This window comes from Pistacia vera, unplaced genomic scaffold (genome assembly GCF_008641045.1).
Source record: "Pistacia vera cultivar Batoury unplaced genomic scaffold, PisVer_v2 Contig487, whole genome shotgun sequence".
Taxonomy (NCBI): Eukaryota; Viridiplantae; Streptophyta; class Magnoliopsida; order Sapindales; family Anacardiaceae; genus Pistacia; species Pistacia vera.
The window spans coordinates 122,759-411,116 of record NW_022196320.1 but is presented as its reverse complement, the minus strand read 5'-3'; the positions used below and the strand labels follow the sequence as shown (position 1 = coordinate 411,116).

Here is a 288,358-nt window from a genome sequence, read left to right as displayed (position 1 = left end):
GAGTTCCGTTTTCCTTTCCCTATATGACATTTCTTGAAAGTCCGCTTGGAAGCTTCCTGGTTGGACCTGTTTTAGATTGAACGCTTTCAATTCTGGTTCTAGAGAAGAACTCGGTCCCTTGCTTCCATTAGTCAGGCGGAGAAGGAAAGAGCTATGAGTGGAGGAGAAGGGAAAGTTAGTAGTCGAAGCCCAACCAAAGAAGTCAAAGTAGGGCCTGGACGGGAGAAGCAGCTAACAAGAGGCTAGCAGCCCTTATCAATAGCAGTGGAGTCGCGAAAAGACCCCTTTGAAAGCGCTGATTCAATAGCAGTCTTCCAATTAGACTGAATAAATCTTAGTGTGGTTAAGAAGGGGCCAGGGTCAGAAGTTGTTCCATATCCGGGGATCAGATCAGGCAGAGCCTCTACGCTTTCTTCCTTTGCTACAGCTACAGGGTATTCATTAAAAAAGAATGCATTTACCTTTCTCCCAATTGAAACTCGTACCCAAGACTAGAAGGGAGGAATGAGGGCAAAGTCCTATCTTAAAATGGGTCACTCGCGGTAGTCTTAGCTTTTCCTTTAACATAATAGACTCTGAACGCTGTTCATGGCACGGTTAGCGGTGAAAAAGAATAGCGATTGTTGAATCAGTTTGCTCTTTCGACTGTGATTGCTCTTGTGAAGCTCTGAGGTGAGGTGGTTCGGCTACCTTTAAGAGTGAAGGCAAGATCCGACTTTCAATCGAGTGAATAGCAGGCTTGTAGTTGAATCGAGATTGGCGATTAGTACAAGATAGAAAATCTATCTCTTTCTCACAGCTCGTGCTTTAATTAGGTGGCCATGATATCTTGCTAGGGGTCAATCTTGGTCTATGTGTAGTGAGACGATTAATTAGTATTAATCACGATACTACACACTGCTAATATGATGAGGAGCCTATGGGTCACACACTTATAAGATAATTTAAGAATCAATTTGTGAGAAGGGTATTTTCGTCTTTTAGGACAAAAGGGTATTTGGTAATCTCACAGTGCAATTCAATTTGTTGAGGTTGTTGCCTTTATTTAATTTGATATTAAAATTAAATTAGTGAGATTATATTTGAATGTATGTATGCATATATTTAAATGAATTATTATTATTAATTAAATGTTAATATATTATTATATATTAATTGATTTTAATTATAATAATAATTAATTAATTTTAAATACCAATTACGTAGTGTTTGGTTGCAAGGGTGAACTAAGGTTGGAGTCTATGACTATTCCTAAGTGGAATAGGGTTTTAATTATTGCACTATATAAGTGCAACTTAAAATTAAAACAATATAAAATTATTCATTCAATTAAAACCCTAGCCAGACAAAATCTCTCTCTCTCTCTCTCTCTCTCTCTCTCACGTTTCACTCTTGAGTTAAAAAGAAAAAAAATTATTGTTCTTCTTTCTTGATTCTTGAAGCCCTTGATTGTTCTAGCAAAATAATCAAGGGTTTTGCGGATTGTTTTCGTGTGGTTTTCGTGAGTGTGATCCTACATTGGATTGATTAGCGAATAATCACATGAACAGTGTCCATGAACAGTAGCTGATGAACAGTGATCGTGAGCGAAATCAGAGATACTTGGAGGAGCCTCCAAACATGTGTAAGCATTCTGAATCCTTGTATGGATTTATTTTATTGTTGTCATGCAAAATTTATAAACACTATAATCTGTACCCTGATTTTGGATTAAGCATATGATCAGTTTTTATTTGTTTTGAAACTGTGTTTTTTCATTGCGTATACCTATCACATGCTAATATAACCAATACTAGCTACAAAAACAGTCACAAAAAAGTAAATTAAACAAATGTCCAATTCTTTGAAGATAATTACAAAAAGCCCATGGCATATAAACCCAACCTAATTGCCTCATTTCCCATTCTACTTCACCCGTATCTTCTCAGGTGACTCCAACACAACCATGCCGAACTCATTTAACCTTTGATTCTTTAATGTTCCAATAATTATGCTACAATCAATCTTTAGTACCGCATCTTGCTAAAATCATTCTTCATTCCCGTGGTGAGTTTTCCTTTAAAATAATTTTTTCATTCTTTTGGAAGTAATTTTTCAATTAATCTTGTTGGGGAACTAATTAAGGTTAACAAATGTTGAGTTTTCTTGATGCGTTTGGAGGTAATTTTGGCTTCCTTGAAGTGTTTAGGGTTTCCAGATCTCTGTTTTACTTTGCCCTTTTTATGTTTGTTTGTGAAATTGTATTACCAATTAATGAAGAAACTTGAGTTTCTAACTATCCCACCACCTGATTTTAGTAGCTCATATATGACTTGTTCATTAGATAAAAAGGTTAAATTGATCGTAGTATAATGCAAGGACAAGAATATCAGACTCATTATTTGTAAATCTACTAAAAGTTTGAGGTCTTATTGTCCATATCTGACAATTATTAGACAATAAGACCTCAAACTTTTATTGAATCAAAATGCCAATTTTTCTTACTATATTGCTAGGTTTTCTCTCATGTTTTAACTCGTGGACCATGTGAATGGCTCTGTTGATTTCATGTTTTCCATATGTTAAGAATGGGCCACGGCCATTAATGTGGATATAGGTAAACTGGTACAACTATTGTTGGATCATCTTGAATCATGTTATTCAAAGTCGAAATGTTATTTTGGGCAAAGACATGGATAGGCTTAGGGTCACAGTACATGATTTTGGTTGTATAATCTGGTGCCCTTTACTTTATAAGTGTTTATCAAATTTTTTCATGCTATTGGGTGTCCATTATTTGTTATTTTATTCCATTTTATGTGGCCTTGTAAAGGTCTAATTTTGCTAACTTAAATTTGTTATCTTCACGAAATTGTGCTTGGAAATGTGCTTTTTGATGGTTACATATACAGTTGAAAGTTCTTATCAAGGCTTTTCATTCTTGGCAAAATTTCATTTTTATGTTTCCATCAACTGTTGAATACGTAAAGAGCTACCAAAAAATATGGTGGCTTGACATTTTGTGATTCGTTTACACAGGTTGTTTATCCAAATTGATGGGCCAAACTTTAATATGCAATGTAAAACAATTGCATTACTCTATTTTGCTTGAAACTCCAACATTTTCTTCCAAATACAAATTCTTGAAAAATAACGCAAGAAAAGCTTTTATTGATGCGCGTAATGACTTATATTCTGAGCATGGAAGTAAAATAGCAAGTTCTTGTAGTTCCTTACATATTCTTGCTATATTTATGCAACATATATATTTGTGATACTGAATTTATGTTTTATTTGCAAACCTAGAAGGTCACAATGGATAGAAGATGGATTTGGTTGTCTAATAGGTTGTGCAATGAATATGTTTAAGGAATTTACTCTTTCATAGACATTGCAAAACAACACCTGGATAGTGAGGCCAGGACCCCGCTACTCATGTGGAACTTGTTTGAATATAAGATCACATGATATATTCACCATTTAGCTACATTTTATAGACACAGGTTTTCTAGAAGTTACGATGTACGGACTTTTCATGGGGAACACAAGAATCTAGGAACCATATTTGATGACATGTCTGACGATGAAGTGGACAATGAATATGAAGATGATGATGAAATCATGGAAATGTCGAATGATGCTCATGGTCTAGTGATCCATTTTCAACCAATTCAATAGAAAAACACTATGCTTACTCACCACTTGTACTAACTGCCATACAACCTTTGTTAAAATTTTACATGGTACCCGTACTATGCGTATAGTACCAGTACTATGCGTTATATTTACAAAGGATAGTAAGATGGTGAGTAAGTATAGTATGGTTCAATTCAATAACACAACATACTCTAAACCAAGAAGAAATTCGGCTAAACTAAAAACATGAACTAAATCACACTTGCAAATCCGGACCAAGACAAGTAGAAGCACTTTAAGCCCAAGGGATTACTCCACCAACTTGAATTGATTCACCACAAAATTCCCTTGCCAAGACTTGGATAAAGAATGCACAATCAAGAACACAAAATTCTCTCAAATGGATAAACTAGTTTCATGTATTTTAAAAGCTCCTTGTTACAATGAAATAGTTGCCCTTATATAGGCAAATACAAGGATAAACAAGTAATTGACAAATATAATAAAATGAAAATAAACTTAACTAATATTACAAGTCATTCATTCAAAAAGCAAGGCTATGCCTATTTAATGAAAAGAGACATAATTTCCTAATTTTAGGATTTATGTCTTTAATCACCCCATTAGTTGAAATAAGTTTACTTCATTAGATCAAAACTTAATCAATGATTCTAATTAAGTCTACTAATAAAGGTGTAAGAGTTTGAACCTTGAGAATCATGCAAATGGATCCAATAAGGTTTCATATGGATCTTCCCCTTTGGAATGAGACTTGAGCCGGATTGGACCTCTTCAACACTTGACCTTCTTTCTTGGTGGGCTTGAGTTTCCCTTGTTGAGCTTGGGCTTGGAATGGTTTGGGCTGAAATGTTTAGACTCTCTCCCTCCTTGGAACTTGCTTGGGCCGAATTTCCTCCATTGCTTTCCACATTCCACAATCCAAGTGTTTTAGGACTTGGAATGAAATTCTTCAATTCAACCGAATTAGCAAGTGTTTTAGGACTTGTAATTTCTTGTCCACTCATGTTTACAAGTATTTTAGGACTTGTAAACGTATCATCCTCCCTGGGTTGAGAAAGATTTGCCCTCAAATCCAAATCATCCTCCAAGTATGGGCTTAGATCCCCCATATTGAAGGTGGCCGAGACCCCCCATACTCATTAGGCAACTTCACCTTATAAGCATTATCATTTACCCTCTCAACAACCCCAAAAGGTTCATCTGCCCTAGGAGCTAAGTTACTCTTTCTCTTACTTGGAAACCTCTCATTTCTCAAGTGAATCCATACTAAATCCCTCAGTTGGAAAAGCTTAGGCTTTGTATGCTTATGCCTTATTCTTGATCTTTTCATTTGATTTTTCAATTTGAGCTCTCACGGTTTCATGAAGTTTCTTCATTTGCTTCAATTTCTCATTAGCATTTACACTTGGCTCAAAATCAAAGGGTAGGGAAGTGAGATCAAAAGGGATAAGTAGGTTTACTCCATACAACACCTCAAATGGAGTGTGATCCATAGTAGAACTAGGACACCTATTGTAGGTAAATTCAATATGTGCCAATTGCAAATCCCAATCCTTTAAATGCTTACTCACCAAACTCCTTAGGACATTACCCAACACCTTATTTACCACTTCGGTTTGACCATCGGTTTAAGGGTGATGTGAGGTACTAAACATCAATTTTGTCCCTAATATACCCCATAAACTTCTCCAAAAATGACTCAAAAATTTTGTATCCCTATCCGAGACAATGGTTTTTGGAATGCCATGAAGTCTCACCACTTCTCCAAAGAATAATTCGACAATTTTGGAGGCATCATGTGTGGTATGACATGATATGAAATTGGCCATTTTTTAGAACCTATCAACCACTACCGTGATAGCATCCTTTCCCCTTTGGGTCCTAGGCAATGCAATCATGAAATCCATGCTAAGGTCTTCCCAAGGGTGCTCGGCTATGTGTAAGGGTAAGTATGGGCCAGCCTTGAATTGGCTCTTAGCTCTTTGACATAATCTACACATTCTAATGAGAGCTTGAACATCCTCTAACATCTTAGGCCAATAGAAATATTCTTTGATGGTTTCTAAAGTCTTAGTAACCAAAGTGACCTGCCAACCCACCACTATGTGCTTCCATCATGATTAATTCTCTAAAACTACCTTTAGAGACACAATTTTCTACCCTTGAACAAGTACCTATCATGCATAATATAATCGTCGAAACCAGGTTTCCCACATTCAGTTATGCATGTTTTCATCTCCAAATGTACCTCATAACATAATTTCATTAATTCAAAGCCTAAAACTTTAGAAGCAAGTAAAGAAAGTAAAGCATACCTTCTAGAGAGTGCATTGACTACAAAATGGTGTGCTCCTTGCTTGTAATTCAGCACAAATGAGACATACTAGATGAACTCAACCCATTCAGCATGTCTTGTGTTGAGTTTGTGCTGCCCATTGATGAACCTCAATGCTTAGTGGTCCGAATGGAGGACAAGTTGTCTTGGCCGAAGGTAGTGACTCCAATGGTCAAGTGCTCTCACTATAGCATAAAACTCTTTATCATAGATGCTATATTTCCTCCTTGAATCACTAAGCTTCTCACTAAAGTATGTTATTGGCTTTTTGGATTGATTCAAAACTGCCCCAATGCCAACACCACTTGCATCGCACTCTACTTCTAACACTTGGTTGAAATCCGGCAAGGCAAAGATGAGAGCTTTACACAACTTCTTCTTAATCAAGTCAAAGGCCTCATTTGTTGTCTTAGTCCACTCAAAAGATTCATCCTTCAAACATTCAGTTATAAGAGCCATGATGAAACTAAAATTAGGTACAAACCTTCGATAAAGAAAGGCTAAACCATGAAAATTCCTAACTTCTGTAATTAAACTAGGTTAGGCCAACTATGAATGGATTTTACCTTGGATTGATCTACCTTAATGCCTTCTCCTAAAACCACATAACCTAAGACCAATTGCTTCATAAATAATTCATATTTTTCAAGTTTAGCATACAACTTTTTCTGCCTCAACAATTCAAGCAGTAAGCTAAGGTGTTTTACATGGCTATCCTCACATGTACTATATATTAATATGTCATCAAAATATACAACCACAAATTTTCTAATAAGAGACTTGAGTACCTCATTCATTAACCTCATGAAGGTGTTTGGTGCATTGGAAAGGTCGAAGGGCATCACCATCCATTCATAAAATCCTCCATTGGTCTTGAATGCCGTTTTCCACTCATCTCCCTCTCTCATTCTAATCTGATGGTAACCACTTCTTAGATCAATCTTTGAGAAGATGATTGCACCATGAAGCTCATTTAACATGTCATCCAATCAAGGTATCAGATACCTAGTTATTCGGTTGATGGCTTGACTATCAATACACATTTGGTAAGTGCCATCCTTCTTGGGCACAAGCAAGGTTGGAACCGAGTAAGAACTCATGCTTTCTCTCATATATCCCATGGAAATCAACTCCTCAACTTGTCTTTAAAGCTCTCTTGATTTTTTGGGATTACACCTATATGCTGACCTATTGGGAAGAGGAGCACCGGGATCTAAATCAATGTGGTGTTTAATCCACCTAAGTGGTGGCAAACCCCTTAGTAACTCTTGAGGAAAAACATCTGCAAATTCATCTAAGAGATGTTGAACTTTTGAATGAACTTCAGGTTGTTTTCTCTCTTGGTTTGCCTTGGCTATAAGGAGTACAATGAGAGTTTTGTGTTTTTGGAAGGATTTCTCTAATTGGGTGCTATTTAGGAAAAGTTTTCTTCAGGTTGGTTCCTTGGATGGTGTTTGGAAAGTTGTTTGTGTGGGATCTTGGACAATGGCTTGTTGAGTTTGAATGAGTAGGTGTTCTTGTGGCCATCATGAATCATCTCTCGGTCATATTGCCATGGTCTTCCAAGTAAAAGATTACAAGCATCCATGGGAATGATGTCACAAAGCACTTCATCCGAATAGTTCTTGCCAATGGAAAATGGTACTACTACTTGCTTGACTACTTGGATGGTGTCTCCATTGCTTAACCATTGTAGCTTGTATGGATGAGAATGATTTACAATTGGTAGCCCCAATTTCTCCACAAGTGTTGAGGAAGCAACATTGGTACGATTCCCACTATCAATGATCATTGAACAAATTTTCCCCTTAATGGTGCACCTTGTATGAAACAAGGTCTTCATTTGGTTCTCTCGAAGGTTTAATTGAGTCTGCAGTAACCTCTTGATCATAAGCATCTCTCTACTATCGGCTTTCTCAATAACGTCATTTTCACTCTCATCTGCTTCCTCTTCTTCACTAGAATCTCTTTGACATGCATCATCAATCTTATTAATCTCTCTAAAGGTCATAACCCTTCGGTTTGGGCAATTGGCTTGGAAGTGTCCATAACCTTGACATTTGAAGCACTTCTTATTCTTCAAATCTGGCCAGTATCATTCTTTACAAAACCTGTTTTCTCCTTTTATGCTTCATTGGCTTTGTTCTTATCATAAGCCATAGGTGCCACATATGGTTTGGTGTATGAAGGTGAATCCCTTTGGTAGTTATTCTCCTTAAAGAGCCTCTTGGGGCCAAAGACTTCATGGTCTTCAATAGCTTCTCAATCTTTGTGGACAACTTGCAAACATCCTCAAAAGAATGGTAAGTTTGCAACTCAATCTTGTATGCAATGTCATTACTCAAACCGTCAATAAATCTTGCAATTGTATGCTCTTTCTCTTTTGAAATATCATTTCTCAACATCAACCCTCAAACTCTTGAATATATTCTTTAACTTTTCTATCTCCTTGTTTCAAATTATGGAGCTTAAGGTAAAGGTCTTGCTTATGATTGTCAGGCAAGAACCTTTTCTTCAACACTCTCTTCAACTTCTCCCATGACCTAATCTTAGTCTTCCCTTTCCTCTCTCTCTTCCTTTTTGTATTTGCCCACCACAAGGAGGCATACTCCTTGAACTTCAATATAGCTATTTTACACATTTTTCTCCTCATTGTAGTTCTTAAACTTAAATACCCATTCAATCTTGTGCAACCAATCAATGAAGTCATTTGGGTTAAGACTTTCATTGAATTCGGGTAAGTCTATCTTAATACCCCTATCATCATCAAAGTTTCTTCTTCTCCTCCTAGGTGCCTCAGTTTCACTAGAGGAAGCACTATTATCTTCTATCTTTTCCACCCGTGGTGGTGTTTCTATGGTGGTTCTTTGGTGGTATGTGGTCGTCCTTCTCAGTAGGGTTGGTGTAGGGTTTCTACATGGACGGGTTTGGGTTGGGATAAGTTGGCTATGTCCTTAGACATTTTAACCATCATGGCCATCATTGTATTCATTTGTTGCTTAATTTTATCAATTTCACCTTGTAACTTTAGGTTAGCAAACTCCCATGGGGGTGGAGGTAGAGGTGAAGGTGAGAAGGTTGGGGTTTTGTTTGCCATGAACTTTGGTAAGTTTTGGATGAATTTTTGGTTTTGTGAACAGTAACCTCGGATGAATAGTAACTTTTTTTTTTTTTTTTTACAATGGAAAAAATGAAAAGTAGGAGGGAAAGGTCAAGTGTATAAGTTTTTGTGATTTTGATTAAAGTGAATAGTAATCTATGAATAGTGTTTATGAATAGTAGGGATTAGGCTAATTAATTGTGTTTAGGGTTTGGTTAAGAGTTATAATTGATTTGGTTAGGAAAGAACGTTGGAGGGAATTGGTTAGGATTGGGTGAGGTGGCAATGGACTTGGTTAGAAGGGAACAAAATGTAAGGGAGTTGGTTAGGGTAATAGTGTTTGAGAGAAGAGAAAATGTTCAATGATATGCAAATGAGAGGGAAAAACAATCTCAAGCCAAAAAACACTTCCAAAATTCGGCAACTCCAACTCAATTTTCTGGCAAACTACACAAATTCAACCCAATTCTACTCCACTTTACAACCTAAGCTTTGATACCAAATGATCTATTTCTAGCCAATTCAACAACACAAGATACTCCAAACCAAGTAGAAATTCGGCCAAACTAAAAACATGAACTAAATTACACTTACTTGCAAATTCGGACCAAGACAAGTAGAAACACTTCAAGCCTAAAGGATTACTTCACCAACTTGAATTATTTTTGTAGCAAGAATTTTCAAGTTTTAGTTATAAATTTATATTTGTATAGCTAAAATGCAAACCTAGTTATACAAACTATTCTCCATGGCTATAAGGGCAAAGCTTTTGCTACAAGCTTATTATTGTTATGGCAAAAACGTTTAAGTTTTTAGTTACAAATTAATCTCATCCATAGCAAAAAATATAAACTGTTAGCTATGTAAGCAAAAAGTTACATAGCTAACTTTTAGCTATGCCACTTCTAGCTACGATAAGCTAAAACAAATTGCATTTGTAACTAAATCATTTAGCTACGCAAATTCATATTTTAGATACAATGAATGTCATGGCTAGAAATGCATAATGTTATAGTGCAATTTACCTCCATGGAAATGTATGAAAGACCCTTACTTTATGATGTCATTGCTCATTCTAGGACCTAAAGCACTTGGAAGAGATATTGATGTATATTTGCGTCCATTGATTGAAGAATTAAAAGAGTTATGAGTTGATGGTGTACAAACTTATGATATGTTTCAGGGAGAACATTTTCATTTACATTCTGATGTCATGTGGTCAATTAATGATTTTCCAGCCTTAGGCAATTTGTCTGGATGGAGAACCAAGTGCTATAAGGCTTGCCTAGTTTGTAATGAGAATACTTTACCCCAATTGTTGAGTAAAATATGCTACATGGGACATCGACAATTCTTGTCTACAGATCATCGTTGGAGGCGAAGCAAGCAATTTGATGGGAAGAGAGAAGATAGACCTCCACTGAAACTATTTTTAGGGCATGAAATTCATTAACAACAAGCTAATGTTGAAGATGTGCATTTTGGGAAAAATATATTGTGTGTTGACAAAGGTAGAAAAAGGAAACATAGTCTTGGTGAATCAAATTGGGCAAAGAAAAGTATATTCTTTGAGTTGGAATATTGGTGTAAACTTAAATTTATACATAACCTACATTGAAAAAAATATAGTGACAACATCATTGGCATATTGCTAAACATCGAAGGGAAATCAAAACATACTAATAAAGCTCTACTCAATTTGGCTGATATGAAAATACGGAAAGAGTTACATTTGCAGATTCATGGTGATAGATATTTGAAACCACATGTATGTTATACTCTCACAGTAGATAAGAGAAGACAATTTTGTCAGTTCTTGAAATTAGTTAAGTTTCCAGACAGGTATACAGCTAATATTTCCTGAAGTGTCAATGTAAAAATGACAAGGTTCACAGGTTAAAGAGTTATGATTGTCATGTCCTTCTACAACAACTCTTGCCAGTGGGAATACATCCATATTTGCGTAAAGATGCTTGTACTGCACTTGTTGAGTTGTCTTACTTCTTCCAACAAATATGTGCTAGGACTTTATTTGTAAATGACCTAAATAGATTGGAGAAAGATATAGTCCTAATTCTTGGTAAGCTTGAAATGGTTTTCCTCCTGCATTTTTTGATATTATGGTTCATTTGGATGTACACCTTTGACTTGAGGCTAAATTAGGTGGTCCAGTTGGATATCGGTGGATGTATCCAATTGAAAGGTTTTTGAGGAAATTGAAAAAATATGTTAGAAACAAAGCTAGGCTGGAAGGCCCTATTGCGGAAGGTTATATTGTGAATGAAGCATTAACATTTTGTTCAATGTATTTGCGGGGAATTGAAACTAGATTCAAATTAGCAGAGAGCAATGATGATGGTTTGCATTGCCATCCAAAAGGATTACTATCGATTTTCTATCAGAAGGCTCATCCGTGGGGTTCAAGGAAATTAATTGAACTTCCACAAGATGAATTGAAAAAGGCTCACTAGTACGTCTTGAATAAATGTGAAGAGCTGTAACCTTTTCTACAGTGAGTCTCTTTTTAAGTTTTGTTTAAAACCTAAAAATAAACAAATGTTTTCAATTGTATAAAGTTAATCATTATAAGTTATAACCATATTTCTCTCTCTGATTTATGTAACAAACGGAGAACACTTAAGAGAGTTGGAGGCCCGAAATTGTGATAACATATTCAAAACACAAGAACAGTTATTTCCTAAATGGTTTGAAGATCGTGTAAGTAAATCTTAATCGTTTAAAAAACATACAAAACAATGTTTAACATGTTTTAAGTTATCTCATTGATTTGGAACCGATGTTTTTGTGTAGATGAACACCTTGCATGTTGAAAGGTGCAATGATACAACCAAGCAACTCTATTCCTTACCTTATGGTCTTGATTTTTGTGTTGATTTTTTTTTTAACAATTGTATTGTCAATGGAGTGTGTTTTCATAACAATGATCAATCACATTGTCGAGTCACACAAAATAGTGGAGTGATGGTTCTGGTTCCAGGGGAACATGATGGTGAACTAATTGAGTTTTATGGTGTATTAAGTGGCGTGTTAGAGCTGAATTATGTTAATGGATTTTGGGCTATATTCTTCAAGTGTAATTGGTTTGCCACATATGCAAAAAATAAGAGGATACAAAAAGATTATTATCTCACTTGTTTTAATGTTGGCAAATTGTGGAATGAAAATGACCATTTCATACTTGTAATTCAAGCTTAACAAGTATTCTATGTTGATGATTACAAACTTGGGACTAATTGGAAAGTGGTTCGAAAAGCTCAACATAGAAACGTATGGGATGTACAAGAGATGGATAACACAATTGAAAAAGAGGAACATGTTGAGCATGTACAAGAAGATGAGTTTGATAGGGGACATTTCATTAGAAATGATGTTGATCCAGACTTGGTTGACGCAACAATTAGACATGTTGGAGCTGAAGTAGTGGGCAATGATGTTGATGTTGATGTTGAAGAAGAAGATGAAACATTGATTGATTATTGTATTGATAATGAAGATAATTTAATGAGTGATTCTGATAACAACTTCTGATGGTACGAATGTATACTTATATGTACTCTTTACTAATTATATGTATGATTAAATATAGTTATTGATCTAATTTCCTGAGATTGAATGTGTAAAGTGAATTAAATTTCACCAGTTGTTTTTTCTCTTATCTGATGTTTGCATATTCCGAAGATGACTCCTAGTGCAAGACCCTAGCTTAGAAATGCAAATGATGTTGAGATGAATTAGAGTTCTTAACCAACTCCTAAAACTGCTGCAAACGCAGGTAAAATAATGATATTGGTTAACTTAATTATACTGAAATATATACTTAGATTTCATATATTGTCTACAATGTTTGCTTAACATTTAAGAATCCATTATAGTTTACAAGCATGTCAACAGTCCTTGTGGTAGCATATTATTAAGTTATAGAGATTATTTGAATTTGTAGGTGATATTGTGGCAAAGAACGTGCGAGGGAAGACTAAAGGAGTCGGAGACTCGTATAAACAGTCAATTCGAAGTTGCATGTACACTTTCGACAAAGAAGATGGAGTACCTATGGGAGTAAATGAAGCAAAGTTGAGCGATGAGACAGGAATCGTTGCGAGGAACTATGCCCCCGTTAAAGTTCTTACATGGAATAAAATTCCCAGCAATGTGGAAAAACAAATGATTGCTTGTATCACGATAATGTCCTTCATATCTTTATCCGTATTCTCATACTTCGATATGAAAATAATATATAATACCCTGGAAAGTTAAATGCATATACATTATTGCTGAATTTAGACCAAGTTTGACATCAATGTCAAAGAGCCCCATGTACTCAAATGGTTGAAGTACATAATGTCTAAGAGATTCAACAGCTTCATGAGTGCCCTGCACAAGAAATTCAAAGCATATGCTATTAAGGACGAAGCATTACAGAATAGACCTAAAAAAATTAAAGATCCAGATGATTGGATATGTCTTTGTGACCTTTTTTCTAGTGAAAACTTTCAAGTAAGCTCAACATCCCTTTTTATGTTCTTATGTATTGCATTTTAATAGTAAATTTTGTGGTGTTAGGCACGGTCAAAAACTTATTCTGAGAATCGGTCGAAGTTAAGGTGTAACCATCGTGGTGGTTCCAAGAACTTTATTCAAAATAAAAAGGAAAAGGCATTTAAAATTATTCACCTATACAAATATACAACTTTGTTTTCCCATTTACTAATTTAATTTCAATTTATGGTCAATGACATTATAAACTGTTAAGGCAAAGCAAATTGGGGAATCTATCGGTCCTATACAATTATTTCATGACACTCGTTGGAGCGTCGAGAAAGGGTGGGTTAATGAACAAGCAAGGGAGCTATATGTAAGTTCATCAACTTTGAATTATCGAAGTAAGGTTGCTTCTGTTATATGTTATGTGTTGTGATGAGGAGCAGTGACGAGGAGTAGCTCTTTCCTAAACATAAATATGCTTCTGCTTTGTGTTATATGTTGTGATGAGGAGTATCTATTTTAAAATGAAAATACATGTTCCGTGTTGTGTCCCTCCCCTTTTCCAATTTACTTTTGTGTACTACACTATTTGAAAGTTTTTTTATTAGTTGTTTTCCCATTGTCCATCTACACAAAACTATGGGCATACACTTGTGTGTAATGCACGACACATGTGGATGGTTTAATAGTTTATATGTAAATCAATCACATATAATATGTAGAGGAGTAATTATTGTATGCATTCAATAAATGGTCTTAAATGTAATTATAATTTATCTGTAATTATTTAGTTTCTTGCTAAACTTATTGATTATGCATGGAATTGATGGTAGGAGAAAATGATTGAGATGCAAGATGAAACCCAGGCTAGGGAAAGTGAAAGAACTGAAGCTGAAATCTGTGAGGAAGTGCTTGGTAAAACTTTCGGCTTCAACCAAAATTTTGCATTTTGTGTGACTCGGCAGCGTGATACATCAAAAGCAATAGAGTTAAGGCACACAGTTGAACAACACAATAGGATTACAAATTTAAAGGAGCGGCTCATACTGTTTGAACAATAGAAAGAGAAAATCAAAATGTATGAAGAACAACAAGTACGTATGTTAGAGATGCTAACTCACATGACTATAGTAGCTGCACAAGCGCAACCTGTTAGCGTTCCAACTCGACTGTCATCTCCATCTCCAATTGATGATGAGTCTTCCTCATCTGCTATAGTTGCTTCTAGAACCTCAATTGGTAACGTTTGAGATGCTAACATTGATGGTTAGTTTTTTGTTGTATGAATAGTACATATTTTGACATGGGGGTAGGATAATCTTTCTGGAACTTTTGGGATTGCTTGCACATATCCTTAAATGGTGTACATGGGGTGGGCATTTTGTTTGTTGGAGTTATGCATATATAGATAGGTACTGATGAAAATGTGGGGTGCATGCTTTCTCTTTTGGTTATGCACACATGATAGTGCATTTTGTATTTTTATTGGTCATTATGCACAAAAATCCATATATGGACTGTTAATTTTATATGCAATGAAGATATTTGATGTTATTGATCCAGATTTTTATACTGTGTCACTCTTATTTTGTTGATATTGAATGTATAAACCAGGTCAATTACAAAAAGCAAAAATAATGCTCTTAAATGTTAACCAATTAGCGACTAAAGTATTAGTTGTAGAAATAATAGACCATCCAGGACTAATAAATAATAACTGACTAAAATAATTAGTTTCCAAAACTCATATACAATCAATTACTATATTATTTAGTTGCAAAAAATTAATTCTAATAAATAAATCATTAGTTATGAAATGTAAGAAACCAAATTAAGCATACACATTGGCTAATTAAAAATGAAATGCTTTTACCACTAATTTTTTCTCATAAAAACACACATTCTGCAACTAATTTCATAGTAGCAGAAAATAATTTACTAGATTTGGGTCAACATTCAACATCTAAAATTATTAGAATTTACTAATAATTTTTTGTTCACTAAAAGATATATTCTTTAACTAATAGAATAGTTACGAAACACTTTTACCAAATTACCTTGACACATTCAGCGTTTAAATTTTTTGGAATTTACCACTAATTTTTTTCTCACTAAAAAATACATTATTCAATTAATTGAATAGTTGCGATGCACTTTTACCAAATTACCCTTACACTTTAGCGTCTAATTTTGAGGACTATTTCAAGTAACAATTAGTAACTAAATTGTTAGTTGCTAAAAAAAAAATTCATTGTCTAACCTAATATTTAGTTGCCCATTTTTTCTGGGACAACGATTCTGCAATTACATGTCAACTACGTAAATTTAGACGTGCAATATAATCAACATCTAAACTAGACGATTTGCGTCTAATTTTGCTAGAGGTCAATTGCCATTTCTCTTGTAGAGCGTTCGTGAAAAGTCCCCAGCCAACCCAACCATCTCCTTGCGTGTCGTGGCTCTTTTCTGCGTGCACATTGCAGTGTGCAATTTTGACCGCCACCTGTTTGCTTTTTCACCCCAACAAGCTCCCTACGTGTTGGAATCGCACCTGGCCGGGTGCAATTCCAGCCAGATAAGATTTCAATGAGGAAAGGGTAATTTTGTCTTTATAGTTACTGCCATGTCAGATAACATATTTTACTAATAGGTATTAACGGTGAGTGGGTAGTTGTCATTTTGAAACTTTTTAGGTATGATATTGTCTTCGCGGGAAACTTTGGGTGGGAGCGTGTCGTTCGGCCTATCTTAAAAGTGCGCCATGTAGAAGAGCGAAGAATAGACTGGAAACGCAATTTTATAATAAAACTTCCCTTGGTAGAAACAGGGAAGACTCATTGAATTGTGATCACATTGCGGCATCCTCTGGATCTGTAGATTTAAAGTAAAGATTCGATTGAATTACAGTAATGGAGGAGCTGAGGTCAGCAATGGAAGCCCACATGGACCAGATGGCAGATCTTGTCCAGAAACTCTCGGCGGAGCTCCGCTCTGGACTTCAACCCGCTTACGAAAACTTCATGGGTTTCTTCCACGCTATCAACTGGAAGGTAAATTTCAAATCTTTAAGCTCAAAATGAGAAAAAAGAATTTTTTTTTTTTTTTTTGAATTGAGTAATGGGATATATAAAGCTAACTAGTTCTAGCTGCAACTGATTCTTCTGCATTTGCTTAATGGTATGTGCTTTTTAGGAGAGACAAAGAGATTATCATTCATTGAAAAGAATAAAGGTGTAACTTTGATGATATTATTGTGTCATTCTGTGAATAAAGTGTATTGATATAATTAAATTTTTTATTTTTTAATGTTCTTTTGTGTGGTAACCACCTCTAAAATATTTGTAAAAGAATGAAGGAGATGGCTTTAGAAAGTAGATTTCAACTAGAGATTCAAAAATGGATCTATAGAATGAACCTTATTAGGATATTTTGTTATGGTTTTTATCCAACTTCTAATGTTTGATTTTTTTTGGTTGATATTGGCAGGAGCCTTGGTTGATGGGCTTAATGGCATTTCATGTTCTGTTGCTGATAGCAGTCATATTCTCAAGGAAGAACGTCAATTTCCAAATGTGTTTATTCCTTATGGCATGTAAGTCTAATTTGCGTATGGTAGTGTCATCTTTAAGTGCAGTGCTATCGAATTTTTATCATGCAGTGTGTTTAGGGACTTTGTTCATATGTTCATTATACCATGCTAAAGTCGGGATTGTGAAGCCAAAAGGCCAAACTTAAGAGAGGAAATTTTTACTGATGTAGTTAGGGAGAAAGAACATTGAATATTGTCAGAATTCTGAGCTGAAGAATGTTCATTTTGCTTAAAGACCAAAGAAAACTTGTATATCTAAATTTGCATCCTGTTGAACTTCATATCGAAGAAAAGGTATTTGTCCTTTGCCCATCATGCTGGACCCTGCCCTTGTTTTTTAATTTTCCAATGCAAATTGTTCTTTAATTTTCCAATGCAAATTGTTCTTTAATTTTCCAATGCAAAGAAACACAGCCATGATATCTTTGCTAAAAATTCAATGGTTCGTTCTTCGATCGATGTCAATTCTAAGTTTTTATCCACCTTCTTAAGTTCCTCGGAATAGTCTCTCTTTTAGAAACAAATTTCTTAGGAATTTCCTGGTAGGGTTCCTATTCATAATTTTAATCCTCCTTCGTGTTCTCAATTGATTGTCAGTGATGTATCTTAACTACTATCAACTGATTTCTGCTTCACTAAATCTTAAGTAATCACTTATCATGTTTCTACTGCTGCTCCATCAGATATTAATTATGGTTATTGAAGACTTTGCTGAGTAATTTCCATTTTTTTTTATCTCCTTAAGAATTCTAAAAAACTTGTTTATTCTTGGTGGTTTGCACTATTGTCATTCATGAGCCTTTTATCTCTCAAAAGAGCTAATTGGCATGATGAGTTCTCCCTTATTGTGTACTGACTCTGACTTAGACATAGTTTTTTCCCTACTGTGTATGGATAGTGAATTTGTCTTGCTGTGGTTTCCTGAAGTTCATGTTTGGGTCTTCTAGGCCCTTCTGTGAAGTTACATAGCATACCCTGATGTGGCCAAATTGATTTTCAGAAGACTTGGATTTTGGAAGAGCAAGACACTAGACAATGCTAATGCATATAAGTCAGATCTTCAAATACTTTATCAAATTTCATTGAGATGACTTCCACATTTAGGATGACCAAAATCTAATCTGCAGATGGTATCTCTATTCTAGATCTTCTTGCCAACAGATTTTATACTTTAGTAGGCATGCAGACAGTTAGTATACTTCACCTGTTTACATATGTTGTTTTTAGGCCATGTATTATCCTATGTTGGGGAAATTCTGATTATCAATCCCCAAACATCACCTTCTTTTCCTCAACACCTACATAGAAATGCAAGTGTTCCTTTTTGGCCTGTATAATTATTTATGGAGAGTGGGTGAAAGTCAAGTAAATCAAGCTGATGAGTGAAAACTATTGACATCTTTTTCAAATTTGATGGCCAACTAAAATCTGAATGCTCATGTACACACGTGGTAGGCTTTATTATATCCACTTAAATCTGAACATGTATCGTAAAATTTGTTGCTTATAATGCTTTTAGTTTATAATATATATTTTTTTATGCAATATTTTGTTGTAGTGGCTGGTGTGTATTTTGCTGAATATCTCAATCGAATCCTTGACAAGAACTGGAGGAGCTTTGCCACTCAAAACTATTTTGATCCACATGGTGTTTTTCTCTCAGTTCTCTGGTCTGGACCTCTTCTTGTCATTGCAATCATTATATTGGTCAGTATAGCAACTACATTATCTATTCTTGTTTTCTTTTTCTTTTTCATGCTTCCCAACTTCAAGTAGTTTCTGTATTTGGCTAAACATTTCTCTTCAAAATTTCCTTTCCCAGGTAAACACCCTCTTCTCCTTATGTTACCTGATCGTTAGATGGAAGAAAGCTGAGCTCAGACACCGTGCAAGAGTTTCTCGTAACAAGCAGGATTAATAATCATTGCTATGCATCATTCCCGGGTTAAGCACTATAGTATTTTTTGTCACTTTCATCTTTAAAGTTGCTTCTTCCCCTCAGATAGAATCACAATTATATGCTGGTAGATTTACAGTTTTCTCTTTCCTTTTCTTCCCCCAACTCATCAATGGTGTGAATCATCCCTTGAGCAAGCTGCTGTACTCTTGAGCTTTATATAATCATCCTTCAAACCTTGCTTGCGCCCTTGATTGCAAAAAGAAATCGATGTATTGAACACTGGCTGATGAAATGTAACACTGAGAACTAGATTTCTTTATAATTGGGCAATGTACCATGATTTTGAGTAAAATTTTCTGCAACTGATAATTCTTTGTAGTTTGGGGTGTGACAACCCTGTCTTTCTTTCATAAATACATTGGATTTCTTGCAATGGTGTTGATGATTATTTTATATTTTGTCTTCTGTATTGCTTCAAACATTTCTACATGATTCCAGGAAAAATAAAAATAAAAAGTGATAGCAAATTTGGGGATGTAAGAAAACCCAGTATAGGCATAATTTATACCTGGGCCTGGAAATTCAGGCCCAGGAATACCATGGCCGGGCCAGGTGAGATTTTAAATATTATAGGGAACCCCCTAAAAAATACAATAACCCCCTAAATTGTGATAGATTTGTCAATCATTAAGGCCACATTTTGTGATGATTGTATTATACAGTATAAATATTTTATTGTACAATATCGTGTTATGTTGTATTAGATAATATATTATACAATAGTATATTGCATATAATAGGGTATTTGATGTATCATTATATTGTATTAACTTATATTTATTCATTTCTTTGAAACTTTATAAAAGCAGTTAAAAATTTAAAAACTTTCTTGCTTGGACCTTAATATGGAAGAACCATATATGTAGTTATTTTCACTTGTATTCTTAACTGAAACTTGTGAAAAAAATAAAATAAAAAATATTTGAATAAATAAGACGCATGGCTACTTCTTTCTAATAATTATTATAAATTTCATCGTACAAAAAGCAATAGACAGAAATTTAGTGAAGAATTATTTTTAACAATACAAGTATGTTCTTTATTTATTAATGGATGTCAAAAAACTAATAGCAATTTCATAAGAAAAATTATATATTTTTTTATTTATTTAATAGGTTCTAAAAAATCACACAAGTACTATTTATGGTGAGGAATAAATTTCTTATTGCAATAATAAGAAATTCAAATGAAAATTGCTATTTCATTATTATTCAATTCAAAATGCATGAATCAACATGTCTCTCATAATTCATATGATTCTTTACTTTAAAAAAAAAAAAAAAAAAATTCGCCAATGTTTTTATAAGTTGATATTACAGAGACATGCAAGAAATCAATTACAAAATTAATCTTCGAGCTTTTTTTGAGCAAGTTTTGTAATTATAGAGAAAAGAAATATTGTCAAAAGCTTATAAAATTAGCATAAAATTAAGATATGGGAGAAAATTAAATATTTGAATATATAACAGAAAATAAAATTTAACTATTAGAAGCGATAATAACTTCCAGTTGAATAAAAACATGAAACTTTAAGCATTCACCAACGTCCAACAGTAAGAAGCCCTCATACATATATTGATGAGGGGGAGAAATCGTTATACATACAATTTACTAATGTAATTATTACATGTATAATATTAGGATTTTAAAATAATAAATATTTAAGACTATTTTGTTATTATTGTGTTGTTTTTTATTAGATTTGAGAGAGTTGTTTATAACAATATATATTATAACCTTTATATAATGATATTCTATATAGATATAACCTTCATGTAGTTATAAAAAAATTTAGTCTATACTTTGGCAAGTTATAAATAAGAATAAACTTCATATTTTAATAAGTTATGATTTTTTTAGATCCCATCTTAAGGAGTCTGCCTCCACATAGTAATAATTATCTATATATTGTAAAAAATATATGTTATGTTACATTAAAAGTTTAAGATAAAATAAAATATTTATTTAAAATTGTTTAAGTCAATAATTTATGCTTTAGAGTTGTTACCACATCTTTGAATTTGTAAATACATAATCAATGTTTTAATAACCAACCTGGGATGAAACCTGGCAAAGTTGTTTGGTCTTGGGTTGACTGGTTCAATCACCGGTCAAACCAAGTGTCCAAAAGTTCAAAATTCAACAAATACACCCTTAAAAATTACAGTTAAGTCCCTACAGGTTTGAAATTTAACAAACACACCATAAATACAAATTGGCGGTTGATTGGTTGGCGGCAACGACACACCAAATGCAATCCCAATCATTCGCTGAGCCATTTCCCAGAAAATCTACCCAAGATCTAGTCGAAATTAATTCGATTTTGGCCAAATCTCACCACTGTCGGCGTTAACAACCCAGGCCAGATCTCACCAACATCGGCACTGACAACACTCCCTATCACCATGAAAATACTCTCCTCGGCCTCTTGACCAAAACTCATTTCACCCCACCCCCATTTGCCTTGCCAAACATCGGCAAAAGCTGGATGTTGCTGTCGTGGGTTTTTTTCGATTTTCGGTCAATTCACTCACCAGAAATCACCTCTATCACCACCATTTCCCTCACCGACCCTTCCTCATCAAAATCCCCAACATCACACCCTTCAATTGTTGGCCAACCACCATCCCAATTTCTAGGGTTTTCGGTGAATAGGAAAATTGGTAACCTAGCTCGATGAAGGCCGCAGGTCTCGGTTGAATTAGCTGGGTTGGGCCGGATTTTAAAATAATTTACTTAATAACTCACCAGCATGGACACATTTTTGTTGAAGCCAAAATATTTTTAGGTTCTCAAGCATGTTTATAGTTTCTTGGCATGAAACTTTTTGTATTTTCATATTATCGTCCTCATGATTATCTCCTTCCTCTTTTTGTCTAATGGCAGCAATGATTTCTTTTTCAATTAACGCATGCACGACTTGTTGCTCATTTTGATGATTGAAAAAGATATTAATATTGATCCGATTAGTGCATACTTTCCCTCTATACCACTTGCACTAAGGATAACCAACTTTATTAAGTTATAACCTCTTCATAGTAATAAAATTGTTTGATCCCACTATTATGATCATAGAGAGATTCTACTGTGTATTCATTATTGTGATAAAAGCTGCTATTATGTGATTTTAATTGTTTTTAGACTGTTATTTGTTAAAAGCAATTGAAACTTTAATTGCTTTTGGACTGTTATGTGCAATTGATATTGAATATTGCTTTTTTGTTGGACTGTTACGTATTAAAGGCAATTGAATTGTTCCAAGTTATTGCAATTCAAATGGGCAGTTATGATTTTAAAAGCAATTGATTGACTTCGGTTACAGCAAGGGAAACGGGCAGAATTTCAAGTATAAAAAGGGGGTGGTTTTCTCATTTGAAAGACACAACTTTTCACTTGAAAAATCTTTGTTTCTCTGTGTTTTTTAACTTTCCAGCTCTCCTTCACCACTGTTATTTTTCTTATATTATTCTAAATCTCTATTAGAGTGTGCACTCTAAAAAGAGATTTGTTATTGTATCCTGGAGGTCAATCCGCTGTTGAGCCTTTTTGCACCACGAAGATTCTTCCAATAGGGGCGGAATTCTGATCTTAAGGATAGTGCTTTTGCACGCCTTGACGCTGCTGTCTTGCTACTATTTTGCTGCTGTGTTCGTTGCTGTTTCACTGCTGTATTGGTGCTGTCTCCCTGCTGTTCTTACTGCTGTCCTCTTACTGTTTTCCTGCTGTTTCACTGCTATTCTTTTGCTGTTTTGCTGCTGCCTGCTGGTTTTCCTGCGGTTAACTTGATATTTTCCTGCTGTTCTTCTGCTGTTTCGTTACTGTTCTTTCACTGGTTTGCTGCTGCTGTTTTGCTGCCAATTTTTATTATTAAAATCCAACAATTTTCAATAATAAATTTTGTTTAGAAGTTCAGTTAGTATGTATTTCTAAGCTTATAATTGCCTAATGCCAAACATGTCAGCAATCTAAATGTAATTATTCCTTAGAGATAATGCTAGTTGATTTTTTTAACTTAAAAATTATATTAAGTATTTATTAATAAGGATAATTGGAAAAGAAAAAAATGACTTTGCCTAAGATTGTGGGTTGACATCTTTTAATTTAAATCGGGATATATTCATCAATATTCAAGGCGCGATTGGTCATAATAAATGCATACAATCCTCTTCAAAATATAATCGGTTGTTTGGTATCATTATACGTTCTTAATTTTTATTTATTTTTCAATTAATTTATTTAAAATCTTAATGTTTATTCTTTGACTTAAAATTCAAATCAATTATTAAGAAATTACAAAAAGTTATTAGCAATTGTTGGATTTCAGCATCAAATTTTTTTTTTTTTTTTTTCAACAAATGAGATGAAACTAAAATCCCACAAATCAGATTATTCTATTATGAAAATTCAATTAAAAGACTCACCTATGAGTAGCTCTTAGCCTAGTTGTAAGGATGAACCAAGCGGATTATGTATAGCTTCAACCCACAGTCTCAAGTTTGATTCTCTATTGAACATAAAAAAGAGAAAAAAGATTAATGAAAATGACTTAAAAGAAAGAACAGTTATAATTTTCAGTTTGTTATTTAATGTATTTTGAAACGGCATAGGGTGAGTGTTTTGTTTCAATGGTGAAAGAAGGATACTTATCCACCAATAAGAATTAAATGGTGAAAATGCAATCACACCTATATCATTACATTTTCAGATATATAACGTAATAACGTTAGGCTAGTCAATATAAGGATGACAAATTGGTGGATTGTGATGGCTTAAAACATTAACCAATTCAATGCATAAAAATTTTGCCTAATCCATTTCAACCCATTATTTAAAATATGGGAAGGGGTTGAATTGGGATAGGTTGAGTATCAGGTTATCCATTCTCATTTTTTTCAATATAAATTATATCAATAACTTTACATTTAAACAATTAAAAAGAAAAATGTTCTTTCGGCCATTGTCGTTGGAGTATGTTTATAAGGGGTCCAAGGAGACTGGATAGACTTGTGATGACTTACTAGACTCATCCTCAAATATTTCACATGAATGTATTCGAATTTTCACAATATTTCTAATACATGACAAGAAACTGTCAATACTCCTTACTGCAATTTGCTTTGCCATTTGGACTTGCTACCTGCCTTAGCACAATTATTCATCAGAAATGGGGCCAACTCTTAAATCGTTGATGTGTTGTTGCATCCACCACGCTCACCAAAGCTTTATATCTTAAGAATGATAATCGATTCAAATCACCACACTGCATAAATGTGAAAATAGTAACCATATTCTTTTAACACGAAAAATCTTCGGATTTGCTTCCATTCATGCGTGTTAAATAATTGGATGAATGGAGATACGTCTCTCTCATCCGAGTTTTTCAACCTGCTTATTTTCTGGACCTTGGAGAAGTAGATTTCCCTCTAGTTTTCTTCATAATTTAACAAACTCATGGTAGAGAACATTTATTTAAGATCAACCAATTACATGAATATGGGATCACCTTGACTTACAATATGACAGAATTATAATAATCCTAAAGCAAGCAATAACCTAACTTAGTAAATATACTTGAGAGTATCAAACTCGAATCCCCTCCAGTTTTTGGAATGTAATTACAAGACCTGGAATAAGAAAGAGAACGGATTCTCTGAATCGTCGAATGGAGGTCGAGGGAATATGAAACCCATCAAAGTTACATGTATCGAAATTCAACGAGAGAAAAAACTGGCTGAATCATCAGACTCCCTTTGGTGTCCATATCATTTTGCGTCCCATTTCCAGTAGGAACATTGGAGCTGAAGTTGAAATTTATACTACTGCCAATTTTGCTAGTTGCTTCATTGCCTTCTCTCGATCAGATGGCCCTGCAAGTCCTTTTGGTTTCATCGAGGGGAATGGCGGGCGTTGGCCTTGGAAGAGTGCAATGTGTCCAATAGCTTGTCTTTCCTCGAGAACGTGGTGCCACAAGAACAGAGCCATTTATCCTTGCCACAATGCTTCTCATGAGTTTAAGATCAGCAATAACTGAGAATTTCTTGTGGTGATCTGCTGCAGATGTAGCTTTTGTCGCAATGGGTTCTCTTGTAATGATTTTTGACACACAAAATAGTCTTCAGAGGCTGAAATTTTTTGTGATCCTTGTTCCGCTTGCAACCAGCATAAGGGCAGGAATACCTCTTAATAAGCATCGGTTCAGAGCCGGATTCCTTGTGAGGCTTTGCAAGCGCTGCTGGAGTTTTATACTATCTCATGACCTCGCATGTGCATTCGTAAATTTGCATCCCTCTTGATCCTTTGCCGCATATGTGCAGAAGTGAGTATGAGGTGCAAGGATTTCTTCTTTTTCTAGTTGTAAGATCTCATAGGAACCAGGAGGAAGGTTCTCTCCTTCTTCGGCATCTTCTTCGTCTTTTAATTCATGCTCTTCAACAGTGTGGTTCTGTTCAGTCACACAATTGCCACCAAGACAACAGGTTTAGATTGTTCGAAACTTTTCCCAGAACTATTTTGTGGCTGAACACCACCTTTAAGGTATCCACTGGGGAAAAAGAACCCAGTAAACTGCCCAAGCTGTCCAATGGAAGGAGCGGCAGCTGAAAGGTTGTTCTTCACAGATGGGAGAAGACTACCGGCAGTAGAGATTAACTGAACGATAATGAAGTGAGATCGGCAGTGATGAGCTGCTGTTGCTGAGTTACAAGCTCATCTGGTCGCCCAACACTTGGCCTCCTCGGCCTACAATCAAAGCAACAATCCTGAAGTGATGGATCTTCTGTTCCAAAAACGAGAGGTTGTTTAGCATAGCTTTCGGATCAATCTTCAGTTTTTTGGCCTGGAGTCCCTCATTCATCTGAACTGGGAATTTAATTTGGTTACTGGAGTTACAAGGAAGCGGAGATGGGTTTGCGGTTGGTTGAACTCGGGAAGGGAGAATTCATCCTCATGCCATAATCTAATATGATCTATCTTCCCACTTCTGCTGAGGCGTGCGCAATCGAAATCAGCAAAAGATGAGTTATTAGAAGACATCCTTTTTGGTAGTTCACCTGAGGAGGAAGAAGACTTCCCCAAGTGTCTGCACATAAACTCCCTTTAAGATCCATTCGAAACCTTTCTAAGTTTTTCGATCATGCAATTCACACCTAAAATTTCATTCCAGATCACAAATACTTACAAAAATTTGTTGCAAATCTCGACATAGAAAAGAAAAAAATACAATAATTTTCACATCAAACATTACTTAAAATCAGAGAAATAAAGGAAAAAGGCATAAGCATGATCTCCAACAAAACTTTCATTACCCAAAATTTAAAAAAAAGGAAAAAAAAAAAACCTGAAAATCGCAATTACCTACAACAACTTCAAGAAAGACTATTGATCTCAAATCCTGTTGGCTTCAAATCAAACATAAAGATCATTATCTCAAATCCTTTGGCTTCAATCACACAAACATAAAAATCCAACTTTTCCATCAAAGTCATATCATACACAATCTGAAAAATCCATCAATCTTCTTTAAGAGATTCACCTAAGAACAAACTGATTCAACAGCCAAAGTAATACCGTTTTCTTTAAAACTAAGTCCGGACCCCAATTAATCAAAAAATTACAATAATATCCAAAAAAAATAAAAATCTTCATTTATTTAAATCTAATACAAAACCCCAGATATCATTTCACAATTATACTATATAAACCAAAAAATCTCATTTTCTTCACTTAAAAAGAACTTAACCAGTAAACATCAAAGATCTCACAAAAGCTATACTACCATGTTGAAAAACCAAGTAAAACATTAAAAAAAAAAAAAAAAAGCAAGATTTACCATATTAACCACTAAAAAAAGATGCAACTCAAAAAGAAAGTTAAAAACACAAGATTTTGAGGCCACCAGATGCAAGATTGCTTAGATGCTCTGTTTCTGCGCTTGAGCTAACAGGAGCATGGTAGAAAGAGAAAATGAAAAAGAAAAATGAGCTCCATGACTCCATTTATCAACAATCTTGTGTCATTGTGTGGTGAGTGGGACATAAAGATAGTCAACCCGTCGATCATGACCGTTCCTTTTCGTTTGTCATGTTGGAGATTTACGGATTAACGGTAGACAATGTGAGTCAACATGATTAGATATTCTTGGCCGTCAGTGGCCTCACCTGCGGATAAGAACAAACATGACTTGAAAGTGATTTTACATTTGCTTTTACAGATTTTGGGATTTACATCAAATATTAAAAAAAAAAAAAAACACAATTTCTTAAAAAAAATATAATTTATTTCAATTAAATAATAATGAAAAAGTTTATCTGATTTTATATCTTATTATTTGCCCTAAAAGCATAATAAGAATGTACAAAGTTAAACTGATGGATGGTCTGATGTATAATAAAAAGAGATTTATTAGCTCGTGAGTTGAGTTTCACAAACACTCATTGGTTGTTAACTTGAGGGCGTTAAAGATTAGTTGAATGTTGTAAGCGATGAATGGACACTTCAATCACAAATAAAAAAAGTACAGTTTAAGTATCAAATAATGTTAATTTATGGTTATAACCACTACATTATTATTCAAACCATAAAAATTTGTTTGAGTTTTCTTCTATATTACTATGAGTTTTACATGTAATAGTATTGAATATTGGATGCGGGTTACAGAATAAATTGAAAAGCAAATTTTTATTGGAGAAGTGACAAGTGTCGAAGTGAATAAAAGAAGGGATTGAATTAAATAGTAGTGGCCACAAATTATTTAAGGACAAAAAACTTTGAGGAATTAAAATGGGAGTGGGTTCCACAAACTCAAATGATTCTCTGAATGTGTCTCTCCAACATTTGCATATGCAAATTAAATTAAATTAGTAATAAGTGATTTAAAGCTGATTTTCAAGCTTATTTAATGGGATTAAAAATTTTTAATGAAAAGCTAAATAAAGAAGAAAGAAAGTGAAGTGATGAAGTTACCAGAAGCTACGCCACCGCCACCTTGAGAATATAGGAAGGAGTCTACAATTCCTTTTCTTTTAGAATTAGGAATTTCAATTTATTCCTAGGTTTTGGTAAAATATATAAGGACACTCATTTAAATACTTATAATTAACTTTGAAAATATATTGAAATGATAAAAATACCTTTACAAAAAATATAAAATGCATTGCACAACAATACTATGTATAAATGTGTTGTTTAATAATTTCATAAGGAAAGAGTTTGAATTATGCACGGGTATTTCAGTCATTTGATATAATCCTTAGTGACTATAATCAACTTAAAAATATTAAAATACGAAAATATCCTTATAGAAAATAATGAAAAGTATTACATAGACAATACTAATGTGTGTAATGTGGTTTGTATACATTTCTTATATTTTTTAGATGAGTATTTTCGTATTTCAATATGAATTTTCAAGTCAATATGGTCAACAAACAGTCTATTAAGTTAAGACTAAAATGATAGTATGGAAAAGATGTCCTCGATAAATAATAATAGGAGCCAAAAGGACTAAAATGATTTCTCTCTTCTTTCTCCTAGAACTTTGAAGAAGGTCAAAGTTTGAGAGTTAATGGTTGGCACGCAACAAATAAAAATAGTGCAGGTGCACAATCATCTACCTTTCAATTTGGTCCTTAAAGATGGTATTGACTTTTCATGTGTAAATTCAAGAGACTTTTCAAAGGGGAATTGGATTTCAAAATTGTCGGTTAATAAATGGGAACCTTAGGACAATAATTGAATTTTTTTGGAATCATTGACACTTTAACAACTTTAGGAAGAAAAATAAATCATTGGCATGTATTTATGAACATATTTCTCTTAAAAGGAAATTCAATTTATTTTGAACTCCAAATTGGGTAACTCTCACATCTTATTTAATTATCCCCATTAACTTGCTATCGAATATTTAGATTTTTTTATTGTGATAAAAAAAAAAAAACTACAGTACCATTAAAATTTTAGTTTTATCTTAAATTTAAAATGTGTTTGATATAATATTAAGAATTGTTTTAGGTAAAAATTATAGAAAACTAGTTTTTAGGATTATTCGTTTTAAAACAATTAAATTTATTTACTAAACACATTTTTAGAGTTGTAGTATTCTTATTTTCGAAACAAAAAAATTGTATTTAAATTCTATATCGAACGGAATTTCTTTTGCAATAAAAGATTTACATATTTAACTTATTATATTATCATATCATAGATCTCTAATTATTGTTTCGGGGTTCTACACTGAAAAAAAAAAAAAAAAAAACAAAAAAGTAAACAATAATGTGAAATACTTACAAGCTTCATATACAAAGAACAAACCCACCATTAGGTATCTCAAGTGATAGGACAAGTGTTGGAATGTGTGGTTTAGGCGCACGGTATCAGGTTTGAACCCCATTGGCTCTCAAGATTTAAGCAAATCGAGAAACGCACAAGCTAGCCCAGATCCTTTGTTACATGTACAACCACCCAATGAGGGGTTGCATGTTAGACAAGATTTGTTCAATTTTACATGCTGCTCACGTCATCATGCGACGTGGCCGCTTCTGAATGGTTGCGGAACCTTCCTAAATTCTGACAAGACTCTGCGTTAGCCCTACTTTTTCAGGCATAACAGAAGTCACCTAGTTTTTAAGGTTTGAGAATCGAACCTTAAGAACTACACAATTATGCCTTGACTTGCCATGCTCCAAATGACGCCTGATCGATCCGACCTGGCTGCAGGGAGGTCGCTAGACATTTCCCTAAGAGCAACCTGAAGTGATCTCCTTCCGCGAGGTCTACGACTTGGGTCAGACCTTATTCAGTGCCATATTGATGTGCCTCTTATCTTAACCGAGGTCCGCGACCTGGCTATACTTAGCGCATTTTTGCTGAAGGCGAGAAGTCACATTTCTTTGCAACTGGCATGCGACGAAGAGTATTATGCCCTAACGATCTCTTCAGATGTTATCCGTTGCGCTTTGGCCACTAATCCATTAATGAGGCATCTGTTACTTTGACAAACGTGTCCTATGTGCAATAAGTGTCAGTCATGCGCATTAAATATAAGTCATGCTGAAACGACATTCCTTATCAAAGCATTAAATGCGGATGAGAGCGCATTTAATGTGGATGAGGGAAACGAACCATCGCTCGATTATTCCAATGGAGAGAAGCGATGATTAGATTTCTCGAGGCGTAATGGTTACTCTTTCTTGCTGATTGACGACACGTGGTCGCGATCAACGGTGAGAGATGATTTTCATCCAAACATCGCTTGGCTTTGGGAAAACCAATCGCCACTTCCTCCACTATAAAATCCTAGGCTCACCTTAAGCAATGTCACAATACTCACTTTTTGAAAAAGAGCAAGGAGCTTTCGTGAGACCAGATTTTCCATCCTTCAAATTGGTTTGCACTTGACGTTTACTGCAGAAAGTTCAATCCCCATGCTCAAGAGGTAAGGATGATCCTTCCATTACTTTCCTTTTTCTGTTTTGACGGTAACCATGCAATAACAGTGGGCGTTTGCGGGTGGTTGAACGGAGAATAGGTAATCCTCTAGGGTTTGAACTTTTGGGGGTGGTCTCCAAGGATTCTTAGAGTTTTTCTAGGGTTTAAGGAAGACACAATGTTTATCTTTTCTTCCACATCATCATACAAAACTTTGTACGACGACTGAGCAATTCCTGCATGTCACTCTTTTTCAGACCGTAGAAGAAATGGACCCTTCAGTGACCAGAGAGGACAAGGGAATGAGCTCGCCTGTGCAGGATGCCCCAGCAGGTCCCTCATAGGAAATCCTGTCAATAGCCACAGGAGAGGAAATTCAAAAAGCAGTCGACCAATACGCAATTAGTGTAGATCTCTACCAACACAGGATGTACACAGCTCGAAATTCGCCAGAGGGAATGGCTACGATCTCCGAGAATATATTCAAATGTGGGGCACTGATTCCCTTTCATCCCTTCATAAGGTCGGTCCTCGATCACTTCAGGGTCGCACCTTTGCAGCTGACGCCAAAAGCGTATATGATAATCATGGCTATGTATATCGCATGAAGCGAGAACGGTCTTGGCAAGCTGACTACGTTAGAGCTCGGCTGCTCGTATTACTTAAAGAGAAGAGCAAAGACAATGACTCTTTTTACCTCTCGAAGTGATCTACGATCGAGGGAGGGATACACAGTTACCCCAATAACGTCGAGGCATATAAGACAAAATTTTTCTTTTTCCACTATGATGGAATTTGCTAATTTAGGGAGCCGAGTAGGTCTTCCTTCCTTTTACTTGGCAAATTTTCTTTCTTTTAATCTTTGCTAACGAACTCTTTCGTTTCTTCGCAGTAAACAAGATGACCAAGTTGTCGGCTCTCACTGACTTCAACAGAATAACCTCCTTCGGCCTTCTGCCCGAACAGAGTCGCGACCCAAGGCTACTAATGACAACCACCAACTTGAGAAAATATGACTTTTTCAACCCCAAAGTGACCTTGGAATCCTTACCAAGTAAGTGTCTGTAACCTTAGCCAACCTTATTGTTTGCATGCAGCGAACTGTTTTACTAACAATATTCATATGCAGTAACCATGCTGCCCAAAGTGCCCAGGTCGTAGAGAGCTAAGGAGTTCACTTTTCCCTGGGTTGGTGCCATGGAGCCAGCCGGGGTGACCCCTAGTAGTCCCCCAGTTAGAGTGACACTGGAAGGGGTGTCGGCTCAGCCAGCGGGCATTCCCCAGCCTACGGCTACTCATGCTAAACAAAAAACTATGGCCTAGAAATCCAAGAAGAGGAAACAGCTTCGGGTCAAGGAATTAGAGTCCGAGCTGGAGGGCTTGGGCATCCAGCTTGAGAGGTCGTAGCCTTACCAGGCCTTCTGTTCTGGAGGACTCCCCAAGGGCGCGACCAAAGCTACACTTGCCCCTGAGGGTCCGCACAAGGGGCTAGGGGAAGTTGCGGCGTTTGGGAGAAGAGCGATCAAGGAACTAGTGGGCGAGACGCCACCTGCCACTAGAACGGGACGCTTGTGCTGGAGTTTGTGGGGGCAATTCCCAGAGCACCTGCGGCCGGTGATGTTCACCCTGTTAGAGTGCCAGCTCGTAGAGGCTTTTGAGCAGTTTGTGGCCTCCAACCCCGCGGACTTGATGACCATGACATTTCAGCTGCAAAGTCAAGTAAAATGGTTCGTCCTCGTTGAGGGCTTTCTTATATTTCCCCTGCTTTTTTAATAAAAATGAATCTAACCCCCTGTTCCCTTTGCCATGCAGTCTCTGCTCGCCATCCTCTTGGCCCAACAGATGACTCAACTGGGAGCTGCTGAGGGGCTTGTCGAGCTTAAAGAAGAGAATTTGCAGCTGAAACGAGGCTTGGAGGCTACACAGAGAGAGATGAACCTGTCCACCATTCAGACGAACCAATACATGTCAGAGAGGAATGTTGCATTCTGCACGGTGGACTTTCAGAAGGCCGAGCTGAAGAGGAGAGGAGGGGAGAGGAGGTCAAAGAGCTCCAAAGGACAGTGGCCAGGCTGACCAAGGAGGCTGGTGAGAAAGAGCTGAAGCTACGAGCGAACTCCGAGCTGGCCTTGCGAGCAGAGCAGGACAGAGCACAGCTGTGGGAAACCTTCGAGAAGCAGAGGTGGGCGCTTAAGGCAAAACTCCTATTGTCCCAGAGAGGTGTCGTTTCGTTAACCGAAGAGATGAAGCGACAAGAGCTGGAAATCGAGAGGAAGTCGCCGACTAGTCAATCCAGTCCATCTATGCCCTGTGACCAAAGAATTCGAACATAGACCTTACTGACCTCTCGGATGACTACCAAAGGATTCTCGCTTCCATGGCGTAGGCCAAAGACGAGGAGGAAGGTCAAGGGCCTGACCCAATGGATGAGCATCTGGAGGAATATTTCTCGGAGGAACCAATGGTCGATCAGGTGGTTGGCAACCAACCTGGAGATACTAAGGTCATACCTTCAGGGCTTGGGAATGAAGGTCAGTGATGGTTTCTACTTCTGCTTTCCATAGTTATTCTTGTGCTCGCATATTTGTACTTGCTTTTTCTTATGATAAATAAAAAAACTATTTCCTTAATCATTCGTGAGTACTTATAATTTTTCGTACATCACAAATATTACACATGTGGGTACAAGGTCGCTTTCTAACTATTTGCGATAATATTTGTACAAACGATATATATGCGAACAGAAAGGCACACATGCGAGAAACAATATTACATAAGAGTTATCTTATTTACAAGGAAAAAAAAGCAAATCTTTACAAGGGTTTTAGAAAATGAGTTCGGAATTACTGATAATAGGAGCAAAGATGTTCAACATTCTAAGCTTGCGGTACTTCGGAACCGTTGAGCCTTTTAAGGTAATAAATCCCTGGTCATATCACCTTAACAACACGATATGGGCCTTCATAATTTGGCCCCAACACTCCCGCACTTAGTTCTCTTGTACCGAGAAGAACTTCTTTCAGAATAAGGTCGCCAACCTGGAAGTCTCTTCTCCTAACCTTGGAGTCAAAGAACCTTTTTGCGCGTTGTTGGTAAGCTGCTATCCTCAACTGAGCCTTGCTGCGATGTTTTTCAACTAGTTACAGACTTGCGCGCATAAGCGCTTCATTGAATAGGTGCCTCCGAAGTGAACTGGTCCTTACTTCTACTGGATCATCACCTCGCAACCATAGGCTAGCGAGAAAGGGGTTTCCAAAGTAGAGGTTCTCGGAGTTGTCTTGTATGCCTATAGGACTTTAGAAAGGTCGTTATCCCAATTACCCTTGACAGCGCTAAGTTTGGCTTTCAAAGTACGCTTGATGGTCTTGTTGACAGCTTCAACATGGCCATTTGCTTGCGATCTTGCGACTGAGGTGAACTTTTTATGGATTCCTAACTCATCGCAAAATTGCTTGAATTTCTCGTTAACTAATAGATTCCCATTATCAGAAATGAGGGTATGAGGAATTTCATAGCATCACACTATATTTTTTAAGAAGAAGTCCTTGAGCTTTTTGGTGGTGATCGCAGCCAAGGGTTCAGCTTCGGCCTACTTGGTGAAGTAATCCACCGCAACCACCGCATACTTGATCCCTCCCCTTCCAACTGGCATGGGTCCAATAAGATCGATTCGCCACATGGAGAATGGCTAGGGGTTGGTCATGGTTATAAGCTGGTGGGAAGGAGCTCGCGGTATGTTCGCAAACCGCTGACACTTATCACACTTTTTCACAAAGTTGAAGGTATCCTTTTGGAGTAAGGGCCAGTAATACCCTTGATGAACAACTTTGTTGGCGAGGGATCTCGCGGCAGTGTGATTACCGCAAATCCCTTCATGTATCTCCCTCATGATGTAGTCTGCTTCCTCATCGGTTACACATCGGAGGAGAGGGGCGCTAAACCCTCGCTTGTACAATTGATCTCCTATAAGAGTGTAACGAGCAGCTCTAGTTTACATGGTTCTTGCCTTGATCTTGTCGTTGGGCAAGGTCTCATCTTGGAGATACTGAATAATTGGGGTCATCCAAGAAACTGACTCTATCACATTCACGGCCTATTCGGGTGAGCTGATACTAGGAATCTTTATGAACCGAACAAGAATACTTTCTGGCGCATCTGAGTCCAGCTACAAATCTATCTTTGCCAAGGCATCTGCGATAGAATTATTGTCTCTAGGGATCTGTGTGATCGTGAAGTGTTTGAATGGCTCGAGCGCGGCCTTAGCTTTCTTCAGATAGATGATCATATTTTCTTCCTTGGCCTGATATTCCCCTAAGATATAGTTAACAACTAGCATGGAGTCGTTATGAATGCTGATCGCGGTTGATCCCATTTCTTTTGCCAACCGTAAACCAGCGAGCAGAGCTTTATACTCAACCTCATTTTTGGTCGCTTTGAACTCGAATTGAAGAATACCGTGGATGTGAGTCCCTTTGGGACTAAGGAGGAAAATGTCTGCCTCGGACCTTTTCCTGTTCGAGGATCCATCGACATAGAGGCTCCAGGTCGATAGATTCTAAACGGTTTTCTGGGTGACTTCGCTGGCCTGTTGCTCAGATTCCTTAATCGGTTAATATGAGAATTTCAAAATGAAATCGACAACATTTTGCCCTTCAATGGTTACTTTCGGTCTGTACTGGCTATGGAACTGACTCAGTTCCATAGCCTACTTGAGCAATTTAGTCGAAGCCTTTGGTTTCTGGAGACTTGCTTGAGCGGATAGTTAGTCAATACATGGATTGTGTGGGAGTGGAAATAAGGTCGCAACTTCCTAGAAGCGATCAACAGGGCATAAGCTAATCCTTCCATTTCTGGATATCGTATTTCGGTGTCCAGCAGATGTCTGCTCGCATAATATACTGGCCATTGGACCCTGTCTTCTTCCTAAATTAGAGCTGCACTGACCACATACTAAGATACGGACATATACAAAAGAAGAATTTCCTGAGGGAGAGGCTTGGACAAGAGAAGTGGCTTTTCGAGGTGCTTTTTAATGCTCTGGAATGTCTGTTTGCACTCGGGAGTCCATTCGAACTTTTTGTTGGCCCTAAGTATATTAAAGAATGGCAAGCAGCGATCTGTTGCCTTTGATATGAAGTGACTGAGTGCCGCTATTCACGCATTGAGACTCTAAACCTGTTTTCTATTGGTTGGGCTTTTCATGTCAAGGAAAGCTTGGATCTTTTCGGGATTGATTTCTATTCCCTTCTGGTTAACCATATATCCCAAGAATTTTCCTAAGGATACTCCAAACAAACACCTAAGAGGATTAAGCTTCATTCTGTACCTTCAGAGTATACCGAACATCTCAGCGAGATACGCTATGTGATCTGAAGCGACATGCAATTTGACCAGCACGTCATCAACATAGACTTCCACTAATTTTCCAATCTGTTCAGAAAACATTCAGTTAACCAGTCGCTGGTAAGTCGCCCCAACGTTCTTTAGGCCGAAGGGCATAACCTTGTAGCAATACAGCCCCCGATATGTCACAAAAGAGGTATACTCTTCATTCGATGCATACATCAGAATTTTATTGGATCCCGAGTAGGCGTCCATAAAACTCAGAAGCTCATGCCCGGAGGTGGCATCAACGAGCTGGTTGATTCTTGGCCAGGGAAAGTTGTCTTTCGGATAGGCTTTGTTAAGGTCGGTGAAGTCAACGTAGGTCCGCCATTTATCGTTAGGCTTCTCTACCAAAATCAGGTTGGTAACCCAGCTCAGGTACAGTGCTTCTCGGATGGATCCATTTAAGAGAAGATTATATATCTCCACTTTTAAAGCAGCGTATCACTCCGGATCTATTGCTCTTCTATTCTGGTGGACCAGCCTAACCTCACTATCAATATTCAGGGCATGGCATATGATAATCGGGCTGATCCTGACCATGTCGGTATGAGTCCTTGCGAACACGTCTATATTTTCCTTGAGGAAGCTGGTAAGGTCACTGGCGAGTTAGGGGCTGAGATTACTTTCAATTCTCAACACTCGGCTCAGCTCGCGCTAATCGACTGATACTTCAGATAAGTCCTCAACCGGCCCACTGCAAGGGCATTCCTAGATACGAGGATCCATGTTGTCCTCAGCTAGGCCAGGCTGTGGCTCGATCCTACTGATCACCATTGCCTGTTCTGGGATGTCGATGGGGGTTCTTTTTCCCTTGCACACCATCGGCACTGCCCTTACATAGCAGTTGCGAGATGCGCATTGAGATTTACTTACTTCCCCTATCCCCGTCGGGGTGGGGAACTTCATCTTTAGATGGTAGATTGAGATGACTACTTTGAAGCTTCGTAGTAGAAGTCGTCCCAAGATGCCGTTCAAAACGGATGGACAATCCACTACTAGGGACTCAGTCATTTTGGTCATTTTATCGGTATCACCCAACGTGATCGGGAGCGATATTGTCACCTTGCGAATCAGATTATCCCCGGTGAAACCATACAGAGGCATGGAGGCGGGCTTTTGGTCAGCCTCATCTAGTTTCATCCTTTTGAAAGCTCGTTGGAATAAGATGTTCATGACGTTTCCATTGTCCACCAACATTCTGTGGACCTCACACCGCCCTATTTCAAGCGTGATGACGAGAGCATCATTGTGGCGATGATGTAATCATACTGCGTCTTTCTCAGAGAAGGTGATTTCCTTTTTTCTACGAACCTTCGGTGGTCGAGGCGTCGTGCTCATCACACTTATGAGACCTTTGCAACCACGATGCTTCCTTCACGGGCATACCTTTCATGAACACCTCACGAATTCCTTGCGAGATGTGGTCCCCCAAAGATGATCCCTACACTGTAGAGACCTTTGCAACCACGATGCTTCTTTTCTGGTTCCTTTCGATTTTTCTCCCGAACGGGAGCAGAATCATCGACATACTCTTTGAAGTTCCCCTGCTTAATAAGGTCTTTAATTGCTTACTTGAGGGTCCGATGCTCATCAGTGTGGTGCCCATTATCTCGATGATAGTGACAGTATTTTTTATTATTTCTAGCTGAAGATCGATTTTTCATGGGATCGAGCTCTCTAAGCAAACCGGCCTCCTTTGACTTATCCAGGATAGTTGATACTGAGGCATTTAGAGGGGTGTGTTGACTCTTGTTGCGATCACGATGAGGAACTGGGGAGTAGGATTTCTTGGGCTCGTATCGCTGCTTCTTTCTTTTTCACTAATGGTCATTAGCCCATCTGCGATCAGCCCTCCTGTTCTCCCCCCGATCGAGAGTACTGGTCAAAGGACTGGGGTCGTGGTGGTTGAGCATAGCCACAGAGTTTTTACTGCGGAGGTACTTTTCTGTAAGGTTATAGAAGCGGGTTAGGGAAACATCGTCCTCAAACTATAGCTCCTTCCACAAGTCTGTCTGTGGGCAAACTCCCACAATAATGAGAGTCCAAACGGACTCTTCGGGAGTGTGAGCTATCTTGTGGAGCTCCCTATAGAACCTGTCAATATAAGATTGGAGGGGCTCATCCTTCTCTTACCTTATGTTGCTCAGGTAGCTTAGCGACATTGAGAAGCATTGAGAACTTCCTGTTCTCCTGGAAGTATCTCAAAAATGTCAAGCTCATTTGAGGCCACGAGCTGACTGATCCTGCTGGGAGCAACCTAAACCATCGCTTGGCATAGGAAGTAAGGGTTACCGCCAGGCAACAACATTTTGCCAAGTCAGAGACTTGGTGGAGTTCCATGAGGTCGTTGAACTTGTACAGGTGATCCTGCATATCAGAATTCCCGTCGAATGCTCGCATGTCGGGCATTCTGAATCTTGACAGGAGGGGAGCAGCTAACACTATCGAAGAAAATAGAGACGCCTCTGCGACCTTCCCTTGCTCATTTCGCTAAGCCTTAAGCTGATCCAAAGCTCGCTGTAGTTCCTAAATCTGAGGTAATAAAGCTATCTGGGGATCACTTTTCGCAATGTGGGTTCGACCCTCACAATTGTGGTTAAGGAAAGACCGTAAGTCGAATTCCTCTTCTCCTAGGCCGGCAGTTCCAACCAATCTCGACACATGCTGGCTGGAGTTGTGTGATGGCATTGAATGGTTAGGGGAATCTTCCTAACCTTCGCAGTGGTACGAACCGACCCGTAGACGGTGGGAATCCCCTGCACGACAATGACCAAAGTCGTCATTTTGGTGATAATGGGAATCTCCCCGCCTTACACTTATGTGGGAGTTGCGCGATGGCTCTGACCAAGACATGTCACCGAGTCGCAATGCCATAGGTATTCTATCTGAGGCACGATCAGTGTTTGCTAGTCCCTTGGAGCCTTTGGGTCCGTTGTGCGCCACTTGCTTTCCCTTTCTTTGACACGCTGTAGTGCGCGTGGTATGAGCTTTTGCCCTTTTTCGAGCTTTCATGCAACCTGCAAGCGTTTTCAATGGTGGCATCGCCTCATTGGATTCGAGTGGCATGACCCGATCCAATCGATTTAGCCTTTGGCTGACCATTTGGAGAGTATTGTTGAACCTCCCTAGGTAACTCATGACGGCTGGATCAAGGTATGAGCTTGAAAGAATATCCCCCACGATATTTTGTTGGGCTGCTAGCACTTGGGGAGAAGTGTCCTCCTATACGTGGGGTATCTCTTCATTGCCATAATTGGTTCACTCAAATTCAAGGTCACAAGCCATTTTCTGTAGTGGGACTGATTAGTCAGAGATTCTCCTGATGAAGAACAGGTACCAAATCAGGCCCTCCTTCTAGCATCAAACTGTTGATGCTTGATTTTGACATCAACTATTCGCACGTTAGAAATGCTAAGTGGGCTTAGAAGTCACACGTGGTTAGAGAAGTATTTAGTTTAGTAAAGGGTGAAGAATAATATTTAAAGTGGTTCGGATGCTCTAAGGCGAATCCTACATCCACTAATATTGTATTGATAAGAGTAAGGTCAGGTCGCGTTTAGCGAGCTGAGTTACAACTTAGAGAATACAAGAGAGAGAGAGAGAGAGGTATGATATTCCAGAGTGAAATTAGCCAATCCCGCAAAGTCCCTCATTTATAGTGAGATGAATCAAGGTAATGATTACTAAATCTGCAAATGGCGTGGATACCGTGCAAATCCTTCTCTGTGTCCCATTCCTCACCTACCCAAGTTATTTCCTCGACTTGTACAGGGATTGGACACATGGACGTTTTCTAACCATTCGCTGACCTGGCGCTCACCCACTGTACTGACAGGGGCATGCTGCTCACGTCATCATGCAGCGTGGCCACTTTTGAACGGTTGCAGAATCTTCCTAAATTCTGGCCATCCCATGCTGACAAGACTCTACATCAGCCCTACTTTTTTAGGCATAACATTCTACATTTTTGGTAGTACAATTGTGATCATACTTGTCAAACTTAAACCTAACTAAAATTAACCAAGGGTTTGTACAAATTCACACTTCACCTAAGTAAAGGAACACAAGCCCAAAGGCTTGTACAAATTTATCTTTCACCTAAGTGGAAGGACACAAGATTAGGAATGTGAATAATTCAATGATATTAATTTTTCCCTCATTCATGTATCATAATTCACAGTAACAATAGGTTATTATGATTTCAAACAATTCACTACCGTGAAATTGGCAAACCTGTTACTCTTCTAAAGCAATGGTGGGCATCTTTATTCAAGTCCAAGTATACTTCGAATATGATTTGGAAATTAGAAATTAAATCCATTATGGGCATATTTTGTATATCTTTTGGAAGATGTTATTTTGTAAAAACTTCATTCAAGAATTGTTTTTATCCTATCCATAGAAAACGATAGGAAAAGTATATCCCTTATGATACATTAGATTCAGCATGGTAATTGATAGAGTGAATAGATATGAACCATTTCTTTAATTTCAACAAATTTTGATATATTTAATTGATATTAAAATTTATCAAGACGTATTTGATTTCTCTATTAAACTTCTATACACTCATCTCTATTCAATTTTTATATTCTACATTACAAATATAAGAACATATTCGTTAATGAAAGAACTTCTTAACCATGACTGGGTGGTTAAGTAGTCAGCTAGGACTTTTGGGTGTACTACTCAAGATGTCTTGAGTTCGATTCACATTGACCCCAAATAGGGGTGACCATTGGAGCTCTTATTCAATCAATAATTCAAGGGTCCCGAGGGATTAGGTGAAGTGTGCGCAAGCTGATCCGAACACTCCTGGTCATAAAAAAAAAATATTAAAATTTTAATTTAACTCGTCTTTCTACATTTAAAAAAAAAAATAGGCTATTTGTAAACTAGTTGATAGAATTTGAGGTGGGTCTGACTCCTCATCTAATAAGGCCTTGTTGAATGGGAGGATTATCCCCTTTTATAAACCAGTAGGCTTGAGCGTGTCTAATCGGTGTGAGACTTCAACACTCCCCTTCACGATCAAGCCCATATGTTGGGTCATGCCTGTTGATGGAGGTAGTTGCTGGCTCTAACTCCTCACCCGCTGGTCAAGCACCCAACTCAACTGAACCTGACTCTGATACCATGATAGAATTTGAGGTGGGCTTGACTCCTCACCCAATAAGGCCTTATTGAATGGGAGGATTACCCCCTCTTATAAACCAATGGGCTTAAGCGTGCCTAGTCTGTGTGGGACTCCGACACTCCCTCTCATGGTCAAGCCCATACGTTGGGTCATGTCTATTGATGGAGGTAATTGTTGGCTCTAAGTCCTCACTTGTTGGTTAAGCATTCAGTTTGTATTCTCTCAGCATACTCAGCAACTAAGGTTGCTTCTTTTGCCTCTCTTGTATCCTTCTTGGGACTCTTCGGTAACTCAATTGCCTCTTAATGCCACTCCAATACCAGATTCTTACATGGTATCAGAGCAGGGTTTCCCTGCCAGCTCCTCTCCTTGTTGTGTCTCACTAATCCAACTCTTGTCTCTTGTATTGTTTTTCCCTGCAAAACAAACTCTAGGATTAGTCTCTCAAAACCAAATGGATCCAAACCAAAAAAACCACAACAAACCCAATTGGGCCTAGCACACCAAATATGGGCTCAGATTCAACAAATAGACAAACTAACCCACACCAAGATAGCCAAACCAACCCAAACACACAAACAAGCCCAAATATGGGGCTCAACTAAACCTGGGTTCTGATACCATGATAGAATTTGAGGTGGGCTTGACTCTTGACCCAATGAGGTTTTGTTAAATTGAAGGATTATCCTCTCTTATAAATCAGTGGGTTTGAGCATGCCTAGTCGGTGTGAGACTCCAACATTAGTCAATTATGATCATCTATCAATTCGACAGTATAAATCACAATTAAAGTTTGCAAAAGTAAAAGCTTGAAAATGGCTTGTAAATATAATCCAAGGAACATGAAAAGTATAGCAACCACTAAAGGTATTAAAGAAACAAGAACAACAAAATAATTTATCATGTAATGTATTCCCAAAGGTTGAAAGCTAGGTGATAAAGATTTTTGTGGAATCTTCCAGAATTTTAGTGGTTAAGATAACTGAATTTGGTTAATGTATATATTGAGATAACCTAATCCTCAATATTACAAGTTTACATAGATGGTAGGTTTGATGTTTGGTAGGGGCAGTGATAAGGATGTTAATTTAGAGAATGAGGTGTGCTTCGGGGTAAATTAAATCTCCGAGCTGAAACGGGAAAGAGATGAGTTTATATCCCTAACTCAAACCCACCCCAGTTCTCTGTAATAATAATAAATGTAAAATATTTATTCATATAGTATGTATACTTATAAAAAGATAAGATAATAGTTAGATTAAAATTAAATGACTATATATAATACCTAATATCTAATAGATAAAAATAAAAATAAAAATAAAAATTTTATATGCGAAAATAGCGTGGGGATAGGAAAAGTACTCCCCATGTGGGGATTCCCATCCCATCCCCACTCGGCTCAAATAATTTGAGAAAATGGATGGGGAATGGAAACCAAAATTGAAGGTGGGGTGGAGGATGGGGGATAAGAAAGGCCTCTCCGCCCCCACCTCACACCATTGGGATCCCCAAAATTTTATGAATATTTGAATAAATTTTGAAATTAAAAAACGATTCATTATCGATCCTATAAAGACTTAAGATCCTGATAATAAACAAAAATTTCCCACACTTTTTAGTTACAAATGCGTTTGTTTTTTTTTTTTTTTTTTGGCTATAAATTACAAGGCTTTATTGAGTGCAGATACACTTCATATTATAGGTGTGATATTGAATGCCTGTTCAAGTATTTGTAGAATATTGTTCTTATAATATTACGATGTAAATATGTAATTACCCTTAATATTATGGGCATGATAGTTAATAAGAACAACATTTAGAATCTAATTAAAATAGAAAAAACTATTATGACTCTAAACAAATAACTAATCTACTCGAACTTGTCCTATATAAGATTGGACAAATGCACATGTATTCATCTCATTGAGGATTTTTTTATTACATTCCACTATAAACTTCCTCTAAGAACAATTAAAACAAAATGTTACTGCATATATACATACAATAAATAGGATTAGACAAAAATATTTAGAAAATGTAATTTATGGGTCTAATGGAGTAACATATTAACTATAATGCAAGGAAAAATACTTAATTATACGGTTTTTTCAATAGCTTGGATATTGTTATAATTTTAGTGGTGTAATTGCAATAAAATAAACTAAGAGAAACTGAAAAGTAAAATAGCAAAATAAAGAGGGCTGAAATGAGAAACTTTTATTAACTCTTTCGCTCAATTGAGGTACACATAAAGTGAATGAAATGAGCTCAAAATTTAATTATTTCTTCACCAACATACCTCTCATAAGGATTAATTATCTAATGACAAATCATTATCTTCAAGTTGGACTTGCATTGGCCGTGTATCTTCATGTGAACTTGCATGGGTCATGTGTCAAATTGGTGGAAGTCTGCCATAACACTCTCCTTCGTAAATCCACCATTTACAGATAATTGCATTTAACCTTATTTAGGAAAAACTCAATGGAACAAAAAAATCAAAGAAAAGAAATTCAACTCTATAATGAAATTGTAATGTTGTATTGGATGTGTTTCATATTGCCTCAAGTAAAAAACTTGTTAAGAAAACCCAGTGGGACAAAATTTGATCAAGGGAAAAAGAATACAAAGCATATATGTGCAATCCAATAGTCTTTTCCAAAACTCTCCCTAATCAATCTTCCCCTGATCAATGCTCCCCCTCATAATGACAAAATTAACTTAGTTACCTTTAAAGCCACCACATATGGATGTTATGCACTAACTTTTTAAATATTGTTGCTAGTAAGGTTTTAGTGAACAAATTTACAAGATTATCATTGGAGCTTATTTGTTTGACATTAATAAAAAAAATGACATATGCAATGACGAAGTGGATGGTGAAGGAAGAATCCTCTCAATCGTTTAAAAACAAAGTTGATGAAAAGGACCTTATTGCAATGTGACAAAAAAGCCAATAAATTGGTGACCATTCTTGCTCCCTTTTTCTATTAATAATTCCTCCTTTTTTTATTTTTTGTTTCCTTTATGATTTATATATATGAAAGTAAAAGTAAAGTGCTATTAATTATTTTTATTGTTTCTTTAATGAATTAAATCATATAATTCAGATTCAGATTTGATGTTTTAACTTGAGATTAGCTATAGATAATCACGTATCACATCCATAATTAAATATATACATCAGATCAAAAAAGGAAAAATATAAATTCATGTGTTATTCTTTTTTATTCGAAAAGCACTTCTTTAGAAAGCACTTACAAGTGCCTTTTTTTTAAGCATTTTGAAAACTTTTTTTTTTTTTTTCCATAAAAGTGCTTTTGCAATTTTTTTTTTAAATATTACAAAAAAATAAATGAATTAAAAAACTTTTATCTATTTCTAGAACCCTTCACCTTAAAAAATCTAGTTTATGATAAAATATAAATTGTTAACATTAATTATAATACAAATTTTTTTTTTTGAAAATAATTAAATACAAATTTGTAGAAGAATAATTCTATATTACAAATTTCTTATGTAACAACTAACAAATATACAAAGTGATGATTTTAATAAGATTAGATGACTTTATAAGTATAGTAAAATTTACCACTTGGGCTGTATTAGTGACTCAAAAACTAGTGTTAGAAATCCCAACTAAACTTATTTTCTTAATTTATTTTTTAAAATTATGAAGTATATTAAGATTGTAACCTCAACTTTGATGTAGTTTAATGAAAAACTAATAAGGCTTTTGGGCTTAACTAAATTAAGGACGATCCATTCATGTGCAATCATGGAGCGGTGTTATTAAGCCCACCTAATTTCTTTCTAAACTTTGATAATAATTAAAATTGTTTTTAAAATTATTTATTTCTTCCAATACTACCCCTCTTTAATATATTCTTACTAAATCTCTTTAACCCCACCACCTATTTTTCTCCATGGTGATATTCTAGTGCTTTTTTTTTTTTTTTTTTTCTTTTTCCTCTTTGGTTAAATCTAAAAACATTCATAATTCATTCAACAGTATCATATTTTCTCTTCAAAACTTATAATATTTTTTATTCAAAATACTTCTTAAATATGTTAGTTGTCTCCTTTGCTAATAAAAGCTGATAAAATAGCAAAAGAAGAAAGGGATGTTGTTTCAAGGAAAGAACCTTTCTTATAGGAAGAGGGTAATGAGAGCTTTGCTCGGTGTCAAACTTTTTAATGAAATTTTTTTTTTTCACCAAGAAAACTAAGACGACAAAAGATCAAAAAATAAAAACTTACTTTTCAATGATTATTGTTTTCCTTTGTTAGAAATCATCTTTTATCACTTCAGAAAACATTTAATCTTGAAAACATAATTTTAAATGTATAAAAAAAGATTTAGGGTTGTAAAATTTAAAGAGTTTTCTAATATTCGAATAATACTAAAAGATTAAATGCCCTTTATAGTAATTACAAAGTTCAAAATTATATAGTATTAAAAAAACAAAAAAAAAAAAACCTGGTATTGAGGCTTAGAAAGAGATTGAGTGGGGCTTAAATAACACCACTCAATCTTATGTTTCCTTAGTGTTATTATGTCAAGTATAAGTTTAGAATGCAAAATTAATAAAATTAGAGAACTAATTTTAACATGTAACGTATGTTAAGTGACTTCTTTTTTGTGGGTTTTACTGCTTCTAATTTTTTTAGTCAGATTCCAAAATAAATGACTCGTAAATTTATGATATATATGTTTCAAAATGTATCACAGACTCTTATATATGTATATACATATCTAATGTACGTATCAAATAAATGTATGCACATAATTCATGTGTCGAAATTCTTGATGATATTCTAAAATTCATGAATAAAGATTATCCTTAAAAAGTTCATGAATTTTATTTGTTAAAATTGATGATTTTAAGGGGTAAAAAAAACTGCAAACCAAATAAATTTTGGAACACATATATATCCAACATAAGAGAAAACAAAATTAAATACCCATAAACTCAACACTAACCACAAGATTTAGAGGAAGTAAAGTAAAACCTTTGTCCTCTTTGTCCAATTATATAGTCCAAAACCATGTGATATATCACCAAAAAAGATAACCAAACAAAAAATGTAATTACAATTAAATTAAGATGTTAAATTTTTTACATGAAAAACCTTACAAGACGAAAAACCATGAGGTAACAATAAACAATCACCTACACAAAAGCTTTCACTAATCAAATACTGAGTTACAATAAAGTTATTTCCTAGAAAAAAACTAGAGACATGCATATACATAATCGTCAAAATTTTCGCTGAAAATGGATAACAATAAATTGCATTATCAAATTAAAAAGTTGGAGTATTCTCACCAATTTAAGCAAAACAAGAGGAATAATGAGGATTCAAACCGTTAGATGCGTAGTTTACTATAAACAACATGATGAATCAGAGGAATTTCAACGTTGGATTGTGAACTCTTTAATCCAAAAACAATCATTTTTCTCTCTTTTCTCTTTTTCTGACTCTTTTTCTTCTTACTCTCAAAGAGAGTGACAAGCGGCTCAAAATTTGGTTCGTCATTGCTTTGGGTTTCATAGACCACACATGAATGGCAGACAGCCCAACATATTCGAACCCAGATAAGAATACTTCTTTGATCTATTCCTTCTCTTCTGGAACTGCACCGCGTCGGTTCCAAAAAAATGGAACCAAAACATACCCGCACAATATCGGTTTCTATTATGGTTCTACCCGCAGGTTCCGGTTCTACCCGCTACTCGTGCTCACCCCTACATTTGAGTGCTAGCCCAATTTGGATCCAAGTTTAATTATTAAACTCATTTATAAAGTCTCCTTATTTGGACTTAATTTTTAATTAATTAAAGTCTCCTTATTTGGACTTAATTTTTAATTAATTAATCAACAATTAATTAATTTATCCAGTTACAAAATACCCTTTTAACCAATTCTACTAATTAGTCAATTAGTATTTTCGAAACTTAGATATCCTCATTAACTCTTTAATGAGAAAATCCATGATTCCCATTAAGCTTAAAAATCCATAATGTGTGTGACTTTTCTAGGCTTATTTATCAATTGGCAGTAAGGTAAATATAAACTCTTGATAGCAATCTCTCTTAGAAACCATGAGTGACACGTAGCAGTATATCATGGCCCCCAATCAATGAATGAAGTGGGATCATATGAACTTGTAAAATTAAGCATTTCAGTCATGTCACCTCATTCCTTCCAATATCGTATTCCGATCAAGTGCAAACCATGGTATAGTCAAATCTCTAACTTGATCACATAATTCAGATCATCTTGAACGTGAAACAGTGTTTCTATGAAACTATTCATAAAACACAAATACTTTGGTCAAAGACTTCCTCCACATTCGTTGATCCCTTGGAATACTCAAGCTCGTAATATCCAAGCCATCATATTCCTTATTGAATACACATCTGACTCTACGCATGATTAACTCATGACCAATAAGCACTACACATTAGATATAAACAATCTAGTGATAATGTACTGAAGAACCACAAGCACCCATGCACAAGACATGATCACATCTCAAATCTAAGGATAAAGTGACACTAATGCACATAACAATGATCATTGACTAAATATATTATACCCATGTGATCAATCGTCTAGCGGTCATGTTCGATGCTTCATTCTCTAATGAACCACTTCATCATTTGTGCCCTTATGATATGAGTCTTATCACCCAACCATCAACATCTCATGCTAATCAATTACAGTACACAGTAATGCTGATCTTGTGATAATATTGTCCCTGATTATTATCACATCCAATCAGGAACATTCTTAAGAGCGAATCATACTGAAAGAATCATGACACTCATATTTTCAAACTCTTTGAAAATAGAATTTAGTTGCCCTTATATAGTTTTTTTTTTTTTTTTTTTTTTTTTTTTACAAATAATGGCAATTTGGTAAATATTTGAAGTCAAATTAGTGTTGCAAATGCGTAATTTTTGCATTTTGCTCGATTGGCGCTGTGGCACAACTCCTGGCAATTTGTGCTTCGACAAAAACCCAACCACTCTACGATGCGAGCTGGAATTTGCCAATATATGTCATGGCGCCATAGATCTACGCCACGGCACAACAAGCATTGCGTCGATTTATGTCGTGGTATAATAAACTCATGCTGCAGCAAAACTATGACTGCGTTGATCCTTGAAATTCCACTTTTTCTTCTTCATGTCTTGGTTCATTCGCACTCTAATGATTCTTGATGGCTGAACATTAGTGCATGTACGAATCATCAATTTTGCACCTAAATTCCTAAAAACATACACAAAGCTGTGATTCTATTTGATAACGAAACATGCAAGGAATATCATCATAAGTAATGCATTAAACCATAAATTCCCTACAATTTCATCTCCAAATCAGTAAATATAAACATGCATTTCCAACACTCATCAATGATCACCAGGTCAAAGGCAAGTAATCATTCAACCCCATTTTTCGGTGACCTCTGAAGACAATCCACCTCCCCAAGCATTGGTCGGTCTTCATCTCCTTCATCTCCTCACCATTCCACCACCACTTGCACATCCTTTTAACTTTCAATCACTTTTACTCCATTTTGCGGTGTCGATCGGTCTTCTCCGGTATCTATTTAGCTTCCCCAGCTACCGGCCATCTCTTCCTTAGCATCCTTTAGCATTTCTATCACCGTTTCATCTTCTTGTTGCCATGATTCCATTTTGTGCCCGCCATGATGATTAGGCTTCTTTGACATCGATTTGTCTTCCTCTGCTACCGGCCATTCTATCTACCATATCTCTAACTTTCTGGCATAGTTCCACCTCATTTTGCCACAAAACACAGCAACTCGCCGACGACAATGTCTCTTCATCTTCTCGACCACATCTGTTCACCTTTCTGCCGTCGACCAATCATCTTATCTTGTTGAGATTCCATCTGCCACTAGCAACTTGTGTTCACCATGACCAATAACTGTTCATTGTCTCTAACTTTCGTTATCACCACCATGAGCGTTGAGCTTCCGGTTGCCATTACAGTGTAGGTGAGACTAGGATCGACTGCCACGATTCCTCTTTACGGCAGCTCTCGACTAGTTGGATTAAACCTGAACTTTGGACAATGTGTTTAAGTGTTTTGTATTCATATTTTATTTGTTTTCTTTTTAATTAGTTTGCTCGTAATACTTTAATATAATTGTGATGGATGACAATTTGAATTGATAATGCCCATTGAGAATGTTTATTGATATTGAACTTGTTGCACAATTGAATGTTGGTATGAGATTGTTAAATGTTGATTATTACTTTCAATTGCTTCTATTCTGATTGCAATCAATTCATATTCGCATTTAATATCATTTCTACTCTGGATGCATTTGTTCTATAATTGGTTGGTTGGATGATACAAGGTTGACAAATTGTATTTGTTAGCATCATACAAACTAGTGGTGTTTAATGGTTAGTGTTTTTTGGTCAATCGATGATAATCTTTAACCAATCAGACTCTGAGTAAATCAGTAGGGAGACACGATAGATTATACCTAGATTGCTAGGAGATGTTTTTGGTGATTTGCGTAGCCATGTAGATTTAGGAAATCTGAGAGCGAGGAGAGGAATTGTAGGTGTTAATTTAGGAAATTTGCCTAGCCTTGTGTTTTACTTAGCTATTAATTTTACGCTCTTAATTACTTACAATTAATTAGTGTTCTTAGTTTTTAGTTAATCAATTTGCCAATTTCATTATCATTACTTGAATATACATTAGGTTGATAGTAATTGCTCTCTTTGTATTCAACCCTTCTTACTGTTAACTACAGTAATTAGGATTAATTTTATGACCGTGACGATCGGCTCTACACATAGGCTATTGGGCAATAGGTTTCAGATGTTGTGCAGAGTTTTGTTTACGGAAGGATGTTAGAATATGATAATGCTATCTACCAAAGTAGTGACAAGTTGTAGAAGTTTTGTTTAAGGAAGGATGTTGGGATATTGGAATGTTGACTGGGTTGACTTGTCAAGCTACTTAGCTAACTGTTAAGTAGTTTATCTTAAAAGTTCTACTTTACTCCTTTTGTATATAAGTGTGTAAAGCAAAACTTCTACAACTTGTCACTACTTTGGTAGTCAGCATTATCATAATCTAACATCTTTCTGTAAACAAAACTCTGCACAACACTTCACCTTAATTCAAGCATAATGAACCAGTAAGACATCACCACTTGCAGATAAATTCTCGGCATAACCTTTCATTTTGAGAATAATCATGCATACCCATATTATCCTTTTTTCATATTTTGCAAAAGACTCTTAACATAGAGTGTTTTAGCTTTGGACTCAGTGAGAAATTTTTTTTCCAATGTAAGCTAAATATCAGTGGCAAATTGACATTTAGAAATCACAAGAAACGTAGACTTTGATATTGAAGACAATAACCAACTCACTAGTAACTTATCATTTTTCTTCCAAAGTGTATATTCCGAATTGGGTTTTTTGGTTACCTTTGAGCTTGAGCTATCCAATTCAATTCTAACAAATGGAGTAGGACACGATATAAGTCTAGTGAGATGTTCTTCAAGATCATGAGCTCCGATAGCAAAGAGAATTTGTGACTTCCAAAAACGATGGTTGTCTCTCGTTAGTTTAGGTGAGATTATAGGAAGTGTCAATGAAGCTAGTGAAGAAGAACTGACAAAATTATTTGAATCAGAGGTATGCTTGGAACTTGAATTCTTATTCGATTTATCAAAAGAGGAAGAAATTGAATAGGAATCGGCCATTTTCGACATTTGTCAAAGGCTCTGATACCAAGTAAGTGAAGAATAGAGATAGTGAAAGTGAAGAATAGAGATAGTGAAAGAAGAAGAAAGAGAGAATATTCAAGAAGAAGACTTGAAATTTTTATTAATGATAAAAAATATAATTTACACACTTATATACAAAAGGAGTAAAGTAGAACTTTTAAGATAAACTACTTAACAGTTAGCTAAGTAGCTTGACAAGTCAACCTCGTCAACATTCCAATATCCTAACAAGAGACAAGCTAAATATTACATCCTTTTTGCCTAATCTTAATGAAAATGCATAGGCAGTTGCACCTGGAGTAGAACAGTTATAGTAGAAAACAGTATTACTTTGTAACCGCAAAGCTGATGCAGTGGAGTAGAGTAGTTGCAGTAGAAGTAGTAGCTGTAGTAGTTGGAGGTGTTTGCAATAATTAAAGTTTGACACCGAAGACCTGAAATTGGCTGAAGTAGTCGGAAATGCTGAAATCTGTAGAAATAGTAGTTGAAGTAGTTGGAAGTGTGTGCAGTGAAATTGTAGAGCTTATCTAAATATTAAAACTGACGAGCTAATGAAGAAATTGAAGCTGAAGAGCAGGGAATTGCAAAATGTGAGATTGTAGTTAAATGATCCTAGTAGGAAATTGAAAGTAGAATAGGAGAAAGAAGAATTGAGTTTTAGTTTGAGGGAAAATGTTAAGTAAGGAAAATGTAAAAGAGGCATACTGTTTTTCCAGAATACACAGGCAGTCAAGTTTGAGGGGGAATGTTGAGCAGAATGCACTAGAAACAATTATATGAAAATGTAGAATTTAAGTGAAATCAGCAAGGGACGTCTGATCCTGAAGGAAGGACGCCCGTCCTCATGACCGTCCCTTGTACTATCCAATTTTGGAGCATATTGAAGAACCAAGGCAAGGACACTCGCCCTTATGAAGAGGGACGCCTGTCCCTATATCTTCAAGCCGTCTCCCATTCCTGTGCCAGTTCTACCTTCTGGAAAATCAGTGCACATTTTGGTGAATGACCAAAGTGTTAAGCTTTAGAAGTTATTTGACTTTATTGTAATTGTGTAAAGGACCAACGTGTTGAGTTTTAGAAGTTGTTGAACTTTATTGTAATAATGTTAAAACGATGTGTTTTACACAACACCTATTTGCAATCCCGCTTAGACTTGTATTCAATGATTCTGGTAATACAATTTACAAGGATTCTTGATCCTTTCTCAGAATTCTCTCAATTTTCTGGATTCTTCGAAATTCTTCACCCTTCGCCGTCAAAGTTCTCGCCTATGAACGCACACCTTAATTTATAAATATCTTCTAATTTGGTTTAGCTTTTCATTTGGTAAAACAAAATAGATTAAATCTATTTGAAGAAGTCAAATTTTGCTGCGGAATTAATTTCTTCTGAACCAAGATAAGTTAGGAAACATATTTTTTTACCTATACATCGAACGGGTCAAAATAAGTATTTTGAAGGGTCCAATTCAATTCGTCCGCTGACAAGCATTCCTAGAATAAAATTTGAAAATCTAACCAATCTACACCAAGCCTCTCTTTGTTTATTTATTATTAGGTCAATTTACCAATTACATTTGTTTACTTGAGTCTTAAAATTGTAGAGGTGGACTTCAAAAGAGAGTAAAGCAGTTAATTTAAGTTGAAATAATCAAGGTAAGTAAAATTAGACTGCCACCGATCATACATAATAATTTTTAATTTTCGCTTATAGTGATAGCCAAAAAAAAAGTGTCATTCACAAATTAATATAATGTACTTCAATACTCAATCACATAGATCTGTATAGGCTTAATAAATCACTGAGAAATTGAGCTAACCATGAAGGTCTTCAGCTTACAAGTCTTTTGTATTATACTTCATGCTGGAATCCTTCATTGTCATCCTCAGGCTCGTTACACATTTGTGGTAAGCTTTATATCAGTGCCACCTCTAAATTGAGCCATTTTAAAAGCTAGTCTTCCTCTACAATACTATTTTCTGCATCTTATTTATAAGGAATTATATTAATAACTACTTGATAATTGTTGTAGGTGGAGGAAACTCCATACACAAGACTTTGCAACAATAATACCATCTTGACGGTGAACGGACAGTTTCCAGGACCGACGCTATATGTAAACAGAGGAGATACAATCATTGTAGATGTTATCAACAACGCCAACTATAACATCACACTTCACTGGTAAATTTGAACCTTTTTGTCTTTATGTTACATCCAAACCAATATATTACAAGAAAAATAAGCTTTTCCGATGAGTTTTTTACCGACACAGATGTGGGCGTCAGTTTAAACCACCTCTCCCGACAAAGTATTGCATCGGAAGAGGTGTTTTGTTTTTCTCAGCATAAAGTGTGATAGGGATAAAATTTTTAGCCTGCTACGATGTAATTGTAATCGACCGATCTCTTGCAATCAATGTAAAAAAGTATTGATAACTTTGCAGGCATGGAGTGAACCAGCCTCGGAATCCATGGTCTGATGGTCCTGAATGGATCACACAATGCCCTATCCAACCAGGAGCAAACTTTACTCAGACGATAATATTTTCAAAAGAAGAAGGGACTCTTTGGTGGCATGCCCATAGCGATTGGGCAAGAGCAACGGTTCATGGTATTGTAGTAATATATCCCGAGAATGGAAACAGCTATCCGTTTCCAAAACCTGACGTTGAAGTTCCTATTATATTAGGTCGAGCCACATGATATTGGCAGATTCTCTTCTGATACAAACTTTTTGAAACAATGAATATTCCAATTAACTGTTTATGGTTCCTTAATTAATTACAGGTGAGTGGTGGAAGAGCAATATTTATGATGTGTATGATGAATCTCTGCGGACCGGAGGGGATCCAAATATTTCGGATGCATACATGATCAATGGTCAACCTGGCGATCTGTATCCGTGCTCAAGTCCAGGTCACATTTGATATTATCAACATTAGTCTGATTACACTATATTTTATAATTTTAAAAAACTTTAGATTATTTTTAACGTAATAGCAACTGAGCAGATGGCACTTGCCCAGAAGGCTTATTCAGCATATATATAGTTATATACTCCATATCGAAATTAGTTCAAATATGGAAGCTAACATTCATCGGAAATGTATATTGGAACTGAACTTGACGTCTGATATATGGCTGTTAGTTGGTCGTCAAAGCTTGTAAAACTTGCCAATGTAATATAGCAGTCTAACCATTTAGATATAATTAATTAGTTAATTTAAAAAAATTTATTAGTGATATATATTTTATTAATGGAATATAATATTGTTTGTTATTTAGGAGTATACGTTAATTATACACGTATAAGAAAATGTTAGTTTTGAATATATGGGAGAGATTTAACGATTCCTTACACGAAATTCACACTAAATTTTATTGCAGATTTAAGTATTTATAAAATGGGCGGAAAGATTTATGATGAATTTTATAACTATTGTTAATATAATAAAGGAATCACATAGCAATAAAAAATAAACACATTGTACTAGGCTCGGTTCAGGAGATGCTAATTTATATTTACTAATAGAGATGTGTAATCAACAAGCTTTCATTTAGTTTACTATTTGCAGGAACATTTATGCTAAATGTTGACTATGGCTTGACTTATCTTCTCCGGATAATCAACGCTGTCGTGCAAGACATTCACTTCTTCGCTGTTGCAAATCATTCTCTCACTGTGGTAGGATCAGATGCGAGCTACACGAAGCCATTCACGAGCGATTACATTACAATTTCCCCTGGTCAAACCATTGATGTCCTGTTATACGCTAATCAAAAGCCTGATTATTACTACATGGCAGCTAAAACTTACGCCAGCGTATTTAATACTTCTTTTGATAACACAACGACCACAGCTATTATTCAATACAATGGAAACTACACTCCGTCGTCAACACCCTCATTCCCTAATCTTCCCCTTTATAACGACACAAACGCGTCAGTGAATTTCACCGGAAGACTTCGAAGCTTAGCCGATGTAAATCACCCTGTTGATGTCCCGACCAATATTACTTACGAATTCTTTTACACACTTTCAGTGAATGCATTTCCGTGTCCAAACAGTTCATGTGCTGGAATAAACGGGACAAGACTTTCTTCTAGTGTAAACAATATAAGCTTCGTGTACCCATCCATCGATATACTAGAAGCTTATTATAACAGCATCAATGGAGTCTTTGGAACTCAGTTTCCAGATTTTCCACCATTGGTGTTCAATTACACAGCTCAAAATTTGCCATTGGAATTTGAGATACCACGACGAGCCACTGAGGTGAGAGTCCTAGATTATAACTCTACAATTGAGCTTGTTTTTCAAGGAACAAATCTTCTTGCGGGGGCAGATCACCCCATGCATTTACATGGATTCAGTTTCTATGTCGTTGGATGGGGACTCGGAAATTTCGACAAAGATAAAGATCCATTGAATTATAATCTTTTCGATCCTCCTCTTCAAAACACCATTGCTGTCCCGATAAACGGATGGACCACCATTCGATTCAAGGCAAATAATCCCGGTACGTTGTTCACTTCTTTCCCTTACTATTTCGATCATCTTAAGGTACGTTTTAAGAACACGTTTATAAAGTAATTTTTTTTTTTTTTTTTTTTTTTTGGGGGGGGTATTTTAAGCAGGAGTATGGTTCATGCACTGCCATTTAGATAGACACTGAGCTGGGTGAATACGGTTTTATGTGAGAAACGGCAACGCATCAAATGCACGTCTGTTACCTCCTCCAAGCATGCCACCTGTTGATTGTTGAAGCTATTTTTATCTTAGTTAAATTATAAAGAATTTGCCATCGATCATTGACTTCATATATTCGTTCGCAGTTGTAATTTCAATATGACAATATTGAATCTCGCAAATTTTGTGTGAGCATTCGGAATTGTAAAGAGTTGTTTGACATTATCTATGTATTCAATTCCAAATGATTCTATTGAAAGGACCTGTAAATGGAATTCAATTCAATTATAATTTTATACATCAATCTGAAGATTTTCAATTAATTCAATAGAGTAAAACTATATTATAAACAACTTAATATTTCAAAACTACATATAATCGATTTAAATTATCATCAATCTAAGACTTTTCGATCTAATTCACTGGGGGTAAAACTATATTAAACTAATAGAATTATTCAATTTGAAATGAGTTGTTATTAAAATTCACGATGTCAAGTAAAACCGGAAATATTTCAGTCCAATTTCGTAAGCAATGACATTAACTCCCATCTAATCCAAAATTCAAACTTTAATACTCAATATATGTAATTCTCCTTTATAACTTAATCTATGAAGTCGTCAAATGTCCAATAATAAATCTAAGGTACAAAACTTAAATATCAAGCCTCCCTGACTCTAATTGAGCTTCAGTTTTAATTGAGGTCAATTTTGATTAATCAATTGGTCTAATATTACTACCCTAAACCAAGTGAAAAAATTTACAATTAATTCAAAAAAAAAAAAAAAAAGAATCCCTCAAGATTTCGATTTTTGAGTGTATTTATCAGACCTTTAACCTACAAATCATCGACCAGGCTTCCTCTATGATAAAAACCTTCGATTATTTCAATTTCCTACTAAGCAGATCTTAATTTGTATTATTGTATTGCCCGATATTATTCAACTTAAATCTTTAAGTGCCAATGCTAACACGATCAACACTTCAAGAAATCTAACTGGGACAAGTCATCTTCGTTTCTTGTATATAATTAATTATCTTACAATAAAATATGCATATAAATTATAATCTCTAGTCTTTAATTTCGATTATGGATTTTGTCATTATAACAAGAGTTTCAAGGAAAGAAGAAAGAAAAAAAACAGTAATTTAAATAATGTTTGACTAAAGCTAATTGGATGTTATGTCTATCCAGCTATATATTGTAGTGAAAATTTTCTGATTAATAAATTTAATAATTAATCTGCCATTCTACAATTTTTTTTATAATTAAATTTTTCATTTGAGTATTCAACTCGTGTCCTTTCTACATTTTTTTTAAAAGACTATATTTTGTAAACTGGTCAATTATGGCTATGTCTATAGATTCGCCAATATAAATCATAATTAAGTTTGCAAAAGTAAAAGCTTGAAAATGGCTTGTAAACATAATCGAAGGAACTGCAAAGTATATCAACCACTAAAGGTACTAAAGAAACAGAAGAACAAAATAATTTATCATGTAATATATTCCGAAGGTTGAAAGCTAAGTGAAAAGATTTTATGGAATCTTACAGAATGTTATGGGTAAATTATTGAATTTCGTTCATTATATCAAAATACCCTAATCCTTAATATTACAAGTTTACATAGATGGCAGGTTTGATGTTTCGTAGGGGCAGGGTAAGGATGTTAATTTGGAAGACGAGGTGTGTTTGGGGATAAATTAAATCATGAATTGAAACGGAAAGAGATGAGTTTAGTATCCCTAACCCGAAATACTAGGAGTGTAATCGAGCCGACCGAGTCGAGCTTTTGGTAAATCAAGCTTGGCTTGGTTACTGTAGCAATGAGCTCGAGTTCGAGCTCGAGCCCAATCAAGCTTGGCAAAGCTAAATTGAGCTCAACTCTTAACACTATTGGAAGCTCAAATTTGAACTTGAGCTCGAGCCACTAGAATTCGATAAAGCTCAATTTCCATGAGTGCAAATCAAGCTATAGCTCAAATTCCATCTCGATTAGCACAAACAAATACAGAACAGCACCAATTACATACAGTTGAAAGATTAACTCATATAATTACACATTTACACCGCAAACTAACTCAAAATACAATGAAACATTTAACTCATATCAATTACACTTTGCTTAGATTGAGATTGAGATTGAGAGTGAGAGGCTGAGACAAAAGTGAGATTAAGATTAGACTCTAAGACTGTAAAATAAAAATTACCTGAGATTGAGCGGCTGAAGTTTGAGACTGAGAGTGAGACGAGAGTCACGAGAAGGAGAAGGACAATTCGTCAGAGGAAGGGAAAACGACGACGGAGAGATTACAAACGGAAAACACGAAGAACAAAGTAAATGGGGAAGGAGAGAGCTTTTGAGAGTTAGGGTTTGTTTCTAATTTGATTTACCAATTCCTAATCGATTTTGACTTCATTTGATATGGTATGGTGGATTTGCAAGTTTTTAAAACTAGAACATATCATAAATTCATAGGCCCCTATTACTTTAAAACCTAGCATATAACCCTCGAGCTAGCTCAAGCTCGAGCTTCACAAGCCGAGTAGTACCGTGTTCAAACTGGCTGGCACTGTAGTCGAGTCGACTCGGCTCTTCAAGCCTAGCCAATTTCGAGTAAATCTCAACCCAAGCACAAGTGACTCGGCTCGGCTTTCACCCCTAACCCAAAGCCCACCCGTTGTCTGTAATAATAATAAATGTGAATATTTATTCATATAGTATGTAACTCATGAAAAAGATAAGATACTATTTAGATTAAAATTAAGTATCTACATATAATATCAATATCTAATAGATAAAAATAAAAATAAAAATTACATAATAACAACTTTTTACTTTTTAATATTACTATAATCTGTTGATAGTTTTTTTTTTTTTTTTCAAAGAACAATCGTACTATATAGTAATAGTTTTATTTAACTAGAATATGGCGATATATGTTAATGTTATTATTTCAAGTAAATTTTAATAATTTTATACCTAGAAATAGGGTGGGGATGGAAAAAGTAATTCCCATCCCCACCCAGCGCAAACAATTTGAGAAAATGGATGGAGAATGGAAACCAAAATTGAAGGAGGGGTGGAGGATGGGAGATAGGAAAGGCCTCTCCTCCCTCTCCTCACACCATTGGCATCCTTAAAAGTATTTGTGGAAAACTCATATTTGTCAAACTTATGAATTGTGTGTGTACACATATGTTCTGCATGCACACTAATTGCCAGACTTGAGTCTTGGCTTGTTTCGTTTAGAGTGTGTATGTACAACAGTTTGTACTCTCACTCTTGCTGCAGATATTTGCAACCCAGCACGAGTTGCATGACTGAAAAAGTGAAAAATATATTATTTATCTTTTTCTCTCACTTTTTAGGACCATTTTTGCATGTGTCATAACATCCTTAAGTAGTCCTAGGGAATAAAGTACTTTTCCCAATTTGCTTTGTGGTCCAAACCAAAAAGAAGGAAAACTTTCCTTATTTGGACAAACATGTGTCAGTTCCTTGTTGGCTGACTTGGCACTATATTGTTGAGCAAGAAATCCTTCATTATATAATACCCCTTCTTGCATGTATGAATCTAACCTTATGACCATTTGTTTCATTGTACTCTAATTCTCTTAGAGTATTTTTTTCTCTTAATTAAGGTTTAAGATTCACTTCCATATTTTGTGCCAAAACCTCACCATAGCAAACACGTTATTGATGGCTTTTGGAACAGGGTTCCTTTGCTGATGCTGATGTGTGTAGCGTCAGTGGTTGCAGTTTGGTGGTTCACAAGCTGTTCACGGGTGTGTTCCCAGTGTGAAGAAGATTTAAAGGAATTGCTACACGTTAAGGATTCAGAGTGTGGTGCTAAGTGTAAAGTTGAACAGTAAGTCTTTTTTACTGTAACTTAGATCAACTTTGAACTATATCTAGATCAACTTTGAACTATATCTTGTAATGTGTTTTTAACTTAGTGGATTGCTTCGATCTGGATAAGATCCCATGGATCTAGGCTAAAAGTGGATTCAGCCAAACCATGCATATGGTTGTGTTCTTTATTTTCCGTACTTGTGTTTGATGTGTTCAAATTGGAAATGCTTAATCTACTTGGTAAATTTTCCGCTGCACTTAAAATGGGTAACTACACTCTCTAACGTGAGTTAAATCTCCAACTCTCTCCCCAACAGTATTATTTTGAAACCCATATTGAAAGCTGATGCCTTCTCTGGTCCAAGGGCACTCTAAACCAGGTTATAGCATTTGGATCAAATTGGCCTATGGTTCAGTTGTTAGAACAATGTCGAATTGTCAATTGAACAGTCGAGTTAGAGAACCAGTCGTTAGTGATAATTGCTATAGGTGGGTTAAGGAAGAGGGCAAAAATCAATAATCAGCCCATACAGTCTTCAAACAGTCGCTGATCTAATCAAACAATCGCCGTTCTAATCAAAACAACCAAACAAGCAATAAGAATTAATTGAATTTAATCACAACCCAAACAATTAGAATCACAAACTAATTAAGATGAACGAAAGAGAAGAGACAAAGAATCAATGAAATTAGGGTTTGCAACAAATGTTAAATGAAATTAGGGATTGTTTAGAATCGGCCTGATTCTGGCGCCGTTACACCCACTTGACACCACCATTGGCATCACCTTCACCTCGATGACCAGCTAAGTGCACCCATCGATCGTTGATCGTTGTCCATCAACTGGTTTGCGCGACTACCTATCTTTAGGTCGATTTTCAACCACTTCCAGTGACAATCAAACAAACCTAAACTGGAGATATTATAATCAAGAACATAAGCAATTAAAGGTTTTATAATTGCAACGCCACCAAAAACGATAACGATGATCAACTATTTGGTTTGGAAAAGTAAAACATAGAGGAAAGATAAATAAAAAGAAAGATAGCTTACCTTGAAGTGATAAAAAAAAATGATGTAAAAAGTTGCAAGGTTGTTTTGCTGGATTTCAAACCTATAGGGACTAATGATAACTTTNTCTCTTAATTAAGGTTTAAGATTCACTTCCATATTTTGTGCCAAAACCTCACCATAGCAAACACGTTATTGATGGCTTTTGGAACAGGGTTCCTTTGCTGATGCTGGTGTGTGTGGCATCGGTGGTTGCAGTTTGGTGGTTCACAAGCTGTTCACGGGTGTGTTCCCGGTGTGAAGAAGATTCAAAGGAATTGCTATACGTTAAGGATTCAGAGTGTGGTGCTAAGTGTAAAGTTGAACAGCAAGTTTTTTTTACTGTAACTTAGATCAACTTTGAACTATATCTTGTAATGTGTTTTTAACTTAGTGGATTGCTTCGATCTGGATAAGATCCTATGGATGTAGGCTAAAAGTGGATTTAGCCAAACCATGCATATGGTTGTGTTCTTTATTTTCCGTACTTGTGTTTGATGTGTTCAAATTGGAAATACTTAATCTACTTGGTAAATTTTCCGCTGCACTTAAAATGGGTAACCACACTATCTAACGTGAGTTAAATCTCCAACTCTCTCCCCAACAGTATTATTTTGAAACCTGGATTGAAAGCTAATGCCTTCTCTGGCCCAGGGGCACTCTAAACCCGGTTATAGCATTTGGATCGAATTGGCCTATGGTTCAGTTGTCAGAACAGTGTCGAATCGTCAATTGAACAGTCAAGTCAGAGAACCAGCCGTTGGTGATAGTTGCGATAGATGGGTTAAGGAAGATGACAAAAATCAATAATCAGCCCATACTGTCTTCAAACAGTCGCTGATCTAATCAAAACAACCAAACAAGCAATAAGAATTAATCGAATATTAATCAGAACCCAAACAATTAGAATCACAAACTAATTAAGATGAACAAAAGAGAAGAGATGAAGAATCAACGAAATTAGGGTTTGCAAAAAATGTTAAATGAAATTAGGGATTGTTTAGAATCGGCCTGATTCTGGCGCCGTTACACCCACTTGACACCACCATCGGCATCACTTTCACCTCCATGACCAGCTAAGTGCACCCGTCGATCGTTGATCATTGTCCATCAGCTGGGTTGCGCGACTACCTATCTTTAGGTCGATTTCCGACCACTTCTAGTGACAATCAAACAAACCTAAACTGGAGATATTATAATCAAGAACATAAGCAATTGAAGGTTTTATAATTGCAACGCCACCAAAAACGATAAGGATGATCAGGTATTTGGTTTGGAAAAGTAAAACATAGAGGAAAGATAAATAAAAAGAAAGATAGCTTACCTTGAAGTGATACAAAAAAAAATGATGTAAAAAGTTGCGAGGTTGTTTTGCTGGATTTCAAACCTATAGGGACTAATGAAAACTTTCCAAGGGTGTGTTTTCTGGATTTCAAATCTGGTGGATATGCTGATGTCATCGGTCTGACTGACTAATCCAATCGGTCACATTGGCCAACCTGGGAACCAACGCCTTGACCAAGTCAAGGCCCAGTTCGGGTTTCAAAACATTGCTTAAAAGTTTATGAATATTTGAACAAATTTTGAAATTAAAAAAGGACTCATTATCGATCTAATAAAGACTTAAGATCCTGATAATAAACAAAAGTTTCCTACACTTTTAGTTACAAATGCTTTTGTTTTATGGCTATGAATTACAATACTTTATTGAGTGCAGATAAACTGAATATTATAGGTGTGATATTGAATGCTTGTGCTAGTATTTGTAGAATATTGTTCTTATAATATATTATGATGTAAATATGTAATCGCAATTAATATTATGGGTGTGATATTTAATGTTATAAAATAATAAAAAATTGTTCAATGAGATAAATGCACGTGCATTTATCCAATCTTATATAGGATAAGTTTGAGTCACATTAGTTAATTGTTTAGAGTCATAATTGTTTTCCTATTTTAATTAGATTTTAAAATTTAAGAAGAAATTGAGTTTAGTTATTTGAGTCGTATTTATTTGCTTTTTGGGTTAGAAATTATGTTTACCTTATTCTAGTTGTACTAGCTAGGAATAGTTAACTGTAAAAAAAAAAAAATAATAATAATAATTAAAAAAAAAAACCTTGTTAAATTACAAATTATTCTTAACTTATCAATAAAAAGTTTCTCCCACCAAAAATTATTTTTCATAGATTCGACATCCTTAAAAACATTATATTGCTGTCTTGATTTTTATATTTTGCGTTTTTGTTTCATCACAGTTATGATGTCCATTCCACTAAAAACTTCCTCTTGAAAACAACTAAAACAAAATGTTACTGCATACATACAATAAAAATGGACTGGATAAAATATATTAGAAAATGTAATTTATGGGTTTAATAGAGTAATATTGATAGGATAGTGTTTCTGTTTTATATGAGGAAACAAAACCTCCAAAAGAATGGTAATTCACAGTTTAAGAGAAGAGAATTTTATTGATTATTACTTATCAAACCTTAATTGTTTTAGGATTGATATAGCCTTACACATTATTTTAATCCTATAAGGACTCTAATGGTTTAATTCACATCTAATAAGATATTATATCCTAATTATAAAAGGATAATAAGATAATCATAATTATATCCTAATAAGATAATAGCATAATTATAAAAGATTTAACATAATTATAAAATACTTGACATAATTATCCTAATTCTAAAACAATCCTAACATTGCCTTCCCCATCAATTCAACCTTGTCGTCAAGGTTGTGAGGTATTGCACCACAAGAAATAATTTGGCGCAATTGAGGTCAAAAGCAATAAAGAGACGGCAAAAGTTCCACCACTGGGGTCAAAAATAAATATGGTAAAAAAGTCATTTGTTCCTTCGTTGTGAGCCAACACGATGCCTCGCAACGGCACCAGAGTGAGATCAGAACCCGTGGGAGGCTTGGTGAGGGCCGTCGGCAATGGTGGAGGATTGTTGTTATTATGACCGAGAGGGACCTTGGGAAGGTCAACAATAGACTGGTGGTCGACGACAACTCTAACATAATCGATAGAATGGTTGATAGGACCCACTTAAAAAATGACTTTTGGTTCTCGAGGAGAAGGTCATGAGTTATGGATTCGTGCCATCAAAATAGGGCACCTTTAATCGAAAAGGCTTAGCATCACTGTCCCCCATGAGCTCTTTTTGTCATTGTTGAAATGTAAAATAGGAAATAGAATTATTCTCTTTGTAATATAGGAAATAGAATTATTCTCTTTGTAATATAGGAAATAGAATTATTCTCATTGTAATATAGGAAATATAATTATAATAGGAATAGGAAATAGAATTATAATAGGAATGTAACAATTTACTTCCTAGATTAGTTTTTTTGTTTTTGCTATAAATTCATTGTACAATTCATTATGAAATACAAGAAAATATTTCTCCACATGGTATCAGAGCCAAGTGTCTGAAATTTCAAATTTTTTTTCTTTTCTTCTCTCTTTCTCGGAATTTTTTTTTTTGCGACTGTTCTCCGGCAACGATCAGAATCTAGTCTAATCACACTAGACTGATCGTCTTCCCATCGTTGTCATAACCTGAGTGATTTCGTCGCTGGCCGCCTCTGCACGTGCTCTCACGTGCCGATCAATTTTCTGGCGAGTGTTCAGTTTTTCCAGCAAGCGTAAGTTTCTGTGTTTCTGTTAGTTTCAAGACTTCATGGATTCTTCAAAAACAGCATCTCCTTCGCATCCAAGTGGTTTTTCTTTTGTATCTCTCCCTCCCATCACCACTGAACGATTAATTGGGACTGCTAATTATTCATCATAGGCTGCCTCTGTCGAATTATGGTGTATGGGTCAAGGTCTGAAGGATCACTTGACCACCAAAGCTGCCGATATTACGTCAAATAAGTCTTCCTGGACTAAAATTGATGCTATGCTGTGTAGTATGTTATGGCAAACTATTGATCCCCCTCTTCACCCTATTTATAAATCTTATCGCTCTTATGTTAATATTTGGAGTCAGACTAAACTTCTCTATACAAATGACATTCAACGTTTATATTCTGTTGTGTCCAACCTAGTTCATCTCAAACAACAGGATATGAATATGTCAGACTTCCTTCGTAAGATGGCTTCCCTTAAGACAGAATTCAATCTGCTGTTACCAGCTGGTAAATCTGCAGCAGAAGATTTGGCTCAACGGGACAAGTTCTTTATGGTCTTGACACTTGCAGCTCTCGGTCCAGATCTTACACCTGTTCGAGATCAAATTCTTTCTGAATTCATTGTGCCTTCTCTTGATGAAGTGTTTGCCAGATTACTTCGGGTTTCCTCCCCTACTACTGTGCATTCCCCAGGTGACTCTTCGGTCCTTGTTTCTCAGTCCCACACTCTTCGAGAACAGGGCGGTCGAAGTGGCAGAGGAAATCGGCCCAAGTGTAGTTACTGTCATCGATGGGGGCATCCCAAAGAGAAATGTTTTAAGTTACATGGTCGACCTACCCAAGCTGCTAATATTGCTCAGGTTGATCACTCTGATCTTCATTCTGAGTCCTCAACAGTGCCGGCTCAGCCCTTCTTAACTCTTACAGGTACTGATTATGATGAATACTTACAGTATCAGGCCAATAAGCAATCTTCTTCATCCATTGCCTCCGTCGCTCAAACTGGTAATTCAGTTGCTTGCCTTTCTCAGTCTTCCACTTTAGGACCTTGGGTCCTAAATTCAGATACCTCGGATCATATTTCTGGTAACCCTTGTTTACTTACTCAGATTACAAATACTGTATCTTTACCTCCTGTTACTTTAGCCAATGGGTCTAAAGCCGATGTTCAAGCTATTGGATGTGAAAAACCCCTCCCCTAATTAGCATTAGACTCTGTGCTTTATATTCCCAAATGTCCATTTAATCTCGTGTCTATTAGTAAACTTACCCGCTCCTTAAATTGCTCTATTCGTTTTGATACTGACTCTGTTGTTATACAGGATCGCGACACGGGACGGATGATTGGCACAGGATGTGAGTCACAAGGTCTCTATCATCTCCATATCCCATCTACAGCATGCATTGTCTCCGAGTCTCGGATCTTCTTCATAACGTTTGGTCTTTCCAAACTTGGAAAATGATCCTAACTATCTAAATTATCGTCATTGAGTTGTGAGTCGTGTCAGCTTGGAAAGCATACTCGTAGTTCTTTCCAAAGCGTGTCAATAAATGGGCTGTGTCCCTTTGAGTTAATGCATTCAGATGTGTGGTGTCCTTGTCGTGTTAACTCTACTTTGGGATTTAAATATTTGTTACATTTATTGATGACTATTCCGTTGCACTTGGTTATTTCTTATGCACTCTCGTTCTGAATTTTTTCCATATTTTCATCATTTGTGCTGAAATTAAGACTAAACATAATACTACCATTCGTATATTGAAGTGATAATGCTCGTGAATATTTCTCTGATTCCTTTACTAAATCATGACATCTCAGGGAATTCTATCAGTCTTCTTGTGCTTATAGTCCCCAATAGAATGGCATTGCTGAGCGTAAAAATAGACACCTCGTTGAAACTGCTCGCACTCTTCTTTTACATAGCCAGTTCCTTTCCGGTTTTGGGCTGACGCGGTTCTAACCGCCTGTACTTAAAAATCGCATGTCTTCTTTGTCTTACAAGACTAGGTTCCACACTTCATATTATTTCCTGATATCCATTATTTTCTCTTCCTCGCGTGTCTTTGGGAGCACTCTTTTGTTCACATTTTCCCTCTTGGTCAGATGATAAACTGTAGCCAAGTCTACGAAATGGATTTTCTTAGGGTATTCACGTCTCCAGAAGGGCTACAAGTGTTATTCACTCGCCCAACATTGCACTTCACTCTGCTGATGTACGTTCTTTGAGTCTTCTCCATTTTTTCCTCATCCTCCAGTGGAGTCTGATCCGGTTGTAGATATTCTACCAATTCCATACGTTGCTTTTCACCTTCGTTCTTTTGATACCTCAATCTACTAATAATACCACTTTTCCTGTCGACAATAGTCTTGTTCCTTTTACAGGTAATCTGATGTTCAGCTGCCATTCCTGAGATCCCTGTTACGTAGTAGATGTCCTATGCCGATTCCTCCATGCCATGGTCTTGTCTCCAGCGATCAGTTTCCCTTGGTATTCATAAAGGTATGCGGTCTACACGTAACCCTCATCCCATCTACAATTTTTTGAGTATCATCGTTTATATCCTTCATATTATGCCTTTGTCTCCACCCTTTCTTCTGTTTCTGTTCCTTGCAATGTTCATGAGGCCTTTTCACCCTGGGTGGCGTCAGGCAATGGTTGAAGAAATGTTACTGTGCATCATAATCATACTTGGGAGTTAGTTTCCTTACCTCCAGGCCATTCGACTGTTGGTTGTCGATGGATTTACACTATAAAGGTTGGTCCAAATGGTAAGGTTGATCGGCTGAAAGCCGTTTGGTGCCAGGGATACACAGATCTATGGGACAAATTATTTTGACAATTTTTCTCCTATGCTAAGATTTCTTCCGTCCGGTTGTTCTTTGCTATGGCTGCTATTTGAAACTGGCTATGCACAATTGGATATTAAAATGCTTTTCTTCATGGTAAACTTCAAGAAGATATTTATATGGAGCAACCTCCTGGTTTTGTTGCTCCGGGGGAGTCTGGTTTGGTATGTAACTTTTCGTTCTCTATATGGTCTAAAACAGTTCTCTCGTGCTTGGTTTGGATGATTTGCACGTATCAAGAGTTTGGTATGATTCAATGTGAGTCTGATCACTCTGTTTTCATAGACATACACATCAGGGCAATGTATCTATCTGTTGTCTTGTCGATGATATATATTACAGGAAGTGATCAAGATGGCATGGACAGTTGAAGCAACACTTGTTCAAACACTTTCAGACGAAAGACTTAAAGCTACTCAGATACTTTCTTGGCATAGAAGTGCTCAGTCTAAATTTGGTATTGTATTTCTCAAAGGAAATAGTACTGGATATTCTAGAGGAAACAGGGATGTCAGATTGCAGACCAATAGACTCTCCATGGATCCTAATTTAAAACTTTCACTGCACAGGGGGAGCCTCTTACTGATCCTGGAAAGTATCGAAGACTTGTTGGAAAACTTAACTATTTACTATCACATGACGGGATATTTCCTTTTCTGTCAATGTTGTGAGTCAGTTCCTTCAAACTCCGTGTGATAGTCATTGGGATGCAGTGTTTGGATTTTAAGGTTTATCAAGGGAGCACCAGGGAGAGGCTTACTGTATGAAATAAGGGTCATTCGCATATTGTCGGTATTCCGATGCTGATGGGTAGGTTCTCCATCTGATAGAGTTCTACCTCAGGATTTTGTGTTCTTGTTGGAGGAAACCTGTTTCATGGAAAAGTAAGAAACAAGCGGTTGTTGCAAGGTCAAGTGCTGAAGTAGAGTACGTGCAATGGCCTTAGCCACTTCTGAGCTGGCTTGGTTAAAACAACTAATTCAAGAGTGAGATTGTCGAAGTATCACAAATGAAGTTACCCTGTGATATCAGGTTGCCTTCATATTGCTTCAAATCCAGTGTTTCATGAGAGGAATAACACATAGAAATGATGTGCACTTGTTCGAGAGAAAGTTCTATCAGGGTGTATTGCAAATAGTTATGCAGTTCCAACGACCAATTAGAGACATCCTACTAAGTCTCTCAAAAGTTCTCGTGTTGACTTATTTGAACAAGCTGGTGCATATGACTTATATGCTCCAGCTTGAGGGGGAGTGTTGAAATGTAAAATAGGAAATAGAATATTCTTATTTGTAATATAGGAAATAGAATTTTTCTCATTAATATAGGAAATAAAATTATAATAGGAATAGAAAATAGATTATAATAGGAATGTAACAATTTACTTCCTAGATTAGTTTTTTTGTTTTTGCTATAAATTCATTGTACAATTCATTATGAAATACAAGAAAATATTTCTCCACAGTCATTGTCTTTGTTCTAGCTTGGCATCAATGTCAGTCAGTTTTAGTGTAATAGTCATCAAAAGAACTCTAGGGAGTCAAGTTTGGTCTCTTGAGCGTTCAGTCTAGCCCCATGTTGAGAGACAAGTTCTTCCAAAGCCTTAGGTGAAAAGGATAGCCATGGAAAGGGAACGAGAGCACCAATGATAGGATAGTGTTTCTGTTATATGAGGAAACATAACCTCCAAGAAGAATGATAATTCAGAGTTTAAGGAAGAGAACTTTGTTGATTATTGCTATCAAACCTTAATTGTTTTAGGCTTTATATAGCCTTACACAATTATTTAATCCTATAAGGACTCTAATGCAAGACAAACAAAATCTAATTATAAGGCTTTTCCAATAGCTTGGATATGAGATTGCCAAATTGCCCTCCTCCAAATAGCAAAGCTCTTTTCGCTTTTGAGAACACAAATAATTTGAGAAAATGGTTATGTTGATGGTCTTTTCTTGAAGAGTTGAGATGTTGATTAATCAAATATATATTATTATACTATTGTAGAGTCAAGCTAATTTTTTTTTTTTTTTTTTTTTGTGCTTGAATAAAAATGAAAAATATTTAATCAATTTTTTCTTGAGGTTTGAGAAAAATGACATATGCAGTGACGAAATGGATGATGGTGAAGGAAGAATCGTCTCGATCGTTCAAAAACAAAGTTGATGAAAAGGACCTTATTGCAATGTGACAAAAAAACGCAATAAATTGGTGAAAATTCTTGCGAATCTGTTCCCTTTTCTAATAATAATTCCTCCTCCCCTTTTTTTTTTTTTGTGTTGGTGTGTTCCTTTATGATTTATATGTATAAAAGTAAAAGTAAAGTGCTATAATTATTTTTATTGTTGCTTTACTGAATTAAATGATACAATTTAGATTCTAATTCGATGTTTAACTTGAGATTAGATAGATATTTATCACATCCATAATTAAATATATACATTGGATCAAAAAGTAAAAAAGAAAAAAATTCAGTGTTATTCTTTTCGATTCGAAAAGCATTATTTGAAAGCACATACAAGTGCTTTTTCTTATTTTTTAAAGCATACTGAAAACTTTTTTTTTTTTATTCATAAAAGTGCTTTTGCAATTTTTTTTTAAAATATTACAAAAAAATTAAATGAATTAAAACGTTTTTATCAATTTCTAGAAACTTTCACCTTAAAATCTAGTTTACGATAAAATATAAATAAAATTAAATGAAGGTGTTAAACTTTTTACATGAAAAACCTTTCAAGACGAAAGGAAAAAACCACGAGTTAACAATAAATCATCTACACAAAAACTTTCACTAATCAAGCAATAAGTTACAACAAAGTTCTTTTTAGAAAAAAACTATAATGGTGTGGGTCAATTTTTTCACTGAAAATGGATAACAATAAATTGTATCAAAGTGAAAAGTTTGAGTACCGCACCAATTGACGCAAAACAAAAGAAGAAAAAAATTAACGATTCAAACCGTTGGATGCATAGATTACCATCAAAACATGATGAACAGAGGAATTTCACCGTGGATTACGAACTTTTAATCCAGAAACAATCATTTTTCTCTCCTTTCTCTCTCCTGCCTCTTTTTCTCTAACTCTCAAAGAAATTGACAAGGGGCTCAAAATTTGTTTTGTAAATGCTTTGGGCTTCATGTCCATTAATGTTCAAGCCCACCATGAATGGCCAGACAGCCCAACATATTCGAACCTAGACAAACTTACTTCTTTGATCTATTCCTTCTCTTCTTTTCATCATCTCCTTCAAAATGGAAAAGAGAAAAACAATAAAAGATGAATAGAAATAATATGCTAATTCAGAGACATATAAATTATTTTATAATAAGTACGGCGTTGGCTTTCTTCTTGCACAAAAAGTTGGAAGAGTCGACGGAGAGTTAGTGCGGCGTTGTTGCAAGCATTTGTGCTCGGAATGGTAGAAAATTTTCGTTCAACCCCATAAAAAATCTGGCTAAAACTGTCGAAGAGTCGCCAGCAGTCTATTGAGCGATTTTCAACCGTTTCTAGTTTGTTCCAGATTTCTAACAGTCGGTTAAAGTACGCAGTGACTACGAGGTTGTTTTGTTTTATCTTGATGAGATTCTACTAAACAGTGAAGATCTTGGCCAGGTCAAGTTTCCCATACATTTCTTTGATATTGTTCCACATTTCTTCAGCAATCTCTATGGGTGGAAGTCTGGCGACTGTCAGAAGAAAGGAAGTTGCTGGTCCAAGACCGGACTAAGATATTGCGGCGTTTCTAGTGTTTGTACAGTTGTGGTTCGGTGGGCAAAGGAACTGTTCCGTCGAGAAAGTTGTCTTTGTCTTTTGCTATCAGTGCTCACCAGAAATCACGAGCCCAAGTCGCGTAATTTTCTAATCCGGTGAGAGGCTACTTGACCAGTATGAGTTTTGGTCCATTTGAGGCTGGTGTGTAGAGCACATTGCCGAGTTCTGGTCTGCCGCCGGCAGGTCAAATTAACTGAAACTAGGGGTGAAAAAAACCGGTTAACCGAAAACTTGAACCGAACCAGTTTTCGGTTGAAAAAATAATTGAACCGAAACCGGTCCAGTTTCGGTTAAAAACTAGTTGTGAACTGAACCGAAAAAATCGAAAATTCGGTTCGATTAACCGGTTTTAAACTGGTTAAATATTGGGCTACATTTTTTAGCCCATAGCTCAATTATAAATTATGGGCTGTTTTTTTTTTGCCCAATTCGATCACACTCCACTTTAACCCATTTTTTTTCTAATTTTTTTTTACTTGAATTAAAATTATGCTTTATCAAACATGAAGAAGAATAAGGTTGAAGTCCAATCATGGTATTCTCTTCCTCTAAATAGAAAAACAATGAAAGAGAAGAAATGGAGAAGACGAAATAGAAAAAAAAACAGAAAAGTGAAAGGAGAAGAAGAGGAAAAAGAAAAGGAAAAGTGGAGAAGGAGATGAAGAGAGAAGACGAAAAAGAAAAAGAAATTGGCGGAGAGGAAGAGAAGAAAAGATGAAAATATGAAAATATGAAGAAAAATTTAAAAAAAGAAAGACAAAGCAGTGAAAGGAGAAAGAAGACGAAAGAAAATAAAATAATGAAAGATAAAAAGTTGGTGAAGGAGAGGAAGAGAAGAAGACGAAAATGGGAAGAAAAACTGAAAAAAGATAGAGAAAGCAATGAAAGGAGAAAGAAGAAAAAGAAAGAAAAAATAGTGAAAGAAAAAAAAAGTCTTTGAGAACCAAACCCAAGAAAATGAGCAGAGTAGCAGATTGCAGGCCTGCATAGCTAATACCAAGAAAAATGGGGGGAAAAATAAGGGATATTTTTATTTTTTTTATTTTTTTCAAAATTAGTTTTCAAAACCGGTTTCGGTTAACCAGTTTAATATTATCCTTAAACCGTTAACCGAATCAAAAATTTAGTTTAATTATTTTAAAAAACTGAAACCGAACCGATTAATTTGAAAAACTGGTTTTTTTATTCGGTTTGGTTTTCGATTTTTTTTTTTTTTTTCCAGCCCTAACTGAAACACCACCGAGTAGGAATTGGAATTGGTTTGACCCGAATTCAAACCCTAAAAGCCAAATGAGAAATTTTGACCCAAATTTGGATTCTGATCTGGATTTGGACCTAGATTTGAAATTGAGCCAGATCCATGATCTTGGTCCAACACAATTGTCAAGTGCTGAAGTAGAGTACGGCAATGGCCTTAGCCACTTCTGAGCTGGCTTGGTTAAAACAACTAATCAAGAGTGAGATTGTCGAAGTATCACAAATGAAGTTACCCTGTGATATCAGGTTGCCTTCATATTGCTTCAAATCCAGTGTTTCATGAGAGGAAATAACACATAGAAATGATGTGCACTTGTTCGAGAGAAAGTTCTATCAGGGTGTATTGCAAATAGTTATGCAGTTCCAACGACCAATTAGAGACATCCTACTAAGTCTCTCAAAAGTTCTCGTGTTGACTTATTTGAACAAGCTGGTGCATATGACTTATATGCTCCAGCTTGAGGGGGAGTGTTGAAATGTAAAATAGGAAATAGAATATTCTTATTTGTAATATAGGAAATAGAATTTTTCTCATTAATATAGGAAATAAAATTATAATAGGAATAGAAAATAGATTATAATAGGAATGTAACAATTTACTTCCTAGATTAGTTTTTTTGTTTTTGCTATAAATTCATTGTACAATTCATTATGAAATACAAGAAAATATTTCTCCACAGTCATTGTCTTTGTTCTAGCTTGGCATCAATGTCAGTCAGTTTTAGTGTAATAGTCATCAAAAGAACTCTAGGGAGTCAAGTTTGGTCTCTGAGCGTTCAGTCTAGCCCCATGTTGAGAGACAAGATTCTTCCAAAGCCTTAGGTGAAAAGGATCAGCCATGAAAGGGAACGAGAGCACCAATGATAGGATAGTGTTTCTGTTATATGAGGAAACATAACCTCCAAGAAGAATGATAATTCAGAGTTTAAGGAAGAGAACTTTGTTGATTATTGCTATCAAACCTTAATTGTTTAGGCTTTATATAGCCTTACAATTATTTAATCCTATAAGGACTCTAATGCAAGACAAACAAAATCTAATTATAAGGCTTTCCAATAGCTTGGATATGAGATTGCCAAATTGCCCTCCTCCAAATAGCAAAGCTCTTTTCGCTTTTGAGAACACAAATAATTTGAGAAAATGGTTATGTTGATGGTCTTTTCTTGAAGAGTTGAGATGTTGATTAATCAAATATATATTATATACTATTGTAGAGTCAAGCTAATTTTTTTTTTTTTTTTTTTTTGTGCTTGAATAAAAATGAAAAATATTTAATCAATTTTTTCTTGAGGTTTGAGAAAAATGACATATGCAGTGACGAAATGGATGATGGTGAAGGAAGAATCGTCTCGATCGTTCAAAAACAAAGTTGATGAAAAGGACCTTATTGCAATGTGACAAAAAAACCAATAAATTGGTGAAAATTCTTGCGAATCTGTTCCCTTTTCTTAATAATAATTCCTCCTCCCCTTTTTTTTTTTTTGTGTTGGTGTGTTCCTTTATGATTTATATGTATAAAAGTAAAAGTAAAGTGCTATTAATTATTTTTATTGTTGCTTTACTGAATTAAATGATACAATTTAGATTCTAATTCGATGTTTAACTTGAGATTAGATAGATATTTATCACATCCATAATTAAATATATACATTGGATCAAAAAGTAAAAAAGAAAAAATTCAGTGTTATTCTTTTCGATTCGAAAAGCTTATTTGAAAGCACATACAAGTGCTTTTTCTTATTTTTTTAAAGCATACTGAAACTTTTTTTTTTTTATTCATAAAAGTGCTTTTGCAATTTTTTTTTAAAATATTACAAAAAAATTAAATGAATTAAAACGTTTTTATCAATTTCTAGAAACTTTCACCTTAAAATCTAGTTTACGTAAAATATAAATAAATATTAAATGAAGGTGTTAAACTTTTTACATGAAAAACCTTTCAAGACGAAAGGAAAAAACCACGAGTTAACAATAAATCATCTACACAAAACTTTCACTAATCAAGCAATAAGTTACAACAAAGTTCTTTTCTAGAAAAAAACTATAATGGTGTGGGTCAATTTTTTCACTGAAAATGGATAACAATAAATTGTATCAAAGTGAAAGTTTGAGTACCGCACCATTGACGCAAAACAAAAGAAGAAAAAAATTAACGATTCAAACCGTTGGATGCATAGATTACCATCAAAACATGATGAACAGAGGAATTTCACCGTGGGATTACGAACTTTTAATCCAGAAACAATCATTTTTCTCTCCTTTCTCTCTCTGCCTCTTTTTCTCTAACTCTCAAGAAATTGACAAGGGGCTCAAAATTTGTTTTGTAAAATGCTTTGGGCTTCATGTCCATTAATGTTCAAGCCCACCATGAATGGCCATTCGACTGTTGGTTGTCGATGGATTTACACTATAAAGGTTGGTCCAAATGGTAAGGTTGATCGGCTGAAAGCCCGTTTGGTGGCCAAGGGATACACTCAGATCTATGGGACAAATTATTTTGACACTTTTTCTCCTATTGCTAAGATTTCTTCCGTCCGGTTGTTCTTTGCTATGGCTGCTATTTGAAACTGGCCTATGCATCAATTGGATATTAAAAATGCTTTTCTTCATGGTAAACTTCAAGAAGATATTTATATGGAGCAACCTCCTGGTTTTGTTGCTCAGGGGGAGTCTGGTTTGGTATGTAAACTTTTTCGTTCTCTATATGGTCTAAAACAGTCTCCTCGTGCTTGGTTTGGATGATTTAGCACAGTTATCCAAGAGTTTGGTATGATTCAATGTGAGTCTGATCACTCTGTTTTCTATAGACATACATCATCAGGGCAATGTATCTATCTTGTTGTCTATGTCGATGATATTATTATTACAGGAAGTGATCAAGATGGCATTGGACAGTTGAAGCAACACTTGTTCAAACACTTTCAGACGAAAGACTTAAAGCTACTCAGATACTTTCTTGGCATAGAAGTCGCTCAGTCTAAATTTGGTATTGTTATTTCTCAAAGGAAATATGTACTGGATATTCTAGAGGAAACAGGGATGTCAGATTGCAGACCAATAGACTCTCCTATGGATCCTAATTTAAAACTTTCACCTGCACAGGGGGAGCCTCTTACTGATCCTGGAAAGTATCGAAGACTTGTTGGAAAACTTAACTATCTTACTATCACATGACGGGATATTTCCTTTTCTGTCAATGTTGTGAGTCAGTTCCTTCAAACTCCGTGTGATAGTCATTGGGATGCAGTTGTTTGGATTTTAAGGTTTATCAAGGGAGCACCAGGTAGAGGCTTACTGTATGAAAATAAGGGTCATTCGCATATTGTCGGATATTCAGATGCTGATTGGGTAGGTTCTCCATCTGATAGACGTTCTACCTCAGGATTTTGTGTTCTTGTTGGAGGAAACCTAGTTTCATGGAAAAGTAAGAAACAAGCGGTTGTTGCAAGGTCAGAGTGCCTGGAAGTCGAGATCGTGCATGGCCTTAGCCACTTACTGAGCCTGGCTTGTGTTAAAACGACTAAATTCGAGTTTAAGATTTTGTCGCAGTCTCACAAATGAAGTTACCCGCGTGAATACAGCGTTGCCCTTCATATTGCTTCACATCCATGTTTTCATGACGAGGACAAACACTAGAAATTGAATTGTCCACTTTGTTCGAGAGAAGTTCTATCAGGGTGTATTGCAACTAGTTATGTCGTTCCAACGACACTTACAGACATCCTTACTAAGTCTCTCAAAATCCTCCGTGTTGACTTTATTTGTAACAAGCAGTAGTGCATATGACTTATTTGCTCCAGCTTGAGGGAGTGTTGAAATGTAAAATAGGAACTAGATTATTCTATTTGTAAATAGAAATAGAATTACTCATCATTATAATTAGGAAATAAAATTACTAATAGAATAGAAATGAATTATAATAGAATGTAACCATTTCTTCTAGATTAGTTTTTTTGTGTTTGCTATAGGATCATGTACAATTCTTGGAAATACAAGAAAATATTCTCCACAGATCGTGTCTTTGTCTCGCTGGCATCAATGTCAGTCAGTTTTAGTGTAATAGGTCACTCAAAAGAACCTCTAAGGGATGTCAAGGTGGTTTCTCTTGACGCGTCAGTTCTAGCACCAGATTGGAGGACAAAGTTCTTCCAAAGCCTTTATTGAAAAGAATCAGCCATGGAAAGGAAACGAGGGACACGGAATTGTACGGGGATAGGTTTCTGTGTTTATGAGGAAACATAACGCCAAGAAGAATGAATGTTCAGAGTTAGTGATGGGGAGATGACTGGTGGTGGTTGATTAGTGTGTTTTCATACCTTGTGGTGCTTGTGTTTGGGTGAATGGGCGTGGTGTGGTGTCGTAGTAGTCCTTTCTCTCGAGTTGTGGTTTTTATCTCGTATTCCGGGTTGTTGGTGGTGGGAGGTGTAGGGCTCGTTGCCTGTGGTGATTGTCATGGGACCAAGTCATTATGCCTTGTGTGTGTATTTTTTTTATTGTGCATACGTTTCGCGGTGTTTCCTCTAGGCTGTGGTTTGATATTTTAGTGGTCCAAGATTGTGGTGGCTCCGTTTTACTTCCGCTCCCTTGGTATGGTCATTTGGGTATGTGGCGTGTCGTGGCTTTGGGTTGCTTCGGTTGTTGTGGGGTCGTGGTTTGGTTGTGGGTTAGCTTACTTGCTTGATGGTCCTTTTGGGGAGAGAGTTGTGTGGTGGTTGCTTGGTGGTGCTGAAGTGGGGTATATGTTTGTTGGAGGGTTATTCTTTAAAGATGCGATTGGTGTTGTTCATGCGGATTGTGTGGTTAGTTGCATGGTGGGGGGTTGGTGTTGGGGCTGGTATAAAAAAGGAAAAAGGGGAAGGGGGCGGAGTGTGTGAGAAAAAAGACAGATTGGTGGACGAAAGTATGAGGGGAAAAAAGCGGTAGCGAGCGGCGGATATAATGCTTAAGGGGTATGTTAGGGTCTTTGTGGTGTTAGGATGGAACAAAAAAAAGCAAAAGGGGGAAAATGGGGGTGCTGCTGGGGAGTTTTGTAGGGGCGAGAAATTGCCGTCGCTGCTTGTGGGGTGCCCGGGGGGGGGGGTGTGGTGTTTGGGTGGTGGGGTGGGTCCTGAGGTAGAGAGGTAGAAAGAAGGAGCGAGTAAGGAGGGGGAGGGGCGGACCGGAGAGAGACAATGTAGTGCTAATGCGAGTGGGAACTGAATTGCTGATACAGGGCACATCATAGAAATATATACATGGAGCAAAAGAAAAAAAAAAAGCAGGGGGGGGTATGCGTGTGGCAGGCAAAAGGCACAGGTGAAAGGTCAGCAGTACAAGGAGGGTTGGCGGAGGTTTGTTGTGGGGTTGGGAAGGGCAGACCGCAGTGGCGCTTGTTGGTTTTGGTAGGCATTAAAAGCGGGGCAGGGGGGGTGTTGGTTAGAGACAAAAAAGGAAAATGGGATAAACTGGTGGGAAGCAAGTCGAGAACCTGGCACCGAAATCGAGGGTACAGAAAAGAAAGCACCTGTAAGAAGGAACGGGGAGCGTAAAAACCGGCAACGAACGAACACCCGTCGAGGAACAAGAAATCACGACAAGCAATGAGACTGTCAACGAGCCCACCGATTGACACGAAAGTTTCTTTGTGCGGGGAAAACGGGAAGATTGGGGGGCCAATGGGGGGGGGGCACGGAATGGATACAGAATTTGGTACAAGGTGGACTGTGTGGGTTGAAACGTCGCAGCCAAGGCGCAAAACAAAAAAGTCGTGGAACGGATGGCAGAGCCGTGGTTTTATGCCAGAGGTGGCTATCCATCTACATAACGCGATTGTTGCTCTCACCGAGACGAACTTGGTATGTACAAGCCTAGTTTCATTACTTGTGGGGACGCCGGGCCCCGGCCCCGCGGGGCGCGAATCCAAAAAGGACAACCCAAAGGGGGGAAGCTGTCGTCACCCTGGTTCAACCCACACAAATCACACCCACCATACAACCGAACAACATCTTCTGCTATGCCGCGGCGTGGCACCATCCGCCGTCAAATGAAAAAAAAACAATAAAATGAATAGAAAGCAGGCTAATTGCAGATACAAAATATTTATAATAATGCGCGCGTTGCTTTCTTCTGCACTAAAAGTGGGAAGATCGACGGAGAGTTAGTGCGGCGTTGTTGCAAGCATTTGTGCTCGGAAGGTAGAAAATTTCGTTCAACCCCAAAAAAGGCTAAAACCGTCGAAGAGCCGCCACGTCTATTGAGCGATTTTCAACCGTTTCTATTTGTTCCAGATTTCTAACAGTCGGTTAAAGTCGCAGTGACTACGTTTTTTTGTTACTTGATGAGATTCTACTAAACAGTGAAGATCTTGGCCAGGTCAAGTTTCCCATACATTTCTGATATTGTTCCACATTTCTCAGCAATCTCGATGGGTGGAAGTCTGGCGACTATCAGAAGAAAGGAAGTTACTAATCCAAGCCGGACTAAGATATGCGGCGTTTCTAGTGTTTTACAGTTGTGGTTCGGTGGGCAAAGGACTGTTCCGTCGAGAAAGTTGTCTTGTCTTTTGCTATCAGTGCTCACCAGAAATCCGAGCCCAAGTCGCGTAATTTTCTAATCCGGTGAGAGGCTACTTGACCAGTATGAGTTTTGGTCCATTTGAGGCGTGTGTAGAGCACATTGCCGAGTTCTGGTCTCCGCCGGCGTCAATAACTGAAACAGTGGTGAAAAAAACCGGTTAACCGAAAACTTAACCGAACCAGTTTTCGGTTGAAAAATAATTGAACCGAAACCGGTCCAGTTTCGGTTAAAAACGTTGTGAACTGAACCGAAAAATCGAAAATTCGTTCGATAACCGGTTTTAAACTGGTTAAATATTGGGCTACATTTTTTAGCCCATAGCTCAATTATAAATTATGGGCGTGTTTTTTTTTGCCCAATTCGATCACACTCCACTTTAAACCCATTTTTTTTTTCTAATTTTTTTTTACTTATTAAATTATGCTTTATCAACATGAAGAGAATAGGTTGAGTCCAATCATGGTATTCCTTCCCTCTAGATAAAAACAATGAAAGAGAAATGAAAGACGAAATAGAGAGAAGAAAAAAAGAAAGTAGAAGGGTAGAAGGAAAAGGGGAAAAGAAAAGGAAAGTGGAGAAGGAGAGAGAGAACGGGCGAAAGAAAATGGATGCGGAGATTGAAGAAAAAAGTAGTGGAAAAAGGAAAGAAGTGACAAAGTCTGGGAAGGAAAAGAAGACGATACAATAGATAAAAGTTGGTGAGGAGAGAAGAGAAAGAACAAATGGGAAAAACTGAAAAGATAGAGAAAGCATGAAAGGAGAAAAAAAAAGAAAGAAAATAGTGAAGAAAAAAAAGTCTTTGAGAACCAACCCAAGAAAATGAGCAGAGTACAGATTGCAGGCCTGCATCTAATACAAGAAAATGGGGGAAAATAAGGGATATTTTTATTTTTTTATTTTTTTTCAAAATTAGTTTTCAAAACCGGTTTCGGTTACCCAGTTAATATTATCCTTAAACCGTAACCGAATCAAAATTTAGTTTAATTTTTAAAAAAACTGAACCGAACCGATTATTTGAAAAACTGTTTTTTTATTCGTTTGGTTTTCGATTTTTTTTTTTTTTTTTCCAGCCCTAACTGAAACACCACCGAGTAGGAATTGGAATTGGTTTGACCCGAATTCAAACCCTAAAAGCCAAATGAGAAATTTTGACCCAAATTTGGATTCTGATCTGGATTTGGACCTAGATTTGAAATTGAGCCAGATCCATGATCTTGGTCCAACACAATTTGCCCTTGATGGGCTATTTTCTAAGGATACTGATTTGGGTTTGATTGATCAAGGCCATTTGAAGAAGTTTCGGTGTTGATATTCTTGTCAAATTGAATATTCTAAATATTAATTCAATTTAAAGAAAAAAAACTCTTGCACCCGAGTACCAAGTGTGTTCTGCAGAACTCAACAAAGCTTAACGCTAGAGTGGGTAGATTAGCTAAAACTTCAATACCCAAGATATAGTAAGTGTTGAAAATGATTTAATATACACTAAGAAACGTTAAAGGGACACAAAACAGTCCACTTAAAACCCAGTCTCTTTAGACATTTATTGTCTTGTAGGCAGATTTCCTAGAAATGTATATAACCTATAATATTTACTATTGTCCTAAATTAGGCTAGAGGTGGGTTGGTCGAACTTGAGAACTAGCAGAAGTTGGGTCAGAGCAATGTTCTGATACCATAAAGAAAAAAGTAAAGAAAGACAATTGAGCTGTCAAGTATGCCAAGAGAAAGTATTTGTATATTGAATGATTCTTCTTGTTTAAAATACCTATTTATACAAAATTGTCGAGCTACTTATAAAGCAAATAATAATACAATCTCATAATAAGTAAAAGAGATTAACCACCCCTTATGGCCTGGAGTGAAGGATAGATTCTGGAGTTAAAAGACCGAGGAGGGTAGTTACCAATTACCATACCAAAAAAAAAAAAAAAACATATCTCCCTCATAACTAGGAATATAAGAATAATTCACATGTTATGGTTCCATATCCAAACATATGTATTAATATCACATAATTTCTTCTCATATGTGTATGATAACACACATATTTTGGTATTATTTGACACTATATATTTTAGTTCAATTAAATCAACATAATCCTTATTAATTATTTTGACCATATTACTGGATTGATTCAAAGAGATGTTTTAAGTATATAACTTTATATTATAAATGTGGCATAATTAATGTAAACTTTTAAACAAAAATAAATATTTTCAATACAATTTTATTTTTAATACCTTAGACAATGGTTGTTCAGATTCAGAAAACATAGGCGCTTGCATATACTATATAGTTTTTGCCACAACTGGTTTAATTTATTATTTTTTTAAACATACTCCGTAAATATAACATGGACAATAAAAATTCATATCAGTTAATCCCAAGGGTTTGTTTAGGAGTCAAGAAAGTTTACTTCTTCATTACATTCTTAATTTAAACCACTTTGGAGTTACCTATTACAATTGATGGCTTATCTTAAGATATTAGACTTATAAGGTATTCATGAATTTTAAGGATTAGTTTAGATGCGTTGCAATTGGCCAGTAAAAAAGAAAAGAAAAAAAAATCATATCAATACGCAAAGCAGAACTAAACTTGGAAAGTTAAAAAGATGGATGGGTATACACAGCTAAGATGTTTCTACTCTCCAAATTGAAGCAAGCTAATGCCGTATAATTCACGCAATTAAATCCAACATCAGGACCGCCAGATGATGACTCATCATTTTACATCAAAGTCGAATAATTTTCAACAGTACTGGAAGAGTCTTATGCTGAACGAGAGTTTTCAACTGGTCAATAGTCGGTTCAAACATTCTCTAGAATGCTATAACAGTTTGGACTAGAACTAAAAGTTTAGAGTTATTGTTTTATTTATTATTAATACAATCTTTTCATAATAATTAATAATAATATCTTGTACTGTTAGATAGTTTGGAATCCATATATATACATAGCATTTAATTAATTGGGGAGATCAGAATCTTTAATAATCGTCATTCATTGATTCCAGTATTGTACAGTTTAGTTCTTTGCATAATTAATTTAATTTCACGAATCAATTACTATATTTGTATAAAAGAACAAATTAGAATTTACATTAACTCAAAGGACCGGCATTTCTATCTCAAGTCTTTATATACAATTAATGTTACATCAATTCGTTGGTTCACTAGATGATGAAATCCATGTAACATAACATCATCACGTGATTGACAAAGGCATATACAAAATTCTGCAAAATCGACAAGCTGCTGTCTTGTCATCGTGAAAGCATAAACTTCCTTGCCTCACAAATTGTGTAAGTCAGCTCAATATTTTCAAGTTCATGAATCGGACTCTGATTAAGTTAAATGGGACAAATTAAGAAGCTTTCAACTCTAGTGATACCTTTCTTTGTTTGTTTATTTGTTTGTTTGCTTGTTTTATATTTACTTTATTATGTAATTCAGAAGATTGATTTATGGGTGTCAATCTTGTAACGGTGATAAGAAGGAAGTTAAAAATAACTAATGTAGGTAGTAAAATCTATAGTTGATTCGGAAAGGACAGATCTTGTGAGGAATGAGCCACTAATAATAATGTAAACTTGTAGAGACAAAAAGAATGAACGTGAAAGCTCGAGGAACACCAGTGTGGTATCTGCCGTAAGCAATCTGACACTCAAGTCAGATAAAAGTATTTTAGTGAGGGTTGAGAGTTGGAAGGGTTCATCGTAATAATGTGGCTAGGGCGAGAATCTCGTAAAGTGGCTGGAGCATGGCTTTACGATGGCTAAGGGAGGTAAAGTTAGTAGGAATTAAACTTTATGACGGGAGAGGCGGCGGTTCTTAGGAGCAAGAACTTTGAGAGTTAAAGCTAAAGGCTATATGTGAATGAATAATGAGAGGTTTGACCTATGTTTATAGAGTGAGCCACGGAGGTTTGAGTCCTAGTAGAACTCTTTAGGAGTTTCACTAAATAGGAAAGGCTATTTATGAATGAATAATGAGAGGTTTGACCCCTGTTTATATAGTGAGACACGGAGGCTTGAGTCCTAGTAGAATTCTGAGTTCTAGTTTAAGGAAACTCTTAAATAGAAAAGTCATAATGATTATCCATGTAGAAGAAGGAATATTAATTCATGTAAGATTACAGATCTTGGATGAATTAGGAAGTAAATAGAATTATAATTCCTATTTTGGAATGAATATGGGCTAATGGACTGGAGCCCAATTTAGCTTAATCTTGTATAAAAACCCACCTCATGGAGTGATCCAAAGCATAAATTGGCCTAGTTTGTAGGGTGGCTCTGCTGGTAGAAAGACCCAACTCGTAAACTAACCTAGCTTGTGGAGAGGGCTAACTCGTGGTATGGTTCAGCTCGTAGAATGAGTCAACCCATATAATGGATCTCCTTACAAGATGGGTCATCCCATTGGATAGTCAATCCATAATAAGGATTTAAGCATAGACTCAACTAGAATTGGGTTAAGGTATTGGGCCACATCTAATATATTTTCGTTATTGGGTCTAACAAAGTTCAATACAATTTTTGACCCATGCAATTAATATCTATCCTAACATATCAAATATAAACTATTTGATAGAAATTGATAGATGATTGTGAATTAGTGTCAGATTCTCGAGTCTCGCTATTAAGTAATCTAGAAGCTTGAGATTATATATGTCACGAAGACCAACCACCAAATATAAGGAAGTTACCCAAGTAAACAAGCGTCATGAATCCCACAAAGTGTGAATTTCAGAGAGAAAACAAATAATACGTTCTTTCAATTTGTTTTGAACGAGAAAATTAAACATAATATGTAGAAAGAAGAAGCTTCGGCTGAGTTTGATAAGTAGGCAGTTGAAAGGGAAATTATGCATGCATATGTTACGCATTTGGACCAAAAATGTGAAGAGGATCCTTTTCTTCGCTTAAAAGATACTGAAATATCGATTTTGTTTTATTCAAACTATTTTTTTTTTTTTTTTTTTAAATCTAGAAGCACACGTGTTCCATGAAGGATAACATTTAATTCATATTAGTTAGGTTTCTAAAAAAATATGTGCATTCATTCTTATTGCTACTAATCTATGCGTTTGGATTGCTAGACTCTGTCAGAACATGACTTAATTTATTTATTATTATTCAGATTAAAAGATAATCCCAATTGGGAAAAAGAGGAGACTACGACATTATTCAACCTTAAAGAGAAATTATGCATATAGAAAAACTAAATACCCTATTTAAAATTTTTTTAATGGATTGATTAGCAACTTGAAGGGAGGCCGAATACCTCATAAAATTCCAAAGATTACTAGTAAAAAGAGTTGACGCAGTCAACTTAATTAGTTAAAGATAAATGGCATATATAACAGTATAACACATGCATGCAGTAACCAACTGGCTGTTGATGCCGGTTGCTGGAAAGATCTTTTTATTTTTTATTTTTTTGTGTGTGTGTGTGTGTGTGGGGTAATTTTCAATTATCCAAACACTGCAATATTGAGATTTAATTAATAGTATTTATGGCTGGAGTGAGACATAAGAATAAAAAGTAACATAGATTCATAGATAATTAAGTTACTAAGAAAAAAAATAGTAAAATCAGTACAAAATTTATTATTGCAGAGAAAACTAATAGATATATAAGAAGATTGATTCCTTAATTAAACAGTAAAAAATTTCACCAATTTTTTTTTTTCATGAAGACTAGGAAAATAAGGTTAAGTAACCTTTAAATTAATACTTTAAGATAATCCATATGGGAATTTTATTTTTTATTTTATAAACGAAAATATATAACGATTGTTAATGTAATATAAAATCTCGTGGGGCCTCAGTAAAACACAAAATGGAACCAAATTAGGCGACTATCTCACAGCTCTTGCTTTATGCCGGAGCCGGCTCTCATGATTAAAACGTAAAACGTTTATTATTATTATTATTATTATTATTTTAAAGTAATGTTGGTTTTATTAAGAAAAATGACCATTCATCCTAATCGAAACATGTATATTTCATTCTTTAATCCTCATCTTATATTACAAATTTACAATCATACTTAAGAAATTAATTAACGAAATTTCTCCTCTTGGATAAGCAAAACAAATGCATACAAGGACCAGTACTAAACTTCCTTCATTTTAAGTTTATAACAATATTTTAAAACCTAACCAATCGGAATGGGATCCAAGACCTTTATCGGGCCAAGTCACCCTTGTCCACTATTTAAAACTGCAAATTCACGAAGAAGCAAACCCTGGAGAGGAGGGCGGCAACTGGTGAGCAAAGGATAACGAGGTTGTTGGGGATTTTAGAGAGGAAATGCCTATGAGTCAAAATTTGGCGATGGAGGTGATTTCTGATGAGTGAAATAACCAAAAAAGGCAAAAGTTAGTGGCCACAACAGTGTTGTTGCCAGCAATTGACGAGGCGAACTGGGGGGTGTTGTTGAGATGGGTTTTGGTCAAGAGGTTGAGGGGAATGTTTTAGTGGTGATTGGGGCAGTTGTCGATGTCGGAAACATGCCTATTTGACCTGGGTTGGCAATCGCACACGGTGGTGATTTTTTGTGGAAAATCGTTTGATTTCGATTAGATCTTGGGCAAATTTCCTAGGGAATGGCTCAGAGGTTGAGTGTGATTTGCATTTGGTGTATCGCCACCGCCAACGTCGACTGCCAATTTGTGTTTGGCTATATCATAAGGGGTGTGTTTGTTGGATTTCAAACCTCTGGACATATTGACGTCACCGGTTTGACCCATCGGTTAGACCTGTTCAACCAATCAACTCAAGACCAAGCCATACTGAGTTTCACCCCGGGCCAATTATTAAAACATTGGTTTATTGGTCTAACATATGTTGGGCCCTCACCTATTACTAGCTTAAGCTTTTAGGTGAGATGACAACTTAACATAGTATCAGAGTAAAAAATCTCAAGTTCGAATCTCCAAATACAAACCAGATAAAGAAAATGAAAAAAAAAAAAATCCAAGTTTGATGTGAGAGAGCCTATTGGTCTAATATATGTTTACCCTCACCATCTTCGACACAACTATAATAAATTGCCCCTAAATTTTCTCTCAAATTCTCCTATAAATATCGTCCAACGCAACCCTTTGTCTTCAACAATTTAATCAATTCAACAAAAAGAAACCAAGTTATGGAACTTGTATTCCCTTTCTTAGTTTTATCAATTTTCTCCATACTTTTCACCCTTTACTCTCTCTTTTATGAGTCAAAAATCAAACGCACAAGGCAAAAACTTGAGCTCCCTCCGGGGAGCACAGGCTGGCCATTCATTGGTGAAACTCTTGAATATATTTCACTTGCCAAAAAGAATTGCGTTGAAAAATTCATATCTGAGAGGCAAAAGAAATACTCCTCCAACCTTTTCAAGACCTCATATGCCGGCGAAAAAATGGTGTTCATGTGCAGCCCAGAGGCAAATAAATTCATGTTCGCGAATGAGAACAAGCTTTTGAAGCCCTGGTGGCCAAGAAACATCGGCAAAATCTTTGAGGTTTTGGATAAATTAAGCGAAAGCAAGAAGCAAGAGCTCGCCAGCATGCGCAAAAATGTGTCTACATTATTCAACCAGCTCGATGCAATGCAAAAAAATGTCGGAATAATTGATTCCATTGCAAGAAAGCATTTACAGACGCATTGGATTGATTGCAAAGAAGTTGTTGCCCATTCTCTAGCGAAGAAGTATACTCTGACGATATCGTTTCGATTGATGTTAAACGTTCAGGATTCGGCGACGGTTGAAGAGCTTGAGAAATTGTTTAATTGCATAATGAGTGGGATGTTTGCATTGCCTATAAACATTCCTGGGACAAAATTTAACCGAGCAATCAAAGCGTCGAGAGGGATTCGAAAGAAGATTGAGGAGATAGTTAGGAAGAGGAAGACTGAAATCCTGGAGAATATTGATAAGTCTTTAGATTCATCTAAAGATTTGTTGTCCTTGTTGATTCTGGAGAAAATCAAGGAGAATGAAGAGGTGATCGAATCTGAAATCGCCGACATGATTTTAGTGTACATTGTTGCTGCTTATGACAGTACAAGCACCACCATAGCTTCCACTGTCAAATATCTTGCTGAGCTGCCTCAAGTTTATGAAGAAGTCCGCAGAGGTATGTCAATTCAATTAAGTTTAATTTTCTTTCAAGGCGTTCAGCAAATTGATAGTGGAGTTTCATATGCAAAATACAAGACTCCAAGAAAGAAGACACAAAAGTTAAATTTGAGTCGGCATAATTTGTGAATTTGCATGGAAGAGGACACTATTGTTTGTTAACACGTGACCAAATAGCCTGCTGACACCATAGTGTGACCCTACACATTTTCTCTCTCGCTATTTTCAGATAAATTATTAAAGTATATAAATTATTTTATATAAACTGATGTGATGTAAAATTATCAAAATATATAATGGTGGGTTTGTTTTGTTATTTTGGATAGGATTTTGGGAATAATATTGAGTAGTTGAATAGGGTGAGTATTACGAGGTAAAATTTAAAAATTAACAAAAAAAACCCCTTACGTTTTCTAATTTAACTAAACACCCCAATATATAATTTTTTTGCAAAATGATAAAAACACCCTCACCCACCCACAGTGTCAGATTCCTACCACTACCATCGGAATCTGGCCGAAAATGACGTTACGTTGTAGACCGGTCGGATCTAGGCTGTCGTGCATCGATATGGCCTTTTTCGGCCAGATCCGTGGTGGATCTGGCCGTCGACTGCCTCAAAATGCCAGATTTGGCTATCGTTGACAAGCCATATCTAACCTTTTCCAGCCAGATCCACTGTGAATCTAACCAAACAAGGCCAGATCAGCGAATTACTAGCCAATTCCGGTCATTTCTACGCCGTTGTGATAGATTCTGGCAATCGCCGACGGTGGTTGTCAGAATCTGGTAACTATGGGTGGGTGAGGGTGTTTTTGTTAATTTTTAAACTTTTTTAGGGGTGTTTAATTAAATTAATAAACTTGAGGGGTCTAAAATGAATTAAAAAATAGAATAGTATTTCCCAAATAATTAAACAAACATGTATTTTGGGAATATGATAGGGAATAATAAAACAGACGCACCCTAAACTATTTTATAAAATTGGGCATAACTCTTTACTATAACATTATTCTTATTTATTTAGTGAGTTAGTACTATAGCATTATTCTTATTTATTTAGTGAGTTAGTTTTTCATATACATTTATTTGTATATTTGTGTTGGATCAGTTTGTATATATATAGAGTTTGTATGTCTAATATTATATACTTTTTATGTATGTGTCAAGATTATTCTTTACAATAATGCTAAACGTACAAAAAAATTTACAAAAACTATTTGTACAAAGTGAGCTGGTAGGAGATGAATGGAAGAGTGAATATAGAAAGTCAAACTCATCATATTCAGTCTTCTATTAATCTCCTGACACATCACTTTGTACAAGAAATCTTTGTATAGTTCTTTGTACATGTAGTATTACCCAATCCTTTATCATTTCCTTGTTTTTTCACTTTTTAAAAGGATTCTAAATTGAACAAGGAAAAAAACTAAATCTATGAAATCTTGTTTTCTATTGAAAAGTTAGAAATTTTGCATTAATTAACTGACCAAATTTACTAATGTTTATCTCCGTAGAATTATATTATACTTCATACAAACATGAATTAATAAAAATAAAAAAATAAAAAAAACAAAAAAAGAGAGTTGTGTTTCATCATTGACTTCTGAATCTAACAATATTCTCTCTCTTTTTTGGGATGATACTCAAACCAATTATCCGATTGAATACAAAAGAGCAAATGAAGATAGCAAATTGTAGAGGACAAGAAGAAGCTTTGAATTTGGAGGATATAAAAAAGATGAGCTACTCATGGAATGTTGTAAGTGAAGTGTTAAGGTTGCAACCAACAATTGCTGGACCTTTCAGAGAGGCCATTACCGACTTCAGCTTTGACGGATTTCTAATTCCCAAGGGATGGAAGGTAATGAATAGCATAAATATACTCAACTAATCTTAAATGATAAATACATATATCTAATGTATTTTTGCAAACTCTAAACTTGAAATTTTCCACGTAAAGAATTGTTAATATTAAGTTGTCATTCCACTTAAAAGCTTAAATAAGGAAGTAGAAGTTCAACTTTATATATATATATATATATATATATATAATCCAAGAGTTAAAATACAAAATTAATTTACTAATGTCAAAAATGAAAATATCAATGTAAACACTAATTAACACAAAAAGTTTATTATGAATACACTTCTCATTGGTCAAATGCACATACATTGATTTCTCCTTCTACAAAACTACCAACAACAAATGTTTTTGATTTTCTAAATTATGTTGCTGACCATCTTAATTTTTCGTCGTGCTTTCACAGTTACATCGGGCAGTACACGGCACACATAAAAATGCAAAGTATTTTCCAGAGCCAGATAAATTTGACCCATCAAGATTCCATGAAAACAAGATAGTTCCTTATTCATATGTTCCATTTGGAGGAGGAGCTCATATTTGTCCTGGAAGAGAGTATGCTCGATTACAAATACTTGTGTTCATTCATTATTTGGTTAAAAGATTTAGGTGGGAGAAGGTGATCCCGGATGAGGAAATGATAAGGGATCCAATCTTAAGGCCGGCCAAAAGACTCCCAATTCGTCTTTATCGCCATGAATCCTGCTGAGCTATTAGCGTCAGTTTATCTTTACTTGGTTGTTTTCTTCTATTGTTTAAGCTATTTGTTTTTGGGTATAATCTACTATAAATTGGTACACGTAATTAGTCCGTTTCTCATGCAAACCTTAAATATGGACTTGGATGATCAATATTAGTAAATGGTTTACTAGTGTCGTATACAATCAAATTCGAAAATTCAGTTAAACTTTGTTGTATCAAAAATCGTAATTTTTTTCCTTTTACTATTTATGTCACATCCTGTATCATTTTTTCCTTTTACTACTTGTTTTTGGGTATAATCTACTATAAATTTGTACACATAATTAGTCCGTTTCTCATGCAAACCTTAAATATGGACTTGGATGATCAATATTAGTAAATGGTTTACTAGTGTCGTATACAATTAAATTCGAAAATTCAGTTAAACTTTGTCGTATCAAAAATCGTAATTTTTTCCATTTACTATTTATGTCACATCCTATATCATTAGTGAATGAATCTGTAATTCTAATTATAAAGTATGTGTCACTCTAATTAAGTAAACGTGTTTTGGGTTATAAACATTTGCGTGAAACGTAAAAGCAAACTCCAACTTGTGCATAACTAGTCAATCCCACATCGAAAGCGTATTAGGGAGGTCCTGAGCTTATGAATGGGGGAAGTCTCTCCACCTAATAAGTTAGCCTTTTAGGTGTGAAACTCTTAACCCGTGACCAGTGGTATAATAACAGACCTGATCTGTCTTTTAATGTCCCACCAAGCACCCACGCAGGGGCGTCCACATGTGATTATGGGTCCACATAAGAGTGAAGTGGGCGAGAAGGCAAGAGGGCCCCGCCTGTAACAAGGGCGTCATAGGATTGGGTGGGAGAGAATGTAACCAATCCAACATCAAAAGCGTATTGGGGAGGTCCTAGGCTTATAAAGAGGGGAAGTCCCTCCACCTAATAGGTTAGTCTTTTGGGGTGATACTAGGTCCCAAAGCTACGAGAGTTCAAACTTTTAATTAATATTTCTAGGACAATAAAATGTACTGCAATTATCGTTAAGCTCAACTATCTTAACTCTTAAAGATCTCAAAAGTCATGTGTTGGCCTGTTGAAATTAGGGATTACAATAAGCAAAAAGGCTTGTCAATGGAAGTTACTATTGAGGATCCTCTGCCCTAATCTATGACCTTCCATATGTGCAACCTTTGACCCTCAATTACAGGAGCTTGTTTAGCTAATTCTTTCCATTTATTTTGTAATCAACATTTATGTGTAATTACGTTATACCTCTATAATGAATATTTATATATATATGCAAAACTCTCACCACTCAAAGCGTGGTTGTTTTTCCTAACATTCTCATGGTATCAAGAGCATACCTGGATTAGCATCCCACGATCCTCAATGGCCTCTTAAAAGCTTAAAAGTAAATAGAAGTTTAACTTTATATATATATATATATATATATAATCCCAGAGTTAAAATACAAAATTAATTTACTAATGTCAGCAAATGAAAATATCAATGTAAACACTAATTAACACAAAAAGTTTATTATGAATACACTTCTTATTGGTCAAATGCACATACATTGATTCCTCCTTCTACAAAACTACCAACAACAAATGTTTTTGAATTTTGAAACTTAGGTTGTTGACTATGTATATTCTTCAAAATAACTACCAACAATAAACGTTTTGAATTTACTAAATTATGTTGCTGACCATCTTAATTTTTCGTCGTGCTTTCACAGTTACATCGGGCAGTACACGGCACACATAAAAATGCAAAGTATTTTCCAGAGCCAGATAAATTTGACCCATCAAGATTCCATGAAAACAAGATAGTTCCTTATTCATATGTTCCATTTGGAGGAGGAGCTCATATTTGTCCTGGAAGAGAGTATGCTCGATTACAAATACTTGTGTTCATTCATTATTTGGTTAAAAGATTTAGGTGGGAGAAGGTGATCCCGGATGAGGAAATGATAAGGGATCCAATTTTAAGGCCGGCCAAAAGACTCCCAATTCATCTTTATCGCCATGAATCCTGCTGAGCTATTAGCGTCATTTTATCTTTACTTAGTTGTTTTCTTCTATTGTTTAAGCTCTCTATAAATTTGTACACGTAATTAGTCCGTTTCTCATGTAAACCTTAAATACAGACTTCGTTGGGATGATCAATGTTAGTAAATGGTTTACTAGTGTCGTATGCAATTAAATTCGAAAATTCAGTTAAACTTTGTCGTATCAAAAATCATAATTTTTTCCTTTTACTATTTATGTCACATCCTGTATCATTCGCGAATGAATCTGTAATTCTATTTATAAAGTATGTGTCACTCTAATTAAGTAAACGTGTTTTGGGTTATAAACATTTGCGTGAAACGTAAAAGCAAACTCGAACTCGTGCATACCTAATGTAACCAATCCCACATCAAAAGCGTATTGAGAATGTCCTAAGCTTATAAACAGGGGAGTCCCTCCATCTAAGTGTGAAACTCCTAACTCATGACAAATGGTATCAGAACATATTCAATCCGTTTTTCGATGTCCCACCAGGCACCCATACAAGGGCGCCCACATGTGATTATGAGTCCACACGAGAGTGAGGTGGGCGAGAAGGCAAGGAGGCCCTACCTGTAACGAGGGCTTCACATTATTAGGTGGAAGAGAATGTAACCAATCTAACATTGAAAGCGTATTAGAGAGGTCATGAGTTTATAAATGGAAAAAGTCTCTCCATCTAATAGATTAGTCTTTTAGGTGTGAAACTATCAACTACTAGAGATCAAATTTTTTATTAATATTTCTGGGACAGTAAAATGTACTGCAATTATCTTTAAGCTCAATTATTCATCCATAAGTAGATTGCTTTCTTAACATCTTCAAGCATCTTTTGTAAAGACTAAACTGTCCTACTTTACGCCTTGTGATCAATTTTATGTCTGTCCTCTTTAAGTGTTTAAGATGATTTTTTCTAGAGTCTACTTTCAAGTGATTTAAGGGATGAAGTATAGTTATGGACGGACCCAAGAAGCGGCGACAAGGAGCAACTGACCCTTCTAATTTTTATTTTTATTCTTATAAAATTAATTTCTATATGTAATTGTCTTGCTTTTTTCTAATTTTGTATGGTTTATTTTGTAATACTTTAGTTATTTAATCTGATATATTTTATAAAAAAAAAATAAGTGAGTGTAAACTAATAAATTTATATAAATTTCAAATTTTAATTTAACGGACTTAGACGACGTTGAGGTTTAAGAGTAGTTCTTGATGATTTCTTGTAAAAGTGTCACAAATTTGAGTATTAGCTAAACCTTACAGGTATTTTATGAAAATCTCCCTTTTTCTTTTTGGAAATTTTTTCTCACCATGGAGAATGTGAGGTTTTATATGCAGGAATTAACTTAATTCCATTTAATGATAATATCTTTTTGACTTGTATGTAAAGATTACTTCTGTTTAGTTTTCTCTTAATCCAAACAGATCAAATAGAAGACTTTAAACTTTAAAAGAATTGAAAGTGCAACTTATCTTCAAAAAAGAATCTGGGTTTTTCAGAACTCAGTGGCAGAATTAACCCAATTGTCATTTAGAAGGAAGAGACTGCAACCACTAACCATTCCTAAAACCTTGATGGTTTAATTTGAAACTTTGAATAAGTTAATAATTTTTAATTATAAAAGCCGGCTACTGCAGTGCAGGCTGAGCAGCCGTCAAGGACGGCATTTGGAATGATGCCAGACATAACAAAATTTTCATATCAAGACTTTGAAGTCAAATTCTTGACTTGGATTAGTCATAATTATGAGAAATTTTGTCTAAACAAGTTTGGTTGAAATGGGTTCAATTTTTTTTTTCTTTTATTTAAAAGAAAAAAAAAATTAATGTAACAATGACTTGAATTATAACAATAACATAAAATAAGTAAGAAGAGATAATGGGGGTGTTAATTTTGAGTGTAATTAAAGCTAGATTTTAATTATTTTACCAATAATAATGGCATCTCACTTTTATTTGATCAATACAACTGTTGTGGCTCATAATTGGAAGTCCAAAATGGAGACTACTGTTTAAGTCATTGTACGTGGTGATTGATCCAGCCGCCCCAATAGAAATAGTCAACAAAAATGACATACACACTATGGACTAGAATTACGTCAATCAATGTTGAAAGAAGAATTTTCTTCTTGGAAACGAAGGCCAATTTTAGTGTATATATGACAAATATAGTTACAACATGTTATGCTATTGCGTAATATTACTTGTCAAACAAGATCATTAAATTACTCTAATAATCGTCGACCGTCTGTTCATATAAGTAATTCATGATATTCCATATAAGGATAGAGGAAGAGGACATTGTTTGTTAACACTGACAAATAGCCTGCTGACACCATAGTGTGACCCTACACATTTTCTCTCTCGCTATTTTCAGATAAATTATTAAATATATTTTTATTTATATAAACTGATGTGATAAAAATTATCAAAATATATATGGTGGGTTTGTTTTGTTATTTTGGATAGGATTTTGGGAATAATATGGAGTAGTTGAATAGGGTGAGTATTACGAGGTAAAATTTAAAAATAAAAAAAAACCCCTTACGTTTTCTAATTTAACTAAACACCCCAATAATAATTTTTTTGCAAAATGATAAAAACACCCTCACCCACCCCAGTGTCAGATTCCTACCACTACCACGGAATCTGCCGAAAATGACGTTACGTTGTAGACCGGTCGGATTAGGCTGTCGTGCATCGTAATGCCTTTTTCGGCCAGATCCGTGGGGATCTGGCCGTCGACTGCCTCAATGCCAGATTTGGCTATCGTTGACAAGCCATATCTAACCTTTTCCAGCCAGATCCACTGTGAATCTAACCAAACAAGGCCAGATCAGCGAATTACTAGCCAATTCCGGTCATTTCTACGCCGTTGTGATAGATTCTGGCAATCGCCGACGGTGGTTGTCAGAATCTGTAACTATGGGTGTGAGGTTTTTTTTGTTAATTTTTACTTTTTTTAGGGGTGTTTATTAATTAATAAACTTGAGGGGTCTAAAATGAATTAAAAAATAGAATAGTATTTCCCAATAATTAAACAAACATGTATTTTTGGGAAATGATAGGGAATAATAAACAACGCACCCTAAACTATTTATAAAATTGGGCATAACTCTTTACTATAACATTATTCTTATTTATTTGTGAGTTAGTACTATAGCATTATTCTTATTTATTTAGTGAGTTAGTTTTTCATATACATTATTTGTATATTTGTGTTGGATCAGTTTGTATATATATAGAGTTTGTATGTCTAATATTATACTTTTTATGTATGTGTCAAGATTATTCTTACAATAATGCTAACGTACAAAAAAATTTACAAAACTATTTGTACAAGTGAGCTGGTAGGAGATGAATGGAAGAGTGAATATAAAGTCAAACTCATCATATTCAGTCTTCTATTAATCTCCTGACACATCACTTTGTACAAGAAATCTTTGTATAGTTTTCTTGTACATGTAGTATTACCCATCCTTTATCATTTCCTTGTTTTTTCACTTTTTAAAAGGATTCTAAATTGAACAAGGAAAAAACTAAATCTATGAAATCTTGTTTTCTATTGAAAAGTTGAAATTTTGCATTAATTGACTGCAACATTTACTAATGTTTATCTCCGTAGAATTATATTATACTTCATACAACATGAATTAATAAAAATAAAAAAATAAAAAAACAAAAAAAGAGAGTTGTGTTTCATCATTGACTTCTGAATCTAACAATATTCTCTCTCTTTTTTGGGATGATACTCAAACCAATTATCCGATTGAATACAAGAGCAAATGAAGATAGCAAATTGCAGAGGACAAGAAGAAGCTTTGAATTTGGAGGATATAAAAAGATGAGCTACTCATGAATGTTGTAAGTGAAGTGTTAAGGTTCAACCAACAATTGCTGGCCCTTTCAGAGAGGCATTACCGACTTCAGCTTTGACGGATTTCTAATTCCCAAGGGATGGAAGGTAATGAATAGCATAAATTACTCAACTAATCTTAAATGATAAATACATATATCAATGTATTTTTGCAAACTCTAAACTTGAATTTTCCCGTAAAGAATTGTTAATATTAAGTTGTCATTCCACTTAAACCTTAAATAAGAAGTAGAAGTTCAACTTTATATATAGATATAATATATATATATAATCCAAGAGTTAAAATCACAAATTAATTTACTAATGTCAAAAATGAAAATATCAATGTAAACACTAATTAACACAAAAAGTTATATAATAATACACTTCTCATTGTCAAATGCACATACATTGATTCCTCCTTCTACAAAACTACCACACAAATGTTTTGAATTTTGAAACTTAGGTTGTTGACTATGTATATTCTTCAAATAACTACCAACAATAACGTTTTGATTTACTAAATTTTGCTGACCATCTTAATTTTTCGTCGTGCTTTCACAGTTACATCGGGCATACACGGCACACATAAAATGCAAGTATTTTCCAGAGCCAGATAAATTTGACCCATCAAGATTCCATGAAAGCAAGATGGTTCCTTATTCATTGTTCCATTTGGAGGAGGAGCTCATTTTGTCCTGGAAGAGAGTATGCTCGATTACAAATACTTGTGTTCATCATTATTTGGTTAAAAGATTTAGGTGGGAGAAGTATCCCGGATGAGGAAATGATAGGATCCAATCTAAGGCCGGCAAAAGACTCCCAATTCGTCTTTATCGCCATGAATCCTGCTGAGCTATAGCGTCAGTTTATCTTTACTTGTTTTGTTTTCTTCTATTGTTTAAGCTTTGTTTTGGGTATTCTACTATAAATTGGTACACGTAATTAGTCCGTTTCTCATGCAAACCTTAAAATGGCCTTGGATGACAATATTAGTAAATGGTTTACTAGTGTCGTATACAATCAAATTCGAAAATTCAGTTAAACTTTGTTGTATCAAAATCGTAATTTTTTTCCTTTACTATTTTGTCACATCCTGTATCATTTTTTCCTTTTACTACTTGTTTTTGGGTATAATCTACTATAAATTTGTACACATAATTAGTCCGTTTCTCTGCAAACCTTAAATATGGACTTGGATGATCAATTTAGTAAATGGTTTACTAGTGTCGTATACAATTAAATTCGAAATTCAGTTAAACTTTGTCGTATCAAAAATCGTAATTTTTTCCATTTACTATTTATGTCACATCCTATATCATTAGTGAATGAATCTGTAATTCTAATTATAAAGTATGTGTCACTCTAATTAGTAAACGTGTTTTGGGTTATAACATTTGCGTGAAACGTAAAGCAAACTCCAACTTGTGCATAACTAGTCAACCCACATCGAAAGCGTATTGGAGGTCCTGAGCTTATGAATGGGGAGAGTCTCTCCACCTAATAAGTTAGCCTTTTAGGTGTGAAACTCTTAACCCGTGACCAGTGGTATAAACAGACCTGATCTGTCTTTTAATGTCCACCAAGCACCCACGCAGGGGCGTCCACATGTGATTATGGGTCCACATAAGAGTGAAGTGGGCGAGAAGGCAGAGGGCCCCGCCTGTAACAAGGGCGTCATAGGATTGGGTGGGAGAGAATGTAACCAATCCAACACAAAAGCGTATTGGGGAGGTCCTAGGCTTATAAGAGGGGAAGTCCCTCCACCTAATAGTTAGTCTTTTGGGGTGAACTAGGTCCCAAAGCTACGAGAGTTCAAACTTTTAATTAATATTTCTAGACAATAAATGTACTGCAATTATCGTTAAGCTCAACTATCTTAACTCTAAAGATCCAAAAGTCATGTGTTGGCCTGTTGAATTAGGGATTACATAAGCAAAAAGGTTGTCAATGGAAGTTACTATTGAGGATCCTCTGCCCTAATCTTGACCTTCCATATGTCAACCTTTGACCCTCAATTACAGGAGCTTGTTTAGCTAATTCTCCATTTATTTTGTAATCAACATTTATGTGTAATTACTTATACCTCTATAATGAATATTTATTATATATGCAAACTCTCACCACTCAAAGCGTGGTTGTTTTCCTAACATTCTCATGGTATCAAGAGCATACCTGGATTGCTCCCACGATCCTCAATGGCCTCTTAAAGCTTAAAGTAAATAGAAGTTTAACTTTATATATATATATATATATATAATCCCAGAGTTAAAATACAAAATTAATTTACAATGTCAGCAAATGAAATATCAATGTAAACCAATTACACAAAAGTTTATTATGATACACTTCTTATTGGTCAAATGCACATACATTGATTTCCCTTCTACAAAACTACCAACAACAAATGTTTTTGAATTTTGAAACTAGGTTGTTGACTATGTATCTTCTTCAAAATAACTACCAACAATAACGTTTTGAATTTACCAAATTATGTTGCTGACCATCTTAATTTTTCGTCGTGCTTTCACAGTTACATCGGGCAGTACACGGCACACATAAAAATGCAAAGTATTTTCCAGAGCCAGATAAATTTGACCCATCAAGATTCCATGAAAACAAGATAGTTCCTTATTCTATTTTCCATTTGAGGAGAGCTCATATTTGTCCTGAAAGAGAGTATGCTTCAGTAAAACACAAAATGGAACCAAATTAGGCGACTATCTCACAGCTCTTGCTTTATGCCGGAGCCGGCTCTCATGATTAAAACGTAAAACGTTTATTATTATTATTATTATTATTATTTTAAAGTAATGTTGGTTTTATTAAGAAAAATGACCATTCATCCTAATCGAAACATGTATATTTCATTCTTTAATCCTCATCTTATATTACAAATTTACAATCATACTTAAGAAATTAATTAACGAAATTTCTCCTCTTGGATAAGCAAAACAAATGCATACAAGGACTAGTACTAAACTTCCTTCATTTTAAGTTTATAGCAATGTTTTAAAACCCGGCCCAACCCGACCCAACTAGTTTAACCAATCGGAACGGAAACTAGGACCTTTACCGGGCCAAGTCACCCTTGTCCACTATTTAAAACTCCAAATTCATGAAGAAGCAAACCCTAGAAAGGAGGGCGGTAATCGGTGAGCAAACGATAGCAAGGCTGTTGGGGGTTTTAGAGAGGAAATGCCGATGAGTCAAAAGTTGGTGAAGGAGGAGATTTCTGATGAGTGAAACGACCAAAAAAGGCAAAAGTCGTGTGACCACAACAACGGGCTATTGCCGACAATTGACGAGGTGAACAAGGGGGGAAGGGGGGGTTGTTGAGATGGGTTTTGGTCAAGAGGTTGAGGGAAATGTTTTCGTAGTGATTGGGGCAGTTGTCAATGTCGAAAACATGCCTATTTGACCTGGGTTGGTAGTCGCACACGGTGGTGGTTTTTTTGTGGATAATGGTTTGATTTCGACTAGATCTTGGGCAAATTTCCTAGAGAATGGCTCAAAGGATAAGTGTGATTTGCATTTGGTATATCGTTGTCGCCAACTAGTCGACCGCCAATTTGTATTTGGCTATATCACAAGGAGTGTGTTTGTTGGATTTCAAACCTATGGACATGTTAACGTCACTAGTTTGACCTATCGATTAGACCTGTTCAACCGATCAACTCAAGACCTGACCACTTTACTAAGTTTCACCTCAGGTTAGTTATTAAAACATTGGTTTATTGGTCTAACATATGTTGGGCCCTCACTTATTACTAGCTTAAGCTTTTAGGTTAGATAACAACTTAACATAGCATTAGAGTAAAAAATCTCAAGTTCGAATCTCCAAATACAAACTGGATAAAGAAAATGAAAAAAAAAAAAATCCAAGTTTGATGTGAGAGAGCATATTAGCCTAATATATGTTGACCCTCACCTAATAGTTTATAGATCTTCGACAAAACTATAATAAATTGCTCCTAAATTTTCTCTCAAATTCTCCTATAAATATCGTCCAACGCAACCCTTTGTCTTCAACAATTTAATCAATTCATCAAAAAGAAACCAAGTTATGGAACTTGTATTCCTTTTCTTAGTTTTATCAATTTTCTCCATACTTTTCACCCTTTACTCTCTCTTTTATGAGTCAAAAATCAAACGCACAAGGCAAAAACTTGAGCTCCCTCCGGGGAGCACAGGCTGGCCATTCATTGGTGAAACTCTTGAATATATTTCACTTGCCAAAAAGAATTGCGTTGAAAAATTCATATCTGAGAGGCAAAAGAAATACTCCTCCAACCTTTTCAAGACCTCATATGCCGGCGAAAAAATGGTGTTCATGTGCAGCCCAGAGGCAAATAAATTCATGTTCGCGAATGAGAACAAGCTTTTGAAGCCCTGGTGGCCAAGAAACATCGGCAAAATCTTTGAGGTTTTGGATAAATTAAGCGAAAGCAAGAAGCACGAGCTCGCCAGCATGCGCAAAAATGTGTCTACATTATTCAACCAGCTCGATGCAATGCAAAAAAATGTCGGAATAATTGATTCCATTGCAAGAAAGCATTTACAGACGCATTGGATTGATTGCAAAGAAGTTGTTGCCCATTCTCTAGCGAAGAAGTATACTCTGACGATATCGTTTCGATTGATGTTAAACGTTCAGGATTCGGCGACGGTTGAAGAGCTTGAGAAATTGTTTAATTGCATAATGAGTGGGATGTTTGCATTGCCTATAAACATTCCTGGGACAAAATTTAACCGAGCAATCAAAGCGTCGAGAGGGATTCGAAAGAAGATTGAGGAGATAGTTAGGAAGAGGAAGATTGAAATCCTGGAGAATATTGATAAGTCTTTAGATTCATCTAAAGATTTGTTGTCCTTGTTGATTCTGGAGAAAATCAAGGAGAATGAAGAGGTGATCGAATCTGAAATCGCCAACATGATTTTAGTGTACATTGTTGCTGCTTATGACAGTACAAGCACCACCATAGCTTCCACTGTCAAATATCTTGCTGAGCTGCCTCAAGTTTATGAAGAAGTCCGCAGAGGTATTTCAATTCAATTAAGTTTAATTTTCTTTCAATGCGTTCAGCAAATTGATAGTGGAGTTTCATATGCAAAATACAAGACTCCAAGAAAGAAGACACAAAAGTTAAATTTGAGTCGGCATAATTTGTGAATTTGCATGGAAGAGGACACTATTGTTTGTTAACACGTGACCAAATAGCCTGCTGATACTATAGTGTGACCCTACACATTTTCTCTCTCGCTATTTTCAGATAAATTATTAAAGTATATAAATTATTTTATATAAACTGATGTGATGTAAAATTGTTAAAATATATAATGGTGCGTTTGTTTTGTTATTTTGGATATGATTTTGGGAATAATATTGAGCAGTTGAATAGGGTGAGTATTACGAGGTAAAATTTAAAAATTAACAAAAAACCCCTTATGTTTTTTAATTTAACTAAACACCCCAATATATAATTTTTTTGCAAAATGATAAAAACACCCTCACCCACCCACAGTGCCGGATTCCGACCACCACCATCGGAATCTGGCTGAAAATGACGTTACGTTGTAGACCGGTCGGATCTAGGCTGTCGTGCATCGATATGGCCATTTCCGGCCAGATCCATGGTGGATCTAACCGTCGACTGCCTCAAAAGGCCAGATTTGGCTATCGTTGACAGCCATATCTAACCTTTTCGCCAGATCCACTGTGAATCTAACCAAACAAGGTCAGATCGGCAAATTACTGGCCAATTCCGGTCGTTTCTATGCCGTTGTGACAGATTCTGGCAATCGCCGACGGTGGTTGCCGGAATCTGGTAACTATGGGTGGGTGAGGGTATTTTTGTTAATTTTTAAACTTTTTTAGGGGTGTTTAATTAAATTAATAAACTTAAGGGGTCTAAAATGAATTAAAAAATAGAATAGTATTTCCCAAATAATTAAACAAACATGTATTTTGGGAATATGATAGGGAATAATAAAACAGACGCACCCTAAACTATTTTATAAAATTGGGCATAACTCTTTACTATAACATTATTCTTATTTATTTAGTGAGTTAGTACTATAGCATTATTCTTATTTATTTAGTGAGTTAGTTTTTCATATACATTTATTTGTATATTTGTGTTGGATCAGTTTGTATATATATAGAGTTTGTATGTCTAATATTATATACTTTTTATGTATGTGTTGAGATTATTCTTTACAATAATGCAAACGTACAAAGAAATTTACAAAAACTATTTGTACAAGTGAGCTGGCAGGAGATGAATGGAAGAGTGAATATAGAAAGTCAAACTCATCATATTCAGTCTTCTATTAATCTCCGACACCTTTTGCAAGAAATCTTTGTTAGTTCTTTGTACATGTGTATTACCCTATTCTTTATCATTCTTGTTTTTTAACTTTTTAAAAGGATTCTAAATGGAACAAGGAAAAAACTAAATCTATGAAATCTTGTTTTCTATTGAAAAGTTAGAATTTTGCCTTAATTAACTGAACAAATTTACTAATGTTTATCTCCGAGTAGAATTATATTACTTCATACAAACATGAATTAATAAAAATAAAAAAACAGAGTTGTGTTTCATCATTGACTTCTGAAACTAACAATATTCTCTCTCTTTTTGGGATGATACTCAAACCAATTATCGATTGAATCAAAAAGAGCAAATGAAGATAGCAAATTGTAGAGGACAAGAAGAAGCTTTGAATTTGGAGGATATAAAAAAGATGAGCTACTCATGGAATGTTGTAAGTGAAGTGTTAAGGTTGCAACCAACAAGCTGGACCTTTCAGAGAGGCCATTACCGACTTAGCTTTGACGGATTTTAATTCCAGGGATGGAAAGTAATGAATAGCATAAATATACTCAACTAATCTTAAATGATAAACATATTCTCATGTATTTTTGCAAACTCCAAACTTGAAATTTTCGACATAAAGATGTTAATATAAGTTGCCATTCCACTTGAAAGCTTAAATAGAAGTAGAAGTTCAACTTTATATAATATATATATAATCCAAGAGTTAAAATACAAAATCAATTACTAATGTCAAAATGAAAATATCATGTAAACACTAATTAACACAAAAAGTTTATTATGAATACACTTCTCATTGGTCAAATGCAACATACATTGATTTCTCCTTCACAAACTACCAACAACAAATGTTTTTGAATTAGAAAAATAGGTTGTTGACTATGTATATTCTTCAAAATAACTACCAACAATAAACGTTTTGAATTACTAAATTATGTCTGTGACCATCTTAATTTTTCGTCGTGCTTCACAGTACATCGGGCAGTACACGGCACAATAAAAAGCAAAGTATTTTCCAGAGCCAGATAAATTTGACCCATCAAGATTCCATGAAAACAAGATAGTTCCTTATTCATATGTTCCATTTGGAGGAGGAGCTCATATTGTCCTGGAAGAGAGTATGCTGATTACAAATACTGTGTTCATTCATTATTGGTTAAAAGATTTAGGGGGGAGAAGGTGATCCGGATGAGGAAATGATAAGGGATCCAATTAAGGCCGGCCAAAGACTCCCAATTCATCTTATCGCCATGAACTGCGAGCTATTAGCGTCATTTATCTACTTAGTTTGTTTTTTCTATGTTTAAGCTATCTATAAATTTGTACACGTAATTAGTCCGTTTCTCATGAAACCTTAAATACAGACTTCGTTGGATGATCAATGTAGTAAATGGTTTACTAGTGTCGTATGCAATTAAATTCGAAAATTCGTTAAACTTTGTCGTATCAAAATCGTAATTTTTCTTTTTACTATTTATGTCATATCTTGTATCATTCGCGAATGAATCTTAATTCTATTTATAAAGTGATGTGTCACTTTAATTAAGTAAACGTGTTTTGGGTTATAAACATTTGCATGAAACGTAAAAGCAAACCGAACTCGTGCATACCTAGTGTAACCAATCCCACATCAACAGGTATTGAGAATGTCCTGAGCTTATAAACGGGGGAGTCCCTCTATCTAAGTGTGAAACTCCAACTATGACAAATGGTATTAGAACATACTCAATCCGTTTCGATGTCCCACCAAGCACCCATGCAAGGGCGCTCACATGTGATTATGGGTCACACGAGAGTGAGGTGGGCGAGAAGGCAAAGGGGTCCCACCTGTAACGAGAGCTTCACATGATTGGGTGGGGGAGAATGTAACCAATCACATTGAAAGCGTATTGGAGAGTCTCTCCATCTAATAGATAGTTGGGGTAAACTCTCAACTCGTGATACTGGGTCCCAAAGCTACGAGAGATCAAAATTTAATTAATATTTGGGACAGTAAAATGTACTGCAATTATCTTAAGCTCAATTATTCATCCATGAGTAGATTGCTTTCTTAACATCTTCAAGCATCTTTTGTAAAGACTAAATTGTCCTACTTTACGCCTTGTGATCAATTTTATGTCGTCCTCTTTAAGTGTTAGATGATTTTTTCTAGAGTTACTCGCAAGTGATTTAAGGGATAAAGTATAGTTATGGACGGACCCAAGAAGAGGCGACAAGAAGCAAATGACCCTTATTAATTTTTTTTTATTCATTCTTATAAAATTAATTTCTATAGTAATTGTCTTGCTTTTTTCTAATTTTGTATGGTTTATTGTAATACTTTAGTTATTAATCTGACATATTTTATAAAAAATAAGGTGAGCGTAAAATAATAATTTTATAAATTCAAATTTAATTTAACGGACTTAGACGGCGGAGGTTGAGGTAGTTCTTGATGATTTCTTGTAAAAGTGTCACAAATTTAACTATTAGATTTAGCTAAACCTTACAGGTATTTATGAAAATCTCCCTTTTCTTTTTCGAAATTTTTTCTCACCATGGAGAATGTGAGGTTTATATACAGGAATTAATTAATTCCATTGATAAATATCTTTTTGACTATGTAAAGATTACTTCGGTTTAGTTTTCTCTAATCCAAACAGATCAAATAGAAGACTTAAACTTTAAAAGATTGAAAGTGCAACTTATGTTCAAAAAGAATCTGGGTTTTTCAAACTCAGTGGCAGAATTAACGTGATTTCCTCCACTATGGTGGCTTTTTACTGTCAAATAATTGAGTTAGAAGTTTGGTTTTTTGTTTAGCAAAACAAAAAACAATTAACGAGAAGAAGAGGGTCAATATGACAAGTGAAATCTATAAATAAGGCTAACCCAATTGTCCTTTAGAAGGAAGAGACTCCAACCAATAACGGATCCATAAATTTATGTTAGGATGGGACAAATAAAAACTAATTGTATATTATATTTTTTCTTATATTTTTTGTTAGGAGTCAAAATCTAGAATTGACATATTAATATTTTAAAAAAAAAAATTGAGAGTCGGCCATGGGTAGAATCGCCTGACCGAACGACTAACCATTCCTAAAAAACTTGATGGTTAATTTGAAACTTTATTAAGTTAATAATTATGAAAATAATTTTTAATTATAAACCGGCTACTGCAGTGCAGGCTGAGCAGCGTCAAGGGCGGCATTTGGAATGATGCCAGACATAACAAAATTTCATATCAAGACTTGGAAGGAAATTCTTGACTTGGATTAGTCATAATTATGAGAAATTTTGTCTAAACAATTGGTTGAAATGGGTTCAATTTTTTTTTTAAAAGAAAAAAAATTAATGTAACAATGACTTGAAATAACAATAACATAATAAGTAAGAAGAGATAATGGGGGTGTAATTTTGAGTGTAATTAGAGCTAGATTTTAATTATTTTACCAATAATAACGGCATCTCACTTTATTTGATCATACAGTGTTGTGGCTATAATGGAAGTCCAAGATGGAGATACTCTTTAAGTCATTGTACGTGGTGATTGATCCAGCCGCCCCAATAGAAATAGTCACAACAACAATTACATACACACTATGGACTAGAATTACGTCAATCAATGTTGAAAGAAGAATTTTCTTCTTGGAAACGAAGACCAATTTTAGTGTATATATGACAAATATAGTTACAACATGTTATGCTATTGGGTAATATTACTTGTCAAACAAGATCATTAAATTACTCTAATAATCGTCGACCGTCTGTTCATATAAGTAATTCATGATATTCCATATAAGGATAGAGGTAACGTTACTCCTTACTAGTATTATTATCTATTATTCAAGTTCAACAAACTTGAGTCCAATTGTCCTATATAATCACATCATATAGGCATAGTTTTAGTCTTAGATTTATATGAGTAGACTAACCTTTTAGATAATTAACCCCAAGGGATTGGTTTGCCAATCAACGAGGGTTGCTCACTTCCAGGGGCGGATCCAGTTCACCCTCAATTTTATTTTAAAAAATACTAATATATATAATTTCTGGATTTTGGTCCATCCTAACAAAAATATTAATATGTAATTAGTTTTTATTTTGGCCTACCCTAACAAAAATTTTTGGATTCGCTACTGCTCACTTCTTTGAGTTCTTTGGGTCACCTATCACAATAACATGGTGTCTTACCTGATCTTTTGGGTTTATAGGGTGTTTAATAAACCCAAGAGATTAAATGAAGTACACGCAAGATAACCTAGATACCCCGATTATCAAAAAAAAAAAATCTTTTAGATAATTGAGAAATGTTCAACTCAAACAAAAGGTAACCAGTTAGATAGTTCACAAATGTTGAACGTAACGTAATTGTTACTTCCAACATTGTAGCATTATCACTCAATAATAAATTCATGATTAACCTATCGCTAATTAATGGCAACTTTCCGCTAGACTCTCTCTCAATTTGGCCTATAAGGATCCCAAACTCAAGCCTTGCTTCAACGATTGCATCAACCCATCTCTATATTATCCACAAAACACAACTAAAATCATGGAACTCTTCTCCCTTCTCCTCTCACTCATACTCTTCATTTCTTTTATCCTCTTCTTCTTCTCCATTGCGTTCAAAACCAAACCCACTAATGAAAAACTCAAACTCCCACCAGGAAGCACAGGCTGGCCAATCATCGGCGAAACTTTCGAGTACATTTCAATGGCCAGGAAGAATTGCATCGAAAAGTTCATATCAGAGAGGCAAAAAAAATATCAATCCAAGATTTTCAAGACCTCATATGTTGGCCAAACCATGGTCTTCATGTGCACACCTGAGGGAAACAAATTCCTCTTCTCCAACGACAACAAGCTTGTCAAACCCTGGTACCCGAAAACCTTCGACAAAATTTTCGGTCAGTCTGATAACAAACTGAGCGAATCACCGGAGGAGATCACGAGCATCCGGAAAACGGTTGCCACATTCTTCAGCCAGCCTGAAGCACTAAGAAAAAACTTAGGAATCATCGAAGCTATAGCAAAAGAGCACCTGCAAAAATTCTGGGATGGCAAACAAGAAGTTGTAGCTCATCCTCTGTTAAAGAACTTCACCTTCACATTATCCTGTAGATTAATGTTAAACGTTCAGGATTCGGGAACCATCGAAGAGCTCGAGAAGCTGTTCAGCTGCATAATGTCTGGGATGATTTCTTTGCCTGTAAACTTCCCAGGGACGAAATTTAACCAGGCGGTGAGGGCGTCGAAGGAGATCCGGAAGAAGTTCGAGGTAATGATAAGGAGGAGGAAGATGGAGATTATGGAGAATGTTAGTGGATCTGAAGATTCATCAAAAGATTTCTTGACATTGCTTATAGTTCAGAAATTGAAGGATAATGAAGAGGTAATTGAATCAGAAGTTGCTGTATTGATATTGGGGAATATAGTTGCTGCATATGACAATTCAAGCACCACTTTAGCTTCTATTCTCAAGTATCTTGCAGAACTACCTGAATTTTATGAAGAAGTCTACAGAGGTATGCTGACTATATTTATTGAATTTAATTCAGTGTTCTTCCCAACTTTAAAATTTGGGTTTAGAAATAGATGTCCTCAAAAATATTTGAGTATAAATTATGAAACAATACAAAAAACATTGTTTCCACCGTTGGCTTTTCAATCAAACAATATGTCACGTCTGCATTTTTTTAAGATGTAGATCTCGTTTATTAATGTTGATAAATAGCTTATTATCACTCTTCTACACTAAAAAAAAAAAAATTTCAGTCAATTTTCTTCGTATTGATAAAGGTAAAATTTTACCATATAGTGTTTTACTGACACTAATAGGAGTGTAAATCTTAAAAAAATAAATAAATATGAATGTCCCACTTAAAAATTTATAACTAGTAGATAACAAGAGCTCTGAAATCTGAAAAGATAAAGGAAATATTGATTATGCACGAAATATAATGTGTGAAAATATGGATAAATTATTGTGCATAAATTTTTTTTTTTTTTTTCCTGAATTATTTCTTCGTTATACGTATGCTTGCAACAGAGCAAATGGAGGTAGCAAATTCAAAAGGAACAGAAGAGTCATTGAGTTTGGAGGACGTAAAAAAGATGATCTACTCATGGAATGTTGCAAGTGAAGCCTTAAGATTGCAGCCAACAATTGCATCACCTTTCAGAGAGGCCATTACTGACTTCAACTTTGATGGATATCTAATTCCAAAGGGATGGAAGGTAATCCAAGCTACAACACTCTCAACTAATTAGTCCACCTGCATGGGCCGCCCACAAACATGGGACTGTGGCCGGCTCTGTGCCCCGACCCCAAGCAAGCCTTGGAAAGCGGCAAAGGCCTGCCTTGACGCGAGTGGGGTCTTGGGATTGTGGCATCAGGGCATAATGTCCCCAACAACCATAGCGTGGTGAAATACCGGCGCCTTCTTTTGCACCAGGGAACACAAGAACTTTGTTTCCAACACCGATTCTGAATCGGGGCAAGCCTTATTTGCAGTAGTGTCTAGATAATAAAAACTCTCCTAGGTATTGCATTTTCGAAACTAATCAGCCATTTTTCCTTCATGTTTGACAGTTGCATCGAGCGGTACATGCCACGCATAAAAACTCAGAATATTTCCCAGAGCCAGATAAGTTTGACCCATCAAGATTTGAAGGGAATAAAATAATTCCTTATTCATATGTTCCATTTGGAGGAGGTACTCATGTTTGTCCTGGAAGAGAGTACGCTAGATTGCAAATACTTGTCTTCATGCATCATTTGGTCAAAAGATTTAGGTGGGAGAAGGTGTTTCCTGATGAGCAAATGATAAGGGACCCAATTTTNTGAATCGGGGCAAGCCTTATTTGCAGTAGTGTCTAGATAATAAAAACTCTCCTAGGTATTGCATTTTCGAAACTAATCGGCCATTTTTCCTTCATGTTTGACAGTTGCATCGAGCGGTACATGCCACGCATAAAAACTCAGAATATTTCCCAGAGCCAGATAAGTTTGACCCATCAAGATTTGAAGGGAATAAAATAATTCCTTATTCATATGTTCCATTTGGAGGAGGTACTCATGTTTGTCCTGGAAGAGAGTACGCTAGATTGCAAATACTTGTCTTCATGCATCATTTGGTCAAAAGATTTAGGTGGGAGAAGGTGTTTCCTGATGAGCAAATGATAAGGGACCCAATTTTAGTGCCGGCCAAAAGACTCCCGATTCGACTTTATCCTCGTCAATCTTGAGTAATTAGATTAAGTTTTTCTCAGATTTTTGTATGTCTTATTTTAACGTTTCCCTTTCCAATCAATCTTAATCGACCCTAGAACTATTTGTTCTACTTCCAAAGTTTTGAAAAATGACCGTTAGAACCATCTATCTTAAATATTGATTTGGTTTCATCGCTTCATAAATTAGAACATACTGTGTAAGGAATCAAAATTTTTCAGAAGATAAATAAGGTTGAGAATATGAAAGGAACTACAGGGTCAGTCTTACCGCGACAAAATCATCTTTCTTTTGATTTGACAGGGACTCCTTTGTAAAGTTTCACACGATCCTTTAATGCGTCACGTCGAGGCCGTGCCACCTTATTGTTAGGATCGAAAAGCAGCACTTCTTCAAAAGCCTTGAGAGCTAACTTCAAGTCTTTCTTCTTTTCATAGGCGTCACCAAGGTTGTTCCAGGCTGTCACATAGCCAGGTTGGAGCTTCACAGCAGTTTCAAACTGAGTGATTCCTTTCTCAAGCTTTCCATCGCGTACATAACTGACACCAAGAGCATTGTAAACCTGTCCAAATAGTTTCTGACACATCATTTACTTCTCTTGGGTTTTCTAAATATATAAATTGGGTAGAAGACTAGAAGTTAAAACTCAAGGCCAGTGACAACTCTTAGCTCCTACCAGTCAATGTCAGAAGCAGAAATATAAATTACAAGAAATATAGAAGATAACTAACCAATAATCAGAACTCTTAAAACAACGATCTATAATCAGCCTGATTCAAGTACCAATATTGGTAATGGTCTTGCAATAACATAATGCATAACTTCTTAGTTCCACTGAACCCAATTTATTGTAGTTTATGATTGTTATCATACAACTCAATTACAGCATTTACCATCACGATGATTAATAATCCAAGCTTAAGGACGGTAGGACAAAAGATACCCAAGAGAATACTGCAGATCAAGGCAAGACAGATGAAAGGCAATAAACAAATGCTATGGCTTTAATTGTAATATCTTTTCAGTTAGACTACTGCAGATAAATTGTAAGCAACCTTAAGACAGAACAGAGATATGCGACAACGAAATTAACACAAGGAAATGCACAATGCCTATAATCATACCTGGGCGAGATCTTGATCATCTCCATCCCATTTTTCGATTGCCTGAAGTAAGTACTTAGTAGCAGCCGGGTAAAATTTCCTTCTCAACATCACTGCACCAAGTTCAAAAAGCTCAGTTGCACTGGCATCACCACTTCTCACTTGTTCCTAAATCAAATGGCAACATGAAAAATAAGAATCATGTGAGTAACAATAGCAAAGGGCCACTGTCTACAGAGTGTCTTCATTCTTCTAATAATACTATCTTGTAGCCAGCAAAACACTATGAAGGATGCGTAGAAATTCAACATCAGATATTGCAAATTCATTCAAAAACTATACTGAAATAAAACAGTCTCACCTGTAATTCTTTAGCAGAAAGGTCAAGTTCTCTACGTACAAGGACTTGACGAATCACAAAGAAGGTACCAAGTCCAAGCAAACCTAATAGTAAAAGTAGATAAGATAGCTGAATTCCCAATTCAAATAATTCCCCAACTTCATAAATCGCATCCGTTCTGACATTTTCACCCGCGTTTGCCACTTGTGCAGAAATCAACCACGAGCTGGATCCAAATGATAGTGCAGATGCCTGAGTTATTAGCCTTTTCACAACTAAATTCTCCTCAATGGTCAAAAGCTTCCTCAAGGAATCTGCAATCGAAGGCTGATATTAAAAGATGATACCTTATATAATTCATAAAATGTACAGCTTAGGGCTGAAAATGTGTCTGATGTATTTTACATGCTGGTAACTCTATAAAAAGACAATATTATTCTATCATAATAACTTCATTGCAAAAGTAGACCCCTATAATTGGACAATATAATCAACGGAAGGAAATGCAGAGGCCTTGATTGGGCAGAGCCAACACTATTCAGTCAAATCTAGAACAATGATCTGATTAACATGAAGAGTTATGAGGTTTAACCATTTCAAAGTTTAAACTACTAAGTAAGTTGACTTCACAATCAGCAAACTCATTAAATAAAATAAATAAATCATACATATGTAAGGATGATTATTGACCCCTAATATTGAAAGCAATACCGAATACTGACTGAAAATACAATCTTTGATTCTTAAAACTAAGAAAGATCAGAGCAGATCAGTAAATCGTTTGAAAGACAGCTAAACTTCTAACCGATCTGAAAATGAGATGGCAGAGCTTCCTTCCCTTCTATTTTTTCGAACCTGTTTCTAAAATATAGAATAAACATCAACTAGGAGTTTTTTAGAACTGTTTAAGCAGAAGAGAATGTACATGCCAAGAGCAACACCCAATCAGGCTTGTATTATGCTGAAATGACTGACTATTTATGACAGTTTGTGTTACCCTAGCTAAATCCAACCTAAACTACACAAAGCTGACAGTCAGCCACTAAAATGAGATAGCGAATAAAAATAACAAGGGTAGAAACAGGAAATTACTCTCAAACTTTTCCAGGCTATAAGAATCCTTAGCCAATTCCCTTCGATGTATCTGCCTTCATCAACAATGGAATTTTAAATTAGTAACTGAAAACATATTGGCAAAAACATTAACCAAGTTTCCACCAGCAGAAATTTCATATAAGCAGAGAGAATTATTTCTTCAGATTACTGAGATATATGACAGTAGGAAGCGCAAAATAAACTCAAAATATGAAAAATCTTATCAAGCTTTATAGAATAGCATGGTCCCATGCTTTACTTTTTTCACTGCTATACTTCTAATTTTTCTTTACTGATTCAAGAGTCTTGAAAAATAATTTACTCATCTCAATTGATCATGACCTTGATTGGATTATTTTTTCCATAAGATAGATGAAATTTATTTGGTTGGATCTATTTCACCATAATCCCAGTAGAGACACACAAATGAGTGGCAACTAATTCCATCCAAATAATAAGAAAACTCCGATTTTTTCTGATTTCATAATCTTACTCTAATTAGGATGAGTAAAAGAAGTCCATAAATCCCTATAAACTGTAGTATATTTTAGGGCTCTTACTAGTAAATAAGGATACCAAGCGTCTTCGTTCTCCAGGTGTGCTTACTTTCATACAAATAAATAAGTCTATGTGAATTCTTGTGACTGATTTTTTGGTTTTTATGTTGCATGGTAATCTTCTCCTATTGACTACAATGATTGATCATCTTCTCACACAGATATAACTCCTTTAACAAGTGAACCCCATTGTGTTCTATTTCTTATTGTATATAATTAGCATTATTTTTCGACTACCTATTAAATACAATTTCAGCACTGCTACACCATGCTGACATTACCACTTCATTGCAAATCAAATGATAATGAGGAATATAACTCTATTAAAGGGTAAAGCACATTATATTTTATCTTTTGATGGTATACTTTAGTTACCTTCTACAATGCCCATGAAATACAAATTCAACACAGTTGCTACAAACTAATATTGTCACTTCACTGCAAAGTTGATGATAATATGATATATCAACCTATAGATCACTTAATCTCTCTCTCAAGTTGCATTGCTACCAATCACATTCCATACTTGCAAGTTGGCATAGGATGTTATGATATAATTGTAGCAGTAATAGGCCTCAAATTGTTTGAGAAGAAATAGAGGTATCGTGTCAATGATTCCCATTGGTATGCACAAGGCACAAGATATGGGTGTTCCAACTAAGGTAGAGAATAACCAATCAATACCCTAGGCATCCTTCTCGCGGTTTACCATCAATGAATTGAGAAAACCCATTATGAGATTTTAGATTTCAACCAGAAAAATTACATTAAAATATATCAACCCACACATGCAAACTTTTCAGCAAAATAAAAATAAAATAAAATGAAATAAGAGCTACTTCTACAAGAACTAGCAGCACTGAAGCATAGACAACTTCATAACGCACACCTGTAAGTTGCAAACTCTAGTAACGTTTATCCCACGGCCGGCTCTGGAGCTCATCAAAATTGTTGCACTACAGGGGTGAAAGATATCCTGGGTGGTAGAAAAGAGAACCATTAAGACCAATGAAACCATACTAAATTCTTAATTAGAGAAAAACTTTTTACATTGGAAAATACCAGGCTTTTTACACCGTGAACATATTTCATATATCAAAAAGCCTAAAACAAGGAATATAAAAGAGTAATGCTAAACATTCAAAAATCAAGCTAATTTAGCATTATTCTATAATCGCCACATCATCATCTCCATCTCTTGGCCATCATTGAGTTGATTTTTATTCATTTTGTGTCACTTGTGTCACATGAGTTTGTCGAATCATTTACTACAACATCATTTTTTTTAAGTATTTTTAGGAAATGTTTTACTCAAACAACGAATGCAAATAGCTAATTTCCGATTCCTAGATGATAAATAATCAATAATACCTTAAAGAAGTTGAATACTATTAAATAAAGATCAGCTAATCATCATCCAATCGAATAACCTTCAACTTGTAACCAAATTTAGCTTCAAAATTAGAAAAAATAAATAAATAAACTCTTCTAGCCAACTCTGTTGCCAGATTAATCATCTTCTTCCTCTTCGTTATCTCTTATATGTTTTTGACAGGCAACTCCATAAACAAAATCAAATTCAAGTAGCAAAGCCGCAAACGATCTAAAGAAATGATTAAAACACGAAAGAGAAATTGAGTACGATAATTACTTGAAGAGAGAGATTCTTGCGCCTCGAGTTGAGAGAATGAGAAAGTGGAGATGAATTCGTTGTTTGTAAAAGCATTTTTATTTTTGCTCTGCGAACTGCTTCAAAGCATCAACTCTCACTCTCACAGGGTTCGTTACTGCTTCAAGATAAAGTTGATAAAATATGGTAAACTAAGGCCGTGTTTGGTCTCGTAAACGCCAAAAGTGCCTTGTTTTTATTTTAATTTTTTAATTTTTTTAATGCTTTAAGGTAACATTTCATTTTAAAAAGGGAGAACGATTTACACATACCCAAAATTTATCGAAACGATAAGTTGATACCCAAAAGGTTTTGAAACAATAAATAGGTACGTTCCATCATGTTCTGTTAGTAATTTTCGTTTGATAATAGTGAAAAGACTAAAATGCCCTTGAAAGTTTAATATTTTAGTTTTTTATAAATTTAAAAATTTATAAAAAACCCTCTAGGTTTGCTAATTTGACTAAATACCCCAATATATAAAAATTTTATAAAATAACAAAAACACCCCCGCTACCCGCAGTGCCAGATTCCGGCTACCATCGCTGGAATCTGGCCGGAAAATTACGTTACGACACAGACCTGTCGGATCTGTGTCGTAACGCATCGATCTGGCCGAAAAAGGTCAGATCTATGTCTGGCCTTTTTCGGCCTCGACGGCTACATCTAGCCGAAAAATGTCAGATCGACGTGTTACGACACAGATCCGAAGGGTCTGCATCGTAACACAATTTTCTGGCAAGATTCTGGTCTCGACGACCAAATCTGGCCTTTTCCCGGCCAGATCAGCCACTGATCTTGCCGGAAAATGCCAGATCAGCCACACAATTTTCTGGCCAGATTTCAGTGGTAGTGGCCGGAATCTGGCACTGCGGGTGACGGGGGTATTTTTGTTATTTTATAAAAATTTTATATATTAGGGTATTTAGTCAAATTAGCAAACCTAGGGGGTTTTTTTAGAAATTTTTAAATTTATAAAAAACTAAAATATTAAACTTTCAAATGCATTTTAGTATTTTCACTATTATCAAACGAAAATCACTAATAGAACATGATGGAAAGTACCTATTTGTCGTTTCAAAACATTTTGAGTACCAATTTATTGTTTCAGCAAACCTTGGGTATGCGTAAATCGTTCGACCTTTTAAAAATACCCAAAAGATTAACGACCTTGAAACAGGTAGATTCTTCATCTTTTTAAAACTAATCATAATGATAATAATAACAATATTTTGTTTTTAGTAATTAATCTTATTATTATAATATCACTCTTTAAATAAATAATATGGCATGTAATTAATTAAATAGGAATTAATTTAATTCTGCTGGTGTCACATTTGCTTCATTAGCTCATCGAATTAGGGCACAAAGTGTTTTCTTAGGTTGGATACTCTCTTTTTTTTTCCCTCACAAGGATTCTAAAATATTGAATCAAATAATTCCTTTTAGTTTTGGGAGGATTATTCATTCCCTATCTTCTTACTACTATATTTCGTAGTGTATTATATGCTCTTTAAAATATTTTTGTAGGATTTATTTTTTGGCCGATTGTGGGCGTAAAGGGATTTAAACTCAAAACCATGGTTCGTAACCATATGCTCTAATCTTCTAAGCTACAAGCTTCATCCCGTCTGTAATAGATCTGTTTCCAAAGTACCTTAAAGAAATGGATTTATTTTCTCCGTATCCTTTTTTTTTTGTTTTTATGGTAATTGATGGTCACCCCTTAGCCTTGCTAAAATTTGAACCAAGACTCTTTTGGTCTTTTAACTTCGTATCTGTTTTGGGACTGTAAAAGTTCAGGGAATCTTCGAACTTGCTTCCCAGTGCTTTTCAAATTTAAAAATTAAAAAAAAAAAATGTCAAAAGTAAAAGTTTTGGGGAATTACTTACTAAATATCAGCATAATCACATTTGTTTAATTTTATCTCACTCTACAAATACTCTAATATTAATGTTAATATCATTTTTATTTTTATTTTCAGATTTTTGTCAATATAAGATACAAGATTACAGCAACTGTATAAAAATGCCTACAAACAATTGATACAAGTTAATAGGCAAGTCTGTGTGACCTTTAAGTATGCCTGCTTTGTTCTTTTTTTCTCTGATTGTTGGTGAAATCCCTTTTGAAAGATATGAGTTATGAGAACTATGGAACCGTGAGCTGCATCGTCAAACTATGATATATTCTTCAAGAAACTCTCCAAGGATCGTTGTCTTGCACATACAAGTCCCACTGTTGCTACATGCTTCAATAGTCTCCGCTTTCGGGAAAATTCGTGTGTCTAAACCCAAATGATCCTCTGTATGTGCCATGTATCAATTTAAGGCGCAAAGAGTCTGCAAACTCAACAAAATCAGAATAAAACGGCCTTTAATACTTATGTCATCAAAGTTACATCTTATCACTCAACGGCAAAGGTTAACTGTTTACGGTTTATATGGTCCATGGATTTCTAGCAGGTAACATGCTCCATTATTGTAATTTGGTGTTGCTGGAAATAGCTTGCCTAATGTTTTTAATTTCTGATGCCACATATAATGAGTGGTTCATTTTTAAGCAGGTATACAGCTGCTCATTGTCATATTATCTGCAGCCTCTATTGATGCAAGTCAATGCAGGATTCAAGTGAACACTAAATTTGCAGTAATCCCGTTTTTTATATTCTTAGAACACAATTGTTTTTTCACTAATTCTATCAAACTGAACAAAAACCCAACGCTATAAAACTGTTACGATAAATACTGAAAATTTTATCTCAGTGAAATTTACAGCATATCTGAGCCCTACAGGAAAGGTTTATTGTAAGATGATTCTTAAAAGCATAAGCAAATGAACTCCAAAGAGTGTACTAGAATGAGGTGATGCAATACGAAACTTAGTATCATATCATTTCCTGACCATCGAAGAAGTTCAAACTTACCTTGGTGGAGCTTTAACCATTAGAAAAATGATATCTATTTTGACGAGTGACCTTCTGGGTTTCTTGCAACGATCCAAAGAAGTCAGATAAAATTATTGAATCATTGCTCGTATTTCTTTCAACCAACCATTCCTCTTCAAGATGAACATCAATGTCCCTGTAATTAATGGCACAATCCAAGTCCATCAAAGTAAAAAATATATGAGTATAGAGGACGAGATGGTCAGAGAGATTAAATTTACAAATTTCCAGGGTAAAGGCCCTGTTAGGAAACATTTCATTGAGACTGGAAGATGAGGGAGCAGTAAAAGAAGGAAACAATTTACCTCCTTAAGGCAAGAACTTCATAATTTCTTCGCAAGTAATCAGCATACTTTGTGAGGGCCTCTTGCGCATACGGTCTACCCACGGTTCTTACCGCTGCTGCATTCAGTAAATTTTCCAGCGAACCATGCTTTTTCAAAAGCTTCAAGGCAGTTTTACGGCCAAATCCAGGAACCAAATGTTGGATTCCAGGAACACCATCAACCTCATCACCCATAATGCACCCTACATAATTTATATCTCTCATTAGGTTTTCATACGATATGGATAGAGCCAGTTGTCACAGTGAGGAGAGCAATGGAATGGACTGTCTTGAAAGGAGGTATAGACTTTCAGCCAACAGTTGTAGTATTCAAGAAGTTCAGATTATAAATAGAAATACAATTAGGAAAAGAGAATATGGTTATATATATTCTTCTTAATCATTCCTCTCCCCCTTCATACTTTCTTTTCAAACACCTTGAGAGAATCCTAAAACTACGGAAATTTTTTTTTTTTTTTTTTTTTTAAACTTCAAGAAATTATATCAACTAATTTCAATATCCTTTTTGACGCTTACTCCAGGTTGTTTAAGACTTTGACCAAATTCTGCAACTCATCTACATATGGATCAACACAAAAAGCAGCAATGATAACTGAAACTTAGAACTTCATCTAATCACAAGATAACAACTTGCGCAAAAAATGCCATACAATGATACTAACGAGAATTGATCACCACCAGAAGGCAACATTTCACTTATTTACTTTCTGAACAAATGATTCTCCCACTCAACAAATGATGGTAATTATAATTTAGTTGGGTTGGCTTCCATCAGTGATAGCCTGGGTTGGCTTCCATCAGTGATAGCCTAGGTTGGCTCTAGCTGTACAAGCCACAACTGTTGATGATTGGAATCAACCACAGTACTGAACACCATTTATCATTAGAATGCACATATGGGTAACTTGTATTGAATCACAATATTAACTATCAAAATATGAATATCAAACCAATGAGGTCAATACTTACTAAGACTCAAATCAGAGTGCGGATCACAATTATATTGAGCAATGTAGTGTTTTAGGGTGTAAAAGGACCATCGTTCTAAGTCCTTCAGAGGCATAACCAACTGCACATCTTCAGATATCAATTGCTTAAAATCTTTGTCAGGAGAGGCAATAACCACCCGGTAATCTCTTTGCAAAACTTGGTCCACAAGTGTAGCCACCACATCATCTGCTTCATGACCCTCAATTTTAACAACCTGCAATTCCCTTGCTTTGTCAATAAAGAAACTCGGATCATAAAGGAAGGATCCAAACAACAATTTCATATTTACATGTACGGGTCCATCAACAATATTTTTCTTTCTAATAGCGATGACCCAAAAACAATTTAGCATTGACAACTAATCTTCTGTAATCTAACAAAAACTGATTCTTTTTTACTTCTATTTTTTTTTTGAATACTTCATGTTGTCAATGCCACTGACACCTAGAAGCTATAATTTCAACAATCATCGACAAGAACATCAGGGGGTTAGTTGAGTGGTTTTGGCCTTTGGTTAGACCAAAAGGCCGAGGGTTCACTCCCTTCAGCTCACCTACTATAAATAATCACATCCAACAAGTTTCCTGATTAGCAAGGCTATAGGGCCTAGAAGTAGTCAGTGTAGAACTTTTAGAACGTGTAAGAAAGTTCTAGGGATTTCTGAGTAAAATAATATTAATAATTAACAGGAACACCAAACTAATTTTCTGTCACTGCCACACTACTAGATCCTTACCAGTCTCTTAAGGTAAAAAAACATGTTTATCTACTTTGAAAAATTCGTTCTTTATATCTCACTAGAAAGGAAGAAATTAATACAAATGAGGCAGAACTCAGAAGTGTATACAAAATTGGCATGGAAAGACATAGTATCAAGAGCCGATGACCATGATAGTTATCACAAGTGCTAATGCTCCTGTAATCCATCACCTATTGCTGTCACATATTCCATCAAACTTGTGCAGCAATAGGTGATGACTTGAAACTGTGGCCTGTCTATATAAAACAATCCTGAGATGAAAATGAAAATATAAAAAAATGCTCATAACAATTTAAGTTAAACTTTCGAGTGTGTCTTTCAAAATTCACCATATCATAACACATTTGATTAACACTTATAGACAGACAAATTTAGATTCACCAAGGACCTAAAAGTATATACTTTATAGAATTGAAGAAAATTAACCAATTAAGATTTAAGAACCAAGACACTTCACTCACTGGCACATGGCATTTTCCGAGAACATCCATGATGAATTGACGTGACCTCCCAACATGGCCCCTCGAGAATCTTTGAGAACCATTTAACAGTCCAATGAATTTTCTCCTATGAGCTTTATACGAAGGCAATAATCGTCGACGATGCTCACAACCCCCTTCCCCATCAAGAACCTGTAAATGAAATAAAAATTTCTCATCCACCATCATTTAATGACCATAAGAAAGATAATGCACTCTCAACCACTGTCTAAGACAACTATGAACAGCATAAAAGTACTGCAACTATATATCATACAAAGCCCTGCTCTTTCGCTAGAACTTGTAGAAAAAACTCCCTAATTTGATTCACTACAAGATAATTATCTAACAACAGGAAAACTAACAAGGTCTAACATGCAATATTATATACAAACCTGAAAATTTTACTATACAGGTAAAACAAAACAAAAAGTGGAACTAGCCATATCCAGGTGTTCTTATACTAAAAAATTACTCTAAAAGACCACAAAACATATTCACTAACCACTCGACCCCAAATCTTAAGTCATCAAATTAATACTTGACACTATTATTTAAGTTTAACATGCCCAACATGCAACTCGAAGTTCAACTCAAAAGACTTTCAACTCAGTCATTTGACCTATAAATTTAAGATATCAAGTAAAGACCAAACATTGATTTTTTAAGCATAACAGCCCCCCACGTGCACCTTAAATTTGAACTCAAGACCTTTAACTCTCTCATTTAACCAAAAATATAACCTATCAACTAAAGAACGAACATTGATATTTAAGTTAATCAGCAGTAGCTTCAAATTCTCAAAAAGAACACATAAAAAACGAAAGAAAAGAGCTTACAGCGATGACAGGGTCAGTGTGGCTAACTTCGCTAAAGAAAAGGGAAACCCAGTGGCCAAAGGATTGCAAACTGGGCGTGCTGCCTTCATAACAGAGTGGATTAACGTCCAAGAAGAACACCCTTCTCCTGCTTTTACTCTTCTCTTTATCAATTAGCAACTGCCCACCAACTGTTTGATCAAAAGCCGCACAGACAACCCCCGGTTTTATCTTCTGCGTCCTGCTTCTGGGTTTGATACTTGAAACTGAAGCGAGACTGGGAACGTGGACGGCAACATGCATCATATTCGCTTGCACCATAAAAGAAGAGTGGTCTCATACTACAAGTAATTTGGTCAGTGTTTCCATTTTATGAGGCTTCGGCCATATTAGATAAGGGACAACAGGTAACTGTTATGTTACCAGCCGAGTAGGCGAGTAGTATCGTTACCCGCACTTTTTTTTTTTTTTTGAAAAAAGAAATATCTATATTTTTTTTAAATATTAACTTTATTTACTACATAATTACAAGGATTACAATATATTTTTTCGTTTTTTTTTTTTTATATTTTTTCATGACCATGCTGAGTAAAGTCATGAAATTACGATAAAAATTGCACAAAAAATTTATTTTATTTCAATTAATTTGTATCAGATTTAATACCTAGGAAATTATATTGTAGATTCATAATAAAATCTGTTAAATTTGAATAAGTTTTAAGTTCTAGGTAAGGGTAAGTTACCATTAAGACTTCGTGATCATTTTTCACTGGATAGGCAATTCAATTATGGCATTGGCAAATCTCCTCCTGAAATGTGACGATCCTGATAGTTCGCAACTGTGAATCCGTTACCCCGAGATGGAGACGACCCATCATCAAATGGTGTTCAAGTTTCAAATGAAAATTTCACTAGCTACAGATTCAACAAGTAGAGCAAAAGCAACAACAGCCACAAGTGGATAGAATTGCCTTCCATTCTATACATTGACTCAACTTTCACTAACTCAGAACAATACAACCACCTTCCAATACGATAAGCCAATGATTTTCAAGACAATAAGAATTACAAATTTCAGCATGTATCAAGCATCTAGTTTTGTATATCTTTGAATGCTTATGTGAACTCTTCTTTTAAATAAGTAGGTCCGGGCTTGAAAGGGTCAGTTTCTTCATATGCATCTGGTCGGTAGAACCCTAAGTCATTCACTCGATTGCTCAAGACATGAAGGATAGCTTTCTTCTTACCTCCATACTCATCTCGGTTGCTCTCAACATATTCCTTAGCTTCAGCTGCCACCTCGTTCACAAAATCAAATCGATTATCCTCCGATAGCAACAACCTCTCGATGTCCATGGTCAAAAGCTTTCCCCCTTCCTTTATCTTTCTCACTTGCTCCTCCAAGAAAGGAATTCGCTCCATCTTGTACCTCAACATGTCATCCTTCTTCGACTAGAACAAAGAAAAATCGTCTGTAATCATTTCTAATGATGTGAGAGGAAATTTAACCGGATCATGATCAAATAAAGCATGACAGTTGCATATCACAATGAGAACAGGCATTAGCACAATTTGTTAGGTTGACCGAACTCAAGTTTTTTTGAACATACATATTACATAAGGCTTCCACCAAGAATTTGAAGCTAAATTTATCCTGTATATTCATCAGATGCCAATTATCGCTAAGCATGACAAAAATATAGCAAGCAGTTGTTATTTCATTCCCAAATGCATAATCAGAATTCAAATTTCAACAGAACATGCCTAGATTTCATGACATTTACATTGAGAATTCGAATAAAATTATCGATTATTATACACAGGTTAGACAGTCCTATAGTCGTTCAATTTCATTATCCTTTCTCAAAATCCATAAACATAAATGGAGGAAAACCACACGGAAACCGCTTCTAACCGGTCGAGTTAAATTTTCTGCATTCGGTAAGATTCAGCAAGGATATCAAATCCAAAGTTCTTGATGATAATCTGAAATATGACTCATCCCAACAATTCAAGACAACCAGCACTTAACATTTTCTACAATCTATTACAGCAACCCATTTACACTGGAAACCTCAGCATGTGAATCTAGTTTACCTCTGACCTTCACTACAACAATAGGCACATGAAATTTCTTCATTCTATCTTTGTTTTATTATTCTAGAATTTAAAAAAAATATTACACAATCGTTTTTTTTTTTTTTCAAATCCAGAAACAAAAATATTGTACATGAATTTTTTTTTTTTTTTTTGAAAGAACAAAATTATTTATTTAAAAAAAAAAGCATTAATCTCAAAAAAAATAAAGGATGTTTTCAGCATTTAAAAAAAAATGAAAGAAAATAAGAAAAATATATAAAAGAAAAGAAAATCGCTTCCATTCTTACCAATTTTCTCCGTCGCCCAACTTGCCGACCTCGACCGTTGTTTGCAGCTTCGACATACCTGGAAAAAAAAGTAATAAAATCTTATAAATCTTATAAGAATGATAAAAATATTTTAAGTAATATGAAAAATAAATTAAAAATCGAAATAGAAACCTGAAAATTCAAACCGCTTGAACTTCCTGATCTCAACTCTATCCTCTGCACCAAAAAACATTTATAGAAAAGAGAAAAAAAAAAAGTTAATTTAACTTCATCAAATAATACACAAAAATGGGGAAAAGATAGAGAGAAGAAGGGATTAAGAAATGAGTAGTTACAGGCGAAGTTGAGAGAGAAATGAAAGATGAAGCGGAGATGGCCATAGGGTGATTTAGTGAGACTCAGAGAGAGTTAGAACGAAAAGGTAATCCAAAGATAAAATGTTTATCTATTAAGAAAAATTACTTATTAATCCCTAATTTTTGGAACAATTACACGTTTCACAAATCCACTTGCAGACCCAACATTTATCGTGAAAAAACGATGATACCCTTTTGTTTTATTTTACTTCAAGGGGTCTTTTGTCCTTTCCCTATTTCTATCTGAGTAATATTAGATAATACATTTTTTTATGAGTTTGTACAGGGAAAAAAAAGGCTAAATAACATGAATTAATTAGCACAAATACATATTATTTATCTATATTAATTAATACAAATCATATTATTCATCTATGTTAATTAGTACAAATCATTTTGGCTCTTAAAAAATATAATTTTGAGAAGGTTTAATTCTCTTAAATGAAATTCTAGATAAGTGGATTTATCAATATCAAAGTTTATAATCTATAAATAAATCAAGTTCTTGGTGGTAATTATGTTACGTAATGTTATAAATAAATTCATAATACAACAGTGATATACTACATCATTCATACCACCAACCAGTGAATTTGTAACATATCTGAATTTTTTTTCTTTCATATATCTTTATTTTGATTGTGATATGTATTTATCAAATATAATAGAGTTAACGAATTTTTCTCATCCAAGTAAGAAAGTATCATTAAGTCATTATTTAGGTGGGAAAAAGTTGTTTACTCAATATAATAACTACATGTCATGCATGTATTAGTTTGTAGTACCACATTAGCAATACCATCGTGGTATTATAGACTTCTATTATTGAAACAGACTAACCCTTTGTTGGAAAACAATTAAGAATATTGAAAAACAAATTTAAAAATCTTTTAAGGCGTTGTGGGTGTACAAAATGAGAAAAAATTTATTTATGAAAATGAGTTAATTACACACACTCTCCTTAAGGTTTTCTTGTTTAACAGGCTAATAGAAAAGATGATGTTGATGCATGATTTTGACACCAACTATTCGCACGTGAGAAATGCTGAACGGACTTAGATGTCACACGTGATTATGGGGGTGTTTGATTGAGTGAGGGTTAAAAAACAATGTTTAAAGTGGTTCGGATGCTCAAACAAGCGAATCTTACATCCATTGATATTGTATTAATGAGTGAAGTCAGGTCGCATTTAACGAGCTGATTTATAGCTTAAGAAATACAATAGGGAGAGAGAGAGTATGTGTATTCTATTTCAGAGACAAATTAGCTAATCCCACAAGCAGGAGAGGAGCCCTCTATTTATAGTGGGCTGAATTAAGGTAATGATTACTAAATCTGTGAGTGGGGCAGATGCTGTGCAAATCCTTCTCTGCGTCTCATTACTCATCTGCCCGAGTGATTTCCTCGACTTGTACAGTGATTGGACACGTGGACATTTTCTAGCCTTTCACCAACCTGGCACATACCCACTACACTGGCAGGAGCATGTTGCTCACGTTATCACGCAACGTGGTTACATCTGAGTGGTTGTATAACCTTCTTAAGCTCCAACCACCCATGCTGATAAGGCTCGGCGTCAGCCCTACTTTCTTAGACATAACAGATGATTAGGGTAATAGGAACTTCAATCGTCTAATAACAACAATCAGGGTAAAGTTAATTTACTAATAGTACACAAGCAATTTTATTAAGAGCACACCATGGATATTGGTTAATTGGTGTAATTTCTCATATATTTTTTCTATTAAAACATTCCAAATTAACATATAATTTCTAAAACCGCCATTTTTTTATTTTCTAGAGTGACTAGATTACCCAAATTCCTAACTACATTTATCTCAATCTTTGGGTGGTAAAGCCATAATAAGTAGTTGAATTCTCAATCTAACTATACATTTATTAATTAAAAACAATATCATAAATAAATAACCAACATTTTAGTATAACTGTTNAGTACACAAGCAATTTTATTAAGAGCACACCATGGATATTGGTTAATTGGTGTAATTTCTCATATATTTTTTCTATTAAAACATTCCAAATTAACATATAATTTCTAAAACCGCCATTTTTTTATTTTCTAGAGTGACTAGATTACCCAAATTCCTAACTACATTTATCTCAATCTTTGGGTGGTAAAGCCATAAATAATAAGTAGTTGAATTCTCAATCTAACTATACATTTATTAATTAAAAACAATATCATAAATAAATAACCAACATTTTAGTATAACTATTCTCATTAAAAATAAATAAAATAAACCCTGAACCCTAAAAACAAAATCTTTGCATATTTAATACATCAAATATCAATGTTGGTAAAACTAAAAAAAAAATTACAAGAAAGTGATTATTTTTATCACATTATTAAAAAAAAAATACCCCAAATTTCAGAAATAAAATAAAATACAAAAGCATTCATCACATTCACCGGTAAGGTAGTTGAAACCTCCGCCCATGTTTCGATACACTCTAGACAGCAACAACAACGTTAACCAAAACTCAGCACTCCTCTCCTTCTCTTCTCTTTTTCAAATATAAATCCCCTCACATTTCTCTTCCCTCTTCTTCTTCTTCTCCAAAACACTCTTTCACACTCTTGGACTCATCGCCCATCTCGAACAGCAATGCCTCACCTTCTTCAATCCACATTTCTTCCCTCCACTTCCTCCTCCCCTTGTCTCCGCCCCACCACCCACTCCCAGAACCGCCTCCTCCACCTGTCCAGACCCGCAAGGAGGACCCGAATCAGCGCCAAGATCCGCGAAATCTTCATGCCGGCTCTCAGTTCTACTATGACTGAAGGCAAGATCGTCTCCTGGGTCAAGTCCGAAGGGGATAAGCTCTCCAAGGGCGAGAGTGTTGTCGTCGTCGAGTCTGATAAGGCTGACATGGATGTCGAGACGTTCTATGATGGGTTTCTTGCTAAGATTATGGTGGAGGAAGGTGGGGTTGCGGCTGTGGGGTCCGCTATTGCTTTGTTGGCCGAGACTGAGGAGGAAATCGCGGAGGCTCTGGCTAAAGCTGCTTCTTCGGGTGGTGGGTCGATTGAGGCGGCGCCGAGTGCTGAAGTGAAGGAGCCAAAAGCGGAAGTGGAAAAGATTGTTGAAAAGGTGGGGCCGCCAGCGGCGGAGAAGGAGCTGAAGGTGTTGGGATCGAGTGTGCATCCGGCGTCGGAGGAAGGGAAGAGGATAGTGGCGTCTCCGTACGCGAAGAAGCTAGCGAAGGAGTTGAAGGTTGAGTTAGGGAGAGTGGTGGGGACTGGGCCATTGGGGAGGATTGTGGCTAAGGATGTCGAGGCGGCTGCAGCTGAGGCTGCCACTCCGGTGGCTGCTTCTCCTTCTGGTGGGGCGGCCGCTAAGACAGCAGCTGCGGCGGCAGGGATTGCATTGGGAAGTGTGGTGCCATTCACGACAATGCAGGGTGCTGTGAGTAGGAACATGGTGGAGAGTTTGAGTGTTCCTACTTTTAGAGTTGGTTACACTATTACTACTGATGCTCTTGATGCTTTGTACAAGAAGGTAACAATTTTTATATTTTTCTTTCTTTAGCTATTATTGATGAATTGGCATTAGTTTATTGCTATAATTAGTATAAGAGAAAATTTATCATAAGAAATCCCCTCTCAAGTTCCGTAAAATAAATTAGACTGCGGTTTATAGGGATGTGAATGAAGTTTACTCTTTAGTTTTAAAAATGTTTAGAGTGATATTATCTGAAGAAAGTTTACTTTGGCTCCAAGAATTGTGTATATGTTGAAGTTTTGTTTTTGATAAATCAGGGTAATTGATGAATCGGTATTAGTTTCTTGCTGTAATTAGTTTTAGGAATTTCTTTGTAGGTTTGGCTTTGAAATATAGAGAAACCCCCTTAATTTTGAAATTGGTTGGAAGACCAATTTTCGAAATTGTCTGCCTGTGATTAGACTCTGGATCATAGGGATTTGCAATTCGAAGATGGATGTAAATGATGTTTACTCTTTAAGTTTAGAATGTTCTTCTCTGGAGGAAGGTTCTTTCACTCGAATTGTGTATATGTTGAATTTTTTTCTGATGATCAGGGTTATGTAATGAAATATTGTTCTTGTTGCTGACATTGGTGATTTTGTGTATCTCTGAATTATTAATTCGGTTGTATTTATTTTTGTAGATCAAGTCCAAGGGAGTGACAATGACAGCATTGCTTGCAAAGGCGACAGCACTTGCATTGGTTAAACATCCTGTTGTGAATTCTAGTTGTAGAGATGGTAATAGCTTTACGTATAATAGTAGCATCAACATTGCTGTTGCTGTGGCTATAGATGGCGGCTTGATTACGCCAGTGCTTCAAGATGCTGATAAGGTTGTTTTAATTTACTTATTTTCTGCCTTGTTAGTGTTTCTTTTATTTTCATTCCTCTCGTGGAAAGAGTTTGCTGCTGAATTTTGACAAGTCTCATAATGTATCCTTTAGGCTGACATTTACACATTGTCGAGAAAGTGGAAAGAGTTAGTTGATAAGGCCCGTGCCAAGCAGCTGCAACCTCATGAATACAATACAGGTAAGCAAATAAATTCCTTCATGAATATGATTGTAAAATATTTGTATGTGAAGTTTTTGTATTCATAATCATGCCATTGAATTCATTAGAATGTTTCCAATTTCCTAGGTTGAAATGCAATCTATGATGCAACTTTTTATGAAGATAACAAAGATTGACTGATTTAAGCCCCCTAATTTGTACTGATTTGTTTATTTTTCCAAGTTTTGCTTGCTACTTATTAGTCATGCAGACAGAAAAGATGTAAGAAGTTACAGTATTTATGTTATGTGCATGGTTTCCTTGCCGAAGAACATTTTGGGTTGTTAATGTTGTCTTATAAGAAAGGTGGAAAGCAGGGTGTTCTGATAACTTGCTGACAAGTTTTTAATGTTTTTGGTGTTCATACTTTGTCTTCAGACTTTTCTTCAAACATTTTTCTCTTTCATAAGTAATTATGTATAGGCATTTCTATGAGGGTTGTACACCAGGTATTGTATTGTGCCTTAAGATCAACCAACATTAATCAAATTTACTGAATCTTGTTTAGGCTTAGGTACATATAGCCCTGCCCAAGGCATCCAATTTAAGTAGCTAATGATTATAGAATTATAATTTGGCCTTCTTTAACACATACTCCCATGGTAATTGATCACACTTTTCTACAAACAGAAATGATGTATAGATAGACGATGTTTCTTTTGACCCCTGAAATCTCTTGTATGTTTTGTTAGTTCCTATAGATACTTGGCTATGTAAATAATTGGAGTCATGTGATTGGAATTTGTGCCATGTTGTAGTTATTGGCAGTCAGCAAAATGTAGCCTAACCTCTTTACCTTGAATGTTGCAATTGTATTTTATTTCTTTGTTTCTGGAAGGGGGCTGGTGGGTTAGGAATTGTGTTTAAGTTGATTATAGTCATCAATGCTCGGGTAACTCGTAGATTTATTATGCCTTTATTCTCTTTTCAATTAATATGCTGCATTGAACAGCAAAGATCTCATGTCTGCTGTTTTTGATTTTTTATTGTTGCTCTATGTTTTAATTGATATTTTTTGGTCCAAGATCCCTGGGTTTCCCATTTCATTTTGTTCATATAATCATTTGGATGTTAGATTTCGCACACCTGGATTTATAGCAGTCTTTTTTTCTGTTACAAGCAAAGGCAGAAGAGAGCCTTGGGATTATACTCTCTGCTGCCTGGAAATTTTGTCTGGCTCTGGTGCCATAAGTTTATACCTCATAATGATGCTTCAACTAATTATAAATGAAAATACTGCTTTCTTTTCTAGCTGCTTCCTGAGATGTATGTTCTTAGATCATGGTAGTTTAAGAGTTTTAGTATCATTAAGTTATCCACTGTTTTAGTTTGGTGATTTTATATTTCCATGTCCTTTCTTTGGGTGTGGCCCGACATGAAATTAGGGTAGGGCTATACTTGACTTTTTACCTGAGTAATATCTGCTCATTATTATTATTGGCTTTCTTTACAGGAACTTTCACTCTTTCTAACCTTGGAATGTTTGGCGTGGATCGCTTTGATGCCATTCTACCACCTGGAACAGTAAGTATTTTTCTATTCAAGTGTGAATATGTCCCAATCTGCCAGATTCTCTGCAAGAGGCGGGTAAATTTTGTATGGATTGACTTACATGACAACGTATTTTCTGGAATTTGTTTATGCAGGGTGCGATAATGGCTGTTGGAGCGTCTGAGCCCACCGTTGTCGCAACCAAGGATGGTAGGATCGGCATGAAGAACCAGATGCAGGTAACAAACAGTTTTGTCATGATGTTTTTGAAATGGTTATTTCTTGATTCAAAATCAATGCAGAGATTCTTACCATTCAAACTTGCAATTTATACAGGTAAATGTCACAGCTGATCATCGTGTAATATACGGCGCTGATCTTGCTCAATTCTTGCAAACCCTGGCAAAGATTATCGAGGATCCCAAAGATCTTACATTCTAGTTGAACATCTCCATCACAAATGAGTTCTTCCCTTTTCAATTGTTGGATATCTTCCTCCATGTATGTTCCCAATGCTCATTTTTTCTGGTCATTGATACGCGATCTTGATGGTGTAGAATCATATACTGAAAATTGTGGGATCTAATCACTGTGTTCAAAACCCTAAAAAGAACAAGAGGAGATTTTGAAGTGCCATGCTTATTTCTTATTTTCATTTATTAACAGTGTTGAAATTTTTTTTTCACTTTGATACCATCAACTCTTGGTTCTGTTGTGTTATTAAATTTAGGCTGTCAATTGTTGTCAAATCTTCTTCATCAACTAGGTGAAGCATTAATATACTTGTCAAGTTTTTGGATTTATTGTTCATCAAGGTTAGTTAATGAATGGATTGAATAAAATTCTGCCTGCAATTTGACTACACTTGAAGCATTCATAATAATTTCGATATCTAAATTTCTGCGCTCTCCTCCAGTAACAGTGCTTTATGGTTTAACCCCATAGCATTTGTTCTCATAAATTTGATTTTAGGATTATGTAATCTGATGTAAAATTATGTAGTCGTTGGTTAATTGTCAATGAAATATTATGTAATTGGTAAGATGTTTATAAAGTATATGTGCCTCGCGATATCCTAAGAATCGAGATGTGAAAATTGGCTCCGTTTGTTTAGTTTTTTACAATAGTATTCTATTTGAATTGTATTTTTGGAAAACACGATAGGATGTCGAGAATGTTTTTGATACATTTTTAGAAAATATTTAGATTATTTTTAACTTCCTAAACTTGTTAATTTAATTAAACACTCCTCACAATAAAACTTTATAAATTAACAAAAAAAAAAAAAAAACTCCTCCCACCCAACTATTGTCGGCAGTTGGCCACCATCATCGAACGGTGGTCGGAAGTTGTCGGGTTGGTGCACAATTGATTAGATCTGGTCGGTGTGTCAATCTGACATTTTCTGGCCAAATTCACAAATCTAGCAATTTGTCATTGACGGTCAAGATATTTGGCCAAAAAAGAACAAACCGACTAGATCCAGTCAATCATGCATCGTTACGACAACGGCAGTGGCTACTGGCAAGTGATAGTGGCTTGGATGGGTGGGAGTGTTTTTGCTAATTTTAAAACTTTTATTGAGAAAGGTAATTATTAATGTTTTGAGTTGAATAAAATATGATTAGATTTTGAAGAATGTTAAAACAAATGTATTTCTTGTTTTTTAGGATAAGATAATAGAATAAGATACTGGAAAAAGAGTGTGCGAAACGTAGGGTAAAATTTTATTGATACCGTTGATAAATGGTTGATACTTTGCATTTATGAAATATTTTATTTACCTCATCCTTATAGTAAAGGGGATTGCTAAATCAAGTGATAATTAATCCCAAACTTTGTCCCCTACAACGCAATTGATTTGACAAGTTAAATCCATCATTTGATAATTAAGGAGGGTAACTTTTGTCCAATCTTAAACTTTATGACAGTAATTTGGTAACTTATCTTATTTCACTTTACCTGACCATTCTAAATTTAAAGAGGTCCCTTTAGTTGAATCTTAAACGAGTTAACGACTTTTTCTCACAGAAAAAAAACTGAGCTTGGTTTGATGTTATAATTGATGGATTTATATGTGAATTGTAAAAAAAAAAAAAAAAAAAGTTTGATGACACTTTTTTACTCTAAGACTTTTAAATACTACTTTAATACTTAAAGCACAATTTTGTTAGTAATTTTTGTTGTGAGAAAATGCAAAATAGTCAAAAATCCCTTATAAGTGAAGGTAAAATGGTTAATAAACATTTTGATTGTCGAAGAAGAAGAAAAGAAAAGGGGGACAATGCTTGTTAGTAGTGTCGTAGCCAACAATTTTTACCATTTTCCAATCGATCCTAGCGTTCAAAATCACTTCTAAGATCACCCAAAGAATCTCCATCACCTTTTTTTACAAAGTCCAAGCTTCCATTTGTCGTCATCACTCACAATTTCCCACACCACCTCCATTCGCATGGCTAACTCTTCAAGCCGGATTTCCGATCAATTTCTTTGCCAGAAATCCTCCTAGACACCACCATCACACTCCCCACAACCCGCTCTACAAAACCCTTACCTCTACCATTGTCCCTCACTCGTTGATTGCCAGTCGTGCATCGTGCGACCTTTTAACTTCCAGGCCAATTCGATCGTTTCCAGTGTTGGAAATCCACCCTAAAACTATCACTAGAATCCCCATCCTCCCCTCTCCAAAATTCCTAACAGCCTAGACTCCATTTGCTTGTTGATCGTCGCCGTCCTCTTCTTAAGATCTCGGTTGCATGATAAATTTGGGGTGTGTTTGATTGATGAAATTAAGCAAGATTGGAGGTTGATTTGCCAATTGCAAGCTATTAGTTGTTCTCATTTCACTGTTCATCATTCTCTCTTTTCCCCAATGTCGACGGTAAGAGAAGGGTATTTTCGTCTTCACAATGAAAATCACTATATTTTCCATCAAAACCAGAGATAAACATAACATTTAGATATTAAAATGATATTTTAAAAGTCTAAGGGTGGAAAAATGTCATTAAAATTTTTTTGGTGGGAAAAAGTCATCGACTCAATCTTGAACCTTATGAGTCAGTTTGGTTCGGGGTTAAGTGACATTACTGGGGTAATGTCATCTTATATTACTTGATTACCACGTTTGGTTGTCAAGTAATATAAGATACCNATAATAAAATAAGTAGGGTAAAATTTTATTGATACCGTTGATAAATGGTTGATACTTTGCATTTATGAAATATTTTATTTACCTCATCCTTATAGTAAAGGGGATTGCTAAATCAAGTGATAATTAATCCCAAACTTTGTCCCCTACAACGCAATTAATTTGACAAGTTAAATCCATCCTTTGATAATTAAGGAGGGTACCTTTTGTCCAATCTTAAACTTTATGACAGTAATTTGGTAACTTATCTTATTTCACTTTAACTTACCGTTCTAAATTTAAAGATGGTCACTTGTTGAATATTAAAAGTCACCCAAAAAAAAAAAAAAAAAAAAAAAAGGGTTTTATAACACTTTCCTACTCTCATACTTTTAAAATACTACTTTAATACTCAAAGCATAATTTTGTTAGTAATTTTTGTTGTGAGGAAATGCAAAATGGTCAAAAGTCCGTTATAAGTGAAAGCAAAATGGCTAATAAACATTTTGACTGCCAAAGAAGAAGAAAAGAAAAGGGGGACAATGCTTGTTAGCAGTGTCGTAGCCGATAATTTTTACCTTTTTTTGACCGATCCTAGTGTTCAAAATCATTTCCGAGATCACCCAAAGAATCCCCATCACCTCTTTTACAAAGTCCAAGCCTCCATTTGTTGTCATCAGTCACCATTTCCTACCACCACCTCCATTCACACGGCTGAATCTTCAAGCTAGATTTCTAATCGATTTCTTTACCAGAAATCCCCCCAGAAACCACCATCACACTCCCCACAGCCCACTCTACAAAATCCTTACCTCCACCACCATCCCTGACTCGCTGATTGCCAGTCGTGCATCGTGCGATCTTTCAACTTCCAGGCCGATTTCCGATCGTTTCCAGTGTTGGAAATCCACCATGAAACTACCACCAGAATCCTTATCCTCCCCTTTCCAAAATTCCTAACAAGCTAGACTCCATTTGCTTGCCGATCGTCGCCGTCCTCTTCCTAAGGTCTCGTTTGAATGATAAATTTGGGGTGTGTTTGATTGATGAAATTAAGCAAGATCGAAGGTTGATTTGCCAATTGCAAACTGTTCGCTGTTCTCATTTCACTGTTCGTCATTCTCTCTTTTCCCCAATGTCAGTGGTGAGAGAAGGATATTTTCGTCTTTATAATGAAAATCACTGTATTTTCTAGCTAAACCAGAGATAAACATAATATTTGCGTACTAAAGCGGTATTTTAAAAGTCTAAGGGTGGGAAAGTATCATTATGTTTTTTTTGGTGGGAAAAAGTCATCAACTCAATCTTAAACCTTATACACCAACTTAGTGATAGTGATTTCTTAACATTTAATTTGGCCCGCGCGCGCAGGTTGTGGGACACTAAAACTGCACCTGACCTGCATTTTGATCGAGTGCAAAGATCTACACTCACCCCGCATTTGTTCCCTAGATTTCCGGGTTTTTAACCACCCATATTTTACAGGTCAATCTGGACACTCCAATTCGTACAAGTTAAAATGCCATCCCTTAAATTTGACAAGTTATTGTACTTATTTCATTGTGGCTTTGTATCTCAATCTATGATTATTCGGTAGTTAATTTGATAAATTATTTTACTTATCTCGTGGTTCTATAGTTAAGGAGAAATTGCTAAATAAAGTAATACATTTCTAAATCCCTAACTTTATATTTTGATTTCGCAAGTAATTCAATCTTTAAATTTGAGATTCCAATCTTATATTGGTGGCATCAATAAATAAAGATAAATTTTGAATTGGAATATCATCTAACAGCTTTACACTTATGGAATGACGAAAATATCCATATACTACAAATGAGGAATAAAATCTAAGGGGTATTCTAGTCAATCTACTGTCCTCTCACCGGGTCACCCCAAACAGCTCAACGGCTCCTTTCAAAAGGAAGCTCTTTCTGAAATTCCCCAAATCTGTTCCTTCCTTCTTCTCAGAGCAATTGCTTTGCTCTATCTCACACTCAAAGCATATCTCCATCACTTATATACAACCAGCCATGCTCACTCTTCACCAACCAAAACCAAACACAAACAACACTGACACCAACCCGCTCACGCTGAGTGCAGTTTCCACTCTGTCCGAGTGGTCCGAGTCGTTGCGAGTTCCGGTGAAGTCCTGACGCGGTCGACGAAGATGAATCGAAAACGGAAGAAGTCGGTGCGCCTGCAGATTGAAGACAGCTCACTGATGATGGACAGTGAGCTTGTGCCCTCGTCCTTGGCTGAGATTGCTCCCATTCTTCGTGCGGCTAATTGTATCCAAGAAGAAAACCCTAGAGTTGCTTATCTCTGTTAGTTCTTTTTCTTTTCTTCTTTAAATATCAGTTTACAGAGATTTATCTGTTTGTGTGTATTTAAGTGCAAATGTTGGGTAAAACATTTTTTAAGAATTTCTTTCATTGTGTTGCTGCAAATCTATCTCATGTTCAGCAATATCTATGAGCAATCTACAATTTAAAAAAAAATTAGGGAAATCCAATCAATGCCAAGAGTTAACTTATTCACTTATAAATGGGTGTGTCTGTTTGCACGTATAAAATGTTTTTATGTATTTTTTTTTAAGTGGACAACACTAAAAGTTTAAAGAATAATACTTTGCGTGCTAACGGATTTTACTAACCAGTGTACTAACCTTTGTTAAAATCACACATAGTATCCGTACTATGCGTGTGGTACCCGTACTATGCTTTAATTTAGTACACTGGTTAGTAAAATCCATTAGTACGCATAGCATTACTCAAGTTTAAAATTACTTTAGTTTTTTATTTTAAACTCCTATCAACGAATCTTTTGGTTTTTATTGTACTTTTAATTGACATAAGCACTACCTATATTAAATTTATGAAGATATATGAAATAAAAAAAATATAAATGTCAAAATTTTAAGAGTGGTGAGTGTAATTGACATGGGTGTCGAGAATGCATATCGGCTCACCCTATATATAGACATTAAACTACAAAACTCACTATTTGAATAAAAGCATCCCAGAAATTACTACTTTTTCTGAAAAGCTCTTTGTTGATATAATTGTTTGTTATTATTTCCTCTTTTATTGCTTTGAAGAAGTCTAATGCCTGATAAGTATTGGATTTTACGTGTCCTGCAATGATATTTTATCTAAAAAGTCACTATTAAGTCAAAAAGCAAACACCATCACATGTTTGAATGACTTAAGTTATATTCAGACTTAAAAGTTGAAAAAACAAACAAGTCTTTTTATAGACTATAATTGCTATTAATTGTCTATGACAAGTGTACTAGAAGCATGCTTCTTGTTGTTGGTGGGTAATTTGCTTTACTTTGATCTCACTGTATTTCTTTCTACTAGGCCGCTTCCATGCATTTGAAAAGGCTCATAGTATGGATCCAACATCAGGTCGACGTGGTGCTCGACAATTTAAGACAAAACTGTTGCATAGACTTGAGAAGGTCCACCTAAAAGTTACCAGTGGTTTTTATGATTGTTCTTTTCTTTCTTCATTGAATAATAGTCTTTCTTTGGGGAATTTATGTTATTTTTCCATGCTTGATTTATTGTCTAAATGATTTTTATGATTGTTGATATATATTTATAGTAGTTTAGAAAACCCACTTATGTCAACTCCTTTAACTTCCCCTGTGAAAATTTTCTCTATCTTCAATCTTCAAACCCAAAACCGGCAATTGGCCTTTGGGTATTGATTGAACCTTGATAACCAAATTGAATTTCAAATAGCAATTAGACCCCAACAAGCTGATATGCCCACACCTCAACCCAGTTGATTTACAAATGTCTCTTAGACAAGTGTAGGCCAGTATAATCTACTCTTAAGGTATCCTAAGTGGTCAATAGAAAATTAAAAAATCCAAAATCTTTCTCGATGAGTAGATGCACAAATATTAGCCCAACCTCTCTCACTCGAAACAAAACTTACAAGAAATTAGCTTAACTAAGAGTAAAGTTGAAATATTAACAAATTACTCTAGTATAGTAACTTTGTTTCCTAGCATTAGGAAAAAAAAAAAAAAAAAGTACTAACCATATTGAAGCTAAAGCCTTTGCCTAAGCACTTTTTGAAATGACTATAACAAATTCTAAGGTTGTGAAAGTAAAAAAAAAAAAAAAAAAAGGAGCTAGAGAAGGATTTATTGGAGAAACCCGAAAAACTTGTTGATTGAAAGTTTTTCAAAAATATGGAAACATATGAATGTCCGCGTATGTCATAGATCGACATCTGAGTGTGATGTGGCAAAACTAGCCTTTACACTTAAAATTGTCATGAGTAACCTGTTGGAGAATCATGTGGATTGTCATGTACTGGCGGACATTTGAATGCCTAGAAATGAAAATCCCAATGTTTGCTTGTAAAAATGCAAGCCCTTGGGTCCCAAATGAATGATGCAAATGGATGGCGAGACAAATGTTGGTCACTTAAGGATTTTAGAAAATTAAATCTAAGTCATTTTCCATCCTATTCCAAAAGCATTTGGCAATTTTGAAATTAAATATACAAGACTTGAGCTTTACAAAGTTAAAATCAATATTACAAACATGCAAACGGTTAGCTTTACAAAGTATTTATGCAAATCAATCCTAAAAAAGTGTGCATGTCTTGATCTTGAATTTCCAATCTCCACTTTGAATGCTTCATAACAGCTTTTGATTATCTCTACCATTGATTGTTATCTTATTCATTCTCTAAGCTTATGCTTCATGAACTAAGTGACTAATAGTTTTTGCCACATCTTATTACTTTCCAGGCTCAATATTGAAACTGTAATGTAGCAATGTATCTCAATTCCAAAAAATAATTTAGAACATCCTAAATTTTTCTTGGTTACAGGAAGAAGAGGAGACAATACGCCAGCTTGCAAGAAACGATCCAAGAGAAATCCAGTTGTATTATCAGATTTTCTGTGAGAACTATATCAATAAAGTTGCACATACCAAAAAGCTGTAAGGGTTGACTTTGAATTATTGACTTGCCAATTTAGTATTTATTGTCTTATTCTTTTTGGTTTTTGCTTAATATTGAAGGGATGAGATGGCCAAAATTTGGCAGATTGCGACAATATTGTATGATGTGGTGAAAACTGTGGTGCCTTCTGCAAAAATTGATGATAAGGTTCGATTTGTATAACATCAGTACTGTGATAATTTTTTTAAAAGTGCATGGTTGCATCTGGAAGTTCTAAAGTAGTGGATGTACAACTGATTTGTAACTACAGACGCGCAAGTATGCTGAGGATATTTGGAGCAAAAGGGAACAATTTGAACAATATAACATTCTTCCACTGAATGCTACTTGTGCTAAATCAGCAATTATGGAACTTCCTGAGGTTGCTTATCTGCAGTATTTATTTATCTTGGTTTCACTTGTGCTCCTTAAATATTCCCTATCATCACTTCTTTCTCTTTTGGAAATATAGATCAAAGCTGCACTTTATGCTCTCCGAAATGTGCAAAAGCTTCCCAGGTGTAGAGTTCATTCAACACCCAAAGGTCCTGGTGCCTTGCCTGATGAGAGGGATAAACCTGTTGTCGACATACTTGATTGGCTTTCTCAAATTTTTGGGTTTCAGGTATATTGTGCTTTGAATTCCTACTTTCCTTCTTTGTCTATCTGCATCTCACATGCCATAGGCTTTGGGTAATTTATTACTAAGCTGACACTGCACCCAATCCACTGTATAGGTTGTTCATTTTGAAAAATTGATGAAAAATTTCAGACTTTAATTTTCAATTTCACAAGGTCATCCAGCTAGTTATACACAATTTCACTGGTAACTACCCCATCCCTTTTCTTCCAAACTTCGAATTTATGAGTTGGACAATGTTTTTATCTAAAATCAGGAAGAAAAAACCTAGTAATTTTTATTATTGTGTTCTACTTTAGAATAGGTTAAAGGCTTACAGCAGTCTAGTTATATAGACTCTATTTGGATATCCTGATTACTCTTAGGTCCAGGATTATCCCTTTATTCAAACAGATAAAACTAAGATAAATCCTAAGTTTAAAAACCCCCTACTATCCTTATCAAGAACTTCTACACTCCCCCTCAAGCTGATGAAAAAATATTTAGCATTCCTAACTTAGAAACAAGATTTTTAAAATTCTGTCTAGACAATCCTTTTGTAAGAATGTCGTAGTCTGTTGGCTAGTAGGTATGTAGATAACACAGAACAACTTGTCCTCAATCTTCTCTTTAATAAAGTGCCTATCAATCTCCACATGCTTGGTTCTATCATGATGTTCTAGATTATGCGCAATTCCAATTACAGCCTTGTTATCACAGTAGAGCTTCATAGGATCTTCACTCTTGATTTCTAGTTCTGCCTAGAGTCTTTTTAGCCATATCAGCTTGCAAATACCTTGTGCCATTGCTCGAAATTCAGCTTCTGCATTGCTCCTTGCAACCACAGTTTGCTTCTCCAAGTTATTAGATTTCCCCAAACGAAGGTACAATACCCTGAAGTTGACCTTCTATCACTCGATGAACTTGCCCAGTCTGCATTTGTGAATGCCTCCACCTTTCTTTCATTAGTTTTCTAAAAAAGAAGTCCTTTCCCAGGTGTCATCTTCATGTATCTTAAGATTCTATTTACAGCTTCAAGATGCTTCTCTTGTGGGTTGTGCATGTGTTGGCTTACCACACTTACAGAGAAGGCTATGTCAGGCCTTGTATGAGGCAAGTATATTAGCCTTCCAACCAGTCTGATACCTGCCTTTTTCAACTGGTGTATCTCTACTGTCCTGGTCAAACTTCACATTTGGTTCAATAGGAGTTTTAGCATGCCTACACCATAACATTCCAGTATCTTTTAACAGATCCAAAATATATTTTCTTTGAGAAGCAAAGATTCCCTTCTTACTCCTGATAGCCTCCATCTCTAATAAATATCTCAATCGCCCCAAATCCTTTATCTCAAACTCCTTGGCAAGAACCTTTTTTACCATTTCCATTTCTTCCAGATTGTTTCTACAAGAACAATATAATCTACATATACTATTAAGACAGTAATCTTACCCCCATTATTCTTGAAAAACAACGTATGATTAGTCTAACCTTGTGTGATCCCATAACTTCTAATAGCCTTGGTAAATTTTTCAAACTAGGCCCTAGGAGACTGTTTTAAGTCATACAAGGATTTCTTTAGTTTACAAACCTTCCTTCCTATCTGATTACCTGCAAAACCCGGTGGCAACTCCATATACACCTTTTCTGCCAGGTCACCATTCAAGAAAACATTCTTTACATCTAGCTGTTGCAAGGGCCAGCCTAAGTTTGTAGCCAGGAAAAGGAGAACTCGAATAGTATTCAGCTTGATTATGGGGGCAAAGGTTTCCTGGTAATCTATTTCATAGGTCTTTGTGAATCCCTTAGCTACCAACCTTGCCTTTTATCTCTCAACTGAACCATCTGCCTTATATTTTACTGTAAACACCCATTTATGGCCTACAATAGTCTTCCTCTCAGGTAAGCTCACCAATTCTCATGTTCTATTTTTTTCTCAAGGGCCTTCATCTCTTCTATTACAGCTTCTCTCCATTTAGGATCATTGAATGCTTCATATATTGACTTAGGAACCTCTATGGTTGAGAGATTAGCAACAGACACTTGAAAATCAACAGACAGATTATTTTAAGACACAAAATGAGAAATAGGATCTAGAGTAGAAGACCTAACCCCTTTCCTAAGACCTATAGGAAGATCAACATTCAACTTAGACTCACTAGGAGGCAAAATTTTTGTACCTGAAGGCTGTGATTTATTGACTTCTTTCGGTTGGGATGACTAGCCATGCAGATCGTCAAAAGGATTCTCATTGTCTTGATAACCAGGTTTCCAAGAATAAACTGAGGTCTGGTTGATTTAGCCTAGTCAAACCTCCATTTTTCTTCATATGTTCTTGAGTCAAAGTGTCAAATTCTCTTCTGTTATAGGGTTTTTGAGATTTTTTGTTTTGATAGAATAGGGCTGGTGAGAGGATGGATTTGAGTTAAAGTTGAGTTTTGATTCAGAGGTCTTGGAGTGGATGTAGGATTCTGAGTAGATGTAGAGTGTCTGACTTGTTGTACGATTAGGATTCTGAGTAGATGTAGGAGTTTGACTTGCGGTAGGATTTTGACTTTTGTGAAATGTTATTTCTCAAACACTATCTTCATTATCAATCTGTGAGTTCTCCCCTTGAAGAGAGGGTTTGGGAAAATAAGGTTGTGACTAAAAAAGTCACATCTTTAGAGACAAACAATTTCTTCCTTATAGGGCAGTAACACTTATATCCTTGTTGAGTGAGAGACTACCCTGCAAACACACATTAATGCCCTTAGGATCTAACTTGCCTCTGTTATGAGAGTGAAAATGAACAGAGGCAGTACGCCAAAAGACTTTCAAAGGTAGAGAGTTTAAGGCTCTAAAATCAGGGAATGTCTGAAGAAACATGGAGAGAGGAGTATGAAACTCTAAAATCTTAGTAGGCCATCGATTTATCAAATAAGTTGTTGCCTCCCCCCACAAATAATTAGGCACGCTCATGGTGAACATAAGTGCTCGGGCAACGTCTAAAAGGTGCCTATTTTTCTTTTCCATAATACCATTCTGTTGTGGGGTATCTACAAAAGAACTTTGGTATATTATTCCATGACTGAGTAGATAGTTTCCTAGGCTAGAATGGAAGTCCTCTCTACCATTATCTGTTCTTAGGACTTGAATATGTGTGTGAAACTGATTCTTAACCATGTAATGGAAATTCTGGAAGACTCTACCTGTTTCAGATTTTTCTTTCATAAGATAAACCCAACATAGTCTAGTGTGATCATCAATGAAAGTAATATACCATTTTGATCCAGCAATTTTTTTAACTCTAGATGGTCCCTAAATATCACTATGAATTATAGAAAATGGCCTAGAACTCTTGTATTGATTAGTTGGAAATATTGATCTGGTATGTTTTGCAATTTGGCAGATTTCATATTCAAATAATACTAGATTTTTATTTCTAAATAACACTGGAAACAATCTTTGTAAATAAGGGAAACTAGGGTGACCTAATTGATGATGCCAAAACATTAGTTCTGAATTACTGGACATAGAGACAGAATTACACCTAGATGTTATAGCTTAATTATTCTCAGAATCCTTAACACAATGTTCAGAAAACTGGACTGGACAATGACCTGTTCAAGGGTACGGTTTTCGGTTTGACTGGTTGGATCGGTCGGTTGGACCGTAATTTGTAAAATTATATTTTAGTCCTTGAAAGTTTGAAATTCATCAAAAACACTCCTATAATACTCCCTTAAGGTTTGAAATCTATTTAAAACACCCCTGTCGCGCGAAGATTCTGGTGAGTGGTGGCGGCAGTGACGATCGACGGTCAATCGAAGCTAGAATCTTGGGGCTTTTGATGTGTAGGTGCCGGCGACTCTGATGGTGGTGCCAAGGAGTTCCATCGGTGCCGGAAATCGTCGGAATCAACAAAAGAAGTCTGACGGTCGCGTGAAGTTTAGGTGGACGGCGAGCGACGATGGCTGGACGACGGCCACTGAAAATGGCAGAGTTTTGTAGTGGAGATGCGGTCAAGTCTAATGGCGGTGATTTCTCCCTCGATCGGTGCCGGAATCCGGCGGGATTCAACTGCGATTGGACCGCGATTCGGCACTATTCCGACGGTCTAACTGCGGTCCAATCTGGTTTAAATGCAATAAACGGTTTTTGAAGTATTTCGGACTGGAAATGCCGCCGGTCACCGGTCGAACCGGTCCGATCGGACGGTCCGGTCCAGTTTTCAGAACCTTGCCTTAACATCAAAATAGTAGACTTTTCCTCATTTTCTAGCATTGCCAATCATCTTGCCCGAGAGAGGGTCCTGAAATTCACAATGAGAAGAAGAAAAATTAACCACACAGTTTAAGTCCTTAGTCAATTTGCTAATATAGAGGAGATTACAAGCCAGATTAGGCACATGAAGGAAAGATTGTGGACAAAGATTTTCAGACAATTTGGTAGTCCCTTTACCAGCTACTTTTGATAGATGTTATAGCTTGATTATTCTCAGAATCCTTGACATCAAAATAGTAGAGTTCTCCTCCTTCTCTAGCATTGCCAATCATCCTGCCCGAGAGAGAGTCCTGAAATTCACAATGAGAAGAAGAAAAATTAACCACAAAGTTTAAGTCCTTAGTCAATTTGCTAATATAGAGGAGATTACAAGCCAGATTAGGCACATGTAGGACAGATTGTGGACAAAGATTTTCAGACAATTTGATGGCCCCTTTACCAGCTACTTTTGATAAAGAACCATTAGCTGTTCTAACCCTTAGATTACCTTAACATGAGCTGTAGGATACTAACACACTTGAGTTACTTGACATATGATCCGAGGCCCTTGAATCTACAACCCAAGAATTGGTTGTTCCTATACTAGTATGCAAAGCTGTGAGGGAATTATTAGTCTCAGCAAATGAACAAGAGCGATCAGAGGAACCAAAGTTGGACTGATTGAATAATTCTTGTAAGTGTTCCAATTGTTCTTTGCTGAATGGTACATACCTTGGATGATCTCCAAATTCTTCCATCCCAGCATGAAATCCCTTGCCGCCAACCTTATTAATCTTCCAATTGGTTGGCCTGCCATGTAGTTTCCAGCAGGTAACCTTGGTATGTTTTGGCCGATGACAATACTCACACCAGATATTCTCCTTTTCTCCTCGTTTTTTCACCCTCTGCTTTCCAGTAGACCTAGTATGATTGTCTCGACCCTTTGAAACCAAAGCTAAAGATTTTGATGGTGTGCTTAAACTACTGGATCCTACTAATTCACCCATTATTACTTTCCTCCTACTTTCTTCTCTTCTAACCTCTGCAAATACTTCCCTTATAGAAGGTAGAGATTTTTCTCCCAAAATCCTACCCCTTACTTCATCTAGTTCCTTATTCAAACCTACAAGGAACTCAATACCCTCTCTTTTTCTAACATTTTTGTGTATTTGGTAGTATCCTGAGAACAACTCCAGTCTGCTTCAAAGAACAAGTCCAGCTCCTGCCACAATTTAGCCAAAATGCTATAGTATTGAGTTACAATCATGTTCCTTGTTTGGTCTCTCTCAACTGAGACTTCAACTCAAGTATCTATGTTGAGTTCCTCATATCAGAGTATGTTTCCTTTGCATCTCTCCAAATATCCTTTGCAGTGGGAAGAAACATGTACAATTGACCAATCTCCTCTTCCATGGAATTGATTAACCATCCCATCACTATACTATTCTCAGCATCCCATTTTTGGTATGCTGGATCATGTTCTTGTGGGGCTTTAATTGTACCAGTCAAGTAGCCTAGTTTACCTCTTCCTCAAACCATCAACTTCACCTCTTGAGACCATGAGACGTAATTCTTTCCATTCAGTTTGTGAACACTGATCTGGATTGAATTATTATCATTACCTGAAGAAAACTGGACTTCTGGTTGTCCAGATCTCGTATTTGAGGAGGATGGAATCTGATGAGATGAAGGACTGGAGGATGAATCTCGAACAGGTGGAGGAGTTTGGCTTTTGCCTTTTCTCTCACCAGTCATGGCAGTTTTCACCTTTAGTATTTACAGCCAGAGGAACCTGGCTCTGATACCAGGAAATCAGGAAGAAAACACTTGATAATTTTTATTATTGTATTCTACTTTAGCATAGGTTACAGCAGTCTAATTATATATACTGTATTTGCATATCCTGATAACTCTTAGGTCTAGGATTATCCCTTTATTCAAACAAATAAAACTAAAATAAATCCTAGGTTTAAAACACCCCTACCATCCATATCAAGAACTTCTACATTATCATTTATCAATTTAATAAATTTTACGATAGAGAGAACTTGCTTAGCCTCAACTCCAAAACAGATAGGGTTGATTATATGAATTCTTTCTCTGTATGAATTTCATCTCAACTTCTTTTTTATTTCTTTAATTTTGACTGAAAAGATTTGTGTTACTTAATTTCTTTCTCCTGTACTTCTGTGTATTATTACACCTCTATGTTAACATCCTCACGTGGAGAACATGCATGTTATGAATAGGTTATTTTTAGACGGCCTCACACCTTTTAAAAAAAAGCCTAAAACTCTAGAGTATCCCTCTTATCTAATGGCATTCTTTTGTTGAATCTTTGTGGGAATTGTAGAAAGCTAATGTAGCAAACCAGAGGGAGCACCTTATACTGCTGCTTGCCAATATGGATGTCAGGAATAAGAATCTTGAAAACTACACCCTGGTAAAGTTCAAGTGGGCTGCTTATTACTTTTTGATTTCTCATACTTTTTCAATTTGTATTACAGCTGCCTTGGTTTTATTCTCATGTCCATATATCAAGGATTAATAATAGCTTGTCACAGATGAGTAGTGGCTCTGTAGCGAAGTTAATGGACAAAATTTTCAAGAATTATTGGTCATGGTGTAATTATTTGCGTTGTGAATCAAATACTAGGTAAGTTTGTTTGTTTAAACATTCGGGTATTAAATATATGAGAAATTTTGTCCTACTGTCTAATATAAGCTGCTGCTTAGATTTTGCATGAGCTAGTTGATTATTTTCAATTTGCAGGATTTGCCTAGGTTCTGACACGCAGCAGCTACAGCTCATCTACATTGGGCTTTTTCTTCTCATTTGGGGTGAAGCTTCAAATATTCGATTTATGCCCGAATGTATTTGCTACATTTTCCATAATGTACGTTCAATTTTCATTTCAACTGAATATCAAGGTTGTTTCTTGACTAGTTGTTAATTATATCATGATTGCTTGGGCTGTGCTTACCTTTTCTCATTTCATCATGAATATTATGATTCCTGGCTTTTTTCTATGGAAAGAGAAATATAAAGCAACTAATCATTATTGTGTAAATTTTCAAGTTTTATTTATAATATGAAAGAGAGAAATACGCATTCCAACTAAATTTTTTTTCTTACGAAGAAAAAAGTTATTGTAGCCTAAAATGTAGATTTACAAATATGCTCATCCTGTTAAACTAGGATTATGGTGTCATATTTAACTTAAAATTTTAATACAGCCGAGCTTGGTTAACATGTGCTGTCTTTATCGTTGATAGTTTCACAATCAGATAAGATTATACCAGAAACAATGCCAATTTTTTTTCACTTGTTTGGTCGCATGGTAGCCAAATACATATTACTTTTCATTTTTCTTGTCTGCAATAAAATTCTTAATTTTCTTGGAAAACCAAACAATTGATCTGGCAATTAATGGCCATAATTAATATTTTATGATGTTATATTATTTCTCTAATTATGATCTCTCTCCTTCTCTCTCTTTCTCTTGGCTTCTACATAACTGAAAGTAACTCTTCCATTTTCCTGGTTTTGAAAGATGGCAAATGCGGTTTATAAAATTCTATTTAGCGATAAAGACACAGATCAAATAGGTGTACGTGATGAAGAATCATTTTTGCACGATGTTATAATTCCTATCTATGAGGTCTTGCGGAAGGTAACTTTTATTTTATTGTAATGTTAATATTATCTGTTCCATGGTTATGACTTCCTAACTGAAAGTTGTTTTTTATTTGGTGAAAAAGGAAGCTAGGAGAAACAAAGGTGGAAAGGCAAGCCATTCAAAATGGAGGAATTATGATGATCTAAATGAGTACTTTTGGTGAGTTTTCTGAATGTAGTCTCTGTTATCATACTTCAGTTGGATGATTATTTGCTTAAACACCTTCCTCTCTAACCAAAATATAAACTTTTAGGTCTGAAAAGTGTTTTGGTCTAAAATGGCCAATGGACCTCGAAGCAGACTTTTTTGTACATTCTGATCAAATATTACGTGCAAATGAGGTACTGTATATCTTTCTTATTGCCCGTTGCTTAATATATATTTTAATATTTCTTTTACTCAAATAAGTTATTATTTATCAATATTTTAGATTTTTTCTGATATGCTCAACTTATTGTGTGGTTTCTTATGAAGGAACTAGTGTTAGTTAATTGATTTTGAGAATCATATTTTTGAAGAAATTTCTTATAACTAAAAGACGTGAGATAATCTTTACATCTTCATCAAATTTGACAAAGCATAGTGAGTACCCATAATTGACACTTTATGAAATCTTCACATGCATATTTAAGCATGAAGTTTGTCAAGAAATTATTGAAAATAGCTGGGGAAAGAATACTTGATTAAAGAATACTTGATTAAAATGCAAATTTCAGTCTACCTGCTCTATGGTCTTCATTTCTTGAAAAATAAGGAAAAAATTACAATAAACATATAAGACAGTGGCGTTGAAAGGAAAATAAAATATTTGAAGATTATATTGATTTATTTAGGCTGAAGTTAATGGATAAAGAATGCAAGATGATTCTTAAAAATGTCTTAAAACTAGATTGCAGTGAAGAAGTTTAAACTATTATTAAAAAAAAAAAAAAGAAAAAAAAAAAATTACATTGTAAAATGAGGCAGGAAGAAAATAGTTAGTTATAGTGGTTGATATATATGGAGCACATTAAGGGTTTGAGGATTTATTTTGTGATATACATATGTTGACAGACCTAGCAACATTTTTTTTTTTTTTTTTTTGAGAAGAAACATATCATTATCATAGATTGAAATAAGTACAAAGGAGTGAAAAGTTGTCCACATAATATGACATCAACAGTTTGAACTATCAAATTTACAATCAGGGTAATGGTTGCAGATGTGTGAATCTCCTGTATAGGCTTCAATGTTACATCATATTTATGATTGAATTCTCTGTCATCGGATACCTAAAAAAGAAGTAATATTTAACCTTCCACCATCACAAGCAAATACAAATTTTCAGGACTCATCATTGAGTTGGTGGAAATCTTGACTGCTACCTTTCTTTCAGATATTTAATATTGATTTTTGAACTTGACCATGCAACCTTTGATATCACCACAAATGATGAAGCATTTTTTTTTTTTTTTTTTAAAATTTTTTAAATATGTATATAAATATTTTTTGAAGATGGAGGTGAAGAAGACATAATTATTCTGTGGGACAAAATGCGTTTGCTTACTTCTCTTGGGCATTGGTCTCTAAAGGGTTTCCAAAACTCTTTTCTTTCCATACACTGGAAGGGGAAGCTGTTTAGGTTTATTTCATACTATTGACATGATGTTTGGTTCTCTGTATTTTTTTGAGTTGGTCAATCTATACTGCATAGAGTTTTTGTGATCCATTAAATGGTTGCTTTTGTGGACAACTTGTTCGCTCTTTTGTAAATATTTCAATTGATGATATTTATATGTTTCTCAAAAAAAAAAAAAAAAAATAGTATTATTGAGTGAGAGGACGCCATTGTGTATATGTTTGCTTATATCAGCTATGAAAACAATATGATTATTGTATTCCAACAACTATCCTTTTGTTTTTTGTTAAAAAAAAAAAAAAAAAAAAAAAAAAAAAAAAAGAGAGAGAAGAGAGAAGGAAATTAATATGTTGGGATAGTTGGTATAGCACATAAGGTGAATGATCCCTAAGCTCTTTACAAATTTCAAACCATGGGGAAAAATAACATTGCATGACTCACAATAGTAAATTAATGCTAAAAATAAATGTCATGGTGACAGAAAACAAAAATTTTACATTACTGAAGGACTATGATATAAATTCAAACTCGTGGACCTCAGACAATTAGCATAAAACATAAAGTGGAGGATATCTCCCTTCTGCTATATGCAAACCCTTTGAACTTGAAATATTTTAATAGAATCAGCATGTAGACTTTATTTTTGGCTGCCCTCATTTTGTTTTAAGCCTTTGTAACCTTTGCTTGCTTATTATTGTAGGAAATCAGTGATAAGGAGTTTGAACTTAGAAATAATCCAGGAATATCTAGAATTTAAATTTAAATTTAAACTTAAATAAAGATAATCCTAGCTAAGGTTATCTGTTTTTCCCAATAACTAGATGTAACATATGCATCGTGTGAATGATTAATAAAAGATGAAGTAGCTTGTTCTATTTCTTCATGGTACAGAGGAGTCGGAATCCTCCACCTGTTCGTCAGGAAGTCACTTCCCAGTCAGGGGAAACATCTTCATCCAATGTTCAGACTGCTGTTGATAATTCAGCCATTTCTTCTTCCATTCAGATTTGTGTACATAAATTGAATGGTAGGAATTATATCCCATGGTCTTAGTCGATGAAGTTAGTTGTTAGAAGTCGTGGGAAGTTAGACTACTTGACGGGAGCAATCAAAGCTCCATCGGTTGATGATCTGGCATACCAAAAATGGGATGCCGAGAATAGTATGGTACTTGGCTGATTAATTCTATGGAAGCGGAGATTGACCCGCTGTATTTATTTCTACCTACAACGAAAGATATTTGGGACATAGCAAAGGAGACGTACTCTGATGTTGGAAATTAAGCCCAGATTTTGAGATTAAATCTCAGTTGCAGGAGACCAAAAAAAGTAATATGTTCGTGACTCAATATTATAGTGTATCGGCCAAGCTATGGCAAGAGTTGGATTTGTTTGCTGAGGCTGACTGGAGCTGCTCTCAAGATAGTGTAAAATACAATAAAATGTTGGAGAAAGAAAGAGTGTTTGAGTTCTGAGGAGGTTTACATGGATTTACCACCAGGTTTTGAAACCAAATAGGAGGTTCGTAAGGTATGTAGGCTAAGGAAATCATTGTATGGCTTAAAGCAGTCTTGGGGCCTGGTTTGACAGGTTTACTAAGGCTATTAAGGATGATGGGTTTACTCAAGGGCAGTCCGATCATATCCTATTCTTCAAGAAGGTTAATGGTAAGATTATATTTTCAATAGTGTATGTTGATGACATTATTCTTACTAGGTATAGTCTTGAAGAAATAGAGAGGTTCAAAGAGGCTTTTGCTCGGGTTTTTGAGGTCAAAGATCTGGGGCAGCTGAGGTATTTCTTGGGCATGGAGGTGGCTAGGAGCAAGAAGGGAATTTATGTGTCTCAAAGGAAGTATGTTTTAGATTTGCTAAAAGATACAGGTATGTTAAGATGCAAGTCTGCTGAAACATCTGTTGAACTTAATTCAAGAGTTGATTGGAATAGTAGTAATACTCCAATGGATAAGGATAAATATCAAAGACTTGTTAGGTGGTTGATTTCTTTGACTCATACTAGACTTGATATAGTGTTCTCAGTTAGTGTTGCTCATCAGCGTTTGCATAAACCACAGGAGAGACATTTAGAGGCAGTAAAAAGGATATTAAGGTATGTTAAGATGACTCCTGGGAAAGGACTATTTTTTAGGAAGCGTTGTGAGCGATAGGTGGAGGCATTTACAGATGTGGATTGGGCAGGCTCAATAAGTGATAGGGGGTCGACTTCGGGGTATTGTACTTTTGTTTGGGGCAATCTGGTCACTTGGAGAAGTAATAAACAAGCAATCGTGGCAACAAGTAGTGCGGAAGCTGAGTTTAGGGCTATGGCACAGGGTATATGTGAGTTGCTACGGCTGAAACGGTTCTTGACAGACCTGGATGTTAGGCAGGAGGATCCTATGGGACTCTATTGTGATAACAAGGCTGCTATCAGCATTGCACATAACCCAGTGCATCATGACCGAACAAAGCATGTGGAAGTAGATCGTCACTTCATTTAGCAGAAGATAGAAGGAAAGTTTTGTGTGCTGTCTATCTACCTACAAGTCAGCAAGTAGCAGATGTTCTTACAAAAGGGTTGTCTAGACCACTCTTTGATAGTCTAACNGAATTGATGGGAATAGTAGTAATACTCCTGTGGATAAGGATAGATATCAAAGGTTTGTTGGGTGGTTGATTTCTTTGACTCATACTAGATTTGATATAGTGTTCTCAGTGAGTGTTGCTTGTCAGCATTTGCATAAACCACAGGAGAGACATTTAGAGGCAGTAAAAAGGATATTAAGGTATGTTAAGATGACTCCTGGGAAAGGACTATTTTTTAGGAAGAGTTGTGAGAGATAGATGGAGGCATTTACAGATGTGGATTGGGCAGGCTCAATAAGTAATAGGGGGTCGACTTTGGGGTATTGTACTTTTGTTTGGGGCAATCTGGTCACTTGGAGAAGTAATAAACAAGCAATCGTGGCAAGAAGTAGTGCGGAAGCTGAGTTTAGGGCTATGGCACAGGGTATATGTGAGTTACTACAGCTGAAACAGTTGTTGACAGACCTGGATGTTGGACAGGAGGATCCTATGGGACTCTATTGTGATAACAAGGCTGCTATCAGCATTGCACATAACCCAATGCATCATGACCGAACAAAGCATGTGGAAGTAGATCATCACTTCATTTAGCAGAAGATAGAAGGAAAGTTTTGTGTGCTGTCTATCTACCTACAAGTCAGCAAGTAGCAGATGTTCTTACAAAAGGGTTGTCTAGACCACTCTTTGATAGTCTTAACTTCCAAGTTGGGAATGCTAGATATTTTTTCCCTAGCTTGAGGGGGAGTGTAGGAAATCAGTGATAAAGAGGTTGAACTTAGAAATAATCTAGGAATATCTAGAATTTAAATCTAAGTTTAAACTTAAACAAAGATAATCCTAGCTAAGGTTATCTGTTTTTTCCTATAACTAGATGTAACATATGCATTGTGTGAATGATTTATAAAAAATGAAGTAGCTTGTTCTATATCTTCAATTATAAATTCCTTAAATAAAGTAGCATTTTTTTTTTTTGTTATAATAAAAGTTTATCATATGATTTAAGTTGAAGTTTACATTTTTGTTTACAGATGGGTAGCCAAGTCCCCATTGGAAAAAGGAAGCCTAAAACTAATTTTGTTGAAGCCCGCACATTTTGGCACCTTTATAGAAGTTTTGACCGAATGTGGATATTCTTTATCATGGCTTTCCAGGTTGCCTTACTGTTTGAGAATGTGCACTTGCATTTTAACCATTCTATGCAAAAATTAACTTGCATTGGTAATTGTGGTGGTTTCAGGCTATGCTAATTGTTGCATGGAGTCCTTCTGGATCTCTAGCTGCTTTATTTGACGAGGATGTATTCAGAAGTGTTCTGAGTATATTCATTACTCAAGCTTTTCTTAATTTTCTGCAAGGTAGTGGTTATATATGATTAATAATTTTAATTTCTTTCCCCATAGTATTAAGTAGTTGTTTGCACTGTTTGTAATCAAGCATACGAAATGAAATCTAGCGATATGATAGCATTGCCTTCGGAAATGTTTAAGCTTCAATTAGTTGCTAATGCAATAGTTACTGGTTCTGCAGACCACCTGTTTAAACAGCATTTTGTAGATTAAACATCACTTTCTTGTTCTTCTGTACAGCTGCTTTGGATATAATTCTCAGTTATAATGCCTGGATGAGCTTCACATTTACTGAGATACTATGGTATCTTCTGAAATTTGCAGTAGCTACTGTGTGGATGGTGGTTCTGCTGATTAGTTATGCCAGTTCCATGCAGAATCCAACTATACTTGTGAAAATTTTCAGCAATTGGGCTGGGGGTTGGCTGAACTGGTCATTTTATAATTATGCTGTGGCAATTTATTTGGTACCCAATTTATTGGCTTTCATAATTTTTTTTGTCCCATCTTTGGGGAGAACTATGGAGCGTTTGAACTGGCGTATCATCACACTTCTTACCTGGTGGGCGCAGGTAAGAATATCTAGGTTGGATTCTTTTTGCTTATGTACTTCTGTTTTCTTCTTGGCATTGCTGATATTTTCCTTTTCTTCCCTTTTGATTTAAGTAAACTGACCAAGAGTCCCTGTATATTTTGCCATGCTGCAGCCAAAACTGTATGTAGGAAGAGGCATGCATGAGAACATGTTCTCACTTCTGAAGTAAGTTAAGAGGATGCTCTCGTTGTTGTTTTTTCTTTTAATTTGGAGGGCGCATGATTTGGATGAGTCCTTCAACGGTTAAGAGAAATAATTTTTATATGTGCAGGTATACATTATTTTGGACCATTCTGCTGATCAGTAAGCTAGCATTCAGCTATTATGTGGAGGTGATTTCTTTTTGCCTAAAAGTTTTTTGAATATGATACTCCTATGAGTTCAAATTTGTTGTATTGTTAGTGAAAATATTTTGTAATCACATGAAGGAAAAGTGATAATGCATTCATAAACATATTGATACATTGTGTTATAATAAACAACATACATTACACTGTGTGTATCAAATGTATGAATTATTGAGGTGCCAACTCATTTTTAAAATAACTTGAACGTGGCTTGCCATTGATGGACCCTGACCACATATAAGAGTGTCCATGCAACATAGAAGGGCCAGAAAAAGATAACTGGCTAGGTTACGTCAAGGCAACTCAATGTTTGCTGATATGCCATATGAGATAGAATTTTTGCCTTCTCCAACTTGACTTAAGTTTATCTCCTTAGGTAAAGGCTGGTGCATGCAGTAGCAATAAGGGCTTTACATCGCACTAATGTAATTTTTGAGTGGCTCATACATTTCCTCCCAATATCTCATTCTAAAATAGTTGCTGTTATTTTGAAGCCATGCAAAGAAACTGATTGGTTACATTTGCATAGCATTTGAAATTAGGTAATTTAGGCTGTAATCATGTGAGATTCATGTGACAACAATGGAGGCAATCTTTCTAGTTAAATTATATAGTTTTATTCAGGGTTGAAAACGTAGTTTTCATGCACACTGTGGTTACTCCCAGTAACCTGGTGAACCTTTGAATTTTGTGAAATTTGATTACAGGTTTTCTGTCTCTTAGTCTAAGTTGGTCTTTTATTTATTTCATTCACTACAGATCATTTTTTTTTTTTAAATTTTATTATGATGTTTCATTTTCCAAATCTCTTGTTAACTAATTTGGGTCGAAGAAAGATTGTCAGATTAGAGTCAAATTAAAGGTAAAATATTTGTCAGCAAAAAAGACAAAATAATAAAGTAGTTATATTTTAATTTTTCAAGTCAGAAAACAGATAGTACTGACTAAATTAAGAAACCTTATTTGATGTTAATTTTTATCTAAAGATAGTCTTTACTTTTTTATTATCATGAAAATTTAGTGAGAATAAAGTGAATGAAAATAAATAATATTCAGGATGTTTTTGAGCAATAATTTCACTTGTTCTGTTAATAGATACTGCCACTAGTTAGACCCACTAAGTTGATTATGGAGATGCATGTCGATAAGTACCCGTGGCATGAAGTCTTTCCCAATGGTAATAATACTCTTTTATCTATTTGTCTTTTTGTAATTCCGATGGAACTGTTTTTGCTTGCTTCTTGTGTTTGGTTGAAGCATTTCTTACTTTCTGAAATTGCTGCAGTAACCCATAATGTGGGAGTTGTTATTGCAATATGGACCCCAACCATCTTGGTAAGTGGACCGTAAATGAACATTTGACAATGATGAACTTTATGCCACTATGTCATTTTAGTTTGTTGGGCCTGTTGGAAATATAAAATCGAAAACAAGGGATTCGAAAGATTCTATGAAAACTTGTTTTGTTGAAATACTTTAAAAAAAAAAAAAAAGATAGAAACTAGTGTAAAATTGGAAAATGAAGTAGTTTTGTTCATTATTTCTCATGCTTCTTAACTCTAAAATAGTTTTTAGGCATTAAAAATATTGAAATAAAACTCGATAATTTTTTGAAAATTATTTTTGAATCACAAGCCAAACAAATACACTTTTAATTTATAATCTATTCCATTATAATACTTCTTTATGTGTGTGTAGGTTTATTTTATGGATGCTCAAATTTGGTATGCTATATTTTCTGCTCTTTTTGGTGTAATTCATGGAGGATTAAGCCATCTGGGTGAGGTTAGTGACTAATTGTTCTCATGGCAAAACATTTTAATCATGAAAAACTAGGTTATACAATATATGGTGATCCTTTGGAACCCAGATGTATACAGACTTAGTTGTCTTGATACTCAATTCTACTAAGATCTGAATTAGCTAAGGCTTTTGTAATCTTTCTTGTGTTTATTTGAACATTTTGCATTACTTAGATACGGACACTTGGGATGTTGAGGTCCAGATTTGAAGCCATTCGTTCAGCTCTCTGTGATTGTCTTGTGCCATCATCAAAAGCAGATAAAAAGAAAGATACGGTATTGCTTATTTTTATTGATCCATCAATATTTGTATTTCTTGTTTCTTATGAAAAACTATCTATCAATGTTTGTTGTCCTTGACTTTCTGGAATTTCAATTGATTTTACTTGCAAATGAATTTCATTCATCCTTGTTAGAAGTTGAATTTGTCCTACATCGCCCCAATAGTGGGCTGTTATGGTGTATATAAATGATTAGACTCCCTCCTCCCTTGAGCTAGCTTTTAGGAGTGAGTTCTACCCAAGTCCACTTTATCATGGTATCAGAGTCACGTTTGTTTCTCTTCCCTCTTTGGTTGGAACGATGATGAGTTTGGACCCCAGCCTTGCACGTTGAGCGTGAGGGAGGGTGTTAGAAGTTGAATTTGTCCCATATCACCCTAATAGTGGGCTGTTATGGTGTATATAAGTGATTGGACTCCCTCCTCTTTTGAGTTAGCTTTTGGAAGTGAGTTCTACCCAAGCCCACTTTATCAATCCTAAACTGAAAGATAGGCAATTTTTTTTTTTGTTTTCTGGCTAGGAAACAAATTTTTTTGTATTAATAAAAAGAAGATACAAAATAACAAACAAGTTCACCAATAAAAAAACAAGCTGTCCTGAAGCCTATAAAGTGTCAAAAACTATTAGGGAGAAAAGTCAGCTCAAAACTATAGACAAATGAAAGCTTAGCCTAGAATCAATAAGACCCTTTCTAGTAGGCTATTAAAGCCTCCAACTGAAGAATAAAGAAGAATTAAACTTCCTTAAATTCTGAGAAAATAGACACTGACTGGATTTGGCCTGCCAGAGAGGATGGATATGAGTGATGGAAGATATAAAACTCAAATCCTTTTTTTTTTTTTTTTTTTGTGTTTGTGGACAGTGACTGGATTAGTGTTGAGTATGACCCTCATATTGGATTTTTTAAAAAAAAAAATGAAGAGAGAGAGAGAGAGAGATAACAACAGTAAGCAAATAACAAGGAAACAAATGCGAAATTCTTGCAATACTCTCCTCTTAAAACATGAACAAGAAACAAACTTATTATTTTTTCATTATATTATCAAGTTTTTCTGCCTCTTGTAAACATGTAAAGATAAGGGTGAAAAAGTGATGAAGAGAGTATTGCCAACATTTCTTGGAAACATAAAACAAGTAAAGAATAAAACACAAAAATCATTCAAAACACATTGGTGCTTGCCAGGGAGCAAGGATTATATCTGGTGCCAATGTCTGCATTTCACGGTCATGGGAATGCACTAATCTTTCTCTCACATTTCTTTCCGTGGTGGTAGGTTTAGAAATCTCACCTGCAACAGGCTCCAACTACAGGGGTGTATATATCTGGTCCTATCCGTCCCTTATATCTCATTTCATGATGTTTGCCGAACAGGATGGGACCCTTTATGTTCCCCAAACAGGGTGTGGTTATTTTCAATCCGGACCCACCTTTATCCTGCTCACAAAATGAATCTTGGGGTTTTAGGTCAAACTATATGTATGTTGTTTTGAGCCTTTCTTTATTGTCTATGTCATCAGGCTAAAGTAAATGTTTCACTGGATGAGCCTATACATCAGAAGAATTTGGCAAATTTTTCTAAGGTGTGGAATAAATTCATAGAATCCATGCGAACAGAAGATTTGCTTAGCAATAAGTTAAGGCTGCTCCTTGTTTATAGAAATTTTCCTTTTATGAAATTCATCATTTATAATCTTTTAAAGTTTTCTTTGATGTCTTATTTTTCTAGGGGAAGGGACTTGCTGCTCGTGCAATGTTTTGCAGTAAAAGAATCTGTTATCGAGTGCCCAGCTTTTCTGCTTGCTAGTAAGGTAAGTCCTCCAAATCATATCTCATGTTAACTTTTTAAATCTAAATTTCCAACTTTTTTCCTTTTTCTGACATATGCCAGATTCCTATTGCAATAGACATGGCAAAAGGTTTCAAAGGGAATAAGGATGCTGAGTTATTTAAGAAGATAAAGATTGATGCTTATATGCATTCAGCAATAATTGAATGTTATGAGATACTACGGCAAATATTATGTGGTCTTCTGGAAGACGAAGCTGATAGGAAGTAAGGCTGAATCCTCCACATTTCCAGCTTGCTGTAATCATAATTCCTTTCCCTTTCCCGTTCCCTCCCGTTCCCTCCCGTTCCCTTATATGAAACAGGGTTTTGACACAGATTTGTTATGAAGTAGATGTTAGTATACAGTAGCATAGGTTTTTGAATGAATATCTCTTTTCTCTTTCCTATTTCCTTCCATGAAACAGGGTTGTGACACAGATTTGTGATGAAGTAGATGTTAGTATCCAGCGGCAGAGGTTTTTGAGTGAATTTCGCATGAGTGGGTTGCTTTCACTTAATTACAAGTTGAAGGAGTTTCTAAAATTCTTGGTAATACCTTTTCCTGTTTGTTTCCTCAGTTTCTTTTCTTAGCAGTCTTGGTTTACAGATGGTCTACATTTAATATGTTTCAGTTCTGAGTACTCAAATTTATTTGTCAACAGCTGTCTACTAATCTAAGTGATGAGTTATGCAAGTCTCAGTTAATCATTCTCCTCCAGGATATTATGGAAATTATCACTCAGGATATTATGGTTAATGGCAGTGTGTGAGTGCTAATGAATACAAACTTTGAAATGTAGGCCTTTCTTTTGTTCTGTCAACACAGATTAGCCTTCATGACTAATATATGCCTTTTGTTTTCATCTTCTTCCTGTAGAATCCTTGAAAGTGCTCACTTAAACAGTCAACATACTGAATTTGACAAGAAAAGCCAGACATTTGAAAAGATAAATATCCATGTTACAGAGAACAAATCTTGGATGGAGAAGGCACTCTTGGCTATTACTTATTAGTTAAAAATATCTTGGAAACAATTTTATATTGAGATATTTTGTTCTTATTTTATTGTAAATTGTCTGTAGGTTGGTAGGCTCTTTTTTCTTTTGACAGTCGAATCTCCCATAAATATGCCAAGAAATTCGGATGCTCACCGTCGTATCACTTTCTTTGTGAACTCCCTGTTTATGGATATGCCCAGTGCTCCAAAAGTTCGTGACATGCTCTCCTTCAGGTCAGTAATTTTCTCACTGTAGAACATCATTATATTTAAAATAGTGTAAGTTGCTAACTGGAAGAAAAGTCATTTGTTTTAAGTTTATGATTTATTTAAACTTCCTCTAACCAAAAAAGAGGAGTTTTGCTAGTAAGATGGAAACTGGGATACAATACAGGTAAACTAGCAATCATGGTGACTAGAGTTGCTTGCGGTTACATTAGAAGTAAAGGATTGATAGCTCTTGTGTTAATGTATAGAACTTGTATTCAAATTTGCTTCTCCTTTTAATGATGACTACAGAAGCACATGAAAGTTTTGCGCTGTCTTGTCTTCTGATTTATTGTCTTTGGAAAATGGAAGGCATTTGATGCTCTAATTTAACGTATGTTTTCTTTTGTGATTCATTGTATAGTGTTTTGACTCCATATTATAAAGAAGACGTTCTATATTCTGTTGAAGAACTAAGTAAGGAAAATGTGGATGGAATCTCAATTTTGTTCTACCTAAAGACAATATATCCTGGTGAGTTAAGATTCACAGCTGCATCATACTTTTTATTGATTTAATTGGTAAGAACTTGAGTGAATATTTTTCAGCCTGTGTTATTAGATGAATGGGCCAATTTCCAGCATCGTATCAATGATCCAAAACTGAATTATCCTGAAGAAACCAAAATGGAGTTTACTCGTCAGTGGGGATCCTACAGAGGGCAGACACTTTCCAGAACAGGTCTGGATGATGAAAATTGTCACTGGCAGTCTTGTACTATAGCTTTACTTTCTTGCGCTTTTTCATATATATATATATATGTATGTCTCTATTTTTTTTTCAGTGAGAGGGATGATGTACTACAAGCAGGCTCTAGAACTGCAATGCTTCCTGGAAATTGCAGGAGACAGGGGTCTGTAGTTTCTGTTACCGATATTTGATTCGTTTCAAATTCAATATCTCTGTTTTATTTCAATATTCTGTAAGTAGAAAGCATGGCAAGTGAGATTAAATTATTAATAAATCAGTTAACCATTTCCTGGCAGAAATTCCTGGTGGCTACAAGACCTTGGAATCAAGTGGGGATGATGAGAAGGCCTTTGCACAAGCTCTGGCAGATATGAAGTTCACTTATGTTGTTTCCTGTCAGATCTATGGTGCTATGAAAACTTCTGATGATGCAAGAGATCAGAGCTGTTACAATAACATTCTGAATCTCATGGTAACGTAAGTTCACATTGTCTGGTACACTGTCATAGTTCATCAACTTAAACGCAGATGGCTTCTTAATGAAGACGTTGTATAGGTATCCATCCCTGCGTGTTGCTTACATAGATGAAAGGGAGGAGATTGTGAATGGAAAATTCCAGAAGCTTTATTACTCTGTTCTTTTGAAGGGAAGCAGTAAGTTGGCTCAGGTTAGGAAGAATAATTTTTGTTTGATACAGAATTCATGTGATTTAAAATTTTGTTTTCTAAACTTATAGCAAACCAATTTTGGATAATGCCTAAAGAAAGAAATTTTCCTTCCCAAGTGGAGAGATGACACAGTTAAAGGTCATCAATTTCTTTTACTAGATTGGACAGAAAAAGATTGCCATTATCTGATTGTAAAGGATAATGTCAATGTTTCTGCTCTGTTTTCCCATCTTTTATTACAAAATCTTGTTTAAAATTCTTTGTTTACTGCTTAAATTAATAGGAGATATATCGGATTAAGCTTCCAGGACCTCCAACAGTAATTGGTGAAGGAAAAGCCGAAAATCAAAATCATGCCATTATTTTCACTCGTGGAGAAGCCCTACAGACCATAGACATGAATCAGGTAGCTTCTTTCTCCTCTTGCCTTATTTTGAAGGTTCACTATAAAGTGACTAAGTGTTTCTGCCTTCAATTCTTCAGGATAATTACTTTGAGGAGGCTTTCAAGATGAGAAATGTATTAGAGGAATTCTTAGATTCTTCAGGGCAGCAAAAACCTACGATATTGGGTCTAAGGGAGCATATTTTTACTGGAAGGTTGTCAGCCTAACATATATATCTATAAATTAAATTTGATCTCAATCAGTATTGTCACTTGGCTCAAACAAGTTGGCATAGAAAGAAAAATTACACAAACTATGGGCAACTATTTTTATATATGCTATTTCTTTTTTTCTATTTTACAGTGTTTCATCACTTGCTTCCTTCACGTCCAATCAGGAGACTAGTTTTTTGACTATTGGCCAACGAACTTTGGCAAATCTTTTGAGGTAAGCCTTAATCCATTGTAAATGAGTGCTCTTTTTCCCCCCTTACATGTCTTACGTGCAATTTATTTATTTTTTCCTTATTATGTCCTCACATGGAGGATGGCTGGTTCAGTCAGTTTTACATACCAGGCATGTCTCTCTTATATAACTTGAAAACTGTGAAGAAATTTGTTTGGTTTTGGAGCTTGAAAATTAATTCATCTCATAATCATGCAACATATAGAAACGACAGAGTCACAGCAGAAGAAGCCCCAATTTTTTTTTTTTTTTTTTTTTTTTCTAACTCAATAGTGTCATCCTACCCTTAATCATAACCAAAGACACAAAACACAAAGAAAGAAGTTGCCAGTTTTTCAAAAACGTTTGGGGCTGTTTGGTACTTATTTGTTATCTAATCTTATCCAAATTAATTCAGTCCAGTCCCAAGAAATTAATCCTGTAACAAGTATTAAGAATGAATATTCTACTTGTCTTTTTCATAGAGAAAAAGAATACACATATATATATATACACTTGCAGTGTTCTAAACTAGGTATGTGATCAATCTATATTAGGATACAATATCAATGTGATCCCTATAACCCTGGAAATTAATTTTTAAATATATATAACCGATAACTACCAAATATACATCTGTAACACTCTCCCTCAGGCTGGAATATAGATATTAATCGTACCCAGCTTGTTACAAAGATAATCAACTCGAATCCTAGTCAGAGCCTTTGGAAGATATCTCTCAATTGTTCTCCAGTCTTCACGTACCCAGTGGAAATCAAACCTTGCTGTAGTTGACATGATGAAGAGCCGCTTGGTTATCACACCATAATTTTGCTGGTACTGAAGTTTCATGGCTTATTTAAGTCAGGAGTTGATATATCCACATTATTTCATAAACAGCTTGTGCCATAGCCCTATATTCTGACTTTGCACTTGATCGTGACACGATATTCTGCTTCTTGCTCTTCCATGATATTAATTTTCCTCCGACAAAGACACAATAGCATGATGTGGATCTTCTATCTACCTTGGAACCTGCCTAATCTGCATCTGAGAAACATTCAATATGAGAGTGACTATGATTGGCATATAATATACCACATCCAGGAGCTCTTTTCAAATAACACAAGATCTACTCCAAAGCTGTCCAATGATGAACTGTTGTGGAGGTCATAAATTGACTGACAGCACGTACTGAATATGCAATATCTGGACGAGTCATCGTAAGATAGTTCAACTTCCCGACCAATCTTCTATATTTCTCAAGATCTCCAAATAGTTCACCATCTTTCGTAAGCTGCACATTAGGAACCATCGAAACACAACATGGCTTTGCCACAAATTAACATGTCTCAGTTAATAAGTCGAGCACATATTTCCTCTGAGAGAGGAATATACCTCGTTTACTTCTTGTAACTTTAACCCCCAAGAAATACTTCAACATCCCTAAGTCTTTTGTGTGGAAATGGGTATGGAGAAAAGACTTAAGAGATGTGATGCCCACACTATCACTCCCAATAATAACAATATCATCTACATACATAACTAGAAGAATGATGCCAGTTTCAGACCATTTGTAGAAAACAAAATGGTCAGTTTTACGTTTTAGCATACCAAATCTCTCAACAGCCTAACTAAACTTTCCAAACCAAGAACGAAGACTCTGTTTTAAACCATACAGAGATTTGCGAAGATAACATACTTTCCTATACTCCCTCTGAGCAACAAACCTAGGAGGTTGCTCCATATATACCTCTTCCTGAAGATCTCCGTGAAGAAAAGCATTATTGATGTCTAGCTGATGCAAAGGCCAATCATAAGTAGTTGCCATAGAGATAAACAGCCGAATAGAGGTTAACTTACCAACAGGGGAAAAAGTATCAGAATAATCAACTCCATAGATCTGAGCATATCCTTTAGCAACCAGACAAGCTTTTAGCCGAGTAATTGACCCATCTGGATTAACTTTAACTGTAAACACCCATTTGCATCCAATAGCCTGTTTCCCTGAAGGTAAATCTACCAATTCCCAAGTACCATTGTCATCTAAGACATTCATCTCCTCTATCATCGCATTACGCCAACCAGGATGAGAAAGGGTTTCATGAACAGTTTTAGGGATAGTATTAGAATTAAGGGAAGCAATAAAGGAGCATGATGAAGGTGACAAATGATCATAAGAAACAAAAGAAGAAACAGGATAAGTACACTGCTGTTTACCTTTTCGCAATGCAATGAGAAGATCATCACTTGAAACTGGATCTGATGACGAAGAAGTGGGTGCTAGACATGAAGCAGGAGGAGGTGGACGACGAGAGTAGACTTTGACAGGAGCAGGATCAAAGATAGGAGTAGATGTGGGAAGCGCATGAATAGTGATAGGGTCAGAGACAGGAGCTGGTTAAGATATAGGCGTAGGGGTGGTGAAGGTATAAACTAACAAATCATCATCATCATCATCCTTCTGACGATCTGCAGGAGAAGATGGAAAGTATGGTTTTTCTTCTAGAAAGGCAACATCAATGGAAACAAGATACTTATTAAGACTTGGACAATAGCATCGATATCCTTTCTGAAGTCGAGAATAACCAAGAAAGACACATTTTAATGACTTGGGATCTAATTTAGTGACTGACTGTCGAACATCCCAAACAAAGCAAATCCTACCAAATATCCTAGGTTTAAGAGGAAATACTGTTTTGTTAGGAAAAAGAATATTATACGGGGTCTCACCGTGAAGGATAGAAGACGGCATGCGGTTAATCAAGAAGCAGGCAGTGGAAACTGCATCAGCCCAGAATGGTTTAGGAACATTCATTTAGAATAATAAGGCTCTAGCAGTGTCAAGAAGATGTCTGTTTTTCTGTTCTGCTATTCCCTTTTGAGATAAGAGTATCAACACATGAAGTTTGATGAAGAATCTCATTCTGAGTCATGTAATTTTGAAAAGAAACTGACAGATATTCTTTTGCATTATCATTGCGCAACGTATGAATAGAAACATTGAATTGAATTTTAATCTCAGCACAAAAAGCACAGAAATAAGAAAATAAATCAGAATGATTTTTCATTAAGAATAACCAAGTCATACGAGAGTAATTGTCCACAAATGTAACAAAATATCTAAAACCAGTTTTAGATAGAACTGGACAGGGACCCCAAACATCAGAGTGAACTAATTCAAAGGGAGAATTAGCTCTTTTATTGACTCTAGGACTAGAACTGACATGATGATATTTAGCAAACTGACATGACTCACACTCTAATGTAGACACTTTATTAAACTGAGGACACAATTTTTTCAGTGAAAGAAGAGATGGAGTATCAACACATGAAGTTTGATGAAGAATCTCATTCTGAGTCATGTAATTTTGAAAAGAAACTGACAGATATTCTTTTGCATTATCATTGCACAACGTATGAATAGAAACATTGAATTGAATTTTAATCTCAGCACAAAAATAAGAAAATAAATCAGAATGATTTTTCATTAAGAATAATCAAGTCATACGAGAGTAATCGTCTACAAATGTAACAAAATATCTAAAACCAGTTTTAGACAGAACTGGACAGGTACCCCAAACATTAGAGTGAACTAATTCAAATGGAGAATTAGCTCTTTTATTGACTCTAGGACTAGAACTGACGTGATGATATTTAGCAAACTGACATGACTCACACTTTAATGTAGACATTTTATTAAACTGAGAACACAATTTTTTCAGTGAAGGAAGAGATGGATGGCCCAAACGACAATGTGCTTGAAACCGGGATGCAACACTAGAACAAGCGATAGGTGTAGATTTTGGTCTGTCAAGAATATATAAACCTCCAGATTTATGTCCTTTACCAATAATCTTCTTCGTCGTAAGATCTTGAAACATGCAATAATCGGGAAAGAATAAAATACAACAGTTAAGAGCACGAGTAAGTTGGCTAACAGAAATTAAATTGAAAGAAAAATCTGGTAAATATAAGACATTTGACAAGGGAAGTTGTGGGGTAGGGGTAACTGTGCCAGACCCAAGAACGTAGGATGGTGACCCATTTGCTAAAGTCACATTTGAAAGGGTTTTTGATTGATAAGTAGCAAAGAGACTGGGATTACCTGACATGTGATTTGTTGCACCAGAGTCAATGACGAATTTGGAAGATGAGGAAAGGAGACATGTATTTGGCGTACCTGAGTCGGCCATAGCCATGATAGGAGTAGATGAAGCTTTTAATGATTCCTGATACAATAAAAACTTGGCAAATTCATCTGCAGAGATGAGAACTGACTGATAAGAAGTATCATTGGTGGATGCAACATAGGCAGAGGGATTTCTTTTAGTTCTGTTTTGAAGCTTTCTACAATCACGCTTCATGTGTCCTGGCTTATGGCAATAGTGACACACAATTCCTCCCATATTACTATTTGACCCACCTCTTTTGTTGTCATTTCCAAATTGTGATCGTTTAGATTCATAGTCATTCTTTTTCACTGACGGGAGCACCACTGAACTGAACTAGTAGGGTACCTTCTGTGTGAAGTACCCTACTAAAGACATCCTGCAACAAAGAGATCTCTGGACTGGCTAGAACCTGAGACTTGGCAGTCTCAAATTCAAAAGGAAGACCTACAAGAAAACTCATGACTGCCATTTGCTCCTATTGTTTTTGTTGAACCTTTACATCAGCACTGAAGGGTAACAATATGTTCAACACTTCATAAGTCTTCTTAAACTCCATAAAATAAGCTGTAAGGGACTTATCTTGTTTCTCTGCACGGTAGAATGCCTTACACACTTCATAAATATAAGGAACATTCCTTTTTCCAGAATACAGAAACTCCAAATAATCCATCAATTCTTTAATAAACTCACAATAATTAATTAGGCCAAGTACCTCATCGTCAATAGAGTTTCGTATTTGTAGAATCAACCGAGCATCATCACGGAGCCATGTCTTTTTCGAATCATCTTTAGGTGGATCATTAGTCATATGATCATCTTTATCAATACTCCGCAAATACAGTCTAACAGTTTTATGCCAATCATGGTAATTAATTATACCAATGAGCTTATGTTCTGTAATTTTCGACATTGTCGGTATCATTTCTACCACTGGCTTTGTATCAGACATGTCTTAAACAAACAATAATCTCAATGCACACCAACAAACGGTTAAAACAAAGCAAATTAACCAAACTTCAGTGACACACCAAATCAATCAACAACCACAACCAACCAGAGACCAAAGCACAACAAAAGTCTAATAAACAAACAAAGAACAGCAGTAACTGTAAGATATTACCAAAGCCCAGCACGAAAATGTGCTGTACAAGTGCCGACGAAGCAGATAAAAAGAACCGAAGGAGATGTCAATGGTGCACATGCGCATGGTACTGGTGACCAGAGCTTTGGGTGTCCCACGCGCGGAGATTCTGATTGCTGGAACTCGAGGTTTTGCTGATCGGCAGCTTCTGAATCTTCCTAGGGTGGTGGTGTCGAACAAATCTCACTCTAAAATGGTGTTCTCAATTTGAAACCCGAACCCTAATCGCCTTTTTTATTGGCTTTGATAAAATATAACAAGTATTAAGAATGAATATTCTACTTGTCTTTTTCATAGAGAAAAAGAATATATATATATATCTATACACTTGTAGTATTCTAAATAGGTATGTGATCAATCTATATTAGGATGCAATATCAATGTGATCCTTATAATCCTGGAAATTAACTTCTAAATATATATAAAACCTATAACTACCAAATATACATCTGTAGCAAGTCCAATGTCAAACACACCCTACGAGTAAATTCCTCTTACATGACTAGCTAAGTGCTTAAATTGCAATTTAGGTCAGTTAAAAGTTTAAAAAAATAGTATTGAAGAGTAAAAATGGTGCGGACATATTAAGTAGCAACCAATATTTGAGAATCATGATTAGTATCTTATGATGTAAAATGTACTCTATTGTTTCTACATTAGTAGACATTGCAATAAATATGAGGCATAATAAAGGTCATGAAATGAAAGGGAAATTTTGGGGAAAGAGACTTATCTACCAGAACATGAGCATGGATAAAGCCAAATTATATTGTAACAAAAAACTCTCTATATTTTGTTCACTGTCTAAACGTAATCTATTTGCCTTTGAAAAATAACAGATGACACCCTTCTTTTCCGGTAACTCTGAAACCTCTGTACTGACTTCTAACCCTAAAATAACTATTTCTAAGTGACCATCAAAGCCATCTTAGGCAGTGTCACCTGATCCGCTTTACCTCTTATAGAAAAGAGGAAATTGCATGTAAAACATATTCAATCATATGATTGAATTATTTTTTATTCAAATTACTTGATGTGAACCATTTGAGTTATGATGTTTAAGAAATTTGTAATTTTTTTTTTCTTGTCTCGGTTACTTTGTTGGGGATTCATCTTCTCTACTTTGCTATCCTTTGAATCCAGCTGCCAAATAGTAAGATGTTAAAGTCCTTTTATGTCGGTCTAAGTTTGTACTAACTGACTTTTTTCTATCTTATTTATCTGAGTTTTCATTAAGTTTTCCATTCTATATTTCCAGGGTAAGGTTCATTATGGTCATCCTGATATATTGATCGAATCTTTCACATACAAGGGTGGCATTAGTAAAGCTTCAAAGATAATCAACTTAAGCCAGGACATATTTGCAGGTAAAACTTCATCAGAATACACAAACTTCTTGTGTAATTTGTAGCTAATTGTGTTGAAATCTACAGGGTTTAATTCAACTTGCGGGGGGGTATATAGTACATCGTGAATATATCCAAGTAGGCAAGGGGCGTGGTGGGAAGAATCAGATACATTATTTGAGGCAAAGGTTGCAACGGAAATGGAGAGCAGACACTTAGCCGTGATGTTTATCGGCTTGGGCACTCGTTTGATTCTATAGAATGCTTTCATTCTATTTTTCAACGGTTGGATTCTACTTAGTAGCATGGTATGTTAACCACACTTGTTCATTGTTTACATTTTAGCAATGCCAGTCAGTATATTTAGGGTTTATATTTGTTTAGACCAACGCTTGTTGAGGACACCAATATCTTACATATAATTTCTTAGAACAAAACATAATATATGATCCAAGTTAATTGAATTTTAGTTTGTGATCATATAGAGGAGTACAGATGTACACAGGCTCTAGGCTAGTCCTAGTTACAAGACTGTTTTCTCAGCAATACTACTAAAACTGTGTAAATTGGAGTATATGGATAATGCTCAATTCAATTAATATGTGATGTTTTCTCAGGTTACCGTGCTAACCTATTATTCTTATAGGACATATATACCTGGTTATGAGTGGTGCTGAAAGATATATTCTTGGTAAACAACCACAATCAAAGCAAGGCCCTCGAAAGGCTTTGGCTGTCCAATTGTACAACAGCTTGGCTTGTTGTCATCTTCTCAATGGTTCTGGAGATTGGCCTGGAAAAAGGATTCGTGCGCTGCTTTTGTGATTTTATCATTATGCAGCTGCAATGGCATCTGTTTTCTTACGTTCCAGCTTGGAACAAAAGCCATCATTATGCAGAACAATCCTGCATGGAGGTTCTAACTATCAAGCTACTGGTCTTGGCTTTGTTCTTTCATGCAAAGTTTTCTGAACTATAGATTGTACTCCCGAAGTCACTTGTGAAGGCATGGAGCCGTTTATACTATTGGTTCTGATCTTATGGGGATCATATCGAATTCATCTTTACTCCTTTATCCTATTCAATTGTGTTTTCTAGTTGGTTCCTGGTTGTATGCTCCTTTTTGTTCAATCCATCTGGTGTTTGACATGCGAAAAACATGATGATTGGACCAGCTGGAGAAAGGGATGGGAAATCCCGGGTGATATGGGACCACAGATTGGATAAAAGCTGGACGTGTGGGAATGCTGACGGGGGCCAAGCAAGCACCTCAGAGGCACAACTATAAGGGGAGGATTCTGAGATTATCCTTGTATTTCGCAACTTCATTTACCAATATGAATTGTATCTACCTTGATCCACTAGATCCAAGGTTACTGTCGTATGTGTTTCTTCAATAATATGGTGTTGCTTATGTGCTTCTGTGGTTATATTTTCGTTGAAGCATTCTTGCCATTTTATTATATACTTCCATTCTCATAGGTTTATGGAATCTTGGATAGTTCCAGTATATGGCTTCTTGTTTCAAAGGTATGCAATGATTCTCACATTACTGAGAGATCATGGATTGAGGTAGATTAAGAAGGGATTAAATCATCTGTCAAATTATTGAAGTGTTCTAGAAGAGCTAAAACGATTTAGTTTGATTAGTGCTAGTTAATCATAAACCTTTGTTAACAAGTTTGTTGAAGTGTACTTCACCATTTGGTTGATTCTTTGGTTGTTATTAGAGTATTTCATTGTAGAAGACTATCCTATCACTCCCATGATAGTCATGAGTCTCAATGGCATTTATAACCCCCTTATCTCGCCTAGGTAGGCTAGGCTGTTTATGTCAACTTGGACTCACGTATCAGATTTATTGCTTGTTTCCTTGCTTTCATTCCCACAGGGTGGGGCGTCATTTTTTGCGTAAGTTTAAACTCAAAAGCTTAAGAAGTATATTCCAGATATTGTCAATTAAGTTATAAACGGGACGCGTTTACGATTCCCGACGTTTTTAATTATCGAAATGTACCCACCATTAAATGTAATCGCTTACCATATCTTGCTGTCCAACTCTCAAGTGACATGTGAATGAATACAAAAGGGTGATTTACCCTTTGAAACAAATAACCCTTTTTTTATCTCCAGAACTACTTCTATATTCCTGCTCAAATACAAATCTGATTATTCAAAGTTCGAATTTTCCTGCATTGGACATTTTCTTTGAAATATCATTCCTTAATCCTGTCTGTCGTTTTCTTTTCCCCCAATTACAAGTTTTGATTATTTCTTTAGCTGACGAGCATAAAACTTTTTGCGAGAAATTTGGGACATACTAACCATCATTTTATTTTTGTTGCTCTTCGCAGATTAGCGCAAGTGTGTGCGGCCATTGTTCAAAGCGTTGGGATTATGGGAATCAATTAAAGAGAGGCTCAAGCTTACGACTATGCGATGGGACTGGTAATTTTTTGCTCCTATTGCCATTTGTCATGGTTCCAAGTGTATCAGCGTTGCAAACTCGCCTGCTTTTCAAATAAGCATTTGTTAGAGATCTCCAGATCTCTAGATTCTTGCTGGGGGGAAAGATAAGTATGACGAATCCAAGAGTGTTTTAGCATTTCACAGTTAAGAGTTCTTCCACTTCTTAGTATATGGGTTTGAGTTATTGTCTCTGTAAGGTGAACCAATCGTTTATTTTTATATGTATCTTGCGGCTGAGAAACAATAAAATATCATATTTCAGGATGCTTAAAATTTTGAATTGTTTGAATAATGATGCTATGGCGAAGCTGCCTATGGCCTTGTTCTTGCTACTGCTTAGATTTGGGTGTGGCGTAGTAGAAAGGATGGTAGATTTACATATTCGTTATTCTGGAAATACCCGAAATGATTAAAAAAAAAAAAAGACTCGATCGATGATGTTTAAATGAATACAAACAATGAGGAAACAGCTAATGCTTTAGACAGTTTTGGTACTGCTGAGTACTGTACTGATACTCCCTCGCGAAAGTTCTTCAAATATGTTATTGTAATTTTAAGTAAATTAATTAATTTTTATTATATTCTTGGGTAAACGACTTTTTCACCGAGGTTTGCCTTAATTACATTTTTTCACTCAAAAAGTTTTAAAATATCACTTTTTTACCTATTATTATATTACGTTAAATTTAAAATATATTTTTATTTCTCAGTAACCTTCAATGAGTTATCAGAAGCTAGAGTAAGAGTTTTTGTAGAGTGGAGGTTGGTGGATTGAATGGTGTGATCGATCGATTATTCGCTGTCAGGATCAGTTGAAAATAAATTAAGATAGGAAACTTATATTCGTGGTGGTTGGCAATCGATGAAAATCAGGTGTAGAGTGTAAAAAGTTTGTAAAGAGAAGACCAAAGATACAAATGGTAGTGATAGAGAGATTTGTTGTTTCGGAAGACTTAGGTAGTAACTAAATATTAACTTTGGGTAGGAAAACGGTATTTTGAAATTTTTGGTGGGAAAAAGTTGTTTACTCTAAATTATTTGATGAATTATGGCTATCTATGTCGGGAGTGTTGTTACTTCTAAGATTTTAGTAATACCAAGAGACGAGAAACCAGCTCAGGCTTCACATCCATTATTATAGTAAATTGATTATGGCAAATTTGTTTTAAAACCTGCACTTTAATTCAACATATGTCCCGTCCCCCTCCCCCCCCCCCCCCCCCCCCTTTTTTTTTTTTTTTTTTTTTATTGTCATTATTTCAAAAGGAACTCTTTTTAATCAACTTACATTTTCTAAGTGAATGATTAATTGACCCCCAAAAACGATTAACAATATATTATACATGATAATGGAGGTGCTTTTAGAATATTTTTTTTTTTTTGTTTTTCCAATTCTCAAATTATATAACATATTAAAAGCTTTCGATATATTGTTAATTTGTTACATCTAACGGGCTATAACGTATGAGAATGTAAATCACTTCATAAATCTTGAGTTCTGGTGGGACGTGTTTTAAATGAGTACGTTTGCATGAAAATATAAAGCAAATTCGTGAAATGGATTTTTAATTTAATTTTTTTGTTTTTAGAACTAAGATTGGTCTAGATCAGATTCTAAACTTTTTTTTATAAAGTATAATAGTGAGATTAATTAATTTTTACGATTGTTATATAGTTATATGCATTTTTATGTTTCTTCATTACCATTAATCTCAATGAAAAATAAACGACTTAAAAAGAAATCAATTTTAACCTCTTTATTTCAGAGGTAAAATGATCTTGTGAATTCCAAAGGATCTTAGATAGAATTCTTTGATACTGCCAAAAAAACCCTTTTTACATGCAGATTGGCTTACAGGCAAGCATTCTTTGTATGGCTAAAAAAGCTATTATTGTACATATATAATGGAAACATGTGATCAAAAAATCAGAAAACCATCTTACGTATATTATATAATGCCTACTTCTAACTTCCAATTTGCTTTAACTCAGGAAGCAAAAGGCTCTATCTTGTGTTGTCGAGTGTGGAGTGTCCCATTTTCTTCTCACCAAAGGTTTATCTTGCATTCAGGAGCATCCGCAGCACGCTCTTCATCTTTGGCCTTGCTTCAGGGGATACATTAACACATGCAATGGCAACCTTGAGGACTGCAAGCATCTGGTTTCGGACAACTAGTGATGTTCTGCTGACAGTAAAATCAAGGATGTGATCCCATTTATCACGCTGTGCTGAGTTGCGTAGTACCAATTTGGCTAACTCAGTGCCCTCACAAACTGCAGGCTTTCCTGTTAGCAACTCCAGGAGAACAACCCCAAAACTGTAAACGTTCCCAGCCATTGTTACTCTCATTGTGTAAGCGTACTCTGCAATGACCAAAGTAGAGACCTCAATAGGCTTAAACAGAAATTTTGGAATCATCTGATGAAGATATATGATCGGTGGAGGCCAATGATTAATTTTGAGAAATTTTATTGAAGATACAACTTGAATAAATCAGGAGCAGTTTTGAGTATGAAATTATGATGCATATCAGAAGGAAACATGCATTGTAATTTGTAAGCAAGGAATTATCTATAAAACTGAAGGAATATATTTTGCGAATTCCAGATATTTCTGAAGATTTGAATCGTGCAATTATGTGCAGTAAGACCAGATAAATGTAAAAGCTGAACATAATTTGAGAAATTATTGACTGTAAAATCAGGAGAAAGAGGTTACCAGGAGGAATATAACCGACAGAACCAGCAACCATGGAGAGGCTGCCAGTGCTCTTTGAGGGGTCAATCACTTTGCAGAGTTCAATGTCTCCAACTTGCGGCTCTTTCAGCGACTTCAGCATAATGTTCCTACTTGATAGATCAAGGAGGAGAATTGGACTTGAGGTCCATCCATGTAGAAAAGCTATACCCTGAGCTATTCCTACGGCTATACTGTAACGGCTCGCCCAATCTAAAGCATTTCCAACACTGCCGTGAAGAACATCAAAAAGGGTTCCCTTGGAGGCATATTCATAGAACAGATAAGCACTATCTGCAGTCAACACGTAAGCCAAAGGAGTCATGACATTTGAATTGCTCAGCTTCCCCAAGACCTCTAATTCTTGGTCAAATTTATCATGGCTTCCCAACTGGAATATCTTGTCACTCCAGTTAAGTTTCTTAATGAAGTAGATCATTCCGGATGGCATGATTGCTTTGTAATAGATTGACATCCTAGTTTTCAGCACAATGTTCAATGGATCAGCAACAGCTTCCATGGCTTTCGGGAAGGAGATATTTGATTTGTGGATTCCGTTTGCTGTCAAAAGATTGCCTTGGATGACCTGGGGAAAAGGAAGATCCTCTCCATCTTGTAACTGCTCATCATTAACTCGGTAAAAGCGTCTTGAAATTAATAGAGCAATGCTTGTGACACCGCCAACAGCAAGAACAGCGGCCGCCAGGGCAATAACAATTGGCACAGCAACTGATTTATTTCTCTTTGCCAGTGGTGAGGAAGTGTTTGGTGCTGGTGCTGGTGCAGGTATGAGGTTTAGATTTCCACTTATATTGACCGAAACATGCGAGCTAAACTTTGGAACAATTCCTGATAACTGATTATTAGAAAGAATTAACTGCGTCAGGGTTGGCATTTGAATAAAAAATTCAGGAATCTGACCAGATAATTTGTTGTTTGAGAGATCTAAAACTTCCAATCCAGTCAGGCTAGAAAGGCTGTCTGGGATAGATCCTTCAAAGAGATTGCTGCTCAGATTCAAAGCAATTTGCAATTTCACTGGCAAAACTGGAATTCGGCCACTCAGCTGATTTTCTCCAAGTTGGAGTTCTATCAAAGAGTTCATGTTCCTGATAGAATCAGGTATGGGACCACTGAGATAGTTGTGTCGTAAGTTCAAGTTTGTAAGCCCTTGCAAGTTGGAAAAGGAACGAGGTATTGAACCAGTCAGCGAATTCCAGCTAATGTTTAATTGAGACAACTTACTTAGCTGGGAAAGCTCAACAGGAATGTCTCCACTCAGATTGTTGTGTTGAAGCTTCATAACTTGAAGACTGCTGAGATTACCCAATTCTGCCGGCAATGAACCATTCAGTTTATTCTGAGCCAAGTTCAACAGCGTCAAATTTTGGCAATCACCCAGCTCTGGAGGTATCATTCCGGTGAGGCTATTGCTGTCCAGCTCCAAGTAAGTCAATTCATCAAGAGTTGCAAAATTAGCCAAAGGGATTTCACCAACGAGCAAATTACTTCCCAATCTCAATCTGACCAAGCCTGGAGATATTTTCTTAGGTATTTTACCCTGTAGAGAATTATAAGACAAATCCACGGTCTTCAAATTTGCATATGAAAAAAGGTCTTCTGGAATAAACCCTGTCAGCTCATTGTAACTAAGATCTAAATTCTTCACATATCTTGTGAGTCCACTTGGAATTGACCCAGTAAAATTGTTCTGATTGGCTGCAAAGCGTGACAGGGTTGATATACTCGAGAGATTTGCTGGAATTCCACCATGTAACATATTCGCAGAGAGAATTAGAACTTCCAACTTGGCAAGTTCTACAATTCTATGAGGAACAGACCCTGAAAGCTTATTAACACTAAAGTCGATCAAGGTCAAATTCCCATAATCTGCAATTTGTTCAGGTATTTCACCACTGAAATGATTCACAGAAAGCACAAGTTGCTCTAAAGCTTTAGATTTCCCAAGATTGCTAGGAATATGCCCTTCAAAATTATTGCGACTAACATTCAAACTTTTGAGATTAACTAATTTATCCAACAGTAAACTAATGTTTCCACTCAATCTATTATCAGACAAATCCAAGAATTCTAATCCCACAAAACCATCAAAACCAACAAAAGAATCATGCAACAAATTCTTGCTAAAATTCAACAACTTGAGCCCACCAATCCTTCCACAATCTGTGATGAATTCATGGGGAATTGAGCTAAACTGGTTTTTGGAAACATCAAGCGATTGCAAAGAACTAATATTACAAACGACAGACAAAAACTTAGAGTCAGAGAGACCGAACCCAGATAAAGAAAGCCGAGTTATCAAGGAACCACCACTGCAGTTAACTCCGTTCCACAAACAAGGGTTCGGCTGCTTTGTAACATCCCATCCTACGGCTGAACTGTCAAAAAGCTGAGAAAGTTTGATCATGGTGGCGGTTTGGTCTGGAGAAGGTTGACAGAAGGCCCAAGGGTATAGTAAAAACAAGAAAGAAAGGAGTAAATAGGAGGAACAGCCATGAAGAGGGAGGTTCATTTGAGCTTGGGGGTGTAAATGATAATGTGAAGAAGTTAGTTAAGTTTTTGTGGCGGGCTGGGGAAGAAGAGACAGAAGAAGGAAATGGGTGATGGTTGGAATTTACGAGGGAGGGAAGTTTTATGAGAAAATGTTTGGGCGTGTTGTTGGGAGTGGAGTTGACTGATGACTTTGATTAATTTTCATGGGGTTTTTCTCATTTACCCCTCTGATAGATCGTACAATCTCTTGCCAATCCTAACTTTGAGAATATATTATAATAAACCTTTTATCGTGGGGATTCTCACAATTAAATATGTTGTTACCTTTCTTCATTTTTAATGACTTTTGAAGAGTAATATTATGAATAGTTAATCTCTTATGCATATTTTTAAAAAATTTTAATGTATGAATCAAAGATGAACACAGTTGTTAACTTCATAGAACCTAAAATCAAAAGTTGATCATTGATCTACACATGAGAAATTTTGATATTATACCTATTTATTGTAATAACCGATTTTAGTTGCTTTTGTTTAACAAATTTACGGGGATTTTGATAATTTTATAAGATTTTTTTTTTTTTTTAAATGGGTTAATTCTAGGGCAATTTCCTCTCATAGTTTTTATATAAACTTTCAAACAATTAATATTAAAATAATATAGTACCCAATATACCCCCTTTTTTTTTTAAAGAAATTTTTGAAACATGAAAAACAGATATGTATTGTCTTAGAATTCAATCTCTTTTACAATTTCTCATCCTCACCCTTTTATTAACCAAAATTTTTTAAATCATAAAATCTAAAATTTTCTAAGTTCCTCTGTAATCAACAAAAACATAGTATGTATTATGTAATAACATCAATATCTATAACATAAAAATGAGTCAAGGGTTATAATAGATTTAGTATAAAACTATAAATAGCTATAAATGAAGTGTCAATGATTTTATATATTTATAGTTTTTTGTTGAAATTTCTAAAAAAAAAAAAAAAAAAAATTATTATAACTTAAATTATCTCCCTTAAATAGAATATAATTTTAGTTATATTTATAATTTTGATAATTTCTCAAGGGGGTTTTTGATTATTCAACTAATCTTTAAAGGAATTTGTAATACTTTCCAAACATTATGGATGCTTGAGAAATAGAACAATCTATTAGGGATGTGAATGAGAATTTCCCAAAGGGTGTAACAAAATTCCAAGAAAGACTTGACTGACTGACTGACTGACAATAGTTCCTTTCCTTTTCGTATACCCTTAATTTTTTTAATTTTGACTTTTGACCTTCGCCCTTTTTAAAACTTTGTCTCACCACCTTACACACTCACGTCAAATAACTAAATAATTAGATTTTCTTTTTCATTCACCTATTACTAATTATAATTATAATAAATAAGCAATTTAATTTATTTTTTTTAGTTTACAAAAAAATATTTTTGTCGTACTATTGTAACACAAATTTACAACGAAAATTTATAATACAAAAACTTTTATACAACGAAAGTTTATTTTTTGTAGTTTTATATGATTACATGTTTCAGCAAGATAGAATATTAAAAAAAAATTATATTGATAGTTAAAAAAATTGTTTATATTAACCATCTAATAATATTTTCGGATTGGTTTCATAATAAGTCTTATATATAATGATTTTTTTTTTTTTTTTATAAGATATCATTATTCATCAAATTATTTTGACTTTAATTTATCGATTAGCTTTGATCACAAGTATATAGAAACTCCCTAATGTTGATACAAAAAAATATATCAATCTCTTATCACAAAATTTACATGGTTTAGTGTGTGATATATTTAGAAATTTATTTTTTTATAATTAAATTTACTATATTCCATGATTTAAATGAAGAAAGTTTATGTGATAATTTTAAAACATATACTAACGTTTTTCAACTTCAAAAATTGAATGTGACATGTCAAAGTTAATAGACATTAATAATAGTGTTTATCAATACTCAAAATACATTAGTCTAATTATTATTATTAATTTTACTAATAATATTCAATAGCCATGTTATGCTGATCTATTATTATAGGGTTTTGTCACAATACCAAACTTTCTTTAGCTTTTTTATTATTGTTATTATTTCTTTTTTCTTTTTTTTTTTCAAAATTTTCGGTCCAAATATCTTGATTTTTCTATCCTAACATACATTCTAACATTACCATTCACGAATGCACAGAGAAACAAAACATCAACCAAATTTTAAAAAAGTTTAAGACTCTTAGCAAAAATGTATGATTATATATAACATAAATAATTCTTGAATAAGAATGTTTATCAATACCATACATATTATCGGATTTGAGTTATAAAATATTATATCAGTCCATGAACCTAATAATGATAAGACATAATCCCGATAAATTTAATATCAAGACATTCTAACTAGAGGATAACGTTTTAGAATATATTATAAAATTAATAGTGGATATTTAGTTTATGATAAATATAACATATTATATAAAAGAATTATATACAGTGGGACTGTAAATTTTATACTCAAAAGTGTGCAGTGTGGATAGAAGAAAAAAAAATAAAAGGGCATTAAATTGAAGTCATTGGCAAGGAGCCCACTTTGACCGCAAAAAACGCGTTTGGAAATTTGTTTCATTAAAAAAGACTTTCGGGTCTTGACAAAAAAAAGAGTGCAATGTTTCGTCAATTTTGAAATTTCTACTAAGCTTCCTTATTATTATGCGTGACATTATTTTTCAAGAATATAAATTTGGGTTTCAACGTTTGTCACGAGTAAAAATAATGAAATTTAAAGATTTATACGTACGTAAATAAGAGTCTGATACCAAAAAAAAATATATAGGATGGAATATAATTATCTGATTTTCGCTTCAAGAAATGAGAGGAGGGGGGTGGAGAAAGGCCCAAAAGAAGATGTTCTGGGTGGGTTTAACATATCGAAAGCCCAATGATATGTTCAGTCTATAATGCTCTCTCGATTCTCATATTTTCTCACACTTCTGCTCATTTTCTAAGTAGCCAAACATCTTTCTAGAATTGAAAAACATATTTTCTGAATACAAGCCACAGCAACCTCAAGGACTGCAAGCATTGGGCTATTGATTACAGGTGAAGTTTTGTTGATATTAACATATAAAATGTCTATTTGATACGACTTATTCGAGTGGTGCATATGGAATTAAATCTTATTAGAGTTGAAGATATGAAAACAATACTTTTATGAAAAATTTATCAATTGTTCAGTTAATAATATGTGAAAAAGTGTTCAATCTTATATTATTGAAGAAGAATGTAATGTATTACAAAAAGATAAAGTCAAATTTATAAAATAGCATAGGAATATTTTTGTTTTTGTTTTAGGTATGGTAATTGGCCACTCTTGGTACAACACTACAACTCGAACTCAAGACTTTCAACCATGCACTCCTCTATCAATCCAGCCATCAAAATAAAGTGGTTATAATCTATTTAATGTTTATTAGAGAAACTTACCATCAACGTAAACTACTTATTTTATAATTTAAAATCTTATAAACTCTTTTGAGATGAAACTAAACAAACAGAAATAAATAAAATAAAATTTCTAAGGTGCTTATAACTAATAAATAAGTCCGACCAAATAAACTCGAACCTCCAAACTATAAACATTAACAAAAGTGATTCTATCCAAATGGCATTACAGTACTGTAGAGTCAAAATTTATTTTCTTCTTATTTACTGTCGATATTACGATTATCTTGTATGGTGAATTTTTTATATTGACCGATTGAATATTGCATTAGTCTACACAAACACACTCTATCGTAAAGTGACTCATATCCTTGATTTTAAAATATAGTTTAATACAGTTCATGTCAACATTTATTTTTGTTTTCTACTATTTTCTAATACTTCGGATTATTCGAAGAAAGAAGGAACATATGACTGTGATTACCCTAGCAGCATAAACACTAGCGGCGAGGGCCATAAGTATTACAACTGCAACTGGCATCCTCCTCTCTGCCCTTACCAGTGGTGGGGAAGCGTTTAGCGCTGGTGCTGGTGCATGTATGAGGTTCGGATTTCCACTTGTATTGACCAAAACATGCGGGCTAAACTTCGGAACAATTCCTGACAACTGATTATTAGAAAGAATTAACTGCGTCAGGGTTGGCATTTGAGTCAAAAAATAAGGAATCTCACCAGAGAATTTGTTGTTTGAGAGATCTAAATCTTCTAATCCAGTCAGAGTAGCAAGACTGTCTGGAATTGATCCTTCAAAGAGATTGCTGCTCAGATTCAAAGCAATCTGCAATTTCACTGGCAACGGTGGAATTCGGCCACTTAGCTGATTTTCTCCAAGATGGAGTTCTATCAAAGAATACATGTTCCTGATAGAATCAGGTATGGGACCACTGAGATAGTTGTGTTGTAAGTACAAGTTTGTAAGCCCTTGCAAGTTGGAAAAGGAAGGAGGTATTGAACCAGTCAGCGAATTCCAGCTAATGTTTAATTGAGACAACTTCTTTAGCTGCGAAAACCGAACAGGGATATATCCACTCAAGTTGTTGAGTTGAAGCTTCATGACTTGAAGATGGCTGAGATTACCCAATCTTACCGGCAATCAACCATTCAGTTTTTTCTGAGCCAAGTTCAACAGCGTCAAAGTTTGGCAATCACCCAATTCTGGAGGTATCATTCCAGTGAAGCTATTGTTGTCTAGCTCCAAGTAAGTCAATTTTTCCAGAGTTGCAAAATTCACCGAAGGGATCACACCATTGAGTGAATTGCTTCCTAATCTCAACCTGACCAAGCTTGGAGACATTTTATCAGGTATTGAACCGTTTAGCAAATTATAAGACAAATCCACAGTCTGCAAATTTGTAAATGATAAAAGGTCTCCTGGAATAGACCCTGTCAATTTATTGTAACTAAGATCTAAATTCTTCACATATCTTGTGAGTCCACCAGGAATTGAGCCACTAAAATGGTTCTGATTGGCTGCAAAACGCGACAGGGTTGATATACTGGAAAGGTTTGTTGGAATTCCAGCATTTAAATTATTCTCAGAGAGGATTAGAACTTCCAAGTTTGCAAGTTCTCCAATTCTATTAGGAATAGACCCCGAAAGATTATTGAGACTAAAGTCAATAAAGGTCAAATTCGCACAATCTGCAATTTCTTCAGGTATATCACCACTGAAATGATTCACAGAAAGCACAAGTTGCTCTAAAGCCTTAGATTTCCCAAGATTGCTAGAAATAACCCCTTCAAAATTATTGCGACTAACATTCAAACTTTTGAGATTAACTAATTCATCAAACAGTAAACTAATGTTTCCACTCAATCTATTATAAGACAAATCCAAGAATTCTAATCCAACAAAACCATCAAAACTAACCAAAGAACCATCCAACCAATTCTTGCTAAAATTCAACAACTTGAGCCCACCAATCCTTCCACAATCTGTGATGAATTCATGGGGAATTGAGCTAAACTGGTTTTCGGAAACATCAAGCGATTGCAAAGAACTAATATTACAAACGACAGACAAAAACTTAGAGTCAGAGAGACCGAACCCAGATAAAGAAAGCCGATGTTAAATATGGAAGCCTGAAACAGCGTCGTTTAAGTAACACTAATACGGCGTCGTTTTAGGCATATTAACTTGGATGAATTCAGACCACAGGATGCGTTTCAGATTGAACGGCCAGGATCACTCACAGAGTCAAACCATATATAAGCGTATGTTCATTCAGTTTTGGGAGAGAGAGAAACATACAGTGGCTAGGGTTCTCTGAGTCGGTTCTTTTCTCTGTGTTAGGGTTGAGATTCTACATTCCAGATTGTGAGTTAAATCAGTCGAGTGATTAGGGGTTTTAATCATTCAGGTGAGAGTGTTGTTCTCTCGGGTTTGGGATATTCAAAAGGTATCTTGTAAGGCTGGTTGCTATTGTAAACGGGTAGATCTGGTGAGTGCTGAATCTGTGTAATCTTGACTGTTTTCTGGTAATCGAAGTGCAGCGAGCTCATACCGTTCTTGAGCTCAACGTGGATGTAGCTTATCCATAAAAGGATAAGTGAACCACGGTAAATCGTGGCTTGTTTGTGTGTTTGATTTTGTGGTATTTTCTTGTTTCTTGGTTTGATTGTTTTGTGTTGATAGATCAGTATTTGGATATGTATTGTTTTAGAATTCATCTCTTTTACATTTTTCTTATCCTCACCCTTTTATTGACCAAAATTTTAAATCATAAAATCTAAAATTTTCTAAGTTCCTCTGTAATCAACAAAATATAGTATGTATTATGTATAACATCATATCTAATAAAAAATGATGTCAAGGGTATAATAGTTTAGTATAAAACTATAAATAGCTATAAATGAAGTGTCAATGATTTTATAATTTATAGTTTTTTGTTGAAATTTCTAAAAAAAAAAAAAAAAAATTATTATAACTTAAATTATCTCCCTAATAGAATATAATTTTAGTTATATTAATAATTTTGATAATTTCTCAAGGGGGTTTTTGATTATTCAACTAATCTTTAAAGGAATTTGTAATACTTTCCAAACATTATGGATGCTTGAGAAATAGAACAATCTATAGGGATGTGAATGAGAATTTCCCAAAGGGTGTAACAAATTCCAAGAAAGACGACTGACTGACTGACTCGACAAGGTTCCTTTCCTTTCGTATACCCTAATTTTTTTAATTTTGACTTTTGACCTTCGCCCTTTTTAAAACTTTGTCTCACCACCTTACACACTCACGTCAATAACTAAATAATTAGATTTTCTTTTTCATTCACCTATTACTAATTATAATTATAATAATAAGCATTATTTATTTTTTTTAGTTTACAAAAATATTTTTGTCGTACTATTGTAACACAAATTTACAACGAAAATTTATAATACAAAAACTTTTATACAACGAATTTTATTTTTTTATTTTATATGATTACATGTTTCAGCAAGATAGAATATTAAAAAAAATTATATTGATGTTAAAAAAAATTGTTTATATTAACCATCTAATAATATTTTCGGATTGGTTTCATAATAAGTCTTATATTAAGATTTTTTTTTTTTTTTATAAGATATCATTTATTCATCAAATTATTTTGACTTTATTTATCGATTAGCTTTGATCACAAGTATATAAACCCCTAATGTTGATACAAAAAAATCAATCTTTATCACAAAATTACATGGTTTAGTGTGTATATATTTAAAATTTATTTTTTTTATAATTAAATTTACTATATTCCATGATTTAAATGAAGAAAGTTTATGTGATAATTTTAAACATATACTAACGTTTTTCAACTTCAAAAATTGAATGTGACATGTCAAAGTTATAGACATTAATAATAGTGTTTATCAATACTCAAAATACATTAGTTCTTATTTATTTTAATTTTACTAATAATATTCAATAGCCATGTTATGCTGATCTATTATTATAGGGTTTTGTCACAATACCAAACTTTCTTAGCTTTTTATTATTGTTATTATTTCTTTTTTTCTTTTTTTTTTCAAAATTTTCGGTCCAAATATCTTGATTTTTCTATCCTAACATACATTCTAACATTACCATTCACGAATGCACAGAGAAACAAAACATCAACCAAATTTTAAAAAGTTTAGACTCTAGCAAAATGTATGATTATATATAACATAAATAATTCTTGAATAAGATGTTTATCAATACCATACATATATCGGATTTGAGTTAATAAAATATTATATCATTCCATGAACCTAATTGATAAACATAATCCCGATAAATTTAATATCAAGACATTCTAACTAAGGATAACGTTTTAGAATTATTATAAAATTATAGTGGATATTTAGTTTATGATAAATATAACATATTATATAAAAAATTATATACAGTGGGACTGTAAATTTTATACTCAAAAGTGTGCAGTGTGGATAGAAAAAAAAAAAATAAAGGGCATTAAATTGAAGTCATTGGCAAGGAGCCCACTTTGACCGCAAAAAACGCGTTTGGAATTTGTTTCATTAAAAAGACTTTCGGGTCTTGACAAAAAAAAGAGTGCAATGTTTCGTCAATTTTGAAATTTCTACTAAGCTTCCTTATTATTATGCGTGACTTATTTTTCAAGAATATAAATTTGGGTTTCACAACGTTTGTCACGAGTAAAAAATGAAATTTAAAGATTTATACGTACGTAAATAGATCTGATACCAAAAAAAATTATAGATGGAATATAATTATCTGATTTTCGCTTCAGAAATGAGAGAGGGGGTGGAGAAAGGCCCAAAAGAAGATGTTCTGGGTGGGTTTAACATATCGAAAGCCCATGAATGTTCAGTCTATAATGCTCTCTCGATTCTCATATTTTCTCACACTTCTGCTCATTTTCTAAGTAGCCAAACATCTTTCTAGAATTGAAAAACATATTTTCTGAATACAAGCCACAGCAACCTCAAGACTGCAAGCATTGGGCTATTGATTACAGGTGAAGTTTTGTTGATATTAACATATAAAATGTCTATTTGATACACTTATTCGAGTGTGTGCATATGGAATTAAATCTTATTAGAGTTGAAGATATGAAAACAATACTTTTATGAAAAATTTATCATTGTTCAGTTAATAATATGTAAAAAGTGTTCAATCTTATATTATTGAAGAAGAATGTAATGTATTACAAAAAGATAAAGTCAAATTTAATAAATAGCATAGGAATTTTTTGTTTTTGTTTTAGGTATGGTAATTGGCCACTCTTGGTACAACACTACAACTCGAACTCAGACTTTCACAACCATGCACTCCTCTATCAATCCAGCCATCAAAATAAAGTGTTATAATCTATAATGTTTATTAGGAAACTTACCATCAACGTAAACTACTTATTTTAATTTAAAATCTTATAAACTCTTTTGAGATGAAACTAAACAAACAAAATAATAAAATAAAATTTCTAAGGTGCTTATAACTAATAAATAAGTCCGACCAAATAACTCGAACCTCCAAACTATAGAACATTAACAAAGAATCTGCAATTTCTTCAGGTATTTCACCACTGAAATGGTTCACAGAAAGCACAAGTTGCTCTAAAGCCTTAGATTTCCCAAGATTGCTAGGAATAACCCCTTCAAAATTATTGCGACTAACATTCAAAATTTTGAGATTAACTAATTCATCAAACAGTAAACTAATGTTTCCACTCAATCTATTATAAGACAAATCCAAGAATTCTAATCCAACAAAACCATCAAAACCAACAAAAGAATCATGCAACCAGTTCTTGCTAAAATTCAACGACTTCAGCCCACCAATCCTTCCACAATTTGTAATGAAATCATGGGGAATTGAGCTAAACTGGTTTTCAGAAACATCAAGCGATTGCAAAGAACTAATATTGCAAACAACAGACAAAAAGTCAGAGTCAGAGAGACCAAACCCAGATAAAGAAAGCCCAGTTATCAAGGAACCACCTCTGCAGTTAACTCCCTTCCACGAACAAGGGTTCGGCTGCTTTGTAACATCCCATCCTGCGGCTGAACTGTTGAAAAGCTGAGAAAGTTTGATCATGGTGGCGTTTTGGTCTGGAGAAGGTTGAGAGAAGGCCAAAGGGTATAGTAAAAACAAGAAAGAAAGGAGTAAATAGGAGGAACAGCCATGAAGAGGGAGGTTCATTTGAGCTTGGGGGTGTAAATGATAATGTGAAGAAGTTAGTTAAGTTTTTGTGGCGGGCTGGGGAAGAAGAGACAGAAGAAGGAAATGGGTGATCGTTGGAATTTACGAGGGAGGGAAGTTTTATGAGAAAATGTTTGGGCGTGTTGTTGGGAGTGGAGTTGACTGATGACTTTGATTAATTTTCATGGGGTTTTTCTCATTTACCCCTCTGATAGATCGTACAATCTCTTGCCAATCCTAACTTTGAGAATATATTATAATAAACCTTTTATCGTGGGGATTCTCACAATTAAATATGTTGTTACCTTTCTTCATTTTTAATGACTTTTGAAGAGTAATATTATGAATAGTTAATCTCTTATGCATATTTTTAAAAAATTTTAATGTATGAATCAAAGATGAACACAGTTGTTAACTTCATAGAACCTAAAATCAAAAGTTGATCATTGATCTACACATGAGAAATTTTGATATTATAAATACCTATATATTGTAATAACCAACTTTGGTTGCTTTTGTTTAACAAATTTACGGGGATTTTGATAATTTTATAAGAGTAATTTTTTTTTTTTTTAAATGGGTTAATTCTAGGGCAATTTCCTCTCATAGTTTTTATATAAACTTTCAAACAATTAATATTAAAATAATATAGTACCCAATATACCCCCTTTTTTTTTTAAAGAAATTTTTGAAACATGAAAAACAGATNAAACAACCAAAATTATTTGGTTTAACATGTAAGCTTTATCGCTTTTAATATAAAAAAATTTATAAAATTTAGTTAAATAAAGAAAATAATCTAAAATACAAGATGGGAAGCCCTCCAAATCCTACCATAGCTCCACTATATATAGGGTTGTTCGAAAGAAATCTATAAACTGAACCAAACAAGTAATCGGACTGAAAAAAATAGTTTTTTGATAGACCGGTTCAGTTTCGGTTCAAGAATTTCTCTAAACCAATTTTTTAGTTCGGTTACCTATTTAGTGGATTCTGAGAACCGATTAACTGTTTTGCAATAAAAATTAAAAAGCCCAAAAGGGAAAAAAGACTCAAAACCGATTAACCGGTTTAGTGAATTTTTTTAAAGTTTTGGTATACATTTTTACACTGTTATGGGGAAAACTAATTCAAAATTAGTTAATTGATTTTGAGGAACCGATTAACCGGAAAAGCAATTCGATTTAAAACCGGTTTTCCCCTAGAATCGGTTTGGTTCAAGAAAAAATGGATATTAGGATCGGTTAACCGGTTTTGAACACCTCTAACTATATATAGTCGATTTTTGTTGCCGGACCTCTTGAAGTGTGGCCATACGTCTTGAAGTGCAAATTAAAAATTTGAAGATATTTGCATTTGAGAATTTTCGTATTGATAAACTAGTTTGCTAATTTTTTTTATATCTAGGCACTCGATACACATGGGAGCACTTCTGTGATATGACTGACGCAAGTGTCTTGGCACAACAACAAATATGGGCAGCTTTGTCTGATAAGGCTAAGAATCAAGCATTCAATTGCACCAATGGAGATGTTTTTACATGGAAAAGCTTATGGAAAGTGTTATGTGAAGTGTTTGAGGTTAAGTTTGTGGAGTTCGATGATGAAATTGCAAAAGGGTTTGATTTGGTGGAGATGATGAAGGAGAAAGGAGGAGTTTGGGATGAGATTGTGGAGAAACATGGACTCTTTAAGACCAAATTGGAGGAGATAACTTGTTTTGATGCTCTAAAAATTGTGATGAATTTTGATTTTCAACATGTTTGTAGCATGAATAAGAGTAGAGAATTTGGGTTTCATGGCTTTGCTGATACATTCAAGAGTATTAGAATGTGGGTGGAGAGACTGAGAGACATGAAAATTATACCATGAAAGGCAAGAATATTATTTGGGGGCAATTGATATGAGATATTTGTAGAATATATACTCTAAAATAAATGGATGAATTCATGATGTGGGGTACACATCAACTATGGATTTTGATCCTTTGTTCATTTAACTTTCGAAGTATCTAAAATTAGATGACATTTTTATTATTCATGGCTATGATTAATTATTTTAATTATTTTTTTTTTTTATCAGCAAAAAATATATTTTTTTTTAACTTCATTTTTTATTTATTATTTTTTTATAACCGAGGGTGTCTAGACTAGCTTATACACACCTCAACTAATCCCTCGAGACTCTAAAATTACTGACCGGATAAGAGCCCCAATGATCTCCCTTATTAGCAATCGTGGGGATTCGAACTTGTGAAACCATGTTAAATCCTCCTCTTACTCTTTTACATTCAAGAGGACTCAAATTTGAGAAGTCATATTAGATTCTTCTTTTATTCTTTTACTATTAAGGGGATTCAAACTTGGAAAACTATGTTAGATCCTCATTTGCTCTTTTACAATCAAGCTACTCAACAGTGGTTTTTTTTTTTTTTAAATTAATTTAACTACTATAAGAAGTTGTTTCTCGTGTATACAAATTTTAAATGGATTACCGTTGTTTCTCTTCTATTGCTAACGTTATTCTCATACAGTAATATGAATTAAAGAAAGTATTTTGAGAAAATTATGCTCTAATAAAAATCAAAATGCAAGAAGTTAGTGTTATCTTTTGATTTTTTTTCTTTTTCTTTTCTTGAGAGGACGGATAGAGGATTATGACATCGTTTAATAGCGACACTAAAACATAACTGAACTTGAATTGACACATACCTAAATAAAAATCTTATACTACAGTAAATACATCATGTGCTTGTGGTCCGTGCAGTTGAGGAGGGTGTCATGCATGTGAAAAGTTGATTATCATTTTCAATGCGTCTGGACTATACTATATACAAAAATTTCATATTTTTAATACTCCCTTCATTTAGTTTTAGAAAAACAACCCTTTTTTTGAATTCATACTTTTAAAACCAAAAATATGAAAAAGAGGAAAAAGTTATACTAGACTAAACACATGGTGTGGTTATGGTCTATGCATATCTAACTTGTTATAATATTTATTAATTAATATTAATATATACACACATCACACATGACATCATACTATCGAACATACAAGAGAGATTTTCCAATGATAATCTCATGTAGACCTAACAAAACGAGTTAAGACCTGTGGGTCGACCCTAAACCCGAGTTAAAAATATAAAGTATGGGTCTTTAACATTAGACTCATTTTTCTCGATCCGTACTTGGTCCGCTTGTTTTACCAACGGGTTAGATAGATACACCTTGGGTACCTGTTTGTTTGTTTTTTTTTTTTAAATCTTTACCCTTTTCATTTTGCCCCAAATCGCAAAATCCCTAACCTAACTCAAACTTACTCTCTCTCATCAATCTTCTCTCAAACTCATCAGAATCCCTAGCTCCACCGTCGTCTCCACTCTTGACGTCTGCAGTCTCTCAAACTCACTTTTTCCCTAACGCATCTTCAATCGCCACACCCTTTTCCCTTTTCAGTTTTCCTAAAATCGCAAAATCCCTAACTCAAACTCACTCTCAATCTCAATCTCTCATCAGTCTTCCCTCAAACTCATCAAAATCCCTAAGTCCACCATCGCCGCTTCTCCTATCTCAAGTCTTGACGTCAACTCATCCAAGGTATGTGTATCCTAACTCACACTCACTCTCGTCCTCTATTTAGCTCACTTACACTCATCTCCAGACTCCAATCTCCATGTCTTGCTTTTGTTTTGCTCTTCAAGGCTGCTGGTATGTTTCTATTCCCATTAGTTTTTACTTTTTATCAATAAGTGATTGTTATGTAATTGTTATGAAGTAGTTTCATTGCACATTTCAAAGCAGCATATTCATTCAATAAGGAGCATGATTGAATCCTAGAATCATAATTGTATGTTATCTACTGAATCAGTTGTCTTTCGAAATGGGGTTCTAGGGTTTGATGTTGCAGAAAAATGCTTTATCTATGTACGTATGCTGGATCTTATTTGGGTTGAATATGAAACAGATAAAGGTTCTGTTGCAATTGCTATAAATTTGTTACATTAGGAGAGTAGAGTAATTATAAAATAATATAATGTGACACAGATTTGTTGGTGTTAAATGTGGAAGCCTGAAACAGCGTCGTTTTGAGTAACAATAATACGACGTCGTTTTAGGCATATTGACCGGGACAAATTTAGACCATAGGATGCACTCCAGATCTAACGGCCAGGATCAACCACGAAGTCAAACCATATATAAACACACTTTCGTTCAGATTAGGCGAGACACACATATTTTAGGGTTTTCTAGGTTTGCACTTCTCTGTGTTAAGGTTGAGATTATTTCTTCCAGATTGTGAGGTAAATCAGTCGAGTGATTAGGGGGTTTAATCATTCAGGTGAGAGTGTTGTTCTCTCGGGTTAGGGATATTCAGAGAGTATCTTGTAAGACTGGTTGCTATTTGTGATTGGGTAGATCTGGTGAGTGTTGAATCTGTGTAATCTTGACTGTTTCTGATAATCGAAGTGCAGCGAGCTCATACCGTTCTTGAGCTCAACGTGGATGTAGCTTATCCATAAAAGGACAAGTGAACCACGGTAAATCGTGGCTTGTTTGTGTGTTTGTTCCTGTTGTGATTTTCTTGTTTCTTGGTGTGATTGATTTGTGTTGGTGTATAGATCAGTATTAAGTTTCAGTTATAACAGTGGTATCAGAGCCATTTCTTGAAGTTGAAGTTCGTCTTTTTTACAAAATTAGGGTTTCGTAAAAATTAAGGTTCTTTTTTGAGAAATTGGGGGTTTTATCAAATCAATTCCTGTGAGTCTCCAAAAGTAAGTCTAGAGAGTCAAATCTTGATCGAGTGTAAGGGTATATTGGCTGGAAAACCAGTGACCGCCTTAAAAACTGCCTAGCAGTAATTGGCAACTTCTGGTGTAACAACGCCTCGTACACCTTAGACTCACCTTCTCTGTCGTTGTTTCGGTATAAGAAGTTTTTTACGAAATTAGGGTTTTGGGAATTTGGGAATTTTTTGAAAAAATTAGGGTTTCACAAAATTAGGGTTTCGGAAATTGGGGTTTTTTAAATTGTTTATTTCTATGAGTCTAGAATTGGTTCTAGAGAGTCAAATCTTGATAAAGTGTAAGGGTATATTGGCTAGAAAACCAGTGATCGCCTTAAAAACTGCCTAGCAGTAATTGGCAACTTCTGGTGTAACAACACTACGTACATCTTAGACTGTCCTTCCCTACCATTACAGGAAAAATAAGCACTACCTGTATGGAGATCTCCCAATACAATGGGAAGATCAACTTCGGGAGCTGGAAGAAGAAGATGAAGGCTCTTCTCTCACACAACAAGGTTGCAATTGCACTGGAAAAGGATCCCAAGAAATGGTCAGAGGAGAAGCTGGAGAAGAAGGAAGAGATTGACGAAGAAGCTTATAACCTGATTGTGATGAATCTGTCAGACAGTGTCCTTCGGAAGGTAGATGGATTCGAAACTCCTCTTGGTTTATGGGGTAAATTAGAATCTTTATATGCCTTACAGTCTGCACTAAATTTGGCTTTCTTAAAGAGAGCCTTATTCTCTTATAAGATGGATAATTCGAAGTCCATAGAGGAAAACTTAGATGAATTCCTTAAGATGAATCTAATCTTAAAGGGCACAGACCAAGAACTAGGACAGACTAGTCTTGCCATGATATTATTAAATTCCCTAACTGAAGACTACCAAGTAGTCAAGAATGCCTTTCAATACTCCGGTACTGTACCCAGTGTTGATTTGATAGTTACAGGTCTTAAGGCTAGAGAATTAGAGCTTAAAACTCTTAAGAGAAATAATAACACTCTGTTTGTGAAGGGTAGAATAGAATCTACTCAGTCTAGTAAAGGATTTCAGCCAAATCAAGGGGGTAAGAACAAGAAGAAATGGAAGGGGAACAACAAAGCCAAAACAGAAACCAGGAAATGTTACTACTGTAATAAGACAGGCCACCTAAAGAAAAACTGTTTTGATTGGAAGAAGAAACAGAAACTAGGCAACACAGAGAGCAACCTAGCCACCACTAGTAACCAAATGGATGAACCAGAAGTCCTAACAGTGTCAATATCTAACACTACAAAAGAATGGGTATTAGATTCAAGGTGTACTTTCCATATGAGCCCTAATAGGAGTTGGTTCCAAGACTTTGAGGAGTCTGATCATGAGACTGTATACATGGGGAACAACCAAGCATGTAGGGTTAAGGCGATTGGCTGCATAACTCTTAGGTTAAGTGGGGAAAAACTAATAAGGTTGACCAAAGTCAGATATATACCTGACTTAAGAAGAAACCTCATATCATTAGGCACCCTAGATGAAACAGGTTGCTGCTATAAGGCAAACAGTGGGTGGTTGAATGTCTATAAAAATGAGAATCTTGTGCTGACAGGAGAAAAGAAAAATGGTATGTATGTACTTTGTGGTAGTTTTTATTCTAACTGCAACAGCACAACACTTGGGTCTCCAAATTTATCAGTAACTGAAAGGTGGCACTTAAGGTTAGGTCATATGAGTCAGAAGGGGATGGATGTACTGAACAGGCTAGGACAATTTGGGAAAGATACTGTTACCAGTCTAGAATTCTGTGAAAATTGTGTACTTGGTAAACAACATAGGAACAGTTTTCCTAAGGGAGTTCAAATAGCAAACAAATATATGGATTAAATACATTCTGATTTATGGGGGCCAGAAAAGGTTAAATCTCATGGTGGAAACAGCTATTTCCTCTCAATAGTAGATGACTACAGTAGGAAGGTCTAGGTATTCCTACTTAGGACAAAAGATCAAGCCCTAGCAAAGTTTAGAGACTGGAAAACCCTTGTTGAAAAACAGTCTGGCAGAAAGGTGAAAGCCCTTAGGACTGACAATGGGCTTGAGTTCTGTAATCTGGAGTTTGATAAGTTTTATAGTGAACAGGGGATCCTGAGGCATAGGACAGTGAAAAATACCCCTCAGCAAAATGGGGTGGCTGAGAGGATGAACAGAACACTTCTAAATAAAGTAAGATGCCTCTTGATTACCTCAAACCTCCCAAAAACTTTCTGGGGAGAAGCACTCTCTGCAGCTGCTTATTTAGTAAATAGGAGTCCTTCCACAACAATAAGTCTAATCAGTCCAGAAGAAAGATGGTCTGGGAAAAGACCAGAACTAGGGCACCTAAGAGTGTTTGGTTGTGCTGCATATGCTCACACAGTGGGGGGAAAACTGGAACCAAGATCAACCAGGTGTGTGTTCCTTGGATATCTTGAGGGCACAAAAGGATACAGGCTATGGGACAGAGTCACCAGGGGTCAGGATCTTAGTGAGTAGGGATATTGTGTTTAATGAGGGAGTATTCCCATGCAAAGGCACTAACCCTGATAAAGGAACAACCAAAAGCACAGAAGAAGCTACTAGACAGACCAATACCACTTAGATTGAGGTAGAGCACACAACCCATCAATTAAACCCAACTCAAGCACAAGAACAAACTACCCAGCAGCCTGAAACTGAAATTGCATCTGAGGAACCTGACCAAGCTGAAGATGAGGAAGCAGAAGAGTTCCCAGAACCATAGCAAAATGAACTGACAAACTACCAACTGGCCAGAGACAGAACCAGAAGAGAGGTAAAACCACCCTCAAGGTACTCATATGTAGAACTAATTTACAATGCTTTACTTGCAGGTACTGAAGTGCTTAGGTCTGAACCTGATACATATCAAGAGGCCATGGAATCCAAGGATAGGGACAAATGGAAAACAGCTATGAAGGAGGAAATGCAATCTTTAAAGGTAAATGAAACCTGGACATTGGTTCCAAAACCAAGAAATCAGAAGCTGACCCAATGTAAGTGGTTGTTTAAACTTAAAGAGGGCATTTCCATAGCTGACCCACCTAGGTACAAAGCCAGACTTGTGGCTAAGGGTTTCACCTAAAGGGAGGGGATAGACTTCAATGAAGTCTTCTCCCCTGTGGTAAAATACAAAACAATTAGGTTAATGTTGTCTGTAGTTGCTTATCAAGACTTAGAGCTAGAGTAGTTGGATGTCACCACTGCATTTCTTCATGGAACACTAGAAGAAAAAATCTATATAAGCCAACCTATGGGGTTTTCTGACCCTAAGTTCCCTGAACATGCATGCCTTCTAAAAATATCCCTATATGGGTTAAAACAGTCCCCTAAGCAATGGTACAAAAGGTTTGACACCTTTATAATAGGTATAGAATTCACTAGAAGTCAATATGACAGTTGTTTCTATTTTAAAATGGATAATAATCTGTCTATTTACTTGCTCTTATATGTGGATGACATGCTGTTGATCAGTAAGTCAAAAACCCTGATCAGTGAATTGAAGAAAAGACTAAACACTGAATTCAGCATGAAAAACCTAGGAAATGCTAAGAAAATTTTAGGCATGGAAATAAACAGGGATAGAAAGAGGTGTGAACTTAGACTGCAGCAACAATCTTACTTACTCCAACTAGTCACAAAGTTTGGCATGGCTGGTGCCAAACTAGTCTTAATGCCCCTAACTAATCAGTTTATTCTCAGTAAGTCACAATGCCCCAAAACTGAGTCAGAACTGTTGAAAATGGAGTCTGTCCTCTATGCTAATGTTGTGGGGTCATTGATGTATGCCATGATTAGTACTAGGCCAGACCTAGCCTTTGCCATTTCTATATTAAGCAGGTATATGTCCAATCCTGGTATGGATCATTGGACTGCTCTAAAATGGATGCTAAAATATATAAACAGTACTGTTTGTGTTGGGCTTGAATACTGTAAAAGAAACACTGCACTTGATCTGGTTGGTTTTGTAGATGCTGATTTTGCAGGTGATAAGGATACCCGAAAATCAACAACTGCATATTTCTTTACACTGGGTGGAAATTGTATAAGCTGGAAATCTCAGTTACAGCCTATTGTAGCATTGTCTTCAACAGAATCAAAGTACATTGCAGTAACTGATGCAGTTAAAGAAGCCTTATGGCTAAAAGGAATTCTGACAGAAGTAAAACTAATTGATGGAAAGGTGACAGTGTATTTAGACAGTCAGAGTGCGATCCACCTAAGCAAAAATCCAGTGTATCACGAAAAAACTAAACACGTGGATGTCCGCTATCACTTCGTGAGGGACCAAGTTACAAATGAAATCATTGAACTTAAGAAGGTACCCACAGAAGAGAATCCAGCTGATATAGGCACCAAAATTATCACTCCAGCCAAGTTCAAGCACTGCTTGAACTTGCTGTATATCAAGTAGTCTTGAGTGATAATGAGCTATGACAGAATGGTACCAGGCAAGCTGCACAAAGAGTCTGTTTCCAATGCTTCCAAGGTGGAGATTGTTAAATGTGGAAGCCTGAAACAGCGTCGTTTTGAGTAACAATAATACGACGTCGTTTTAGGCATATTGACCGAGACAAATTTAGACCGCAGGATGCACTCCAGATCTAACGACCAGGATCAACCACGAAGTCAAACCATATATAAACACACTTTCGTTCAGATTAGGCGAGACACACATATTTTAGGGTTTTCTGGGTTTGCACTTCTCTATGTTAGGGTTGAGATTATTTCTTCCAGATTGTGAGGTAAATCAGTCGAGTGATTAGGGGGTTTAATCATTCAGGTGAGAGTGTTGTTCTCTCAGGTTAGGGATATTCAGAGAGTATCTTGTAAGACTGGTTGCTGTTTGTAATTGGGTAGATCTGGTGAGTGTTGAATCTGTGTAATCTTGACTGTTTCTGATAATCGAAGTGTAGCGAGCTCATACCGTTCTTGAGCTCAACGTGGATGTAGCTTATCCATAAAAGGATAAGTGAACCACGGTAAATCGTGGCTTGTTTGTGTGTTTGTTCCTGTTGTGGTTTTCTTGTTTCTTGGTGTGATTGATTTGTGTTGGTGTATAGATCAGTATTAAGTTTCAGTTATAACAGTTGGGATTTCTGAGAATTGAACTTCGAGCTCCAGAGATTCTCTTGGTTGCTGTCTGTTTGAATTCAGTCATTTTCGCTCTAGAGATTTTTCATCTCTAGAGATTTTTCATAATAATAATGTTATGTAAACATGATGAAAAATGAAATATGTAAATATACTTAGAGGCTTGACTTAATTCAGATGGTGACTTAAATATATGTTGATCAGCTCTTATGTGGATTCTGAGGTTCTGACATTTTCATGCTACATTAACACTTGTGGCCAAATAAATGACATTGTTATATGAGAAGATTAGTGCATAGTGTCATTGTTGTGACTTGAAGGATTTGAAGTTGTACTTGATTTTAAAATATGTGATAGAGTTTCATGCAAATTGTAGTACGATGTGATTTGTGAACAATATTGCCTGCTGATACGTTCTAGACATGATTAATTAGCTTAATTTTTACATTATTAACTTAATATATAATTGACATCATTGTGATTAGCACATGAAATCAAGTATGCATTAATTTTGTTTTAAATTACAGTAATCTGGAAATTAAGGCATGCATGGTTGGGTCTTTGGTAGGAAATGTTTCTGGTCCATGTTGTCGGTTGTTTTTTTTAATTTTATTTTATGATTGTTTACAATAGTTTTACATCAATAGTTTTACAATTAGGAATTTTTGCTCCTTGGTTCTCTTTTGTTAGTGGTCCTTTGATTGTTACATGCCCTTGTATATCTACTTATAATTACGCCCTTAAAAATTTTGGACATCATACATTCATGTCTTTGATTGTTTTTAAGTTTATGGTGTTTGGCATGCCTTTAAATTATCTATTTTTTGTTTAGGTAGTCTCAAGCATTGACATGACAAATTCTGGGTCTATAGATATAGATATAGTTAATGTGAGAGAAAATGGCAATGCTTCTAAGGCAATGTCGTCTCCTTCCAATACTAGTATTCTTACAACTAGTTATAGAAGTAAACGTAAAACATCAGAAGTTTGAGATTACTTTTTAATATATTTTGATGAGAATAAGAATGAGAGGCCTAAGTGTAAGGGGTGCAACAAAACTTATGCACATGGTAGTTCCACTCATGGGACTAAAATGTGAAGCATTATATATAGGAGATTGTCCAAAACGTGGCAACACTAATGTAAGACAATTATTGATTTATCATAATCATAAATTGCAGAGTAAAAAGATTAGTCAAGAGATTTATCATGAGATGATGGCATTATTAATTATTCAACATAATAATCCATATTTATATGTGGAGAATCAAAGAACTAAGAAAGTCTTTTTGTATGTGTGTAAGAATCTTGAGCATTATACTAAGAACACCGCTAAGGTGGATTGTTTAAAAATATATGAAAGGATGAAGGAAAAAAACTAAGGTTGAATTAGGGAGGCTTACTAGTAGAATATGTTTAACTTATGATTTTTGGACTTCTGGTACAACTGAGGGATATATTTCTTTGACGACTCATTACATAGATGAGAAGTGGGTGTTACAAAGTAAAATACTCAACTTTTGCCATATTCCTCCTCCACACTCAAGGATTGTTTTGCCAGATAAAGTTACAACTTTCCTACAAGAATGAGGAATTGAAAAGAAAGTTTTCTCAATTACTTTGGACAATGCAAGTAGTATTGATAGGATGAAGGATATCTTAGGCACTACAACAAAAATGGCTTACGGTAACACTGGACAGTAGCACTTTTCCTTAAAGTGTTACCGTAGACTATCTATGGTAACACTTGATGTTAAAATGTTACGATAACAATTTTTATATGTAATACTTTATCTTTTTGTAACACAATTTTACTTCAATGGTAACTCTTTTTCTTAAATGTTATGGAAAATATATCTACAGTAGCATTTTTAAAGTGTTACAATAGATCTAATAATATAGTAACTTTTTTATAATGTTACCATATAATCAAAATACAATAACATTTTATAAGTGTTACCATAAGCCCAATTATTTACCGGAAAACAAAATATTATTCCTGCCAATGTGAAATGAGGTTGATTTTGTCTTATTTTTATTGTTTAGGAGTCAAATTTACTATTTGGGCTTTACTTTGTTACATCTCATTCATGTAGGGACCAAACTAAAATGTTTTTACAAATAGTATAAAAGGAAGATGGAAGGTTATGCAAATCCAAAAATGTCCACCCATCTTCATCCATTTTCCAGTGACTGTCCAACTTCCACCTTTGACGACCATTTTCCTTCTCCAACGGCTGGCCATCATCACATAAGACCTTCCTGGATTCCAACGACCATTAAGCTTCCTCCATCTGTGACCATTCATCTTCTTGATGACTTTAATTTCTTAGTTTTTCGACAACTTCTAGACATCCTAAGGGCTGGTCCATACTCCCTAAAGTCAGATCCACCTTCCCCAAGCTTGGTTGACTGGAATTCTCGCCCGAAAAAGCTATTTCACCGTCTTGACTCTTCACCTTAATTCTCGGTGTGATTTCGTCACTTTTTGGTGTCATTTCGTCTCCCAAGTGTTGGAGTTGTCCACCACTTCAATAATAAGGGATCACACATACGCATTCGAAAGTCTCATTGCCCGGTCAATAGGTACGGGTGCAAGGGGCAGCGCCTCCCGGCCCGTAGGCAATTTGCGTGTATTGAAATAATATTGATTCTACTAAATTAAAATATGGTAACACTTAAAAGTGTTACTAAATCAAAATATAATAACACTTAAAAGTATTACCATTTTCTTAAACTTTAACCGGGAAAAAACTTGTATACCTGCCAAACAAAATTTCCCCCCCAAAAAAAAAACCTAATACCTCATTCACTCATCTTCTTCACGCCACTTTTGCAATTTTACTTCTTCACTAAAATTTCAGCTGCAATGTAATACCCCATACTTTTTTTTATGGAGTTTTATTAAATTTTATTTTGTGATTCTAGGGGTAAAGTGTAATAATTTGAAATTTTTGAGGAGTACAATATAGTCAAAATAAGTGAGGACTAAATTGAAAATTTTTAGATATTTTGATGAACAGTGACCATTCAATGAAAAGAAAAACGGGGAAGAAGAGGAAGAAAAAAGAGAGAGGAAAAGAGAGAAGGAAAAGGAGAGAAAGAAAAGAGAGAAAAGAGAAGAAGAGAAGGAGAGGAAGAAGAAAGGAAATAAGGGAGAGGAAGATGGAACCAATAATAGAGAGAGAGGAGAGAAGAGAACGACGGAAGTGGCTGGAAAAGTGGCCGCCGGTGAGCAAATTCCAGTGATCGGAAAAAGCAAAGGGAGATTGAGCAAATGGGAGGTGAGCTGTAAAGCTTGATATTTCCTCTTTTTGGTGATTTATGATTCACTTGGTTTAAAGAACTCTTTTTGGATTGTTTTTTCTATGATTTGGTATAAATTCATGAAAACAAAACTAAAATAGGGAGATTGATTTCAGTAAATTGATATGGGTAGAATATATATGCTTTTCCTAAACAAAATTTGGTTAAAGATGTGATTTTAATATAAGGGTTCACTGTACAAAAATCTGACCATCTGAAATTCCAAAAATTGTTTGTATGTTTTGGGTTTTTGGGTGAATCTGAATTTCGGATATGCTGTTGTAGACTTCTTGAGGAATGTTTAGAAATTTATTTCACTCAAAAACTCGAAGGATTGAATTCAGGGCCGACTCAAGGGGTAGGCAGGTGAGGCACCTGCCTAAGGCCCCCCAAAAATGGGGGTCCAAATTTTTTATAATTTTTTTTTAATATATTACAAAAATGAAAGTGGTGTACAATTTTTTATCTAGGCCAAGGGGCCCCAAAAAAAAGCCAAAAAGACCAAATTTATTATAAACTTTTACATATATTCCCACCCAAAGTTTGACGAAATAGCAAGGTTATACCTCTAGTTTCATATATTTCAATTTATGCCCCTAAATTAACACATTGAATTTTGTTTAACAATGAAAGGCTAAAATAGTCATTTACATGTCTCAAATTACCCACCCACAATTCTATCCCAGAGTTCGACATTCACATAAATCATCTCAACCCTTCTTCCGCCGCCAGCCGTTTTGAGCTGATTCTGATTGATTCGTTCACCAAAATCGACCGAAATCATCACTTTATCATTTCCCAAGCGTTTTCCTAACCTTGATAACCCTCGATTTGGCCGATTTTTTACAAATCTCGCAACCTAACTCACAAAATGCGACAGCCATTTTTGGCCTTTTCGGCATGCACCTGACGTTGTTGGCCTTCCCCAACACCACCATCTTTCTCCCCTCAGCCCTCTCACCAAAACCCCTATTATACCTCATTTGTTTACTCCGTTAATCGCTGGGCACCGATATCTTTTGGGCCACAACTTTTCAAGCCTTTTCCAGCTAATCTTAGCGTTGGAAATTACCCATTTCACCACCTATCGCTTCTCCAACATCTGCTCTCCAAAACCCCCCACCAACCTGATCTCGTTAACTTGTTGTCCACCTCTCCTAGTGCTTTTGCATCTCAAAAGGCAAGGAAAATAAATTTGAAATAATTTTTTTAATATATGCTTATATTTTTAGAAGGCCCCCAAAGTAATTCATGCCTAAGGTCACAAATATTCTTGAGACGGCCCTGATTGAATTTTATATGGATTTTTTAAGTTGCCTTGTGAATTCTGAAACTTTCGTTTTCTGCAGAACATGAATTTTTGGAAAAAGATTTGATGCTTATTTTCTTATCCAAATTGAGTGATTTTAAATTCTGGTGAATCCTATATGTGTCTAGTTTAATTCTGGAGAGTTTCATGAGGTTTGGATTAAGGGCTGAATTGTTATAAAATTTTCAATTCAGTAACCCCAATTCTGAAAACAAGGGACAGGTTTGAATGAGTTGAAAGAAAATTGTGTTTTAAATAGTTACTGATTCCGGAATGACTTGAGAAAATTATGGGAACAACTTATGTGTCTCTAGAACGCCTTGTTAAAATTATGGCTTACAATGATGAATAGAATTTTTAAGAAAAATCCGAGAGCGACCGATGTTCGATTATGAGACATGGGGATGGAAAGAGTGTGTCCCTTCAGGAAAGGTCTTTGGAGATCCATCTACAGGGAAAAGTTTGGAGAAAGATGCATCTAAAAGACAGTTCATTTTTTACAGAGCAAGGTTAATTGAATTTTGCAATTTTGCTAAGAGAATGGGCTAGATAGATTACTTTTACTTTATAGACTAATTTGATGAAGTATTATTTTGCTCAAGTGAGTCCGCACTCTCAAGGTTCAAAATCCAGTGGTGGAACCTTATCTGGACCGATAGTAGGGGAAGTGGAGAGGAAGGTTCCAAACGAAGGAGAATATCATCATCAAAACACATTGTTGAAAGCTCATCATTTGGTGATGAAAATCTTTCAGCTTTTCCATGTCTATAATGTTGAACCCAAGAGCCAGGATTGCCACTGTAGCTGCTGGTGACGACATACTCTAGCAGTGTCAGGTAACTCCTCTATATCATGGATTAATGTTGTGCCTGATTGGTGAGTAGTTGCTTCTACACTATGGCCATGAAATAGAATTTGATACGCAGTGACATCTAAAGCAACTAAGAGGTCTTTTCTTTGTTAAAGCGAGATACTTGATGTATTTTAATTTTTCGCAGTTTCAGATATAGGGCAGGTGTGGGTTTGGGGCTATAGAGGTGAGGGCCAACTTGGTTTGGGTTCCCAAATATGTATGGTCTCCTCTCCTCATCCTATATCGTGCATTAAGTCCTCCTCTTACATGAAAGATAGATCTGTCACCTTTTCTTGGGGAAGCATGTGTTCTGAGGGACCAGGTTTTAGAGTTCCTAGAAATTATGTGAAGGCAATTGCTTGTGGAGGGCGACATAGTGCTTATATGATGTATAGTTCAAATACAGTTTGGGCTTCATTATTTCCTATTGAGGTTTGAGGTATAACTTAGAAACTTACTGTTGCTCTTTTAAATTATTGGATGCAGGAAATTCTGGGCAAGGTTATACACTTCATGTCATTAGTGTAGCTGCTGGTGAGGTATGCATTATTTTAGTATCTAAATTTTCTCATGTTGAGGTATATATGTATTCAATGTTTTAATTGTATGAACACACAATTTATGTATAAAGTTTGATCTATCTTCAGAAGTTTTTAATTTTTATTTAAATTGTGTAGCATGACATGAAATATATCTAATTAGGTCACTCTACTGTCTTTGTAAAACTTTGAAGGTTTTGCACTATAACATAATAATGTGTTCATTGTTATTTAATTGAGTGAAGAAAGATTCTTGATGGTGTGCAAACTGCAATATGCAATCTGCAGTTTGTAAAATTGCAGACTGTAGTTTGCAAACTGTAGTCTGCAATTTTGCGGTGGGCATATTTGCAAACTACAATCTGCATTTTGCAGACTACAGTTTGCAAACTGTAAAGTTGCAGTTGGCATTTTTGCCCTAGTGATTGTGAAGTTGAATATTTAAACATGTTTGTTAAACTTGCATGGTGCCATCTAGTGATTGTGAAGTTGAAGGTTTAAACATGTTCTTTTCCTCTTTCTTTTGCATTAAATATTTGGGGTGTTTTTGTCTTAATCTTTTCTTGAATTTACAATATATATGTGTTATCATCTTTGAGAATATACATGGGAATTGAAGATTTTTTTTTTTTTTGTATTAATGGTTTTGTAGGTTGTAAAAATGCAAGAGTACTTTTTTGGTAAAACACAATTTGGAATGGAAGATGGTATGCGTGATGGTTTTTGTTGTTAGAATTTTTTGAATGATTGGAAGGCATTAACTATTACTCATAGTTAATTTTCTAATCATCTAGGTATTATAATGTAAAAATGATAGGTGCATATTTGTTAGGCATATATAAAACTTTTTGTATATGAAGGTTTATATGTTACAAAATGTGATATGATATATGAAGCATATTAGATTTTATGGATGTAAAGGATGTTGGGCGCCTATTTATTGGGCATATATGCAAACTTTTTGTATATGAAGGTTCACCATCAACGAAATGCTCTTTGGAAAATTAGTTTATCATTGTTTTATAATTTGTATTATTTAAATAACAACTATAACAGTTTTATATATGCTATAACAGACACGTTGATAACACTTTCAAAATGTTATAGAAAATAATTTTGTAACATTTACTAAATGCAATGAAAGATACTTTGGTATCACTTTTAACGTGTTATTAAAAACTATTCTGTAGCATTTTAATAATGTTACAGAAAACTAAACTGTAACAGGTTAAGAATGTTACAAAAAAAACTTATTTATAGCATTTTGAGATGCTACAGAAAATTAAAATGTAGCAGGTTAAGAAAGTTACAGAAACCTTATTTATAGCATTTTGAGAATGTTATAGAAAACTAAACTATAACATGTTAAGAAAGTTACAGAAAACTTATTTATAGCATTTTGAGAATGTTACAAAAAACTAAACTGTAACAGGTTAAGAATGTTACAAAAAACTTATTTATAGCATTTTCATAATGTTACAGAAAATTAAACTGTAACAGGTTAAGAATGTTACAGAAAACTTATTTATAGCATTTATGCAGTGTTACCAAAAATCATTCGTAACTACGAATAAGTGCTACAATATACTTAGCAATAGCATTTTATGACAGTTACTGAAACAATTAGTAACATGTAAAAAGTGTTACCAATGTTTGCGTTTTAGTAACATGGACTGTCATAGCAGCCTTATAAATGCTACGAATTACGTACGGTAACACTTTTTGCATGTTACCGTCTCTGTTTTAAAATCTAGACCGAATCGTCTGGTCTAACCGATTCGACTGGGAGTCGGCCTTTACTTCGATCCGGGTTAACATAAAATTGAAAATGTTATTAAACCCGTTTTGGACCGGTGATGGACCGGCAGAATAGTACAAAACCGTCAGTCCGACTGGCCTGGGGCTTAAAACGGTTCGCTATTTTTGGGTATCTAATCCAAAAAAATTGAACACTTTCTGAAGCCAAGTTGCAACATCATTTCATTCTCCATTTCATTTGAATAAAAAAACCAAATTGTATCTTCCATTTTCATCTTCAATTCTTCTTCACTTACTTTCGAATCTACTAGTAAAGAAGAAGAAGTAAGGGAAGGGGAAGGAAGAAGAAAGAGAAGAGGAGAGAAAAATTACAGTAGAGGAAGAAGAAAGAGGAAGAAGAAAGTGACGGGGAGTGATGGGGAGAGAGAGAGAGAAAAAAAAGGGGGAAAGAAAAAGTGATGGGGAGTGATGGCTGATGGGGAGAGAGAAAAAAATAATTAATAATAAAATCTAGGGTGCATTTGCTTTATTTTAAACTTATAGGGGTTTACAAATAAATTTTAGAGATGTATTTGCTAGTTTTCAAACTTATAACATTTAATGAAATTGTTTAAAGATGTGACTGTTATATACCGATCAGACTGGCCGATCCAAGACCGATCAACCCGGAAACCGGCCCCTTGATCGGGTCAACGATCGGTCCAGTTTTTAAAGCAATGGTTACCGTAGGCCATTTTTGTTATAGTGTAGATTCTATAGTGTAGCACATTTCGGTTATTTTTTTTCTTTGTTATTTTTCATTAAGGGTAATTAGGTTAAATCATAACGGTAGTTTTATCATATAATGTATAATAAAAGGAATGAATAAAATCGTTACATTTATTGAGCTCCTCGTGCTGATAATGTGATATAATCTCAATAGTGTAATTGCAATAAAATAAACTAACAAGACTGAAAATAAAAGTGCAGATTAAAGAGGGTTGNGACGGCGGAGTGCCGCCAATGAATTCTCTATTCGGAGATACTTTTCTGCCAGGTTGTAGAATCTGGTGAGGGAGATATCGTCCTCAGCCTGCAGTTCTTTCCACAGGTCAGTTTACGGGCGAACTCCAGCTATTATAAGTGTTCAGATGGACTCTTCTGGAGTATGGGCCACCTTGTTGAGTTCCCTGTGGAATCGGTCAATGTAAGATTGCAGGGATTCGTCTCTTTCTTGCCTTATGTTGCTGAGGTAGCTCAAAGGCATCGAAAACTTCCGATTGGCTTGGAAATGTCGTAGGAACGTCGTGCTCATCTGAGGCCACGAACTGATCGATCCCGCCGGGAGCGACCTTAACCACCGCTTGGCGTGAGAAGTCAGCGTCACGGCCAAGTAACGGCATTTTGCAAGGTCCGAAACCTAGTGGAGCTCCATCAGGTCGTTGAACTCATATAAGTGATCCTGAGGATCATAGTTCCCATCAAACGGCCGCATATTTGGCATTCTGAACCCTGGTGGAAGTGGAGCATCTAGCACTTCGGGAGAAAAAGGGGATGCAGAGGTGACCTGCGCCTGTCCGTTTTGCTGCTCCCTCAACCTGTCTAGAGCTCGCTGTAGCTCCTCAATTTGTGGTAACGGAGCGAATTGGGGATTGTTTTCACCCGTGCGAGTCCGGCCTTCTCGATTGCAGTTCAGGAAGGTCCGGAGGTTGAATTCCTCCTCGCCTCGGCCGGCATTTTCGGCCGCACTCGACACACGCTGACTAGAGGCGTGTGAAGGCGGTGGATTGTGCGGGGCATTTTCACGACCCTCGCGGTGATATGAACCGCCCTGCGAGGTGTGGGGGCCACTCGCATGATAACGATCGGGGTCGTTCTGCTGGTGGTGATAGGAATCATCGCGCCCAGCATTTTCGCTTGGGTTTGCCTGCGACGTGGCATGGGACAGCTCAGGATTCACTCTTTCGTCGAGTCTCAGCTTTGCCGATACCCTGCTCGGGGCACCTTTTGTGTTCGCTGGTCCTTGGGAGCCCGTAGGCTTACTTTTTGCCACTTGCTTACCCTTGCGCCTACGCGCTGCAGTGCTCGCGGCACGGGCTATTGCCCTTTGTCGCGCTTGCGCGCGACCTGCAGGCGTCTTTGGCAGTTGCACCGCCCTAGCTGTGATAGATGACATGCCTTGGTCCAAACGGTCCAACCTTTGGTTGACCATCTGGAGAGTATTGTTGAACCTCTCCAAGTAGTTTCTGATGGCGGGGTCGAGTTGTGGAGCTGTCGAGACATCCCCCGCAGCATTTTGTGAAACTGGAACTTCTTCAGTACGCTGATTAGCTTACTCTGGCTCAGATTGGCGGGCCATTTGCTGTTGTAGGACCAGTAGGTCAAAGATTCTCCTGATGAAGGGTAGGCACTAAATCAGCCCTCCTTCTAGCGCCAAATTGTTGATGCGGGATTTTGGGCACCAACTAACCGATACGTGTGCAACGTTGATTGATCAAAAGGCACACGTGAAAATGAATATATATAGAGAAATAAGTGCTATGAGAGTTTTTAAAGTGGTTCGGATGCTAAGGTAGCATGTCCTACGTCCACTGATTTGTATTGATAGTGATAGTGTGGGTCAGGTCGCAACAGCGGACTGACTTACAAGAGGTTTAGGAAAAAGTAAATGTGTTGTTTTCAGGAGAGAGAGAGAGACTGATTTTTGTAAAAATGGTCGAATCCCCTTAATGAAGGGTTCTTCCTCTTCTTATATCAAGGTGAAGCGTGTAATCATCATTAAATCCTTGGGTTGGTGTGATTGTCAGGATATAATCCGGCTTTATGTCCCATCACCTTCTTCCCAAGCTAACTTCGCACGGTTTACTGCAGGGAAATGGACGCGTGGGAGCTCCATATCTTTTGGCAGGCCTGACGTGTGTTTGTTGCTCTGACGGGAGCAGGTCATTCTTCACGTGACTCTCCCACGTCAGCCCTTACTTTCCCAGGCATAACAGTTGTTTAGTCAATAAAATGTAAAAGTGTTTTCTAGTATTAATTTATGAAAATCGGATTTAATATACAAGAATAGATGATGTCAGATTTATAAAATATATAAGGATTTTTTTTTTAATTTCAATATTTTAAATAAGCTTAAAAAAGTTTATAGGAAAAGCTCCAAATTTCAGCTTCCATAAGCCTTAAAATAGGTTATTTATATTCCTATAAACACTTTTAATATGAAACCAAAAGGCTTAAATAAACAATTTCAACAGTGTTTATAACTTTAAATAAGCTCTTTTAGCTGATACATAAACCAAAAAATCTCGTAAATAACACTCATTGGCTGATTTTTATTAATTGTGTGAGGTTAATATATGTAGTATCATTATTGTTAAATGTGGAAGCCTGAAACAGCGTCGTTTTGAGTAAAAAGAATACGACGTCGTTTTAGGCATAATGACCGAAACAATTTTAGACCGCAGGATGCACTCCAGAACTAACGGCCAGGATCAACCACGAAGTCAAACCATATATAAACGCACTTTCATTCAGATTAACAAACACAAACATATTTTAGGGTTTTCTGGGTTTGCACTTCTCTGTGTTAGGGTTGAGATTATTATTCCAGATTGTGGTGAAATCAGTCGAGTGGTTAGGGTGTTTAATCATTCAGGTGAGAGTATTGTTCTCTCAGGTAAGGGATATTCAGAGAGTATCTTGTAAGGCTGATTGCAGTTGTATTTGGGTAGATCTAGTGAGTGTTGAATCTGTGTAATCTTGATTGTTCTTGATAATAGAAGTGCAGCGAGTTCATACCGTTCTTGAGCTCAACGTGGATGTAGCCTATCCATAAAAGGATAAGTGAACCACGGTAAATTGTGGCTTGTTTGTGTGTCTGTTTTGTTTCTTGTTTCTTGTTTCTTGGTGTGATTGTTTTGTGTTGGTGTATAGATCAGTATTAAGTTTCTATTCTAACAGTGGTATCAGAGCCATTTCTTAAAGTTGAAGTTCGATTTTTTACAAAATTGGGGGTTTTTTCAAATCAATTCCTGTGAGTCTCCAAATTGAGTCTAGTGAGTTAAATCTTGATCGAGTGTAAGGGTATATCGGCTGGAAAACCAATAACCGCCTTAAAAACTGTCTAGCAGTAATTGGCAACTTCTGGTGTAACAAAGCCACGTACACCTTAGACTCACTTTCTCTATCATTGTTGCGGTATAAGAAGTTTTCTACGAAATTAGGTTTTTTGTGAATTTGGGATTTTTTTTTTGAAAAAATTAGGGTTTCGGGAAATTGGGGTTTTTTCGAATTGATTATTTCTTTGAGTCTAGAATTGGTTCTAGAGAGTCAAATCTTGATAAAGTGTAAGGTATCTCAGCTGGAAAACCAGTAAACGCCTTAAAAACTATCTGGCAGTACTTAGCAACCTCTGGTGTAACAACGCCACGTACACCTTAGACTTTCCTTCCCTGCCATTACAAGAAAAAAAAAATGAGCACTACCCATATGGAGATCTCCCAATACGATGGGAAGATCGATTTCGGGAGCTGGAAGAAAAAGATGAAGGCTCTTCTCTCACACAACAAGGTTGCAATTGCACTGGAAAAGGATCCTAAGAAATGGTCAGAGGAGAAACTGGAGAAGAAGGAAGAGGTTGACGAAGAAGCTTATAACCTGATCGTGATGAATCTTTCGGACAGTGTCCTTTGGAAGGTACATGGATTCGAAACTCCTCTTGGTTTATGGGGTAAATTATAATCTTTATATGCCTTACAGTCTGCACCGAATTTGGCTTTCTTAAAGGGAGCCTTATTCTCTTATAAGATGGATAATTCGAAGTCCATAGAGGAAAATTTAGATGAATTCCTTAAGATGAATCTAATTTTAAAAGGCATAGACCAAGAACTAGGACAGACTAGTCTTGCCATGATATTATTAAATTCTTTAACTGAAGACTACCAAGTAGTCAAGAATGCCCTTCAGTACTCCAGTACTGTACCCAGTGTTGATTTGATAGTTGCGGGTCTTAAGGCTAGAGAATTAGAGCTTAAAACTCTTAAGAGGAACAATAGCATCTGTTTGTGAAGGGTAGAATAGAACCTGCCCAGTCTAGTAAAGGATTTCAGCCAAATCAGGGGGGTAAGAACAAGAAAAAGTGGAAGGGAAACAACAAAGCCAAAACAGAAACCAGGAAATGTTACTACTGTAATAAGACAAGTCACCTAAAGAAAAATTGTTTTGACTGGAAGAAGAAACAAAAACTAGGTAACACAGAAAGCAACCTAGCCACCACTAGTAACCAAATGGATGAACCAGAAGTCCTAATAGTGTCAATATCTGACACTACAAAAGAATGGGTTTTAGATTCAGGTTGTACTTTCCATATGAGCCCTAATAGGTTCTAAGACTTTGAGGATTCTAATCATGAGACTGTGTACATGGGGAACAACCAAGCATGTAGGGTTAAGGGGATTGGTTGCATAACCCTTAGGTTAAGTGGGGGAAAACTAATAAGGTTGACCAAAGTCAGATATATACCTGACTTAAAAAGAAACCTCATATCATTAGGCACCCTAGATGAAGCATGCTGCTGTTATAAGGCAAACAGTGAGTGGTTGAATGTCTATAAAAATGAGAATCTTGTGTTGACAGGAGAAAAGAAAAATGATCTTTATGTACTTTGTGGTAGTTTTTATTCTGATTGCAACAGCACAACTCTTGGGTCTCCAAACTTATCAGTAACTGAAAGGTGGCACTTAAGGTTAGGCCATATGAGTCAAAAGGGGATGGATGTACTAAATAGGCTAGGACAATTTGGGAAAGATACTGTTACGAGTTTAGAATTCTGTGAAAGTTGTGTACTTGGTAAACAGCACAGAAACAGTTTTCCTAAGAGAGTTCACTTAGCAAATAACTGTTTGGATTACCTACATTCTGATTTATGGGGGCCAGAAAAGGTTAAATCTCATGGTGGAAACAGTTATTTCCTCTCTATAGTAGATGACTATAACAGGAAAGTCTGGGTATTTTTACTTAGGTCAAAAGATCAAACCCTAGCAAAGTTTAGAGATTGGAAAACCCTTGTTGAAAACCAGTCTAGCAGAAAGGTAAAGGCCCTTAAGACTGACAATGGGCTTGAGTTCTGTAATCTGGAGTTTGACAAATTTTGTAGTGAACAGGGGATCCTAAGGCATAGGACAGTGAGAAATACCCCTCATCAAAATGGGGTGGCTGAGAGGATGAATAGAACTCTTCTAGACAAAGTCAGGTGCCTCTTGATCACTTCAAACCTTCCAAAAACTTTTTGGGGAGAAACACTCTCCACTGTTGCCTATTTAGTGAATAGGAGTCCCTCCACAACAATAAGTTTAATCAGTCCAGAAGAAAGATGGTCTGGAAGAAGACCAGAACTAGGGCATCTAAGAGTATTTGGCTGTGCTGCATATGCTCACACAGTAGGGGGGAAACTGGAACCAAGATCAACTAGGTGTATGTTCCTTGGATATCCTGAGGGCACAAAGGGATACAGGCTGTAGGACAGAGAGTCATCAGGGGTCAGGATCATGGTGAGCAAGGATGTTGTGTTTAATAAGGGAGTATTCCCATGCAAAGGCACTAACCCTGATGAAGGTACAACCAAAAGCACAGAAGAAGTTACCAAACAGACCAGTACCACTCAAATTGAGGTGGAGCACACAACCCATCAATTAAACCCACCCCAAGCACAAGCACAAACTACCCAGCAGCCTGAAACTGAAATTGCATCTGAGGAACCTAACCAAGCTGAAGATGAGGAAGCAGAAGAGTTCCCAGAACCACAGCAAAATGAACTGACAAATTATCAACTGGCCAGAGACAAAACCAGAAGAGAGGTAAAACCACCCTCAAGGTACTCATATGCAGAACTGATTTACACTACTCTGCTTGCAGGTACTGAAGTGCTTAGGTCTGAACCTGATACATATCAAGAGGCCATGGAATCCAAAGATAAGGACAAATGGAGAACAACTATGGAAGAGGAAATGCAATCTTTAAAGGTAAATGAAACTTGGACATTGGTTCCAAAACCAAGTAATCAGAAGCTGACCCAATGTAAGTGGTTGTTCAAGCTTAAAGAGGGCATTTCCATAGCTGACTCACCTAGGTATAAAGCCAGAATGGTGGCTAAGGGTTACACCCAAAGGGAGGGGATAGACTTCAATGAAGTCTTCTCCCCTATAGTAAAATACAAAACAATTAGGTTGATGTTGTCTGTAGTTGCTTATCAAGACTTAGAATTAGAGCAGTTGGATGTCACCATTGTATTCCTTCATGGAACACTAGAAGAAAAAAATCTATATGAGCCAACCTATGGGGTTTACTGACCCTAAGTTCCCTGAACATGCATGTCTCCTAAAAAGGTCCCTATATGGTTTAAAACAGTCCCCTAGGCAATGGTACAAAAGGTTTGACACCTTTATAATAGTATAGGATTCACTAGAAGTCAATATGACAGTTGTTTCTATTTTAAAATGGATAATAATCTGCCCATTTAGTTGCTCTTATATGTTGATGATATGTTGCTGATCAGTAAGTCAAAAACCCTGATCAGTGAATTGAAGAAAAGACTAAACACTGAATTCAGCATGAAAAACCTAGGAAATACTTAGAAAATTTTAGGCATGGAAATAAACAGGGATAGAAAGAGGTGTGAACTTAGACTACAGCAACAATCTTACTTACTCAAACTAGTCACAAAGTTTGGCATGGCTGGTGCCAAACTGGTCTCAATGCCCCTAACCAGCCAGTTTATTCTCAGTAAGTCCCAATGCCCCAAAACTAAGTCAAAACTGTTGAAAATGGAGTCTGTCCCTTATGCTAATATTGTGGGTTCACTGATGTATGCCATGATTAGTACTAGGCCAGACCTAGCCTTTGCCATTTTCATGTTAAGCAGGTATATGTCCAATCCTGGTATGGAACATTGTACTGCTCTAAAATGGATGCTAAAATATATAAACAGTATTGCTTGTGTTGGGCTTGAATACTGTAAAAGAAACACTACTCTTGATCTGGTTGGTTTTGTAGATGCTGATTTTGCAGGTGATAAGGATACCAGAAAATCAACTACTGCATATTTCTTTACACTGGGTGGAAATTGTATAAGCTGGAAATCACAGTTGCAGCCTATTGTAGCACTGTTTTCAACAAAATCAGAGTACATTGCAGTAACAGATGCAGTTAAAGAAGCCTTATGGCTAAAAGGAATTCTGACAGAAGTAAAACTAATTGGTGGAAAGGTGATAGTGTATTCAGATAGTCAGAGTGCGATCCACCTAAGCAAAAATCCAGTGTATCATGAAAGAACTAAACACGTGGATGTCCGCTATCACTTCGTGAGGGACCAAGTTGCAAGTGGAATCATTGAACTTAAGAAGGTACCCACAGAAGAGAATCCAGCAGATATGGGCACCAAAATTATCACTCCATCCAAGTTCAAGCACTACTTGAACTTGCTGTATATCAAGTAGTCTTGAGTGATAAAGAGCTATGACAGAATGGTACCAGGCAAGCTGCACAAAGAGACTGTTTCCAGTGCTTCCAAGGTGGAGATTGTTAAATGTGGAAGCCTGAAACAGCGTCGTTTTGAGTAAAAAGAATACGAAGTCGTTTTAGGCATAATGACCGGAACAATTTTAGACCGCAGGATGCACTCCAGAACTAACAGCTAGGATCAACCACGAAGTCAAACCATATATAAACGCACTTTCATTCAGATTAACAAACACAAACATATTTTAGGGTTTTCTGGGTTTGCACTTCTCTGTGTTAGGGTTGAGATTATTATTCCAGATTGTGGTGAAATCAGTCGAGTGGTTAGGGTGTTTAATCATTCAGGTGAGAGTGTTGTTCTCTCGGGTAAGAGATATTCAGAGAGTATCTTGTAAGGCTGATTGCAGTTGTATTTGGGTAGATCTTGTGAGTGTTGAATCTGTGTAATTTTGATTGTTCTTGATAATAGAAGTGCAATGAGCTCATACCGTTCTTGAGCTCAACGTTGATGTAGCTTATCCATAAAAGGATAAGTGAACCACGGTAAATCATGGCTTGTTTGTGTGTCTGTTTTGTTTCTTGTTTCTTGTTTTTTGGTGTGATTGTTTTGTGTTGGTGTATAGATCAGTATTAAGTTTCTGTTCTAGCAATTATTTTTTTTATTCCTATATAAATTTTTTTCCAATATATTATTAAATACATTCTCAATTCTTTTTAAGGAAAAAAAGTAATATATATTATTTGATGAAGAAATTAGCCACATGAAAGTGGGCTATGGGCCAAGGGGCCCATGGCCCATATGTAACACTAACTGCCCAAGAAAGGCCCATGGACCGTGGTTCCCCAATAAGGGTAGTTTTGCGATTTCTCAAAACTTTGGTGATTTTTTATAATGCTTTAAAAAGTGGTCATTTGTGAGAAAAACCCCAGTGGCAACCACAAGTCCACAACCACAAGTCGAAACCGTGAGAGCGAGCGGAGATCCACTTCTCTGAAATTTGAAATTTCACTTCCCCGCGCTTTCTCGGTTCCCAAACACCGGTAATCGCTTCACTACTTCTTCTTTCGACTTCTTTTGTTAATTCAATTTCTGCATTTCTGTGTTTGATCGCCGAGAAACCCAAGGAAAAACAACAGAAAACTTGATTCAGTGTGAAAATTCGCTTGTTTTGCATTATTTGATGTAGATGGAGTCTTTGTACGCGAAGCTCTTTGAGAAATACGATAAATTGAAGGTATTTTTTTTTTTTTCTCTTTTTCTTTTAATCTTTTGTGTTTCTGTTAATTATCGCCGAGAAATTAAGGAAAAGTGTAGGAAATGAAAGTCCTTGCTGATTTACATTAGAGGAGAGAAGAAGCTGATTTTTTTTTTCTTTTTCAGAAGAAAAAATTCACTGAATTTGAAGAAATTAACAAAGATCAAGAATTGAAGTTTGTAAATTATGTGACTGGTATGTATTTCTTCAGCCTATCTACCCAATTCTCCGAATTATTGAGTTTTTGTTGTCTTGATATGTTATATTGCAAGAACTGAGTGCCATAAATGAAATGGAAATTTTATGTAGCTCGTAGATTTGATTTCTATATTATTTTGCGAATATGTTTGATTATTGGACGCAAGCTGTGAGTTCTATCATCCGAATAATTTAGGTCAAATTCAGTCACTTCTGGGCTGACAATTTTATAATGAAATGTTGACTGATATTGTAACATATATAAAGATCTGAAGTTACTGTGCTTTCACAAGAAACCCTGTTCAATTTTGTTTTCTTCTCTTTTGTTCTTGAGGCTTGATTTATGGTGGACATGAAGAATCCTTTTTCAGCATGTTTGCATCTTTGAGGTTTTTTTTAGATCATAAGGCATATTGCCATTGCCTTAAAATGGAACTTCTGGATATTTCAATTAGTGTTGATTCGACCATAAGCATTTATCAACAGCTCATTGTCTGTTGTCATCTTTGTAAGCATGATGACCATACTCTTAGTGTTTGTTCCTCTTGTATAAGTCTTTGCAGATGAAGGAAAATAAATTTGTAACAAAGTTTTTTGTGTCACTGCCAATATGATTCGAACTATTAAGGTCAAACTGGGATATTATTTGGGTCCGTTTAATTTCAAGAATCAAAAAAAGATAAATTTTCTATTTTATAACATGTCATCTCTGTATAAAACCTATGAAGTGTTTTTCAAATGTAGTGGTTTTTCTTTTTTATATCTATTTTACCTTGTTCACTAGAATTATAGATCAAATTCAAAATTTAAAAATTCCTCAGTATTTTACTGTTTAATTCATTTCATTGCAGCTGCAGAAGAGTTGATAGAATACTTGAGAAATGATAATGAGCAGCTACGTGCTCAAGTTAACAACTTGAGAACTGAATTGGACACCATCAGGCATGGCTTCTAAAGCTTTCTTTTCTTCTTTCTTTTTTCTTAGTTCTATTTGTTGCTGTTCCTTCTTCTTCATTTATTCTTCTCTCATATTGTTTTTCTGTTTTGATAAAGGGGCTTAAATAACAGAACTCTGCAACATATTTACTTTCATTGCAGGTGCACGAACAATGAACAAGTTGTTGAGTACCAAAAACTTTTAATGGAAGAGAACCAAAAGAGTAAGAAAAAATGAGTTAGTTTGATAGATTTCTTTGGTTAACTCTTCATGTAGTGGCAAAATTTTGCACCTTGAGTACCCTGGTCTCATTCCATCTGGACACATTAGATTTATATGGAAAACATCTCATGCTTATGAATGAAATAGAATTGATTCTGTGTAAGAAGGTTTGTGTGATGCCCAAGGTTTTTGATAATCATTGTTATAAGATATTGCTTACTATGACATTTCAAGTTGATTAATTTCTGTAAAAGGTTCTGCTTTAGGAACTTTTTATACTTGCATTTGTATGTGAATCATACAAAAGATGTAGCTGACAGATACCAGCTAGTTATGTTGGTTAAAACATTCAAATTAATAACTACTGAATGTGTTCACTTTTTTAAAGTATTGGATGGATTCTATGTGTACTTCAAATTGCTGCTACATGTTTGAGCTCTTTATTTGGTTTTGCCTTCGAGATTAAATTTTTAGAGACTCATATCTAAACGGCTTTCTTGATACCCAAGCCTTTTTTGATACTTCTATGGTTCATGTCTAAGTATTGTGACTGATTTGCACGAAAGTGATTGATCAAAGTATTCAAAAGCTTACTATTTGTAGTATATGTTTGAATATTATTTGGCAACTTTCTGGCCAAGTAGTCAAATCATGTTCACTGTTGAGGATCTCAAAATTTGTGGCAGATAAAGCTCTGTCTGAAGAAGTTGAGAGGCTCCAAAAGTTTTATCAAGAGAGAATTTCTTCATGCTCAAAGGATGACAAAAATGATAACATGCAGCTGAATACTCCTAAAGGTGCCCAAACTGTATCTGGAAAGTTGCCTACTGGCTCCTCCAAAAGAATGAAAAGAAAGCGTAGCAGTGAAATTAGGACTGAGAGAGAAGGTACAGTTATGCCTAGTTGCAGTGGCCAAGATGATGCCATTGCAGGAGAATCAATGAAGGATTTATCAAAAGAAACTGTGTCCAGTGGAGGTTTTGTATATGATCGGCTGGTATGCTTATAGCCCTATGCCTTTTGCGCTGAAATAATTAGTTCCCTCTCTGACTATTTTATTGTAATTCCAGCCAGAATGTTGCAAAAGAACTATTGACAGATCAGGTAGACTTTAGAAATTTTACTTACACATGAATACATGATGTTATTGCTTGAATTGTTTGTATTAACTTTTTGTCTTTTTTAAGGTGATGTAAATGACAGTGGTTGTCCTAACTGTCTGTTTCAAGCTCTCGTTGAGTACCTAGTCGGCATGAAAGTATCTGCACTTTCTCAAACTGATGGAATATGCATTTCAGCTCTGCATCAATCAAGTGGTAATTCTTAATTCTGGAATTCTTTCTATTTACTTGAGTCTGTTTTTTTTCTTTTCTTTTTTCTCCATTGCACTCCTGCTTGATTGTTTTTCCACCATGTCTAAATGTTATTTGATTTATGTATTTTTGTTTATTATCCAAATTGGTAAAAGATCTAATTGGATTAAAGGAAATATACACGAGTAGGAAGATAGAACTCACTAGAAAATCATGAAGAATTCCAGAAATGTTGAAATTTCACATCAAATCTAAAGTGAATGCTCTCTTACAGCTAATATTTGATCAGAAGGCTATATTTTGATGGTGTGTCGTACTAATTAATAGCATCCAATCCGAGAGATGGAATATGGGATGCATTCTATTTTGAATAAACCAAATCTGCTTTTAGGATACAGATGGAGGAAAAGGATTCTAGTTATTAGACAAAATATCGAGACATTTTCTTTCCTAATGAGAGACCAGCTTCATGCTTACATGGGTTGTCAGATCTTTGTAATTGTAGGTCATGGGATGCATGCACGTACAAATGTATGCTTAATTGATACTTCTGTATTTGACACTAAATCTCAGTCTTCTGCAGGTTTTCTGTGTAGTTGTGTTTCAGTCAAATTTTGACCCAAAAAAATCATGCACTCATTGAGATTACATTACAGGGGTTGAACTGACACTATTGTTTTGTCGTGTCCATAACAGGTTACTCATTCAGTCTAACATGGGTAGAAAATGCAGCCGGGAAGGAATCAGAGCTGCTCTACCGTGTAGTATCTCTCGGAACATTTGAGAGAGTAGCGCCCGAGTGGATGAGGGAGGTCCTAATGTTCAGTATGAGCATGTGTCCGATATTTTTCGAGAGGATAGCACGTGTGATCAAGCTACATAACTAAGAGTTCTCCCTTTCTGACTGTTGTGATCAAGCTAAGATTTCTTGCTGTTTTCTGATTTAAAATTTCTCTTCAAATTGACAACTGCTGAGTTGTGACGAGCTGCTTTTGATAGGCTCTTGTATATCTTGTTTTAGGCAGACATTGAAACCTTCCAATCAATGTCTACTTGCTCGATTAGCGTCTTCACTTGTGAATCTGAAAACACGGTATGTAATTAAATTGTTTAGGGTTTGTTGGTATGGTGTTTGATACTTAAACTCCTGCAAATTTTAGACTTTAAAATTCTAATTTTATTTTGTTTGTTTATGAATTTTTTGGATAATTTTTGTGGTAGAATTATTTAACTTTCAATATAAGTTTCATATTAGAAAATATTATTTTGATTAATCTATTCTAATAAATACTTTATATATAGTGTTTTACTTTTAATATATATATATATGTGTGTGTGTGTGTGTGACTGTGTATTAATCTAATGGAGTGATCCAAAGTTTTCTATTAAAAAAAATAACCTAAAGCTATCCCATCCCATTTTTTAGAGTGGATAATAGAGCGGATTTGGATATTCATTAAAAAGGTAGACGTGAGCATAGGCACGAACATCTTGTCTTTTAACTTTTCAAACTCTAATATAAAAAAGTAAAAAATATGTTTGTTTTAATATTGATTATTTAATTCAAAATTTAATCTTATTCTATTTAACTTAAAATATTTAACAATTATTTTTTTTAATAAAAGTTTATAAATTAATAAAAATAGTCTCACTTACCTAAGCAATAGTCACCTGCCAGTAACCATCGTCAGTCATCATCGTTGCCACTGTTGGCTGTCGACATTGGAACGACACACAATCGATTGGATCCAGTAGATTTGTCCATTTTTTAACTTGATTTTTCGAGTACTCTAAATCGGTTTTGCTCGAAAAATCGGGTACTTGATAACCGAACCACTTTTTAGGATCCTCGATTTTTTTGGTATTCGAATATTTGGGTCAATTTTCGCTTACCCGATTTATGACCCGAATTTGTATAACCTTCCTTAAATTTTTATTTTTTATATTGTAGATACAATTCTCTCCATATACTACATCAACTTTTAATTTAATACCTTAAATATCTAGGATTTCAAATCTGACTTGGATGGAAAAGTTGATTAGCATCTCTAACCATTTTGCTAAAAATCAATTCTCTTCTTGACATCTACATTATACACAACTTATTATAATTAAAAGTAAAACCAAAATTATGAAACTTGTATACAGGAAGAGGAAAAATCAAATATTAAATAAGCCAACATAAATCAATCAACAAGATCTCAAAATTCAACACTATTAAAGATCAACTAAACAACTACCACAAAATTAGAAAATAAACAAAAATCCTCTCCGAGTTTAATCAACCGAACCCAAAATATATATATATAAAATAAAAAAAAAAAGCACTAACTCAAATCTTTACATCATAACTAAAAACTTAAAACAACATAAGAATAGTAATGAACAAAACCAAAACTTGAATCAAAGACTGACAAATGAAGAAGCCAAGAAGTGAAGAAGATGTCTGACGTGATGGACAAAAGTGAGAGGAAGATTTGAAGATGAAATCAAGAAGATGCAAATTGCAATTGGAGCGGAGAATTGGAGAGAAATGTGCGGGTTACTGGGTTAGACTTTTAGAGCAAATACAATTTGGGGCTTTGCCTCTTGAAAGTTCAAAGGAGTTAAAAGAAAAATGAGTTTTTAAAAAAAAAAAAAAAAAAACCGGGTTATTTTTTTATTTTTTTAATGAAACCAGGTTTCGGGTATTCAGTTCTCTTAAAATATATACTCGATACCTGAACCAAAAATTTAGGTATCGCATAATAATTATCCAAAACCGACCTGAATTTTCGGGTACCCAAAAAATCGAGTTCAATTATTGTGTTTCTTATGGTTAACGGTTTTTGTTTGCATACCCCTAAAACATATTCTCAAATTTTTATCATATTTGATTAAATCTTATTATACATATTCAAAATAGAATATTATTAATAATATTATATATATATATATATATATATATATATATATATATAATATTATATATTACCAACCAGGCCTTAGTATCCAACTCAACCCGATCCATTGACATCTCTACGTGAAATATATTATGTCATTGTATTTAAAAGATTATTGAAAGACCTGTCCCGAATTTCAACGTAATTAAGTGCTTTAACCGATCACAATATATAATAATAATAATAATAAATGTATTTAGCATTTTACAACTATAGTAATATATTAATGAATAATAATAAAATGCTAAATATATCAATAAATATCTATTCTTTAATTGAAATTAATATAATATTTTCATTTTACTTAAGAATTTTTTAATCAACTCAAGATGGATTTGTCATTGTAGCCTGGATTATTAAACCTATATTCCTTTAGCATATATTACATAAGTTTAATTTCTTACTTCAAAAATAAATTATTCTCATGTATCACACTTACTTATTCAAACTAATAATAAAAGATTAATTAGGACATAAGCTCGAGTCTAATTAAGTTGTAATATAGATTACCGATCAAAAGGTTATATCACACCAATAATTCAACCCATTTTTTAGAGTGGATTTGGATATTCATTAAAAAGGTAGACATGAGCATAGGCACGAATATCTTGCCTCCTGTTTGTTTAACTTTTCAAACTTTAATCCAAAAAAGTGAAAAATGTGTTTGTTTTAATATTGATTAATCAATTCAAAATTCAATATTATTATATTCTATTCAAAACATTTAACAATTATTTTTTTCAATAAAAATTTATAAATTAACAAAAATAGCTCTACCAACTCAAGCAACAATCACTCGCCAGTAACTACCGCTAGTCATCATCGTTGCCACCATCAGCTGTCGACATTAGAACGACACACAATCGATCAAATCTAGTCGATCTGTCTGTTTTCAAACTCGATTTTTCAGGTACCCGAACTGGTTTTGCCCGAAAAACCAGGTACCCCTCCAAGGGTACTCAATAACCGAACCGCTTTTTAAGACCCCGGTTTTCCGAGTACTCGAATATTCGGGTCGGTTTTTGCTTACCCAATTTATGACCCAAATTTGCATAACCTTTCTTGAATTTTTATTTTTTAGATTGCAATTTGTAGATACAATTCCTTCTATATACTACATCAACTTTTAATTTAATACCTTAAATGCTTAAGATTTCAAATCTGACTTGGATGGAAAAGTTGATTAACCGTTTTGCTAAAAATTAATTCTCTTCTTGACATCTACATTCTACACAACTTATTATAATTAAAAGTAAAACCAAAATCATGAAACTTGTATATAGAAGAGGAAAAATCAAATATTAAATAAGCCAACATAAATCAATAAACAAGATCTCAAAATTCAACACTATTAAAGATCAACTAAACAACTACCACAAAATTAAAAAATAAACAAAAATCCTCTCCAGATTTAATCAATCGAACCCAAAATATATATATAAAGACCGACTCAAATCTTTACGTCATAGCTAGAAACTTAAAACTACATAAGAATAGTAATGAATAAAACCAAAACTTGAATCAAAAGACTGACGAATGAAGAAGCCAAGAAGTGAAGAAGATGTCTGCCGTGATGGACAAAAGTGAGAGGGAGAACTCAAAAATGAAGAAGCCAAGAAGATGTCTAACGTGATGGACAAAGATGAAATCAAGAAGATGCAAATTGCAATTGGAGTGGAGAATTGGAGAGAAATGTGCAGGTTACTGGGTTAGCTTTTAGAGCAAATACAATTAGGGGCTTTCGCCTCTTGAATACGGATGGGCACGGGCCGGGGACCCTTGTCTCCGGCCCCAGCCCGAATGCCCAAGGGGATTCCCGATCCCGACCCGAAGCCCATTCAGGGAATCCCCGAAAAAGCCCGTTCCCCAAACGAGATTCCCCGAATTCCCTGTTTGGGGGTTTTCTGTCTTTTTGTATCTTTTTTAGTTTTATTATCCTTTTCTCCAAATTATATATACCAACCAAAAAAAAAAAAAATTAAATATATAATATATATATTAAACATAAAGACCATATCATCAAAAAAAAATTAAATCTATAATGTACATATTAAATATAAAAACTATCATATTAAATTAATAATATATTATAATATGACAAATCTATAATCAAAAGATTCAAAACATGACAGTATCAAGATTGAAAACATGAGCTGCCAAAAAAACTCATCCCACAATTATACATATTAGTATTTTTTTGTTAAAATGCCCACCCTCAACAAGTGTTGGATCCACCCCTGATTAATAATTATAATGAATCCAAATATCAAAATGATAATTATAATACATTATATATATATATATATATATTCGGATTATTTTATATATATATATATATATATAATAATATATATACTATACACACAAATACATATTAACATTATAATATTATGTTATTGTATTAAGTAATAAGTATTAACATATATAATATCTCTTTACTATATAAGTAGTAAATATTATATATTATACATATATATTATAATAAATTAAATAAATAAACTACCATATATATAATAAATTATAAAATAGTTATCACAATATAACAAGGCAATTAGGTAATAAAATTGAAATAATGATTCAACGAGGGCAAAAAAAAAATTATAATGATTTATGACATAATCAATCACAAAACAACAAATAAATATTATATATATATATTATGTATAACGTAAGATTATAGATAATAACATATTAGATAAATTTAATGTACAATATATAATGTTATATATATTATACTTATGTAGTATATACCATATATAATATCAATGTATAATATCATGTATAATATATAGTGTATAATATATAACGTCGAATGTATAACTTTTGTTTCATAGCATTAACAAATATATATTACAAATATTTATAATGATATATATATTTTATATTTAATCTAGTTTTATTTATTATCTATTTGTAATAGTTTCATAAAATACTTACATAATTAATTTGTCATTGTATAAGTATAATTGATTTCATATATTAAAATTATTATAGGTATATATGATTGATTTTCAAATATTAAAATTAATATAGGTATATATGATTGATTTTTAATTATTAAAATTAAATATATATAAATATAAAGGGCCGAACCAGGCAAGACCGATCCCGTCCCGAATTCGGGGCTAATTTGGCTCGATCCCACCCAAAGCACGAACGTTTCGAGAAAAATCCTCCTCGTTCGGGCCGAGGCGGTGCGGGTCCCTGCGGTGCTGGGCTTTGTGCCCATCCTACTCTTGAAAGTTGAAAGGAATTAAAGGAAAATGAGTTTTAATAAAAAAAACCTAGTTTTTTATTTATTTATTTTTTTTTAATGAAACGGGTTTCAAGTACCTGGTTCCTTAAAATATATACTGATATCCGAATCAAAAATTAGGGTATCGCATAATAACTACCCGAAACTTACTCAAATTTTCGAGTACTTGAAAAATCAAGTTCGGTTTGCGTATTGGTTCGGTTAACTGCTATTTTTTTTTTTTTTTTTTGCATACCCTTAAAACATATTCTCAAAATCTTATCATATTTGATTAAATTTCATATTATTCCTTTCAGAATATAATATTATTTTAAAAAAAAAAAAAAAAAGTATACCAAACAGCCCTTAGTATCCAACTCAACCCGTTCCATTAACATCTTCTATGTGAAATATAATTATGTCATTGTATTTAAAAAAGATTATTGAAATACCTTCCCGAATTTCAACATAATTAAGTGTTTTAAACGATTACAATATATAATAATAATAATAATAATAATAATAATAATAAATAATGTATTTAGCATTTTACAACTATAGTAATATATTAATGAATAATAATAAGATGCTAAACATATCAATAAATATATATTCATTAATTGAAATTAATATAACATTTTCATTTTACTTAAGAATTTTTTAATCAACTCAAGATGGATTTGTCATTATAGCCTGGATTATTAAACCTATATTCCTTTAGCATATATTACATAAGCTTAATTTCTTACTTCAAAAATAAATTATTTTCATGTTATAGTTAGTAAATACGCGTTTTATACGTGAATTATACGACCAACCGTATAATTAGCATATAAAACACGTATTTATGCACTTTTTAAATGACTACTTAATTATTCGCGAATTATTGGAGCATCCGTATAATTCGCGTATAATTCGCGAATTATTGCAAAAGCAAAAAAAAATTGATTGAAACGACGTCGTTTTGGTGGGGGAAGAAGAAATCGTAAGGGAAGAGATTATTCACGAATTAACACCCATCTCACGCGTCCCCACTTCCAGCGTAGCCCCTCACCGAGAACAACCCCCAGTGATTTTCATCCTCACTATTGAATTTCAGGATTTCTTTCATACTTTTTTTCATTTGTTGATTCTGATTTCGGTGGCTGGTGATTTTAGTTTAAAGTGTTATTTTGGAAAGGAAGGTAGGTTGGGTGGCCACTGTGGATTCGCTGGAAGGTGGAGGCGCTGGGAAGGAAGGGGTGAGGGTCCATGAGGTGGTTGGGCTTTGCGGAAGCGGGAAGGGCTGATGACGGTTTGCTGCCTTGCGGCAGCTGTGTGGTGTGAGACAGTGAGACTGAGTCGGTGGGTGCTGGACTGCTGATGAAGAATAAGCGGTGGCGTTTTATCCAGAAAAATCATTTTATGAAATTATTTTATTTATTGATTAATCTTATATTTCAGGTTGCATTAATACTAATCTTTTATATTTTCATCCTCGATTTAATATAATTTAATGGATTAATGGGAAGTTAAAATTGGTTGCATTTAATATCAAACTTATCAAGTTTCAAATTAGTAAAGAATAATGGTTAAATATTGTGTTTGAGTCTGGAGACTATAATTTGAATATTAGTTATATATTGTATATTTGTATTATTAGTTAATTGAATACTTTGCATTTGAAATGCTATATTGATTTTAACTAGGTAATCCATAAAAGTGTTAAAACTAAAATTGATATTGTCGTATTTTTCAAAACATATTATCGACAATTGACCGTATTAAACCCGTATATACCTGTATCGTATTTTTCCTGTATCTGACCGAATTTTTATAAACGTATTTTTTATTGTTTACCGTATTATACCCGTAAAATTCTTGTATCATTTTTTTGCCGTACCCGTACTTATTAACTAGGCATGTATCACACTTACTTATTCAAACTAATAATAAAAGATTAATTACGATATAAACTCGAGTCTAATTAAGCTGTAAAATAGATTACCGATCAAAAGGTTATATCACATCAATAATTCAACCCATTTTTAGTATTATTTTAAGAGCTAAAGACATAAACTTCTCTAGATACTATAACAAAAAAAAAAAAATTGTCATTAATGAATTATTAGTAGTTATTAGTATATATTACTAAATTATCCGTTTATTTTAATATTTAAAATTTGACGGCATGAGAGTTTTTATTATTTCCAATACTTTAATAGATTTTATTTTTATTTTATCCTACCTCATGAAAATTAATTCATTAACTCATACGATCTTATCTTAAAAATAAGATCTCAAATCAGATTGCGAACCAATAAAATAACCATTTTTCCAGTTAATAATATTTTAAAATTCCATCCTATGTGGCAAAGGCGCTCTTTTTAAGTACCAAACTCTAAGAAAGCAAGGTGCGCATGTTAGCGAAAGGCAGGCAACGTAAACACCCATGAAAACTAGCCGTTGCATTACCCAAAGAAAGCACGAATCTACGCCGCCCTCGCAACGTTCATATTATTTTAAAAAACTCCACAAAAACGACGGCGTTTAGCCTCTCCCTCATTGTTTTAAACCAAACCCACAAGCCTCCGCTCCTCACTCCTCTCTCTCTCTCTCTCTAAAACGCTCCCCTCAGACGAAGAAGAGAAGAAGTAAAAAAACTCCACTTCTTCTTCTTCTCGTTTTTTCCCCTCTCTGAAAGAATAGTTCAAAGCTTTCTCTTGTTGTTTTTCTGGGTTCTTTAGATTTTGCTGTTTGGATAAAGAATTGATCAAACAAAAGAAGAAAGAAAACGAAGTTATGGCTACTGTTAATGGGTACCAAAGCAACACTCCAGTGGCCTCTCCGACCACCACAACGGCTACTAAGCAATCTGTTAATCCGGTCAAGACCGTTGATAGTCAATCTGTGCTTAAAAGGTAATGTTTTATTTATTACATTATTTTTTTTTTAATTTTTTAGTGTTTGTTTTTGTGAATTTAATGTGGGTTTGTGAGGTGTTTTGTTTAATCTCTGTCGGTTTATTTTTTCTTGATTTATGGGGCTTTCTTTTTCTTTTTTACTTCCTTTTCAAAGGTGAATCTTTGAGTTCTTGAATTGGGTTTTTAAGTTGATTTGATTGCTTATTTCTAGAAGTTTTTTAGGATTTTTGGGATTTTCTAACTGTTCTTTTTCTTTTATGTTTGATTGAACAGATTGCAGTCTGAACTGATGGCCTTAATGGTAAGAGACTGATCTATAATGTTCTTTTTCTTTTTACTTCCTAATTTTCTGTTTGGATGGGAAGAAAATTAAGAACCCAGAAACGGAAAGTTAGCGTTTTCGCTAAGAAAAACAACTGTATTAAAATTTTAAGTTGCTTACAAGTGAATTTATGCCCGAATCTGTGATCTATTTTCTTGTTATTTTACCTAAATTTCTGTTTGCTTTCTGAGAAAATTTATAACCAAGAAGAGGAAAGTTACTGTTTTCACCAAGAGTAATGATCATATTTCAAGGCTTAAAGGATTAAAGTTCGAAGTTTCCTATAAGTGAATTCAATATAATTTCAGATGAGTGGAGATTCTGGGATATCTGCATTCCCTGAAGAGGACAACATATTCTCCTGGAAAGGTACAATCCATGGAAGCAAAGACACAGTTTTTGAAGGCACAGAGTACAAGCTATCCCTTTATTTCCCAAACGATTATCCATTCAAGCCTCCCAAGGTGAAGTTTGAAACCGGTTGCTTCCATCCCAATGTTGATGTCTATGGCAATATTTGCTTGGACATTCTCCAGGTAACCTTCCTCATTCTGCACAAGTTGTATCCTCTAAATGCATTTATCTCTATATGGTTTTCATATCATCTGAACCCGGTTTCGTTTGGTTTAAAATTTACAGGATAAATGGTCATCTGCTTATGATGTGAGAACAATTCTGATATCTATCCAGAGCTTGCTTGGAGGTATGCAAATAATCTTTTCTGAATTTGGGTGATTCTGACATCTTGTTTTGTGAATTATTCTTATGGTTTCTACTTTTTTTACGTTATCTTCAGAACCAAACATCAGCTCTCCTCTAAACAGTCAAGCAGCTCAGCTATGGTGCAATCAAGAAGGTATGCATAGATCGATGAAACTACTTATGTTGGTCACTTTCTTGTTTATTCTGAGCGTTTAATGTTGATTCATCCTACAGGACGGTACACGAAATATTAAACCCATTTGTTGAAGTTTGTCTGATTAATTTTCTTGCTGTGAATTTTGCAGAATATAGGAAGATGGTTGAGAAATTGTACAAGCCTCCAAGTGCAAGAATTGAAGGAGTGTGAAGTTTGATTGTTAAAAAAAAAAAAAAAAAAAAAAAAACTCCTTTTTGTTTTCTTGTATTAGGGAGAGAACCAAAAGTGTATCTTTGTTGAGTGTGCTTTGATTATTCTTTCTTTACTTCAGAAGTGTAGCTGTCTCTTTACAGATTAAAGGGATGTTTATCAATGAATGAATTCATTTTTTTTACTTGAAAATAAATTGAGGCTCTTTATTCTTTGCCTTTATATCTCAATTTTGTTGCTTGATTGAGTGGTTTGAAGTAGAGTTTCTCCACCTTTTAAAGACAAGTTTCCGGAACCCAGCAACACTTGTTTTGAGCATCACAAAGGAAATTCTCAAGCGATTTTAGGCCCTCCAGTATGTACAAAAGAAGCAACCTGTTTTGTGCTGTGATTTCCAATAAAGAAAGCACTTATTAACTTGTCAAAAATTTTTAGGAAATTTTTTAGCTCAAGAAATTGTTAAAGAATTTAAATGATGCATTCATAATCTAATATCATTATATTTAGGACCAGTAGAATTGGAATCCTAATGTTCCAAGATAATTCACAAATGTGGTGGCTGGCTCTAAGGTGATTCGAACCCAGAAAAACAGATTTTGGACTATAGTGTTAATTTTCAAACATTCACACTTGAAGGTAGTACCGATTTTGTGTACATAAGAAGCTTAGCGTGTAGTCAAAACGTAAAGTCTTCCCCATCGGAGACCAGAGATAGCTAGCTCTCTTGTCTTCACTGTTTCTGATATCTATGGCCTCTCTGGTAGCATTCTTGGACCGTAAGCTGCCAATAGAGATCATCCGTCTGCTCAAGAAGAAGAGGCTTCACCCTGAATTTTCTGTACTTGACCAGATTAATGAGCTTGATATCTTCAAGCTCGATCCATCTGAGTTGCCAGGTAAGTGGATTCAAGCTATCAATAATCAGTTGGTCAGATATCACAATCAGTTTTTTTATGTGAATTTAATTTTGATGCCAGGACTTTCAAAAATTAACTCCGATGAACAAGCGTGGCCCTTTTTCTCTGAAACATATAAGAACGTGAAGGGTAAACAAGCCCACCTAACAAACGGAAGAGGTAACTGAGAAAAAACAGGTAACGATAGTGAAGTCAGGGATAAAAGTACTGGCAAGCGGATTGGTGGCAAAAAGAACTATGTTTACTACAAACGTGGTGCTTCTCCTAAGCAGAAGATCAAGACTGACTGGGTTATGCACGAGTACTATGTCGATGATGACGACTCTCGTTATAAGGTGTATTGCTTTCTGTTTTCATTTCTCCTTTTTTTGGAGTTGACGTAAAATCTACGGTTGACTCAGAAGAGACAAATTTTGTGAAAAGCGAACCAGATCTAATGGACCTACATAAAGAGAATAAAGGAAACATAAAGTCTTGGGTGACACCGATGTGGTATATGTCGTAGGCACTCCGACACTTAAATTAACGAGGTTGAAAGTATTTAATGAGGGATGAGAGAGGAAAGTGTTTACCGTAATAATGTGGCCAACTAAGGCTAGACTAATACAAAGCTAGCTGTAACAGCTTTTGCTGTGGCTGAAGGTGGTAAAGGTAGTCGGAGCTAAGTTTTACGGCAGGGAAAACGGTGATTCTTGGTAGCAATAATTTAGGAGCTAAAGCTATAGATGGTTTCTGAATGAATAATGAAAGGGTTTGCCCCTATTTATATGGAGAACTAAGAAGGTTGGAATCTTAATATGACTCCGAGTCCTATTTGGTAGAGGAGTTCCAATTAGGACTGTAAACGAGTCAGCTCGGCTCAACTTGGTTAGAGCTCGTTTGGAGCTGGGCTCGGTTATTATCAAGTCGACTCGACTCGAACTTAGTTTGTTAACCAAGTCGAGTTCGAACACAGTGAAGCTCGGCTCGTGGGCTCGCGAGCTTAGTCTGGCTCGCGTAAATTCTGTATACTTACGCTGGGTGCTTTGGTATTTTTTAAACCATTAAGTATTATACTGATATTTTTCGGTGAAAAAAATTTAAAAAAATGACAGTTTCCCACACCACACCACACCACACCACTAACCACACTACAGTTGATATAAAATAAAGAAAAAACCCAAAAAAAAGGTAAGAAAAAACCCAAAAAAAAGGTACTATAATGTGAAGGAACCAATGAACGAGCTGAAACACAGTCTCTCTTCTCTTTCCTTTTGCTTTTTTTTCTCGCTCTTTACTTTTTGGTCTCAACCGTCCGATCTTGATCAGTAATCGCCGAACGCAATGGGGAGCATGACCTCCGATGACGAAGCCTCTGATCAGCAGAGCGAGAGGTGCGAGAGCTACTCTCTCAGTGCTGACGTCAGCGAGTCCGAGAGTTGTAGTGGCAGTAGCTTTTCCTATCGGAGATTCGATGCCGAAGGTGCTTCTAGCTCGCTCACGTCATCTCCCCGTCCGGTCGCTAAAGGTTTTGGATTCCCTGTTCTGGTTATGGTGTCGGTGATTGGCGGTAAGGATATCGAGCTCACGAGCCTAAAAGCTCAAGCTCGACCGAGCTCAAGTTCGAGTCTCAATTCTGAGGCTCGCCAGGCTCGATAAGCCAAAAGCTCGGTTCGGCTTGGCTCGTTTACCGTCCTAGTTCCAATTAGGAAAGAAGTCTTGAGACTTGCTTTTATCAATTAGTATCTTCCAATTATAGTAAGATTCAGGATCTTGACTGAATTAGAAGGCAAATAGGATTCTAGTTTCTATTTATAGATTATCGTAGACTAATGGGCTGAAGCCCAATTAACTTAATTTGTAGGATATAGTTAGTTCACAAGGAAGATTTAAACGTGAGTCTTACCAAAATTGGACTAAGGCATTGGCCATGATGTGTTTATTTCGGTATTAAACCTCGTGAGGCCCAAATATTTGATACCAAAGCATTCACTTCTATCATTTGTTTTTGCAGAAGGATTTTGTTTTTCGCTACGTAGAAAAAAAATCCAAGGGGCAAGCGTAATACTTCAACTCCCGTTGATGATCAACCGAGTCCCCGGTTGGCTTCTGATGCTGAAACATATGCTGAGAAAACTTCTACAGAGGTGAGATAGAGCATGCATCTCGGGAAACTTTTCAAAGATCAAGTAAATACATAATGCAGGAGGAAAGTATCAAGATCTAATACTTGTTTATCTATGATTCTTGCTTCAGGTAGAATCTTAGCAATCGTCAACTCACTGTTTGGGCAATGAGTCTTACAAATAGATATCTTCTGTTCACACAATTAATTCTTGTTTCTCTATAATTCTTATTTCAGGTGGAATCTGGGTTACAATCAGATGACAGCTTGGTTCCTGATACAGGAAATTATTTTGCAACAAATATTTCTACCATGGTAAGGAAGATGGTGCAAAATAATACTTCTTCTATGGTAAGGGTGCATGCATACTGTTAATGCTTGATTTTGGGCACCAACTAACTGATACGTGTGCAGCATTGATTGATCAAAAAGCACACGTGAAAGTGAATATAAAAAGCGAAATAAATGCTATGAGAGTTTTTAAAGTGGTTCGGATGCTCAGATAGCAAGTCCTACGTCCACTGATTTGTATTGATATTGATAGTGTGGGTTAGGTCGCGACAGCGGACTGACTTACAAAAGGTTGGGAAATAGATACAAAAGCGAGAGAGAGAGAGAGTTTTTTTGTAAAAATTGTCGAATCCCCTTAATGAAGGGGTCTTCCTCTTCTTATACCCAGTTTTATGTCCGTAATCATCACTAAATCCTTGGGTTGGTGTGATTGTCAGGACCTAATCTGATTTTACGTCCCACTACCCATTTTCCAAGCCGATTTCACGCGATTTAGAGCAGGCTAGCGGACACGTGGGAGCACCAGGGCGTTTGGCAGGCCTGACGTGCGCTTACCGTTCTGACGGGAGCAGGCCACGTTTCGTTACGCAACTCCATGTCAGCCTTTGATTTCTTAGTCATAACAGAAGCCCCCTAGTTTGTAAGGTTTGAGGGTCGAACCTTGGAAACTAAGTCATGCCGCGGTTGGAGGTTTTGTTGTTCCGACCTGAATAGAAGAAGCTCGGCATGACCTTCGGCGAACACGACCTCGCACAATTCTTGCCAAGCGACCGAGAATCGTCATTTTAACGACCTGGATTCGTCGGGCGTTCCTTTCTATGCTGTGAGAGATTCAATGAACCTGCATCCGCGCTATCGGGCACTCTCGCGCTGTAATGTGTCTGGTGTATTAAATGTGTGGTGTGCTGACTCGACGTCGTATTGGCACTTTTGACGCTCAACGCATTTGGAAACGTCAGCCCTTATTATGGCATTATGCGACGTGGGGAGCATTAAATGCGGAGAGAGAGAAGGCTGTCGCTTCGTTCGACGGGCTGCAACCATCGGTTCTTTGCCCATATAAGAACTCACATTTTCAGATGAGGTCACGAAATCCCTTTTGCTTCAAGTGACAAGCCTTTGCAACCAGAAACCATTCTTTCCAATCGGCGCTTCTCAGCTACTAAAACGATTTTCGGCTCGTTACTCATCCCAAAGGTAAATTCTTCTTCCTCTCTTTTTTCCAGGTTTGTGTTGGTGGGCAACGGCATTGAGTCTCTCGTGTTTCCACCAGAGACGCGCCACTATTGTCGGACTCGAGCCGTGGGTGGCGGCTCAATTACTATTAGGGTTTTGGGAATTATCCCCTGCCGCCGCACGAGACAAAACACAAGGCCTAAAGGACCGTGTCTGTCGATGTTGGCAACTCGAATGGATCCGTCAATTCCAGACCCGAGAGGAACCACTCGTCCACGCGGGAAGTTCCCGCGGACGCGTCCCTTGAAGTCTTCTCGGTCTCACCCGAGAAGAATTTGATATGTAAAAGACAGTATACGTCCGAGCTGAGGTGTTCCTCGACCACACCAGGTCGTCGCGACATCCTGCCGACGGTCTTGCTGCGATCTCCTAAGAGATCTTCAAGGGTGGAGGGATGATTCCCTTCCATCCTTTCATCAGGTCGGTCCTGGATCACTTTGGATCGCACCGATGCAGCTCACACGAACGCGAGTCATCACCGTCGCGGTACATCGCATGCTGCGAGAGCGGCTTGGCAGCCACGGCGGTGGAGCTCGGCGTCGCCTATTATCTCAAAAGAGTGGACAGGATTCGTATTACTTGTCCCGGTGACCTACCATTGCCGAGGGATACAGAGCTATCCCAGCAACGCGGGAGCCCTACCGAGACCAAATTCTTCTTTTTCTACTATGATGGCTACTGCCACTTCAGACGCCAAGTAGGTTCTCTTCGTTAGGTATATTATATGTTCGCATGCTTTAGATAACGACCTGTTTCTTTCTTTGCAGTTCAATAGAACGACAGCCAAGACTTGCTCGATGACCCGGACAGACTTGTACTTTTGGAGTGCTGCCCGAGGAAAGCCGAGACGCGGAAGCTAGTGACTACCGCGAACCTGCGGAAGTACGGTTTTATCATAGCAACGCGTCTTTAGAACCCCTTGAAGAAGGTAACTATATTAGTTCTTTCTGGTCGCCGAATGTTTTGTTTACTACCGCACTTTCTGCAAAGTTATGCCTCCGAAGGAGTCCGGCAGTCTCCCGCACACCGTTCGTCTTCCCTCGATCGAGGATGGGAGGCGACCGAAGCTGCTCTTCCTATCCCCGCACACCGACGCGAACTGTCGCGCCCTTACGCCCCCAACTCGTGCAAGGAACGACCAGGGCGGAGCAGGTCGCTCAGGCACCACCGACTCGCCCAAAGCGAAAGGCTCCGGCTCAAAAGTCGAAGAGAGGAACAGGTTCAGGTCGACGATCTGAAACTGAATCTGAGGAGGAGCCCTTAGGTCGCGACAGGACTCAAGGAGGTCGGGCAGGAGCCCGTGGGCGGGCGATCGCAGGACGCACCAGTGCTCGACTCACTGGGGAGCCTGCCCGAGTATCAACCGGTATTCTATTCTCTGCTTGAGTGTGGACTATCAGAATCAATGATGAGTTCGCTGACACGGCGACGACCCTGATGACCACGTCGTTCCAGCATCTAAGCAAGGTAAGCGAGCAGCATCTAAGCAGGGTAAGCGAGCTGCTCTTAAAACTTCATCCTGGTTTCTTTCTAATCACTTTCTTGCTCGCAGCTTTGCTTGCGATGAGGAGTTCTAGGAGAAGACCCGCTGGGGCCGCGAAGGAGTCCAGTGAGTAAGAGGAGATCGCGAAGCTTAAGAAAGCCTGGAGTCCGCCGAAGCTGAAAGAACAAGGCATTCGATGCGGCGAACAGGTACCTGGTCCAAAAGGATGCCGCTTTGCGAACTGTAGACTTCCAGAAGGCGGAGCTCGAGCGACGTGCGAGGAAGTAAGGAGCTTCAAAGGATACCCCAGGCTCTCCAGGAGGTCGGGGAGAAGGACCAGGAGATCCAGACGACCTCCATATGGGCTCAGAAGGCTGACCAGGAAAGAGCCTCCGAACAGGAGAACGAGCTCTTGAGGCCGAACTCCAGGAGAGTCGAGAAAAGGTCGCTTCACTGACTGAGGAAATGCGGATTCAGTCAGAGAGATGGAGGAAAAGGCCGCCGACTGGGCATCGGGGCTATTTACACGCTGCGATCAAAGAACCCAATCTCGAGGTGTCCGTCCTCCCCGGGTTGGCAAGAGCTTTGCGGCTCTTGGCAGAGGAAGACGACGAAGCAGCAGCAGCAGCCGCCAGGGGTCCGACCAGACAGAGGGTTCGGGCGCTGCTTCGAAGGATCCCTCCGACCAGCCGTATGTAACGAGCTTTGGCTCCATTGAAAAGGGTCTAATTTTTACTTGTACATCAATGAAAATACATTTTGTTTTTAATTACAATTCGCTTTTCATACATGCGTGCTGTTTGCAATTTTAGTTCAATTACATAGGCAATGTTATTCATGAATTACAGCGAACAGGATAAACTTGAACCATTAAGCGAACAGGATAAACTTGAACCATTAAGCGAACAGGATAATACTTTACAATTGCAGAACAAAATCGAACTAACTTAACAAGGATTGAGTTCGGGATTATGATAGTATGGTCGAAGGTCTCAGCATTCCAAGCTCGGGTACTTTGGAACCATTCAGCCTTTTGAGATGGTAAGTCCCCGGTCTGATCACCTTATCGACCCATATGGACCTTCCCAGTTAGGTCTTAATACCCCTGCACTTGGTTCCCTGGTTCCGAGGAGAACTTCCTTCAACACAAGGTCACCGACCTGGAAGTCTCTTCGCTTGACCTTTGAATCAAAAAACCTCTTAGCTCGCTGCTGGTAGGTTGCTATCCTTAGCGAAGCCTTGCTGCGTGCTCTTCACGAGGTCCAAACTTGCCCTCATAAGTGCTTCGTTTTCAACCTCTCGTACAAGTCTCTCCGAGTGACCAGTTCCCACCTCCACAGGAATCATCGCTTCGCAGCCATATGCTAGCGAAAAAGGGGTCTCTGAGGTGGAAGTTCTTGGAGTTGTCCTGTACGCCCATAAACTTCGGGAGGTCGTCAGCCAATCCCTTGCTGCCCCAAGTTTGGCCTTTAGAGTGGGCTTGATGGTCTTGTTGACTGCTTCAACTTGGCCATTTGCTTGTGGTCTGGCGACTAAGGCGAATTTTTTATGGATGCCCAGCTCATCACAGAACTGTTTGAACTCCTCGTTCGAACTGCTTTCCATTGTCCGAGATGGGGGTGTGGGAATCCGTAGCGGCACACTATGTTCTTGAAAACGAAGTCTTTAAGCTTTTTGGTCGTGATCGCGGCAGAGGTTCGGCTTCCACCCATTTGTGAAATAGTCGACCGCGACCACGGCATACTTGACCCCTCCCTTTCCAACCGGCATGGGACCGATAAGGTCGATCCCCCACATGGAAAATGGCCAGGGGCTAGACATTGTTGTCAGCTCGTGCGAGGGGCTCGCGGAATGTTCGCGAACCGCTAGCACTTATCACATTTTTTAACGAAGTTTGTGCTATCTTCCTGGATCCGAGGCCAATAATATCCCTGACGAACAACCTTGTTCGCAAGAGATCGAGCAGCTGTGTGGTTACCGCAGATTCCTTCATGGATTTCCCTCATGATGTAGTCTGCTTCTTCACTGGTTACACATCGGAGGAGAGGGGCACTAAACCTCTTCATACAGCTGGTCCCCTATGAGTGTAAACGAGAAGATCTTACGCGCAACCCTTGCCTCGACCTTGTCGCTTGGCAAGGTCCCATCCTTGAGTACTGGGTAATGGAGTCATCCAGGAATCCGGTTGAGCCACATTTACGGCTGTTCGGTCGAGCTGATTATTGGAGCACTGACGAAACGAACAGGAATATTGTCTGGAGCCTCTGAATCCAGCGAGGAGGCTATCTTTGCCAGCGTCCGCTATAGAGTTGCTCTCTCTGGGGATTGAGCGATTTCAAAGTGCTTAAACGACCCCAGCGCGGTCTTAGCCCCTTTCAGGTAGCAGACCATGTTCTCTTCCTTGGCTTTATATCCTCTAGAATTTGGTTGACGACCGCATAGAGTCGTTGTAAATGTTGATCGTGGTTGCACCCATTTCTTTGCAAGTCGCAACCCGCGAGCAGGGCTTCGTACTCGGCCTCATTGTTGGTCGCTTTATACCCGAACCGAGAATCCCATGAATTCGAGCCCCCTGGGCTCACAAGAGAAGACCCGCACCGCTCTTTTCCTTTTTGATGACCCGTCGACGTAGAGGTTCCAAGTCGACAGGTTCTGAATACTTTCTTGCACGGCTTCGCTAGGCTGCTGTTCGCTTGGGAGATGGAAAACTCCGGATGAAGTCAACATAGCCTGCCCTTTAACGGTCGACCTGGGCTTGTACTTTAGGTCGAACTGGCTCAATTCCATGGCCCATTGAGCAGTTTACAAGGCTTCTGGTTTCTGAAGGACCTGCCTGAGGGGGTAATTTGTCATCACATTGATTGTATGGGCATGGAAGTAAGGTCGCAGCTTTCTGGACGCGACCAGCAGAGCAAAGCTAGTTGCTCCATTTTCGGTACCGCATCTCGGCATCCGATAGACGCTTACTTGCATAATATACTGGCCACTGAGCCTTTTTCTCTTCCCGTATTAAAGCTGCACTGACCGCGAATGGGAGACGGACAGATAGATGAGCAGGATTTCCTGTGGAAGAGGCTTAGAGAGAGAGGTGCTTCCCAGGGTGTCTTTATACTCTGGAATGCCTACTCGCATTCGGGAGTCCTTCGAATTTCTTATTAGCCTTCAGAACATTGAAGAATGGTAAACAGCGTCTGTTAGCCTTGATATGAAGCGACTAAGTGCCGCTACCCGCCCGTTCAGACTCATGACCTGCTTTTTGCTGGTCGGGCTCCCATATCAAGCAGAGCTTGAATCTTCTCGGGGTTCATTTCTATGCCCGCTGATTGACCATATATCCCAGGAACTTTCCTGATGATACCCCAATGAACATTTGAGAGTTCAGCTTCATTCTGTAGAGTCGAGTATGTCAAACATCTCTGCGAGATGCGCAATATGTTCTGAGGCGACCTGGGATTTGACCACATGTCATCCACTAGACCTCTATTGTCCTCCCGATCTGGTCGGAGAACATTCGATTGACCAACCTCTGATAGGTCGCACCCGCATTCTTGAGGCCGAAGGGCATAACTTTGTAACAGTATAGCCCCCGTCTGTAGAAGGTCGTATGCTCCTCATCTGGTCTATACATCGGGATTTTTTGTATCCCGAGTACGCATCCATGAAGCTAACACTCATGTCCCGAGGTGGCATCAACGAGCTAGTCATTCTAGGCAGGGGAAGTTGTCTTTCGGGCAAGCTTTGTTGAGGTCGCTGAAGTCACGCAGGTCCCCACTTGCCATTCGGCTTCTTTACCAGGACCGGGTTGGAAACCCAGGTCGGGTAGAGAGCCTCACGAATAGATCCATGGAGAAGGCTCTCCACTTCTGATTTTGTGTGGCGTACCGCTCCGGATCCATCGCCCTTCTTTTTTGGCGAACTGCTTGGCTTCACTGCTGACTTCAATGGATGGCAAATATGTCCAGGCTGATCCCAACTATATCTGCGTGCAACCAGGCAACACGTCAATGTTCTCCTTTAAGAAGCTTACCAGCTCGGAAGCAAGCTTTGGGTTAGACACTTCCAATCCTTAACACTCGGCTCGACTCGCTCGCTCTTCGGATCGACCGAAACCTCAGATATACCTCAACCGGGCCGCTGGGGAGGATTTCTGGATTCGTGGATCTATGTTATCCTCCGCTGGACCAGGCTGTGGCTCGATCCGACTGATCGCCATACCTGCGGGGCACACATCGCGAAATGCCCTTACTGCCATCTGTATCGCTTTTACATAGCATTCGCGAGATGCGCTTTGCGATCCGCTTACTTCCCCGATCCCCGTTGGAGTGGGGAACTTCATCTTGAGGTGATAAATGGAAGTGACTGCCCGAAGGTTCACGCAAGGTCGCCCCAAGATTCCATTAAAGGCCGACGGGCAGTCCACGACCAAAAATTCAGTAACCCCAGTCACCTCGTCGTAGTCGCCGAGCGTGACTGGTAGCTGGATCGTCCCTTTGGGGATCAGTGATCCCCTGTAAAACCGTATAGAGGCTTCGAGGCTGGCTTTAGGTCGGCCTCGACCAGGTTCATTCTATCGAAAGCGGACTTGAACAGTGTTCACAGCGCTTCCGTTGTCTACAAGCATTCTGCAGACATTATGACACCCTATCATGGGCGTGATCACCAGGGCATCCTCATGAGGATGGTGCAAGCGAGTTGCCTCCTTCTCGCAGAAGGTGTTGGTTCCTCCTTTCTGGCTTTTTGAGGTCGCTGCGAAGTGTTCATTCCCCTGATCGGGTCATGATGCGCTTTGCGAGCATACCTTTCCTGCTCTCCTCGCGTGTTTCCAGCGAGGTGCGGCCCTCCGAAAATTATGTTCACATTGATGTACCCGCTGCGATCAAGACGCTTTTTCTTTTGCTCCCTTGGTTTTCTTTTGGGAGTCATCAATGTACTCCTTGAAGTGCCCCTTCTTGATGACTCTTCGATGGCCGCTTTGAGCTCGGCATTCTCCAGTGTGATGCTCGTTATCCCGATGTAACGACAGTATTTTTTGCTGTTTCTGCCCGTAGCAGGAGTTTTCATTGGTTCGGGCTCACCGAGCAAGCTGGCCTCCTCAGATTTGTCGAGGATTGCAGATATGGACACGTTCAGCGGAGTGTATTGAGTCTTGTCGCGGTCGCGACGAGGAACAGGAGCATAGGATTTTTTCTGCTCGTGCGGGTTTTTCTCCCTTTTCGCTGATCTCAATGTCTCCTTTGCGATCAGCTCTCCTATTATCTCCCCGACCAGACATACTGCTGGAAGTGCCGTGATCGCGACGGCGGATGCCGCCAATGAGTTCTCTATTCGGAGATACTTTTCTGCCAGGTTGTAGAATCTGGTGAGGGAAATATCATCCTCAGCCTGCAGTTCTTTCCACAGGTCGGTTTGCAGCGAACTCCAGCTATTATAAGTGTTCGGATGGACTCTTCTGGCGGTGGGCCACCTTGTTAAGTTCCCTATGGATCGGTCAATGTAAGATTGCAGGGATTCGTCTCTTTCTTGCCTTATGTTGCTGAGGTAGCTCAAAGGCATCGAAAACTTCCGATTGCTTGGAAATGCCGCAGGAACGTCGTGCTCGTCTAAGGCCACGAACTGATCGATCCGCCGGGAGCGACCTTAACCACCGCTTGGCGTGAGAAGTCAGCTCACGGCCAACAACGGCATTTTGCGAGGTCCGAAACCTGGTGGAGCTCCACAGGTCGTTGAACTCATATAAGTGATCCTGAGGATCATAGTTCCCATCAAACGGCCGTATATCTGGCATTCTGAACCCTGGTGGAAGTGGAGCAGCTAGCACTTCGGGAGAAAAAGGGGATGCAGAGGCGACCTGCGCCTGTTCGTTTTGCTGCTCCTTCAACCTGTCCAGAGCTCGCTGTAACTCCTCAATTCATGGTAACGGAGCCATTGGGGATTGCTTTCACCCGTGCGAGTCCGGCCTTCTCGATTGCGGTTCAGGAAGGTCCGGAGGTCGGATCCTCCTCACCCGACCAGCATTTTCGGCCGCACTCGACACACGCTGACTAGAGGCGTGTGAAGGCGGTGGATTATGCAGGCATTTTCACGACCCTCGCGGTGGTACGAACCGCCCCGCGAGGTGTGAGGGTCACCGCATGATAACGATTGGGTCGTTCTGCTGGTGGTGATAGGAATCATCGCGCCCAGTATTTCGCTTGGGTTTGCCTGCACGTGGCATGGGACAGCTCGGATTCACTCTTTCGCCGAGTTCTCAGCTTTGCCGATACCGGCTCGGGGCACTTTTGTGTTTCGCTGGTCCTTGGGAGCCCGTAGGCTTACTTTTTGCCACTTGCTTACCCTTGCGCCTACGCGCTGCAGTGCTCGCGGCACGGTATTGCCTTTGCCGCGCTTGCGCGCACCTACAGGCGTCTTTGGCGGTTGCACCGCCCTAGCTGTGGTAGATGACATGTCTTGTTCCAAACGGTCCAACCTTTGGTTGACGTCTGGAGAGTATTGTCGAACCTCTTCAGGTAGTTTCTGATGGCAGGGTCAGTTGTGAGCTGCCGGGACATCCCCTGCAGCATTTTGTGAAACTGGAACTTCTTCGTACGCTGATTAGCTTGCTCTGGCTCAGATTGGCGGGCCATTTGCTGTTGTAGGACCAGTAGGTCAAAGATTCTCCTGATGAAGGGTAGACACTAAATCAGCCCTCCTTCTAGCGCCAAACTGTTGATGCTTGATTTTGGGCACCAACTAACTGATACGTGTGCAGCGTTGATTGATCAAAAAGCACACGTGAAAGTGATATAAAAAGCGAAATAAATGCATGAGAGTTTTTAAAGTGGTTCGGATGCCAGGAGCAAGTCCTACTCCACTGATTTGTATGATATTGATGTGGGTCAGGTCGCACAGCGACTGACTTACAAAAGGTTGGAAATAGATACAAAAGCGAGAGAGAGAGAGGTTTTTTTGTAAAATTGTCGAATCCCCTTAATGAAGGGGTCTTCCTCTTCTTATACCCAGTTGTATGTCTGTAACATCACTAAATCCTTGGTTGGTGTGATTGTCAGGACCTAATCTGATTTTACGTCCCACTACCCATTTTCCAAGCCGATTTCACTCGATTTGGAGCAAGCTAGTGGACACGTGGGAGCACCAGGCGTTTGGCAGGCCTGACGTGCGCTTACCGTTCTGACGGGAGCAGGCCACGTTTCGTCACGCAACTCCACGTCAGCCTTTGATTTCTTAGTCATAACACATACTTTGTTAATGCTTCATGAACACAAATTATATTCTCACAATTAATACTAACGCCTGTTTGTCTATTCTTACTTCAGAAGTGAACCTCGACTACTATCAAATCACAGTTTGTTTCAGATCAAAGAAATCCTTTTGCACCAATTACATCTTCAATGGTAAGGATGTTCTTTTAGTATCAACTTATGCTTTCTGTCATAAAACAGTATTCACAGAAGTAATATTGTTGGTCATGGTTCTTTACTTTAGGCACAACTCAACTACTACCCAATCACAATCTGGTTTTGATCCAAGATATAAATTTCCAGATGATAATTCTCCAATGGTAGGTGTTTGTATACCTTTATGGTAGTTTTAATTACTGTCATTTTTACAATAGTGCATGAACAAAAATATAAAAAAATATTCTCACAATTACGTCTTGTTTGTTCTAGATTCTTACTTTAGGAGGTAGAATCTCGACTACTATCAAATGCATTTGGTTTCTGATGATCAAGAGAATCATTTTGCGCCATTACTTCTTCAATGGTGATGATGCCATGGCTTATGGTTGCTTTTAGTATCACTATTCACACAAGTAAAACTTGTTTGTCGGATCTTTACTTTAGGTAACCTCAGCTACAATCAATCACAGTAAGGAATTTGATCCAAGAAATCATTTTGTGCCGAATACTTCTTCAATGGTAAGGATACATGTGCTTTAAAATTTTGTTTAGTATGAGCATATACATATATATATATATATAGTACATGAACATATTATCACATATAAATCTAATGCTTGTTTGTATATGATTTTTACTTCAACCTCACTACTACCCATCAAATTTGGATTCTTTAATGTGAGGATGAATATGCTGTTGTTGTTTCAGTATTAACTTATATTGTGCATGAAAAATATTCACTCAACTAATGCTGTTTGTTTTATAATTTTTACTTCAACAGGTAAGACCTCAACTACTATCAAATCACAATATGGTTTTTGATGCAATGAATCATTCTGCACCATGTACTTCTTCAATGGTGAGGATGAACATGCTGCTTGTTCTTAGTAATTCATGTTTGTCTGTTTTAAATTTTTACTTCAGCAGGTGGAACCTCAACTACTATCAAATCAAAATATGGGTTTTGATCCAATAAATCATTCTGCATCAATTATCTCTTCAATGGTGAGTAGCACATGACTCATAGTAGCTTTTAAATCAACTTATATATGGATGTGGTGCATGAATAACAGATTCGCAGTGGACTAATGCTTGTCTATCGATGTTTCTCATTTATAGCAGGTAGAATCTTAGCTACTGTCAAATCACAATTTCTTTTCTGATCCAAGAAATCATTTTGCGCCAAATACTTATTTAATGGTGAGGATAAGCATGCTACACATATATTTGGTGCTTATATAAAAAACTTATTTACACAACTAATGCTTGCTTTGTCTTCTGTTTCATATTTCAGGAACATCCTCAACCAGTTGCAGAATTATTTGCACAATTCACTGCAATATTTGGGCGGTATTTGCTGAATTACAGCTCAGTATCCGCACCAGTGGCCAATTAATCCACAAGGATCCTATTCCTCCTTGTACTCAAACGGCGCCTCTGGTAGTAACTATACTTTGAGCTCTCAGTTTCATGGAGGGCTTGAAGATGCCTGGATTGCACAAAGGAATTTCCAGGATAAATATCCTGAAGAAGCAACTGGACAAGACTCTTCCTACTGATAACATCAACACTTTCATGGATGAGCAATCTGTAGACATTCCTCTTGATCTCAATTAAATTCTGGGGGAGAATATTATTATATTATTATTGACATTTCAAGAATGGTTTACTCATCTTTAACTTTGTATCAGTGTTATGTAATCGTTTGCGAATGAACTCATTTTCATATTTAATAGAATGGGTACATGAGCTCCAAATACTTGGAGCATCTTTAATGGGAATGAATGTGATAGGAATCCACACTCCAACAACTCAAATGGGGCCTCTTTAATGGGAATGAATGTGATAGGAACCCCCAACAACTCAAACAATTAAGCTGAACGAGTCCCTTATAGACTTAAGTAGAACTATCCTTTGAAAACCGACATGTCAAGAGAGGGTGACCAAGCCCTTTATAACCCACATACTCACCCTTTTTCCTTAAAAGGTGGGATCCTAACAGAATGCTTATTTAAATTGAAGAACTAACAATGAAGTATTCATCTATCATATATATTTGTAGGCATCTCATAGCAAGGTAAGGTCTTATATATATATATATATATAGAAAAGATTTGTTTAAAAAGCTTCATGCTGATATTATCCTTGTAAGGAAACTTTTCATAATGCTGCATCATTAATGAACCACAGATCATTCTTACTGCTAATCCTCTTTCATAATTTCACATTTGTTATAAACTCCTAGATAACAAGTCTCACATATCAGTGCTCGATCTGTGAAGTTGTCATCTACTGCTTAGGTGATGTCAACTGCCTCAGATTGCATTTCAATAACTCCTTGTACTTCTCAACGACCCCGATCATGCACACGGTCTAAAAAATTATATAAAAAGCACATCAGGTTCATCACGGTTAAAAGGATGCAAAAATTAGTTTGTCCACACAGAATAGATAAATAAAAGAAAGAGAAAATTGCAGACCTGATATTTTTTTTCAGGAAACCATGGTAAATGAAGCATGAAAACGAAAAGCTTGATAACTATGGAACCATTCACATTCTAATGGAAGCATGAAAATGAAAAGTTCCTCACCTTGACAATTTCAACTATAATTGTCTTGTCAGGATTGCTAAGATCAACCTTATGAGGTGCAGGAACAGATTTAGCCACTGAATTTATTATTTTCATCCTGTCAATTCCGGTGTTTGCACGAGCCTCATACAACACAGCAAACTGCAGAGAACAGGTGAAAGGTTACAGACCATCCCAACACGTATAATAGATTTCAACTCTTAGTGCTGTATATGATAAGTGAAATTTGGATCAGAGCTCCAAATCTTATTGCGAACTAGCAGTTGTGATAAACCCTGGTGTTTACATTTTATAACTTTTTTAGCTTTTCTATTATAATCAACCAGGAGGGAATCTAGACGAGGCAAACTACGATTAAAACTAGGATAAGTAAGTAGAAAAAGAGCTTATCTTAAACAATTTGGCATGTCAGTATCCCACTATTAATCAGCAAAACAGGGGAAAAAATACGGACAATGTCTCGAAAAATAGGTATTTATTTCTGTAAACAAATATTATATGCAAAGATATTTCCGTTTCCTAGATCAACTATATGAAAATTTTCAAGAAAAATTGGAGAAAAATCATAATATGATTAACATGAACAGAAAAATAAGCAATTAAATAAAATTTACAAAGATTGTGCCTTTTGAGGGTTTTGAGTCTCCACTGGAAAATACTGTTCCACAAGAGGTTTGATTGCTCTTTGAATTTCCTCCTCTGAAGCATAGCATGACACTTCAACTGGTAACACTCTTAAGATGAACCTTTAGAATAAGAAACAAAAGAAAAAAAGCTAAGTAATTTATTCCACCGACAAAAATTAGGTTTTCTTACGTGCACATTCTTATATGATTTAAAGGAAACAATGTACTGAACCTTGAGACTGGTTTCCTTGTCGACTTAGCAGATGTCATCATGTGCTGTACAATGTCTTTTGGGCCAGGGTCTCCATCTCTCTTCCGCATTTGAATGATGGCAACACCATTACAGCCTGAATCAAGGTTGACAAAGCGCCTCTGTTTAAACAGGATAACAATCATCAGTTTACAGAAAATTACAGACTTTGAAATATGAAAAACAATAAATATTTAAGTAGTATATTTTCCATTTACTCAATAGAGTAAGGCCTATAAAATAGTGAACTTATTACTCTTTTTCACACAATTTACAGTGATAAATGAGATGTACTAATCATAAACGAAGAGGTAGATTAACTATTTTTGAACTTCCAGACACCAAGAATAACTTAGTAAATTTACATATTTTTTGTCCAATTCACTTCTGCATATATTTAAATCCTCGTTGATGATTAGCAAAGCAGGAATGCCTTTGAAATCTGTAGGTCAGCTCATTGGATTTTAGTGAATTATGCGTAAAAAGGAGGCCGAAATAGTAGAAAATATCAATTTCAACTTCTTAATAAGGTAAAAAAGCGGCAATCCCAATCTCTAACACAAAAAAACATTTTCTTAAAATAGGAAAATACATCTATCTTTGAAATGTGTATCAAATATGACTAAATAAACATACAGGCTTAATCAACTCACTGGCAGCTAATTTACTCACCTTACTTTTGTCCCCAAGTTCTTTAAGCTCAGCTTCAATGAGTTTGTCAATGGACTTCTCCTCCACTTTTTCATTCGGCGCAGGTTTCGATGCTTCAGGTTCTAAGCACTGCTTCTTGGCCGGTGGCTCCTCAGACTCATTTGCTTGACTTTCAGGATTTTTATCTTCCTCTTTATTTTCGCCAGTCATTCCCTCAATTTCATTTCCACTGCAAACATTATTGGAATCATGAGGATCTGACTTCTCATTTGTTAAATTTTCCTGCCTTGTATCATCGTCTCCACAAGAATCTGATTGCTTCCCTTCTCCCTTCCCCCCTTCTCCCCCCTCTGTCTCCTCTCCTGCCACCAGAACCTCACCCTCCTCCTCCCCCTCCTCCTCCCCTGCTTCCCTTCTCCCTTCCCCCCTTCTCCCCCCTCTGTCTCCTCTCCTGCCACCAGAACCTCACCCTCCTCCTCGTCATCATCATCCTCCTCATCACTACTAGAAGATGCAAATACAATCTTTTTATTCAAAGGTTTATTCGGTATCCCAGCAAGGTTCTTACCAGAAACCTTCTCATTGACCAGCTCGTCAAAAAACTACAAGACAACAAAGCCAGAAGCTCATTTCTTTTAGAATAAATCAGTATAAATTTTAATGCTACCGAAAAGAAAGCACAAAACATTAAGATTAACCAGTGTCAACCACAAGAATTAGAAAATATCACTTTTACAAAATAATCTCTACAGCAGAATGTGTCCCTAAGCCAAAACATACGCTTTTTTTTCCGAATTTCTTTGCTTTCATCTTCTTATAACAAAAACTATTTGTCCATTTCATATTTCGTGACAGTCCAATTCCCAAAACTAAAACCAACACGATATTTTCAAGCTGAAACACAAACATCAATCATACTACAGCAGAAACAAAACTATATTGACCAAATATATCAAAAGTAACGAAGGTAAAAGTAATTAAGGATTCTACGAACCCGCAAGATCATAACTTTAACACTCAACATCCTATTCGATCATGGTAGTACCACAACCAATAACTGATAAATGTTACCAGCGCGGTAATGTTACCGGACCACTAACATAATGCTCAACAACTAAACCCTAAACCAACACAATAGTCAAGCTGAAACACACAAACACCTATCATACTGCAAAAGTAACAAAACTTTAATAAAAAATACATCAAACGCGATTCAGGTAACACTAATTAAGGATTTTACTGAACCCCAAAATCATAACTTTAACGCAGAAAGTCCAAATTGTAACTTTCAACTGAATCTGAATTACGTGACCGATAAATATAGAAATTTTGCGCGCGGTAAAATTAACGGACCGGTATCATAAAGCTCCAAAAACTGAACTTAGTAATGAAAAATCAGGAATACCCAAATATAAAAAAAAAAAAAAAAAAAGAGAGAGAGAGAGAACATACAGAATCAATAACGAAAAGAGCCTCGTGAGCAGCTTGGCGTTCCCGGCCACCATCACAGGTGATGAAGAAGCCTTGAACTCCGGGTCTCAAAGGGTAGGCTCCTTTCTTCTTCACGGGTTTGTTGTGAGGGAGAAAATGCTTTCTCTTCTTGCCATTGAAGTTGGTGCTGTTGCCTCCATTCTTGGGTTTGTTTTCAGCCGCCATGGAAGCACTCTCAAAGCACTGTATTTCGTATGATATTATGGTAACTGTTTATTTTGGAACTCTGCTTGTGTTTCGGACTTCGTGGGAGAGAAAAAAATTTCTGTTTTTCTTTTAAATAATTTTACAAATGAATTTTTTTTAATTTTTTTGGATAGAATTATATTTCCACACGATTTTTTTAAAATAAATTTCAACTTTTTCATTAAAAAAAATGAAGTTATACATATTTTAATTTTATATTATCCTATTTGTATTTTTTGTAAAGAAATCTCTTATCAGTGTAAAATAAAATTCATTTTGCATCATGTCTAAAGGATTTCTTTGTTCGAACAGAATAAACAATGTCACTCGATCGTTATCAAACTGTAATCTTTTTCTGTCTATGAAGATTGAGGATCCCACCTGAACGTCTTCTACTTTTAATAAGCCCTGAATTGTATCAAAATAATTCTCTACGAATCCAAAAAAAGTGATCCATTTTTTCATTGAATTTAACGTAGGACCAATCGTCTAGAGCAACCAATCTTATAAAAGAACTAAAAAGATAAAAAAGTATCAGTTAATTTTTCATGCTGCGATATCAAATTCAAAAGTACCTAAAAACTTTTTTTTGAGTTAAAAGTTAAAAAATATATATATATATATATATATATATTATGATTTTAGGTTTTTTTTTTAATTTAAAGCTTTCACAAATTTTCTTTTTTCATTTATTTTTTTTATACCAAAATTTTCTTTTATCAATAAATAAAGTGATTATTATTGTTTTTTTTTAATCTATTTATTATTTAGCTTTATTTTCTTTATCGTCACATAATAAAATAAAAATTGAAAAGGGAAATAATTTTTAGTGCCCCGCTAAAATTTTCTTCACCCCAATTTTTGAATTTATTTTTTTGTTTTGATAATTTTAACTTAATTTAAATTAATAGAAATAACATTATAATTTCTAAATATACTCATACTTTATTTTATATTTTTGTTTTAATTTTTAACATTTAATTTTATATAAACCATAACACTGAATTTCATAACCTAATTCTATTTTTTTATAATCATTTTGTTTTGTTTTAAATATTTGTGTGTTTGATAAAAATATAAACCATAACCCTGAATTTCATAACCTAATTCTATTTGGTTGAAAATCACTTCCCAATTAGAAAAGCTTTGAAAAGCCACATACAAGCCCAAAATAAGCCCATTCATGACTCATGTTACATACCAAAATGGGCCTAATGAAAAACCCATTTACCAAATTGAGCTCAAAATAAAACCCATTATAAATCCAGAGCAAAACTGAATGTGGCAAATAATTAAAGATTAATACTACACCTACAATCTCTTCTCACAAATTTTCTTTCACAAACTTTTTTTCACAATCCCGACGTGATAACTCACCATTGATCAATCATAATTTATCAAATGGGAGTCAGGTGAGGCCCATTACGAACTGACCAATTACGAACTGTCACGTCGGGATTGTAAGAAGAAGTTTGTAAGAAAAGATTGTAGGTGTAACATTTTCTATAATTAAAACCCCAAAAATAATGTCACAAATCACTATCAAATCAAATTGGTCCAAGGAATGGACCAATCCTATTGCTGGACTTCCCCCACTTATCAGATATCACAATAATGAGGAAGCACTTGGAAATTGACCTCAAAATTATGAAGTTGGTGGAGGCTGAGAGGTCAACTTATGAAAAAGAGTTTGATTTCAAAAGGAAATGGTGGCCAAAGAAAATGAACCAAATCAAATCATTGATGACACAAACAAAATTAGGGTTAGAGGAAGGCTGACAAATGTCAGTGGGCATTTGGGGAAAATACACTAATGAAGCCAAGAGAAAGGGCAAATTCATTGGTGGGGAAGCCAATATATGACAATTGATGATGGGTTGTAAAGGTGAGATATGCACAAAATGAAATGGTCCCTATAACCTAGTACCCACATAGCAAGCTTCTGACCATTGTTGTTTTTGCCTAAAAGGGTTGTCGTACCACAGTGGTCGTATTAGGTATACAAGTGATACAATAATATCATGTGGCAAAAACTGTCGCAGCCGGCAACGTTGCCGGGTCATTGTAGGCTTTTCCCTACCTTGCAATGTCAATCCAAGTGAGTAGAATTTCAAGTCATCAAAATAAAAAGAATATTTCATTTTTTTGATAAGCAAAGAACATTTTCACATTGCCAGCTTCACTATACAATGACCTTTGAAGAAGAGTATGTAAAAAACATTGAGGATACAATGAGAGGCCAAACTTTTTGAGAAAAGATAAAAACTTGAAGGGGCAGACCTTTTTTTTTCTTTCCCACATATAAAAAGATATCATATTTTGGAAAATGAATTCTACATTTACAGGAGCTATATGTATATATAAATAATCATATATATATTTATAGCGGCTGTACGGTATCGGTATCAGTATCGGTATCGACACTATTGGATGATGAATATGAGGCTGCTAAAATGGCTGCTCCAATGCCTGAACCATCTTCTGTTTCCTTAAGAATGACATGTTGGGCAATTTCTTCACCCAGAATTTCAGTCAAGGCTTCATGCAAGTACTCTCTGAACATTGTGTAATTTGTGTATAACCCTCCTTCAATGGCAACAACAGTTCTTCTCATTTTCACATCACTTCTAGTTCTCCCACTTGTTATGCCACCACTCCCGTCGCGCCCGATCTTCTTCAAGATCCCGACGATGCCAGCAGCTGCTAATCGAGCAGCTCTACGCGTTACCACATCACATATTTTTACGACAAGCTTTCTGACCTTTAAAGGGACATCTGAAATCTGAAAGGAAAGATAAAGCAAGCAAAAAAAAAAAATCGGGTTTTAACCAAGTCATCCCATTGACTAAGAAACATGTTGGGACAAGAAACCCAAGGAAAGAGACAAGCAACTCATCTACCTCCAGAACCTCTCTCAAGATTCCTGCTACTACTGTCAACTCAGGAGAGCCATCTTCATGCATTGCAGCCATTAAAGGTGTCCTGAAATCAATACAAAGAAAGAATCAAACTTTATTGAATAATTGTGTGGCTATAATATAGACTATACCACTCATCATATTGAAAAAGCAACTAGAAAATTTTCACCCGCAAATAAGTATCCAATTAGATTACTCTAAAATGTCGCCTTCTCGCATTGCAAAATGCAACAAACAACAGTAGATTAAATATTGTTTTAGATTAAATATTGTTTTCTGTTATTTTTCACCCATTTATTGTTACACTGCTCTCAAGATAGTGAAAGAATTTGGGCCATGAAGAGACCAGTGAAAGTTGGAAAATTATAAGTGAAGTTGAAAGGACATGGTAAGAACTAGAGGCCTTTTGAATATATTTCCAAAGAAAATGAGTGGACAGTGGGGAATTTCATCCTTATGAGGGTTCTTTCTTGAGGTAGGTTAAGTTTTCCTTCACTTACTGCTCCAATATATCAAATGTGATACCTAAATTCCAGAGAGAAGCAACCAAAAAGGAAGAGCTTATGGTAAAAAACAGAATTTGACTCAAACATGAAACACTACAATTTGATTCATGTTTTCATATAAACTTGAAACTTTTCGTGAGACAGGAAGCAAATAAAGTATGAAAGACACATACCTGAGGATAAAAGGCACTGATAACCTGGAAGAATCGGGTCCAAAGATATCAGACTCCTGTGACATCTTGAGAATCACTCTTCTAACAATATCACCCAAATACATTCCAGATATCATTTTCTCAAAACCCTGCAGCCAAGTACCAAAAGATTGGAGCAAGTCCTTCAATTTAATCTAACAACAAAACTCATAAATGAACCTTACCATATCATACGGATTAGGACTATCGGCATCTAAATCAATATCATATGAAGTTCTAGGCAGATGAGATGACCAGAAATTTCCCCATTCCATATTGACAACCTACAAAAGAAAAACAGAAACTTATTACAAGTGTAAATACATGGAGATACAGATTTATATTCCCTCTAACAAAGCACGGGATGATGTGTAACTGAGACAAAAGAAAGGATACCATGCCTCCAGAAGTTGTAAGAAGTCCCTGGCACTTGATAATTGCATCTGTCCGCTCCACATAGCAGGCATTAGAGCCTGTTCCAATTATCACTGCAGCAACAGTGTCCTCATCATGATAATGCCCAAGAGCTAAAGTCCCCACAGTATCATTTACCTGCTCAGAGTAAATCAAAAGAGAAAAGTATGCCTATGACCCTCTTTCATAAGATAAAAAGGAGAAGCATGTTCAACCACATTTTTTCAACTTGTTAATGGTTTGTTAGAAGTGTAGGCCATGGTAAATTCAGAGATATTTTTTTGTCAATTAATTAATGCAATAAAGAGAAAGGCTGTAGTAATCTTTATGGGAAAGTTAGAATATTAGTTCCCTCCAACTAATTGTTTTTTGTACATCAAGTTTATGTGTAATATATATTCAACAATGATGGTCTTAAATAACCCATAAGAGAAGTACCGCAATAACTATAAAGCAAACTTATGAAAATTCGTCAAAACCAAACGCTATGGCTTTTTTGTCAATTTCTGCTCACAGTAAAATTCTAATTTGTTTGTACAACTGTCTATGGAAGGCAGAGCAGATCTTGAGAGATCTTTAAATTCTAAAATTACATTACCATTCTTGGCCTAATAAAACTAAACAAAGTGATTAAGTTATAGAAGAATTTTATATTCAGGGTATACAGGACCAAAAGTCTCATCTTTTATGATAATAATGTGTGATAAATTTCAGATCTGTGTTTGAATGTCAATAAAATAAATTTTACAGTAGAAAGTAATGCCTTATGTTTTGTTCAAGGACCTGGATTATTTAAGCCACATGACCATTATAAAAATGTTGAATACCATTAAGAACAATCAAATTTCGATGATAACTAGAACTGTTTCAGGTAAAGCAATAATCCATCAAATTTCAAGTGTTAACGACTATGACAACGCATTATTTGGGCTTCTAAGACATGTTTGCGGCTTTTTTTTTTTTTTTAATCCTTTGTCAACTTTACTTCTTTTATTTAGCTCCTCCTTTTGCATTGCCTTATTAAAAGGCATACGCCAGAGTATCATCCCAACTCAGCTTGGCTAATCCTTTATCCAGACATCAATATAGCCCCAAGCAAAATCAATTTTTTTAACGTTTAAATGAACCCTAAAAATTGTAAAAAGTCCATAGAAAAAACTTGAATACGTGCTTAAAACTGAAGAATAGAAAAAGTTCATTGAGAAAAAGGACAAAGTTCTTACCAATACTGCCACCCGCATATCTAAACCTTTCCTAATCAATGCTTCTTGTAAGTACTGGGCGACTTCCTTTTCAACCTACAATGAGTTGTGCATTATATGAGTCAATGCTAATATCTGTCCTCAATTACGTAAGTACAGAAGAAGAAATACTCCAGATTATTATTTGTATGATGACAATATTCTNATCAATACAAAGAAAGAATCAAACTTTATTGAATAATTGTGTGGCTATAATATAGACTATACGACTCATCCTATTGAAAAAGCAACTAGAAAATTTTCACCCGCAAATAAGTATCCAATTACATTACTCTAAAATGTCCCCTTCTCGCATTGCAAAATGCAACAAACAACAGTAGATTAAATATTGTTTTAGATTAAATATTGTTTTCTGTTATTTTTCACCCATTTATTGTTACACTGCTCTCAAGATAGTGAAAGAATTTGGGCCATGAAGAGACTAGTGAAAGTTGGAAAATTATAAGTGAAGTTGAAAGGACATGGTAAGAACTAGAGGCCTTTTGAATATATTTCCAAAGAAAATGAGTGGACAGTGGGGAATTTCATCCTCATGAGGGTTCTTTCTTGAGGTAGGTTAAGTTTTCCTTCACTTACTGCTCCAATATATCAAATGTGATACCTAAATTCCAGAGAGAAGCAACCAAAAAGGAAGAGCTTATGGTAAAAAACAGAATTTGACTCAAACATGAAACACTACAATTTGATTCATGTTTTCATATAAACTTGAAACTTTTCGTGAGACAGGAAGCAAATAAAGTATGAAAGACACATACCTGAGGATAAAAGGCACTGATAACCTGGAAGAATCGGGTCCAAAGATATCAGACTCCTGTGACATCTTGAGAATCACTCTTCTAACAATATCACCCAAATACATTCCAGATATCATTTTCTCAAAACCCTGCAGCCAAGTACCAAAAGATTGGAGCAAGTCCTTCAATTTAATCTAACAACAAAACTCATAAGTGAACCTTACCATATCATACGGATTAGGACTATCGGCATCTAAATCAATATCATATGAAGTTCTAGGCAGATGAGATGACCAGAAATTTCCCCATTCCATATTGACAACCTACAAAAGAAAAATAGAAACTTATTATAAGTGTAAATACATGGAGATACAGATTTATATTCCCTTTAACAAAGCACGGGATGATGTGTAACTGAGACAAAAGAAAGGATACCATGCCTCCAGAAGTTGTAAGAAGTCCCTGACACTTGATAATTGCATCTGTCCGCTCCACATAGCAGGCATTAGAGCCCGTTCCAATTATCACTGCAGCAACAGTGTCCTCATCATGATAATGCCCAAGAGCTAAAGTCCCCACAGTATCATTTACCTGCTCAGAGTAAATCAAAAGAGAAAAGTATGCCTATGACCCTCTTTCATAAGATAAAAAGGAGAAGCATGTTCAACCACATTTTTTCAACTTGTTAATGGTTTGTTAGAAGTGTAGGCCATGGTAAATTCAGAGATATTTTTTTGTCAATTAATTAATGCAATAAAGAGAAAGGCTGTAGTAATCTTTATGGGAAAGTTAGAATATTAGTTCCCTCCAACTAATTGTTTTTTGTACATCAAGTTTATGTGTAATATATATTCAACAATGATGGTCTTAAATAACCCATAAGAGAAGTACCGCAATAACTATAAAGCAAACTTATGAAAATTCGTCAAAACCAAACGCTATGGCTTTTTTGTCAATTTCTGCTCACAGTAAAATTCTAATTTGTTTGTACAACTGTCTATGGAAGGCAGAGCAGATCTTGAGAGATCTTTAAATTCTAAAATTACATTACCATTCTTGGCCTAATAAAACTAAACAAAGTGATTAAGTTATAGAAGAATTTTATATTCAGGGTATACAGGACCAAAAGTCTCATCTTTTATGATAATAATGTGTGATAAATTTCAGATCTGTGTTTGAATGTCAATAAAATAAATTTTACAGTAGAAAGTAATGCCTTATGTTTTGTTCAAGGACCTGGATTATTTAAGCCACATGACCATTATAAAAATGTTGAATACCATTAAGAACAATCAAATTTCGATGATAACTAGAACTGTTTCAGGTAAAGCAATAATCCATCAAATTTCAAGTGTTAAAGACTATGACAACGCATTATTTGGGCTTCTAAGACATGTTTGCGGCTTTTTTTTTTTTTTTAATCCTTTGTCAACTTTACTTCTTTTATTTAGCTCCTCCTTTTGCATTGCCTTATTAAAAGGCATACGCCAGAGTATCATCCCAACTCAGCTTGGCTAATCCTTTATCCAGACATCAATATAGCCCCAAGCAAAATCAATTTTTTTAACGTTTAAATGAACCCTAAAAATTGTAAAAAGTCCATAGAAAAAACTTGAATACGTGCTTAAAACTGAAGAATAGAAAAAGTTCATTGAGAAAAAGGACAAAGTTCTTACCAATACTGCCACCCGCATATCTAAACCTTTCCTAATCAATGCTTCTTGTAAGTACTGGGCGACTTCCTTTTCAACCTACAATGAGTTGTGCATTATATGAGTCAATGCTAATATTTGTCCTCAATTACGTAAGTACAGAAGAAGAAATACTCCAGATTATTATTTGTATGATGACAATATTCTCTAACCCTTTTTTATAATAAACTCAATATTCTCTTACCATTCGAATTAATCATTATGAGAAAATACTAATCCAACTTAATTCAAGAAAGGTTTAACCTCTACTGTATCATAGCCAAGTCAAAACTCAATCCAAGCCATTGGGCTCAGACAATTTTCAATTAATGCTCCACCAAAACAAGCATTGAAACGTTTGTAGATGCACAAAGCAATGTAAAAAGAGCAAACACCATTTCGGTTCAAACATCAGAAAGAGATAATATAGTTTAACCAACAAAGCAATTGGCTTAGAGAAATTTTTCCTACAATTTTGGAGCATTTTAGAGTTCAATTATAAAATAATAATAATAATAACCAGTCAACTAACCATTTCTTCAATTGCGAATCCTTTTGTCCATTTGATAAGAATCCCAGACAACACGGAAGTCTGCCTTACAGGAAAGGAGAACGTAAACCCAAGTTCCTTCTTTTTTACAACAGAAGACTCAGAATCATTTCCTTCTTTTTCCACAAATTCCTTCACCGATGAAGCCATGAAATCGAAGAGGTCCTGCAGGCAATTAAACACATGTTTACTTTCAAAGATCAGTAGATGACAATATATGAAAGTTGTGCTGAAAGAAGTTAACATATAAGGTATAAATTAGTAATATATAAGGTAAAATTTGGTACCTCACTTGTGCCACACATCAAGTGCGGAGGAATGGGTTGCCGTTCCACATCCTTTGCTAGGATAGAGGACCCTTGACCTCCTAGCAAAACCCGCAAGACCCTAAAATTAGTACCCCCAAGATCCAGGGCATAATAAGTTCCTTTCTCGCTCCTGTTGACAAAAATTGCTTACAAATTTTACTAGTACCGCCTATGAGTGAATTAAAAATAAATATATAAAATTACATTACTCAAACAACAAGTGTAAAGATTGTAAAAACAGAATTTAACACCGGAAAATCACCGTATATTCTTCCTAGGTCATTATGAATGTAGTTACAGGTTTACAAAAATTGCACCCCCCCACCCCCACCCCTACATAAAGTAACAGAGCCTATTCCACTTGGCAATAGTATGTTGGCCGAAGCCATTATTGGCACTCAAACCACATAATAATTACAAAAGTAAAAGTAACCAAAAAATATATGTATTTCCAAACAAGTCTGCAATTAAACTGCCAAATTGCATCTGCAGGTGAAGAATCTTAGCACCACAGAGCGCTGGCACTGTTATAGCCAACCAGAACAATTATTGGTAAATTTAATTAAGAGAAGATAATGTAGATTCCATTCGTTCACCTACATGTACAAGACGACTTAGAAAGAACAGATAGTTTCCACTTCAGGAACCTAAACACAGTATCATCTAAACAGTTCCACCATGACTAAACAAGAATAAAAGCAAATAGAGAAAAGGAACCTGTACGATTCAATTAACCTAATGCGTAAAGTTTTGCAACAAAATATTCCCCTCCCAAACACAAAAATATTATATATACATCACAATGTCGAATGTCAAAACAACATTAACATTATTCCCACATAGATAAATCATTCAAAAGCTAAAAACTTTACACTAATGCCAACCTCAGAAACCCTCCACTGTTATCAAATAAAAAACTATTAAAATATCAAACCCACCAAAAAAGAAGTGATAAAACAAGGCAGAAACATCAAAAAGGACAAATATCAAATCAAAACAAAAATAGGAAGAAACTATAAATTTGACAGATTTAAACAAAAACAAGAAACTAAAATTGAAAAAAGGTGATAAATTTATATACCCAGAGGGAAGATTATCAACAAAAGTGAGCAACATTTTGAGCTTAGACCCTCCTTCGGAAGCTAAACCAGCATGCATCTCAACAGCCATAGCATCAACAACTTGTTTAAGTCTTCCGACGGTGGTTTCACACCCTTCTTCCAACTCTCTCAACACTCCCATAACTCTCTTCCACTTCCTTCTACTTTTAACTCTCTTTCCCACCACCACTCCCGCCACCAGACACGCCGCCACCGCCACCCCAACCGTCACCCCCACCATCACACCTCTCCCCATCTCTTTCTCACTCACTCACTCACTCACTCAAAACTCCCTCTCTACACAACCATGTAACTACCCTTATACTAAACCTTCTGTCTTTGATCAATTACCCCCAGAAAACGACACCGTTTCACCATGGAAGCCTGTTGTATCTGTTTAAACATAAACCAACAACAAAACCCAGATAAAGATCCTCAAAAACCCACCGTTCAGACTCGATTTTCTGATTGAAAACAACCCGTTCGATGAAATGCTCAAGAAAAAAGTTAACTTTTTTACAAATTACAAGAATTTTAGAGAAACAAAGTGAAGAGTTGATTTTTTTTATTTTTTATTTTTTTTAATTTTTATTTTTTTGATTTCTGAGGGAGAGAGAGCAAGTTGTAGTGCTGGAAAGCGAAGGGGAGGAGTACTTATATGGAAAGTGGAATGACGGATATACCCTTGCGAAAGACCATTAATGGCAGATTTGTTAAGAGAATCTTTAGATTTTCTTTTTTATTAATTTACCGTTTGTGAAAGATTTGATGAGGTTAATGAGGATTTTTGACTATCTTTTTTGTGTACCAATGTTGCCCTTGAAGTTGGTGGATATTACGGTCTTGCCATTGACAACCTTTGTGAAAAGTCGGCTACTTTGAAACAAGAAGATGTTGTTGTTGACTAAAAAGGAAGCTAAAAAAATTGACCCCTCAAGATTTCATTTAACAACAAAAATTCATATGAATGGTTAGAAATTGTACTCTTCCAAGTTATCGAATAATTCTCGGATTACCATTTCTTTATTTTAACGCTTAAAATTTAACTATTAAGAAATTTTTATTATTTTGAAAACCTTAACGGGTTAATATGATAAAATCTAAAAATCGACAAAGACCCTTTTGAATTAATGTGGTGTAAACAATCTTAGCAGAGAGAGTTACTTGTAAGCTTAAAAGTTGTGGCATTTACATGGAATTATGACTTGTAATCTTACCTACTCTATTTCATTATATAACTGTGCCTAATCATATAATATAAAACATTCATATTCAAAATTTAATATTCCTAACATGAAAACGCCATTATAATGACACACAAAAGAGATGATTATAGAAATTTAATAAGTCTAATCTACTCAATTAATAAAACCCAATTATATTTTTTTTGGTTATGATAGAGTACTAAAATAAAGCATTTTACGTTGATGTACAAATGCAACAAATATTGTAGTAGAACCCACGTATATACAAGGGTGATTGTGATACAGGTATTCGTTGATTTTGTAAAATGAGCTTTTCAAAAAAGCTTTCATGTACATATAAAAATCCTCATATGTAGACGTCTTATATTTTTTAAAACGTGTATGTCCATCGATAAAAACACTCACAACAACTTTTTTACAATTTTTAAAGCAAAAGATTATATTCGAGTTTTTTATCTTTTAGTTAATCAACAAGAGTAATTGGTTATCAAGATATGCAAGAGATACTGAATATATATTATTATTTTGATGACCAATAGTGTCTAGACCAGCTCGTGCATACCTCAACTAATCATTTAAGATCCTAAAGTTAGGTAAACTCTTCAGTGGCCACCACTATTAGTAATTAAAGGGAATCGAACATAAGACTTATTGAGTAATATATCTAAGAGTCTCTATTATCCCATCTGACTACCCAATGATGGTTTACGTGTGTGTGTGTGTGTGTGTGTGTGTGTGTATAATGACGTATAATATTAATGGATGATGTTTTTACCTAAAATATGAAGTAGACTCCAATTGAAGAGAGCAATTAATAGAAAGATGGGCAATGGTAATGGCAAAGGCTTTTTGACAGTTTTTTTGAATGCTTAAAGGAATAGTACGGAAGTGACATAACAAGAGTGAAATGGTTAGGAATACACATAAACATTTGTTGGTTATAAATGCTATAACTAAATTTGTACAATTGTCCCTTTCACACCCCTCCTTCCACTTAATTTTCATAATAACATGTAGGTTTGGCAATGATTTGTTCAATTTTTCATCCACTTTTTAATTAGGCCTTTGGTTGGATCATATATATGCTTATCCCCTATTGTTACTTTTTTTTTTTTTTTTTTTTTGGGTTATCTCTATTTTTATCCATTCTTGCATTAATATGTTATCTCTATTTGATATCTATTTTAGGGTTTTACATTAATATGTTGATGGTAACCCGTTTATGTTGATGTTGATTACACGTATCCTGTTTAAGTTTAAGGGATCTCAACCCATGAACGTAAAATGATCAATATTATTACACATTGGGGACAGAAACATATGTTTAAAAAGACTATCAAAAGATTCAAAACCGATTAAAAGAGTTATATAATATTATTGTTGATAATAATATTTTTACAAAATTTTGTTCTTATTTAATTTATAATGAGCACAAAGATGGTGAAATATTAATGAAATTTGACATGAGAATATTTAAAACCAATGTTTGAGATATAAATTAAACATAAAAATAAAAGAGAAAAAATAGCACCACCAAAAACAAGGGCATTTTTGTAAAATCAATGAAATCCCCATATCCACCCACCAAAAGTCCAAAACCAAACACCAACCAGCCTGATTCGGAAAAATCCCAAAAACAAAGAAAATTCGAGATCCCATTCAAAATTTAGCAAAGGGGAAAGGGCAAAACGGGAAAACAAAAATTAAAATTAAAAAAAAGAAATGGCATAGTGGGCAACAGGGCAAGGCAAGACAGAGCTTTGATTCTTTGTCTATATTATTTTCATTAATTTAATTATATTAATAATTTATTTATAAAATGAAAATGGAAAAAGAGATGAAACGGCGACGGGAGCAGCGTATCCGCCGTCTGCGATCGTACGTACAGAAACAGTGCCAGCTGTCTCCCGCTAATTCCAGCTGTGCTCACAAATAAAAGTCGTCTATCTTCTCTACCATTCTTTTTTTTTTTTTTTTTCGACTTCTGTTTTGACTCTTTATATTATTTTATTTACATTTTACTTGGAATTTGTTTTCTTATTTTATTTGGGGAAAATAATTAGTTGGAAAAAAATAAGGACAGAAATTGAGGTAAGACCGTAATCATCTATATATCTGTCCAATAAAATTAATCTTATTTAACGGTATCATATTATTAACTTTATATGAGAAAAATAAATCTAGAATATTACCAATAATACCATATTATTTATGAATGATTTTGTATAGTTAGTGAGGACTTCGTTCACCCTTCATGATAATACTATTGCATAGATAATTATTTAAAAATAGTCATATCATTTTGCTTATTAGGATTGAAGAGAGAAAATAATGTTCGCAATAATGAAATTAGATTGATATTGTAATCCTTTCTAATATATATAGTGTTGAAAATATTATTTTATACTTTAAATATCCAATAAATATTATTGATTCGATAATGTTATAAATAGTTATATATAATAAAAACAAAATTGTTAATTAATATTAACAATTTAGGAAGAATTAATGTGAAATTTTAAAATCTTACATGTGGTAATTTATTTATTCTAAATACCATAAAAAATTTCCTCTGAAAAATACTATTTTATAGATTTAAAATAATCTATATTGTCGTTCAATTTATTATTTATTATTTATTTATCATATATTGTTAGATTTGATAATATTTTATAAAATAAAAAGTGCCATAAATTATTTTGTAAGGACCAATACTATATAGAAACATTATAATAGCATACCTTTAAAGTGTACAATTGTACTTATAAACTATATTTTATATGTGACCTAATTAAGTATTGGGATATTATCATATTATAAAATTTTAATTCGTATAATTCAATGCATTATCATACATTGTAGCAAAATCTTAATTTATTAATTAATATTATATCAAACAAATTTATTCTTGTCTTATATTATGCATATAGGAATGACACAATCAAAATCAAAGTTGAGGTTGGGGACAACCTCTCAACCAAGATTGGGAGTCTTTGAGCCAACCCCATCACTATGTTTATTTGGAAAATGTTACACCCACAACCCTTTCTCACAACTCCGACGTGATAACTCACAATTGGTCATTTCATAATAGATCTCACTTGAGTCACACCTAATAAATTGCGAGTTGTTACGTTAGAGTTGTGAGAATAAATTGTGGATGTAGCATTATTTGTGTTTCTAAAGTCGGGGTTGGGTGTTATATTAGAGTGTTAGACCATTGACCTCGAATAAAAATACTCATAAACTAGGTAATTCCACAACGTTGAATGATCGGGATAAAATCAATGACATTACAAACTCAAAACAAATCTACAATTGTTAATTACTAATTTTTTATTATAAAGGTAATTAAATATATTATTTTCCTATCTATATTTTCTTCATAATTAAGAAGGAAAAAAAAAAAAGGGTTTTGTTTGGCTCAAGTTTGGGAATACTACTTTTAGTATTCCCAATAAAGTTAAATAGTAAAATGCCCAAAAACTCATAATATTATTCAACTTTTTTTAAACCCCTTAAATTTGTTAATTTAATTAAATACCCATAAATATTTTTTTTTTAAATTGCAAAAACACCCCTAAACCCACATTATACCAGATTTCGGCCACCATCTTACCGGTAGTGTGCTGATCTAGCCTTTTCTGGCCAAATCCACGGTGGATCTAACTGAAAAAGGCCAGATCTAAGGCCAAAGATCTGGCAATTGACGGCCAGATCTTTGGCCGTAACTAGTCGTCAACGACTGCCGTATCTTTGGCCGCCGTAGATCTGACCGGAAAAGGCCATATCGGCCCACGACCGACAAGATCCAGTCGGTCATACGCCGATACGGCAACTCCGGCCACCCTCCGACGGTGGTGGCTGGCTGTCCGTATTTGATAGGTGGGTTTGGGGTATTTTTGTTAACTTTTAATGTTTTATTATAGGGGTATTTTGTAAAAAAAAAACATATGGAGTATTTTATTAATTTGTAAATCCTACATCGTAATACCTATTTAATTCAATTTTTTTAACTTTTTTCAAAAAAAATTTCTCAAAAACGTAAAAATGTAAACCAAACGAGAGCCAAGGTGATTTGTGATGGGACTAGTCAAAACTTTAATTGGTACACAAAATCAATCTTTAATCCTCTCCATGTGACATTATAAATTTCATGTTTGCTATCAATTATGGCAATTACAATGTCGACACCATTATGTAGATCGCCGACTAAAAAATCCAAGTTTTTATATTACAAAACAATAATACTATTAAATAGTAATTGACTTGTATCTTATACGATACAAAATATGACTTGAATAGTTAAAATCAAAAAGTAATTTTATAATATAAAATAAATTAAAACTAGAGAGAGATGACAACTACTTTATTATGTTGATTAATTAATTAATTAATTGAAAATAATCACTATGATTTTGACTGAAATATTGGCCACCAAACAAAACACAGAAGTACACCTAAGCAATAAAAAATAATAATTAATTAATTAACTTCTGATTCCCATTAGTCTAACCTAATCATACTTAAATTAATCTTTCTTTTATCATACTTTGACTTTGTTTGACCACTTAAAAGCCTCACATGCCACTTTACTCAATTTTAAAATCTCAATTATGTGCATCACTTGTCATCAGTGGGTCATATCTTTATTTGCATGCTTGGAGAGTAACAAATTAATTAAATTAAATTAAATTAACCACTAAATTATTTTTCTTTTAATATTAATCTATTATGTACTTTTTTAATTAATTATATGAGCATGCATTTAAGTGTATAATAAAATATGAAAAGTGCTTATAAAATAAGTTCCCAATAGAGAAATTGTGACATCTTCATGGAATGTCACATAAATTAATAGATTTTATTTTAGCCTAATTTGAACCAATCTTTATAAACTTTCGGCCATGATTAATAATACTCCATAATTAAATATTATTTTAGATTAATTATTTTAATTAATTATTATTATTATCATTATTCCTTATTTTGTGATAGAAGTGTCTGAACCAATTTATACACACTTTGACTAATCCTCTAAAGCTTTGAAATTAATGATCGGGTAATCTTTCAATGACTATTCTCTATAAGCAAGCGAAGGAAACCAAACTCAATATTTTTTTAAGTAATACATTTAAGAGTCTGTATCGCCCTATCCGATCACCCAAAAGTGATTTATTTTGTTATTCTATAAAATTACAATCGTTTTTGATAATTATTATTTTTTAATAATAAATGTATAAAGGGGGTTAAAATAGTTGCATCATGATATGATTGATGTTGTTGGCAAATCAAACTTTTTCGTTGTTGACTTGCCACCGGCAAAATTTTGAATAATGAGGTGGCAGTTGTTGATTGGCTGTCACAAAGTTACGAGGACCATAAAGGAACTACTTTTTGACATTAAATTAAATTTTAATGCCGCCCTAATTATAATTAATCAAGCCTATGAATATCTAAACAGGTCAAGAGGGTTGAACTTGACCTGTCTAATACAATTATTTATTCTATTAATTTAATTATAAAGTCACGCGCCATGACTCATGATGTACCAAATTCATGGTCATGTCATCATCATGACTCATGCCTAAAGTCATGAATTATGTCATTTTGAAGGAAATATATATTAATTTATTCTCGAAATTAAGTAGAGATGGCATTTTTACCGGATATTTCAAAGTGTTCATTAATGAAATTGAAGTATTGTTCATTAATGATTTTTTTATGAAATTGAAGTAGTATACACTGAGAGTCACCGGATATAAATTATTACAGTTTTTAAATGTTTAAGTTTATCTCTAGATAACCTATATAGTTAGGGTGAATTAAAAATAATACGAATATATATATATGGTCTCATATTCGATTCTCATTTTTTTTAAATATCCAACTAGTTTTTCATAATTGTGGGGTTTTCGAAATATCTTACAGCGATAAATAAAATTAATCTTTTTGAAATATAAATTTCGAAAATAGTATCTATGGGTTCGTTTGGTTTGTTATTTTGAATATAATTTTTGAGATAATATTGGATAGTTGAGTAAGGTGATTATTACGGGGTAAAATTTAAAAATTAACAAAAAAACCCTATAGGTTTGCTAATTTAACTAAACACCCAAATATATAAAAATTTTGTAAAATGACAAAAACACCCTCACCCACCCACAGTGCCAGGTTTCGGTCACTGTTGTCGGAATCTGGCGTTACAACGCAGGCCAGTCGGAGCTGATCGTTCATGCTCTGACCAGATCTACCATGGATCTGACCGAAAAAAGTCAGATTTACGGCTAAATCTAGGCGGCAACGGCCGCAAAAGGCCAGATTGACGAATTACCGGTCGTTTATACGCTGTTGTGATAGATTCCAGCTGGCAACTATGGGTGGGTGAGGGTGTTTTTATTAATTTATAAACTTTTTTTCTGAGGATGTTTAATTAAATTAATAAACTTAAGAGGTTTAAAAGTAATTAAATATAATATAATAGTATTTCCTAAATAATAAAACAAACAGTTATTTTAAGAATAAGATTGAGAATACGGTGTAAAATAATAATGCACCCCATAATATTTGAACCATTAGAGTCATTTTCAAGTATATTTTGTATGATTTTTTTTAATTTTTTTCTCAATTATTGGTAGAGCATCTATGACTTAATGCAATAGCCAATCAAAGCCTTGCATTTTTTCGATGTAAAGTTATGCTTTATATCTTTTAATAAAGTGGAAGCTAGTGACAAATTCTTATGATAATCATACGAGCTAGGATATATATATATATATATATATATATAATTATATATTATTAATATATTATATATAATATAATATAATATATTATATAATATTTATATAATATATGTATGTATATTCCAATAAATAATAATTTAAAAATATGCTCTATAATTAACCAAAGCAAATATTAATACAGCTATTATTGTTAGCTTGCATTATTGTTGCTTTATATATATAATTAATTAATCCACAACTTGCCATGCATTAATTTTAATTTGACCTATAGTTAAGTTGGTCATAAAAAGATTTAATAAAATGTATAAGATATGCTTTAATTAAATAATAATGTGGGTTGAGCTTTAAATTTAGATACTTTGAATGTACAGAGTATAAAGTTAATTAATTAACATATGGGTGGGTATTTTTTGAATGGCTATTTTAAATAATCAATAAATAATTGGTTTTAATTAGCCCTAACTTAGTGATAAGATTGTGATTATAGTCAAATAAAAGGATATAATTTTCTTTTTGAAAGGCTAATATTAGCTATATATATAATTAAATGATAGTGGCTAACTATAAAAAATAGATTGATAAATAAAGTAAAGAAACAAAATAGGACTCTATTTGGTATCGCGTTAACTCATCCTTCAACAGGCATATGGTCGAACCCTAACCTCCATCCTCTGCTTGAGAGTTTACATTTTCATGTTCTATTTCATTCTTCGGTGGAGGCTCTTTTCACCATTTCCTCACGGTCCTTATTGATTCACACGGTATTTCACGTGCTCCATCTTACTCGGCTAAAAATGTAACCAGTGATGCTTTCGGCTATCAGACTCTACCATTCACCCAGAACTCCGTTTCACAATTTACGCTACTCCCATTTTGCTTGTGATACACAATACCATAATAGTATCGTAGACTTTCTCTTTGACGGAGTATCATTATTCTATTTACAAAATAAAAAGAAAATACTAAGGTAAAATTATCATGAAGCTGTCGACCAAAAGCGAACATTAAATAGGCAAAAATCTATACAGATATTAATGTCCAAAAGGGCCTTTACAAATTCCAGTTGTTGCCATCATTTTGGCTTTGGCTTGGCTCCACTTATAAATACACACACACACTCAATTTAATTGTATCCTAGAAGTTGAGTCAGTGGGCATCAGAAATTGCAAAATCAAGTGGGTCCAACCAACCCAATTTGATGATCATTTAATCAAATCTAATCAATTCATCTGATTCCCTTCCTTTTGCTGACTTTTTTTTTTTTTTTTTTATCTTTGACTGTAACTACTCCTTTCTTATTACCATTTTTCATGTTTTGGTGAAAGTTCTTGTCCATTTTCAATGCAAGTTTTGGGATGTGTCTATGTTGTTTTTGTTATTAATTATAGCTTTTGTTCATTTATATATAAGGGCAATAATGTCATAATATTAGTCCTGATTAATTTCACCGACTTCTTAGAGATTATTAAGTTACGAGAGTTTTGAATAATTTGAGTCCCAAAAAAACAATTTAAATAGATTTTTAATTGAACTGGTTGCAATCTTTTTGTCGATGAGAGTCTCATTAGAGTGTTTTTTACATCTGGTCAGTCATACACAGATTAAAATCATTCTCAATGAACCTAAAAGAAATGATTTCGATTTTTTGTTTTTTCGTTTAGTTTAGGTAGAAAATCAAATGCCTTGAGTGAGTGATTCGACATAATAACACAAAAGATAAAGAAATATTATAAATTTCTTCGTGATCATTCCGAGTTTGAAGTATTATTAATGTTAAATACTTATGTGAAATTATTAAAATATCTTGAAAATATATATAAAAAAAGCAGCATACATATATAAACATATTATTTTAATTTAAATAAATAGAAAACATTTTTTTTCTTAAAATATTAACGACACCAAATTCAAAATCCAGCCTGTGACTACCAAATACATGCAAAGAAAATATCGCGACAAGATACCAAATTCTCATATTTTTTAAGCGGATACGAACCGAGACGTTAACTGTGTTATCGTACGCACCCGTGCGTACGGTCTCTTAAACACACAGGTCGCTTTCAAACAACATTGACGCACGTTGCCAAATTCAAACGCTCCCGTGTCGGTAAACTAATAAGGCCTCCAGCTGGAAGGGGACCATTTGATGACACGTGTCAGCATATTCGCATCGACAGCTCATAAAAATTTGATTAAGGGACCACGCTGCACCCCCATCTTTTTCCCGGTTTCCAATTTTGCCCTTATGGCGCCTCGGAATCGCTGCAGCCAAAACTCACACGTTTTTCCGCGTGCCACGTCGGATTAGTGCGTGATGCCGTCACGTGATAGCCATGTCAGATACATGTCAAGGTCATGGGGGAACTTGTTTCTTTATGAATCACTCAAAAACTTTTATAGAGTGAATTTAATATTAATTACATTTCCACTTTTGTCCTTATCTTATTTTAAAAAAAAAAAAAATTTACGTTTAATAAATATACAGTATTACGTTATTTATATGTTTTAATTATAATAATTATAATTAATAATTTAAAGACTAATTATATATAAATCTTCAATTATTTTTCTTTAAATAATAATCCCACTATGATAATAATAAAAAATATTTTTTAAATACATGAAATTTAATATAATATTAAAAAAATTTGACAATATTAAATCTATTTAAAATCTAGTTTATGGATATAAATTTTTGTTATTGGTTATCTAAAAATATAGAATACGTAAATAATTTTGTGTAAAATTGACCTTTTTATGTTTAATGGATTGGTCCTGTCCAGTTTCTGTGGCCCATTAATACAAAATCAACTACATGGGCCTTGTGAAATAGTTTCTTGGTGACTTTGTTTTAGGTATCAATTTTTTGGGAGTTAAAAAAATAAATATATTATATGTTTTTATAAAAAAAAAAAAAAAATGTAAAAAGAACAAAACAAGGTAATAAGTAAACTACCTTTTGGTGGTCGAGTGGTTCAACAGGGCTTGGGTGTATTACTCAAGAGGTTTTGAGTTCGAGTCCCTCATCAGTTGCTAATAAGAGTAATCATTGAAGCTCTTATTCGGTCGGTAGTTCCAAGATCTCGAAGATTAGTTGAGGTTCATGTAAGTTAACCTGGACACCCTCGGTCATATAAAAAAAAAAAAGGTAATAAGTAGATATATAATGTAATACAACAAAATACTATTAAAGTTAGACTTGAACATATGGTTTTTGATGATATGAGTGATTATTTGTTTGACATTATGAACTAAAATTATAAATATAAGAAAATCAACTATTAAATAGTTATTGTCTCAGTGCATCATTTTACATTATGGAATAGAGGAAGAATGACGTTCGGAGAGTAGTCAAAATCACTTGATTAATATGAAGTTAATGGTTCGTTATGCATTCTCACTAATAATTTTTATTCTTTCTTCATTTCTTGGTAATTTCTTTCGTGTCCAGCAGTTTCTTATATTGTAATTTCTTTCATCTATGCTGAGAGTTAATAATTTCTGTCACTGTTCAACTAAGGAAATACTTAAGGGGTAAAGTAATGGCAGAAACTTGTTATTATGTAGTTGCTTTCTGCAGAAGCATGTAAATATGTTGTTTCTTTGAATGATAGAAGCATTTTTATACAAGTAAATGTACTTGAGGATTTCTTACAACATTTGATTTCAATAATATTCACTTTGTTTATATACATAAGCTTAATCTCTAGTAAATCCTCATAGTATAAATGTTAAAAGAAATTAAAAAAAAAAAAAAAAAAAAAGATTTTACACTCTTGGGCACTAGAGAATTTCGCCGAATTTCGGTTATACTTGATAAATTGATCTAGATTGGTAATTAATGAGCATGCACGAAATAGGATATCTGCCCAACACTATACTTTCTATTAAATATGACTTGCATAAATACGCTCAAATAAAGATCATATCACTAATGTAATAGAATTAAAAAGTGAAATCAATGTTTAATTATTTGAGAGAATGTATAGATCCTTAAGTCCAAATTCTTCTTAATCAGATCATTGACTTCATTTGTCCAATCAAAGTATAATATGGTACAAGTGAAATATAAGTTTAATTCTTTTCTTTTGATCTCCATTTACTTGCTCTTTACTCTTGCATCATATTCTTAATTTGAGGAATGAGACTTAAACAAAGTCAATGAAAATGAATTACCAAAAGGAATAAAGCAATATCCCATGCCTTAGCCACCTTTGAAGCATCCCAATCACTGTTAATACATCATATTGCGATTGCATGGCAACTGAGAAAATCAAGTGTTGGGCCAAGAATATTTGGTTCATATCATCTTTACGTTCCTTCTTTGAATTACAACTATTTATAAAGAATTGAAAGCATATCAACATTTTCACACTTACAAGCAAATCTTATATCTCACAATTCTCTCTGGCTCTTTTATCATTCAAACACTTACCATCTCTGATATCATGGCTGAAGCGATTGTTTTTGGTGTCTTGGAGCAGCTGAGTTCAATCATAGGTCAAGAAATACAACAGGAGCAATTGGCTTCATTTGTCCAATCAAGTGAAATATAAGTTTAATTCTGATCTCCAATTATTTGCTCTCCACTCTTGCATCAGATTCTTAATTTGAGAAATGGGACTAAAACAAAGCAATGACATGACTTTGAATAAAAGAAAAACCTTATATCAAAAGGAAATAAAGCTATATGCCATACCTTAACCACATTTAAAACATCATAATCACTTTTAAAGCATCACATTGTGATTGCTTGGTGATTGAGAAAATCAAAGTGTTGGGCCAAACATATTCGGTTCACATCATCTTTTACGTTCCTTCTTTCAATTACAACTATTTATAAAGAATTGAAAGCATATAAGCATTTTCACACTTACAAACAAATCTCATATCTCACAATTCTCTTTGGCTCTTTCATCATTCAAACACTTTCCATCTCTGATATCATGGCTGAAGCAATTGTTTCCGGTGTCTTGGGGCAGTTGAGTTCAATCATTGGTGAAGAAATAAAGCAGGAGGTGAAGCTAGTTGTTGGTGTCGACAATGAAGTCAAAAAGCTTAGGAGCAATCTTCAAGCTATTGAAGCTGTGCTCATTGATGTGGAGGAAAGACAAGTGAAGGAGAAAACTATAAGTTTTTGGTTAGATCGGCTCAAACACGCATCCTACGACATTGAAGATGTGTTGGATGAGTGGAACTACGCCATGTTGAAATAGCAGATTGAGGGAGTTGAATATGCTGTTGTTCCTAAGAAAAAGGTGTGTTTCTTCTTTCCCTCCTCTTTCTTTTCATTCAAACAAGTTAGTTTACGCCAAGTTATTTTACGTCATGACATTGCAATGAAAATAAAGAACATCAATGAAAATTTAGAGGTCATTATGAAACAAAAAGATATGTATAAGTTTAATGAGATTAGAAGTGTTGGAAAGTCCGAACGAATACAAAACACCTCATTTGTTGATGTGTCTGGTATATATGGTCGAGATGAGGATAAGAATACTTTACTGCGCATGTTGTGTGAGAGTAGCGAACAACACCCCCATATAATCTCTATTATAGGGATGAGGGGGATTGGTAAGACAACTATTGCTCAATTTGTTTTCAACAATAATGAGGTGATAAACAACTTTGATAAAGTAATGTGGGTGTGTGTGTTAGAATCTTTTGATGAATACAAGATAGCCAAAACAATCATTGAGACTCTAGAAGGTTCTACTCCAAATTTAGGTGCATTAGAATCACTTTTTCAGCGTATTAGTAGATCTATTTTTGGAAATAAATTTTTGCTTATCTTGGATGATGTGTGGTTAGATGACTACAAAACATGGGAACCATTCTATCATTGTCTAAAGAATGGTCTCCGTGGAAGTAAAAGTTTGATTACTACACGTAAGGAATCGGTGGCACGTATGATGGAATCAGTTGACATTATTGTTGTCAAAGTATTGCCCGATGAAGAATGTTGGTTGTTGTTTAGGCGATTAGCATTTTTTGGTAGATCTCAATAAGAGAGTGAAAATCTAGAAGAGATCGGCAAGAAAATTTTAAACAAGTGCAAGGGTTTGCCTCTTGCTGCAAAGACTATTGGTAGTCTTTTGCGATTTAAAAAAACCAAAGAAGAATGGCAAAATATCTTAGATAGTGATTTGTGGGAACTTGAAGAGTGTGAAAAGGGTATTTTTGGTCCTCTACTATTAAGCTATAATGATTTGCCTTTCAAGATAAAACGATGTTTCACATATTGTGTCATCTTTCCGAAGGACCATAACATAGAAAAAGATTATTTGATTAAATTATGGATGACTCATGATTATCTCAAAGAAGGAAATAAAGTAATGGAGATAGCTGGTCAAGAGTATTTTGATTACTTAGCATCACACTCATTCTTTCAAGAGTTTAACAAAGATGATGACAATAATATCAAAGGATGTAGGATGCATGATTTAGTGCATGACTTTGCCCAATTTCTGAGTAAGAATGAATGTATCTCGATAGAAGTTGATGGTCTTAAGGATCCAATCATAATCTCTTCTTATCATGAGCAAGTTTGTCACTTGATGGTAACAATTCATAATAAACAAGATTCATTCCTCATTCCATTCTTAGTCTTAGAAAGATTCGCAGTTTCCTATATAATTTTGCACATTCCAACGTGTCATTGGCTCCTAATATCTTACCAAAATTATTTGGTGAATTGACATGTTTAAAGGCATTAAATATTGGTACAAGGGAGAGTCGATATTTATCTTATTCATCTATGATGGATATGATTGGTAGGGTTGATGTGCTTCATGGGATTGATGATGAGACTGAAGACTTTCCTAAAGTTGATGTGATTGAAGACATTCCTAAAAAGATTGGAAAATTGATACATTTGAGATATGTTAATTTGATAGAACTGAAAATGAGAAAACTTCCTGAAGAATTATGTGGATTACATAATTTGCAAACTTTAGACATTACAGGTTGTAGAGAATTGGAGGAATTACCTCAAGGGATTGGAAAATTAATAAATCTAAGGCATCCAGAAAATTATAAGGTTCAATCTTTAAGATTCATGCCAATAGGAATTCAAAGATTGATTAATCTCCGAACCTTAAAAAAATTCGTTGTTGGTAATGACAATAAAACATGTAGCCTTGAAGGTTTGAAATACCTTAACATATTCGGAGAGTTGCGTTTATCAAAGTTGGGAAATGTATCAAATGAGGATGAAGCTAGAAGAACAGAGCTCAAGAATAAGAAAAACCTCCTTGATTTATCTCTGGATTTCGAAAAAGATGAAGGAGAGAGGACGAATGAGGATGATGAAACACTTCTTGAAATCTTACAACCACCTTTAAATTTGGAGAAATTACAGATAGGGCATTACAGAGGCAATACTATTTTGCCTAACTGGATGATGTCCTTAACCAAGCTCAAGGGCTTATCACTCTATAACTACATAAACTACAATTATTTTCCTCTCTTGGGAAAATTGCTATCCCTTGAATCTTTGGCTATAAGTCGGATGGACAATGTGAAAAGAGTTAGTAATGAATTTTTGAGAATAGAAAGTGATGGAACATCTTGATCATCTACTTTCTTCCCCAAATTGAAAACTCTTTGGTTTTCTAATATGAATGAATGGGAAGAGTGGGATTATGAAATTACAAGAAAGGGAGAAGAAGAAGATGGTATTATAATCATGCCAAAACTGGTTTCCTTGCAAATTATGTTTTGCCCCAAATTGAAGGCACTACCCAACCACCTTGTTTAGAATGCAACATTGAAAAAGAATATTGTGTACTGTCCTCTGCTAGGCTACGAAGGGAGGTAATATTTTTTTAATTTTTGTTTAAATAAAAGTATTTGTGATTGAATAATTAATGAATTAGAAGATATTGAAAAAAGGCATGTGTTTAAGTAAAATGATAATGATAGATTTAGTTAGAGGTAATTTAAATAATGGTCCAAATTGAAGAATTAGTAAATATAATATTAATACATATGTATTAATTTTAATTCACTAATTATATTCTTTGATATCATTTGAAATGAAAGGAGATTGGTCTCCTCTCCAGTTGTTTTAAGCAAAATAGAAATGATTAAATGAATGATTGAAATAGCATTGGATTTGTTGAATGATTATTTTATACTCCACTTGTTTTAACCAAATTAGTTGTTGTTTTATACATAATGCAATTATTCGGTATATATTTATATTTTTTGTAAAACTGAACTTTTAATGTTAAAAGAATGGATTGGCCCATTAATACAAAATAAGCTACATGGGCCTTCTGATAGAGAATTAGAGATCAATATTTGGGCCGTATATCTTAAGGGTGATAACTCCATTTTCCTGATTATGTAATATTCTTCTATTTGTACCTTCAAATTTCACCAAATAGTCATTGTTTCAGTGCAGCTTTTTGTTTTCTGGAAGAAGTAAATAATGGGTGTTAGCCATGAGAGTTGTCGGAAGAACTCAGTTAATGGTTGGTTATGAATTTCTCTTTTCTTTCTTCTTTTCTCATGTTTAAAACCACTTCACAACATTTATTTCTTTAATATGCAGAGCTGATTTACTATTTGGGCCACCTATCCTCAGAATTTACAATTTCATTCACCCATCGGTAGAGGAAATACTCCAGCTCAAAGCAATAAAGGACCAATTTTTATGGGTCAATGGCTGTAACTTCATTAAATCTATTTTGCCTGATGAAACAAGTGCTGAATCTTTTGGTTTTCCCATTTCTCGGTGAGATAGCATCAAATCTGTATTTCTATCTCCTACATGATGCTTGTATTAGCATTATTACTGTCATTAATACTTTTCATCATCTGATAATGTTAACGTCATGGTATTTTACTTTTTACTAAGGCATGCAAATCTCTATTCGATCGCAGTTCCAAATATCTACCTTAGAACAAATGTGGAAGAGAGGAAGGACAAATGTAGGACGGTATGTACTCAAAAGGACTGAAACGGTTGGTTCTGCTTTTTTAACTTCTCTGTTTTTTTGCTTCGTGTTTAAACTAGAAAGTACAGCACAGCATTATTAGTGGTACTGTAAATTTATTTAATAATTATATAGAACTGTTGGGTTGCTCTTTTGCCAGGGAGCCTTCTCAAATTATTGTGGATTCGCTCTACGAATTATTTTGATCATCGTTGAGATAGGTTTGTTTCCTTGGTTCTCTCTCTACTTAGCGGGGACATTGTAAAGCCTTGTTCTCTTTAGCTAATTAAACTTGATTTTGATATGTTCATTTTGATGCAGAGAGAGGCAAGTTTAAGATGTCATGAATTTGCTGAAGAACAAAGGTTTTATTATGATGTATTAAGAAGTTTAAGAATCAAGGTTTGTCATCAATTGTTAACGTTTTCTTGGTTCTTGTTGCTTTCTTTTTATTGATCCAAATTGTTACCCATATTAAGACGTTAGTTCTGTTTGAACTTATTAAAACCAGACATCAAATTTGGTCAACAGAACTTTGTATCATGCTGGAAAACAGTGACAGGCCAGTAAATATCTGATGTATCCGTGCCTTTTGGAGGTCATAATCCCACTTTTCATGCATCAATTTTCTGGTATTGTTTAAGCTCTTTTTAAATTTTAACTATTTTTCAAAACAGACCTTTAAGAAATTGATATCGAAAATATTTCAAAGAATCATGTCAAACTGCCCCGTTAAATAACTGTCAATGCCTTTCTCTTCTGCCAGGAAGGTTCCCCAGTTGCTCTGGATTCCCTCCATGAAACACTTGGATGAGTCACTGAGGTTTGTTTTCTCAAATTTAAATTGCCATTTACTTGTTAAGAAAACTTTACCTCTTTATGTTAGTTTTGATGCACTGAATTGAGTTTAAAAGGCCATGAAATTCATGAAGAATCAATGTTGAAATATGGTCAATACATATGAAAGAAGTTGGCAGAATGAAGTTGGTAATATCTACTATGAGATTAATCATATGATAATGTTTATGCGATTATTTTCTTTTTACTAAGGCATGCAAATTTCTTTTCGATCACAGTTTCACAATTGCTCAGACCCTGGTCTTCACATTTACTTGTAAGCTAGTATTTCATACTGATCCCCATGTCATTTCTTTAATATTCTGTTTATTTCTGGAACTGATCAACTGAGGAGATACTCCAGGGCCAAGCAATTAACGACAAGTTATTATCATTCAGTGGTAGAAATTTCATGTAGATACTTGTTCAAAAAGAATATTCTCCAGATGAAACAACAAGTGCTAAATCTTTTGGTTTCCACATTTACTTGGTGAGTAGCATCTCATCTATATTTCTATCTCCAAAGAGCTTCTTTGATAGAATAAATTTTGTCGACAGAATTTCTATCATGCTGGAAAAATTTGACAGACCTGGAAATATCTTCTAAAGCGATGTCCACACTCCATTTTTCATATATTAATCATCTGATATTGTTTATGCAATTTTTTTTCTTCTAAGCCATGCAAATTTATATTCAACCGCGGTTTCAGATTTCTACCATAGAACAAATATGGAACAGAGGAGGGATAAATGTAGGAGATTATGTACTCTTATGTACTCAAAAGGACTCAAATGGTTGGTTATCCTTTCTCACTTCTCTTTTTTGTCTTCATGTTTAAACTAGAAAGTACATCACAGCATTATTACTGGTTCTGTAAATTCTTTAATTTGTATTCAGAACTGATTTCTCTTACTGTTGGTTGCTCTTTTATCAGGGAGCTTCTCAAATTACAGTGGATGCCCTCTATGAAATCATTTGATAACTCATTGAGATTGGTTTGCTTTCTTGGTTATCTCTCTACCAAGTGGGGTCATTGAAAAGACATGTTCTTTCCAGCTAATTAAACTTGGTTTTGATATGTTCATTTTGGTGCAGTGAGCCAAGTTTAAGATGCCATGAATTTGCAGAAGAATCAAGGTTGAATTATGGTGTATTAAGAAGTTTAAGAATTAAGGTTTATCATCAATTGTTAATGTTTTCTTGGTTCTTGTATTCTTTTTCTTGACCATAAGATTCCTATGTAAAGACATTAGTTTTCTTTCAGCTTATTGAAACCAGGCATCAAATTCTCTGCAGAAATTTGCAGATTGAGGTATCATGGTGGAAAAAGTTGACAGACTTAGAAATATCATGTATTACCTATGGCTGTATATCTTAAGGTGATAACCCCACTTTCCTTACATCAATTTTCTGATAATGTTTAAGTGCTGTTTTTTCTTTTACACTAAGGCATGTAATGTTCTATTTATAGCTTCAAATTTCAACTAATAGTCATTGTTTCAGTTCAGCATTTTGTCTTCCGGAAGAAGGAAATAATGGGTGTTAGGAGAGTAGTAGGAAGAACTCAGTTAATGGTTGGTTATGAATTTCTCTTTTCTTTCTTCTTTTCTGATGTTTAAAAGTGCTTCACAACATTTGTTTTCTGATTCAGTTATTTTCTTTAATATGCAGAATTGATTTACTATTTGGACCACCTATCCTGAGAATATACAATTTCATTCACCGATCAATAGAGGAAATACCCCAGGTCAAAGCAATAAAGGTCCCGTGAATTGAGAAAATTATTACTACAAGAGAACTAAATTTTTAATTCTGACAACAAAATCTGTATATTATACTAAACATGACTTTTAGATTTTAAAAAATCTTTAAAAAGTTTCTATTTAAAGTTTCATATTTCATCAGAATATTTTCTGTTCCAGAGATGCATTTTTCGGCATGGAAGAGAGGAAGAATGGTTTATTGAGAGCTGCTTAACGAACTCAATTAATGGTTGGTTATGCTTTCTCAATGTTGCTCTCTGTTCTTTCTTTAATGCTTGATGTTCAATATGAAAGTATATCTGAAGCTGGTTCTGTTATTTCTTGATGGTTGCTGTGCTAAGAATTTCAATTTTCTGTTAATAGCTGTGGAGGATGAAATTGCATCATGCGCTGAAGAAAACTTGATTGAGGCACTTGTAAGCAAAAAGAAAATTTACAAGATGAAACAATTGCTCAAACCCTGGCCTACAAATTTACTTGGTAAGCCAGCATTTCATACTGTTTATTTCAATCTCCTCCTTTCATCTTGAAAAATATTTACTGTCTCAGTGAAGCATTTTGCTTTATGGAAGAGAGGAAGAATGGTACTAGGAAAGTAGTCGAAAGAAGTTAATTAATGGTTAGTTATGCTTTCTTAATGCCGCTCTCTATTCTTTCTGCCTTTCTTATTAATTAGAAAGCATATCACAATGTTATGTTAGTGGTTGAGCTATTTCTTTGACATATGTGCAGAATTTAAGATTGGCAGAGTAAATACCGGAGGCCATAGAAATTGGTCAAGGCACTTGTAACAAAAAGATAATCTGCCGGATGAAACAAGTGCTGACTCCCTGGTTTTCACATTTGCAATTCGGTGAGCTTCCATCATTAAGAGTCTGCAGGATTTTCAGGGCTATTGAGAGTAGCAAAACTCAAAACAAAGCAATTTCTGATACCAATGTCTAGAATAAGTTTTTGGGAAAATGATATGAGACACATTTTTAGATTCTGACAATATACAAGTTATATATATATTCAGTCAATCTTTCATTTGCTTACTCATACTGTTGGATTATGCTTTGTCGGGGAGCTTCTCCAATTACATTGAATTCCTTTTAAGAAATCTTTGAGGACCTGTTTGAGGTTTTGTTTTCCTTATCTCTCTACTTAGTAGGACATTATGAGGCCATGTTTTCTCTAACAAAATTTGATGTTGATATGTTAATTTTTATGCAGTGGAACAAGTCACCTAGTTTAAGAAATTTGTTCTCTACAGAACGTTATATCATGCTGGGAAAAGTTGAATGGTGTTAAGGAGAGTAGTTGAAAAAACTTAACCAATGGTTAAGTATGTTTTCTCACTAATCTTGATTCTTTCTTCATTTCTTTTTCTTGATGTTTAATTGGAAACATATCACAGCTTTGTGTTTTTGATTCCGTTATTTACTTTAATATGCAGAGTTGATTTACTAGTTCAATGACTTCCTACATATGCTGAGAATTTACAATTTCTGTCACTCGGGAGGAGAAATGAAGGTCCAATTTTTATCATTCAATGGTAGAAACTTCATTGAAGCACTTGTTAACAAGAAGAAACTTTTGTCTGATGAAACAATTGCTGAATCTTCTGGTTTTCACATTTTCTTGGTGGGCTCTATGATTCTATCTCCTATTTTCTTCTTGAGTTAGCATCATCACTGTCATTTGTAGTCCTATCAATAATACATGCTTTTTCATGTCACAGAGTGCTTTAGTATCAAATGGTCATGGAATCATGAAATGTTAAAGGAAGGAATTCGAACAAAACGGTACAAGCATGGTAGATGGGGAGACCTAAATCAATGAAAGTGGTCATGACTTGTAACAAGATATAAAGCAACTTATTCAATTGTGGGATTTAAGTTTTCGTGTATTTAATTTCAGTTGTTCAATTGAGTTAAAAAAGTTGTATGTTACTGGTTTTACATATATTTTGAAAGACCCTTTCTGTGTTGATATGTATTTGCTTTCAAATGAATGCAAATTTGTTGTTTCTTTGCATGATAAAAGCATTTCGCTTCTGACAAGATTCTCTTTGTAGGAAGACAAGTTTAAATGTTTTCATGTTGCTTCCTTTCCTTTTCGATCCCTTATCAGTTTTCCCCAAAATTCAGTTCTATTTGCTTTTGATTGTTCTGTAATAGAACATGTAATTCTGGCATATATGTTCAAATTTGGCCAATTAGTAAATAAGGGCTAACCTGTTTTCGTCCTTATTTACAAGTACATCAAGGTTTTGTTGCTTTTTGTTTTAGACAAGTCAAGAGACAAGTCTTGAGAGAAAAGTGTAGACTGTAGAGACAAGAGAGAGCTTATTGTGGAGAGACTAGATTTTATGCTTGGTATGGATAACTTTCTGAATAATTCTGCACCAACAACTCTATCTTACAAACTTCCTACATATGCTGAGAATGTACAGTTTCTGTCACTCAGGGGAAAAGAAATGAAGGTCCAATTTTTATCATTCAAACAGTAGAAACTTCATTGAGGCACTTGTTAACAAGAAGAAACTTTTGTCTGATGAAACAAGTGCTGAATCTTCTGGTTTTCACATTTTCTTGGCGGGCTCTATGATTCTATCTCCTATTTTTTTTTTTTTTTTTTTTTTTAATGATTTGATTTGTAAGATTAGTGTAGTTTTTTTTATACTGAAAATCTGATTTGGGATTTTGTCATTTTGACATAGCGATTGGAGAAGTGACAAGTTGATCAGGCGAATTTACCTTAACAAATAAAACACAATTGAGGCCTTAATAATTTAAAATACTATCAAACTTTATAATTGGAATTTCCAAGGGCGATTTGATACAGCATTTTGAACTTCTGGAAGAAGGAGATTTCAATAAATAGTCATTGTTTCAATGCAGCGTTTTGTCTCCTGGAAGAAGGAAATAATGGGTGTTTAAGGAGAGTAGTTGGAAGAACTCAGTTAATGGTTGGTTATGAATCTCTCTTTTCTTTCTTCTTTTCTCATCACAACATTCGTGTTCTGATTCAGTTGTTTCTTTAATATGCAGAGCTGATTTACTACCTATCCTGAGAATTTACAATTTCATTCACTCATCAGTAGAGAAAATACTCCAGCTTAGCAAGTTCTTGAAGGAGCAGACAAGTACTTATCACTCTCCTCGACAGGCTCAGACTTAAAAAATCACTCTTCAATGATGCAAATTAACTTAGAGGTCACTCTCTCATACCATCATCCCCCATTTCCACATCACATAAGTCAAGATCAGCAAGAAGTTCTTCCAGGGGAACAGAAGGAATATCCCCACCATCAGTTACAAATGCCATCTCTGATGCTTGGTAATCTCTATCACGATACAATGATATATTGAATCTCAACTCAGGATTCTCTTCCAAATCTCTCAAGAACTCTTCATACTCGTTGTTCGTCTTCTCTTGGTCGCCTCTAACTCTAGAGTTATCCACTTCCATGTCTAGGGACTTAAGCTTCCAAGGACGAGGCTTCCCACGCTTTCTCTGGCGCTTCTCTTCATAGCTCTTCTTTATCAAAATTGCCTCTGGTAGTATGATAGGAACCCACTCCAATAACTCAACAATTTGGGTTGGGTCATGGGTTTTTCATGGGCTTGGGTAGAACTCTCTTTGAAAAACCGGCTTGCCAAGGGAGGATGCCCAAGCCTTTATAACTCACATGCCCACCCTTTTCCCTTTCAATGTGGGATTCTAACATTCCACCAAGCTTCCGCAACCGACGTCCACGTCGGCCTCTTTACCCCCGTCGGCCTCTTTACCCCTTGGGTGACTACGCGGATCCCCTTTTCCCTTGGGCCTCCATGCCCTTTCTCGGGGTAGCAGCCTGGGCCTAAGGTCAGCCTGCCATGGGTCAGCCTGCCATGCGTGCGCTGCCACATAAGTGTAGGATCATGCTCTGATACCAATTGATAGGAACCCACTCAAATAACTCAATAATTTGGGCTGGGCCATGGGTATTTCATGGGCTTGGGTAGAACTCTCCTTGGAAAACCGGCTTGCCAAGGGAGGATGCCCAAGCCTTTATAACCCACATGCCTACCCTTTTTCCTTTCAATGTGGGATCCTAACATTCTATCACGCTTCCGCAACCGATGTCCACGTCGGCCTCTTTACCCCCGCCGGCCTCTTTACCCCTTGGGTGACTACGCGGATCCCCTTTCCCTCGGGCCTCCATGCCCTTTCTCGGGGTAGCAGCCCGGGCCCAAGGTCAGTCTGCCACGGGTCAGCCTGCAACACGTGCGCTGCCACATAGGTACAGGATCATGCTCTGATACCAATTGATAGGAACCCACTCCAATAATTCAACAATTTGGGTTGGGCCATAGGTCATTCATGGGCCTAGGTAGAACTTTCCTTGGAAAACCGGCTTGCCAAGGGAGGGTGTCCAAGCCTTTATAACCCACATGCCCACCCTTTTTCCTTTCAATGTGGGATCCTAACATAGTACAAGACCTTTATATTTGTCCAGTTCAATATCATTGTTGTTAGCACCATAGAGGTCATAACCGAGAGCATAATCCCCTGGGTTCAAAAGATGGCCTAGATGTGTTCTTATGGAAAAAATGGTATCATTCTTTCCAAAATCTGATACACGAGCTACTTGGGCATCAGCCAAAACACACTTTGAGCCACCAACATTAATTTCAGAAGAGGCAGGCTCTACATCTAAAACAATATATTCCACAAGCTGTCGGCTGGTGAGCAAAGATTTGAAGGACGATCTCCAATACTGATCAGAATCCAAGAAACAATGCGTCAGAGTAAATGGATCAAGTAAAGCAATGCTATTTGTCACTTTTGTGCAGACAACAAGAGGACCAAGATTCCCCAAACTAACAGCAGCTTTTGGAGGCAGACAGATCAATTCATCACGACCAATGGGACTGATCTCAACTGAGAATGTATACTTATAATTGTAGTCGTTGCTCTTAGGATCACAGGAAACAAGTTGTTTGTCGTGGCGGCTCTTTACCGGAGCAACTTTTCCCACAAATTCAACAAATTTAACAGCGTGACTTCAATTACTAAAGAAAAAATCAATTCCCTGATCCATTTGCTTTATTTTAATAGCTCGTGCAGCAGCATCATGTTTCAGAATAAGCTGCTCCAAATAGAAGAAAGTTCGCCTGTGAGAGACATGTTGTCTTAGCTGTACAGCCGCAACCCATTGATCAGGGTTGGCCTGAACCCTTGTACAAGATTCACACATTTGATCTTGCTGATGATACTCAACAACATAAGATTGTTGAAGAATCGCTCCATTAAGAACCTCCCTCTGAACCGTCAGCTTGACCTTGATTCTCTTGGAATGAGGTTCAGTCCATATAAATTCAGCATGTATTAACCTAGCCCCATTCAGATTCTTGAGTCTTCACACAAATAGTCAACAGCTCCTTTGATTCTAATTGGGCTTTTATCCAAGTTTTTGGAGGTTGCAAGTAGCTATCACACTCAGGGCAATGCTTAAGGTCCACCTTCTTCTGTAAGCCTCCTGTGATGTCAACTTCAGAACGCAAACATGTAACACACATATTGGCAGCATTTGGTACCATTGGATCACCACATTTGCAGCACAAAACACTCCCAATGGTTTGTGGAACCATAAACATCCCCGCATCCTGGGCCATGTCTAATGATAAAAATAAAGAAAGAAATATTTCAGTTATATATGTGTCATCTATGATGAGGTATTCCACCCTACATAATCTCCTAAAGTATTTACATAAAAGGATAGATTACTTCAACCGAAATTGCTGGCTGGTTCCATATGGACGAACTAACATCTAATAGAGCTCTTTCAATATCAAATCAGATATTTATTGTTTTATCAACTCCTCTTAGCTTTTGGAGAATTCTTGATTTATAATCATTCGAATCCTTCTGGGTATATCTCAAGTTTCATATATTTTACTCAAAATAAATACCAAAAATGTCATTCACATTCTTTCAAATTTGTCACAGTGACACAGAGATTGCACAACTTTGGAAATAAGTAGGTTTCTCGCTTATTTTCCAAACCGATCGGATCTTCCTGTAATCGGACAAAAGCTAGAGCAGAATTCAAGGAGATATTTCTTCCAATAAACCCATCTCAAATAAAGCATTCAATAATCTCTAATGACCTAAGTCTCATCTAGCAAAAACAATTACAAAGCTGATGTCGTATCATTAACAAGCACATCAAGATCACAAAAATTTCAAATTCAAATAAATAAACATGAGCCGACCAAACCAAAGTTTACGATAAAAAATGATTAAGGGTAATTAGTGCTTAATTAGGATTAATGAAGTATGATGTAATCTTTTCAAAATTATACTATATTCCCACAAACCCGAAATTGTTGCAAACAAACCCAAACACCTTCTTCTTCCTCCCGCCATTAACGCATCTCTACCTCTACATCTTCTTCTCTTCTTCTTAGCTTCGTCTACATCTTCTTCTTCTTCCTCCTTCCTCTACATCTTCTTCTTTCTCATTCTTCTATATCTTCTTGTTCCTCTGCCATTAACACTTTCTTCTTCCTCCACCATAAACATCTTCTCCGCCAAAGATCCCTCTTCTCCTCCTCCTGACATTTCGTCTAAGTATGTGTATCTCCTTTTTACATTTTATATTTAGATTTACAAAGATTTAATAATGGATGGGGTTTGGGTTATGATTTTGATTTAGTTGTTTAAGTTGTTGGGTTGTGTTTGATGTAATGCAAGTTGAAAGGAGTGAAATTTGTTGAAAATTTGTTTTGGGTATGTGTTCTGGGTATGATGGAATCGATTATAGGTGGAGATGACTGAAAATGTGTCCTGGGTGATCTGCTCCTATACACCAGACTTTTACCAGATCGCTTAAGCGATCTAGTGTATCGCTTAAGCGATATGGTAAAAGTCTAGTGTATAGGAGCAGATCGCATAAGCAATCAGTAAATGGCATAAGATCGCTTAAGCGATACAGCAGACCATATAAGCGATTGTGCAGATTCTTTTTAAAAATATTTGAACCCTTAGTACAACATTTAAGAATTTTTTTTTTCTTGCATTATAGGTAGTTGGCTATTATTACACATAGGACAAGTTGTTTTGGGTGTTGAATATTTTGGTGAGTGGGTGGAGGAAGAACGTAGCTGGGAGTGGACTGGGAAAAGCAAAGAAGTTATACCAATTGCTGTGAGCACAGAGGTTAGTTTTGATGAGTTGATTGATGAAATAATTAGAAGAGGTAATTTGAGTTGCTTGCATAGTGATATAGTTGTGAAATATGTTTTAAGTAGAGTTCCTGAACATTATAAGACACCTCCTGCTATATTAAAGTCGGATGAAAGTGTGAAGTTATATATGATTGATGTGGCCGATAATGGTTCGAGGCCGATTTTAAGGGTTTCTCTTGTAGAAAAACTGTTCGAAGTTGGTTCAAAGGAAGGGGATAACGAGGAAGTAGGCGGAGATTTGCCTGGTTTTAATTTGAACTACGAGACCATTGATTTGTTAGTTGAAAAATCAAGAGTAGACGGTGAATTAAGTGGTGAGGAGGACACTGTAGAAGAGGTTGGTGATGGGGGGCAGAATGAAAATGTTGAGGAGGAGGACCCCGTAGATGTTCCCACAGATGTAGAGATTCCTTAAAATACAGATTATGCAGAAGGCGTAGATTACGAGGAAGAGAACACCATGGTCGTTTATGCAGGTTCAGAGAGGGCAATTGGAGGTAGTAGTGAATCAGCTCATGTTTTTACGAATGGATCGGAGTTGCACATAGGGTATTTATTTGACAATAAAGAGGAAGTGGTGAGGAAGCTAAGACTTGTTGCCGTGAGAGGTAATTTTGAGTTCATCACCAAAAAGTCAAATTCATTGGCTGTGACGGTTGCATGTAGTGACCGAAAGTGCAAGTGGCGGATTTATTGTAGAAGGTTGGCGGAGTCGAAAAAATTTATGCTTAGCACATATACCCGTGAGCACACTTGTGGTTTGTGACATATTTCAGGTGAGCATCGATAAGCGTCCTCTGATGTTATTGGACAATTTGTCAAAAGTCGGTTCGTTGAAAGGAAGGGTCCATCTCCTAAAGACATTCAGAGACTTGTGCGCACAGAGTTGGGATGTGCTGTTAGTTACTGGAAATGCTGGAAAGGGAGACAACATGCACAAGATTTTGTGAGGGGCACGTCGGAGCATGGGTACGCAATATTAGAAGTGTATAGTTATATGCTTGAGTTGACAAACCAAGGTAGCAAGACGGCTTTGAAGTGGGAAAGGAATATGATGTTTAAATATTTTTTTGTTGCTTACGGTTCTGCAATAAGGGGTTTTGTAAACATGAGAAAGGTGTTGGCTGTTGATGGTTGCTTTCTGACGGGAAAGTATGGAGGTACATTTTTGGTGACCACTGCACAGGACAACGAGAATCACACATATCATGTTGCATGGTGTGTGGTTGACCTGAGAATGACGAGTCGTGGACTTGGTTTTTTCAGCAGTTACGTACGATAGTGCCTGACACTGATGAGTTGTGCATAATATCCGATAGGCACAACTCTATAAAGAAGGGGATTGCCACTATTTATCTTCAAGCACATCACGGATTTTGTATGAGGCACCTTGGTGAGAACATAAAACAAAAGTTTAAATGTGTTGGCCTCCTTCAGACATACTACATGGCAGCAAAAGCTTATTGGGTTGATGCGTTCGAGAAGCACTTCCAGCAAATCCGAATCAAGGATGATAGAGTTGCTAAGTATCTTGAGCATGATGTTGGTTTTGAGTGATGGAGTAGAGCTTACTTTCCTGGAAGAAGGTTTGATGTCATGACCACGAACATAGCCGAGTCCATAAATTCGAAGTTGTTAATTGATGCGTGATTCCTACAACATGCAATATGTAGCAAGTATACTAATCGCACAAGTAATATAATGATGAGTGAGTATCATTCCCACGAGGATTGTTAGCTAAGCAGTAAGTTTCCTACTATTCTCAAGTTAGAGCAATCGATTTTTTTGGATTAATGGGAGCTATTTCTAATTAAAACTAAACAATAAATTTTAAACTAAAATTACTATGAGTGCGAGATGAAAAACACGGATAGAAATTAATTCAAGTAAAACGGGTAGGGTTTGACTTCATTCGGATTTTATGGGTAAAACCTATAAATTAAACTAAATTCATACTCATATGCATTGATTGTAAATCGAACTCTCCTAAGTGTTAAACATACCTTCTCAGGCTATGTTTCCCTACTTTTCCTTATCAACTTTCCGCACCCAACAATTTGAAAGTTAACAAATCCAAGCTCATTAAGCATAAGAACCCTAAAATGATTTCATTGATTTTTGAATCTTCTCTAGCATCCAACCTACAATGGTGATTACCCAAGAGGCCTAACATGATTCATTTCTCAATCTCACCATGTTCATCACATAGCATTAAAAATTCAGAGTAACACACAATCAAGCATAATCATATGAAAATAAAACATAAATCACTTAACCCATAAAATCCAAAATTACAATCAAAATCCTAACCCAAAATGGGTTAGTTCATGGCTAAATCACAACAAAAAAAAGAAAACGAAATATTAAAGTTCAACATAATGAAAATAACAGAAAAGATAAGAAATCTCCCCAAATGATGAATCCTATGGTTTGAAATTGAATCTTCACCCTTCTACAGCTCAAAATCATTCAAAGATCCAATCAAAGGAATGCAAAGCGCTATAACCCTATTCGACCTCCCCTGGAAAAATGCTATAGTGTTTCCTTTATCCTTTGCCCAAATTTCCCAGAAAAACCACGCACTAAGTAAAACTGTGCGTTTTACTAAACTGGAATTCACGACCGTCGCTGTGGCGAAGAGAAACCTCGCCGGCGGAAGAGAGAAGCAGACATGTTCTTGTCTGGCTTACTTTGCCATAGTGAAGATAAGTCTTCGCCGCGGCGAAGCTTCTTGAAAAGTTTTGAAATTACATAATTGCCACTCTACTTGCATTTTCGCTTGATTCTTCGATCTTCGGTGCTCTCCCTTGGAAGCGAGCTTCATAGTGCTTTATTCTACTTCAGAACTCTCCCAACCTCTAAGATCCGCTTACTTCTGAGTTTAGAATTTCTAATTTTGTCCTTATTTGCTCAAATGTCTGTTTTAACCTGAAACACGAAATGTAAGATTTAAGCAACAATTCAGGTTAAAACTAGAAAGTACCTGAAATCCAACTAAAAAGTCTAACGAATAGTATAATCCATGGATTTCATTAATAGAAAGAATTTCTAATAGTTTACACTTTTTGATGCAATCCAAAGGACACTGTCGCGTGGTTCATGAGCGTCGTACGGAGTAGATATTTTACTACAACCCTTGTTCCTTAGCTGAAAAATTATTGAGAAGTATGGAACTGTCAAATGCACTGTTTGCCTATCCTCTAATGCTCAGAGTTCACTGTGCGCGGCTATGGTCCGGATGCTCTATTTAACCTTGTTAGAAAAACTTGCAGCTTAAAGTGTTTGACATTCAACTTTTACCTTGTCCTCATGCACTAGCAGCACTGAAACACCAATGGAAGCCGAATTTTGGTTCAAGAATTTACATGGAACTTTGCTCCCCTTTCTATATGACAGATCACTACATCTACTTATTCAGAAACGATATATCCGTGCCTCCGAAAAGCAATGGGTAGTGCCGCTAGAATGGCTAACTTATATCTACCCCATTCAAGAAGACAGCAAAGGGAGAAAAAGAGTTAAGCGTATCTATCAGCTTTTGAGGTTCCCCGGAAGATGAATAAGTGCTCAATTTGCAAGCAACCTGGCCACAAGAGAAGCAGTTGCCAAAAGCAATCACATACAGATCTAGAAAATTAGGTTCGAAGAAGGATGAAATTCAAGGAGTTGCCAAGGCCAACCGTTGATGAGTTATTGTTTTCAATTATTGATGTTATAAATTTTATTGTTACCTTTAATAAATCATTCTTTATATTTCTTGTTACATAGCCTAAATATTTATTGGTGATTTTAGTTTGGAATTAGGTTGTCAAATTGAGGAGAAAGTATGGAATTAATACGTGTTGGTAATTTTAGTTTGTCAAAATTCAGGAGAAAAGCAGGAAAAGTATATATTTCCCATGATCGCTTAAGCGACAAAGGGTTTTTCAAACAGGATCGCTTAAGCAACAAAGGGTTTTTCAAACAGGATCGCTTAAGCGATATCACAGATCGCTTAAGCAATCGTGCACCTGGGTAGATATTGATTCTGCTAATCACATGATCGCTTAAGCGATCCACAATCGCTTAATCGACCAAGACAAAAAGACAAGAATCGCTTAAGCGATATCTAGGATCGTTTAAGCAATCGTTCACCTGGACAGATGATTCTGCCCAAGTGCACGATCACTTAATCGACCAAGACAAAGAAACAAGAATCGCTTAAGCGATATCTGGGATCGCTTAAGCGATCGTGCACCTAGGCTGATGATTCTACCTAGGTGCACGATCGCTTAATCGACCAAGACAAGAATCGCTTAAGCGATCGTGCACCTGGGCTGATGATTCTGCCCGGTGCACGATCGCTTAATCGACCAAGACAAGAATCGCTTAAGCGATATCTAGGATCGCTTAAGCAATCGTGCACCTGTGCTGATGATTTTGCCTAGGTGCACGATCGCTTAATCAACCAAGACAAAAAGACAAGAATCGCTTAAGCGATATCTCGGATCGCTTAAGCGATCATGCACCTTGGCAGATTTGATTCTACCAATCACATGAGATCACTTAAGCGATCCAGGATCGCTTAATATCTATGATCGCTTAAACGACTTTGTGTAAACGAAGTTCCTTTTAGTACGATCGCTTAATCGACCAATGAAATATTTGAAAATTTAACAAATACACCCCCACCTACCCAACTTCCCGGATTCCTACGACCACCATCGAAAACCTACTGGGAAAGGGCGTTACGATGCATAGCGGTCAAATTAGGCTAGTAGGGCATCGATATGGTCTTTTCCAACCAGATTAACCACGGATGTGGCCGGAAAAGGCTAGATCATGGCCAGATCTGGCCGTCGATGGACGGAAAAGGTGACATCTGGCCGTCTGCGATGGCCAAATATATGGCCATCGTTTTCGATCAACGATGCCTAAGATTTGGCCGTTGTTGACTGTCAATGTCAACCATTTCTTTTGAAAGTCGATGATGGCCCAATGTGGCCTTTTCCGGCCAGATCCACAGTGAATCTAGCTAAAAAATGTCACATCTATGAATTACCGGCCATTGCCGGTCGTTTGTAGCCGTCGGTGGTGCCGAAATATGGGAAGTTTGGTGGGTGGGGGTGTTTTTGTTACTTTTTAAACTTTTTTAGGCGGTATTAATGAAATTAATTCAGTTAATGGGTCTAAAATTTATTAAAAAAATACTAATATTTCCTAAATAATTAAACAAAGAAATATTATGGGAATAAGATTTATAATATTTATATGAATATTCAACCAAACGCACCCTTTATATTTTGAACAAAGAAGAATCGTAAACCTTATATGTTTAGCATAGACGTAAACATTCAACACTTTATATGTTTCATACTGACGTAAAAGAACTATATGTTTAATATAAATATAATAACGGTCATAGTCTACAAAGACGAATCATAAACCCTATATGTTTAGCATAGACGTAAACATTCAACACTTTATATGTTTCATACTGACGTACAAGAACTATATGTTTAATATAAATATAATAACGATCATAGTCCACAAAGAAGAATCGTAAACCCTATATGTTTAGCATAGACGTTAATCACTAAACCGATGCTCTGAAATACAATAAATAATATCCGAATACATAGGAACACTTAAGCGATTCTTTGCTTTTACTCCTACTCGCTTAAGCGATCGGTAATCGTTTAAGAGATCTAGCTCGCGGCAGATGCCCAGATCGAAAATCGCTTAAGCTATCCACTTGTATCGCTTAAGCGATTTTCGTAAAACACTCTTGATCGCTTAAGCGATCTCAAATTGCTTAAGCGATCTCAAATTGCTTAAGCGATCTTGGCCAAGGCAGAATGAATCTGCCCAGATCTATGATCGCTTAAGCGATCTTGTCCTGGACAGTGAATATCTGCCCATATCTATGATCGCTTAGACGATCTTATGTATCGCTTAAGCGATTCATTGCTTTTACTCCTGGTCGTTGAAGCTATCCATTTGTATCGCTTATGCAATTTTCGTAAAACACTCTTGGCGATCTCAAATTTGCTTAAGCGATCTTGGCCAAGGCAGAATGAATCTGCCCAGATCTATGATCGCTTAAGCGATCTTGTCCTGGGCAGAATGAATATCTGCCCAGATCTATGATCGCTTAAGCAATCTTATGTATCGCTTAAGCTATGCTTCCTAAACGAGTCTCTGTCCCTTAAGTGATTTAGGATCGCTTAAGCGATCTTTGTCAAGGCAGAATGAACATCTGCCTAGATGGGTAATCGCTTAAGCGATCTGATGTATCACTTAAGCGATACTTCGTAATAGACTCTTAAGCATATCTGGAAAAGTCTTGGTCATTTGGGAAACATTTGTACATCACTCATTTCCCTCCCAAATCCGAAAAAATTTGTATCAATCAAATTCATCACAAATCAAAATATAAAAGACATCAATGTAATTAAAACTTAATAAAAAATAGGCATGAGATGCGGCAAATATCAAAATATATGGACAAGCTAACCATTAGCCCCAACTTGGGTGAATCAAATAATCACACCAGTATATCACACGTTGTAGTGATACACAAAATGAAACAAAACGCTAAAAAACCTTTATCCGGCTTGAGTGAAGCAATGGATTCACACCAACATAGTAAATTCAACCTGTAATGAGATATCTTATAGGACAAAAAAATTATCTCCCAAATGTCAAGTCCAATTCTTTACAAAAATTTCATGTACATTGCCACAAGAAGAGACAACACAAGAATTTCCTATACACTGCCTTTAATTTACTTTTTGATGCCAAAGAGTTTAATGGCACAACACATCCCTTTATTGTTTTGTACCATGCCTTTCCAGCAGCCTTTATTGCAGATGCCTCCTCTTCTCTTGCCAACCAGCCTTTGTTTGAGAAGTTTCCTCTCATTGTTTGCCAGGAACTTGCAGAACGCCAATTTTGAAAAAAAAAAAAAAAAAAAAAAAAAAAAAAAAAAAAAAAAAAAAAAAACGTAAATAAGTTACAGTGTGTGTAGGTGAGAAGTTCACTCAGTCCTTGTCTTTCGGTAAAGCTCCATATAAGCATGACAACTGCAACATCAGCACCACAACCCAAGTATCAACATCAACATCACATAAACTACAAAATTCAAAGTCCAACTTTCATACCTTTTTATTGGGTTCTGCTCACTCAAAACGGATCCATCTGCCCATGGAAGTAGTCGACAGCCCAGCCCTCCCAACAGTCTCTCATTGTTTCGTCATTCAACCTATCCATCGGGGTGTTGGTCATGTCGAACTCAATAAATTTTAGGGCATATACCCCACATTCAACACTACAATAGGAAGAAGACATTAGCATTAGAATAAACTTATAAAACAATTGTATCATATAAGTTAGTTTTATACAAAAGTTACCTTGACTCATTTATTGGGCTGGTAGAGCGCTTAATTGGGCACTTTTCGGTTAATACTTGATCACCCAAGTGCCCAAACATCCCGCTGTCACGCAACAACCATGGTAGCAACGTGGACAGTGGCTCTAACTCGACCTCCAACTGTTTGTCTCGACAAATAGTGGGGTTGTAGTTAAGGATCTTCAGCAACCCCTTCTCGAGAAATGCAACGACTGCTATCTAGTGCTTCTCTTTGACGAGGATGATGCAATACACTCTTTTAACAAAGGCCCAACTATGGCCACATTTGGGCTGATCCCCCCGTATATACTGCATAATTTTGTCATCAAAATGATAATCATCAGGGATGCAGTCCAACTGTACTGGGGCCAATCTTTTTTGCTTCGGTCCTTTTATTGCACCACTAGTAACGACATTTTTAATTAAAGTGCGATATGCCGAAACAAGCCTTTGGCCAAACGCCACATCAGTGATGGCACAGTCGGGATACAACAGATCACCATCAGTAGTCTGTCATAGCCTCATCAGTGCCAATATCTCATCGATTTGCTGCATCAAATAAAAACAACAAGATAAGTATGGAAAACATAGGCAAAAATAAGGAATATTAAGCGAAAATAACTCACCGAGTCCTCAAGCCACATGCCCATCGTCAACAACTTCCTAAACCATTCCCGGGGATAATCCCATGTCTTACACTTTATATGGCCATTACTTTCTGATCCATTGTAATATTCATAGAAGAGTTTTTTCTTTTCCTCTATTGGCCTATACAAATCGACATTTGAGTGCAATTTCCCTTGCCCACTTTCTCCCGCTTCCTCCATTTTTACATCCCCGCTTCCTTCGCCTCCCACCTCGCCCTCCTCTATTATCACCACCCCACTTCCTCCACCAACATCCTTAACCTCCTCCATTTTTGGTTCTTCCCCCATTTGTTTCTTAATTTTCCTCTTCTTTACCTGTGTCACTGCCATGTAAGGCGATTTCACAAACTTGCTCTTTCGGCTTTCTCTTTTCAGCCTAGTTTGCACTTCAACCGCCTTTAATTCTCCACCAACTTCTTCCTCCACTGTACCAACTTTCTCTGCCAGCTTATCCACTTTCTCCTCAACCCTTTTCATGCGCTCCTCCATCTTGTCAAACCTGTCATAAATGGCTATTGTAAAACTCTGAAACAGGTCGTTTATGAGGTCAACCACCTCATTATCCCGACGCCGATGTCTCGGCAAAGTGGTACTTGTTGTACCGGTTTGCTGAGGCATACGAACCTCTTCTTCCCTTTTCTCCTCCTCCTCCTCCTCCTCGGACCTCCGACCGATTGGAGCTTCATCCTCCTCGGCATCAACCACGTTGTGAAGCAGTGGCCCCGCAACTTCTATCACATGCGTGACCCCTTTTAGGTCCCGCATCAAGCGGTCTATCCGTTCATCGCTTGCATCCTCCAGTGCTTTGAAAGATTTGACATAGTCCTCTTCCACTTCAGGCCCAGTAGCGGTGAGAAAGGGACGGACGACTCCCTACAATAAGAAACAAAATCAATCAGATTGAAGCGACATTTTAAAGCAACTGCATATTCAAAAGCTTAGTCCTTTAATCTTACCCTAGCCGTTTGAATGTCAACGTCTATTTGATCGTAATCTAAATGGGTG

General features: G+C 35.6%; 24 protein-coding genes, 1 long non-coding RNA gene and 1 pseudogene across 26 annotated transcripts; 16 read left to right on the top strand and 10 right to left on the bottom strand.

Moving 5' to 3' along the window:
* The first annotated feature begins 16,382 nt into the window (after positions 1-16,382).
* On the top strand, positions 16,383-19,480 carry LOC116104876 (transmembrane protein 18). Its single transcript, XM_031391312.1, has 4 exons — positions 16,383-16,624; positions 17,061-17,166; positions 18,722-18,870; positions 18,986-19,480. Exons 1-4 carry the CDS (start codon positions 16,484-16,486, stop codon positions 19,079-19,081), a joined length of 492 nt encoding a protein of 163 aa, XP_031247172.1. The 5' UTR covers positions 16,383-16,483; the 3' UTR covers positions 19,082-19,480.
* Positions 19,481-24,659: 5,179 nt separating this feature from the next.
* LOC116147034 lies at positions 24,660-25,976 on the bottom strand (annotated as a pseudogene).
* A 26,709-nt stretch (positions 25,977-52,685) lies between these two features.
* LOC116104889 (laccase-14-like) lies at positions 52,686-55,773 on the top strand. The gene is made up of 6 exons (XM_031391330.1): positions 52,686-52,772; positions 52,898-53,049; positions 53,312-53,556; positions 53,655-53,783; positions 54,443-55,387; positions 55,506-55,773. The coding sequence occupies exons 1-6, from the start codon at positions 52,686-52,688 to the stop codon at positions 55,541-55,543; spliced, it is 1,596 nt and encodes a 531-aa protein (XP_031247190.1). The 3' UTR covers positions 55,544-55,773.
* Positions 55,774-86,453: 30,680 nt separating this feature from the next.
* LOC116147000 (beta-amyrin 28-monooxygenase-like) lies at positions 86,454-89,383 on the top strand. The gene is made up of 3 exons (XM_031432426.1): positions 86,454-86,678; positions 88,357-88,544; positions 88,951-89,383. The coding sequence occupies exons 1-3, from the start codon at positions 86,570-86,572 to the stop codon at positions 89,251-89,253; spliced, it is 600 nt and encodes a 199-aa protein (XP_031288286.1). The 5' UTR covers positions 86,454-86,569; the 3' UTR covers positions 89,254-89,383.
* Positions 89,384-99,304: 9,921 nt separating this feature from the next.
* LOC116147033 (beta-amyrin 28-monooxygenase-like) lies at positions 99,305-102,007 on the top strand. Its single transcript, XM_031432462.1, has 2 exons — positions 99,305-100,200; positions 101,841-102,007. Exons 1-2 carry the CDS (start codon positions 99,483-99,485, stop codon positions 102,005-102,007), a joined length of 885 nt encoding a protein of 294 aa, XP_031288322.1. The 5' UTR covers positions 99,305-99,482.
* A 3,895-nt stretch (positions 102,008-105,902) lies between these two features.
* LOC116104854 (beta-amyrin 28-monooxygenase-like) lies at positions 105,903-108,774 on the top strand. The gene is made up of 4 exons (XM_031391282.1): positions 105,903-107,006; positions 107,531-107,718; positions 108,074-108,316; positions 108,673-108,774. The coding sequence occupies exons 1-4, from the start codon at positions 106,034-106,036 to the stop codon at positions 108,727-108,729; spliced, it is 1,461 nt and encodes a 486-aa protein (XP_031247142.1). The 5' UTR covers positions 105,903-106,033; the 3' UTR covers positions 108,730-108,774.
* LOC116104855 (tetratricopeptide repeat domain-containing protein PYG7, chloroplastic) lies at positions 108,384-113,585 on the bottom strand. Of its 2 annotated transcripts, XM_031391284.1 has the most exons (7): positions 113,459-113,585; positions 112,697-112,783; positions 111,248-111,299; positions 110,177-110,469; positions 109,837-109,983; positions 108,983-109,274; positions 108,384-108,649 (listed from the first exon to the last, which is right to left on the bottom strand). In XM_031391284.1, the coding sequence occupies exons 1-6, from the start codon at positions 113,531-113,533 to the stop codon at positions 108,993-108,995; spliced, it is 936 nt and encodes a 311-aa protein (XP_031247144.1). In that variant the 5' UTR covers positions 113,534-113,585; the 3' UTR covers positions 108,384-108,649; positions 108,983-108,992. The 2 variants fall into 2 exon arrangements, with proteins under 2 accessions (XP_031247144.1, XP_031247143.1); XM_031391283.1 differs by lacking the exon at positions 108,384-108,649 and having other exon boundaries at positions 108,887-109,274.
* Positions 113,586-115,399: 1,814 nt separating this feature from the next.
* LOC116104878 (5'-3' exonuclease) lies at positions 115,400-120,221 on the bottom strand. The gene is made up of 6 exons (XM_031391314.1): positions 119,839-120,221; positions 118,982-119,152; positions 117,740-117,974; positions 116,730-116,952; positions 116,404-116,560; positions 115,400-115,819 (listed from the first exon to the last, which is right to left on the bottom strand). Exons 1-5 carry the CDS (start codon positions 120,136-120,138, stop codon positions 116,416-116,418), a joined length of 1,074 nt encoding a protein of 357 aa, XP_031247174.1. The 5' UTR covers positions 120,139-120,221; the 3' UTR covers positions 115,400-115,819; positions 116,404-116,415.
* A 554-nt stretch (positions 120,222-120,775) lies between these two features.
* Positions 120,776-122,267, bottom strand: LOC116147032 (protein PLASTID TRANSCRIPTIONALLY ACTIVE 7; the record flags this gene model as incomplete). Its single annotated transcript, XM_031432461.1, has 2 exons — positions 120,776-121,269; positions 122,205-122,267. Coding segments are annotated over 2 exons (399 nt in total), but the record flags the coding sequence as incomplete, so codon positions are not given.
* A 2,719-nt stretch (positions 122,268-124,986) lies between these two features.
* On the top strand, positions 124,987-129,405 carry LOC116104853 (dihydrolipoyllysine-residue acetyltransferase component 5 of pyruvate dehydrogenase complex, chloroplastic). The gene is made up of 6 exons (XM_031391280.1): positions 124,987-126,064; positions 126,693-126,884; positions 126,996-127,083; positions 128,558-128,628; positions 128,751-128,834; positions 128,932-129,405. Exons 1-6 carry the CDS (start codon positions 125,171-125,173, stop codon positions 129,034-129,036), a joined length of 1,434 nt encoding a protein of 477 aa, XP_031247140.1. The 5' UTR covers positions 124,987-125,170; the 3' UTR covers positions 129,037-129,405.
* A 4,279-nt stretch (positions 129,406-133,684) lies between these two features.
* Positions 133,685-136,882, top strand: LOC116147031 (putative callose synthase 6). The gene is made up of 4 exons (XM_031432460.1): positions 133,685-134,052; positions 135,091-135,203; positions 136,586-136,698; positions 136,780-136,882. The coding sequence occupies exons 1-4, from the start codon at positions 133,896-133,898 to the stop codon at positions 136,880-136,882; spliced, it is 486 nt and encodes a 161-aa protein (XP_031288320.1). The 5' UTR covers positions 133,685-133,895.
* A 92-nt stretch (positions 136,883-136,974) lies between these two features.
* LOC116147011 (callose synthase 7-like) lies at positions 136,975-159,103 on the top strand. The gene is made up of 32 exons (XM_031432440.1): positions 136,975-137,081; positions 137,172-137,324; positions 143,917-144,006; positions 144,128-144,219; positions 144,337-144,460; positions 145,118-145,237; positions 145,326-145,402; positions 145,497-145,584; positions 150,474-150,596; positions 150,683-150,800; positions 151,032-151,363; positions 151,499-151,551; positions 151,658-151,718; positions 152,829-152,910; positions 153,019-153,068; positions 153,432-153,518; positions 153,710-153,811; positions 155,335-155,450; positions 155,544-155,625; positions 155,706-155,869; positions 156,070-156,193; positions 156,307-156,410; positions 156,522-156,633; positions 156,727-156,875; positions 157,273-157,382; positions 157,470-157,589; positions 157,693-157,761; positions 157,895-158,075; positions 158,155-158,266; positions 158,551-158,673; positions 158,751-158,866; positions 159,016-159,103. Exons 1-32 carry the CDS (start codon positions 137,067-137,069, stop codon positions 159,101-159,103), a joined length of 3,537 nt encoding a protein of 1,178 aa, XP_031288300.1. The 5' UTR covers positions 136,975-137,066.
* Positions 159,104-170,017: 10,914 nt separating this feature from the next.
* Positions 170,018-173,586, bottom strand: LOC116104865 (leucine-rich repeat receptor-like tyrosine-protein kinase PXC3). The gene is made up of 2 exons (XM_031391297.1): positions 170,947-173,586; positions 170,018-170,591 (listed from the first exon to the last, which is right to left on the bottom strand). The coding sequence occupies exons 1-2, from the start codon at positions 173,495-173,497 to the stop codon at positions 170,284-170,286; spliced, it is 2,859 nt and encodes a 952-aa protein (XP_031247157.1). The 5' UTR covers positions 173,498-173,586; the 3' UTR covers positions 170,018-170,283.
* A 3,773-nt stretch (positions 173,587-177,359) lies between these two features.
* On the bottom strand, positions 177,360-179,048 carry LOC116147030 (probable LRR receptor-like serine/threonine-protein kinase At4g36180; the record flags this gene model as incomplete). Its single annotated transcript, XM_031432458.1, is given in 1 exon segment — positions 177,360-179,048. A coding segment is annotated over 1 exon segment (1,689 nt), but the record flags the coding sequence as incomplete, so codon positions are not given.
* A 3,153-nt stretch (positions 179,049-182,201) lies between these two features.
* LOC116147029 (serine/threonine-protein kinase BRI1-like 2) lies at positions 182,202-183,223 on the bottom strand. The gene is made up of 2 exons (XM_031432457.1): positions 182,469-183,223; positions 182,202-182,309 (listed from the first exon to the last, which is right to left on the bottom strand). The coding sequence occupies exons 1-2, from the start codon at positions 183,138-183,140 to the stop codon at positions 182,202-182,204; spliced, it is 780 nt and encodes a 259-aa protein (XP_031288317.1). The 5' UTR covers positions 183,141-183,223.
* Positions 183,224-184,546: 1,323 nt separating this feature from the next.
* LOC116104893 (iridoid synthase-like) lies at positions 184,547-185,177 on the top strand. The gene has a single exon (XM_031391333.1). The coding sequence runs from the start codon at positions 184,580-184,582 to the stop codon at positions 185,009-185,011; it is 432 nt and encodes a 143-aa protein (XP_031247193.1). The 5' UTR covers positions 184,547-184,579; the 3' UTR covers positions 185,012-185,177.
* A 25,082-nt stretch (positions 185,178-210,259) lies between these two features.
* LOC116104895 lies at positions 210,260-214,380 on the top strand. The gene is made up of 8 exons (XM_031391334.1): positions 210,260-210,543; positions 210,690-210,759; positions 211,614-211,704; positions 211,861-211,922; positions 212,608-212,918; positions 212,992-213,025; positions 213,109-213,237; positions 213,931-214,380. The coding sequence occupies exons 1-8, from the start codon at positions 210,496-210,498 to the stop codon at positions 214,119-214,121; spliced, it is 936 nt and encodes a 311-aa protein (XP_031247194.1). The 5' UTR covers positions 210,260-210,495; the 3' UTR covers positions 214,122-214,380.
* A 7,608-nt stretch (positions 214,381-221,988) lies between these two features.
* LOC116104882 (ubiquitin-conjugating enzyme E2 20-like) lies at positions 221,989-223,742 on the top strand. The gene is made up of 6 exons (XM_031391322.1): positions 221,989-222,311; positions 222,588-222,615; positions 222,945-223,172; positions 223,276-223,339; positions 223,433-223,492; positions 223,644-223,742. The coding sequence occupies exons 1-6, from the start codon at positions 222,193-222,195 to the stop codon at positions 223,703-223,705; spliced, it is 561 nt and encodes a 186-aa protein (XP_031247182.1). The 5' UTR covers positions 221,989-222,192; the 3' UTR covers positions 223,706-223,742.
* Positions 223,743-224,453: 711 nt separating this feature from the next.
* Positions 224,454-225,321, top strand: LOC116147027 (NAC domain-containing protein 86-like). Its single transcript, XM_031432456.1, has 4 exons — positions 224,454-224,601; positions 224,683-224,751; positions 224,800-224,957; positions 225,265-225,321. The coding sequence occupies exons 1-4, from the start codon at positions 224,454-224,456 to the stop codon at positions 225,319-225,321; spliced, it is 432 nt and encodes a 143-aa protein (XP_031288316.1).
* A 502-nt stretch (positions 225,322-225,823) lies between these two features.
* On the top strand, positions 225,824-227,076 carry LOC116146998. Its single transcript, XM_031432422.1, has 3 exons — positions 225,824-226,084; positions 226,616-226,748; positions 226,964-227,076. The coding sequence occupies exons 1-3, from the start codon at positions 225,946-225,948 to the stop codon at positions 227,043-227,045; spliced, it is 354 nt and encodes a 117-aa protein (XP_031288282.1). The 5' UTR covers positions 225,824-225,945; the 3' UTR covers positions 227,046-227,076.
* Positions 227,077-237,920: 10,844 nt separating this feature from the next.
* On the top strand, positions 237,921-238,870 carry LOC116104874. The gene is made up of 3 exons (XR_004123969.1): positions 237,921-238,138; positions 238,253-238,333; positions 238,428-238,870. It is a non-coding gene; the product is annotated as an uncharacterized LOC116104874 (long non-coding RNA).
* A 369-nt stretch (positions 238,871-239,239) lies between these two features.
* LOC116104873 (THUMP domain-containing protein 1 homolog) lies at positions 239,240-243,013 on the bottom strand. The gene is made up of 7 exons (XM_031391309.1): positions 242,704-243,013; positions 241,716-241,853; positions 241,273-241,581; positions 240,583-240,722; positions 240,350-240,470; positions 239,725-239,865; positions 239,240-239,506 (listed from the first exon to the last, which is right to left on the bottom strand). The coding sequence occupies exons 1-7, from the start codon at positions 242,905-242,907 to the stop codon at positions 239,423-239,425; spliced, it is 1,137 nt and encodes a 378-aa protein (XP_031247169.1). The 5' UTR covers positions 242,908-243,013; the 3' UTR covers positions 239,240-239,422.
* Positions 243,014-245,041: 2,028 nt separating this feature from the next.
* Positions 245,042-253,210, bottom strand: LOC116104887 (hexokinase-3-like). Its single transcript, XM_031391328.1, has 9 exons — positions 252,584-253,210; positions 251,482-251,632; positions 251,177-251,359; positions 250,630-250,704; positions 249,389-249,544; positions 249,178-249,276; positions 248,975-249,102; positions 245,829-245,910; positions 245,042-245,710 (listed from the first exon to the last, which is right to left on the bottom strand). The coding sequence occupies exons 1-9, from the start codon at positions 252,856-252,858 to the stop codon at positions 245,309-245,311; spliced, it is 1,551 nt and encodes a 516-aa protein (XP_031247188.1). The 5' UTR covers positions 252,859-253,210; the 3' UTR covers positions 245,042-245,308.
* A 12,736-nt stretch (positions 253,211-265,946) lies between these two features.
* Positions 265,947-266,561, top strand: LOC116147026 (disease resistance protein RGA2-like). The gene has a single exon (XM_031432455.1). It carries the CDS (start codon positions 265,947-265,949, stop codon positions 266,559-266,561), a length of 615 nt encoding a protein of 204 aa, XP_031288315.1.
* A 752-nt stretch (positions 266,562-267,313) lies between these two features.
* On the top strand, positions 267,314-268,126 carry LOC116147025 (disease resistance protein RGA2-like). Its single transcript, XM_031432454.1, has one exon. It carries the CDS (start codon positions 267,314-267,316, stop codon positions 268,124-268,126), a length of 813 nt encoding a protein of 270 aa, XP_031288314.1.
* A 7,171-nt stretch (positions 268,127-275,297) lies between these two features.
* LOC116147003 (60S ribosomal export protein NMD3-like) lies at positions 275,298-277,741 on the bottom strand. Its single transcript, XM_031432428.1, is given in 3 exon segments — positions 275,298-275,660; positions 276,562-277,468; positions 277,470-277,741. Coding segments are annotated over 3 exon segments (1,542 nt in total).
* Between the last annotated feature and the right edge of the window lie 10,617 nt (positions 277,742-288,358).

Excerpts from the sequence above, each read along its gene's own strand:
- LOC116104876 (XM_031391312.1), top strand. The coding sequence starts at position 16,484 with ATGGAGGAGCTGAGGTCAGCAATGGAAGCCCACATGGACCAGATGGCA. Across the intron at positions 16,625-17,060 it reads TCCACGCTATCAACTGGAAG|GAGCCTTGGTTGATGGGCTT; the intron begins GTAAATTTCAAA and ends TGATATTGGCAG. Across the intron at positions 17,167-18,721 it reads GTGTTTATTCCTTATGGCAT|TGGCTGGTGTGTATTTTGCT; the intron begins GTAAGTCTAATT and ends ATTTTGTTGTAG.
- LOC116104889 (XM_031391330.1), top strand. The coding sequence starts at position 52,686 with ATGAAGGTCTTCAGCTTACAAGTCTTTTGTATTATACTTCATGCTGGA. Across the intron at positions 53,050-53,311 it reads TATAACATCACACTTCACTG|GCATGGAGTGAACCAGCCTC; the intron begins GTAAATTTGAAC and ends ATAACTTTGCAG. Across the intron at positions 53,557-53,654 it reads TGAAGTTCCTATTATATTAG|GTGAGTGGTGGAAGAGCAAT; the intron begins GTCGAGCCACAT and ends AATTAATTACAG.
- LOC116147000 (XM_031432426.1), top strand. The coding sequence starts at position 86,570 with ATGATTTTAGTGTACATTGTTGCTGCTTATGACAGTACAAGCACCACC. Across the intron at positions 86,679-88,356 it reads TTATGAAGAAGTCCGCAGAG|AGCAAATGAAGATAGCAAAT; the intron begins GTATGTCAATTC and ends TGAATACAAAAG. Across the intron at positions 88,545-88,950 it reads TAATTCCCAAGGGATGGAAG|TTACATCGGGCAGTACACGG; the intron begins GTAATGAATAGC and ends GTGCTTTCACAG.
- LOC116147033 (XM_031432462.1), top strand. The coding sequence starts at position 99,483 with ATGGTGTTCATGTGCAGCCCAGAGGCAAATAAATTCATGTTCGCGAAT. Across the intron at positions 100,201-101,840 it reads TTATGAAGAAGTCCGCAGAG|AGCAAATGAAGATAGCAAAT; the intron begins GTATTTCAATTC and ends TGAATCAAAAAG.
- LOC116104854 (XM_031391282.1), top strand. The coding sequence starts at position 106,034 with ATGGAACTCTTCTCCCTTCTCCTCTCACTCATACTCTTCATTTCTTTT. Across the intron at positions 107,007-107,530 it reads TTATGAAGAAGTCTACAGAG|AGCAAATGGAGGTAGCAAAT; the intron begins GTATGCTGACTA and ends TGCTTGCAACAG. Across the intron at positions 107,719-108,073 it reads TAATTCCAAAGGGATGGAAG|TTGCATCGAGCGGTACATGC; the intron begins GTAATCCAAGCT and ends CATGTTTGACAG.
- LOC116104855 (XM_031391284.1), bottom strand. The coding sequence starts at position 113,533 with ATGCTTTTACAAACAACGAATTCATCTCCACTTTCTCATTCTCTCAAC. Across the intron at positions 111,300-112,696 it reads CTAGAGTTTGCAACTTACAG|ATACATCGAAGGGAATTGGC; the intron begins GTGTGCGTTATG and ends TGATGAAGGCAG. Across the intron at positions 109,275-109,836 it reads ATGATCAAGATCTCGCCCAG|GTTTACAATGCTCTTGGTGT; the intron begins GTATGATTATAG and ends CTATTTGGACAG.
- LOC116104878 (XM_031391314.1), bottom strand. The coding sequence starts at position 120,138 with ATGGTGCAAGCGAATATGATGCATGTTGCCGTCCACGTTCCCAGTCTC. Across the intron at positions 119,153-119,838 it reads ACACTGACCCTGTCATCGCT|GTTCTTGATGGGGAAGGGGG; the intron begins GTAAGCTCTTTT and ends TTTCATTTACAG. Across the intron at positions 117,975-118,981 it reads TCGGAAAATGCCATGTGCCA|GTTGTTAAAATTGAGGGTCA; the intron begins GTGAGTGAAGTG and ends AGGGAATTGCAG.
- LOC116104853 (XM_031391280.1), top strand. The coding sequence starts at position 125,171 with ATGCCTCACCTTCTTCAATCCACATTTCTTCCCTCCACTTCCTCCTCC. Across the intron at positions 128,629-128,750 it reads CCATTCTACCACCTGGAACA|GGTGCGATAATGGCTGTTGG; the intron begins GTAAGTATTTTT and ends TTGTTTATGCAG. Across the intron at positions 128,835-128,931 it reads GCATGAAGAACCAGATGCAG|GTAAATGTCACAGCTGATCA; the intron begins GTAACAAACAGT and ends CAATTTATACAG.
- LOC116147031 (XM_031432460.1), top strand. The coding sequence starts at position 133,896 with ATGAATCGAAAACGGAAGAAGTCGGTGCGCCTGCAGATTGAAGACAGC. Across the intron at positions 135,204-136,585 it reads TTGAGAAGGTCCACCTAAAA|GAAGAAGAGGAGACAATACG; the intron begins GTTACCAGTGGT and ends TCTTGGTTACAG. Across the intron at positions 136,699-136,779 it reads GTTGCACATACCAAAAAGCT|GGATGAGATGGCCAAAATTT; the intron begins GTAAGGGTTGAC and ends TTAATATTGAAG.
- LOC116147011 (XM_031432440.1), top strand. Across the intron at positions 145,585-150,473 it reads AAATATTACGTGCAAATGAG|ATGGGTAGCCAAGTCCCCAT; the intron begins GTACTGTATATC and ends TTTTGTTTACAG. Across the intron at positions 157,762-157,894 it reads GGAAATTGCAGGAGACAGGG|AAATTCCTGGTGGCTACAAG; the intron begins GTCTGTAGTTTC and ends ATTTCCTGGCAG.
- LOC116104865 (XM_031391297.1), bottom strand. The coding sequence starts at position 173,497 with ATGAACCTCCCTCTTCATGGCTGTTCCTCCTATTTACTCCTTTCTTTC. Across the intron at positions 170,592-170,946 it reads TGTCGGTTATATTCCTCCTG|AGTACGCTTACACAATGAGA; the intron begins GTAACCTCTTTC and ends TGGTCATTGCAG.
- LOC116147029 (XM_031432457.1), bottom strand. The coding sequence starts at position 183,140 with ATGAACCTCCCTCTTCATGGCTGTTCCTCCTATTTACTCCTTTCTTTC. Across the intron at positions 182,310-182,468 it reads TAATGTTCTATAGTTTGGAG|ATTATAACACTTTATTTTGA; the intron begins GTTCGAGTTATT and ends TAAACATTATAG.
- LOC116104893 (XM_031391333.1), top strand. The coding sequence starts at position 184,580 with ATGACTGACGCAAGTGTCTTGGCACAACAACAAATATGGGCAGCTTTG.
- LOC116104895 (XM_031391334.1), top strand. The coding sequence starts at position 210,496 with ATGGAGTCTTTGTACGCGAAGCTCTTTGAGAAATACGATAAATTGAAG. Across the intron at positions 210,544-210,689 it reads AGAAATACGATAAATTGAAG|AAGAAAAAATTCACTGAATT; the intron begins GTATTTTTTTTT and ends TTTCTTTTTCAG. Across the intron at positions 211,923-212,607 it reads AATGGAAGAGAACCAAAAGA|ATAAAGCTCTGTCTGAAGAA; the intron begins GTAAGAAAAAAT and ends AATTTGTGGCAG.
- LOC116104882 (XM_031391322.1), top strand. The coding sequence starts at position 222,193 with ATGGCTACTGTTAATGGGTACCAAAGCAACACTCCAGTGGCCTCTCCG. Across the intron at positions 222,312-222,587 it reads AGTCAATCTGTGCTTAAAAG|ATTGCAGTCTGAACTGATGG; the intron begins GTAATGTTTTAT and ends TTGATTGAACAG. Across the intron at positions 223,173-223,275 it reads TTTGCTTGGACATTCTCCAG|GATAAATGGTCATCTGCTTA; the intron begins GTAACCTTCCTC and ends TAAAATTTACAG.
- LOC116147027 (XM_031432456.1), top strand. The coding sequence starts at position 224,454 with ATGGCCTCTCTGGTAGCATTCTTGGACCGTAAGCTGCCAATAGAGATC. Across the intron at positions 224,602-224,682 it reads CGATCCATCTGAGTTGCCAG|GACTTTCAAAAATTAACTCC; the intron begins GTAAGTGGATTC and ends TTTTGATGCCAG. Across the intron at positions 224,752-224,799 it reads AACATATAAGAACGTGAAGG|GTAACGATAGTGAAGTCAGG; the intron begins GTAAACAAGCCC and ends GAGAAAAAACAG.
- LOC116146998 (XM_031432422.1), top strand. The coding sequence starts at position 225,946 with ATGGGGAGCATGACCTCCGATGACGAAGCCTCTGATCAGCAGAGCGAG. Across the intron at positions 226,085-226,615 it reads TCGGAGATTCGATGCCGAAG|AAGGATTTTGTTTTTCGCTA; the intron begins GTGCTTCTAGCT and ends TTGTTTTTGCAG. Across the intron at positions 226,749-226,963 it reads CTGAGAAAACTTCTACAGAG|GTGGAATCTGGGTTACAATC; the intron begins GTGAGATAGAGC and ends TTCTTATTTCAG.
- LOC116104873 (XM_031391309.1), bottom strand. The coding sequence starts at position 242,907 with ATGGCGGCTGAAAACAAACCCAAGAATGGAGGCAACAGCACCAACTTC. Across the intron at positions 240,471-240,582 it reads ACAAGGAAACCAGTCTCAAG|GTTCATCTTAAGAGTGTTAC; the intron begins GTTCAGTACATT and ends CTTATTCTAAAG. Across the intron at positions 239,866-240,349 it reads AGACTCAAAACCCTCAAAAG|TTTGCTGTGTTGTATGAGGC; the intron begins GCACAATCTTTG and ends TGTTCTCTGCAG.
- LOC116104887 (XM_031391328.1), bottom strand. The coding sequence starts at position 252,858 with ATGGGGAGAGGTGTGATGGTGGGGGTGACGGTTGGGGTGGCGGTGGCG. Across the intron at positions 249,103-249,177 it reads GTCCTAATCCGTATGATATG|GGTTTTGAGAAAATGATATC; the intron begins GTAAGGTTCACT and ends ACTTGGCTGCAG. Across the intron at positions 245,711-245,828 it reads TCTTGAGAGAGGTTCTGGAG|ATTTCAGATGTCCCTTTAAA; the intron begins GTAGATGAGTTG and ends CTTTCCTTTCAG.
- LOC116147026 (XM_031432455.1), top strand. The coding sequence starts at position 265,947 with ATGTATAAGTTTAATGAGATTAGAAGTGTTGGAAAGTCCGAACGAATA.
- LOC116147025 (XM_031432454.1), top strand. The coding sequence starts at position 267,314 with ATGGATATGATTGGTAGGGTTGATGTGCTTCATGGGATTGATGATGAG.